We start from the raw sequence: 255,692 nt of genomic DNA, 5'->3' as shown, positions 1-255,692 counted from the left end.
TTCATTATAGGTTATTAAAAGGTACTGAATATAGTTCCCTGTGCTGTACAGAAGAAACTTGTTTATTTTATATATATTAGTTAGCATCTGCAAATCTTGAACTCCCAATTTACCCCTTCCTACCCCCTTCCTGCTCCTGGTAAACCATAAGTTTATTTTCCATGTCTGTGAGTTTGTTTCTGTTTTGTAAATAAGTTCATTTGTCTTTTTTAAGATCCACATATAAGTGATATCATATGGTATTTTTCTTTTTCTTTCTTTCTGACTTACTTCACTTAGAATGACAATCTCCAGGTCCATCCATGTTGCTGTAAATGGCATTATTTTATTCTTTTTTATGGCTGAGTAGTATTCCATTGTATAAATATACCACAACTTCTTTATCCAGTCATCTATTGATGGACATTTAGGTTGTTTCCATGTCTTGGCTATTGTAAATAGGGTTGCTGTGAACACTGGGGTGCATGTGTCTTTTTGAATTAAGATTCCCTCTGGGTATATGCCCAGGAGTGGGATTGCTGGATCATATGGTAAGTCTGTTTTCAGTCTTCTGAGAAATTTCCATACTGTTTTCCTTAATGGCTGCACCAAACTATATTCCTACCAGCAGTGTAGGAGGGTTCCCTTTTCTCCAAGCCCTCTCCAGCATTTATCGTTTGTGGATTTTTGGGTGATGGCCATTCTGACTGGTGTGAGGTGATACCTCATTGTAGTTTTGATTTGCCTTTCTCTGATAATTAGTGATATTGAACATACTTTCATATGCCTATTGGTCATTTGTATGCCTTCAGTGGAGAATTGCTTGTTTAGGTCTTCTGCCCATTTTTGGATTGGGTTGTTTTTTTCTTATTAAGTTGTATGAGTTGTTTATATATTCTGGACATTAAACTTTTGTCATTTCCATCACTCCCTACGAGGTGCAAATTTCAAACTCCCAAGTTATCCCTTTCCACCCCCTCTACCGCCAGTAAACGTAAGTTCTCTCTGTCGGTGAATCTGTTTTGGTTTTGTAAATAATTGTGTGTGTGTGTGTGTGTTTTAAGATTCCACATATGAGTGATAGTGTATGGTATTTTTCTATCTCTTTCTGGCTTACTTCACTTAGAAAGACAATCTCCAGGTCCACCCATGTTGCTGCAAATGACATTTTTCTTTTTTATGGCTGAATAGTATTCTGTTATATAAGTATACAACAACTTCTTTATCCAGTCATCTGTCAATGGACATTTAGGTTGTTTCCATGTCTTGGCTGTTGTAAATAGTGCTGCTGTGAACATTGGGGTACATGTGACATTTCAGATTATATTTTTCTCTGGACATATGCTCAGGTTCAAAAGCATTTTAAATACCCTGCATTTGTGCTCTCCTCCCTTCATGATCACTGTTTTTAATACCACATTTTACATTTAATTCTTCTGTGTATCCCTTAACTGCTTGTTGTGGATACAGATGATTTTACTACTTTTGTCTTTTAACCTTCCTGCTGGCTTGTGTGTGGGTAACTTCCTACCTTTACTGTGTGTTTGCCTTTACTGGTGGGCCTTCCCATTTTGTAATTTTCTTGTTTCTAATGTGGCCTTTTCTTGTCCATCTAGAGACGTTCTTTTAGCATTTGTTGTAAAGATGTTTTGGTGGTGCTCAATTCTTTTAGCTTCTGCTTGTCTGTAAATCTTTTGATTTCTCCATAAAATCTGAACGAGAGCCTTGCCAGGTGAAGTATTCTTGGTTGCAGGCTTTTCCCTTTCATTGTTTCAAATACATGCTTTAAATATATCACATGCTTTAAATATATCATGCCACTCCCTTCTGGCCTTCAGAGTTTTAGCCAAAAAATCAGCTCATAGTCTTATGGGAGTTCCCTTGTATGTTATTTGTTACTTTTAATATTCTCTCTTTAATTTTTGTCATTTTAGTTACAGTATGTCTGGGGATGTTCCCCTTAGGGTTGTTCCTGTATGGGACTCTCTGCAATTCCTAGACCTGGGTGGCTGTTTCCTTTCCTAGGTCAGGGATGTTTTCAGCCAGTATGTCTTCAAATATTATCTCAGGACCTTTCTCTCTCTTCTTCTTCTGGGGCCCCTTTAATACAAATATTACTAATGTGTTTGGTGTTGTCGCAGAGGTCTCCTAAACTGTCCTCATTCTTTTCATTGTTTTCTCTTTTTTTCTGTTGTGCTGTAGTGTCTTCCAGCTCACTGATCTGTTCTGCCTCACTTAGTCTACTGTTGATTCCTTCTAGTATATTTTTTAATTTCAGTTATTGTATTCAACTCCATTTGGTTGTTCTTTATATTTTCTGACTCTTTGTTTAAAGAAATTCTCACTTCTTGCTCTGCACCCATTCTCCTCCTGAGGCCTTTGATCACCTTTGTGATCATTACTCTGAACTCATTCTCAGGTAGATTCCTACGTCGTTCACATCACTTCATTCTTCTGGATTTTATCTTGCTCCTTTGTAGCATACTCCTCTGCTGGCTTATCTTGCCTAAATTTCTATTTGTATTTTGATGTATGTGGTAGGTTAGTTACATTTCTTGACCTTGGAGAAGTAGCCTTCTGTCGGAGACGTCCTATGTTTCCCGGCCATATGCTCCCTTCTCGTCACCCAAGGGCCAGGGACCAGCTGGTCCCAGGGTAGGTTCTGGCCTGCATTTGTGGACTCATTCCGTAGGCTGCTGGATGGTAATGTTCTTGCTTCTGATGGGTGACGCTGGCCCAGTGGCTCACGCAGGCTTCCTGGTGGGAGGGGCCTGTGCCTACCCACTGGCAGATGGAGCTGGGTCCTGGCCCTTGGGTAGGTAGGGTCCAGGGGCATGTTTAGAGGCCGCGGTGGGCTCAGGAAGTCTTTAAGCAGCCTGTCTACTGATGGGTGGGAATGTGTCCCCACTCAGTTTTCTGGCCAGAGACATCCCAGCACTGGCTCCTACAGGCTGTTGGGTGGGGCCAGGTCTTGGTACTAAGGAGGCAAGGTCTCAGCCTTCAGGAAGGAGAGTTCATGCACATGAATGCTCCCTGATACACCCACCACCATTTCTGTTCCCCTGGGTGAGCTACAGCTGCCCCCCAGGAGGCCCCCGAGACCAGCAGGTGGGTCTGGCCCAGGCTTCTGTGAAGTTGCTGCTCTTGCCCTTAGTCGCTGTGAGCATGAGGCTTTGTGTGCGGCCGTTAAGGGTGAAATCTGTTCCCCCAGTCCTGTGGGGCCCTGCCCTGCAGTGAGGCCTTGCTGGCCTTCACAGCCAGATACTCCAGAGGCTCCTCTCCCCAGGGCCAGGCCTTGAGGCTGGGAAGCCTGGCGCGGGGCCCAGGACTCTGACTTGGGGAGGGGGCCTCTGCAGTGCAGTGATTCCCCAACTTGTAGGTCGCCCACCAGCGGGTATGGGGTTTGCTTTTGTCCTGAGAGCACCCCTCCCACCCATCTTGTTGAGGTTTCCTCTTTATGTCTTTGGTTATGGAAGCTCTTTTCTGGCAGGTTCCAGTATTTTACCAGTGGCTGTTCTGCAGTTAGTGTAGGAGGAGTGCTTTTGGTGTGCTCGTGAGAGGAGGCGAGTTCGGCTCCTTCAGAGGGCTGTGAGGGGCCATGGCTCCACTCCTGAAGGCCGCTCACACGCACTTCCTCTTTCTTGAGGTTCCTTTCAAAACAGGTGACTCCTACCCTCCTTGTTACTTTCCACCGCCTCCCAGCTCGCCCGGCCTCTGCCCTCCCTCACCAGCTCTCTAGGCGTGCGCATTCAAGGGCCTTTTAAGTCCGTATTGTCAGGGGCTGTGTTCTTCCCACCGAGAGACAGCCTGCCAGGGAGAGACACAGCTGAGAGCAAAGCCCTGCGCTCATCTCCGAGGAGTCTGCGTGCTGGCGTCCCGCCTCCGGCTGTGTGGCTGTGCCACACGCGTTCGCTCCTTTCAGCCTTTTCTCTAAGCTAGTTTGAACTGCGTTTCTGTCAGATTCCTGGTTACAGTTACTGTATTTTTATTTGCAAATTTATCAACTTTATACGCTCTGTGTATCACCACTTGGTTATATCAGCTCCTCTGCTGTAATTTTACTTGAAGCTCGGCTAACCTGCATGTCTCACCCTGTCGATTTTAGACAGCTCTCTTGAGTCCCCTCTGTGTACGTGAGCATATTGCCCCTCACCCTGGCGTCAGTCTCATTCCCGGCAGCCTCCCACCGTGCGACTTGCCAGCTGTGTTTTGCCTTTACGTTATTAAGTAAGTATTAGTTAAAGATATGCATCGAGTCGGCAGTGACTTGTCTGAAAGTGGGAAGTAAAATAGCACTCGATCATTCTCACCACGGGAGCAGTATTCTCTGAAGTCAGAGCCGAGCGGTGTGCAAAGAGTCCACTTCCTCATCTGCAGGTTGGGCGCTGTGATCCAGCACCCACGTAAAGGAGTCTGTTCCTAGTAGCACCCAGACGGATTTTCCTCACATTCGCAGTTACTTTGTGAAGTCATGTCACATTTCATGGGGGCTTGCTTCATGTTAGGACCATGACGTCTGGTGTGGCATCTCCTTCGTTTTTCCCAGAGCCAATAATTGCCTTTCTTTCCTTCATCCTAAGAGCAAACTTTTGTCTTCACCATAGTACCAAGCTCCTCCAACTTCACACTCATTCTGTTTAATGTGACCGATTCCATTCCTTCTGAAGCTTTTCTTCGCTGACTCCTGGGATTCCTAGCCGACCAGCAATTCTGTTGCAGAGTCATCATCCTCATTCATCCTCGCCACCACTTCCCTAGGTTAGACCCACTGCTTGTGGAAGCCTTTCCTGTCTTTCCCTTTCCATCCAAGTTTTGCTAAAGGTAATCATCTAATACTCTAATGAAGGACAAGTGGGAGTAAACTGAAGTAAACCGCACAACTGCCTAACAGTACCGGTACTCGGCCTCACACTGCACTGCTGTCTGGGCACAGGCTTCTGAACTCAGAGCAGTTTTACCTTGTAAGCTGGAAGGTGCCGTTCTGTGTTCTGTCATCTAATATTGCTCCTGGGAGTTCCCTCTGATGCTGTCTTGACTGTTATTTTTTAGGAGAAATTTGCATTTTTGAAAGCTTGTAGGGAGGGTTCGTCTTTAGTGTGATGAAATGTCACAAGCCTACTTTGGGGTGACTTTTTCCCTGCTGCAGTTGTAGTTTTTGCCATTTCAGCCTGCCCAGTATTCAGTGAGCCATTCCCAGGTGAGCATTCGTACCTTTCTGAGTTTGGAAAGATTCTTAACCATTTATTTGATACATTCCTCTTGTATTTTGTTGCTTGTGTTTTGTTTTGTTTTGTTTTGTTTTGTTTTGTTTTGTTTTGTTTTAGGTTTCTCATTACATGACTTCCCCTACTCTGGGTTTAGCCTGTTTGTTGGTCCTTACTACTTCCTTCATCTGTGATGATCCTTAGCTGTCTGTTCACATTGAAGAGTGATGTGGTTTGACTACCTGAGGCAGATACAAGAGGCTCTTTGTATAATCTCACAGTGGATGTTTCCCTGAATGAGGGTTACTGGGGTCTCTGCATTCATGGGAAAGGCAGGCGAGTTGATGAGAGATCCTCAAAATTCCAAAAAATGTTTCAACCTAGGCCACCAACTCTTCACTCTAGCTGCCCTAGTTCTCCGTAAGTTGTTTTTTCATAAATTTTAAAAGTTACATGATTATATTCTTATCTAAAACTTCAAACATTACAAATAATAATTAACCTACCCTCTCGATCAAGGTATCCAATCTCAGTTCCTTCCCCAAAGAAACACCAGTTGGATGTGTCTTCATGACTTTTTCCAAGCATTTGCTTACTTACATACATTAGAAATATATTTTAAATATATAATACTCTATTATTCTGCACAATTTTCACTTTCAATCAGTGTCCTTTAGTCAGATCCATATGAGTGTTACCAGTCCATTCCTTTAAACTGCTGCTAGTTATTTCTAGTCATTTCTCTGCTGATGGAAGTTTAGATTGCTTCCAGTGTCGTGTGCTAACCATGCTGCCCTCCCAAGGGGCTAGAGTGAACATTTTAAAAACTACTATACCTCCAAAGTCACAGTGATGAGAGTATTCATTTCTCCATGCAACTGCCAAGTTTTTATATTATCTAAGTTTGCACCTCTTAGATAATAGCAAGGTTATGCAGGGACTTACAGTTACCAGCCATCTGCATCTCTTCTATGACTTGGCATCCTTTGTTCGTTTTTATTCTTGCTTGGTTGTCCTTTCCTTATTTGTAGCTATTCTTACATATTTCCCTTTGTATTATGTTACAATTTTTTTTTCCTTTCCTTGCTTTAACTTTGTTTAAAAAGCATGCCAACTCCTGACGTAAGTTCATTGACCTTTTCCTTTGTAGCTTTTATTTTTGTGTTTAGGAAGATCTATGTCCAACAGTAAAGTCGTAAACATATCCTACTATATTTTCTACTAATACTTCTATTGTTTACTTTTATTCAGCTGGAACTCATTGTTGTGCATGGTGGGTGTGAAGTAAGGACCCCACTCCATTTACTTATAGACGAGGGGGTGGCGTGGGGAAGCTGTTGGTGGTGGGGACTGACGTCACCTCCACGTAGAAAGTCATCTGACAGTCTTCTCATTGTGTCTCCCTATTACCCACGGCCTCTACCCAAGGTGGCTGGAAGCTGGAACTTCCCTAGGGATCCTCTGGACAGACAGCCTCCCATTACTGAGCTCCTTACCACACACACACACCCCTCAGGGACCAGCTGCTTCTGCTACACTTCACGAATAAGCACTTTCCCCTTCTGCCTCTTACAAAGTCTCATTCTTTCATACACTGATGACTTCTGCTGTCTTATGTTTGATAACTTTTAAATTGCTTTATCTATTCAATGGGATATGGAGGGAAGATAAACGTGTTTAGCTGCAAAAGAAAACTGACTTTTTTCAATGCAAACGCTGACACTAACAAACTACCTTTCATTTGTGTAGAAATTCATACTCCCTCACATCAGTATACAGAAGTACCTCCTCTCCAATGCTTTTGCAATGCAAATTCTATCAACTTGATATTGAAAAAACAGTAGTTCATCAGTTTAACTTGTGTTCTGACCCTAGCGAGTTTCAGTACTTACCACACGTTCATCAGTCACCTGTGGCCTTTTTTATACCCTTTGCCATGAGGGGAGAAGTGTCACTTTCTAAATGATTCACAGGAGCACTTTTATGTCAAGGATGAATTTCATAGGCTAAATATATTTTAATAATCTTCTCCAATTCTAATGTTTAAAAACCTTTTATGTTTGACTATGTAAAAGCTTATTAACTTTCTTACACAGTCAAACCGAGAATCTTTGTGTGGCTTCTGCATCTTGCGTCATGTTTAGGAAGATTGTTCTCCATGATATAAAGCATGTCATGGTGTCCCCTAATGACTGTTCTGCAGGATGTCCTAAAAGAATGGATCGTTTGTACAGATACGTTTTTTGAGCAGAACCACATTTACCAATGCTGTTAAGCCACTGACATGAAACACCACCTTTATTATATATTTCCTTTATATCTGTTGTGAATGCATGTTTGTATGTTAACAATGTTTCAAGCTTAAAAAATACTTAGGATTTTGTTAGGTACACAGAATCTGTAATTAATCGGGGGCCTCCTAATGTCTGTATAATACTGAGTTTTCCCTATAGAAGGAGAAAATGTCTATTCTTTTCACCCTTCATTAAACTTTCATCATTTTCCTTGTACCTACATTCACATGAGAATTGCTCACTGCGCTGACTGCATACTCAATGCCCCCGGGAGTCAGAAAGTAATACAGAGTGTAAAAGATCAGATGTAAGGAACAGGGAGTGGCTGCGCTGTGGAGAACTGGAAAATACACGCCCACCTAAAGGGACTCGTATTCATTTTTAACTTTGATGCCTACCAACTCACACGTGTTTGTGTGCAGCCACTTAGTGAGTTTTCCCCTCCAGTTTTGGAATTGCAGCTTAGAAGCTTAGCAGCTCTATTTAAATGACGTGGGTTTAACACAGTTCATCTACCTGGAATTAGGAGAGGGTGGGTCAAACTTAAATTTTATTTTCTATTCTTCTTTGGCTATTGATCTTTTAAAGTTTTCTTTCTAAAAATAGCTATATTGCCTTTGTTTAAATGTAAATGATGAATACATCTCAGTACATTTTACTTTTTACAAATGATTTTTAAAACCTGGCTTCTTAAAACCGTTGAATATATAATAAAGTTAGTTTTCCTTATGACAGTCTTATCTCCGTATCTTCACTCTGGGACAGAAGTCACCGTCTCACTCTGATCATGGACTCTGACTCAGCTCTCCTGTGAGGTGCCCTTATCGCCCACCTTTAGGGCAGTGACTACTGTTCCTGATCAAGTCCTTACAGTCTCTTAAGTCTTGAACTGCCGCTTTTGTTACTTCTCAGATAATCATTGCTGAGATGATCAGGTCTTCTTTGCATACACAGTGTCTTTTTATTTTACATTGCTTACTGAGTGATTATGCTAGGCACTCTGCTGAGCAATTTACATGCATTATCCCTTTTACTCCTCCCATTAACTTCTGAGGTAGTACCATTATTACTCCCGTAACATAAATAAGACTGAAGCTTACAAAGGACGAAAGGATGTTTTTCCAAACCCAGGTGGCTAGAAAATGGAAGAGCGAGAACTGGAACCCAGATCTATTTGACGCTGGAATATGAGATCTTAATTTCGCCCAAGTATCCAAGAATGAGATGGATACTGACATGAGGTGGGGCTTTGGAATATGGACTGGAACAAGGTTTTGTGGGGCAGGGGGTGCCTTTTAGGCTATTCTGAGGCACGTGTTCTTGACCTAAGAACTATGGGATGCCAATGAAGAGTTTTAATGAGGGAGAAGATATATGATCAGACTTTCAAGATACAAGTTTGACTGCAATGGGGACAATTAATAGGCGATGGCAAATACAGAGGGACCAGTTAGAAAGCCATTTCCGTAGTCCATGTCAAACAAATGACTGTGCATTGGACAAGGATGGAGTGGAAGTGGATAAAGGAGTTCGACTCAAGGCAGACTTAGGAGATAAAACCTACAGGTCTTGGCAACTGACTGGACATGGAGGGGGAGGGAGAAGAAAGAGCCAAGAATGACTCCATAGTGTGAATCCTCTCGTGATGAGCAAGGTGAGCTCGCTGCCTGAAAGATTTCCTGCAGTCCTTGCATTCGTAGGGTCTCTCTCCAGTATGGATTCTTTGATGGAGAGTAAGAGATCCACTGTAGCTGAAGGCCTTCCCACAAATGTTACATTCGTAAGGCTTCTCTCCAGTATGGATTCGCTGATGCTGAGCGAGGCCTGCATTCTGGCTGAACGTTTTCCTACATTCCTTACACATATAAGGCTTCTCTCCAGTGTGACTTCTCTGATGCTGTGCAAGTGATGAACTATTGCTAAAGGCCTTCCCACACTCAACACATTCATAAGGTTTCTCCCCAGTATGAACCCTCTGGTGCTGATCAAGGTACGCGATCTGGCTGAAGGCTTTCCTACAGACTTTACATTCATAGGGTTTCTCTCCAGTGTGAACTCTCTGATGTTGAGCAAGGTGAGCATACTGGCTGAAGGTTTTCCTACATTCCTTACATTCATAGGGTCTCTCTCCGGTGTGAATTCTCTGGTGCACGATTAGGTACCCACGATGGCTGAAGGCTTTCCCACACACATTACATACGTAAGGTTTCTCTCCTGTATGAATTCTCTGATGCTGAGCAAGAAACGAACCATTACTAAAGGCCTTTCCGCATTCAATACATTCAAAGGGTCTCTCTCCGGTATGAACCCTCTGGTGCTGAGTCAGGTGTGCGATCTGGCTGAAGGCCTTTTTACATTCTTTACATTGATAAGGTTTCTCTCCAGTGTGAACTCTCTGGTGTTGAGCAAGGTGGGCATTCTGGCTGAAGGCTTTCCTGCATTCTTTACATTCATAGGGCTTCTCTCCGGTATGAATTCTCTTATGCTGAGCTAGGTTCGCACTCTGGCTGAAGGTCTTCCCACATTCGACGCACGCATAGGGTTTCTCTCCAGTATGAATCCTCTGATGGAGAGTCAGAGATGAGCTCTGATTGAAAACTTTCTCACATTCACTACATTTCAAAAGTTTCTTTTCTACATAGACTCTCTTACGTTTCATGTCAACAGATTTTTTCCGGTAGCTTCTCTTCTGCGGCTCATGCTGAAGTATTCTGTCTTTGGTGGGAAAACTCTGTTTTATACCAAACATTGCATCCTGATGTAAAGTTTGCCAGGATCTAATATAGTCATTACTTTGACCTTCAGAGAGGATTTCTTTATGAGTGATGATCAGCTGCCTAGAATGTACCTCGTGACTTCCCAAGTGGTTTTTAAACCAGTCCTCACTTTGACAGTTTTCTCTCAAACTGGAGCAGTCAAGGCGGTAACTAAGATGGCTTCCTCCCACTGTCACTGATTTGGATGACTCATCATAAATTACTTGCTTTGATGAAAGTTCATTGTTTTTAAGCGCATACTCCCAATCTAAAAGATAACAAGAAAACAAATGTCTTTCATAATTATGCATTAGAAAAGAAGAAATTCTAAAATAAAAATTGGTTAATGAAATACATAAGGTCAAAGGTTTAACAGCTGTTAAATGCACTCTAATAAAGTATGAGCTTATAAAAAATGAGAACGTAACAAGATTTATCAAAATAAATTAATCACACATAACCAGTAAGTTAACAATCAGAAAACCACAATCATTTTATATCTGTATTAACATGTCTCTAAACACCCTTCCTCTCTTGCCTCAGGTTATCCTTCATTCAAGCTAAGTTTATTATCTTTTAAAACAATTTCATGTCAATGTGGCTAAAAAACTCTTAAGATCCTCAGACCCCAAAACACACCAGGTACCACTAATTGCCACAGGCTGTACACAAAACTCTATGGTTAAACTTCACAATCTTCAAAAAGGGGACGGTCTTCCTGGATATCATTTTCTGTGTGATACAGTCCAACCAAAAGTAAATTTTCAGTTAAGACGCCTTCGTATACAAGTAATTTTGTATCAGATTGCTTCATTTATTTAAGCTGCCATAGGCCTTTATTTGCCTTACCCTTTCTTTTTCCTTTTTTTTTTTTTCTTTCCTGGCCTTAAGGTCTTTTTTTGTTTTGTTTTGTTTTTTTCATTTTTCAGTTTTATTTGGAAAAATTGATACAGTTTGACTGCACATATACAATATATTGCATGTAAATACATATATACAATATACTGCACATATTTTTAAAAGTTACCTATATGTACTGTTCACTGTTTCTAAGAACAGTTTAGAGCTTTAACTTTTGGGTTTTTTTTTTTTTAGCTATTTTACTTTCTTTTAAAACAGCAACATTATTTATAATTGTCAAGATATGGAAGCATCCTAAGTGCACAGCAACAGATGAATGGATAAAGCAGATGCAGCATATATATGCAATGGAATACAACTCACCCATAAAAAAGGATATTTTGCCATTTGTGGCCCTTCATTCACTTTTCACTTCAAAAACCAGAATTTTATAACTGGCATAAACATTCCCATTGCATCAAAAACAACAGAATACCTAGAAATAAACCTAACCAAGGAGGTTACCTACACTCTGAAAACCATAAAACATTGATCAAGAAAATTGAAGATGATACAGAGAAATGGAAAGAGAGCTTGTGCTCTTGGATGGGAAGAATCAACATCATCAAAATGGCTGCACTACCCAAAGCAGTCCACAGATCCAGCGCAACCCTTGTCAAAATACGACATTTTCCACAGAGCTAGAACAGACAATTCCAAAATTTATATGGAACCATAAAAGACCCTGAACTGCCAAAGCAATCTTTTGTAGGTCTTTTTTTTCCCCTCATCTTTCTTCTTTTCTCTTTTCTTATGGTTTGATGAGTAGAGAAGTTCCTTTAACATCTGTTGTAAAGCTGGTTTGGTGGTGCTGAAATCTTTTAGCTTTTGTTTATCTGTGAAGCTTTTGATTTCTCCATCAAGTCCGAACAAAAGCCTTGCTGGATAGAGTATTCCTGGTTGCAAGTTTCCCCTTTGCATCACTTTTAATATATCATGCCGCTCCCTTCTGGCCTGTAGAGTTTCTGCCAAAAAATCAGCTGGTAACCTTATGTGAGTTCCCTTGTGTGTTATTTGTTGCTTTTCTCTTGCTGATTTTAATATTTTCTCCTTATCGTTAATTGCTTTCAATTTGATGCCTGTGTGCCTTGGTGTGCTCCTCTTTGGGTGGATCCTGTGTAGAACTCTCTGTGCTTCCTGGACTTGGGTGACTGTTCCCTTTCTCAAGTTGGGGAAGTTTTCAGTGATTATCTCTCCAAAAATTTTCTCATGTCCTCTCTCTCTCTCCTCTCTTTCTGGGACCCCTATCATGCAAGTATTAGTGCCCTTCTTCCTGTTGTCCCAGAGTGCTCTCAAACTGTCCTCATCCTTTTCGTTCTTTTTTCTTTTTTTCTGTTCTGCAGTAGTGATTTACACTAATCTGTCTTCTAGCTCACTGATCCATTCTTCTGCCTCATTTGGTCTGTCCTTGGTTCCTTCCAGTGTGTTATTCATTTCAGTGATTTTATTCTTCAAGTCTGTTTGGATATTCTTTATATATTTTCCAACTCTTTGCTAAAAACGTCACTGTGCATCTATACTCCTCTTGAGTTCTCTGAACATCTTCACCATCGTTACTCTAAACGCTCTCAGATCAATTGCCTAGCTCCTCATCACTTATTTCTTCTTCTGGGATTTTATCTTGTGCCTTGGCCTGGGCGATATTCCTCTGCTGCCTCATACTGTCTGTCTTTCTGTTTGTATTTTTAGGTAGGTTGGTTACTTTTCTTGACCTTGGAGAGGTGGCCCTCTGTGGGGGATGTCCTGTGCGTTCCAGCAGTACATTTCTCTCTGGTCACACAAGGGCCCAGGGTCCAGCTGGTCCCAGTGTAGAGTCTGGCCTGTGTTTGTGGATTCCTTCCACAGGCTTTGGAATTACTGTTTTCTTATTTCTGGAATCTGCCCCTGGTGGATGAGGCTGGACTAGAGGCTTATGTAGGGTTCCTGGCAGGAGGAGCCAGGGCCTGCCCACTGCTGGGCGGAGCTCGGTCCTGGACCTCTGGTGGGTAGGGCTGTGTCTAGAGGCCTTTGTGGCTCAGGAGGTCTGCTGATGGATGTGCCTGTCCCCCACCCTGTGTGTTGTTTGGCCTGAGGCTTCCCTACAGGCTGTTGGGTGGTGCTACTGCTCCAATTCAAGATGTCAGCCTCCAGGAAAGCTCATGTAGGTGAACACTCCCAGTATATCTGGGGAACCCCCGGCTGAGGAGCCTGACGTGGGGCTCAGAGCTCTCACTCCTGTAGGAAGACCTCTGTGATTTAATTATTCTTCAGTTTGTGGGTTACCACCTGGGGGGTATGGGGCCTGATTATATCACTCTTCAGCCCAGGGTTCCAGCATTGGGAGGAGGAGGCCCCAGGACATCTGGTTTTGAAGGCCAGTGGGACTTAACTCCAGGAGCCGTACAGGACTGGGGGAAACAGACTCATTCTCTTGGGAAATGTACACAGAATCTTGTGTGTGCCAGGTCCATGGGCAGAGGCACTGATTTCATAGGAACCTGGGGCAGACCTGCCTGCTGGTTTGGAGGGTCTCCTGGGGACATGGGGGACAGCTGCAGCTCACCCAGGGGACTGGTTTATGACCCACTTGGGAAGTCACCAGGTGCATTCTAGTCAACTGATCATCACTCATAAAAGCTGGTGGTGGACATTCTGGGAGTGTTCACCTACATGAGCTTTCCTGGAGGCTGACATCTTGAATTGGAGCAGTAGCACCACCCAACAGCCTGTAGGGAAGCCTCAGGCCAAACAACACACAGGGTGGGGGACAGGCACATCCATCAGCAGACCTCCTGAGCCACAAAGGCCTCTAGACACAGCCCTACCCACCAGAGGTCCAGGACCGAGCTCCGCCCAGCAGTGGGCAGGCCCTGGCTCCTCCTGCCAGGAACCCTACATAAGCCTCTAGTCCAGCCTCATCCACCAGGGGCAGATTCCAGAAATAAGAAAACAGTAATTCCAAAGCCTGTGGAAGGAATCCACAAACACAGGCCAGACTCTACACTGGGACCAGCTGGACCCTGGGCCCTTGTGTGACCAGAGAGAAATGTACTGCTGGAACGCACAGGACATCCCCCACAGAGGGCCACCTCTCCAAGGTCAAGAAAAGTAACCAACCTACCTAAAAATACAAACAGAAAGACAGACAGTATGAGGCAGCAGAGGAATATCGCCCAGGCCAAGGCACAAGATAAAATCCCAGAAGAAGAAATAAGTGATGAGGAGCTAGGCAATTGATCTGAGAGCGTTTAGAGTAACGATGGTGAAGATGTTCAGAGAACTCAAGAGGAGTATAGATGCACAGTGACGTTTTTAGCAAAGAGTTGGAAAATATATAAAGAATATCCAAACAGACTTGAAGAATAAAATCACTGAAATGAATAACACACTGGAAGGAACCAAGGACAGACCAAATGAGGCAGAAGAATGGATCAGTGAGCTAGAAGACAGATTAGTGTAAATCACTACTGCAGAACAGAAAAAAAGAAAAAAGAACGAAAAGGATGAGGACAGTTTGAGAGCACTCTGGGACAACAGGAAGAAGGGCACTAATACTTGCATGATAGGGGTCCCAGAAAGAGAGGAGAGAGAGAGAGGACATGAGAAAATTTTTGGAGAGATAATCACTGAAAACTTCCCCAACTTGAGAAAGGGAACAGTCACCCAAGTCCAGGAAGCACAGAGAGTTCTACACAGGATCCACCCAAAGAGGAGCACACCAAGGCACACAGGCATCAAATTGAAAGCAATTAACGATAAGGAGAAAATATTAAAATCAGCAAGAGAAAAGCAACAAATAACACACAAGGGAACTCACATAAGGTTACCAGCTGATTTTTTGGCAGAAACTCTACAGGCCAGAAGGGAGCGGCATGATATATTAAAAGTGATGCAAAGGGGAAACTTGCAACCAGGAATACTCTATCCAGCAAGGCTTTTGTTCGGACTTGATGGAGAAATCAAAAGCTTCACAGATAAACAAAAGCTAAAAGATTTCAGCACCACCAAACCAGCTTTACAACAGATGTTAAAGGAACTTCTCTACTCATCAAACCATAAGAAAAGAGAAAAGAAGAAAGATGAGGGGAAAAAAAAGACCTACAAAAGATTGCTTTGGCAGTTCAGGGTCTTTTATGGTTCCATATAAATTTTGGAATTGTCTGTTCTAGCTCTGTGGAAAATGTCGTATTTTGACAAGGGTTGCGCTGGATCTGTGGACTGCTTTGGGTAGTGCAGCCATTTTGATGATGTTGATTCTTCCCATCCAAGAGCACAAGCTCTCTTTCCATTTCTCTGTATCATCTTCAATTTTCTTGATCAATGTTTTACAGTTTTCAGATACAGGTAACCTCCTTGGTTAAGTTTATTTCTAGGTATTTTTAATAAAATGGAAATGTTTATGCGAGTTATAAAATTCTGGTTTTTGAAGTGGAAAAAAGTGAATGAAGGGCTGCAAATGGCAAAATATCCTTCTTTCTTATGGGTGAGTTTTATCCTATTACATATATTTGCTGCATCTTCTTTATTCATTCAACTATCGATGTGCACTTAGGGCGCTTCCACATCTTGGCAATTATAAATAATGCTGCTGTTAATAGTGGGCTGTATGTATCCTTTTAAATTAATTCTTATTCTGTGGTTGGCTTTATTCCTTTAATAACTATGTAAGTTTAAAAAGCTAAAGCTCTAAATGTTCTTAGAAACAATAGTACATATATGTAAATTTTTATAATATGCAATATATTGTGTGTATGTATTTACATGCAATACATTGTATATGTGCAGTCAAACTGTAACAATTCTACCTAATAAAAATGAAAAATGAAAAAAAAAACAACCAGTATGGGTACTAGCACAAAAATAGACACACAGATCACTGGAACAGAGAAGAGAGCCTAGAAATAAACCCACATGTTTAGGGTCAGTTAATATATGACAAAGGAGACAAGGATATACAATGGAGAAAAGACAGTTTCTTCAATAAGTGGTGCTGGGAAAACTGGACGGCTATATGTAAAAGAATGAAATTAGAACATTCTCTAACATCATATAAAAAAATAAACTCAAAATGTATTAAAGACCTAAATGTAAGAACAGATACTACAAAACTCCTACAGGAAGACACTGGCTGAACGCTCTTTGACATAATTTCAGGAATTTTTTTTTCAAAACACCTCCTAGAGTTATTAGAATATTACAAATAAAAGCAAAAAATAAACAAATTGGACCTAATGAAACTTAAAAGCTTTTGCACAGCAGAGGAAACCATAAACAAAATGAAAAGACAACCCCTGGAGAAAATATCTGCAAATCACATGGCTGATACGGGAATAACTTTCAAAATATACAAACAGCTCATACACATTAATATAAAATGAACAAATGAACAACCAAATCAAAAAGTGGGCAGAAGAGCTAAACAGACACTTCTCCAAAGAAGCCATCCAGTTGGCCAACAGACACATAAAAAGATGCTTAATATCGCTAATTATCAGAGAAATTCACATCAAAACTACAATGAGGTATCACCTCACACCAGTCAGAATGGCCACTATTTAAAAGTCCACAAGTGATAAATCCTGGAGAGGGTATGGAGAAAAGCAAACCCTCCTACACTGCTGGTGGGATGTAGTTTGGTGCAGCCATTATGGAAAACAGTATGGAGAGTCCTGAAAAAACTTAAAATAGACTTACACATATGATCCAGCAATCCTACTCCTAGGGATATATCCGGAGAGAACTCTAATTCGAAAAGATACCTGCACCCCAATGTTCATAGCAGCTCTATTTACAATAGCCAAGACATGGATGCAACCTAAATGTCCACTGACAGATGACTGGATAAAGAAGTTGTGTATTTATACAATGGAATACTACTCAGCCATAAAAAAATAATAAAATAGTGACATTTGCAGCAACATGGATGGACCTGGAGATCATCATTCTAAGTAAAGTAAATCAGAAAGAGAAAAGTAAAAAGAAGACACTAATGAACTCATCTACAAAACAGAAACAGAGTCACAGACATAGTTTAAAATCTTATGGTTCCAGGGGTACTGGGAGGAGAGGGTGGGAAGGGATAAATTTGGGAGTTCAAGATATGCAAATATTAACTACTATATATAAAAATAGATTTAAAACATTTCTTCCGTACAGCCCAGGGAACTATATTCAATATCCTGTAATAACCTTTAATGAAAAAGAATATGAAAATATAAGTATGTATATGTATGACTGAAACATTATGCTGTACACCAGAAATTGACACATTGTAAACTGACTGTACTTCAATAAAAAGAATGCAAATGAAAGCAAAATACCAAAAGAAAAGCCATACACCCCAATGTTCATAGCACTATTTACAATACCCAAGACATGGAAACCTAAATGTCCAACAACAGATGACTGGATAAAAGAGATGTGCTATACATATATAATGGAATACCACTCAGCCACAGAAAAATGAAATAATGCCATTTGCAGCAACATGGACCTGGAGATTATCATATTGAGTGAAGTCAGTCAGACAGAGAAAGACAAATATCATATGATATCACTTATATGTGGAATATAAATGAAAAATAATACAAATTCTACTTACAAACCAAAAACAGGGACTCAAGGACATAGAAAAGAAACTATGGTTATCAAAGGGGGAGGTTTCGAGAGGGATAAATTAGGGGCTGGGGATTAACAGACACACACTACTATATATAAAATAAACCACAAGGATCTACTGATTTAAAACATTTCTTCCATATAGCACAGGGAACTACTGATTTAAAACATTCCCGTATAGCACAGGGACCTACTGATTTAAAACATTTCTTCTGTACAGCACAAGGAACTACATTCAATTTCTTGTAATAATATATAATGGAAAAGAATCTGAAAATATATACGTATGTGTGTGTATAACTGAATCACTCTGCTGTACACCTGAAACTAATATTGTAAATCAACTACACTTCAATAATAAACTTCTAAAAACTTAAAAAAAAGTTAAACATATTCCTATCATATGACTCAGTTTTTCCGCTTTAAGACATTTACCTAAGAGAAGTGAAAACATATGTCTGCATAAAGTCCTGGTGGTGACTGCCTCATACAGCCTGAAACTGGAAACAACTGAAATACGCATCAATAGGAGAATGAAAAAAACAAAATGTGGAGCATCTACACAACACGCTGCTCAGCAACAAAGGGAACACATACTCACACGTGCAACACAGTGGATGATTTTCAACGTAATTTTGATGTGTGAAATAAGCCAGACATAACAGTATGATTCCATTTAGTTTAAATGCAAACTAATCTAAAACGACAAAGGTCAGATCGGCGTTAGGAGCCAGGAGTGGAGGAGGACGGACTGCAAAGAGGCACAAGCTATCTTCTGGGGAGATGGAAACGCTTCGTGTCTTGACTGTGGTGGTGGATTCATGGGCGTGTACAACTGTCAGAGCTCATCACGTTGTGTAATTTATATGATCGCAATTTACTGTATGTAAATAATTTCTTAATAAAGTTATTATGGAAACAAGAAAGATTAAGTAAAGACGCCTTAGTAACAAAAAAGTAAAACTCATGATACGTGACAAGCTATTTACACTGAAAATAGAGTATACCTTGGAATCCACTGAACAGTTACACAAACTATACACTAAGCCATACAAAATAGTCAATTGTTAGAAAGCAGAATTAGTACTAATTACTATCCTGATAAAATATGATAAAACAATTTGATCGATCAAAATAGAATAAAACCAGAAAACTTTCTTTCAAACAACTCTTGTGTAAAAGGGAATTTTAAAAGAAAAGTTTAGGAAATGGAAATAACAAAAATACTAAATATCAGAACTGTGAAGTCAGCTAAAGCTATAATAGGAAAATTCAACCTCCTAATAATTTTCATTATGGATAAGAGAAAATGAAATGATTTTATGTCAGCAAAATGGAAAACAAACCTAAGGAAATTGGAAGAAAGGAATTAGTAAAGAGAAAGGCAGAAAGGCAGAGAACTGGAAAAGATAAGAATGGTAACATATTTTATATTTAAGAGATTAATCCATAAGCTGGATTTTAAAAATAAAAATAAAATTGATTAATGAATAGTATCTAATAAATAATTTTTTAAAGTATAGTTATACAAAATAAGAAATTTAAATTGGAAATTACTACAGACAAAGAAATAAAAAGAACTATAAGAGATTATTATGCTCAGATTCATGGAAATAAATCTGTAACCTACATGAAAAGGATAACCATCTAGAAAAATTAAAATTTATAAAATTTAACCCAAGGAAGAAACTGCAGAAAGGCCATTTACCAGAGAGGACATTGAGAAAGTTGTCAAAGACCCAGTTCCACACAAAGGCCCCAGGACCAGGGCCTCTCCCTCTAACTCTAAGCTTAGTGAGCTCATTCGTTTGCACTAACATCTCTGTGTCAGACTTGTTTTCTGAGCCTCTGTCTCCCTCCAGTGGTATGTTGCATTTCTTCATTTGGAAATCACCACCTCTCTTAAAAATAAGTGTCTTATTGTCCTGAGCCAAATTCATCAGCTTTTCCTCTACCAGCTTATTCTTTCTTCTGACTTTCGATTCAATGCTGTCACCTTCCAGTTACCCAGACTTGAAAATACAACTGGAAATGCTTCATTTTTCCTCTGATGGTTTACAAACCTCTGAATAATCCTGAGAATTTAGCAGAATGGTTTTTCTCAAAGAAGAAACACACAGAATCTTGGTAAAAGATTAAGTGAATAAATAAATGAGCCAATCTTTCAATCTAAAGGGAATGTGTAGCTGAAAAGGAAAAAAAATAGGCACTGCTGTGTCAGGATTTTTAAACACAGGATGGAGCAACTTGTGTAAAACTAAAAAGCAGGGCCAAGAGGAGACACTGCGACATCTGGGTCCACAGAAGAGGAAAGGCTATCAGAGGAGACAGTGATGTGTGAAGGAATGCATCCAAGGAGAGTCAGCTGGAGCAGTCATGCTGGAGACACATCGGTGGTTTTTCCCAGGCCTTGAGCCTTAAGAAAAGCTACCCTGGAAACATCAGTTACGAGGTGGAACTTTTCAGACCAGCTGAGCCTGTCCCTGCGGTGGCCTCTACCTCCCCAGGTTGCTCTCACTCACCAGGGCGTGTGCCTCCTGTCCACTCCTTCTTCACCTTCCAGGGCTCTTTTCCTTGCTCCAACAACGAGATGACATCTGGCTTAGAAACGGAAACTCCTGCTTACAAGGAATAAAAGGCGATTAGCCAGGCCCATAAACCAGACCAAGTTCCGTGGCCAGCGGGAAGGCGGGGGCATTACAGAACACAGCTGAAGAAGAGGGCGACGTCTTCTGGAGACTGGGGAAGCCGACGTCAGCAGCAACAGCCTAACGAAGCTGCCAGTTCTACAAGACTCAGGTTACGTGGGGGGGGGGGGGGGGGCGCACAGAAACGAGAAACCTAGTGCAGTGCGTGAGAGGCTCCCCACACATCCCGCTGGAGAGCAGCCCCCCGCGCAGACTGAGTCACAGGGACCCTTACCCAGCGAGACCAGGCTCCTGTAGTTCTCCAGCATCACCCTCCTGTACAGGGTCCTCTGAGAAGGGCTCAGCCACTCCCACTCCTCCTGGGAGAAATCCACGGCCACATCCCCGAACGTCACCAAGCCCTGGAAGGACGTGAACATGTTCCTGCTCAGCTAGTGAGCTCACACGAACGTTGTCTGAAGAGCTAAACTGTCTATACTTTTGGAGAGAAATACTGCATTTAGTGAAATCTTCTGTTGTATCTTGGGTTCAAATAATTGCAAGACAACTTCTCTGTGCTTAGTTCTGATGTTCCGTCACGGAAAGCACACAATTCCAGGGAGAGTCTCTACTGACAGAAAAAATGAGCAATAACAGAACACTGTGAACAACCCAGCATAAAATAATACGTTATTCATAGGAAATGCTAGAGCATTTCTCAGTAAGGAAAATCAAGAGAGACTGGGGCACTGAACAAACGCTTCAGGGAGGAGGCAGAAACATGAGCCATGCCTTAGAAGATGCGGTCTAACCCAGCACTCTTCCAAACTCCAAAATGGAATGGTCAGTGTTGCAACTGTATCAATAAGGCACATACAAAAATACACTTGATGCCTGTAATACTGGTTTTCTAAAATTAAATACGTATGTGATAAAAATAATAAAGAAGTTTTATGGTGATTCTGCAAAAATGTAACTTAAATGTGTGCCACTGCAGAGAAAAATCAGGGACAACGGAAGATTACATAGCAGCTCTTATCACTGTAAGTTTCAAAGACAACTGGCAACTTATCCTGGTTCCTATGAGACAAACTGGTGGTAATTTTAAGCACTATTAATTAGGTTAGATAGTGAACATTTCAAATGCGGTAATGAAGTGCACCCAAGACCCTGCCGCTCTCACTTGAGGAACACACGCAACTGTGCACATCTAACGAGCGATCATTTCTTAAGTGTCACAACACAGCTCTCAAGTTCCGCAGCAGGCTAGGGGTAAGACCTGGTCCACTCCCTAGGAGTTTTAAACGGGCGCTCTCCCTGTGAGGCAGGCCGGCCCCAGACTTACCAGGGCTTGCTGTATGAGCCGGTGGATGCTGCTTAGGTTTGGCACATCACAGAGCAAAGCCTCCTCCTAAGCCAGCCGATATGCAGGTGCCCGCCACAGTGCACGTGAGCACCTGACGTGACTTGTCAAATATTGAAATAACTGCCGCCACATTGGGTGGCAAACAGCTGCTGCACTGAGCCTGCTGGGGACCATCCTCTGTCTCCCCAAGATCCAGCCACTGGAGGGGAAGGCTTCCAGGATCCCAGCTGGGCTAAGGTCGGCTACGTTCTTGCCTTAGTGGCTATTGAATATGAACGTCATTCCTATTTTTTTTCTTTTTAATTTAGGGCTTTTCCTGGGGGAGGGGAATTAGGTTTATTTACTTATTTATATATCTTCAGAGGAGGCACGGGGGATTGAACCCAGGACCTTGTGCGTGCTAAGCACGTGCTCTACCACTGAGCTCTACCCTCCCCCCATCATTCCCATCCTTAACAGGACTCTGCAGAGGAATGCCCCTAAGGAAGATGCATCTAAGCATATCAGTGATTTTACACAGAAACATTTTTAATGGGAAAAACTGAGTCAGTATGTGAACTCTCAGTGCCTGAGTAATGGACAGAAATGTTAAGGAAGCTATAAGGGAAGCAGAAGTGTGACTCCAAGAAACATCAGTCACAGGCACCAGCCTCTATCTTACGTGATTCCACCTCTAAAACACTTCTCAGTACAGGGAAATCTGGGAAGTGAGTAACGGCTTCAAGGAAGAAAGGGAATACACGCTGGGTCTTAAAAGATGAAACTTGTGCTGGACAGGGCTGGACACTGTCAATTAATTCTTTTTAATCTCAACCACTTCAATACAAATTCTTTAAAATTTTGTGGAAGAAAAGTGTTCGCCACACACGGTTTCTTCTGTACCACAGGTGAGGCAGCTTTTGCTAGGAAAGGTCTTAAAAGACATTTTTTAGCTGCACACACAAACTAATGGGTTCCAGGTTTTGATGGTCTGACTGACATTTTCCTCTCAGCCAATGAGACATGAATACCTTTCAAATGCTTTTTATATTTATTTTGATTTGATAAAACAGGAATCTCATATAATTTTGTCATTATTAAAGAAACTTAGAAAATAATGTCTGGTATTTCTACCCTCAGTGAATTTTCTCCCTTTCTAAGAACTGGAAGCCCTCCACCCCCGACGCCTGCCCGCCACGTCGCCCCACCACCTAGGGGCAGCCACAGTTCAGGCAGTACTTGTTCAGTGCTTCCTTGCACAGACGTGTGCACAGTTACCTGCACGCGTTCATCTACTCAGAACATCACTTTTGTCAGATGGGTAACAGCACATGATATAAACACGCCGTATCTCAGTTACTAACCCCCTGCTCATCTTTAGTTATATGAAAATTTTTCACTATAGTGCAAAGGTCTCTGTAATGATTGTCTTAAAATATATTCCTAAAAGTTCTTCTCTCCATTGACTCTAGGATTTCCCAAAGTTACTTAACATGAGAAAACAGCTTTTTCGACTCAGTAAGAATAGTAACTGATGAAAAACTAATCCAGGCTAGGAGTAAAGCATTGAACTATATTCAAAGAAACACTAACAGAAGCTCTTTAGGCAGAAGGAAAACGGAAGCACCACAGCGCAGGGAGAAACGAGAGCCCAAAGCAGGAACTGGAAACTGAATATAATAACATCTACCAATAATGTCTTGGGAGCTAACCCACTAGAGGGGATTTACTTTGTTCAAAAAGTGGTAAGAGTGGTAGTTACAGAAGGAAGATCACAGAAGGGAGAGAGATCACTACATAATGGCTAATGGGTACAGACCGCCCTAGAGTGGCTACTGAAAGAATAATAAAAATAGTGTATAATTAACAAGATAATAATGAAAAAAACTGATTTATGCAAAATATGGCAAAAAAGGAGAAATAAATAAAAGCAAACGGGATACGTAGAAAATAAATTGTAGCACGGTGGGCTGAAACACAAATATATCAATAATTACATTAAATGACAATGTACTAAACACTAATTTAAAAAGACCAAGATAGAATATGAAAATGAATATATGTACACATGTATGCATGGCTGAGGCACTGTGCTGTGCACTAGAGATTGACACACTGTAACTGATCGTACTTCAGTAAAAATATCAGTAAACAAATAAAAAGACCAAGATTATCAGACTTGGCTTTTAAAGGCCAGCCGACCATTTTGGGGGAAGACACGGGACTGCGGGAGGCACAGGGGATCGTGCTGGGCATAGGGGGTTGGGAGGCACACAGGGCCAAGTGCCTGGCTGTGAGCGTGGAAAAACAACTGTATACTGCTTGTAAGAGGCATACCTGGGGGGACGGCATAGCTCAAGTGGTAAAGCACACGCTCAGCATGCGTGGGGTCCTGGGTTCAATCCCCCGTACCTCCTCCAAGAATAAATAAACGTAATTACCCCTCCCCACGAAAAAACAAATGAGGCATACTTTAAATATAACCTTTAGAAGCAGAGGTTCTCAGAATTTGAGCGTGCATTAAAATCATTGCAAGACCCAATAAAACTGTGGTTTCCAGCGCCCTACCACAACAGACTGTGGTTCAGGGCTGGGCTGGTGTCCGGGAAACAGCACTTGCGCTGGTGGGCTGTCTGTTCTACGCACCACGTTACCAAGTCTCCAGCAGGAGAGAAAAGGGAGCTGGCTCTCACCGCCCTGGTCTCACTCGCAAATGAGGAATTTATCCCTTTGCTGATTCATGTATTAATCTGGCAAATATTTACTGAACTGCACTGTTCCAAGAGTTGGGAACACAAAGGTAAACAGAATACAGCCCCTCTCCTTGCAGAGTCAGTATTCTAACAGAGGAGGAAGACGATAAACATGAGGTCACACGCATTCAGGTAGTATTAAATACTACGACAAAAAACAAGGTAAGGTGACTGAGAGTTACAGGGGCGTCTGTGTAAGATGGTGAAGGTAAACCTAAATGAGGTGGTGGTGTTTGAACAACAATCTAAATCAAGTGGAGAGCCAGCCGCACTACCAATTAGGGGAGAAGGGAGGCGAGAATGCACAGGTTCAGGGACAGGAGGGAGCTTGAGGCACAGCAAGGTGACCAGTGTGACTGGAACAGAGAGAGGTAAAGACTCGCAGAAAATGAGGTCTAGGGTAGCCAGGACCTGGGTCATGTAGGGCTTTATGGGCCAAGATAAGGACACTGGATTTCATTCCAAGGAAAATGGGAAGCCAGCAAAGGTTCCGGGAGAAGGAGTGAAACGATGCGCTCATCACCTCCATCACAGGGGCTCACTGCCCACAGAGTCCTTCATTATTCCCTGCCGCTCCGATCAGACCATCACTCCCCACCATCTGTGTTCCTGACCCTCAGTGTGTATTACAGCTCCCTCCACCTGACAGCCACTGACTAGCCATGTGGATACATTGCTTTCCTTCCTCGGCCTCTTTTTCCTCATCTGTAAAGTGAGGATCTTGGACAGGATCACCCATGATTTTCTTCCTGGCTTGAATCTCTGTATGAACCGAAATCTCTGCTGTCCAATACACAAGCTACTAGCCACATGTCGCTATTTAAATTTAATCAACCAACATTAAAAATTCAGTTCTTCAGCCACACTAGTACATACACTAGTGGCTGCCGTGTCGGACAGGGCAGACACAGAACATTCCTGTCGTAATCATCACTGTGCTGCTGGAGCTGATTTCTGCTTCTGCCTCATCATCTTCTTAGTATGTAGTAGTTTGGATGGTTTTATTTTTTATATTTAACCCACAGAATGTATTTATCCTCAAAGTGTGAAGAAGAAATCTTTTAAAAATTTATCTTTTGGGGGGTAATTAGGTTTACTTACTTACTTATTCTTAGAGGAGGTGCTGGGGATGGAACCCAGGACCTCATACATGCTAAGCATGTGCTCTACCACTTGAGCTACAACCTCCCCCAATAACTTTTTTTCTAAATGAATACTCCATCCCTCCTCCACCGATTTAAAAGAACATCATTACATAATCATCTAATAAACAAACCTGTAGAAACTAAATTCCATGAAGATAAAGACAGTATCTATTTTTATTTACCACAGTATTGCTGGTGTTTAATATACAGTAAGTCTTTAAACTGTCAGCTCAGTGAATGAATAAATATTTTCCCTTCTTATTTATAGCTGCATTTGTTTCTGGACATTACACGCTGATCTTTTGTTTCTTCTGGCTCCCATTCCACATTATTGTTTTCATTATTACAGATCTAAGTAGCCATTTTTAAATGTAGATTCAAGTACTTCCTCCTATTATTCTCCTTTTTCAAAAAATTTCCTGTTTTTCCATATTAACTCCACTAATTGTTACTGGATGATCTAGAATATTCTAGCTCTAGCCTGCTACTAACTCAAGATGTTCCTAAAACAGGACCTCATTACTCCCATGGAATCCTGCTCTTCAAAGCCCACAAAGTGCCTGGGAAACCCCCTGCCCTAGCTGACCCGCACTTAAATTCTCATAACCCAACAAAGCCCACTCCTCAGACCCACTCTGAGCAAGAGACCCTGTCACACACTCTAAGACTCCAATAGCCTTTGTCTTGCCTTCCTCTCAAACCCAGGTCTGTGGAAAAGCTCTAAGCTAGTGCTTGCTTCTGAACACACACCTTGACCTCAATGCATCAAGTCCCTACAGTGTAGACTTTCATATCCCACCACCAAGTGTATTTTTGCCTCTTGAGAGCTTGTAACAGGACACCTAACCCAAAGGAAGTGCTAAGCTACTTCTTGAATGAAGATGAAAATTCTGGATGAGGGAAAGAAAAAAAAAAGGAAGCTCACCTGGCTTTGGGGGACCTCCTCTTACTAGACTGGAGAACGTGAGGACCAGATCACTGAATGAAGGGGATTCTGTCAGGCTTGGGAATTTCAGAAGAAAAGCAAAATGTTCATGCAAAACATGAAAAACAACACATTTCAGGGAGAAAAAAGAAGTGTCTCCTTACCTCAGACATGGCCTTAAGAATTTAAGAATTTATGACAGCTCTTCCGTTCTCCTTCGGGCTGCTCTCTGGGAGAAGGGCGTGTCCAGAGAAAACAGAGCTGGAGAGGGAGAAAGTGTAAAATGCTGGGCCTGTGGTCAGCTGCCAGTGTCACGGGACTAGAAATTTCCCTTGCCTTCTCTTTGCCCTTCTCCCCAACCACAGAAGTAGGTAAGTGTCACTGAATTAGCCATTCCTACCTAAATTTACAGTTCTCTCTCCTATGTGCTTTATTTTATTTTATTGAAGTATAGTTGATTTACAATGTTATGCTAGTTTCAGGTGTTCAACACAGTGATTCAATATTTTATATATTATTATACTCCATTTAAATCTCTCTAGATCTCAAAAATGCAACATAAACTTTCTGTGCATAAGACACCTCCTTGTTTATAATTATAAGCAATAACAGTATTTACCCTTCAGAATGGCATTACCAAGTAAGGATTATTTCCCCCTTTGCACATGAAGGCTCTTCATCAGTGAAATTATCCAAGGTTTCACGGTAATAAGTAACTGAACCCAACTGGAAACCTATTTAGTCTATTTAGTCTTTCCAGCTGATGATGATGTTGAAAGGAACTATACCCTGACCTTTTCTAGAAAGATGAGAGAGAAAGCTACAAAGTGAATGCCTCAGAGAAAGCATCTTTATACAGAGTAGGCGTCAGAGGGGTCATGTGGTGTGGAGGACACCCTGCTTCTGGTCCTGGCTTATAACAAAATGCACCTGAAAACCAATCTCTTAACTTTTCTCAGAAATTTCCTCAGAATGGGCAGGGGGAACTATGCAGGAACACTCATTGGAACCCCTTAATCATGAGTTACTTTCCACTAAACCTCACTGCCTTGGAGAGTAAAGCAATTATCTCAGAAGCCGCCTAACTTAGTGGTAAGAACCACGAGGTCTGGGGATCAGAGCGCCTGTGCTCAAACATCTGATCCACCGCTCACCAGCCCCGCAGCCCCCACGCCAAACCTCAGTCTCCTCGGCAGAATGGTACCTGCTCCCTAGCAGTGGTTGGTGGATCAGCAGGTGATCCACGGAAAGCACTGAGCACAGTACCTGGACATGCTTTGTGCTCAATAAATATCAGTCACTTATTTTCATACACAGCACACAATAGGTCTCCCCTCCTTCTTCCCCTTCAACTCCTCACTAGGAGAAGGGCTGGAGAGGGATGGAGAGACCCTCCGTGCCAGAGAGGACGAGGGGCCGGCGGCCCAGCCCTCCGCCCTCCAGGCCCAGGGCTTTCCCCTTCTCTGCAGCTCTCCCCCCTCTCCCTGCACCTCAGTCTCTGCGTCCCCGACAAGTGTCCCCACTTTTGGAGCACACAGCCCCCCACCCCCCGCGCCAGCCGCACAGGCCCTCAGGCCGGCGGCGCCCCGCGCGGGCGGGGAACGTGCCCGCCCTCCCCTCGCGGCGGGTCTCACAGAGGCCACTCTGGGTCACAGGCACACTCGGCGACGCGACGATACATGGTGCCGCACACTGTCACACACCCGCCTGAGGTCACACAGTCTCAAGCGGGCTCACGTAGACACACACACAGGTGCACGTTCGCTGTCACAGATACTGTCACGCACTTCCTCGAACTCTGTTCACACACGTGGCACAGTCCCATACACAAGGGCACACACGGTGTCACATTCTCGCACACTGTCAGTCACAATGCTCACACTAGGGCACCACAGGGCGACACGGTTTCACTGTCACACCTCACACGGCCCCACACACGGTCTCACTCCGTCCACAGAGTCACACTCACACTCACACACTGTCACACGCCCCACACGCTCGCTCACACACAGCCTCACGGCGACCCGGTCACACTCACGGTGACACAGTCTCCCACGGCACAGGCCCCCTCACACGTCCGCGCCCGCCCGCCCGGCAGGCCTGCCCGGCGCGCGCCCTCCCGCGCTCCTCACCGCCTTCTCCCGGAGGGTCTGCGCTTCGCCCCGCGCGGCTCGCGGACGCCGGCGCCGAGCGGCCCTGCGGCCGGGGCGGGGTCTCGATCTCGGGCCGACGGCGGACTCACAAAGGCGCCGCGGCGCTCGGCCGGGCAGCCGGGGCCGGCCGCAGGGGCCGCTGGGAAATGCAGTCCGGGGTCGGGCGCGCTGTGGCGCGGAGCATGCTGGGACTGTTCGCCAAGCGCGCCGGGCGGCAGCCGGCTCCTGCCTCGTCTCTTTCGAGTCGGCTCTGCCACTCTCCCCAACCCCCTCAACCGCCCTGACCCTCCGACTCAGAACCAGGGCCGACACAGCCCTCTCGAGCCATCCGACTCACGTCCTCCCACCGAGTCCGGCCGCTAACTGGACCGGCCGTCTCGGACTGCGCAGGCGCAGCTTGATCGCGTCGCGAAGGCGTCCCGCTCGGTGCACGCGCCGGGCGCGCGTGGCGAGCGGGGCGATGATGCGCAAGCGCAGCGGCCGGGCCCGCGCTCGGGCGTCGCAGGTGGGGCTCCAAGGCCCACGCTGGAAAAAGCGAGCTGGCTGGGCTGGGTGTCGCAGCTGGGTGTCCGGGCCAGGGCCTGCCGCAGGGGGATCCTGGGAGCATGTGGGCAACTCAGGTTGCTCGCAGTTTCTTCCGTCTATTTTTCTGTTTCTTCTCTGTCCTCCCTATCCTGCCTTTCACTTGCCATTTATTGAGGGCCTACTGTGTGCCAAGCACTGTTATAAGCGCTGGGGACGCCCCTGTGAACATGCAATAATCCCCATCCATTGAGCTGACATTACTGCCGGAGAAATTTAATAGGAAAAAGAAAAGGGTGCTGATATATATACCGGGAATTTGATACGCGTTAGAAAGAAAAGCAAAGCAGAGTATAAAGATCATTCTTCCAGTTCTTCGTTCTTTGTTATACCCTCTTGCTCCCATTCAACCTATGTCTGAAAATATAAACTCCTATCTGTAGTCCTAACTCTCCCATGTCTTAACTCGTCTGAAATTGGGTTATAGGATCCAGTGCTTCAATGTAACTTGCCTCACCTAAGTAACCAATGACAAAAAGCATTATTATGAGCTGGGAATTTTTATATTGGGGAAATGTAAAACTGCAAAAATATTCACAAAGATATTGAAGCATATATGGTAATAAAATGTTGACTATGAACAATATGTCTAAAAGTACAGAAATAACAGTACATCTGTTTGGAACTATACAACTTGTAAAAATAACTGTGTGGTGATGAAGCAACCTGTAGAAATACTTCTTAAGTGTTTTTTGGCAGGAGGGGTTGTGTGTTTTGTTTTCAAAGGAGGAGCAGAGCTGTTACAATTACACTAAGCTTGCAATATTAGAAAACTGCTCCTCGATATAAAAAGTAAAAGGAACACAATCCACAAAAACTAGTTGGTTTTCTGTTTGAGTGTTCAAATTATGACTGATACCTTCCCCCTTGCTTTCTGAGACAGCACAAACATTATGTAAGTTAAGACATATCAGTAAACATCCAGGTTTTGGCAGCCTTTTCCACATTTCGCAAATGTCTGAAGAAATTGGGCATCTTTAGCCTGAAGAGGATAGGTGATAACATTTTTCATTTTCAACCATTCTTTTAAGGTTCCTCTGTTGGCAGAATCCTCTACAAAACTTGTTTTACAAATTTACTGTGACTTGCATAAGAAAACACATTTATCTTTTACAAATTCATAATCAGCAAACAGATGTCTGCATAGCGTATCTAAATTTAATGTCATAATCTAAGTACATAATCTTGAGTATTAGAGATAAAATATGGACTCTAAGACAGAAGGACCCATTTATTTTGCCCTCATTGTCACAAAGAAGATGCAATACATTCCACATGGTGGAACAGGCAAGGCAGTTCTAATGACCTCTTTTTTAAGGGCACTAATCTCCTTCATGAGGGCTCCACCCTCATGACCTAATCACCCCTCCCAAAGGCCCCACCTCCAAATACCATCACAGTGAGGGTTGCCTTTCAAATTTCAAATTTGAATAGGACACAGACATTCAATCTACAGCACTAAGTAAATAAATTCTGTTCACTAGGGAGAAAAAACCTGTATCTAGAAAGTAGACCCAGTAGATTTTGGTATCGATTGAATGGGGAAGGTAATGAGAGGGAGAAGTCAAGGATACCACCTAGGTTTCTAGTATGAGTGGACAGTGGTGCCAGGTGGTTCAGTTGCACAACTCCTAAGTCTGTTTAAAATACGTAGACAGTTCTCTCAAATAAGGTCATACAATTATAGAGCAAACAGACTTACACGTAAAGATAACAGAAGCGATGAAGACAATAGCCAAAGATGAAATGAGATCTAGGTAAAATACTTGAAAATTTGAGGGAAATTAAAAACCTTCTCAAATAGAGGGCTCAAATATGTATTACCTATAAAACTGTCTTTACAAGTAAATATAAATTTGAAATATTAAAATGTTTACTGAAAACGTTTGAATTTTCTTCTAGTTAACCTAGATATGCATTCTTAGAACAGTATATAGTATTGTTAGTAGTAATAGCAAAACACAGGGTTAATTCTGAATAACTGCTATTAACAAAAAACAACAAAGCAATACAAACAAAAAAACCCACACACAGTTTCGTTCCCTTCTTTATACAGAAAAGTTATGAGAGGTACCCATGGTCATGGTCATATAGGGAGTTAGTAGCTAAGATGGGGTTAGAATCCACTTTGTAGTTGCTTTTTCGATTCCTTGTTCCAGAACCATGCACTACAGGACAGGGCCTCCCCACGGCTGATCTCATTCATGTGATAATGGCTGACCCCATTAAGGAGAGAGAATGTGGCAGAACCATGAGTGTAGAGCCGAATGTCGCTGGGGTTTACAGAAGAGGGGAGCTGGACAGGAGAGCGTAAAGGGAGAATGACAGTGATCTCTCAGAAACTGGTTGACAAGGCAGCTGTGGATTTGACAGAATGGGGGTGGGGGGTGCATCAGGACATTCATGTACTCTCGGTGTGACCAAAAAAAGAACAGTGTCGCTCATCATCCAGCTATGCAAGGATTAAGTCTCAACCCAGTGTGGTCACCCACCAACAGCGCACCCTGAGGAGAATTGAAGATGAAAAATCAGGACGAGGTCCTTTGTGCTTTGGATAAACAGGCCCTTAGGTAGTTAAGATGCATTATCTCAGGAAGAATTTCAATGACTCCAGACTTGCATTGTCCCATACATAGAAAAGCACTAAAACCATTAACTTGAGACATCTGTTCTTTGTGATGAGCAATAATCTTTTACCAAGATGTATGCTTGACTACGTGTATTTCCTAGCACCCCCTCCCCCGCCAAAATCATACATATACTGGCTCCTCCCCTACCTCGTGGGAGTTTACTCAGAGCTACCCAGTGTTACTCAGTATCTCCCGAGGTATCAACCACAGTAAGACCTTGAATAAAACTTAAAACTCACAACTCTCGTGTTGTACGTTTTTAAGTCAACATTTGAAAGGAACGGTAGTCGTTAGCCTCTCAGGTGGCCCTTGCCTCCCAGGATTCACACCCTTGGGTAGTCTGTACCCACACTGACTCAGTCAGAACTAGTCTATGTGCCCAGTGGAGTATGGTGGTATGTGGCTTCCAATGAAACAAAAGTCACATCTTATGGCAAGACGAGAACATTTTAAACATAAAATGTTTTCTTTGCCCATTTGGGCCTCCTTCCTCCCCTTTGGTGTGTACTGTGCATCTGTATTAACCAGACCTCTAGATTACATTCCTTCTTCATCTCCTGAGGGGCCACAATGACCCATCACCACGATGACTCGCTTTGCACATGTAGATCTGATTGTGTGAACCGTCAAAATGTCCTTTCATGGATGATCTTTTGTCTCAAAAACTTACATAACTGCTTTGACCTCTGATGGATGGAACAGTCCTCAGAGCTTTCTGAAAGACTGCCTCCCGGGTTATAACCCCTTGGTTGGCTCAAATAAAATTGTCCAATTCTTTCTTAGATCAACTGTTGGTTAATTTTTTGGTTGACACTTCAGAGGCTTTGGTCATAAAAGACACTGCAGCTTCTGGATCACTCATTCTAGGGGAAGCCAGCCACCATGTCATAAAGACAATCAGCCCTATGGAGAGGCCCACGTGCAGTGAGACACCTGGAAGCAGAAATTTTGGTTCCAGTTCAGCCTTTAGTTGACTGAAGCTCTAAACGACATCTCGACTACATCCAGCTAAGCTGCTCCCAAATTGACTCACAGACACTGTGAGTGATGATAAATGCTGACTGTTGTTTAAATCATTAAGTTTTGGAATAACTTGTTATACAACAGTAGGTAACTAATACAAGAAATAAAATAAATTAAAACTGTGATAGACCACGTCAGAGAATTAAAAACAAATCCAACTGACCCAATATATAACAGGAGTATTAAAATTAAGAAAGAAATGACACAACATTGTAAATCAACTATACTTCAATTTTAAAAAGAGAGAGATGACAGACTACTCTATGGAAGACAATCTTTAGTCATTCTTTTAAAATGACCATGAAATACTTACAATTAGTCATTGATAAGTCATGAAGAAAACTTTAATAAATCTTCAAGGTAGAAATTTTACAGATAGTCTTTGATTCATCACACTTTACAGCATAACAAATTCCAACAGGTGGAAATAAATCCATTTTAATCATCCCCATAAAAGTCTTCCAAAAAATAAAGATGAACATTTATAATTTATGGATAGTTACGAAAACAACTTTTGAGCAAAATAAAAGGTAGAAAGGAAAGTTTGATATGCCCCAGTATATAAAAGAATAATACAAAATAGCTACCTCATCAAAACACTTCCCAGTTCAAGATTTCAGTCCAGACATCTCCCCTGAAACCACACTCAGTGCTTCCACTTGTATGCCTAACGCACACTTCAAACTACCACATTCAAAATCAAACACCCAAACTCACCTCCACAGAGGTAAGACTGACCCTGGTCCCTCATACGGGTGGGCCTCAAACAACCTGTCTCTACTTGGGGACGTGGGGTTCCTCGCCTTCAGCCTTGTTATGGCTTTGTGGTCCCATTCAAGTCTGTTCCCAGTTAGGTCACCCAGCTGCCTGACACACACAGCCTTAGGAATCCCAGTCGACCTAGGACTGACCAGAAGCCCTGATATTTAATCTGTCCTTTGTGGTTATTTCTTGGAATATCCAGCACACGCCCAGAATGGCTCAGTGACCTTCTCCTCCAGACACCCACACACTCTTGTCTCCTCCAGGTCCCAGTCAGGAGTCCAGGGATCCAGTTTCTTTGTTTGGTTCTGTTTCCATGAGGCTTCATAGCTTCTGTGACATCACAAAGCAAATGTCTTCTGTCTCTTTAAGACGTTTTCTCCAAGGTTCCACCACACTGGCTCACCCATCACTCAGGAGGCAGAGGTAGCATTTCCTCCACCCACAGGTACTAAGGTGTGGTTTGGTAAGATACCAACTCATCCACTCCACCAGTTCTATGTCCTCTAGCAAGTCATCTAGCCTCTCTCCATCTCCATTCACTTCATAGTCAAAACGAGGAAAGTAATACCTCTTATACTATTAGTACATGTGAAGCACAAGTCACAGCTTTCAACATGATTAGCTCGGAACTGCTGGAATGAGACAGCTTTTCAAAGACTAAGGAGTCTTTCAAAGAGGTGAGAAGGAAACAATTTTTCTTGAAGAACAAAAGGGACAGGATCCTAAGAACAGAGTTTATTTAGATACCGCAGCACACTTATTTTCTTATTCCTCCTCTCCTTCCCTTCTTCCCCCTTCATTCAAACCGGCTGCGGCCAAGGCCAGAACTAGAGTGAGGTGAGTGAAGCACTCCTTCAGGCACGACATTTAAGGAGGCAACAAAACAAAACAAACCCAGAAATTAAAAGAAAAAAGTGACAGTTCAATGAAATACTTTTTAAAATAAAGGTTAATGTCAAAAATTCATGATGAACAAAACATCAAAATCTCAAATACAGACAAGATCTGGTTACCATATTAAACCAAGAAATGACTGAGCACAGCAAGATTGAATTTCACACCCTGAGAACCTTCAGTCCAGAAGACAGTAGCAAATTCAAATCATTTGATTAACTGTGATCACTCTAAAGTGACTATTTTTGTTTTTGTAACAAGTTATCTGTAGGGAGATCATTTGCGACTACAAAGATTCCTGTTCATCACCAATCTTCACCAACAGATTTAGAATCAATGAGATTTGTCTGAAGTCAATTGCTGCTGTGATGGTTGGACGGTATTTTCTAACTCTATCATTCCTTCTACATTTACTAGTTGGAATTCTACTGTAAGTTTTTTCTTCTCATTCATCATCTATTTTAGTATGGACATATGAAATATTTTATTGAGTTATAGTCTATCCCTATAATTATGCTGATACCCAAATTGTCCCAATTTTGCCCACAGAAGCCTCCTTCAAGCTGAATCCCAAAGATACACCTCAAAGAGCTTTGAAAAACATATACATCCATGTAATCACCACCTCAACCATCATCCCAGTAAATCCCCTTCTGTTCCTTTGTGGACCTTCCCTGGATCAAAGCAACCACTGGTCTACTTTTGGTCAATGTATTTTTGTTGGTTCCAGAATTTCACTTTAGATAGATGTATATACAGCTTAGCCTTCAGTCAAAAATTCAAGGAGACTCCTATGCATGTTTCTGGAGCTTTCTCTGAGTAGCTCCCTCCTCCCTCTTCCTTCCTCTTCCACACTATGCTCAGCAAATTCCAGTTACTTCAGTTTCCCCAAGCTCCATTGTTTGTCTCACTATAGCAAATCTGTTGTGCTCTGCTTGGGTTCCTCCTTCCTGTACTGTCTGGAATACACCTTCAGGGAGAAAGCCATTGCAACTGTAGGATCTCATTTATTCTCCCCTCTCCCAAGGACCAAAGCCTCACACTAACAGTTGTCCCATATCTGAAACGATTTGTTTCCCACACATTATCTAGTTTTCTATTTGTTTATAGAGTGGGATGGCAAGCTAAGTACTATTCTACTATCATAGTTGCAAGCAGGGAATCCTCTGTGAAATCTTTTGAGCATTTCCCTACTTTTTGGCACAAGAAGATATTCCATACTCATTTTGTATTTTCCCTGCCATTGTCCGGGAATCAGACATTTCTCCAAGAAGCTTTGGTTCCTTTTATTAGAAAACGCTATGTAGAAACCAAGGTCCAGGCACTAGGTATGTGCTACAGGGGCATTACTGCGTCCAGGCCCACTCACCAAACAGAGAAATAAAAAATAAACACACACACAAATACTTTTTAAAAAATAATAAGACTAATTAATTTAAATAAATTTTTTATTTTAGAAGTTTCTGATTTACAGAAAATTACAAAGATAATACAGAGGGTTCCCATATACCCTGTACCCAGTTTCCCCTATTACTACTATAGGTTTTGTTTTTTGTTTACAATTAATAAACCATTATTATTTAATAATGACACATTATTATTAACTAAAGTCCACACTTCAGTTTTTCTTAGTTTTTGTCTAATGTCCTTTTTCTGTTCCAGGATCTCATCCAGGATACTACATTATTTTTAGTAGTTGTGTCCTCTTAGGTTCCTTTCACTTGTGATGGTTACTCAGACTTTCCTTGTCTTCAATGACCTTCACGGTTTCGAGGAGTCTAGGGCAGATATTTTGCCGAATGTCTCTGAATTGGTATTTATCTGACGTTCTGTCATTAGGCTGGAGTTATGTGTTTGGGGGAGGAAGAGTATAGAGATAAAGTGCTATTTTCATCACATCAAGAGCCCATGATATCAGCATGCCCTCACTATGGATGTTAACAGTGATCACCTGGCTAAGGTACACAAAAACGTTTTTAACTATGAGTTCACACCAACCCAACACCACAGGGTTCTTTCTTACTTCCATCAGCCTTTATTTTATCTCTCTTTTCCCACAGTAAAACACTGGCTCCCAATAAATCAATATATTTATTCATTTGCTCAATCCTGTGATGCATACAAAGCAGTTTCCAAATCACTACATCAATGCTATTACAGAAAACAATCTGCTAAGTTGAGTTCAGAGGTTGCTTGCATGTTTGGCCTTTTGTCTTTCTGTATTAGGAATATTAGCTCCTTATCTGAGATACATAAAGTTGTAAAAATTTTGTCATTTGTCTTTTGCCTTTGCTCATGGTGTATTTTGCCTTGCAAAAGTGTAGCAGTCTTTTATTTAGTCTGGATTTTTAAGTTGTAATTAGAAAGTCTTTCCACACATCATGCTGTAATGGAACTTACCTCTGTACGTGTCTGCTATTTGTATGGCTTAATTTAGACCTCTGATCAGTTTGGAGTTTATTCTTTCACATGATGTGAGGTATGAATACAATATTATCTTTTTCCAAATGACTATCCAATTATTCCCCAAGGTTATTTATTAAAAAGCACATTTTCATCCCAGTGATTTGCCACCTATATTATATGGCAGATTTCCCTCTGTATTTGACATGTCTGGACTTTCTGTTCTCTTCTACTTGAAAATTCGTGAACCAATACCACACAGTTACAATTACAGAAGCTTTTTAGAATACTTTAATATCTGATCTGGTTAGCATACATCATCTTTCCTTTCTCTCAGTATTCTTCCCTATTCTTTCATGTTTATTTTTTTTTCATTTGAACTTTAGCATCAATTTGTCTATTTCCAATGGAGAAACAGTATTGGTATCTTTATCGGGGTTTAATTAAATCTCTAATTTAATTTGTAAAAAAACACATTCTTCAGATATGCAACAACACGGATATGCACAAACCTCAGAAAAAAAATGTTCCAAGCAGGCATGCACAAGAGTATATATACTAAAGGAAACAAGATCAAATCAAGAGACAAGGGCTCCGGACTCTGGGCCAGAGTTCACCTTGGACAGGGGATGGTTTCCTCATACACAGACCGGGTGCAACAGGTCCTGACCAGCAGCCAGGACACTGGTCTCCCGAACACACTGGACCACGCTGCCCTGGGATGGGTAAAGGTCAATGCTTCTCATGCTTCCACAAACCACAGCTGAACTACCCGCAGCGGTAGACGCCTTGGCCGAAGAGATGTCTTCTCACAAGAAACCCCTTGATATCTCATTTAAAATACCTCTGCTGATTTTTTTTTCGATTTTGACTGGCATACGAGTGGCTTATGATGAATATACATACAGTCACTATGACTGCTAATATTAGAACATTCCACTCCTATGAAGACCTGATTTTGCATCCACCACAATCTGTAATTTCCACATAAGGGTTTAAAATTAGTTACCAAGTGAACTCGGGCTTTTGCCTCCCTCCAAACCTTCCGGTAAAACGGCTGCTCCGGGCCAGTGGTGATACAACGGATGAGAAACATCTCACACGCCACTTGTACACAGCCGCCCACAAGCGCGTATCCGGCGTCTAACGGTCCCGGTCACACACTCAACCACCGGGTCAGAACCAACACCGCACACACGTCACGGCCACTCACCTGCATCACAGAGACAATCCCGCGCGGACAGCGGCCCCAGCGTACAGACCTCCACACACCGACCCGCCGGACCCAAAAAACCGCGCGTTCTCTCTTCGACGGTCTCCCGCGCAGCCCGCACGGACGTACGCACGCACGCACGCATGCGCCAGCCACCCGAAACATCGCGATATCCAGCCTTGCCGTTCGGTTAACAGCCTTAAGGCCTGGAGACTACGTTTCCCAGAAGCGACTGCGGCGCCGGCCCAATCGCGACGCGGCATCGGTGGGGCTTTGTGCGTCTGCGCCATCTTCCGGCTCCCGAGTCCGCCGGTACCGAGGAGGAAGCGCACCCGGGGCTGCAGGGAGCTCGGCGGCGGGGACACCTGAATAGGAGAAGGCGCAGGTGAGGGGCTCCGGAGCTTGCCAGACGCTCCGGGGCCCGCGCGGGAGCGAGCGCCGCGGCCGGGTGGCTCTCGGGCCTGGAAAGCACCGGAACGTGTCGCCTCGGCGTCGGTCAGCGGCTGTTCCGGCTCCGGACTACGTTTCCCGTCGGCCCCCGCGGCGCGCGCCCTGCTGGCGCCCCCTGTCTGCGTCGGGGCTCGTAGCCCGGGTCCACGGACCCCCTGGGTGGGTGTGTCGGGGGTCCCGACCCCCAGGATATGTCTGCTTGTGGCTGTTTTGCATTTATTCTTATGTGTCTGTGTGTTTTTTCAAATCTGAGATGAAATATTGTTATGAGACTCTCAAAGAGTTGTAGGACCCCAGAAGATTTGGAACCACTAGTTTAAAAGACGCGACTTCTATTTGGAAACATTTTAGAGGATCTTATTCAAAATTTGTCTAACCATGGGGAAGTGAGTCAATCACGGGCCACCCCTGTAATAGAATATTTATAGCTAATACAAATAATGCTTTTAAAAAGTGGTCATGAAAAAAAATCCTATTACATGATGTTAAGGAACATTTGTCATTATTTCATTTACACATAGAATTAAATATTTGTAATATGCCAGGCACTGTCCTAAACTCTTTTATAAAATAATAGTTTAACGATGAATTCAGTAAGTGGTTAAATGGTATCTTTTTTTTTTTTTTTAATGGAGGTACTGGGGATTGAACCCAAGACCTTGTGTGTGCTAAGCATGAGCTCTACCACCGAGCTATATGCATCCCGCCCCGGTTTCATTCTTAATACTTGGATGTTTTCCAATCCAGTTTTTTGTTTTTGAAGGTTTTTTTTTTTAGCCTGTGTGTCAGCAGGTTGGTGGATTCAACTCTTGCTGAATGTTCTCTTGTTGTACAAGGGGTCCAGTTGCGAGTATCTTTCATTGTCAGTTACTGTTGTTCCACCTCAGTTTTGATAGTTGCTTGGCATCCATCATGTGACTCTGCCAAAAACGATTCAACAACCTGCATACTTGTGGACTGTTAGGTACTAATCTTTGGTTCTATTTTTCAGGAAATATTGTGCATGCAGGTTTGTTCCCTGCTATGTCTCTGTGCAGGGGCATATTTATGATTTGATAATGGGGTCCTGGGCCTGCTCCATCTAATTTGCTTACTGCAACCATTTGTTGAAGGCAGGATCCATAAAGTCATGTCCACCAGGCCTTAGGTATTGTGGGGTTCTTCTAAGTTTGGAAGTTAGGTAAAGAGCCCGAGAGACTTCCCAAGGTGTTATATTGTGGGCATGAGAGCGTTAAATGGTTTGGTTCTGGAACGATTTCATTGTGGGCTAGGCTGGTGCAGGTCAGGCCGACTGTGCTCCCTGACCTGAGGACAGCCTTCCTTGTCCTTGGGACACCATGTGGTCTCAGTCATTGGACCAGGTCTGAGCATCTCCCTCTCAGATCTGCATCAGTAACAAGGGGGAGCTGAGTTTCCTGGAGTTGGGTGAGGGCCACAGTTTGTCCCAGCTCCCTCTAATTTTGGGGGTTGTTGGGTAAAGGAGGTGGGCATTTGTAATGGTCTCATTCTGGGAGCTTTGAGGCAAGCCTGGCCTCTCATGTTTGCTCTTTCCTCCCCCAGCTCTGCCATCTCAGGACTCTGCCCTTCTCCAAGAGAGGATCCAGGAGGAAGACCCATCAGCCCATGAAATTCTGAAAGTCATGTCCCTCGTGAGTTTTAAAATCATGTAAATATTTGCTTTCCTCATCCTGAAGCTTCCCACCTGGGTTCCATCCAAGAATCCGGTTCTCAGAGGTCCCCATTTTAGGGAATAAAAAGACCAGGCAGCTAGTACCCTCTCCTGCAGCTCTGTCCAGTCTGACCAGTGCCCTCGTGGATTCATTCTCTACAGCATTCCACATCTTCTGACAGCCTGGTATTCTGCTGGGAGACCAGAGGGAGTGGAAATCCATTTCCTTATATAAAGTGAGGGCTTCCCTTATTGGAACTGCGGTTTGATGAAATGGAGATGAACACTGATGAGGGACCACACACGAAAAAGCAGCGGAGGTGGTGTTGGTGGGTCTCAGTTTCAGCGTGGGGGCATCGTCTCCTGCATGGACAGTGGGGTATGTCATTGAAGTTCAGCTGGGAATCTGTGAGAGATCAGATGCCAGAGATAAGGTCCAGTTTGAGGCTGAACAGAGCATTTGACTCTGGGTCATTCTCCATCGGCTTCTTCAGCTTAAGAGCAAGCAGAGGGCAGAGTTGGGGATTGTAGGATAATCAGATGAATAAATTGTTCAGAATCTGCACAGTCGTAGTTTTGGAAGAGCCTCAAGAGATCTGACCTTGGCAGCCTCTGCATCCAAAATAAGGGAATGGTTGAGTCCGTTTTTTCACTAGATAGAGAATTGTACAGCTAATAAAAGTAATCTTCAAGATTTTTCTGATAAGGAAAAATGTCTGTGATACATTTTCACATAATGATGAGCCTGTGTCTTGAAGCAGTTCTTGTTTGTTTTGGGGGGGAGGTAATTAGGTTTATTTATTTTTACTGGAGGTACTGGGGATTGAACCTAGGACCTTGTGCCTGCTAAGTGTGCATGGTACCACTGAACTGCACCCTCCCCCTGAAGCAATTCTAGACTTAAATGAAAATCCTGTTTTCTAAGACAGAAAGTATTTTTTTAAATAAAATACTTTGAGAAAAGTCTACCAAAAATTGTTGGGTTTTGATGTTGTTTGTTACTCCATCAAAGTACACATGATAGGTGTCACCTAGAGCATTTATCACATACCAAGGACAGAGGAGGCAGGGCTTGATGACGCTGTCAAAACTGGGAAAACTCCATTTGGCTGGAATTTAATTTTCTCCCAGGCCTGTGCACAGGAGCTTTGGTTTGTAGTAAAAAGGAAAGTTCAAGACTATTTGAATGTCTCTTTCACCAGGGCCCATCTTCTCCTGTCCCCTGCTCACACCCGAGGCCTCCAGCCCCAGCCTTCTTTTTCACCAGAACACCCGCTTCCTGCAGAGGCCTCCTCCATCTCCTCTCATCCTGAACTACACATAAAACGCTCCTCCCTGTTGTTCCAGGGGTCAGACTTGTTCAGAGATGTGGCTGTAGTCTTCTCCCAAGAAGAATGGGGACGGCTGGCGCCGGCTCAGAGAGACCTGTACCGAGACGTGATGCTGGAGACCTACGGCAACCTGGTCTCCCTGGGTAAGGCCGTGTGGGCGGTTAGTGCGGGGTTACTGCGGGGCACGTCTGTCTCTTCCTGGTTATTTTAGGGGTCCTTTCTGAGTGGTTAAGGGGTAGCTCCATGGCCTGAAGCTGCCATGTGACTCACATATTCCCCCTGCCCTTCCTGCAGCTGCCTCTCCTGCTTGATAACCAGGCCCTGGATCTGAATTCTTGGGCCCTGCGCCATAACCAAGTGGCATTTTTTTTTCTTCACATCCAGGTCTTGCCTTTTCCAAACCTGCTGTGATCTCTTTCCTGGAGCAAGGCCAAGAGCCCTGGATGGTGGAGAAAGTAGCCACAGGAGGCCCATGCCCCGGTGAGTGGGGCAAGTGTGGGAAGCGAGGAGCCACCACAGGTAACAGTCCAGCTGCTTGGTGGGGAGGCGGGCCCTCTGAGTTTGAAACTTTTCCTTCCAAGTTGCCAGACTCAGAGGTCCGGTCTCAGCCATCATCGTGCCTAGCTTGTCAGCAGCGTGTGTACTTAGGTCACTGCTCCCTCCTGCTCTTGCCCACCTCACTGACCACGCTCAGCCTCCTTTGCCGGCCCCTCCCACCTTCTCTGAGAGCTGCACCGCAAGGCTCAGACTTGAGCCTCTTCTCCTCTGTTCCCTTCCATTCCCCGGGGCCCTCTCCATGACCGTGCTGTGCACACCATTCATCCCTGTGCTGGCGGACACGGAGCCACTGGCCACGTGTGCCACGGAAATTGAACTGAGTTAGTTAAATACATTTTAAATGTCAGTACCCTGGTTGCCCTTGCCACGTTTCAGGTGCTCGGTAGCTGTCCTGTGGCTGGCGGCTACTGTATTGGACAATGCGGATAGAGGATGTTTCCGTCATTCTTGTTAACCCCGCTTGGTTGTTCAGACACCTGGAACTTCAGTCCCACAGGGAGTCCTTGGTCCTCCCTAACACACAGGCTCTTCCCCTTTCTTCTCCACGTTCACAGCAGGGGGCTCTGTTCTGCTTGCTCAAGTCAAAACCTGTGGGAGCATCCTTGCCTTTTCTGTCTCCCACCCCTGTTCAGTCTGTCAGCAACCCCATTAGCACCATCTCGAAACATCCAGAATGGAGCCACTTCCACCAACACCACTGCTACCACCCGCACCCTTACCGCCGTGTGGACTGTTGCCATGGCCTCTGCCCCTGCCCTTGACCCTGCAGTTCTTTCTCCACACAGCAGCCACAGCGGCCTTCTCAAGACTTCAGTGAGGGTGTAGCACATCCCTGCTCAAAACCTGCCCACAGCTTCCCATCTCACTCAAGAGAAAATCCAAAATCCATACCATGGCCCGGTAGGCTCCACATCTACACTGCACCTGCATGTGCTATTTAAATTTTAACTAAAAATTTTTTTTAATGTAAAGTTCCATTCCACAGTCACCCTAGCCACATTCATTGTGTAGCAGCGCAGAATGGAACATTTTCGGTATCACGGGAAGTTGTGTTGCACTGTGTCGCTCCGTATAATCTGCTTGCCTGCTTCCACTCTGATTTCACTTCCTGCCACTCTCCGTGTTGCTGATTTGGTTACAGCCACACAAGCCTCTGTGCTGTTCCATTAACATAGCGGTTGGCAAATGTCTTCTTTAAAGGTCCGGACAGTAAACATTCTAGTAAACATGCCAGCTATGTGGACTCTGTCACAACCACCCAGCTCTGCTGTGGGAGCACAAAAGCAGATAATAGGAACATACCCACCCCAGCTTTGACATGTCAAACGTTCCTGTCTCGGGTCTTCTGCCCTGGCTGTCCCCTCCGCCTGGGGTGCTCCTGCTCCGGATGGGGAACTTCTCAGCCTCAGCAGTGGGGCTGGGATTCTGGGTGGGATAATTCTTTGTCATTCTGGCCTTGTAGGGTGTTAGCAGCCTCCCTGGTCTCTACTCTGTAGATTACGCCCCTCAGTAATGCCTCCCCTCACTCGTGACAGCCAGAATGTCTCCAGACACTGTCAGATGTCCCCTGGGGGCCAAAATCTTCCCTGATGAAATGCAGTTACAATGTGACATGAGACCAAAAGCCTGTCCACACACATTGTCTACAACATACAGTGAACTATAAGAAAATGTCAAATGGGAAGCTGAGAACTAAGCATCACGGGTGTGGTAGATCCATCCACGTGGAAGGGGTGGTTAGCCCTGGGAGTGCGTGAGATCAGGAGTCAGCGTGGGGAGAAGAGGCGTGTCCTAACCTGTAACCTAGCGGATTCATGCTTCTGGGAACTGGGACGTGGGCCTCTCTGGGAGGCCGTCACTCTGCCTGCCACACCTGAGATGAGAACAGATTTTTGCTTTTGTCATCTGAGTTTTCACAGTATGTTTGCGGTGCTCACTTTGCTTACTCCTTAGATGTGTGCGTTTGTGTCTTGTTTAAAGAGGACATCCCCCTCTGAGGCTATGAATCTCCTATAATTTTCCTCTAGTATATTTATGTTAGTTACGACCCATGTGGAATTCTTCCTAGTGCAACATGTGACTTCACATTACTTTCTAGAGTATTATCCAGTTACTCAAACACCATTTATTAACTTATTTTGTCTCTTTACCACTAATCTGTCAAGCCACCTTTGTCACCTGGTTTGTCACCTCTATTTCGATCTGTTTTTGGACTTTGTTCTAGCTCATTAATCTCTCTAACCATACTGCTTTTTTTTTTTTAATGTACCATACTGTTTTAAGTCATCAAGGATTTAAATGGTTTTTAAATATCTGGTAGAATTAGTCCTTCTTCCTTCTTATTTTTTAGGATTTTCCTGGCTATTTTCATAATTTTTCTATCTGAACTTTAGAATCAGAATGTCTGCTTTAAAAAAAATGTAGTTTTTCTTATTGAGATCAGTATAAATTTATAGATTAATTTAGGAGAAAACTGATTTTATTATGTGGAGTCTTCTACTGGAAAATATGGCAGGCTTTTTTCCCTTCATTTTTGTCCATCCCTAATGAAAGTTTTATTTTCTTTATGTAAACCTTGTATGTGTCTTATTACGTTTATTCCTAGGTGTTTTATATTTATTGCTGCTATTGGAAATGGCATAATCCATAATATGGACAAACACGGCATTCATCCATATTATACTCCAACTGGTTGTTTCTTTATACATGACAAAAGCTACTCACATCTTCAGATTAACTTTCTCATTGTTTATGAGTTTTTCACGTTACTCACTCGAGCTTTCCAAGCGTTCAGTTATATCCTCTGCAAATGGTGACAATGTTTTTTACACTTTTGAACCTTACAAGTTTTTTCCTCTTGCCTGATCGGGATTCTGAGTCTGCAGCACCCAGAACAGTGTTCATGGGGGCATCTGCATACTGATCTCCTGGCCCGCGATGGGAGTGCTTTCCGTGTCTTCTCATTAAGCACAGCAGCCATAGGAATGAGATAGAGATACTTTCTTCGGTTAAAGCAGCATCCACCGTTAAAGCAGCATCCACCTTTTCATATTTTATTGTTTTTTTCTCTTTCAATTTATAAAACCTGGGTTATATGAGTAGATTTCCTAATGCTGAATCTAAACATTGAAGGGTTGGATTTCTTGAGCCAGTTGTGGTCATTTATATATTTTCTGGAAAAATGTTCTTTCTAATTTAACTTTTTTCAGTTACAGTAGAATATACACAACGAAATTCACCGTACTCCATGGGCACTCGGTACGTCGAGTGTTGTGCGCTGCTGCCGTCACTGAGCTTCACGGCACTCTTGTCCCCTGTGATGCTGTGATTTATAACGAGAAATAATGCACATCTGGTCTCCATCCCCGTTTTCTGGCACACAGCTCTTAAAACCCCGGGAATCTCCAAAGTCATTAGTGTTTTGTGTTTTGATTGAAATATAGTTACAGTGTGTCAACTTGTGGTGTACAGCATGTTTCAATCATGCATATACATGCATATATTTGTTTTCATTATAGTTTACTACAAGATACTGAATATAGCCCCCTGTGCTATACAGAAGAAATTTCTTTTTTATCTATTTTATGTACAGTAATTAATATTTGCGAATCTCGAACTCCCAGTTTATCCCTTCCCACTGCCTTTCCCTCTGGTAACCATAAGTTTATTTACTATGTCTGTGAGTCTGTTTCTGTTTTGTAGATGAGTTCATCAGTGTCTTCTCATAACTGTCCTTTTATATGCTAACTAGATGACTGGTGGCTGGGGTCTCCTGGATCGCTTCAGGATGGGGGCTGGTTGAGAGGGGAACCAGTTATTCGATTAGAAGCTTGGAACTTTCAACCTCCAGGGAGGGGAGAGGGGCTGGAGTTGAGTTAATCACCCGTGGCCAATGATTTGATCAGTCATGCCTACATAATGAGGCTTCCATAAAAATCCCTAAAGGATGGGGTTCAGAGACTTCCAGGTTTTTGAACACATGGAAGTGTTGGGGGAGTGGAGAGCCCAGAGACGGCATGGAAGCTTCACATCCTTTCCCCACATCCTGCACCAGGCATCTCTCCCACCCAGCCCTTCCTGAGTTACATCCTCTGTAATAAGCCAGTAGTATAATAAGTAAACTGTTTTCCTAAGTTCTGTGAGTCATCTAGCAAATGATTAACCCCCCAGAGGGGGTTGCAAGAAGCTCCAATTTATTAAGGGGGCAAGGCTGGTAGGGGCACTCTTGTGAGACTGAGCCCTTAATCTGTGAGATCTGCAGAAAGATGGTGTCAGAATGGCCTTCCCTGTGAACAACCAGACGTGGTGTCTGAAAAAATCTCTCTCCTTTAGGCCCTCTTGACATGGTCTTGTTCTCATGACCTCCTGCGGATGGTGCACTGTGGTTGTGGTGCGTGTTTCTGAGGTGACACCAGCATCATTTCCCACAAGATCTGATATTTATTCCACAGACTCTTCGTCATCTTCCACTGTCAGAGTAATCCTTTGGTCCAGTAGTTTTTTGCTTAATAATTTCACAAATAACCAAACGAACAGCGGTCTCTGATGGGCCCCCGTGGGAAGCAGCCATGCCCCTATAAAGCCCTCTTTGGCCTTCTGTCTAATACGCTTTATGAATACATTCAAAAGCACCCATTCAGAAGTCGCTTTTCCCCATGTTCCCTTGTGTGAAGCTGCAACCAATTTATTAGTCAAATGTGATTGATTTCTGTGATGGCAGTAAAAACAGGCCACTGTAGCTGAAATCATGTATCAGATAGAATCAAGATCAAATACACCATTCAGCCTTTCCCTGAAGTTCAAATAATCAGCAAAGAATGTGGCTCTGAAAGAGGCCACCCCAGTTACATTTGGGCCTGATCTTCTAAACAAAGCCCTCCTTTTTCCAAGGTCACTGTTAGGCAGTGGAAAGGTCCAGGAGAGCCTGGCCCAGTTGACATTAGCTCCAGCCGTGGCGTTCAGCTAAACTTCAGAGACAGAAAGCATTACAGCGGAAGACCACAGCTGTGACAGCTTCCAGTGGACGTGTGAAAGCAGCCCCCCCCCCCCCCGTACACCACGGCCCCTGTCAAGCAGATGCGCCAGCCTGGTCCTCTGGCCAGAGAAGTATCCAGCCACCCCCTCCATCATTTTTTAAAAATCCACTATATTGAGGTGTAATTTATATTCAATTAAATGCGTGCATTTTAAGTATGGTATTTTAATTGAGTTGACAAACGTACGCATTTACATCATCACCACCACCACAGACAAGATCGAGAACATTTTCACCCTCTGGAAAGCTCCCTTGCGTGCCTGCCCACACACCACTCACACCCTCGTCCCAGGCAACAGATGACTTGCTCTGTCACTCTAGGTCATATGTGTGTTTTCTAGGGTCTTACAGAAACATTCACTTTTTAAAAAGCGTGGTTCAGAGGCGATTCTGAGCCACACTGCCATTTTCCAACTGCTCTTACCCTCTCCCTCTGATTACTCGTTCATCTCCTTGACGGTATCTCCTCTTTCACTGTTGTGCTTCTCCGTTTTCTAACTGCTCAGTCACATTCAAGAGCTTACAGATACTGAGTGTAAACTTTCCCGTTTTTACTGTATTAGTTCCTCTTTCTGGAAAAGGGAAAAACACACACTTGCTTTGTTCTTTTACAGTATCGGAGTCCAGGAATGATACTCAGGTATTGTCTCCAGCGCGGCACGTTTGTGAAGCACGGTCACCCCGGTGGGAGATAGCGCAAAGCCTGACAAGTTACGGTCTCGAGTGCTCGCGTTTCCGAGATGATTGGGAACGCAGAAGTCAGTTTGACGGGCAGGAGGGAGATCCAGGTGGACATTTGAGTCAAATGACCATTGGTAGTGAAGAAATGTCCACTTTTGACCAGCAAGCCTCCCTTACTTTTTATCAGAAAATTCATACTGGAACAAACCCCTATGGATATAATGAATGTACAAAAGACTTCTGGCAGGAGGACTTCATTAGTCCTCAAGGGATTCATACTAATGAGAAACCCTATAAATGTAAGGAATGTGGGAAGGCTTTTAAATATGGCTCCCGGCTAATTCAACATGAGAATATTCATTCTGGCAAGAAACCATATGAATGTAAGGAATGTGGAAAGGCCTTCAATTCTGGTTCAAATTTCATACAACATCAGCGAGTTCACACTGGTGAGAAGCCTTATGAATGTAAGGACTGTGCAAAGGCCTTTAGTCGAAGCTCACAGTTGATTGAACATCAACGAATCCACACTGGCGAGAAGCCCTATCAGTGTAAGGAGTGTGGCAAGGCCTTCAATCGGATCTCACATCTTAAAGTACATTACAGAATTCACACCGGGGAGAAGCCCTATGCATGCAAGGAATGCGGGAAGACCTTTAGTCATCGGTCTCAACTGATTCAACATCAGACCATTCACACTGGCAAGAAGCTCTATGAATGTAAAGAATGTGGGAGGGCCTTTAATCAAGGCTCAACCCTTATTCGACATCAGAGAATTCATACTGGTGAGAAGCCCTATGCATGTAAGGCATGTGGGAAAGCCTTCAGGGTGAGCTCACAACTCAAGCAGCATCAGAGAATTCACACTGGAGAGAAACCGTACCAATGTAAGGTATGTGGCAGGGCTTTCAAACGGGTTTCACATCTTACTGTACATTACAGAATTCACACCGGTGAGAAGCCCTACGAATGTAAGGAATGTGGGAAAGCCTTCAGTCACTGCTCGCAGCTGATTCACCATCAAGTAACTCATACGGAGGAAAAACCCTATGGATATAAGGGATGTGGGAGGACTTTAAGTCATGACTCAAGTGCTGTTCAGCATCAGAGAATGCATAATAGAGAAACACCGGTGAGTTTAATAAATGTAGAAAAACCTTCCATCAGCACTTACCCCTTACTGATCATCAGAGAATTTATGTTAGCGAGCAGCCATATGAATGGAAATAACGGGAAGAGTCCATTAGCTTAGGCTAATCACAACTTCTGCTTTCTATCTTGGAGAGAGACTTGCATATAATCCAAGTGAGAATTCCCTTATTCAGAGCTGTCCTTTACTCTGAGTCATAACATCCATATTGAAGAAAAAGTCTACGGATGCAAATTGTTTAGACCATGATTGTCAAAGAAGGAAAGGTGAGGTAAAAAATTTTGTCTCTAACACTCCAGAATCACGTTTTCTAACCACAGTGTAATCATTTTAACAATAGCCAAAAGTTTGAATTTTATTGGAAAATAAAAAGAAAAAAAATTTTTTCTTGAGTTAACAAGGAAATAAATCATGCAATTACTGTGAACGGTAAGGCCGACAATGAGAGTTTTACATGCCCAGAAATGTGGGATGTGGCTGGAGCTGCTCAGAGGAGTTTTTATGGCTTTTAAGTGCATGCAAAACTGGAAAAACTGAAGGACTATACTCAAATATACTAAAGGTACTATTTAAGAAGCCAGAAGAGAGAATACCAAACACCCTGATGATGAATAAATCAATAGAAAACAAAAACAGAGTATGATGAAATAGAAAGTGGTTTATCCTACAAAAACTTCAGTTTTTATTTCTCCCTGATTCAAGAGTAAACTACATTTAGGAGACTCTTAATTTCCAGGATTTTTGTTTTGGGTTATCTTTTAAAACTTTTGTCAGACAGAAGTGGTTGTCTGCCTGCCTGGCAGCCATACCCAATTCCCATTCCTGTTGGCAGCACCTGTCTTGCCTTAGAATCTGAAGATGTCAGATGCTTTTTCAGCCTCTTTTGCAGCTCAAGATGGCCCTTATGTTCCAGTGTATGGCCAGTATGTTCTGGGGATCTACAGTGGCTTCTGGGAAAGATCTTCCTCATTCAGAAGAGACAGACACATTAGGAAGACTCCCTCCCCTTTCATTTCTTGCTTTTAAACATCTTCCTCTGAGAACCATGATGCCTGGAGCTGCTGCAGCTGTCTTGAAACCAAGAGGAGAAAAGAGAGGACCTCAGAGATGCTGGCCCAGAGTCCTAAGCACACTGAGCTATGAGGCCAATTTGAACTGTCTCTTTGATGCCTTGTTATGTAAGGGAAAATAAACCTTTATTGCTGAAGTTAATTTTAGCTGAATTTTTATAAACTTGCAGCCAAAAACATCCTAAATAACTTCAATTTTTATTTTATTGTGATTGGTAAATGTGGCCTGAAAATACCTACTTTTTAAAATTTGACATTTTTCTTTGTGGCTAAGTACAGGATTGGTTTTTGTATATGTTCCATGACATTGAAAAAGAATAGACTTTTTTGGATACAAAATTCTGTTTAAGCCTATAGATTATAATTATAAAATTCTCCACATTCTTATATAACTTGCTATATTGGATCAGAATCGCCTAAGATTGGGCTTTTTAACCAAAATCTTGAATTTCCAGAGATTTTTACTTTCTATGGCCTATAAAGATATGACTTAACCCCTATTTATGAATCATACTTTCTTCACTATATAATGTCCTGCTCTGCCAGGTGTAGGGGTGGACAAACCAAATCTAGCCTGCTGCCTGTTTTATAAATAAAGTTTTATTGGAACACATCCATGTTCACTTATTTACACATTGTCTACAACAGTAGAGCAGAGTGGTTGCAAGGACTGTGGCCATAATGCCTATTTATTTCCTGTCTGACACTCTAGATGAGAAGTTTGGCAACCCTGGCCTCTTGTAACCCTTTTGGAATTTTATTTCCGTTCTTTGTAATACTAATAATAATGATCGATCCTTGTTTACCTAGCACTTTTTTGCCCATCCATTTATTTTCAACCCCTGTCATTTTAGTTATTTCTTTAAAAAGCTGATCTTTTAGTAACTCAAAATAGGAATCTTCTTCTGTAGGGAAATTCACATTTTTATTTAGTGTATTAACTTTATTCCTTTCGTTTTACACTGTACTACTTATTTGATCCTGGTCTCCTTTCCTTATGTTGGCTGGTCCTCTTGCTCAACTGGAACTTTCCTCTGTGCTTAAGGTGTTGTCTCCGCATTCTGAATCATCTTTTGGGCAGGATGAGCGCACTGTTAACACTTTCTCACCCATCATTCATTTCTTTGCTGCTCTCCTCCAAGAGACCACCCTCGCTTTCTCTGTCCCTTCCTTCACAGCCTATCCTTTAACATTTCCTCCATTTCACTGACCTAATGAAAACTCACCCTCCACAGCTTTTAGTTTTACTCTTATTTGATGCCTCCACTCCTCACTGCCAGACCCACTCATGATTTCCACTTAAACTGAAATACAGTACTCAGAGTAACATTCATTGCTGGCTCACTGTTTGCCCCTGTCTTTTAAGGTAACAGTTTTATTTCAAATGCTAATTGGTTAGACTACTGAGCATTTTTATTTATCTCAATAAATATAGCTGGTTTTCTCTAATTCCTTATATGTCCAAAAGATTTCTTGGAACTTCATAGATTATATTTTTGATTGGCAGAACATTCTTGGATTATGGTTTCTTCTCAAAAACCCAGAGATGTCCGTTCATTGGATTCTGGCTTCTGGTCTCCCAGAAGAGGACCCCAGTGCTGGTCTGTTTCTCTTAGCTGATAGGGATGTATTCATTTCCTGTTGCTGCTCTTAACAAATTATCAAAACATAGTGGCTTAAGACAACACACATTTATTATCTGGAGGTCCGAAGCCTGAAACAGACCTCACTGGGTCAAAACCAAGGCGTTGACAGGGATGGGTTCTCTTCTGGAGGCTCTGCGGGAGAGTCTGTTTCCCAGCCTTTCCAGCTTCCAGAGGCACCCCCACTCCTTGGTGTGGCCCCTTTTCATCTTCAAAGCCAGCAACAGCCAGTTGAGTCTCACATTTCATCATTCTGAAACTGACTCTTCCGCCTCCCTCTTTCACCTTTAAGGGCCCTTATGACTATACTGGGCTCCCCTGGACAAAGCACGATAACCTTGTCTCAAGGTCAGCTGGTTAACAAGCCTTAGTTCCCCCTCGCCGTGTGACAGAACACACCCACAGGTTCCCGGGATTAGGATGAAGACATCTCTGGGGGCCAGAATTCCGTCTCCCACAGTTAACTGCTTCTGTCCCAGCATTTGACGAGTTTCTTTATCCTTAGAATTCAGGAACTTAACAGGATATGTTTTAACAATCTCATGTCTTTTTTTTTTTTTTTTTTTTAGCCCAAAGTAATTCTCCTCTAAATATTGTTTACCTGGTACTTCTCAATTTTTCCATTTTCTATTTAAAGCCTTTAATATTTTGAGTAGCAGTATATCCTTAGGATTCAAAAACTTGAAGGTGTAGAAAAGGTATGCAGTAACAAGTCCTGTCTTTTTTCCCTTCTGCCCATTATGTCAACAGAACACCACCTCCCTGGGCTTTGATTCTTGGAGTGTGAGATTCAATCTCTATACCTAACTCACCTCTTCCTTTAATACTAGTAACCATAATTCCTCAAAATAACCCTGCAGTAAGATTATATTGTCTTTGTAGAACAGAAAGGTAAGACAGAGATGTAGAAAAGTGAAGTGACTTGCTGAAAAACACAAAGCTAGTACATGAGCAGTTGAGTTGGTATTTGAAGTCACACCCATGTGACTCTAAAATTTCCTCCTATGAGACACAAGGCCTGCAAGGAAATGCTCCTTGACTCCAGCCCTTAGGTGGAATCAAGGTGATAAATTCCTTAGAGAAAGCAGCATCAGACAGAAGAGACGTGCTCATGACACCACAGAAGCCAAGAGGCCAGGTGAAAACAAAACTACATTCAGGGATAGAAACTCTGGGTTCTAGATCTGGCATAGGGACAAACTCCTGCTTCGGACAAGTTTCAGGACCTCCTAAGGGAAAGTGTCCTTCCACAGAGTGGGCAGAGCAGGCCATGTGTGCCCTAGATCCGTGCTTCAGGGTGGGGAAAGCCAATTCTGCAGCCCAAGACTTCCTGAACTTTCCTACTGCCGTATTCCAATCAGCAAAAGGGAATGAATGACTAACTGTAGTGTTTGGGACAGAGCCAAGACAGGCCACACCATAATAAATTCATTTGGAACCCATTTTCATATTTGAACATTTCAGGCTGATTTTGAATTTTTCTCCATAATAATCCCGAGTTTCTTCAATATAAAATCATGTTTTTATTCTGTTTTAAGTTATCTTTGTCGTTTGCTGCAGAACTTCAGGGTAATAAGACATGTGGCGTTATTATCCAACTCATAAATGAGGAAAGCAAACCCCAAAGAAGTTACCACAATCCTGCAGGCAGACAAACAGAAACCCACATTCATGTCCTTACCTTAAACCTACACAGTTTCTGAACAGCTCCAGTCACACAGCATCAGACTGAGGAAAGGCTGAGTCACGCCAATGTTCAGCCTTCCAGCTGCAGCCTCAGTCAGCCGCCAAACACGAGAGCAGACATGTATACACTTATAACCATTCTACTTTTTCACTTTCAGTACAGTATTCAATAAATGGCATGAGGGTCCACCCTTTACTATCAAATAGGCTTTGTGTTAGACGATTTTGCCCAACTGCAGGCTAACACCAGCGGTCTGAGCACATTTAAGGTCGGCGAGGCTAAGCTGTAATATTCAGGTTGGGTGTATTAAATGTATTTTTAACTTACAGTATTTTCAACTTACAACAGGTTTCAGGCCATAACCCCACAGTAAATTGGGGAAAACGTGTGTACAGGCATCAGTAAATGTTTATATATATATATAAATGCCATGTAGCAAGCACTATAATATAGTGAGCTCTTAACAGTTTAATTCAGTCCTCACAGCAACACTTTGAGGTAAATGGTGTCATCCATCCCATTTTAAAGATTAGAGAACTGAGGCCTGGGGAAGTTCAGGATACTGGTGCCGCTGCCCTTCCAACCCCGTTTGTACTCACTGTATGTAGAGCACCTCTCAAAAATTTGGAACCACTGGTCCAGAAGCAGATGTCTGGGAGACCATAAGGTCTTGTCTAAAAGGAGTGCCCTCCAGTCAAGAAGGGCTGGACAAACCACAGAATTACTTGTGACTCTCATGTCCACTCAGTGGCAACCCTGAACCTTTGCAAGATGTTCTGCCTCAGCCACAGCCAGGAGGTGGAGACGGAAGGGCTGCCACTGGGACTGCCAGCCTCAAGGACACATTGCCTTAGCTGTGGTCTGGGATCAGAAAGCAGGCAATGAAACCGCCCCCGCTGCTGCCCCAAGTGCTCGGACACTGAAGCACAGAGGCCAGTCCCACCATCACTGCCACTGCCGTCTGATGGCCAAAGCAGCACAAAATGTTGCTTCTATAATCTCAGCCTCACACAAGTGCACCTGAAGGGTGGAACCCTAGTCCCCTCCAGTCCTCAGTGCAAGGAGATGGCAAGCTCCCTGACTAAGCAGAGCAAGGCCAGCCAGGAGGTGGGAGTGGACACTGAATGCCAGCTGACAAAACCAACCAGTCACTGCACTTTTCATTCCCAGAATTTATACTGAGTCCTCTCTCAACGTCCTCTGGTTGGCTGGTTTTCCTCGCGGCAGTTCCTCGTTTCTCCCTTGACCTCTTGGTGCGCTGTAAGCCGCACTCACACTCCTGCCCCATCTGTGCTGCCGCCCTGCTCTTGTGCACCGCTCCACGGCCAAGGGCAGCCACGCTCACCCTGCGTGCGGCTCTGATGAGGCTGTGTCTGGCCCTCGCGGCCGTGGGAGCAGCTCTGCCCGGTCGGCGCCCACGGAGCACCCCCATCAGTGTTTCCAGCATGCACTGCTGATTGGCTGGCTCCTCCCTGCTGAAGCAGGAACTCAGGATTTTGGAGAACAGGAGTGTGCGAGCCACCTCATCCCTGTTTCCTCACCAGGGCTGGCGGTGGCCCCTCAGGGTTGGGGATGGCTGAGATTTGTCCACGACCTCCCCACTGACCTCAGTGTGTTAGTCTTCTGTCACTGCACCACGGCCACAAGCTCAGAGGAAGTCACTTGTCAGTTCATGGAGATCATTTGCTTTCTTGTATGCCCTCGAGTAACACTGTGGGTGTCACAGTTCATTAATGATCCACTCTCTCTTACAGAGGCATTCAGGCTGTTTCCAGCAGTGATAAATGATCATGCTGCAGTGAGTATCTTGTGCATATGGGTTCTCACGTTGGGGATGTTACCACCAGGGGAGATGTCTAGATGTGGGACTTCGGTAGGCAAGAGTCATGCTTTGCAAATACCATGCCGGGGCACTGCCTAACAAGGGTGCCCAAGAGCTGTTTCACCTCCTAGAGGATTTGGACCTTTGATTGACTTACTGTTTGCTATTAATTGGGACCCTGACTTGTGAAGTTACCTCAGACCTTTCTGACTGGCAAGGGAAAAAAAAAAAAAGGCCACAATTTTCATACTTTGTATGATATTAACCAGTTTTCAATGTATTAGCAAGCTCACTTCAGCATTTCTTTGACTGAACATACGTTGGTTTGTCTAATTGCTTAGTCACATTTGGGGGCTATACAGAACACTCACCTTTTTTCATAAGCATTATTTTCAGTGTAAAACTATTTCTGCTCGAGAGGTTCTAGCTCTCTGACACCAGAGACTAAAACAGGCATCTCTGCTTTTTCATTACCTCTCAGATTGGGTCTCCCAACGGGAGAAGATTGAAAAATTTATAATGGAGATCCTGAGAACCCCAGTCTTCAAGATGACTGGGAATGCGAAGGCACACCTGAGACAAATCACAGAAATGAGGGAGAAAGCCCCGGTCAAGCCAGCATCACCCATGAAGAGACACCTGCTTTGAGACAGCAAATGTCCCACGACCTACTTCATCGAGTGCCACCTGGAATCAAGCCGTGTGTGTGGAATGGATATGGAGGAGGTTTTGGCAGAAGAAATCCCTTCTTAATCACCAGGAAATCCGTGCTGGTGAGAAATGGTATGAATTCAGCAACGTGGGAAGGCCTTCCGTCGCTGTTCCTAGCTTCCCCAACATCAGAGAACTCACAGTGGGGAAGACCCTATGAATGTCAAGAATGTGGAAAGGCCTTTGGTTCTGTTTCACTCTTTCCCAGACATCAGAGAATTCATACTGGCAAGAAACCCCATGAACGCAAGGACTATGGGAAAAGCTTTCTTTGGCTCTCACAGCTTAGCGTACATCACAGAACCCATACCAGCGAAAAGCCCTATCAGTGCCCCAAATGTGGAGAGGCTTACAGGTACCCATCGCTGATTAGTAAACACCAGAGAATCCACACGGGGGGAAGCCCTGCGTCTGTGAGGAATGTGGACGGGCCTTTAGACATATCGCACAGCTTAACACCAAAGAGCCCCTGCTGGTGAGAAGCCACATAAACATGATGAGTGTGGAAAAGGCCTCTGCCCATCGGTCTTCCCTTCCTCAACATGGGAGCACCCCTTCCGGTGAGAAACCTTACAAACGCAAGGTTTGCGGGAAGGCCTTTAGGAAGCGCTCACAGCTCAACCACCACCAGGTAATTCACACGGGTAAGAGGCCTTACGAATGCAAGGAATGTGGGGAAACCTTCAGTCAGTGCTCACAGCTTACTCTGCACAAGAAAATTCATTCCTGATGTACGTAAGAAACGTGGGAAGGCCTTCAGGCACTCTCATCTTCCTCAGCCTTAAGGGGATCATGCCACGGAAAATCCCTATGAAAAAGTGAAGCCGACTTCACTGGTCTCGTCCCTCAAGGGACATCAGGCAATTACGTATGACCTTGTCAAGCGTGGAGACGCCTTTTGGCCTGACTCATGTTACATTCAGCAGCAGACACACATCCATCACTAAAGACCACATTAACGTGACAACGTGGAAAAGCTTCCCAAGACTGCGTATCAGTCATTAGTTACTGAGCAAGCCATGCCGGCCGGCAATCAGGGAGGTGAAAAAAATTTAGAAACCTTTTAGTTTAAGCTAATCAGCTATGTGGGAAGTTCTTTAGCCAGAAGTCTCCTCTAATCAGAAAATTCACATTGAAGAACGTAATATAAGTTTAAAAAAATCCCCAAAGTTTATCATTTGTTATGCATCAGAAAATACACAATGAATAAAACCCCAGGCATTAAAAACAACAGTTAAACATTTAACCGTCTAGTTGAGGAAGGTGTGAAGTTTGCAACAAATCATACAGGGCTGTTGCTCAGGTAAAAAGTGTAACAAATTAGACATTAACAAAATATTTATGCTACCCACTACCCAGCACATTCTGCTTCAGGGAAACAATGAGAACACCAGGAGGTGAATGAGAGAGGGATGAAGCAAAGCCTGCGGGATGTGGCTGTACCTGTACTCAGAAAGTTGTAACTTTAAATGTACTTACAGATAAGAAAACTATAAACACTGTAAATAGTAAGTGAGCCAGAGGCCTTTTGAGAAGCTAGAAAATGAATATAACTCAGCAACAGACACAATTAAGAAAAAAAAGTCACTGAAATTTTTAAATACAGAAGTAGGTCTTATTAACTTTGAAGACTTTTCTTTAAAAGGATAATATAAACACTTACAGATTTCATAGAAAAGGAATGTAAAAACACACATAAAGACATTCAAAAATAAGGCTGAATACTTTACATCTTTGATGCCAATAAATTTCAAATTTTTTGATGAACTTCAGTTCCTAAATTGGAAAAATTAAGTTTACAGAATTGACTAAATGTTTAGCAAAAGATAGATTTTATAGGGAATCCACTTAAGTGGTCTTTTTAAACTCTAATATTATCAGCTGTAAAGATTTACCAAACCATAAGTAGAAAATATTTATGACACAAATTTCCAACTTTGAAAAGATGCAGATTTTATCAGCTCCTTTTCTGAGTCTTACAAAATCTCACTCTATAAACAACCCAAGATTTGCAGACGTCCTCCCAAATTACAAAGAAGTGTTGCACACTTACAAGAGCCAGGCACTTTTCTACATGTTAATTCTGAATTTAAACTTAAAAAATCATAAATATGAGCAAATTAATACATTTAAGTTTTTTTCTTTTTAAGATGGAAGTATTTTTAGACCAGTAGTATAATCATTAGTATTTTTTAAACTAGGTTTTTTTTCAGGAATCTAGAAAAACTTATCTGTCTCCAAGGTTTATTATTCTTCCAGTCTATGCAGCTTAACTGAAAAATGAAAATATTTTAAAATCACTTCATCCTTGCATTGAAGAATGGTATGATGATGACGTATGTAGAATCAGAATGGGATACTTAAAAATAATTATTAACCACAAAAAATAAGAACAACTTGGAATCACCTGAACATATGCATAAGGTGGGATTTAAATGGTTCCACTTCTTTTTAAAGAAAATGTGGAATGCCTTCTTTTACTTAGCTTGCATTTAAAAGGAAATTTTAAAAAATGAGCAGAAAGCTGTATTTCTCAATTTTTACATAACTTACTTACATGTTTATAAAGGCTGTCCTTGTAAAAGAACTGAACAAAACTTCAGCTAAACAAGTTTAAGTTTTGTCTCAGGAAGACCAGTCCCAATTATACCTTCCTCTGCATCAAATGGCATTACTGTTGAGGTTTCCTTCAGTCAAGCACACAAGGGACAATCTCAGGGTGTCAGTGTTTTGTTTTTAAAATTTGTGTTTAAGTATCTCTGAAATCTTTAAGCATAAGGCTTGAAAGAATTGCTTGCATTCCTGAAATATATTATCCTGTTTTTGTTTTGCAGAAAATTTCAACATTTCTTGAGATACATGCTTGTTAAATTCTTCACTTAGACTGTGACAGCATCAATATCATTTTTTTTTCTTTTTGCTTTGTTCTTCCAACTAGATTCCACAGAAATTTCTAAACAGGGAAAAAGCAATATTCTCTACTTCTAACATTTGTTAGGTTTTAGGATAAAGAAATAACTGAATCAGAAGATCAGAATGAAGTCATTACAGCAGCCACTACTCTGTTTCAGTCACTCTTGATCCGTAACACTGTTCTTCCTGACTGTATTGCAGCAGTATTAAAGAACAGTGTTTTGTAAAAATGCAGAGCGTTAAACAAGACCAAATGCAAAAACAGGGATGTGCTGGTGAGAAATAGGATCAGAAATTTAAAAGAACCTTACCATAGAGAGGAAAGACACACCTACAGTTTCTGAGACAGCAGGCGTTTACAGAAGCTGGTATGAACGATGGGTGGTGACAGCAGATGACTAACGCCCCTACAGGAACTTCTCCTGCTACTCTTCAGATCCCAGGATTTCTCCTTAACTATTACATCTTCTCAAGTATCACAAGAAGACATGCACAAGAATATTCATAGTTTTATTTCTAACAGCCAAGAAATCCAGAAACATTACAAATGGAAAACACCAGAGGCCCAAAACGGTGTCACTGAGGTAAAGCCCATGATACCAAACTTAGATTTAGTACCTAACCTAATTACAGTTTCTGCCCTTTCCAGGAAGGTAATTTTAAACCACCAGTTTGGAATTCTCTGGCCATCATCAATGAGGTAATCACGCGGCCTCTCCACGCGCCCCCTCCTTCACCCCAAGAAGAGGCACTCTGCTTGATAAAATCCTCGCATTCCCTTCCCCACCAAAAGACGTCCTGACCCAAAACAACCCTTTGTTTTCCTCTTTCTTCCTTTCCTTTCTTTTTTGGCTAATGACTTCTTTGCCCCACCCTCCTTTCTATAAAAGCATTCCGTTTTATACCACTCCTCAGAGTGCCCACCTAGTTGCTAGATGGGCTGCAGCCCGATTCATGAATTGTTCAATAAAGCCAATTAAAACTTCCTAGGTTGAATTCTGTTTTATAACAGAAGAGACTGGATGTTTCCAAGACTTAAGAAACACGATGCTGCAATAAACAGAAATAAAACAAATACTTACCTGTGACGGGACTAACGCCCACTTGGCTGGGTCCCTCTCAGAGGGAGCAGAGTCCTGGGAATGCACAGCTGAGGAGGAAACAAACATAAAGAAACCAGAATTTCGAACCCACTGCCTCCCATTTTTCAACCATGTCCAGAACAAACTCCAAGAAAGCTCACTGTCAATATACAACATTTTTTAGTGTACACTGCTGGTTGCCGAGTACGCTAACCGGGCCTTTTTCAATGCCGCAGTCGCCTATTCGGGGATGGAATTAGTAACACTTAATGCAAATTGACAACATTGTAAACTGACTATACTTCGGCTTAAAAAAAAAAACCCTTAATTAAAATACAAAAAAATGTACAAATAACGATAGTCACTGTTACAATACTCGCCGAGCGCAGACACGCAGAGAGACACACACACACACGAGTTCCTTCCATGAACAACAACATACTGGTCCCGCCCGCACTACTTCACACTCGCCCACTCGCGGCGGCCTTCCAATCCACAGATCTGCACGCCGGTTCCGACCAGCGCCGAGCTCCTGGGAAATCCCTCCCAGGAGCGGTTCCAAGCCGCGGCCACCCCGCCCCATGCGACCAAACCTCAGCCCGCGCCGCCGACTCACGAAGCGAAGGGAAAACGATCCAGGAACTGCGGAGCGTCCAAAAACGCGAAGAAGGTACCTCACCTGCCAGCCCGGCCGGAAGTTCCTGCCGCGGTGGCTCCTGGGAGTCGCGGAAGCGTCCGTGTGCGCATGTGCAGTCTCACCGCCTTTATTACGGAGACCTGAATGTCTTGGTATCCTGGCCAGCTAGGAGCCTGGACTCTGGTAGCCGGGGGCAGGTGCAGGACTCGGAGTGTCTGGGTTTGACAGCGAGCCCGGATGCCCTAAACCGAAAGGCTGTGGCCTCTTCTCCTGGTGTCTTGGGTCTGGGATGGAGCAGGGAGGTGCGTGGGGAATAGAACGCGCATGCGCTGGCGCCCGTGGAGGCGGGGCTTCAGCGCACTAGGTCTCTAGGGATCCTAGAAGGCACCCGAGAGTAACGGATACGCTTGCACACAATGGCCCCTAGGGGCGTGGCTTTGTGTCCATGGGAGCCGGAGGTGGGAAGGCTGCGCAGGCGCATGGAGCACATCGCCGCCGCTTTCTGGAGGCACAGAAGCAGTTCGGTTTACGGGGAAAGGTTTCCTGGGTGGTGTATGGGGAGGGGCGCTCCGAGAGTCCCGGGTTGGGGTAGGGATGGGCCGTCAGCGCCGGTGCGCCTGGTGGCTTGTTCCCCTGCATGTTGTTTCTTTGTGTGGTTGTGGGATTTGCTTCAGGCCTCTCTGGGTGTTTTGTTGATGACTCTTATGCGCTCTGCTCATCATTTGATTTTTCAGAACTTGGGTTTGCTCACGGTGTTACTAAACCAGGTTGGTTTGCCTGATGCGAGGTGCTGGCCAAGGCTGAAATCCAGTGGGACCCTACGATGCAAAAGCCCCCTGTGTTTTTTACTTCTTGTTTGTAGGGAAAAAGGCTTTAGTCCTCTAGGCCTTCCCCAAGGAGCAGGCACAAGTAATTACTAACTAGAGAAGTGACGGAATGCAGAAACAAAAAGCAGTCAAGCAAGAAAAGTAATGAGAAAATTCTAAGGAAAAGATGTGATTAAGTTGGACCCAGTGAAAGATGAATAGGAATGAATATAAATTCTACTCTAAATTTGGAAAATATTCTACTTGAAAGTGAATGTTTTTTGGTGATGGTTGCATAGCTATATGAATATAATAGAAATAAGTGAACCATAAACTTATAATGGGAAAATTTTATGGGGTGCAAGTTGTACCACAATAAAATTGCTTTTTAAAAAAGGAAGAAATAAAAATTAAAAAAGAAATGAAAGCTTAACCAATAGTTCAGTGACCAAATCGAGTTTTAATTCCTCCTTAAAGGATATACATAATAATCTGGCGCATATTTTTTCTTTTGGAAGGGGCACCGAGATATAAGGGTGCATAACTTTGAGTTCTTCTGCAGAAATCGACACCCTCCCCACCTGGTGGAGGATGGTGATTACGTTCTGACCGCTAGCGCATAGGCCCCAGATTGGTTGGAACCAGAAGATCGATGATGTTGACTCCCAAAATACCACCCAGTTACCTCACCACCAACCAACCAGAAGGAAGTCCACAAGCTGATCAAGCACCCTGTAACTCTTATCCCTAATGTCGCCTTTATTTTATTTATTAATTTTTTAATTGAAGTACAGTCAGTTTACAACGTTGTGTCAATTTCTGGTGTACAGCATCATGTTTCAGACATCCGTATAAATACATGTTTTTGTTTTCATATTCTTTCTCATTATAGGTTACTACAAGATACTGAATATAGTTCCATGTGCTATTCAGCAGAAACTTGTTGTATATCTATTTTATATACAGTAGTTAGTATCTGCAAATCTTGAACTCCCAATTTATCCTTCCCCACCCTTTCCACCCCTGGGGAAATTTGAGCAGATTTGAGGTTTTTTGGTTTTTTCATAGTTCCTTTCTTCTCCTCAGCTCTGCATTCACAGGACTCTTGTTCTTTAAGAGAGGGACCCTATAAAGGGGACCATGACCACTGGACTTCTGAAAAGCACATCACAAGTGAGTTGTGGTTTCTTTTTTTCTTTTCCTGCAGTGAGACCCCAAAGAATAAAGGTTAACCCTAACCCTAAAGAATTAAGTCATCTAATAACACAGAGATCCTCATGAAGACTGCAAAATATCAAGTGCCCCGAGCTTTAATCCCATGTCCAAGGACAAATTTTAAAAAGAAGTGAGTTTTTTTTTTCCTTTTTCCTTACTGTTTGGAGAACAGCTTCCTTTTCACACACACACACATAAATTTAAACATATATTTTCCAATATTCTAGGAAATTACAAAATGCACTTATAGAAAGAGAAAGCCATAATCCCACAACCAGTCTTTTTTTTTAAACAGTTTTCATGTTTCCTTGTACTTACGTTTAAATTTCACCATGAAATACTGAGCGTTAAGTATATGCTGGCCTTATATTCAGATTTTTTTGAAATGCAAAGATAAATGGACAGGTGGCTTTAAAGATGTGATGTATTAGACTTTGTAGAACATATCAAACAATTAGAGAATCTAGAGTCTAGGGGGTGGTAGAATTCTGTCTATGTACATTTACACATTTAGTGGCCCAAGTAAACTCGAAAGAGACAGGAAGGCGTATGTGAAGCTTTGGGTTGCAGTTGGGGGAAAAACCCATTCAGGACGGAAATGAGGTCCTAGGCTGCTGACCGTCTCCCCTTGACTTCGGACTTTAGACAAAATAAGGAGTATTTATCAGTGTACAGAAACCACTGAACTGAGGGGAGAGGGTGTAGCTCAGTGGTAGAGCACATGCTTAGCTTGCACGAGCTCCTGGGTTCAATCCCCAGTACCTCCCATAAAAATACAATAAATAAATAAACCTAATTACCTACACCCCCCAAAAAAACCCACTGAATTATACAAAATCCCTATTTCTCAAGAAAAACTGCAGCAACAGGATAGGTTAAAGACTTGGCTCAGACCAACTAGGGTTTTGGGGGCCACAGTCTGAAGTGAGCAGGGCTGGCTGGGGGCTCGGAATCCAGCTGGATGGGGCAGCTCACATCCAGGACCTGTAGACTGGAACAGGCTGGAAACTCAGTCCAGTGGCGGAATGGTTCCTGCTTTCCTCAAAAATCCTTGTTTTCCGAACATGTTCCTGGGATGCTTCCCTCAAACCGGGCCCACAGCCCATGTTAACTATCTTGTTGATAATGTAGGATACTTATTTCTCCTCCAAAGAGCTGGTTTTCACTGTCTGTGCGTGTGTATGTGTACTGGAGTAGGGGGAACAACTGGTTCCTACAGCGTACACCACAAAGCCTGTGTGGTACCTAATTTTTTTCAGCCAAGACTTCACACTTCTCTCCAGGGCCTCGTGAGTAAGAAAGTGTTTGCCGTTTCAGCAGTCAGTGACATTCACAAGATGTGGCCATCGACGTCTTCCATGAAGAGTGGGGATTCCTAAACCCAGCTCAGAGAGAATTGCACACGGCCATGATGTCGGAGACCTACCAGAACCTGGTCTGGCTGGGTAAGTGCATCCAGCCCTCAATTCAGCACCTGTTTTCTGCTGTGTGTTCCTCCTCCGATTGGCAATCTCTGGGGAACTATGATGACCTTTGCTTTATGTTTTTGTTCTGTGTCCCATGATGAGCACAGTTAGAAATGGACAACTTTCAGGGGGAGGGTACAGCTCAGTGGTAGAGCATGTGCTTAGCATGCATGAGGTCCTGGGTTTGATCCCCAGTGCCTCCATTAAAATAATAATAATTATAATTAATAATAATTATAAATGAATGAATGGATAAATGAATAAATAAACCTAATCGCCTCTCTCCCCTGGAAAAAAAAAAAGAAAAGAGAAATGAACAACTTCCTCTTTCCCATCCTTCAGAAAACCTTTACACTTAATCTGGCCATTCTTATAAGGGCTTCTAACCTGATTCCTGTGGTTAGTGGGCTGAATTCTTGGGTAATGATGGCATGGCCATTTCTTTCTCTTTCCACAGGCATTTCCATTTCCGAGCCCTACACAGCCTTCCTGTCGGAGCAAGGGACACAGCGCAGAGTGGTGCAGAGGCAAGACCTCCACCGGCAGGTGAGTCAGGAACCAAGCAGAGGGAAGGCTGTATGTTCAAAAAGCCAGCTGCTCCCTGAGGTGACAGCAGTTTTAAGGTGTTTGGATGTCTCCCCTCAGAGGGCCTTTGGTTTGAGCTTCCCAGTGGGTCCATCATCCTCATTGGTCACCCTACTCTCATCCCTTTTTTAAATGATTACCGCCAGCCTCCAGATGTGTGTCCTGCCCCCTCGTTTGCGATCAGCTCCCCACCTCTGCTCCCTCGATTGTTTCACCAGCTCATCTTCCTCCCTTCCCTTCTTAAGGCTGTTTCCTTGAAAACATTCCTCAACACCTCTGTTGTTTTCATCTATCCAAAAAGTTCCCATTCTGTCGTCCGATTAATTAAGTGTATCTACCCCACAGCTGTTCCATTAACAAACACATTCCATCTTTAATTCTGGCCAAGAATGAGGGTTTTCTAAAAGAACTGAACCCATCAAGGTATTTACTGTTTAACAAGAGGAATTAAGAGATGTTCTTAGTGGGGAGGGTGTAGCTCGGTGGTACAGCATGTGCTTAGCATGCACAATCAATCGTTGGTACCTCCATTCAAATTTTTTAAAAATTAAAGAAAAAAAAAGAGAGAGAGAGACCTTCTTAGACACCCTTGGCAAAGTAGGAGCCAAGCTTGGAGAACTTCAAACAGAGTGACCACTGCCCAGGCCAGGGGTCAGCACATCAGCGGTGGACGGTGCAGGGGTTTGGCCACTGGTGTGTGTGGCTTGCCTGTGCTGCTGGACCTGCTCAAGCCCAGTCCTGGGCACTCCTCTCATGGCTCATGGAAGATTGCTACCGGGCCCACCCCACCTGAGAGCTGGTGGTTTGGACAGTACCCAGCTCACATGGGCAGTTTGGGCCACGTGAGCACTTGCTGTCTGAGTTTGCTTGAGCTGCTGTGACAAACGTACCATAGACCGGGTGGCTCAAACAATGAATGTTTATTTCTCACAGTTCCGAAGGCCAGGAATTGCAAGATCAAGGCACCAGTAGATTCAGTATCTGGAGAGAACGCCCACTTCCCGGTTCACAGACAACTGTCTCCTCGCTGTGTCCTCATGTGGAAGGGGTTCCCTTTTATGACAGCACTAATCCCATTCATGAGAGATCTACCATCATGGCCTAATCACCCCCGAAGCCCCCGCCTCCAAATACCGTGCCCCTGGGGGTTAGGATTTCAACATGTGAATGTGGGGGACACAGACGTTCAGTCCATGACAATGCCCCTCGGATGGAGGGTCGCTCCTGGTACTGGGGATCATGCCAAGAGCTGTCGTTTAAACGGTGTGAAGGTCTCTGCTGCAGGCAGCGTTAATCTGGGGGTCTGCGCTGCGACTCTCCCATTGCTGTCCCACGTGGCATCTTTTCCCACCACGGATACCTCTAGTCTTGTGGCATCTGCCCAGTGCTGGTCCAGGCATCAAGGCTGCTTCTAATACAGCCAGAACCTTGTTCTGGGTCTCACTCAAAACCAGTACTTTCCACCTAACCCAGTAAGCGGACCCGAGCAGTATTCCACATCCTCTCAAGCACGGTGCTGCTTTCTCGGTAATGGAGGTACATGATGCAAAAATTTATCCTTTACCTTGGCAGGGCTGGCCCAGCATCCCCTGGACCTCGGGACCCCTGAAAGCCTCCCTACCTGCCAGGTCCCTGAATCTCCCTCCACCTGGAGCGCATGTGTCCTACCAGGTCACCTCTGAGTGTGGGTCTCATGAACAGAGTATCATCAATACAGTGGGCCAGTGTGATGCTCGACTGAGCCATCAGGGTCTTCAGCTTATGCTGTGATACAGAGCAGGAGAGTTAACTTCAGTGCAGGGCCCAGACCCTTGTGTCACTCAGCTCGGGCTGCCCCAGCTCAGTTCCACAGATTCAGTGGCATAAATGCAGAAATGTATTTCCTCACAATTCTGCAGACTCTGCAGTCTGAGATCAAGGAGTCGGCAGGGTTGGCTCCTTCAGAGGCCTCTCTGTGGCTTGTAGACAGCCAGCTTTTCCCTGTGTCCTCACACGCACAATCTTCCGTCTGCACGCATCTGTCTGTGTTCTCCTGTCTTCTTATAAGGTCACCATCATACTGGATTAGGACCCACCCTAATGACCTGAGTTTTCCTCTTTAAAGGCCCTCTCTCCAAGTATCTGCCCATCCACTCTGTGAATTTTTGTATCACTCATTATCCAGATTAATTGGATATGTACTTGTGTCATTTTATTTCAGTATTTTTTTAAATGTTTATTTAATCCATAAACTTTGGGTGGGGGAGGTCAATTAGGTTTTTATTTGTTTTAGTGGAAGTACTGGGAATTGAGCCCAGGACCTTGTGCATGCTAAGCACACGCTCTACCACTGAGCTACACCTCCCTCCTGAATGTTTCATTATTGAAAAAATGGATTGAGTGGATGGTGGCTAGTGAGTGTATGATAATGTTAAAATACTAAATAATATTAAAAATCTTCTAAACCTATAAAACCAGGGTAGGTTTGTTTGATCAAGTATCCAGTGACATGCTGTAAAAAGAAAAAGCAATAACCTCCTTGTGTCTCGTGTGTGTTTTCATTCTTACTTCCCTCAGGACTCACAGTCACAGTGCAATGGGAGTATGGCTCACACCTTTATCCATGCTCACACACACCCCACAGACACACACCCAGGGAGCGTTTTCTTATTTTCTTTCTCTCTCTCTCTCTCTCTCTCTCTTTTTTTTTTTTTTTTTTTTGTGAAGGGAGGTATTTAGGTTTATTTATTTTTATTTTATTTATTTTTTTTAACGGAGTTACTGGGAATTGGACCCAGGACATCATGCATGCTAAGCACGCACTCTACCACTGAGTGAACCCTTCCTGGGTTATTTTCTTGTTCTTAAAAAATAGTTACCTTTCTTCACTTGTTAAAACTTTATCTCGGTCAGCTTCACCTCTTCAGGTCCGTATAGCTAAAACTCATCATTTCTAATAGTTCCACAAATAAACCGGACTGTTGGACATAGTGTCATCAGTTTAAATAGATACTTTCGGGAGAGGGTATAGCTCAGTGGAAGAGCGCCTGCTTAGCATGCACGGCCCCAGTACCTCCATTCAAACAAACAAACAAAAGATACGTTAATTCAACGGATATTTACTAATCAACTATACTTCAATTTTTAAAATATAAAAAATTTTAAAAATAAAGTTATTTCAAATTTAAAATAATAATAAAGGGGTATTTATCTGTTCCCAGCGTTTCTGTCAGCGGAGCATGACAGGAGGCGTCCGCACACGTCCCCGGAAGGACTGGCGCCTTGGTCTGAGGGCGGAGTCGGCCGGAGAGAATGCCTGCCTCTGTTCGCGTCGGCGCGCTCACATGCGCGTTTTCACAGCGGGACTGTGTTTCAGGAAGAGCGTCCAAGAGGAAACATACCGATGTGAAATAGGGACGAAGGACGCAGGCGGCACCCGGAGAGACTCGGAAAAAGCCTCCCCCTCTGGCCCCAACCCCGACGGGCCTTCCCGTCCACCGGAGAGACGCTGGCGGCGCCACGAGTGTGGGAAGGCCTGCGGCCGCCGGGCCACTCTGCTCAGCATCCGGTCGGCAGGGGGGAGACCGTGAGTGCGGAAGGCCCTCGGCCAGAGCGCCCACCTCTCGGAGCACCAGCCCCCCTCACCCGGGAGGAGGCCCTCGGGCGCAGCGGGTGCGGGAAGGCCTTCCGCTGCCCGCGGGCCTCACGCGTCACGGGAGCCCTCGCGGGGGCGGGGGCAAGCCCTGCACGGGCCAGGCCCGCAGCTAAGCCTCCCCCGGAGCGCGCAGCGCGTCAGGCACCAGGGGTTCATTCCGGGGAAAGGCCTGCGGAGGCAGCAGCGGCAGCACGTCCTTCACCGGCTGTCTTCGCCGCTTGAGCATCAGAGGACTCACCCCGGAGAGAAGCCCTGCCGGCGCCAGGGCTGCGGGAAGGCCTTTCGCCCGGCGGTGCAGCCCCCTCAACGCCGGAGAGTCCACCCCGGCGAGAAGGCCCGGGCGAGTAAGGAACGTGGGAGAGCCTCCACCTGCGGGTCCCCTTCGTGTGTCCAAGAGGCGTCACACGGGAGAACGGCCCTACGAGGGCCAGGTGTGCGGGAAAACCTTCAGCGGCCACTCTTCCCAGGTCACGCACGATCGGACTCGGCGGAGTGACGCCCTTCGGCTGCCCCACGAGCTGGAAGGCCTTTAACACGTCCTCCTCCTCGTCTACAAGGGTGTTCATCCCGGGGAAAGCCCTTCGGGGCCCCAGTGTGGGGAGTCCTTCAGGTGCAGGTGCCACCTTACTCGACATCAGCGTGTCCGTTCTAGAGATTAACCAGAGCCGGCTGGACTGGAGGACGGTACTGTTCCAGTCACCGAACGAAGATCTGGGCAGCAGGCAGCCAGCAGTTGGCACTGACTGTTTCAGGAGGCAGTTTATTTACAAGGGCTCAAGAATCATCAACAGATGGGGTGGCAACGAACCCACTTTGGAAAAGGCAAGTTCAGTTTAAGAGCTCATCTAGCGGCAGAGGATATAGCTCAAGAGGTAGAGTGCGTGCTTAACATGCACCAGGTCTCGGGTTCAATCCCCAGTGCCTCCATTAAAAGTAGTAATAATAATAATAATTAAATAAATAAAACTCCTTCCTTCCCCACCTCCCCCCAAAAAGCAGGAGGTGAAACCACTGTCCTGTGACTGTTCACCCATGACCAGCAACACTTTCCAAACCGACCCCTGGTTTGTGTCACCTCCCGTTTATCGTCCTAAAGCCAAGTGTACAATGCTGGTGTGCTGACAGCCAGAGATGAGGCAAAGAGATCACCTCTTGGCTTTTGTCCTGGCAGGAGAGACACTGTGTCTTCAAACCCAATGGAGAACTCCCCTCCCATGGGAGAGCCTTGGGTGTCGTACAATGTGAAAGAAAGACGGGCAGCTATGACTTAATGCTCTGCATCCTACAAATGGCGGTACCCATGTTGTTCCATGTTTAGCTTAGAATTGCCCGACCAGCGTCCCTTCCTGAACTCTCCCTCCCTTCAGCTGCTGTGTTCTCAAGATCTTATCACTGTATCTGTCACCTTTGAACAAGGATAGAAGGACCAGCACAAAGGAACAGCACCAGAATGGATAGAAGGGTATCAGATAGATGTTAGCAGATGTTCCTTAACTGAGCTCACAGGAGTTTTTTTTTCTTTTTCCTTGATTTTCTATTACACGTTCATGCAAAAGCATTTATAAAAAGCATGATGGGGAGGGTATAGCTCAGCGGTGGAGTGCCTGCCTAGCATGCATGAGGTCCTGGGTTCAATCTCCAGTACCTCCGTCAAAAATAAACCAACCTAATTACCTCACCACCCCCCCAAAAAATAAGAAAATAATTTACCATTTGGGAAAATGTGTGTATTTCTGCCAACGTGGGGTACCCTGATATTCACAAGGCTGGCACAACAGAAGAAAGAAGCATTTTTATGTTGGGATTTGCTAAGCTTTGACGTGACAGAAGCAGGGGCGGTGAAACAGCGCCCCTTCCGGGCAGCTTTCGGAATCACATTGTCTTGATCGCGGTAGCCTACCGCAAACGCTCGGAGAGAGAGCAAGGACCCGTTCTGCCGGTTTGTTGGTTGATTAAATTTCTCGTGATTCTGTGTGTGGAGCGTTCGCATTGTATCCGGGGAACGTCGACTCTGATCTGTGTGATTCGTCTGGTATTGAACCTCCGGGACCCTGCACAGGGCTCGGACGGCTGAGAAGGTAATCCCAGAGCCTCCGTGTTCGCTGTCAGCTGCTGCCGCTGTTCCCTTCCACGTGGTCCCCAATCCTCCCCGTCGCCTGAATTCTTCATGCGGTCTGGACAGAGTAGCTGGACCTCCTACACGATAGACCAGCGCTCCCAAGAGTGCAAAACACAAATGGCCAGGCCTTCTTAAATTTCTCTAAACAGGGTTTTGTTAACAAATCTTGCATAACCTGTATCAGATTAGCCCCTAAATATTTAATATTTTTATTCTATTTGTCTTGCTAAAATTTCAATTTATGAGTGCTCATTGCTAGTATATACAAACACACTAGATCTTTGTATATCCATCTTACGTTCTGCAACCATACTAAACTCAATTATTCTAAGGTCTTGTTTTGTTTTGTTACATTTCATGGGTTGTAAATGAAAAGTCTTGCCAGCCATATTAGTAAACAGAGAATGCTGTGGCCATCAAGTCATCAGGCACTACTGCCACCATCATCCCCAACCCCTCCACCCTCTGAATCCCTATTGACAGTGAGCACAGGGAACTCAGGATACAGACCCTCAGGCAGCCCAGCCTCTGCAGCCACCCCCATCAGTGCCCTATGAGGGAACTCAGGAAGGGAAAGAAAAGGACACTGGCTCTAGACAGCTAGGTGCACATCAAAAGAATGATTTCTGTGAGCCCAGACCTTTGTGCCTTCCCATCCATAGGAAAGTGCTAAGTTCCTTGAGATATCTGGTTTTCTTTCATTAACAGTCATCTTTTGATGTTCTGACTACCTGGTCTTTGTTGCACAAAATCGTATATCCTGGCTTCTGCCTTGCCCCTTTGGAGCAGTCCCTCAGAGCCATCTGAGAGGCTGTCGTCGCGGGTTTAAGTCCTCAGAAATGTCCCCTGAATAAAACATAACCCAGCTTTTAGGTTGTGCATTTCGTTTCAGTCTACTGGCTGTTGTACCTAAGGCGATCGTGTCTTCTTCAAATAAAGACAGTGTGCTTTGCCTTTCGCGCCTGGGCGCCTTACTTTTCCTGGCCTTAGTGCTGGCCGGAGCCAGTATTAAGTAGTTACAGCATTAAGCAGAAGAAGTGAGATCGGTATCTTCACTTTTCTCCTGATTTTAGGGGAAAAGCATCCAATCTTTTACCACTAGGCATCAGATTAGGTGGTTTTGAAAAAAAAAAATTGTTTTAGTCACGTTGAGGACGTTCCCTTCTTTCCTAGTTTGCTCAGAGTCTTTTAGAAGTCAGGCATGCTGCATTTCGTCAAAAGCTTTTCTGCGTCTAGTAAGACAATAGTATGGTATTTCTGAGTTTTTCGTTGTTGTTGTTGAGTTTTTAACGCGGTGAATTATATTGCTTGATTTTCAGATGTTAAAACCACTTTGCCTTCCTTGGGTAAAACCCACGTGGTCACACTGTATGTGGATGTAATTAATGCCACTGAATTGTACAATGAAAATGGGTAAAATGGAGATTTAATGTTAGGTATATTTTACCGCAATTAGAAGGAGGAGGGGGAGGAGCGGAGAGGAGAGAAGAGAAGGGGAAGGAGGAGAAAGAGGGGAGAGGAGAGGAGAAGGAGGGGAGAGGGGACGAGGAGGAGGGGGGAGGGAGGAGGAGGGAGAGAAAGGAGGGGGAGGGGAGGGGGGAGAAGGAATCAAACCTTCCGCAGCCAAGGGCCTCAGCAAGCAGAACAGGATCCCCTTCCTTGAGGGGACAAGCTGCAGAGCCAGCTGCGGGCGGGAGGCAGCGAGCGCTCCTCCACGCTGTGGCAGAGCCCAGCTGAGCAATGATCGGCCCCTCGCGCCAGGTGACCCAGCTCTGAACGTTCCTTCGGGAGCAGGGCCACCTTTTATCCTCCGGCCTCCAAGTGTTGGCCCTGAGATGGGTTTCGGGTTGGGAACTCGGCGCTGCGCGGCGGGGATGAACGTGGAGAAGCGACGCCACCCTTCGCGGGGCGGAGGGGCTGCGGCTCCCGCACCTGCCGCTTCTCCCTCGCGCATCCTGCCCCAATGTGCCTGGCCCAGCAGCCTTCGGGAATGTCTCCCACCCGTTCCTTCCCGCTCTTTACAACCCCAGGGGCGCCACACCGTGTGACTGTTGCTGTGCGGGGGTGACGGGGGGGCCTTCACCTGGGAAGACCGGTGCCCCTCTGCCAGCCTGCGAGCCGGCTCCGCCGCTTCCCCTTCAGTGGCTTCTTCTCCGCTGTCCCTACGCTGGGTGCAGGCGTCGCTCGCTTTGTTGTCCTTCTCACATGTCGCGTTTATTTATTTTTCTACATGCGAAAGCTCTCCGGCAACTCTGAGCTGAGCAAGTCTGGTCGGTGCCGTTTCTCCAACAGCATTTGCTCACTTGTCACACCTGGGTCGTTCTTGCCGTATTTCAAAGGTTTTCAGTGTTATTACTATACTTGCTATATTGATCGGTGATCAGCAGTCTAGCTGTGGTTCTTTTCCCAATTTCTTTATTTACTTTTTTATTGAAGTATAGTCACTTTCACAATGTGTCAATTTCTTGCATATAGCATAATAGTTCAGTCATGCATATACAAACACACATACTCTTTCATATTCTCATTATAGATTACTACAAGATGTTGAATATAGTCCTCTGTGCTATACAGTATAAACTTGTTTACCTATTTCATATTTAGTAGTTAGTATCTGCAAATCTCGAACTTCCGATTTATCCCTTCCGACCCCCTTTCCCTTGTAACCATGAGTTTGTTTTCTTTTTCTTTCTTCCTTTTCTTCTAGCTGTTAACAAGGATTTATTCCAGTTTTAGGATTTAATATATAACTTGTAGAAATGTAATTTTCAGAAACCGAAGTTTCTATTAAAAAGAAGATTTTAGTACACTGATGTAATCTTCCTAGAATATTATTCCTAGGAAGTAAGGAAAAGTCCTGCAGTGTTGTATGTAGTTCTACTTGGTAATAATTGACTGGACCCATTTGGGAATGGTCTCCTTTAGGAGACATGAGCTTGTTTTCTATGTCTGTGGGCTGTTGCTGTTTTGTAAATAAGTTAATTTGTGTCTTTTTTTTTTTTTTAGATTCCACAAATAAGTGATATCATATGGTTTTTTTTCTTTCTCTTTCTGGCTTATTTCGCTTAGAATGGCAATCTCCAGGTCCATCAATGTTGCTGCAAATGGCATTATTTTATTCTTTTTATGGCTGAGTAGTATTCCATTGGATAAATATACCACATCTTCTTTATCCAGTCATCTGTCAATGGACATTTAGGTTGTTTCCATGTCTTGGCTACTGTAAATAGTGCTGCTATGAACATTGGGGTGCACGTGTCTTTATAAATTAAGTTTCCCTCTGATGAACACATAGTTTTTATATGCACTGGGAAACCAAATAATTCATGTGACTCACTTTGTTGTGATGTTCGCTGTATTGCAGAGATCTGAGCTGATCTTGTAATATCTCTGAGGTCTCTCTGTATGTAGAAGTTAGTGGATTTGTCCCCCAAATGTGTAATGGTTAATTTTTTATGTCAACTTGACTGAGCCACAAGGTGCCCAGATGTTTGGTCAAATATCATTCTGGTTTCTGTGAGGATGTTTTGGGGATGGGATTAAAATTTAAATCAGTGGATTTTGAGGAAAGCAGGTTGATCTTCCTAATGTGATGGGCCTCACTTAATCAGTTGAAGGCCTGAATAGAACAAAAAAGACCAAACTCCCTGAACAACAGAGGATTCTCTGGCAGTGGCCTTTGGGCATATATCTGCAACACCAGCTCTTCCTGGTCCTGCAGCAGATGGCCTTCGGACTGGAACTGAAACAGCTCCCCTGTGTCCCAAGTCTGCCAGCCCATCCTGCAGATTTTGGACTTGCCAGCCTCCATAATCACAGGAACCAATTCCTTACAGTAAATCTCTGTGTCTGTCTACATCCTATTGGCTCTGTTTCTCTGGAAAACTCTGACTAATATAAAGGGCCTGGCTATCTGTGTTTCTAGCTTGACTATGAACTTCTTATGGGCTGAGACACTATTTCACTGACCTCAGAACACTTAGGATCCAACACGGGCCCAGAGAATATTTGTCGACTAGAGTAAAATTGACTATTTTAAAACCATTGCTATTTCATCTTCCTGGAGTGTTAAGTGGGACCTCTCTGCTTTGGACAGAATCTTAGCAGGGATTTTATAGGAATTATTATTTTATATGAAATATGTTATCTGGTTCTTGGGGGGTGGGGGGAAGGCCATACCTAAGATCCCAGTATTATTTTATTTTTTAAATAATATTTTAATTTTTTACTTATTTATTTATTTAACAGAGGACCTGGAGACTGAACCTGGAACCTCACGTATGCTAAGCACTGGTTCTACCGCTGAGATATACCCCCACATCCCCAGTATTATTTTGATAGTTATATGCTCAGTTTTGTGTCAATATGCATATCTTATCTTTTAAAATGTGAAACAATTAGTAATGACCTATTTCTCCCTGTCTTAGTCAACTGCTGTGATTTTTTTAAAATTAGTAATAAAATCAGAAAGATGAATATCACATGATATCACTTACATGCGGAATCTAAAAAATAATACAAATGAACTTATCCAAAAAACAGAAATAGACTCACAGATACAAAAAAACAAACGATTACCAAAAGGGAAAGACGGGAGCAGGATAAACTAGGAGTTTGGGATTAGTAGATACACACCACTGTATATAAAATAAACAAGGTCCTACGGTATAGCACAGGGAACTATATTCAATATCTTGTAATAACCTATAATGGAAAAGAACATGAAAAATAATATATATGTATAACTGAATCACTATGCTGTACACCAGAAACTCTAACACAACATTTTAATGAACTATATCTTAATTTTAAAATTACTAATAAAATCAATTGCCCTTTCTTCTCTCTCCTGTCTCAGTAGAAAGTAGGCCATTGTTCCACCAGATTCTTAGCGTTTTGTAAGGCCTGGTCCTCAGAGTGTTGTCTAAGGCGAGGCTGACAGCTTTTCGTCTGGCCTGTTCTGCTTACTCTCGGTTTTTGAGAACTGTCATCGGTCCGGAGAGCTGCCACCATCAGCAGATACCATCAGCCTTCATCTTAGCTGAAACATCAAGGAAGGAATCGGGCCCAGACGTGTCAGGGGAACCTGTGTGACTCACAAGCCCCCTTGAGCTAGTGGGTCTTCAGGAAGCAGAGAAAGGGACAGAATTTCCCAGAAGGGGTAGCAGCTCTCATCCCTTCACGTAAAACTGAGTTGACGCTAGGGACAGTAGGCTGTACTGCTGAACATGCTATGTTCACCTGCAGCGAAGCCTGTTGGGTCCCTTGCTTGCTAATCATTCGGTCTCAGTCGCTTTGCTCTGGGATGTGGATTTCAGGGGGAGACTCACCAGGGCTCTGAAAGAGAAAATTCATCTTCCATGAAGTAGAGGCATTGTAATTGGTGCCTCTGTCCAGCAGGTGGCGGTGTTGTACCGCAAATGAGAGATTTCCCAACTTTTTTTTTTTTTTTAAATTTAATTTTTTGGTGGGGAGGAGGGAAGTATAGATTCACTTATTTACTCACTTATTTATTTAATGAAGGGACTGGGGATTATCCCAGGACCTCACGCATGCTAAGCATACGCTCTGCCACTGAGCTATACCCCCACATCCCCAGTATTATTTTTAATAGTTATATGCTTCGTTTTGTGTTGATGTGAGTTACTTATCATTTAAAATGTGAAACAATTAGTAATGACCTATTTCTCCCTGTCTTAGTCAACTGCTGTGATTTTTTAAAATTACTAATAAAGTCAGAAAGATAAATATCGTATGATATCCCTTATATGTGGAATCTAAAAAATGATGCAAATGAACTTATTTAAAAAAACAGAAATAGACTCACAGACATAGAAAATAAAGGGGGTTCTCAAAGGGGAAAGTGTAGGATAAATGAGGAGTTTGGAATTTGCAGATGCACATTACTTTCTATAAAATAGATAAACAACAAGGTCCTACGGTATAGCACAGGGAACTATATTCAATATCTTGTAATAACCCATAATGGAAAAGAACATGAAAAATAATATATATGTATAACTGAATCACTATGCTGTACACCAGAAACTCTAACACAACATTTTAATGATCTATACTTAAATTTTTAAAATTACTAATAAAATCGATTGCCCTTTCTTCTCTCTCCTGTCTCAGTAGAAAATAGGCCATTGTTCCACCAGATTCTTAGCGTTTTCTAAGGCCTGGTCCTCAGAGTGTTGTCTAAGGCGAGGCTGACAGCTTTTCATCTGGCCTGTTCTGCTTACTCTCGGTTTTTGAGAACTGTCATCAGTCTGGAGAGCTGCAAACGTTAACCGATATTATCAGCCTTCGTCTTAACTGAAACATCAAGGAATCGGGCCCAGACGTGTCAGGGGAACCTGTGTGACTCACAAGCCCCCTTGAGCTAGTGGGTCTTCAGGAAGCAGAGAGAGGGACTGAATTTCCCAGAAGGGGTAGCAGCTCTCATCCCTTCACGTAAAACTGAGTTGACTCCGGCCAGCGAAGCCTGTTGGGTCCCTTGCTTGCTAATCATTCGGTCTGAGTCGCTTTGCTCTGGGATGTGGATTTCAGGGGGAGACTCACCAGGGCTCTGAAAGAGTAAATTCATCTTCCACGAAGTAGAGCCGCTGTACTTGGTACCTCTGTCCAGCAGGTGGCGGTGTTGTACCGCGAATGAGAGATTTCTCGGCGGGGTTTTTTTTTGGGGGGGGGAAGATGAGGAGGAGGGAGGTAGTAAGGTTTGTTTGTTTGTTTGTTTGTTTAATAGAGGGACTGGGGATTGACCCTAAGACCTCATGCATGCTAAACTCCGGCTCTACCGCTGAGCTATACCCTCCCCTCTGATTTTTTTTTTAAACCTAAAGCGTTCATTCCCCGCCCCTCCTTTTCATTTTGTGATGTCATATTGTTTTCATTAGCTCACCTGGGAGGGGTCAGGTATTGCTTCTACTTGGGGCAATCTCGGAATGAGACAAGCTTTTCTAATCTTTTGTGGGCATTCACTGGACAGAGAACATACCCATTTTAAAAATTCATCCTTGCCGCATCTGTTAATTGAGTAATCACTGTGGCCAGGAACTGTTCTAAGCAGAAATAAAACAAACAGAACTCCCATGAAGTACATATTTTTAGCAAGGGAGTTAGACAATACACAGATAAACAAGTAAATATATAACCTAATATGAGACAGTAAAAGGGAAATCACAAATCACGTTAGTGTGACTTCACGCTAGGTGGTGCCATTTTCTCATTGATACATTGAATCAAGCTGACTTTGGCTTTAAGTCTCCTTTGCAAACACTGCTTAAACCCTATCAGTTGAATTCAAACACTTTTTTTTTTTTAACCCACAGAAACATAGACCCAGGAGTTTAGTGCATGCATGTTAGGGGTTACAGCACCTGCAGGGAGAATAGCTATTCTCTAGCTGGGTGCTTGAAAAAGTGCGGGCAGTGAAGGTGAGAGCGGGGAGTCTGAATAGTGGGGACAGTGATGAGGCTTTTTGTCTCCCCCCCCCCGCCCCCAAGCACCCAGCTCTGCCTATGACTGTGCGGCCACATGGGGGTCCCCCTGGCATCTGAATCCAGAAGAGCTGTGAAAGTTTCAGCCCCTTGCCTGCCCGAGATCCTCCAGCCCACTCGACTCTTTTCTTACAGGGGCTGAGGTTGGGGGCTGCAGGGAGAAGTTCCCTTATGAGATTCACACCAGGCAGCCAGGCTTTGCAAGTACTTTTTGGCTTCAAGCAGCCACCAGCTCAGGCTTGACAAACGACGACTTTGGCCCACCTAAAGCTCTGTATTTTTATTGCTGATGTCATTCCCCTCAGTTTGGGGGAACCCTTGACTTGGCACCCACAGCCACAATGCCTTCATGGGGTTTACTCCCCCATTGTCACGGTAACACCCCGTCCCCCCCCCCCACCTCGTACCCTTAGGAGGGTGACCACAACCAAAGCAGCATTTGAGTGTCAATGGATGGGTAGGATGGGGGGTCCTAACGTCCCACATTTGGGTGAGACCATTTGCTACAGTGTCTCAAGAAGTCTTTGCTTGTCTCCTAACCTTGCTGTGAGGGCCCTGGTCATTTCTCTCCCAGAAAGCCTATGGATATGAGCATGTGCTACACGGACTGAATGTTTGTGTCCTCCCCAAATTCCCATGTTGAAGCCCCACCTCTTCTCTCTTTTCCTCTCCCCTATTTTCTATTTCTGCATAGCTTTTCCCACCCCTCGATATTCTACTTATTTCACTCCTTCTTTTGTGGTCTGTCTCCCTTCACTTGAAAGTAAGATCTAAGGGGGCGGGGAATTTTGTGGTTTTCTTCTCTGCTATATCCCCCCGAATGGCTTTTTCTTATTTGATTCAGCTTCCAAGGCAGGTACTAATTCTACCGTTATCTCGGTCTCCCATGCCGCGGACCCTTCCCACTCTGGTCGGGGGCAGAATGGGGTTCAATTCCAGTAGTCTGGTTCCAAAGGCGTCGTCTCGCTCACTGCTTCTGAACAGTGATAACGGCATTCCCATTTTGCAGGTGAGACATTCACTCATTTGCTGTAATCACAGAGGTGACAGACCCGGCCGGGGTTTCCTCGCTGATCATACTGTCACAAAACAGCACAGTAGTTAAATGACGCTCCCACGGCAGGCTCAGAGGGCCCCACTCCGAGAGACACCGCGGTCACACGGACCCAGACAGCGTCACATCACAGAGGCGCCCACCAAGCTGGTCTCCAAGGCGCAGCGGACCCCGTAACTAGGGACGCTGCCGGTCTCCAGGCGAGGGGCGGGGGAGGGAGCATTCTACGCGCCTGCGCACACTGCCTCCCAGCCCCGCCCCGCCCCGCCCCGCCCCGCCCCGCTCCTGAAACTCAGGCCACGCCCCTCGAGCGTGCAGCCTAAGAACACGCCCCTCTCGCTCGCGGACAACTCCTCCCTCCTCGGAGGTTCCGCGCCTGCGCACTCGGCGCCCCGGCGTCGACTCTCGAAGGCATTGGGGCGAGAGCGGCTGGCTTGCGGGGGAGGCCGGTGGGTTGTTCTGGGTCGTCGGGTGTGGAAGCCTCCGGGCGGGCAGGTGAGGCAGGCGGGCCGGGCGGCTCTGACCCGGGTGGGGGGCTGTGGGGCGGCTGGAGCGCGATGTGTGTGGGAGACACTGGTGCGTGAGTGCGCGAGGCCCCGTGAGAGACCCGCATGTGTGTGGGGGTGTGGGGTGTGTGTGGGGGGGTGTGGGGGGGTGGGGTGTGTGTGTGGGTGTGTGGGGGGGTGTGGGGTGTGTGGTGTGGGAGGGTGATGTGGGGTGTCGGGGTGTGTGGTGGGTGTGTGTGGTGTGGGTGTGTGTGACTGAACGCGCAGAGAGCACGTGACCAGTGATGTTGGTGTGGGTGTGAGAAGCAGGTGCCTGTGATACAGGGAAGATGCGGGGCAAGACGATGGCCGTGTCCCAGGTCGCAGGAGAGTCCCTGGTGCGCGCCCTCCAAGTGTGGGTCCTTAGCTTCCAAGGGGAGCCACTGCTGAGTAAAAGTAGATTTATTCAGAGAAGTACGTAGTCCTTAGAGTGCAGCCAGCTCTCTCAGAAGACAGGAGAGAGGCCACCAGGTGTCCGGGTGGGCGTTCAGTTTAAAGTAACAGTAGTTACACACGCCTTAGACCTAGTGTGGTCCATCTCACTCGGAAGGGAGAGCGGCCGTGAGGTGTCGGGGTTGCTAGTTTTTATGGGCTTGGTAACTTTATTTTTTAATTTTTACTTTTTTCTTACTTTTTTGAAGGGGAAGTAGTTATGTTTATTTATTTATTTTATTTTTTAAATTAAGTTAAAAAATTTTAATGGTACTTCTGGAGATTGAACCCAGGACCTCCTGCATGCTAAGCGTGCGCTATACCCTCCCCCCACTCTAGGCTGGGGTAACTTTATATGCTAACAAGTGGCAGGATTATTCCAACTGTTTTGGGGAAGGGATTCCCAAGAATTGGACCACCACCCCCTTTTTGGCCTTTTATGGTCAGCATCAGACCTGCTGTGGTGCCTGTGGGAGTATCATTTGGCATGCTAATATATTATAACTAGCATATAATGAAGCTCAAGGTCTCCTGGAAGTCAAATCGCCCGCCATCTTGTGCCTAAAGGTCTACTGGGAGTTGAATCTTCCTCCGTCTTGGTAATAATTGCTGTGTTGTTTATTAAATTTTTAAAAGTTTATTTTTTACTTTTTATTTTTAAATATTTTTATTTTTATTCTTTATTGAAGTACAGTTATAATGTGTCAATTTCTGGTGTACAGCATAATGTCCCAGTCATGCATATACATTATATATATATTCATTATCATATTCTTTTTCATTAAAGATTATTATAAGATATTGACTATAGTTCCCTGTGTTATACCGAAGAAATTTTTTTATCTATTTATAGTTTCTGTGCAGTAAACTGTTGACTGAAATAATTGCACAGCCTAAAAGTTGAGAATTATGTTTTATTTGGTGGACATTTCTGAGGACTCAAACTCCTTTGATCCCAGGATGACAGCCCCCCAGATCACTCTGAGGGACTGCTCCAAAGAGGTGGGGGAGGAGTCAGGATGTATAGGAGCTTTACAACAAAGACCAGGTAGTTGGAACATTAAAAGATTACTTGGTAACTGAAGAAAACCAGACATCTCAAGTAAAGAATTTAGCCCTTTTCTGTGTATGGGAGGGAGCAAACATTTGGGCTCATAGAATACATTCCTTTGACGAGCACCTAGCCACCTAGGGCCAGTATCCTGTCCTTTCTTATTCTGAGTCTTCTCAGAGGGCACCATTGTGAGTGGCTGCAGAGGCTGGGCTGCAGGCTTGTCTTCACGGGAGGGGGTGGCAGCAAAGGCTGACGGCTTGATGGCTTCATTTTGCAGGAAAATACTGCAAGCCGTATCAGTAAACAAAGAATGCTGAAGTCATTCTGAGGGGACTCAGAATAAGAAAGGACAGGATACTGGCCCTAGGTAGCTAGATGCTTATCAAAGGAATGTATTCCATGAGCCCAAATGTTTGCTCCCTCCCATACATAGAAAAGCACTAAATTCTTTACCTTGAGATGCCTGGTTTTCTTCAGTTAACAAGTAATCTTTTAATGTTCCAACTACCTGGTCTTTGTTGTAAAGCTCCTATATATCCTGGCTCCTCCCCTACCTCTTTGGAGCAGTCCCTCAGAATGATCTGGGGGGCTGTCATCCTGGGCTCGAGTCCTCCTGCTGAATGAAACATAATTCTGAACTTTTAAGCTGTGCATTTATTTCAGTCAACAACACTACACATATTTCAAATGTACAATTTGATGAATTTTGATAGATGTATACACCCATGAAACCACCACAATCAAGATACCTATCATTTTGCTCACTCCCCAAGAGGTGCAAATTTCCAACTCCCAGTTTATCCCTTCCCACCCTTTACCCACTGGTAACCATGTTTGTTTTCTATGTCTATGAATCTCCTTCTGTTTTGTAAATAAGTTCATTGAGTCCTTTTTTTTTAAGATTCCACATATAACTGATATCATACGGCATTTTTCTTTCTCTTTATGCCTTACTTCCCTTAGAATGTGCTATGTCATTTTTTTTAATGGTTGTGCCCTGCCCCTCTCCTTCCCGTCTCACCTCGTGTGAGCGGTCAAGTGTATGAGGGCCAAGGAGAGACCGCGAGGGGGCCGTGTGTGTGAAAGAGACCTGACTGAGTACGAGAGACCAAGAGCATGTTGGGGTGAGTGTGCAGTAAGAGACCACTGAGTGTGTGTCCAGCATGTGAGGTGGTATGACTTTGTGAGTCCGAGTGTGAGAGAGACAAGTGTGTATTTGTGAGAGAGAGAGAGAGAGCAATTGCAGTGTCTGCGTATCCGTGTGTGTGTGAGAAACCCACATGTCTCTGAAACAGACCATTGAGAATGTGTGTGTGAGCCTGGAGTGTGAGAGACCATCATGTTTGTATGTGGGTGTGAGAGAGAGAAAAGCTAGCGATGTTGTGTGTGAGACCAAAGTGGGTACGAGAGACCGTGAACCGTGGACTGTCACCCTGAGGGCTGCAAATACAGCCTCTGTGAGCTCGTGCCGTGCGTATGAGTGAGTGGTGAGTGTATGTGAGAGAGTAAGATCGAGGCTGTGTGTGATGTTTGGGTACACCATGTGTGTTTGTACCTGTGGCCTCTCTGAGACCATGTGCGTGACTGCATACGATGCGCCTTCCTTTGGGTGCCTGTGAGCCTGTCTCGGTGTGACCAGGAGGTATGTGGGGTCTGGTGTCCGTGTCTGTGTGTCACCCGTGTGGCTGTAACGGGCCCTCTGACTGCGGTGTGCGTGGGGAAGCTACTCGGAAGGCTGGTGGCTTTGGCTGCTTTTGTCTGTTGCTTTATGGGGTTGTGTGTTGTCAGGATAGTAATCCCGGTGTAGAAGTCCCTGCTCCTGGAGTAGAGTCCAAGAGTTTCAGTGGGAAGCAATTGGTGGAGCGACTGGTGCTCCTGACTGGAGCAGAGGCACCCTTAGTTCTGGGTGACAAAAACGAGGGGGATTGGGGCTGAGGACAGAGATGAGAGTAAAGGTGGCAGAATTGGGTGCTTAAGGATCCACTGTCCCAGGGTGAGTGGAAAGCAAACCCCTGAGGACTTGGGAGGACAAGGACCACAACCCTGGCCTCCAGTGGCATTTAGGAGCCAGATTTTCAAACTGTAGACGGTATCAAAGCATGAAGCAGAGATGCAGGGAGGGAAGGAGTCCACCTTTACTTATAAACTAGAAGAAACAATATCTATTTCAAAGGATTATTTTTTATTTTTGGTGGGGGAGGTAGTTAGGTTTATTTATTTGTTTATTCTTAGAGGAGGCACTGGGGATTGAACCCAGGACCTTGTGCGTGCTAAGCATGTGCTCTGCCACTTGAGCTGCACCCTCCTCCTTCATGGGATTATTTTTTAAATAAAGTGAGAAAATATAGTCTCTGCAGAGTACCTAGCACATCTTATTTTTATTCATATTAAGACCAAAGAATGGGAAAGCAATTTTTAGAAAAAAAGATTAAATTTAGGACCTCGAACATAAGAGAAAGAGAGTTATAAGTTATACCCCTCAACCACCATAGTTAGCCCATAATCTCCCAGTTAGAGGGGCAGTGGAAACAGACGGCTGGGAGGAAGGAGGGGAAGATAGCATTTTTAGGGTGGTGCTTCCAGGAGTGCAGAGAAGGCTTCATCTGCTCACTCTCTTCTTCCTCCAGCCTTGCCCTCCCAGGACACCGCTGTTCTCCAAGAAAGAAGCCAGGAAGAGACAGTGGAAATGACAGTTGAATTAGTGAAAGCCATACCCCAGGTTTGTCGTTTCATTCCTTCTCCATAAAAGGCACTCAGTAAAGCTGCTTTCCTTCTGAAAATTCCCTGATTAACAGTCTCATCTGAGGCCCTGGTTCCCACTTCTCCTGGAGAGCACTCTCCTTAACTCACACTGCCTAATGGCTAGATAAAACTGAGTGTGATGAGGCACAGAGCCCCCTCTGACTCCCTCTTCTTCCCACTTCATTTTAAATTCAGTATTGACACTTGTGAAAAGATCTGGTTTCCGTTGCATGGAATAAAGTTGCCTCAGTGTCAGTGAGTTGGGTTCCAAATTGAATGTGCATTTGATAGCCCCCTCCATCAGGAATCATCGCTCTAGCTGAATTTTGTCCAAATCTCTAATTTATACCCTTAAATTCTTTAAGCATTTTTCTTTTTCTGGGGAGGGAGGTAATTAGATTTATTTATCTTTTATTATTATTTTTTATTTCATGGAAATACTGGGGATCGAACTCATGACTGCGTGCATGTACTCTACCACTGAGCTGTACCCTCACCCCCTTTATTTTTTATGTATGAATTCTCAGCCTCATTTGTTCACCTAAAAAATCTTATCCTACTTAATTTTTGCAAATTGAAAAAAATTTTAATTGTTGATATATGTACATAGTACAAAATTCAAGATATAAAACCTCTCTCTTGCCTCCCAGTTCTTAAGAGACAGTAACTATTCTCAGCTTCTGTTATTTCATTCAGGGCTATTCTGTTTCCACGCATACATAGATAATTGCCTCCATATAGAGGTAGTGTTTTTTATGTTCTGTTTAGGAAATCTTTGCCTGCCCCTAGGGCATATAGATAGTCTCCTATTTTTCTTCTAAAAGATTACTTTTACCCTTCACAGTTAAGTTCCTGATAAGTTTAAACTTGATTTTTGTGATTTTCTATGAGAGTAATGCTCAAATTAAATTTTTGCATTAAATTTAATTTGCATTAAATTATTACAGTGAATGTTTAACCTATGACAAGTGAGGCAGAGGTTCATTTTTTTTTCTCCCAGTTGCCTGTACAGTTGACTCAATGGCAATTATTGAATTATTCATCTCTTTCACATTAATTTTGGAATGCTGCCTATATCTGGCACTAAATTCCTGTATATATTGGATTCTGTTGCTGGACTAGGTTCAGTTTTACTTGTATTTCTGTTTTCAATCTTGTAATTTTTAAAATACATCATTTGCATAAGGAACTCTGAACATAAGGGGAACCCTTCATTCTCCCAGTGAGAAGTCCTCCACCACCAATTTTTTTTCCAAATGGAAAACATGCTTTCATTGTACAGATGAGAGTCGAATGTCCGCTTACTAACATTTAATTAATTAAACTGCACCTCTTATATTGAAAATCACATAATTTTAAAACACTGCTGCCCACCCCCTCCTCCACTGTCAGAGTTCATGAAATACTCAAAAAGAGTTACATGGATTTGGGGGCATCTGTGTCTTCCTCAACATTAGAACTACTTTATGAATCTTCTACATTAAACTTCCAGATTCAGAGCTTTTAGAGTTTGTGCTTATGACAACATTGAGACTGTATCCCTAACATGGGAGACCTTGGGGGAAAAAATCATGGTATAAAGCATATTTGCAGGGGAGGTTAGAGCACGTGCTTAGCATGCATGAGATCTCGGGTTAAATTCCCAGTACCTCCATCATAAACAAACAAACAAACCTAATTACCACCCCCCCCCGCCAAACAAACAAACCAAAAATCATAATTATTCAGTTTCATTTTGATATTATCTAAGTACGTGTTGATTTCTCATACTCAACGTCAGGGCACGAGCTGGATGTGTTGTAGTCTTATGCTGGGTGTAAATTTCTCATGTTGTTATCCAGCCCACTCTGGTAAGGCATGGCATGCTCATTAATTCTTAATGATACAACACAAGGAAACTGCATTCTAAATATATTTGTTATTTTTATTATGTAAGAAAAAAACCTCAGCTCTATCAATTCAGTGCCTCTTCCCCCTGAAGCACTGGATCCCACAGAGTACCATTTATAAAATATCAACCTAGAACACTTTTTTTGTTGTTGTTTTTGGGGTTTCAACCACAAGTGTATGTCTTACCTTGAAGTGCTTGTTTACTGCCCTGTGGCGACCCATGCAGGTTTCCCCATGCTGAGAAACAGATTAGCACCGTTGTATAAATGCAGTTTAGCCCTTTGATAAGTACTATTTTAGATTAGCGCTGAGTATTACATGTTTAAGTGTTTTTTTTCCTCCAAGGGCTATTTCTCACATAAAGTAGGGACAACTTAACACTTCATCTCAAAGTCACATGTGCATATGAGCATTGGCTGATCAAGAATGTCTTTGTGTCATTTCAGGACTTGGTGTCATTCAAGGATGTGGCAGTAGACTTTTCCCAGGAGGAATGGGAATGGCTGAGCCCTTCTCAGAGAAGACTGTACAGGAGGATGATGATGGAGAACTATCAGAACCTGCTGTCTCTGGGTGAGGATCCTTCCCCCTCCGTGTATTTCAGAATTACCCTAAGGGATTCTTTACATTTTTATTTATGTTTAAAACTTTTTTTTTTTTTTTTTTTTTTTTTTACTGGGTATGGATCAGAATGGAATCTGGAGAGTAAAGAGGCTATTCAGGGGTTGAAAGCTTCAGGTTCAATCCGTGAATTTGTTGGGTATCGGATATTTCATGAATGTGCCATTCAGTGAGCTGGGAACACGTGGCATGATGTGACTCACTGGACCCCTACGCTGCATTTTTCCCTCTGTCCTACAGTATTGTCAGCACAGCTGGTAACACAGTTCACCAAGAATACAGCCGGATTGTTACAGATTCAGAGCATGGCTTTAAAACCTGTGTATTTTTATTAACGTGCAGCAAGTGAACTAGTGAGGCTCAGACTGTGAGAACTGCTTCAGGCGGTCTGAGGGAAGCTAACATGGACCCTTCTTCTCAGCCCTGGGGCCACCTCATTGGGTGGAGTAGCATTCTGTCGTCTCTGGGCCCCCGGATCCTGCTTGCGGTTCACTGAACTTCTTGAAACTAAATATATGTCTTTCACCAAATTTAAGACCTTTTTGGCCATTATTTCTTCGGCTAATTTTTTCTACTCTTCTCCTTCTGAGATTTCAATTTCAAACATGTTAGAAACATGGGTATTGTGCCTTGGGTAACTAAGAATCTGTTTACTTTTTAAAATCTTCTTTTTCCTCTGTTTGTCAGATTATATAATTTCTATCGATTTATCCTCAAGTTTTGAACTCTTTCCTTGTCTTCTTCAATATCTTGTTAAGCACATCTAGTGAATTTTAAAATTTCAGATACTGTGTTTTTCAGTTCCAGACTTTTTACTTGGCTCTTTTTGTAATTTCTACTTCACTGCTGAGAAATTATAAGCATATTTTAAAATTTTAAAATCCTAGTCTACTAATTTCAACATCTGTGTTATCACAGATTGGGTCTCCATTCATTGCCTTTTTTTGTAAGTAAGGTTCATTTTTTCCTCTTCCTATGTGATTTTGGATTTTGTCCAGGACACTGGAAATAACACATTGTAGAGACTTTAGATTTTGTTACATTCCTCTGAAAAGTACTGGTTTTTGTTTTTTGTTTTTTGTTTTTTTTTTTAAATCACGCAGTTAACTTGACTCAAACTCTGAACTCTGTTTCTAGGGACCCTTTACATTACCTCACTTACTGCTGTCTGATGATATTCTGAAGATGCTGGGCTGTATTTTTGCCCCCGGCCCCTCAGAAAGTTGTTTAGCTTTTATAGAGTTGACTGTAGGCAGTCTCACTAGACTATGCCAGAAGCTTTATGTCATCAGTCACCCTTTGATCTACTCATTCCTATAAGGTCATTCCATCAGAATTAAAGAGCCGACTGAAATGCCCCAAAACGGCCAATTTTCATCTCTTTTTTTTTTTGTTTGTATGCAGGACTTTGTACCTCTAAGCCATATGTCATCTCCTTATTGGAACAAGGGAAGGCGCCTTGGGGGATGAAGAGTGAGGTGAGAAACTCATTCTCAGGTGAGTGTGGGAGAACCAGACAGGGGAGTCTTTCTAGGCATGGCTCAGCCATTTTGAAAGATGATACTTCCTCCTTTTTTTGTTTTTCTTTTCTTTCTTTTTTTCTTTCTTTCTTTCTTTTTTTTTTTTTTTGGTGTGTATTGTATTGTAATCTGTTTATTAGTAATACTGAGTACTTGCTATATGCAAACTACTGTCAGTAACTTCCTCCTTTCTTATGCTTCTTAAAAGCTCTTCTCAAGCCTTCCAAGCCGGGGAGAAAACTGAAGCTTTGCTGCTTAGCATGGGCTCCCCTAATATCTTCGGCTTGACTCTCTTCTCTAATAACTCATTTTGCAAAAAATCTTTATCTAGTTCCTTCCCATCCTCTCTTTTCTTTTGCCACACAGACTCATATAAGCTTCTCTGTTTCTTAAATCTTCTCTTAACTCCAAAATTAGATGCTGCCTACAAATCACAAGATATCCTGCTGCTGTAAATCTTTTTTTCACTTTCCTTTTGCAAATGGGAAAAATCCAAATCCTACCAGCCCCTGTGTGACCAACTTTTTCCTACTTCTCCATTATCCTCTGTCATTTTTTAGTTTTCTCACTATGTTTGACCCAGAGTTTTCTCAACTATACAAGGTATCCAGGCAAGAATGTCACAGGTAGACCAAGAGCCTGAGTCTCTGAGCCTTGGGAGACCAGATGGGGCTGGAGGCAGTCTGAATCACGTCTGGTTGCCTCTGAATCAGAGGCAGCACCATGTGTCTTACAAACGTCTTTTTCAACGAGTGCCTGACGTACAGCTGAAAAGCACTGCTCTAGCCCATTGGTCACCTTTTATGAACTCACCAAGCTCTTCACTGACATAGGCTTTTATGTTTCCTGTTTTCTCTCCCTAGAATGCTCCTCTGATGGCTCTCTGTCCATGCTGGGCTATCAGACCAGAGCTCAAAAATTATCTCACCACCTTATATAATAAGCATTCCCCAATTCCAACAACTGTCCACTAAGCCACCATTATTCCCTTTGTCACACTCAGGAGAGCCTGTAATTGCCTTGTTTCAGCAGACCTGCGTATTTTCCATCTCCCCCACTGAGCTGAAAATCCTCAAGAACAAGGGAATGTTGAGATCACCCATGGAAATTATGCCTTTATGAAATTCTTCTTTCATGTCCGTAATAGTATTTGATTATATTTGGAAATGATTTGGATCCCAGACTGCCAGTGTCCTCCAAATACCCGAAATACTGGGGGAGAAGTAAGCTCTGCTTAGTCATACTGTACACTTTGTTTATGTAGGAAGCTACCGTCTGCCTTAAAGAGAAAAACAGAAAGAACTTTCCTGATAAGAGGTAATAATTGGCCGTGTGAGGAACAGATGGAGGAGGGGAGGGTGTAGCTCAGTGGTGGAGTGCCTGCCTAGCATGCACGAGGTCCTGGTTTCAGTCCCCAGTACCTGTGTTTTAAAAAAATAAACAAATAAATAAAACTAAAATTACCTCCTCCCCATTAAGAAAAAAAAAAAGAACAGATGGAGGGAGAGGGAGAAAGGGGATGAAGAAATTGGTAATTTGGTGGGACATTGAGTCACAGTATAGAATTATGTATTATCAAGGGACTAAGATATCTCAGCATCCATGTTGAGAAAAGTTCCAAAGATAAGGGACAACCGCAGCTCTCCATAGGAGGTTGGAGACGGAGACGACCTTCACATGAAAAGAAAGTAATTTTTTTCTTTTTCTTTCTTTTTAAATTGAAGTATAGTCAGTTTACAATGTTGTGTCAACTTCTGGTGTACAGCATAATGCTTCAGTCATACATATACATGCATATGTTCCTTTCCATATTCTTTTCCATTATAGGTTACTACAAGATATTAAATATAGTTCCCTGTGCTATATGGTAGAAACTTTTTGTTTGTGTATTTTATATATAGTAGTATATGCAAATCTCAAATTCCCAACTTGTCTCTTCCCACTCCCTTCCATGCCGGTAAACATAGGTTTGTTTTCCATGTCTGTTAGTCTGCTTCTGTTTTATAACTAAGTTCATTTGTGGCTTTTTTTCCCCCTGATTCCATTTATAAGTGATATCATATAATATTTTTCTTTTTCTTTCTGACTTCACTTTGTGTGACGATCTCCAGGTCCATCCATGTTGCAGCAAATGACATTATTTTTATTATTTTTTATGGCTGAGTAGCATTCCGCTGTATAAATATACCACAACTTCTTCAGCCAGTCATCTATTGATGGACATTAGGTTGCTTCCATGTCTTGGCTATTGTGTATAGTGCTGCTGTGAATATTGGGGTGTGTTTATCTTTTCAAATTAGAGTTCCCTCCGGATATATGCCCAGGAGTGGGATTGCTAGATCATATGGGAAGTCTATTTTTAGTTTTTTTAGGAATCTCCATACTGTTTTCCATAATGGCTGTACCAGTTTACATGCCCACCAACAGTGTTGGAGGGTGGGATTCATTATTTCCAGATTACCTGTTCCATGTCAAATGTTTCCCTTGTTATAACTCACAATGAAGGAAACATTTGCTCTTTTGAATTTTTCAGATTGGGACTCTATCTGTGAGACACAGGAGTTCCCTTGGAAGCAATTTGTATGTGATGATGTGTTAGTGGGGAGAAGTACGAGCTGTGGACTTGAGTGTCCCACTTTTGGAGGAAATCAGAAATGTGAAGATCTTTTCAAGAGGCAGTTGGTAAGCCAAGAGACAGTTACTAGGCAAGAAGCAATCACTCATAAACAAACCCTCACTGTGGAAACAGACCACAAATGTAACAACTCTTGGAAGCTTGTCCCTCTAGACAATGTAGAAGAGAATGTTTATAATCACAACTCAGATAAAAAAATGTTTTCCAAAAATTCCATGGTAGTAAAACACAAGAAAGTCTCTGCAGGAAAGAAGCTTTTTAAATGTAATGACTGTGGGAAAACCTTCACCCAGAAGTCATCCCTCACTCTCCATCAGAGAATTCATACTGGGGAAAAACCATACAGGTGTCAGGAATGTGGGAAAGCCTTCACCCAGAGTCCACACCTTGCCCAGCACCGCCAAATGCATACTGGAGAGAGACTCTTTGAGTGCAAGGAATGCAAGAAATCCTTCATCCTCAACATACACCTTACTCAACATCAGAGAATTCACACTGGAGAAAAACCATACAAATGTAAGGAGTGTAGAAAAGCCTTCACCCAGCTTGCACACCTTGCTCAGCACCAGAGAACCCATACTAGGGAGAAGCCCTACAAATGTAGGGAATGTGGGAAGTTCTGCAGTACTGGCTCATCCTTTGCCCAACATCAGAGATGTCACAGCCACAAGAAGCCCTATGAATATGCTGATTGTGGGAAGGCCCTCAGGGATTGCATCCGACTTGCTCAGCACAGAATTCACACTGGAGAGAAATTCTGCAGTCGTGACAAGTGTGGAAAAATCTTCTGCTACAGCTCACCCCTGACTGCCTATCAGAGAATTCAGACAGGAGAGAAACCGTGCAGCCGTGATGTTGGTCAAAAAGCCTTCAGCCATCGCAGGTTACTCACTCAGCATCAAAGAATGCGTTCTAGAGAGAAGCCCTACAAATGCAGGGAATGTGGGAAAGCCTTCAGGAAGAGTGTACATCTGAGGATTCATAATGGTGAGAAACCCTATGAATGTAGTGTGTGTGGTAAATCCTTTAGCCAGCAGAATTACCTTACTGTCCATCAGAGAATTCATTCTGGAGAAAAGCCCTATGAATGTAAGGAATGTGGGAAACCCTTCAGGCAGTTGGCACACCTTGCTCAACATAGGCGGATCCACACAGGAGAGAGACCATATGAATGTGAGGAATGTGGGAATGTCTTCAGACAAAGTGGACAACTTACTCAGCATCGGAAAGTCCATGCTGCACGGTCATCGCAGGCCCCCAGCTCTTCCTCACTCCGTCTGTTGCTGGGTTCTGTGGCTACAGCTGCTGAAGGGTTTGGGAATTCATCCATGTTTTTCACTTCTCACTGCCCTTGTCCAAAACACAGTCATTTCACCCGGACTGTTCCAGGTGTCTAAAAACTGGTCTTTCTGCATCTCTTTTGTCCCCTTGAAGGTCATTCTCCACACCACTGCCACAGGAGTCTTTTCAAAATGTAAATGTAGTCAAATGATGCTTAAACCCTTGCTGTGACATTTTAAATTACTTGATGCCTTGAGTAAATTTTAAATTGCTGAGTACAAAGTGCTCCGCATAGCGCCTTACGTGCTGCACACACGTTATCTCAGTACCCTTCTGAGTCTGCTCGAAAGTCAGCTTTAAACCATGAGCTCTGGAAGGCGGCATAGCTACCAGGGGGTCATAACAGTTTTGGGGACAGAAATTTTTTCTTAACGTGAATGACGGGCATTAGAATGTGGTATGTTTCAAGCTTGATATCATCACAAAACATAACGGCTTTCTCCTGACACAGGTGTGTTCCTTTGCTGGTGAGAAAATTCAGCATGACCCATGACCTGATAACCTAGAAAATGTTTTAGGTAGTGTCTAGAGCTCTGGATAAGACTGGAACAGAAGAATTAGAATTTACTGAGAAGAAGGTAAGACTATATTTACTCAAGGCAAGAAATTAAAATTTCTAATGTTTAAAGTGGAAGGAGCAGAGAACTTGAATAGTCTAGCCCTCTTTTAAGACACCTGGGTTCACAGATTAATTATCAACCTTTAAGGAACCATCATTCAGCTGTTGAAGAGGATCGAAAAAAATATAATGGAATATTTTGAAGTATTTGTAATAGTTCTTTCATGAGGCTAATTCAACTCTGATATCAAACCCAGAAAAAATGAAATTACAGATGAATTTACTCTATATGGTTATATATAGGAAGGAAATTACTAACTTATTGAAGGAGAACAGAGGTTCTGAGTAACTGGAGAGCCATACATGTTTTGAGATGGAAGTTTCAGTGTTGTAAAAATGTCTCTACATTCCATCAGTTCCAGTCACAGTCCTGTAGAATATTTTCAGGTTGACGCTTTTGTTCTCGAAATCATATAGAACGGCAAATAGGCGAGCATCACAAGGAAATTTTGGGGGAAAAAATCATTTACCTGTGAATTTAGTTTATTGCAAAAATAGTATTCTGGACTTGTCATTGGGAGAGATGGATTCTTTAAATGATGTTTGACAATTAGTAATCTGATTGGAAATAAAGTCAGATCCACATTCCACCCCTTAACAGAGAAGTTTATTCAACATGGATTAAATGCGGTGCCAACTGGTACCTGCTGAGGCCCTGCATCTCCCCCAGACTTCCAGCTCCTTGGCTGCTCCTCTTTGGAAGACAAAGCGCATCTTCTCCTGACATGTGTTTGCCTTAGCAGAATTAATAGCCCTGGGAAATAACTAACCTCACCCAAGCTCAGGCTGACTTGTGTCAGCCCATGTCTCCATCTTACTGGAGTCGTAAATCCACGATCCTCCCGTGTACCAAAGCCCCTACCTCACCTGTAACCAAACACCTGTTTCCCTTTCCTTTTGTGTTCACAGCCCCTTCCCCAATAAAAGACGCTGCACACTCAACCCAGCACTCACACAGCCACCTCTCATCTGTGTGGCCCACTGTTGCCTGTGGCAGCACATCTATTAAACTTTGCTTTGTTTCTTAAACTTCTCTTTGTCTTTGGTAAATTCTTTTACCGCCCATGACACTGGCCCACGGTGCCCCACAACATTAAAGATTTAAAGGAAACACGATCTTAAGATTTCAGAGAAGGTAGACTGTGTCTATCCCTTTGAGTTTAGGAAGGCTTCGGTAAGCTGAACATGGAGTCCAGAAGCCATGACGAGAGAGTGGTAGGTAGGCCCACGTAAGAGACCGAAACTTGCCCATGCCATGAGACACTGCGTGCAAAGTTAAAAGGCACATGACAGGCTGAGAGATACTTCCAACATGTTACAAGGATATAGCCATTATATAAAGTGCTGTTGGAAAGCAGTGAGGATCAGAGATACACAGTCTGACAGCAACTCTTGGAGGAAGAAATTACAAAGGTCAGATAAAACAGGAAGCTCTTAAATGCACTCACGATCAGATAAATGGAAGTTTTAAGTCCTCACCACCAACACAAACCAGCACACATTGTATGGATCATGTCCAGTACTGCTGCAGAGGTGTGAAACCATTTTTTTTTATACACTGTTATGCATTGGGAGGGCGAATTAGTGGAAAGCCATTTTAGAAGTCAATATGGTGTGACCTGTCAACATTTTAGATGTAATTAGTCACTGCTGCAATTCCACATCTAGGAATTTATCTTCTCAAATAGAACAAGTGCAGGGCTGGAGGGTGTACCTCAGTGGTAGAGCTCATGCTTAGCATGCACAAGGTCCTGGGTTCAATCCCCAGTGCCTCTGTTAAAAAAAAAAAAAAAAAAAGCAAGAGATCTATTTTCTGTCACTTTGCTTTTAGCCATTATTTTGCCTAACGGTATTTTTCTGTGACGTGACTTAACTTTTAAGCAGAGCTTGAGGGCACAAGCCCTCCCCACCTGACCCCCTATCCTGCAAAAGTTTACAAAATTGAGGACGTGGGAGGAGAATATTCTTTCTGAAAAACTGCCTCCCTTACACCACCAGCCACTGACAAATCTTCTGTTTCTCCTTAGCAAGTACGTTTAACCTCCATTACATTCTATGTACAAAATGTATATTTTGCTTTCAACTTATTTTTTACTCATGTAAGCGTACATTCAGTGTTCAATTAACATATTTTTCTACCTGCATAAATTGAGTACTTTGAGTTGGGATGTAAAAGCATCACACATTTTAAAAATTAAATCTAGTGGAAGTCTTTTTTTTTTCCCCCTCCATTTAAGCAGCCTTTCACTTAGTGGCACTTTTATAAGGAATGGATTAAAGGGTAGGTTATACTGAATGACTCACGTTAAAATTTTTAGGTTTTTTTTTTTTCTCACACTCTGGGTTCTGGTGGTATGGAGTTTTGTTTTAACACCAAATGGAGGAATCCTTGCACCAGGGCAAACAGTAATGGTACCATTGAAACAGAAGCTCATTCCCACCTGGCCATTTTAAGCTCTCCTGCCACTAGGAGAAAAGTTTTAATGTTTAAAAAATTTTTTTAAATTTGTTTTTTAAAGGTGGAGAAAAAAGTATAATGGTTGGTCTCATTAAAAAAAAAGAAGAAGAAAAAGTTGTTCTACAGTAGTTACTGGAAAGACTATGGTCAGGGGACTTCCTTGTACAAACTGCCACATCTGGGTGTAATGCCCCATGTTAAAATTGTTGGTTTCTCTTTCCCCCAATTGTGAGTTACGCTTTTCTGAAGGTTTTAGTGCTGGGAGGAGGAAGTCTTCTAAACAGGAATATCACAATGTTTGCAGTGTAGGTCAAATGACCTCTTTCTGTTTGATTCTTCTCCGACCACCAAATGAGTAGGAGGAATAAAAAGGCCATGGTGAAAATGAAAGAAAAGAAAAGAGAGGACATTAATGAACTCATCTACCAAAAAAACCCAGACTCGCAGACATAGTAAACAATCTATGGTTACCAGGGAAAGGGGGTGGGAAAGGATAAATTTGGGAGTTTGAGATTTGCAAATGTTAGCCACTATATATAAAAATAGATTAAAAAACAAATTTCTTCTGTGTAGCACAGGGAACCATATTCAGTATCTTGTAGTAATCTTTAATGAAAAAGAATATGAAAAGGAATATATGTATATATATGCATGACAGGGACATTGTGTACCAGAAATTGACACATTGTAACTGACCATACTTCAATTTTTTAAAAAAAAGAAAAATGCCATGGTGGTTGATCCTGACAGGCAAGGATAAACAGGGCTGATGCCGAAAGACACCTGCAGTACCACCCAGGCCACTGATGGTCTGGGTCAGGTTATCCCCTACCCAGCAAAGAACCCTGATGAACTGAGGTGTTGGCCAAGCCTAGGAGAAACACACGTTATGTAGAGTAGAAGTGGTACATACCTGTTGTTATCTCAGGGCCAGCTCCAGAAAGAGCAAGGACGGGCTATATTCTGTACCTGTGTTTTCCTTTTTGCTGATTCAGAATTAAGCTCCCTCCATAGCCCGAGCTATTTTATTAATTCAAAGAAAGTCTTTTCATTAAAGTAGCTTAAACTTGGTTCTAGTATCTCAATGAGTGCTTTACAACTTTTTTTTTTCTTTAGTGGAGTTACTGGGTATTGAACCCAGGACCTTGTGCATGCTAAGCATGCTCTCTACCACTGAGTGCACCCAACCCCCCCCCCACAACTTTTTACATGAGAAAACTTTTACATACAGATGCTAAGTGTAAATTTTGATGAGCTTTTAAAAGATTGTACAGTAAAACACACTCATTTTTGGTGTAGAATTCTAACTTTGCCAAACTCATGCCAGCGTGTAACCACTACAGCCAAGACACAGATGATCCAAAACTTTCCTTTTGTTCTTTATAGTCAGTCTCCCTGCTCCTGCCACCAGCCCCTGGCTACCACTGCTCTGTTTTCTGCTTTATGTGACATTATAGAATGTTGCATGAATGTTGCCCTTGGAATTTGTGATGATGTTTGTGATAATGGCATTATGCCTGGCTGCTGTTCATGAGCCAACAAAGTTCCCTGCTCCTGGGATAAAGAAAACTCTGAAGGGCTCTGATAAGACTGACCCTTAACATGGAAATGAATAAAAACATCAGCTAAATCAGGTTATGATGAATTTTATGGAGGTAATTTTAAAAAGTCATGAGGATGAAAAAGGAAATGTTCATATATTGAGGAATGGGGAAGTCATTCTGCCTTATACATCAGTTAACTTGAATTTTATGCTGACTAAAACAGACTGTTTGTGGCCTATCAAACATATATTGTACATCTGCTTTAATTATTTAAGATGAGGGCACAATGACCAGAAGTAAAGAATGTCCATATTAGTTACTGTTATACCACAGGGAACTATATTCAATTTCTTAAAATGAGCTGTAATGGAAAAAAATCTGAAAAAAAAGTATGTATATGTATAACTAAATCGCTTTGCTGAACATCTGAAACTAACACTAAATTGACTACTCTTCAATTAAAAATAAGAATTAAAAAAAGAAAAAGAATGTCCATGTTGAAGATAAATATTAAATGCCTCCCTTCTGGTGATGCCAATGCTGGTCCTCCCTCAATAAGACTCCTTTCCCAGGAGCCAAGCCATTATACTGATTCTCTGTATTTGTGTTTGTCTGTTTACTTTTTTTGTTTTTTTCTTAAACTTTTAAGAAACATATCCCTGACTTATTTAATGTTCTTTGTTCGGACAAGATGTAAAACTGTGCTGAAAGCCACACTTCTCCCCAGCAATTTCTCCAAATAAGCTAGAAGGCTATCTTCCAGGCAACAGTTCTCAGTTTGGTTCAAATAAAACCCTTTTCTACTCTTATAGATTATTGATTATTTACCTTGCCAAGGGGTGGGTGGTATCTGCCAGGCTGGGCAGCTCTCACCCAGATGCTGAATGACAAATGACAAATGGCCAGCGAATAACAAAAAGAAGCCAGCACAGATCAAACTTTAGGGGAAGACTCCTCAGTCCCGCTGTGCCCTCCGGCGTGACCCTTGGAGGATGAGTGTGGGAGGTGGGAGAAGGTACCCACCTGAGGTCAAAGGTGGGATGCAAAAGGACACACAAAGATCGCGCGCGCACACACACACACACACACACACGAGTCATAATCACATTCTAGACACTGACAAGACCTGGCTTGCCCTGCGCGCCCACCCACTCTGTTGGGTGACACCCGCTAGATGAGCGCTCCAAGGGCCACGCTTACCTGCCCCGCCCAGCGCCGTCATCGTCATCGCCGAGGCCCCGCCCCTCGCGGTAAGCCCCGCCCCCTGCTTGCACTCGCGACTGCGCTCCCTAAGCCCGGCGCGACTCCCAGAAGCCCTTGGGGCGCGGTGCTGTCTCTCGGGTGTCCTGCACTTCCGGCCGGCCTGGTTCCGGTGTTGACAACTTGGCGGGAGGCCGCGATCTGGAAGGGAGGGAGCGACCGGCCCGGGGTGGAGCCGACGGACGCTGTGTAGATCCAGGAGGGCCCTCGGCTCGCCGCCCACCCTCCTGTCGGCGGCTCCGCGACGCAGGCCGGGACTCAGTTTCCCAGAGGGCGCCGCGGCGGGAGGACACGCCCACTTCCGGCGGCGGTGTGGCCCAGGTTCCAGCGGGCCGGAGAGCTGCGGGGTCGGCGTCCCGCCGGGAGCGGCGCGGCGTGGTACCCTCTGGATGCCGGGCGTGCCCTGGCGCGTGGGTTGTGTCCGCGCGGCCCCTGGGTTGGGGGGAGCGTGTGCGCGCTCGGCGGCGACATGCGGGGGGCGGCGAGCGCGGCGGCCAGCGAGCTGGGGTCCCCGCCGCGGCGAGGCGCCCCCCGCACAAAGCCCGGGGCGGGCCGAGGCCGGACCGCGGGGACCCCAGCCTCTCTCCCCCACACTGCTCGGGGAAGGCCACGCTCACTAAATGGACTCATATCCAAGGGCCAGCGAGGAGCGGCGACCACGGGGCCTGAGAACGCAGGTGAGGGTGACAGGTGGCCGGGAGCGGACGGGGGCGAATTCATCCCCTCAGGGTGAGGAGAGGGTGGGATCTCGGGACAGGGATCTCTCGGTGCACAAGTGCCAGTGAAATACTCCGTAGACTTCGAAGCTGGTGGATCAGGGCATCCAGAGGCTTGGAAGTTCGACCCTAGAGCATCAAGCAGCGGTGCAGGGGGAGACCTTGACTTGCCCTGGGTCACCCTAACCAGACACCTCCCTATTTCGATGCTCCCGGAGAGAACTCCCCCCAACACACCTCCCGTGGCAGCCCCCAGGTAGTGTAGTGATCGTATCCCAGCTTCCCCTTCAGAACTGGCCCCATCTCGCTCATGCCGGAGCATCTGACTCCACCGGTTGAATCTGTTTCTGATTTATGGTTGTCATTTAAAGCTCAGCAGTAAGGAAGCGTCTCCAGGCTGGTGATTCAGGAGCGTGATGTAGACCTGGTTTCTAGCTACCCCGTTTTTCTTCCCCCAGCTCAGCCTTCCAAGGACACTGCCCTTCTCCGGCAGAGGAGGCACAAGCCGGAGGCGGCAGGGACAGGAATCAATCGGAAAGCCATGCCCCAAGTAAGTTGGCATTCCCCCCCCCCCCCCAAATGCAAGCTTGCTTTTCAGGACTTAATAATGTTTATTTTCTTTTAAAAGTTTTCAGTAAGAGAACTGTCGGGAAAGCTGGTTCCCATTTCCTCACATTCTGGTGAGTGATGGGCTACAGAGATAGCCCAGGGCCTCCCTTCTTGCTTCCCCTTCAGCCTGTTCAGTGTTTGTTCTTCACCGAAGAAGTGATTTCAGCCCCTCCCTGTGCCGCTTTCCTCAGAGGGGCACTGATGGAGCGGAAGGGTACTCCTTAAGGCAGACAGGACAACCCCAGTACCTGGTTGCTTTGGTGTTGTTTGTGCAGCCTCTGGAGAAACAGATGACCAGACCCCAGCCCCTGCTCCCAGGGAGCTCACAGCCTGTTGGTGGCGAGTCATGGAAGCGTACAGGACTGTGAGTGTGCGTGCTCAGACCAAGTCATGTGAGAGTGGGCCCAAGGGACTTTTGGCTTCTAGTCGCTTCTGGGGGAAGGGCAGGCAGCCTTCACCAGGGAGGTGATTTTTGAGCCGTGCTTTGAAGGGGATGGAGAAGTTTGGCAGGCAGAAGAGGGAAGAGTGGCACCGGCACAATGTGAAAGACTGTCTTTTCTCCCACTTGATCGTGTTGCTTCTTAGAATGCTGATAAATTTTCCGTCTGTTTGTGTCAGCTGTGTCTCCTAAGTCTGTCGTAGCCTGCTCCTGAATATGTAAGCCAGGTTCCAGTTGCCCAGATTGCACAGGTTACCAGTGACCTCCACACTACCAAAGGCAGTGCTCGATTTCTAGTCTCTCTTGACCGTTACTGGCATTTGAAATAATTCAGGGTTGGCCAGCTTTTGCTGTAAAGGGCCTGGTAGTAAATGTTCTAGGTTTTGCAGGCTGTGAGGTCTCTACTGCAGCTATTCTACTCTGCCTTTTGGAGCTAAAGCAGCCACAGACAATATGTACATGAATGGGTCGGGCTGTGCTCTAGTAAAACTTTATTTACAAAAACAGGCGACTGCCAACCCCTGAAAGAGCTCGCCCAGGCCCTCCCACGTTCTCTGACTTCTCAGCTGTCACTGCTGGTTCCTCCGCACCTGCGTCTGGGTTCTGTTCCTGGCTCTCTCTTCCTGTCTGTCTGTACATCTTCCCCTGGGGAGGTCAGCCTGTTCTTACCTGTACAAACTGGCCATGGCTTCTCCCAGTTCACCTTTCCAGCCCAAACCTCTCCTCTGAGCACCTGACTCCTCCACTTGGATGTTGAATAGGTAACTCAAAGCTTACACATCCAGACCCAAATTTCTGAGATTTCCCCCAAACCAGCCCCTTCCACAGTCATCTCCATCACAGTCTGTGGTGGTTTCATGCTCGCAGTTACTCAGTTTCATGCCCTCACTTTGGTGTCATTCTCGTTCCCACATCTGGTCCGTTTGCAAATCCTGTCGGCACTATTTTCAGATTGGACAGGGAGTCTGACAGTTACCACCACGCCCATGCCCACACCCACCGCCTCAATCCTTATTACCCTCTCTTGAGCTTCTGCTTCCACTCATGACCCATGGTCGCCGCCCAGTGCAGCCACCGGAGGGGTCTGTTCTGTCAGTCTCTGCTCATGGTGCTCCAATGCTGTCTCCAAGTGAAGGCCAGATCCGCAGCGTGACTGACAGCCCCGCGTGACCCGGTCCTCTGTGCCTCTGACATGTGCTGCCCCCATCACTCACTTTGCTTTCTCAGAAGTTGCCTTCTCCCTCAGACAAGCTATGGAACTCTGAGCTCAGCTTCCTCATCTGTAAGCTGAAGATAGTTATCATTGCCTTCACGGAGTTGTGCGCATCAAAGGAGAACATTTTCGTAAAGCACACAGTAAGGGCTCAGTAAATGGACCGTTGTTGTTAGTTCTTTAGTTCTTTGGAGCTTTCCTCCCCACCTAAACACTGTGAAAGGCTTTTAACTGTTTTTCTCTAGTAGGAGTCTTGTTTCGAAAGATTTTGGTAATTATCAAAGATTTTATCCGTGAAGTGATAATTCACAGTCCCTTTACTAATCAAAATGTAACTGGCGTGCGGAGGTTTTTGCCTCCTTATCATAACTAATAGTCTCACTGAGTTCTTGTTATTCCAGCCAGAAGTGAAGACCTGCGATGTCGTAGCTGGAGCAGTGTGACGAGTTAGGCTCTCTGAAGTACTGCTTAGGGTCCGGGACTCACTGCTCCTCTTCGCCGGTTCTAGACTAGACCTTTCTCAATCTCAGCAGTTAGCTTCCTAACAAAAAATTAACATTAAACTGGGGTTCAGCTGGAGTCTCTTGAGACCTTGAGCTGTGCATAACTTGTTGTCTTGGAGATTCCAATCCATTGACTTGTATTGTCCTGTTTCAGGCTTTAGTGCCAAAGAGTTAAAACTAATGGCAAAAAAACCCCAAAAAACAAAACAAAAAAACTTCTCATTTTCCTACTCACCCTGTCTGAAATTTCACAGCCTTCCATCCACATTCCTCACATTCCTCTTCCCTGCTTTACTTCTTAAAGACTCAGCACTTTTCAGCATACTGTATATTTTACTTAATTTATCTGGTTTTCTATTGTCTGATTCCGTTACTACAAAGTACACTTGACCCAGGCAGGGATATTGGATAGTTTGGCCCCAGCGCATGATACAGAAAGTATTTGGTGAATGAATGTGTGAATATAGCCTTAAAGTTCTCTTGGAGCCAGTGTTTCATTATTTAGTATAACAAGAATATTTATACCTGAAAATGTGCTTTATCTCTGATTATTTCCTATAAATATATTCCCAAAAGTTTTTCTTAACTAGTGGGTTAAAGTTTACCAAACCTACATGAAATCAAAACACGTTAAAAATTATGTGTGAGTGGGGAGGGGATAGCGCAAGTGGTAGGGAACATGCTCAGCATGTACGAGGTCTTGGGTTCAATCCCCAGTATCTCCTCTAAAAAGAAGTAAACCTAATTACCTCCCTACCCTGCCAAAATGAAAAAAAATTAAACAATATAATAATTTTTTTAAATTTAAGAAATAAACTAATGGAAAAATTATGTGTGGATGGAACAGCAATAAGGGCCTCAAAAGCTAGCATTCATCCTTTTAAAAAAAGTAAATGTCAGTAAAAAAACTTACTACAAATTTTTCATTTGTGTACTTTAAAAATTAATTGAACTGAGGTCGCTCTCTTGCCTTCTGAGACGGCCTGCACTCCATGGACTGTGTATCTACCTTTACTTTCACCTTAACTGTAAGCATCCCTACCCGCCCCGTACATCTTTCTAAATAAATCCACTTTTACTCAAAAAAAAAAAAAAAAAAACCAAAAAAATCTTTAATGCGTTTAGTTCCTGTAAAATAATTTTTATTCATTTTTTTCCTGTAAAATAGTAACACAAAATAATTTTTGTAGGGATAAGGGTGCTGTTTGGTTTTTGTTTATTTTTAAAGTCTCTATCTCCTCTTTATTACAACGGAGACTTAAAGCCCCTTACATCGGGTGCATATTCTGTCCCCTGGGTTTTCTCTGGGGTGTCGTGTGACACTGTGAAACCTGTTTGAGAATCTACACATTTACCTGATGGCAGCAGGAAATGAGAACAGAACCTGCACCTTTGGGAGTGTTTTGTGCCCTCATGAATGAAGCAGGTTAATCCAGACATCAGTTGGAGACACTTTGTTTTATCTGAAAGCCCCGCTGTCCGGTGGGTTTGGTTCACTGTCAGGGTGGAACCTTCCAGTTGGGGAGGGCAGTGGAATGGTCATAAGTGTGGATCTTGCAGGCAGACCACTGGGCTTTAGAAGCTGGTTCTGGCATCTCATTGCTGTGTAACCTCAAGACGGCTTCGATGAGCACGCTTCCTTCGTCTGTAACAATGGGCATGATAACTACCTAAAGCTTCTTAAAAGGATTCGTTAAACTAAATACATGTAAAGTGCCTCCAACAAAGTGAAACGCCTGGCACATGGTAAGAATTTAGCAAGCGTTCGCTCTCAGCACCTTCGTGTTGTCGTGATCGCTTTAGAAATCCACGCGCGAGCCCCACGGGTGACGCACGCTTACAGAACAGTGCGTGTGTGGACCAGAGCTGGCAAACTGGATGGTGTGCCAAATGCGGCCCACGGCATCTTGTCGGAGAGCTCTCGAGCTACAGCGGTTTTTATTTTTCAGCAGTTGGGGGAAAAAATAATATGAAAGTTATTTTATGACACGTGAAAGTTACTGAAATTCACATAAGTGAAGTGTCCTCGGAGCACAGCACACTCGGTCATTTCTGTCGTCTGTGGCGGTGTTCACGCTACAAGGGCAGAGCTGAGTAGTGGTGACAGACACTGCGTGGCCCGCAGAGCCTGGAACATTCACTTGCTGGCCCTTCACGGGAGCCTTTGTGAGAGCGCGGACTGTGGAGCCAGGCTGCCGTGCCCACGGCCATGGCTCTACAGTGGCTGTGTGCTCTCAGGCAGGGTCTTCTGTTGGGTGCTCGTCTGTTAAGTGAGTGCCAGTGCTGACTGTCAGCGTTGCTGTGGGGATTAAAGAAGCTTAGATGTTACACGCTGACCCACGAACAGCAGAGGCTTGAACTGCGTGGCCCGCTTCCATGCAGATTCTTTTCCGGTGGTAAATACCGCAGTCCTACACCGTCAGTGCTGGCTGAACCCATGAGTGTGGAACTGCAGGTGCAGAGGCTGACTATAGGTTGTTCGTGGATTTTCAGCTCCGAGGACGGTTGGAACCCCTAACTCGCATTGCTCAGGGGTCAGCTGTTCGTGGAATTGTGTCTGGAGTGCCGTCAGTGCTGTGATCTCACTGTTACTGTTTACAGCGAAACGTATTTGCTAACTCTCTTCCTCCCGTGGGCTGCTGTCCCAGAACACCGCAGACAGAGTGGCTTATAAACAACAGAAATTCATTTCTCACAATCCAGGAGGCTGGGACGTCCAAGATCAGGGTGCTGGCTGATCCTGTGTAGAGGCTGGTGAGGACTCTTCCTGGTTCACACGTGGTGCCTGCTCGATGTGTCCTCAGATGGTGGGAGGGGCGAGGAGCTCTCTGGGGCCCTTCTGTAAGTACACTAGTCCCATCCAAGAAGGGTGGCCCTCCCAAAGGCTCCACCTCCAAGTAATGTCACACTGGGTATCAGGACTTCAACATAGGAATTCTGGGAGGACACAAACATTCCAACAGAGCACCAGCAGGAGTCAGCGATTTGGTACGTGCGGGGCAGTCTGTGTAAACTGGGAAGATGTCTTGAAGGGATATGCACATACTGTTACCTTGGGGTCCCTCTGGAAAGTGGGATTAGAGAGGTGGAGAGGGGGACGTTCAGTGCCTCGGCCTCACGGCCAGATGCGCCAGCTCGTAGAGTCACTGCTGCCCAGGGGCGTTGTGAGAGTCGCTCAGCGAGACGCGTGAGCACGTCTTTGCGCGAGGCTGACGAAGCAGTTCTTGGCTGTTTCCTGCAAGAACGACCCCACGGTCCACGGGGCCTTTCCGTCTCTCCCTCAGGAGAGCCATGCATCGGGCCGTCTTCCCGCAAAGCAAGATGTCACTTACAGGAGCCTCTTGCCTTGTCTCTACACGGTGCGGTTAGAAGTGTCTTCAGAGTTGGTGCGGGTTAAAGTGTGATAATGTGTTATTCGACAGACACCAGACCTCCAGGGGACTTTGGTTTCCAGTAGTGTGATGGCAGCCTTTAAACAGGAAGACCGGGCTGTTGGTCAGCTCGCTGCAGCTAGCGTTCGTTTAGTGCTCACACGGCGCCTCTCGCGTCCTGAGTGTTGTGCATGTGCCCTTGTTTAACCCACGTCGCCGTCTGTGAGGTTGGCTTTGTTGGTTTTTTTTCTTTTTCTTTTGGTATGGGGAGGTAATTAGGTTTGTTTGTTTTAATGGAGGTGCTGGGGATGGAACCCAGGACCTTCTGCATGCTCGGCACGTACTCTTCCACTGAGCTACATCCCCTCCCACCCCCGGTTTTGTTGATTTTTCCATTTTAAAGTGGAGAACTGAGACCCAGTGGGGTTAAGTAACTAGCTGGGGTTTCAGAGCTGGTGAGTGGCCAGAACCCTGAGTTCAGCCTTTGCGGGGGTCGGACTTTGTTGCCCGTTGACTTGAGTCTGTGCTTTGACGCTCCCAAGGTTGCATCAAGTCCTTTAAATCTGCCTCTGTCCAGCCACAGATTCCAGAGGTCAGCATTCGAACTGAGTAAATGTTTAAAATACATTGGAATGTATCAGAATTGTAGGCGGAAATCACAAAAATATGCTACATAAAATTTCGCCAACAGGAGATGCGCCGCAGACCCGGCCGTAAACAGGCTCGTGCGTCTCTTTGATTGGCCCCACGTCTGAGATGGCACCTTGATTCTTTTTTTTTAATTGAGGGGTCATTGATGTACAATATTACGTAAGTTTCAAGTGCATGACATGCTGATTCACGATTTTTAAAGCATATACTCCATTTATAACTATTATAAAATACTGGCTGTTTCCCTCTGTTGTGTAATACGTCTCGATTCTCAAAGACATTTGTATTAATTAAAAGCTTTATGGTATTTTTCATTATTAGACACTCATCTTTATTTCAGAAAAAAAGAGTTTTGTTAGTTGTTTTAAATGAACACTCACTGGGTACTGGACGCTAAAAGTAAACAAAAAGCCTTCATGCTTAGTTTGGGGTTTAGTTGTGCTTATCTTTTGAGGTTCACCTCCAGGTTTATTTCCTCATTCCTGTGTTGCTCAGCCACTCCCATGACCTCGTGGTGGAAAATGCTCTGGTACCTACTGTGCATAGAACAATTTGGCCTCCATTTTTATTGTGGTTTTTTAATTTAAAAAATTTTTTTAGTTTTTAAGTTAAAAAATCTTTTTGTTGAGGTATAGTCAGTTTACAATTTTGTGTCAATTTTTGGTGTACAGCACAATGCTTCAGTCATACATGAATATACATATATTCATTTTCATATTCTTTTTCACTGTAAGCTACTGCAAGATATTGAATATACTTCCCTGTGCTATACAGGATAAATTTGTTTATCTGTTTTATATATACCAGTCAGTTATCTGCAAGTCTTGAACTCCCAGTTTATCCCATCCCAGCCCCCCCAAATATTTTATTTATTTATTATTGTATTATTTTTAATTATTTTGGGGGGAGGAGGTAATAAGGTTTATTTATTTTCAGAGGAGGTACTGGGCATCGAACCCAGGACCTTGTGCATGCTAAGCACATGCTCTTCCACTGAGCTATACCGTCCCCCCTATTGTTTTGAATTGATGTTAGCTATTTCTCTTTCGCGCTTTCACCTCCATTCACCTGTGCAGAATTGCCAGCTCTCCATGGGTAGGGGCTGTTTTTCTCTTTTCTCTGGAGTTCATGGCATAGTGATTCCAGCAGCCCAATAGTTAACTGGATTTCCGAGGCACTGGATATTGTTACCTAACGTCTGACCTAAGAGGAGGCGGAGGAGGTCCTCTCAGACCCCCATGTGAGTTTGCGTGGGCTGGGTGCTGAGGCGGCGTGGAGGCCGGAGCTCACGGCGGAGGGCTCAGCAGAGCTGGTTCTCCTGAGGCCTGTCTCTGGCTTGCAGGCGGCCGCCCTCTTGCTGTGACCTCACGTGGCCTGCGCTCTGCACGCAGTCCCTGGGTTCTTCCTCCTCTTACAAGCACACCCATCAGACTGGATTAGAGCCCAACTATACAACTTCTTGACTTGTGATCACCTCTTTTAAGGCCCCGTCTCCAAACGCAGTCACGTTCCAGGTACCGGGGGTTAGAGCTCTGACGCAGGCGTGTGGAGGGCACGGGCACTGGCCGAGCAGGAGCCTGGTTTTGTCCTTCCAGGGCTTGGTGACATTTGGGGATGTGGCCGTGGACTTCTCCCAGGAGGAGTGGGAGTGGCTGGACTGCGCTCAGAGGACCCTGTACAGGAGTGTGATGCTGGAGAACTACAGGAGCCTGGTCTCGCTGGGTAAGGGCCCCTCACGCTGCATCACCGTGCCCTGCACCCGCCCGCTCCTCTCCCTCCAGACAAGGACAGATGCCCAGCACCACCACGCCCCATTTCTTCTTACGTATGTAGGACTTTGCGTTTCTAAGCCCGAGATGATCTCGTCACTGGAACAGAGGAAAGAGCCATGGACGGTGAAGAGAAAGTGGACGCGAGGCCAGTGCCCAGGTGAGCGTGGGAGAGCTTGGGGTGAGGCCTCGGCGGTCATAGCTCTGCGCCCGCAGACACATGGGACTGTCAGCAGATTCTTCCTGAGCCTCCCGGCTGGGGGAAATAGAAGCCTCGCGAGCACCGGCTTCCCGAGTTTTCCTTCTCCTCCATCCCTTCTCCCCATCTCTGCTCCCCTCCCTCCAAACATAACCCCCTGGCCTCTACTCTGGGCCACATCTTCGTGCCTCTGCGGACTCTTGAATCATCTGTGTTCTTTCAAAGTCTTTGGCTGATTCTGATGTAGTATTTCCTGTCTTATTTCTCTTTGATTGAATGACTTTCATTCATGGACTTCTTTTAACTGACTTCTACTGAGTGTCAGCTTTGCGTGAGGCCATCAGGTGCTGGCTGGGAAGGTGAGTGTAAGCCACTGAAGAACTAAGCAGCCCACAGGGGAGCTGAGACATCCTGCACATACAAGTCCTACGAGTGATGGGTGATAACGGGGGTTTGAGAGGCAGAAGAAGATCATCCCCGGTTTCAGGCCAGGGAAACAAGAAGCGAGAGTGGAGCCTTGAGCAGAAGTGTGGCAGTGAGAAGGCAGAGGCTGGTAGGCGAGGGGACCGTCTGTGCTGGGGCGGCCATCCACCCGGGGTTCAGTGGACTGCCCTGTGCAGACGGGCTGCGCGCAGGTGGGCAATGCCTCCCGAGGAGGGAACACCGTCCTGGTTGGATGGGGTGTCCTTGCACGTGTTGTGATGGTGCTTACAACACTTGGGGCACAGGGATTCCAACCACAGCGTTGTCTCTGGCGCAGCAGGTGAGTCAAGCCAGACAAGGGCTTGGAGCTGCAGGTTCCTTTGGAGGCCGCTGTCGTAGGGAGTGGCTGCAGTTTCTAAGCAAGTGTGCCTCTTGGGAGGGTTCCAGTCACACTTCGGAGGGAAAGTCTGTACTGACCAGTCAGTATAAGCTGTGATGACTCGTGGGCCGTCGTGCGGCCCAGGAGAACTGGAGTGGCGTCTGGGGGAAGTTCTCCCCTTGCCATCGTGCGAAGTCGCCTGCGCTGAGCTGGCTTTCTGAGAGGAGACTGCTTTTCCCTTCTGCTGATCCTTCCTCTCTTGCTGAGACCCGAGTTGATTTTGAAGACGTGCACTTTTAAGGCCAGGATCTTAACATGGACTAGTTAGCACTGTAATGAAAAAGGAGACGTTATTTAAGGGAAAAAAAAGAAAAGCTAGAGACGTTTTCACTAAATAAAATGGAGCAAGAGACAAAGCGAGACTCGCTCGTATCAGGGTGGTGTCGCGCTTCCTGCTTGGCCACCGCCCACTTGGTCTGCGTTGGCCGCGTTTCCGCAGATTTAAATCTTCGCGAGCTGTCTCATCTCTCGCTCTTCAGCTTGTCTGCCCAGTCCCCTGCCCAAAGCACAGTGCGCGCTACTTGCTTAACTTTTAGGCGAGAAAGCTCAGGTTGTATCCCTTAAAGCTACGCAGATTTGGGAGTGTAAGGCCTGTCGGCCCTGTGGAAGCACTTTCCACACAGTGTGCGCTTCTGAGGGGTTTTAATTCACCCGATGACGGTTTTGGTGGTTTTCTTCATAGTAGTACGTAACGAAAGAGAGACCTTCTTAATGTCTTTCAGACTCAGAGGCTGTGCCGGAGACCAGGGAGTTCTGTCCGGAGAGGAGCCCGCGTGCGGAGAGGCTGGCGGAGAGCCTGACGAGCCCGGGGCGCCCCGCGTCGGGGCAGAGCTCCTGGGGCTACGGTGCTCGGTTTGAGGGGCGGCCGGTGAGTCAGGAGGCAGCGGGGGCTGAGACACACTGGCAGTAACTTGCAGGAGGTGGGCTCTGCAGGACTTCCGTCGGGTGTTTACAGAGGCAGGGAGTCCCGGTAGCCTCCTTGTTTCAGTGGGACAGGGTGAGCGGACACAGCGACCCTCATCAAGAAGCCCCTCTGTGGGAGAGACGGCGTTGCGGTGGCCGGTCCTGTGTGAACACGGGGCTCCCTGTAGGCAGAGCAGCCCCAGAAGAGAGAGAACACGCAGTCCCCACACACGAGGGAAGCGGGGCAGTGAGACAGAAACGGGTCTGTTTAAACCAGAAGCATTCAGTGTGGAATGAATGAGAAAACTGAGCAGGATCCCAGCCCTTCCTTTGCATCAGGGTTTCACCTGAGGGAAAACCCTGCAGACCTAGTTGGATAATGTGTGTTGACCTGGGGAGGCCTTCCCCGAGCTTCAGAAAATCCACACTGTGTGTAAATTCATTCTCCTCCACGGAGTTACAGCTTCTCCGTGGCAGAAGCAGTCTGCCCTGTTTTTCTTCCTGTTTTTTCCACGCAAACATCCACGAAGTCGCTAGCTCAGTCGTTACGTGACCTGGATCACGCAGAGCCTAGTGGGGATTCTCGGTACAGAGCGCCTCTCACGGCTGAGGCCCAGGCCGCCCTCCACAGCCCCCGCGGGTTCACCAGCGTGGCTGGAGACGGGCGCTTGCGCTGTTTCAGGGCTTGGCGACCATCGCGGACGCGGACACGGCCGCAGACGTCTCCCGGCAGCCAGACCCAGCCCAGCCGAGTCTCTGTGAGGATGTGATGAGGGAGGACCACGGTCTGGGGCGCGCAGGTAAGGGTGCTCCTCTCCTGAGCTGACCCGTCAGGGCCCCAGTTCTTGGCCTCGGCGCCGAGTTGTGTGTGTGTCGGGAGGGGTGTCTTCTGAAGGGCTGGGCTGGATCTACTCCCGATTCTTAGAGAGTTTGACTCTGGGGGGTTGAAAGTGTCTTCATCGCACTTGAAGCATCCTCTTCAGCATCTTTCAGATACTCCTCGCTTTTCTCTCTGCTTTTTCCTGTAACAAAACACTTTTCCATCGAAGCCAAGGAGCTGGCTGGCTGCTTAAGAACCGAACCCCGTGTCTTTTCCCACATGCAGGACGTGGTGTGTCTCAGCCTGGTCTGGCTTCTTTGCTGGCGCCCGGGAAGGAGCCCTGCACAGCAAAGAGAGAGCTGGCAAGAGGCCTGTCCCCAGGTGAGCCTGGGGGGCCAGGGTGGAAGCGCCTCTGCGGCTCAGAGTGTAGCTTCCACGAAAGGCCGCGTGCTGGCTGACGTGCAGAAGGCCACACCTCGTCCTCGGGTCTCGAGACAAGACCAAGGTCCGGGTTTGCAACATGATAATCTTTCCTCCTCCTCCTCCGCCTCCTCTTGGGTGGTGACTCCTCCCTGTGGCGTTGCTCCTGTCCTTGGCCGCTCGGACGTGGATCCGCCCCTTGGTTCCCCAAGTAGCCTCTTCCTGACCCTGCTGTGCTTCTGAGCTGTCCTCCAAAGGTGTGTGGTCTTCGTGATCAGGTGGCTGCTCACTTCCTGAGGCATCCGTTCCAGAAAGAATCACGAACTGAAATTATCTGCAGGAGCCCCCCACTTGGCCCGGGCAGGCGATCGGAGGGAGGGGCAGTTCACACCTCTGTCGTAAACCACCAAACAACCGCTAAGATGTGTGCGTGGATGAGTTGCGTGAGTGGAGTTGGTGAAGTTTCCAGCAGGGCATTGCAGAGGCAATGGAGAGGGTCCCCTGGGGGCCTTGTTCTGGTCGGGGAGGGCGGGCGGGTGTCGGACTGCAGCAGGTCTGAGGGGAGGCTCTCTTCCTCTTTTGATACCCAGGGAAGAAGGAGAAACTTCTTTTGAAAATAATGGTTCGGAGACAGTGTAATCTTGTCACCTGTCTGGGAGGAGAACGCAGAATCATGACCCTAATCACAGCACGTTGACGCTGCGGCGTGGGCCCCTTCAGGCCCCTATGAACACGGAGTTTTCCCAGAGTAGAAATGAGAGAGTGCACTGGGCCCCGCGTCCCGACGTTTCCACGTGCTCGCCGTGCTCTGCGCGTGCTGCTCAGTTAGGTCACTTCACATCTCTCGGTATCACAGACGTACTTCGCGTAGGCGCCTGTGTGCATTTTGGGGGTTGCTGCATCCCTGGTTGTGAACGTCTGCCAGGCTTTGGGAGTTTTGTCCTTTGAGTGACTCCGGCAGCGACCAGATGACTACATGTGGGTTTAATTGCATCATCACAGCGTTGAGTAATTGGGGAAAAATGTTGTGCTTATTATTTGGTGAAAGGTTATAGCCTAAGGTTATTTATTTTTTTTAATTATGAAAAAGGTTAACTACTTGCCCTAAATTTTGTTACTCTCTTCATCCTTTTGTAAAATGTCCCTCATTATATCCATTTTTCTATTCGTGTCTTAAATGTCTTCTTAACAGTCCTGGTGATTTTTCTTTTAATATAAACATACAAATTTTTTAATGTATTATCTCAAACTTTTTCACGTATAGTAGTAAGAGTTTTTGTTTTAACTAGTTTTTTAAATTGTGATAAGTAAAATTTTAAAAATTTATATAGTCTAATATATTATTTCTTTTATGATTTTCCATTTGTATCCTTAGAAACTAGACAGAAACTTCGTTTTTTAAGTGGCTGTCTAATATTATAACATACAGAAATACCGTAACTTACGTAACTTTTACTATTTCGTTTTACTAATTTACTGCTGAGGACATTTGAACATTGAGGTCTTTTCCGGCTTTTACCTGTAATAAACAGTGGTCCAGTTTGTTCATATCTCTCTGCGTGATCGGAGCATGCATGCTTCTAGCCTTTCACAGCTGTAGTGCTGTGGTAGCGATGGTGAACAATGTATGACAGTCCTGTTTCCAGACGTCTTCACCATAGTGAGTGTTTCTTGTTTTTTTTTTAATGTTTTCCAAGCTGGGGGGTGAAAGTTGAGTCTTGTTTAGTTTTTATTTCACAGACTCCCTGTGGTGGTGAGGATGTACGCCCGCAGATCCGCGTAGGGTTTACGTCCTGTGGGCGGTGTGTCTGCTCCTCCCCGCGTTGCTGCTGGGCCGCATTTCCTTGCCTTTGTGTGGTAGGCCTGCCCATCTTGTCTTATAAATGTGGTGCATTTTTCCCAGCTCCATGTGCCCTGTGAGTTTGCGTGTGGTGTTTCTCACCACTCGGTGTTTTAAATTGGGTGGTACCTTCATTTATAGAGGCCTTAACTGTGATTTTTGTTTCCATCGTGGTTGTGTTACTGCCATTTGTGCCGCACAACAGCTCTGCTTGGCCTTGCTCAGTCTCCCTCCTTTCTACCCGTGAACACACTGAGGCTGCCCGTCCGTGGCCCCAGGCGGCCTTCCCGTGTGTTTAGGGCTTCTTCATTTCATTAAGCAACGTGGTTTTGTAGTTTTCGGTGTATAATCTTGCACCGTTTTAGGCAACTCTGTTCCTAAATAATTTATCTTCTCAGTGCTACTTTTCATGGACTTATTTTCATAATTTCCTTTTCAGATTGTTCATTCCCAGTGTATAGAAGCACAGCTGGCTTTTGTGTGTTGCTCCTGTATTCTGCGATTTTGATGAACTGATGGTTCGCTGTAGTGCTTGTGGATTCTTTAGGGTTTTCTATATGTGGGATCATGTTATCTGCAGCTTTACTTCTTTTTAATTTGGGTGCATTCTATTTCTGTTTCTGATTGCTCCGGCCAGAACTTCCAGTCCAGTGTTGAATGGAAGCTATGAAAGCAGGCATTCTACTGTCTTCTTACTGATCTAAGAAGGAAAGCTTACAGTGCTTAGATGTCATTTTAAAAAAGACTTTATTTTCCCTTTTTTTAAACCATCTTTCTCCAAACTTCTGACTGCACCATCTCCCCAGTATCACTTTTATCTCTATTTGTTGAGACATAACTATTGTTGCGCAGATTTTTGGTACATGCTAAGTGGCCCATAAGTGTGCGGTCTGAAATGAGACATACACTTGTTTAGTCATGTATACGATGTAAGTAAGTGTAGTATCAGCACTCGCTGTTTTTGTAAAACTAGTCTCCTCAGAATGAGAAATTAAATTGCAAGGCCTTCTCCGTTAATAAATGGCCAGAGGAGAAGTGAGGTGGAAGCAGGCAGGTAAATGTGAACACGGCCTTATGTGACTGCTGAGCTTGGCAACGTAGGTCTTGTCGACATTAGTAAAATGAGATACAGCTGACAGAAACACCAGTTCTGGTTGTAGGGGAACGACTGGGCTTTCCAGTCATCCTAATGAATGTTCTCGAACGCACCGTCTTTCTGAGCTTGGCACGCTTCTCGGAACAGCTGTTGTGCCGTGGTGACTGCCCGGGCGTGGGAGCAGCGTAGCCGCGCTGAGACAGGGGAGGGGCTCCGCGGGGCGTGGCCTGTAATTGTGGGAGGAGCGACTGCAGAGCGTTTCTACCACCCCTTACTCTGCTGACATGGAACTGATTCCACCACCCATATTTAACCTTTTTTCTATTCGCCCATCCTAGGTTCCTGTCTAAATGTTTGTTTCTTCTTTATTTTCATGATGTCTTTCAGGCCAGCGACCTATACATGAGACCCAGGAACTATTTCCAAAGCAGGATTCCTTTGCTGAAGTGGCAACAGACAGAACTTCAGACACTGACCTGGAGTGTTCTGCTTTCAGAGGAAACTGGGATTCTGAGGGTCTGTTTGAAAGGAAGCTGGCAGGTCCTGAGACACAATTCAGGCAAGAGGCAGTCACTCATAGCAGAACCCTCTCTAAGGAAAGAGAGTGTACGTATAACAGATCTGCGAGGTGGTTCCCTTTGGACGTTTCAGAAGAGAGAGTTCATAGTCAGGATGCAGTTAAGAAAACGTTCCCCCAGAGTTCAGTGGTAATAAGACATGCAGGAATCTATGCAGGAAAAAAACTTTTCAAGTGTAATGAATGTAAGAAAACTTTTACCCAGAGCTCGTCCCTCACCGTTCATCAGAGAATTCACACTGGGGAGAAGCCCTATAAATGTGAGGAATGTGGCAAGGCCTTCAGTGACGGCTCGTCCTTTGCCCGACATCAGAGATGTCACACCGGCAAGAAGCCCTACGAGTGTCTCGACTGCGGGAAAGCCTTCATCCAGAAGACGTCCCTCGTCCGCCACTGGAGGTACTACCACACCGGGGAGAAGCCCTTTGACTGCATCGACTGCGGGAAAGCCTTCAGCGATCACATCGGGCTTAATCAGCACCGGAGAATTCACACTGGAGAGAAGCCGTACAAGTGCGACGTGTGTGACAAGTCCTTTCGGTACGGCTCCTCCCTGACCGTCCATCAGAGGATTCACACTGGAGAAAAACCGTACGAATGCGATGTCTGTAGGAAAGCCTTCAGCCACCACGCTTCCCTCACTCAGCATCAGAGGGTGCATTCGGGGGAGAAGCCTTTTAAGTGCAAAGAATGCGGGAAAGCCTTTAGGCAGAACATACACCTCGCCAGCCATCTGAGGATCCACACTGGCGAGAAGCCCTTCGAGTGTGGGGAGTGCGGCAAGTCCTTCAGCATCAGCTCGCAGCTGGCCACCCACCAGAGGACCCACACCGGGGAGAAGCCCTACGAGTGCGAGGCGTGTGGCAAGGCTTTCACCCAGAAGGCTCACCTCGCCCAGCACCAGAAGACGCACACGGGCGAGAGGCCGTACGAGTGCAGGCAGTGCGGGAAGGCCTTCAGCCAGAGCACCCACCTCGCTCAGCACCAGCGGGTCCACACCGGGGAGAAGCCTTATAAGTGCGTGGAGTGCGGGAAGGCCTTCGGTGACAACTCGTCCTGCACGCAGCATCAGAGGCTCCACACCGGCCAGAGGCCCTACGAGTGCATTGAGTGCGGGAAGGCCTTCAAGACCAAGTCATCCCTCATCTGCCACCGCAGGAGTCACACGGGGGAGAAGCCCTACGAGTGCGGTGCGTGCGGCAAGGCCTTCGGCCATCGCCAGTCCCTCAGCGTCCACCAGCGGATTCACTCCGGAAAGAAACCGTATGAGTGCCAGGAGTGCCGGAAGGCCTTCATCCAGATCGGGCACCTCAATCAGCACAAGAGGGTGCACACGGGCGAGAGGCCCTACGGCTGTAAGCGAAGCAGGAAGGCCTTCAGGCAGACCGCGCACTGTGCACGCCAGAGAACCCACGCTGGGGACTCGCCCGCACGCCCCTCCCGCCCTCCCGCATCAGACCCCGGGGACCTGTTGCCCAAGTTTCTCTGGAGCCCACCCTCGCTCCCGGCCCCGTAGTCCCCAGACAGCGCTCCTCAGGTGGACTACTCCAGCAGCTGAAAAACCGGTCCCTCTGCTCTCTTTGTGTTGTTCTGTTTTTGTCCTTTACAAGTTTGCTTTTCATGTTGCAGTCAGAATGTTGGTTGTTTATTTTTTAAGAGAAAATGTAATTCATTTACTCCTCATGTAAACACTTAGGTTGAGATCCTACAGGTTGGTTGCTGCATCAGATGTGCCCAGCACAGTGGCTGCCCATACCAGGTGTCCAGAAATACTAGCTCTTTTGAAAACCTTAATTTTGGACACTGAAGAGTTTCCCTAGTCGACTCTGACTAAGAATGATGGCTGGAGCGAAGCTAGGAGAAACCAGGTGGTAGGTCAGGGACATGGTTTCGGGATGGGCAATGAGGCTTTGCCTGTGTTGGTGGGAAACTTGATTCCGTGATGTTGAGTTAGTATGTGGCTTTTCATTTATCTGCGTGAGTGTGATGAGACCTTGTTGTGGGGAAATTACTGTAAGTCCGACCACAGTCTTACAGAGCGTGTGGAGAACGTGGGTGAGTAGTCCAGCTGCAACAGAAGAACTGTAAGTCACAAAAAGGCCAGGTTTGTACGCCTAAGGTTCAAACTACTGCCGTGTTACTCAAGAATTAGAAAATCTGGCACAATTTGATCCTTTAAAGTCACCTGGACTTGTGAATGAATTCTGTTAAACTTCCAAGGAACCACTAACCTTGAGGTAAACTGATCTAGACCATGACTTAGGGCCAAAGTCTCATTAACTGTTTTTGTATGGCCTATGATTTAATTTAAAAAATTTTAAATGAACAAGTGAAGAGAGTTAGAGTCTATGACAACATGAAAATTATATGAAATTTAAATTTCGGTTTCCATCAATAAAGTCGTATTGGCTCGCAGCCACGCTCATTTGTTCACATCCTGCCTGTGGCTGCTCTCCACTGGCGGCAGCAGAGACGGAGTTGCCTGCAAAACCTTGGATACTTACTGTCTATCCTTGTGCAGAAAAAGCTTCCCGACTCCTGCTCCAGTGCAGAGAAAACTACCTAAACGGTTCTAATTATTTCTGTGAGGGTAATACAACTCTCCCATCAAAAACAGAAACTGTAGAACAACTTATGAATTGAGGTGGAAGGGCGTTATTAAACTACTGAACAATAGAAAATATGTCAAAAGGAGAAATACGGCATTTTTCTAGAAGAAATAACACTGTTAAAACGTTTGTAAATTGCCATTCACAGCCGAGCCCCAGTAGGATGTTTGCTCTGACAGTTTTATAGTTGAAGCAGGACATTTAAAAAACATTTTGGCATATAGAGAGGGTAGTTTTTTCATTATTGGGAAATGATGTAACAGATGGTTATCCACTCTCCAAAAAAAAAAAAAAAAGGAGGAAGCACACTTAGACTGTACAAAAAAAGTAATACAACTCTGTATAGCACCGCTAGTTATGAAGTAATCTGTCAGAGGCAGGAAAAAGGTAGACTTTATTATGGAGCCATAGAAGACACGGACAAGAGAGTGAGCAGGCGTGTGCAAAGATTTAAACATCAGCACAGTGAAAGGTGCCAGAGAGATGTACAAGACAACAGGCAGAAAAACCCATAAAACGCGTGTGGAAGAATGTGTCATTCAGGAGCAGAGTGCTGTTAAACACACAGAGCAGCGCGGGAAGGTAACAGTGCATGCCAGCATGCGTGTCACGGTTGAACTCAAATGTATAAAGAAAACTTTCTTAACTCCACTGGTCAGGAAATTACAAATTGAAAGCAAATCTTCTTGACTCCAATGGATTAAAATCTAAGATTTGGATCGCGTCCTGTGCTGGTACCAGCACTGGTACACTGTTACCAGTGTGACTCTGTCTCTTCCCGTTTGGGCTGGCCAGGTGGCATGACTTTTATCAACATTATAAATGTGCAATCCTTTTGAAACAGTAATTCCAGGTCTGGAAATCTTGATCGCATTGGAATAAATAGACAGGTAAAAATAATGTTTACTGCAAAATTGTTTTAATATGACAAATAGAATTTCATTTTCCTGCCAGGCAGGCTGATTAAACTGTGATTATTCAGAACTGTATTGAGCAGTTAGTAGAAAGAGATTAATCTCTACACATACTCCTGTGGAGAACTGTCCGTGCACAGTATATTAAATGAAATATGTGATCTGCAGAACCTTACGTGTAAAGCAATCTTGTAGTCATAGAGTCAAAGTTAATATTGAATATATACGTGTGTGTGTGTGTGTGTGTGTGCATGTGTGTCTGCATACACACTTTTTCAGCATACATGTAGAAACCTGGTTTTGTCTTTACCACACTTTTCTGGCTTCTCCGTTGGCATTTTCTTCCTCCTGTATTGTCCTGGTGAACTGTCCGCACGTGTGGCTCAGTGAGGCCAGTCAGGGTTTTCATTCGTTGTGTTTTGGTTGGAGCCATGGGGCCGGTATCAGGCTTTATGCTTGGCCGTGTGGATGTTTTCTTTTGGTCATTCTTCATTTTGGTCGGTTGGGCCCCTTACTGTACCAGCCGTCACAGATACGGAATATTACTTCCTGGAGTGGAAATAGGTGGTACTGAGTCAGCCGTGGCAGCACCCTAAGGATACCTGCATCTCTACCTATCATTCTGACCCATTAAAACAGTCCCTGCTTCCTCGCGTCCTAGTTTTGTTCAGTTCTCCAAACCTTCGAGGTACCCATTATTCTTGTGATACTTAACTTCTAAGTTAGAGTCATCATCTTTTATTCTCAACCAAAGAAAGCTAGGATCTATAGAAACTGATATCAGAGGATGACTGTAGAGAAACCGGGTGTCAGGCACTGATATTCACAGGTCAGACGACAGACATTTGTGATCCCTGTTTTGTGTTGGGAATGGATGCTCATGATACAGCAGGATCATAAGCCCACTGCGCACGAGGGGCTGGATAGCTCTTATCAAAAACTAAAGGCGACGAGGCATGCTCGTTGCAGAAGTGTATGTGATGCTTGTTAAAAGTGAAAGGCCGCTTGAAATTCTGACCTGAAGGAGGACGTGGAAATCAGATCCTTTCCATGGCTGCGTTAGGATCATCTCGCCCCGTCTAACCACGGGGCTGGCAGTTGCTGAAAGCCACACGCAGCAGTAGATGTGGGTAGTTGCTGAGCCGTGATACTTCCTGGATTCCCGGCCTCGCCACTTCTCTTCAGTGAAGGTGAAGCGCCGGGAAAGATCTGCATCCATGTAACTGGGATGGGGCTGTCACAGAAGATTCTAGCATCTTAGAAAACTTCGACTTTCTCAAACCTTAAGAAACCTCCCTACCATTCTCTTCACCCTACTTCTCATGACGGAAAATTCTTGAGTCTGTTCTAGTCCCGCCGCTATTGCTTGGTTGGTAACCAAAATGACATAGTTTGAAATACAGAAAGATGAGGAGATTAATCACAACTGGAAACATTTAATATCCTTGGCTAACTCTACCATCGAAAATCTAGGACACATTTTTGGAAGTGTATTCTGAGAGTTAGAAATTACAGTGCACAATCGATAGGGACTTGAAAGAATTCAGGAGTTTGTAATGCTGGATTGGATCTTTTATGTCCGTACCCCTCTTCTTCTGCAAGGCCCCCTGTCAGGGTCTAACCGCCTTTCCATGTTCTTTAGACATGAAGCACCAGCATGTTCAGTTTTCCTTATGTCTCCTTCAGGTCCTGGGACTTCTCGTGAGAGCGGTTACACTTGGAAGGCACGGTGAAGCAGGGCACGTGTAGAAGCTGAGTTACAGGGCAGTGGTTACCTGTGAGAATACAGTGAAATGGTCGTAATTAACCCCTGAACTCTCAGGAATGCTCTCATAACTGATATTTTCCTTGTATTTAGTAATTGATCCATAGGGGTGAAACTGCGCTAGGGTTTTGTTTTTAATTAAAAACACTCATGGCCTGGCATCCAAGTCGCACTTTGCCTTGAGTCAATAGAAAGGGGACTGAATACTCTTGAAAGATTGTATTCAAAGTCAACTACGAACATTTCCACTGGAATTCCTGAAAGACTTACGTTTATGCTGAGTGAGGGCTTTTGGGGGGAATTCTTACCTCGTGTGGCTTACAGCAGGTCCACTGACCACAAGCCCACTCTGTGGTTATTCTCCCAGGTCCTGCGTACGCAGTATCTGTTAGTGATGCCTGTGACCTGCGTAGATGACCCAGGAAGCTTGTGCTTCCCTGTCTGTCGTCCGGAATGGATTCTGGAATGTGACCGCTACGGCTCATCCTGTGACTCTGTTGGTTCTAGTTGTGACTGTTTGGTTAGTTTTCTCCAGTGTGGTTTGATTAGGAGTGATGTGTGTCCCTTGGGGCGTGTTTACTAAGGAGAGGTTGTACTGTCCAGCTGGCTGAAGAGTCTTGATTGTATGGAGCCGCAAAACTGCAAGATGGAAGAACTAACTCTGGGCCCCTAAACCACTGTTTGGAGGAAAGCCTTCAGTCACTCAGGAACACCAGCAATGGATTATTATGTGAGTGAAAAATAAACTTATGTGTGTCCAGGTCACGACACTTGGGTTTTAACTGTGATAGCAGCTCTCATAATTCTATCAGTATGGGGTCTTTGACTACTGATAAAATCCCTGTCTTAACTCACTGAATCATAGAGTAAGAGCTGTGATGGTATATTTGTAAGCTGCTGTGTAACAAATTACCCTAAAGTTTAGGAGCTTAAAACAGACATACATTTATTATGTCACAACTTTTTTGGGTGAGAAATCCAGGCATGGCTTAGCTGGGTGCCTCTGGCTCCCAGGACCTCTCACAAGGCTGCAGTCAAGTTGTTGGCGGGTGCTGCAGTCATCTGAAGATTTTACTGGACGAGAGTCGTCTTCCAAGCTCACTCATTAAGACTGTTGGCTGGCTTTGGGTCCTCACTGGCTTTTGGCTAGACACATCAATTCCTTCCCACATGGGCAGCTCATAGCATGGCAGCTGGCTTCCTCGTAAGTGAGCAGGCAAGAGAAGGGTACCCAAGATGGAAGCCGAAGCCTTTGTGTAACCTAATACGACTAGTGACATCCCCTCCTCTTTGCACTTGGTAATTAAAAGTGGGTCCCTAGTTCCAGCTCACTCCCAAGGGGAGAGGATTACAGAAGGGTGTGAGTAGCAGGAGGCGGGGTCACTGGGAGCCACCTCCATGGCTGCCTACCACAGTGTGCCCTCTGGCCCTTGGTGATTCATGTCCCTTCCACACGCGAGTACGCTCATCCACTTTAAGGCCCTCCCCAAGTTTCATCTCGGCATCATCTCAAAGTCATGAATCCTGTCATCTAAATCAAGTCCAGGTGCTCATGAGGCTTACGAGGTTTCTTAAGTACAGTTCCTCTTGATCCGCAGACCTTTGGAAATAAATTATCTGCCTCCCCACCACCCCCAACCCAGGCACCACAAACACAGAGACACACACAGCCAACAGACTGAAGTCACTGGTGTATAGCAATCCTGAAATCTGACCAGAAAAATGTGTGGAAATTATCTGATTAGGTATCAAGTCCTGGGGGTATTCTCCATCCTCTGGATGCTTGGTTCTGCCATGTTTGCAGCTCAGTAGTTTTCTAATCTTGCTTACTGGCATTTGAATTTTGGAAATCTAATGGTCTCTTCATTTTATATCATCTCTGTCACTTCTCTCCAAGTTGGCAGTGCTAATTCTCTTAAAAACTTTGTGGACTAGGTGTGAATCTCACTAGGGTTCACCCCATTGGATAGAAGCCACAGTCATGAATCCCTGAGATAAGTTTTTAGAGGACTTGCCATTTAAATCAGAGTATCTGTAAGGATCCCCCTTAATCTCTTTCCAGAGCCTTTGTGTCATTAAACAGTACTCTGAGATACTGGCTTTGATCTTTGAGGTTCTAACAAAAAATTTTACAGTCACACCCTTAGTTTTCTCTCTAGACCAGTGTCCTAGCAAAACCCTGGAAGCCATTTCTTGATTTTAGCGTCGTCTGCTATCTGTGGAGGCTATGACTTTTCAAAACCACCACATCCTGTCTCCTTTTTAATGAATCTCTCCCTTAACCTGTCTCCTTTTGTATATTTCTATAAGCAGCAAAAACAAAAAAACAGGAAACATCTTCACATTCATGAAGGTGTCCTTAGCTAGATCACCCAGACAGGCTTTCCACATTGCAAATAATAGAGTTGCTAAACTTTCTTCCACTACATTAACAAGAACCCCTTTTCCACCAGTTTCTAGTAAGATTTTTCTCACATTCTTTAAGTCTTCAACAGTACTTAAAGTGTAAAATTTCTGGCTAATCCCTTGTATATGCAAGTATCAGACTCCAAGCATCCCAGCTAAGGCTGAAAGAACCAAAGGCTTTAGCTGCTACCTGTCTCAGGGGAGACAGAATTTGGAGATTGAATTCAACCAAGTAAACTTACTAAAACAAAAGTCAGTGCTCTTCACAGAAACATAACAGTTTCTTTACAGCGTTCTTACTATTCATGACATCTAGGATGCAATAAAAATGTTAGATATATGAAAAAACAAGTAAACATAAGCCACATTCAAGAGAAAAAGCAACCAAGATGAATCCTGAGATAACCTAGATATTGGTGTTAGCAAACAATGTGGAAGCCACTGCTATAATTATTCTGAAGGGAAGTATGGGATTATGAATGAGCAAATGGGAACTTCAGCAAGTGGATTAAGACAATTGGAAATTGGATTTCTAAAAATGAGAAATACAATACGTGAAAGTAAAAATTCACTGGAGAGGTTTAACAGCAAATTGAAAGTGGCAGAAGAGTTGACAAAGTTGAATATAGATCCACTAATCTGAAATGCAGAGAGAGGATTGCAAGAAAATGAACAGTGCTTCAGTGACCTGTGTGATAATATCGAAAGTTCTAACACATGAAATTAGAGTTACAAGAAAGGGAGGAAAAGTGATGGAATAGAGAACCTGTTTGAGAAATGTCCAGAAGTTCCCCAAGTTTGGTGAAAGATACATATTTCCACATTTAAGAATGTCATAAAAACCCAAGCAGGATAAATACAAGAAAAAGCACACCTGGACACGCCATTATGGACCTGCTGAGACCCAAAGATAAAAAGAAAATCTTGAAAGTAGCCAAGGAAAACATGAGATGCATGATGGCTGGCTTTAGGTAGGCAGAAACAGGCCAGAGGACAGTGGGATGACAATTTTTTAAGTGCTGGGGGAGGGGTGGGGAATAAAACTTCAATTTAGAATTCTATATTCAGAGAAAATATCAAACATGGAGGTAAAATTGATACTTTTAGATAAACCAAAACAATTGTTGCTAGCAAATCTACATGACAAGAAACGCTCAAAAGAAGTTGTTCCTCAGGCTTGAGATAAACATTGGATGATAATTTGGATCTTCAGGAAGGAGTGAAGAGCATCAGAAGTGGTAAATATGGGTAAATTTTAAAAAAATTCTTCCAATTTTAATAAACTTTGTTTAAAACATGATTGTTATAGTCAAAATTATAACACTATTGAGTTTATGGTGCATATAGATGGTATAGATATCTATGTATCTATATCTTGATGTATGTATAGATAGATACCATAAATGATGAAACATACGTAGAACTATGTGTTTGCAGATTTCTTATATTGGACATGAAGAGATACAATATTTACTTCAAGTACATTAAAAAGTTAAGTTTTATATTATGATTCCTTGAGCAACCACTAAAATTTACTAAGTGTAGTATAAATGTAAAATATATTTAATCAAGGAATTATAGTTAAAAGTCAATACATTAATTTAAATGGAATTCTAAAGAATATTCAGTTAAGTAAAAAGTCAGGAAAGGAGGACAAAAGAAACTAAAAACAGGTGGTTGAAAGAAGATAAAATAGCAAAATGATAAACCTAAATCCAACTATACCAATAATTACATTCAATATAAATGGACTAAATACTCCAATTAAAATTCAAAGATTGTTAGAATGGATAAAAAAGGGAAATTAAGAAATACTTAAAATTAGATGATAAAACACTACATGGCTGAACTTGTGGGGTCATTAAGTTTTAAGTACAGTTGTCATGAAATTGAAAAGGTCGAGAACAAAGTATGTATTCAAGTAGAGTGTTAAATCTAAGTGCAGTTAGACATGTGCAGAGAGGCAAAAAGAGAGAAACAGTGAAATGCAGCAGATAAACAGAACTGGAAGCTCTTCTTTGAAAATATTCAGAATATGTCAGTGCCTCTGATGAGAGAAAGGAAGAGACAAAGATTTTTTTATACCAACCAAACAGCCAAAAAAGAAAGATGCAGAACAGGAAAGGAGCAATAACTTTAGACACAGCAGAGAATTAAACAACCAACTATATAGCTAATTAATTTGAAATATAAATGAGGGGTTAAATTCCTTGAAAAATATAAAATTGCATGAAGAAATATAGAGAATATTAAAGCAAAATGTTGTCAAAGACCTCTCATTCTAGAAAAACCCTGTTCAGATGGCTTTAAAAGTGAGCTCTACCAAACTAAGAAATGGTTTATTCCTATCTTATAGAAGTTACTCCAAAAAAATAGAGAAAAGAATAAAAGTTGTCATTCTGTTTTCTTTCCTCTCTTAGGTGATTTTTACCGCCTCTCCTTTCCTGCAAGGTTTCCTTTGTGTTTAATTTTACGCATCTTGAATATGATATGCCTAGGTGTATATTTTTTGCATGTATTTATCCTTGCTTGGAATTCTCTGTGCTTCCTGAATCTGTGGTTTGGCCACTGTCATTAACTTTCAAAAACTGTCATTACTTAGATATTTCTTCTCCTTTCCTTCTTCTTCTAATTTTGCCTATGTTGCACATTTTGTAGTTGTCCCACAGTTCCCGGATATCCTGGATTTTTTTTTATTCTCTTTGTATTTCAGTTTGGGAAATTTCTATCGACAAATCTTCAAACTCACTCATTTTTCCTAAGCTGTGTCCAATCTATTGATGAGCCTATCAAAAGCATTCTTCTTTTCTGTTTTAGCACTTTAAATTTCTAGCATTTCCTTTGGATAATCATCCATCTCTGCTTACATTATCCATCTGTTCTTGCATGTTGCCTACTTTTCTCATTAGTGACCTTAAGATGTTAATCATAGTTTTTTTTTAATTCCTGGTATAATTCCAAAATCTCTGTCATAATTTTCTGGGTTCCAATACCTGCTTTGTCTCTTCAGACAGTGTTTCTTCTTGTGCGTGCCTTGTAATTTTTGCTGAAACCTGGACGTGATGTACTAGGTATAGAAACTAGGTAATTAAGCTTTTAAGCATGAGGTTTTATGTTACTCTGGTTACGAGCTGGGCTGTTTTAACATTTGCTGTAGCTGTAGATGCCACAGACTTTGGTTTCCAAAATGGGCTGGGGGTGTAGATTATATCAGAGAGCGAGAACTTGTAGGCATGAAATAAGACAGGTTTTACTCACACACATATACATTCATAAAGTTACAAATCACAAGCGCACAAAACACCAAGCAAATTCCCACTCACTCACCTTCTATCCTGGAGGCTCCGCCCCCAGATTCGCCTCTCCTAGGCCCCGCCCATTTCCCAGACTTCCGCTGGCTCTGCGCCAGGGCGCTCCACGCCTTCTGCGACCCCGCCCACCATTCGCGGAGGCCCCGGTGAGCCGCTTCACAGGTCCCTCTGAGCCTGACAGCTGCACCTGCGCAGTCCGAGCCTGGATACGGCTCCCAGAAGCCTCCGGGACTCAGCTCTGTTCACGGAGGCGGCTGGTCCTTCAGGGAACCGCAGTCTGGGCTGAAAGGCTTCCAGGCGGCTCTGTTCCAGACCAGGAGGCTCCAAAAGGGGACAGTGATCACCAGGCCTGGGAGAGGAACCCTGCCTAACAGCCTCCTCGCCCGATTTCAGAAAGCTGCCGCCACTCTCCGGGACTACGTTTCCCAGGGGCCCTTGCACCGGAAGGGCACGCCCACTTCCGGCAACGGCTTGAAGTCCGGGCACCAGCGAGTCTGGCAGTTCCTGAGGAGAAAACCTGGGCGGGGCGGCGGCTGTGACTGGGCTCAGGTCCTGGAGAGGCGCCGAGAGGGCGGCGTTCGGGACCGCGCCCGTGGCTGGGTGGGGGCGGGCGTCATGGACGTGCGACTGCGGCCTGCAGTGCGTGGTGTGTGTGTGTGACCGGGAAGAGGAAGCAGGTCCGTGTGTGAATGGGGGTTCTGAGATGCGGCTGGTGGGGCGCGGAGGAGGGCAGTGTCTGTCTGGGACCTGTGTGCGTGTCTTTTGCGCACTTCGCACGTCTCAGCAGCATGTGAGAGGCGGCGTGTGTTGCAGTGAGTGAATGATATTACGTGGCTGAGACTTGGAAACATCACCAGAAAAGAACCTCTTCGTCCCCCCTCTCCTGCGCGCGCGCGCGCACACACACACACACACACACACACACACCCGACTCCACCGCCAGGAGCCCAGTGTGGAACAAAGCCCTGGAGTCCTGGGAAGGTGCCTGGTTGGGGGGGCGCGGCTGAAGCATCTCTTGCCTGCCCCACATGGAGGGTGTGGAAGCCGGGACACTGCACACGACCATGGGACTGAGTACGGAGGTAAGAGTGACAGAGGGCTTGGGTGCGGCTGCAAGGGTGGAAATTAAGATTCGGGGGTGCTATTCCTCGGGCCCAAGTGCTAGAGGAGGATGTCCCTGGCCTCAAAGTCTAGTGGACTCAGGAGTCCAAAGATTTGGAGGGTCGCCTCGGGCCAGAATAAGGAGCCGAATTCAGGGAGGGATCTTGACTTGTGCAGTCACCTAGCCAGATACTCCCCTTCCAGATCAGTGTGAGTGTCTCCAAGGGCCCCGGGGGAGAGTGTTCCCCCGTTAGAACATTACCTCTGAGTGCTCTGCTGCTCTTCAAGGAGGACCTCAGTATTTAATATTTTTTTTCAACCTGAGTCCTGTCCCATATATCACTGTGGGATGGGGACTTGGGAGAAAGGCTTTATTCACAGCTTCCTCTGGAAGTGCTGAGGGATCCAAGCCTTTCCACGGCTTAGTCACCTTCTAGTAGATGAACAAATATAACCGCATTCCTCCTTCAGACCTCTCTCTCTGCCTTCACCCCCTAACCTCCCAGCCAGGATGAGTAAAGCGAAAGAGGGGAAGCTAGTACTGCTCATAGCCTTACTGTTCTTTGCTCGTTTTAGTGTAAGAACAGTAGCTAAAGTTTGCTGAGTGCTTATGTGGGCCAGATGCAGTTCTAAGACCTTTTGGGGATATAAACTCCAAACCTCACAACATTATGAAGTGGAAGCTCCCTCATCTCCTTTTTACAGATGAGGACACTGAAACAGGGAGAGGACAAGTAATCACTAGCAAGTGGAGGAGCCAGGATTCACGTCCAGGACAGGCCGACTCCAGAGTGCCACCTGTACTGGCTCTCATGTAATCCCCTCAACAACTACTCAAGGTAGGTATTCTTAACGGCTTTTGCCAGTTTAACCCTGAGGGGGTTAAATAACCTCAAGACTTCAGATCCCAAGACCTCCACTGAGCAAGCTTTTTTCCTAAACTTTCTGACCCAGTTTCTGTTACGTAAAATAAAGGTGTTACTATATACCTCATAGGACTGTTATAAGGATTAAGTGAGCTCATACGTGTAGAGCATTTGTTGGAGTCCCTGCCACATAGTGAGTGCTCAATAAGTGTTCCTTCTAATTATCATTATAATAATGCTTTGAAAAAGCAATGGTGTTTAGAGGAAAGAAACCAGAATTAAGTCAGATACTATTATCTTTTTCCTGATTGAAGAAACTTGGCTGGAGGGGAACAGGGGACTCCTTCAGAACTATAATTTGCCAGAAAGCAATGTGAAAACCTGGATCTCCTGACAGTTTTTTGGTCCCGCTATCTGCAAGCCACATGGACTCTGTCGTAACATCTCTGGGGAAGATGGGTTTTTCCAAGTCTCATTGATTCTTTACAAATCCTGAGTAGTTAGTTGCATGGGGGCGTACTTTCTGTTATATTCTGGTGTCTGCTTGAGCAAATAACTTGGGTGAGAGAGTCAGGCAGACCTAGGTTGGCGACAGGTTTCCGTTATTTACAAGCGGTGTGACGTGTGCAAAAGACTTCACTTCCCAGAGCTTTCATATGTGAAACTGACAGTATTGCCTATTTTCGCTGAAGACGTGAAGGTTAAGTCAGAGCATTAACATTTGCAGCATGCCTAACAGACCTCCGAGGTTAACGAATTGGTGTCTTTGAGTGAGAGAGGGGTTGTGCTCAGCTTGAGAATCCAGCGCAGAGCAGAACCCCAGCTGTAAATTACAGGTCTCCCCGCAGGTGCCTGGACTGTGAGGGGAAGGTGGAGTGGCAGTGGGGGAGTGAGAACAGAGGAAGCTGAAGGGAAAAGATTCTAGGCTGTGATTGTTAGAGCTGGACAGTCTCTCACTGTTCCTTTCTTCTCCTCCCAGCTCTGCCCTCTCAGGGTAAAGCCCTTCTCCAGATGGGGAGCCAGGAAGAGGAGGAGGTGATAGGAATTGAAGCCATGTCCCTGGTTAGTATTTCCTTTTTATTCCTAAAATAGCCCTGCTTTTCAAGATCTGGTAATGCTTGTTTTGTTCTGAAAATTATTTGCTTAAGAGTTCCACCCTTGGGCCTGGATCCTATTTCTTCTCTTTCTGATGAGTGATGGGGCCTTAGATAGACTCAGACAGCCCAGTGCCCTCTCATAGAGCTTCCTCTTCTTCCTCTTCTGTGTTTATTTTTCACTCAAATGACCTACTGTGAGCTCTTCCCTTGCACTTAGTCTTTTCGTAAGTATCTGACAACGCAGAAATACTGTCCTTAGAGGAAGTTTGAGAGTCACGATCTGTGTAGTCCCTACATCCCCTTCCTAGCTCTCAGAGAGCTCACAATCTGTTGGAGAAAAGAAAAGGCAGCAAGCATTTATGTGTACAGTGTGATCAGTGCTGCAGCTGGAGAGTGGACTTATTGCATAGGAGTGGGGAAGGGCCGTTATTAGGCCGAATGAGTGCCTCTGGGTGAATTAGAAAAAGGTGCCCCTTCCTCTAGACTGATGTAGCTCTATGATACGCCACCGTCTGGAAGGAGGAAATCTGCCTTATTTTAGCTCCTTTCTGCCACCCGGTGAGAAATGCTGCACAGTCATGCTCACTGTTGGAGGGAGGGGGCCTTGGGAGAACTTGAGTCACAGAGGAAGGGCTGTCTGAGCTGCATCCTGAAGGAAGTGGCAGAGATCTGCAGGCCCAGGTGAGATGGGGGCATTTTGGCCAGAGTATGCAGGGCTTCCCTCCACTTGACTGGTGCCCGGCAGGTCTTAAAACACCGCGGTATGTATGACATAGTTTGTTCTTTCTAGGATGAATACCACAGTCTATTCAATTAGCCTCTTGTTCCACAGGCAAATTGTTGCCAGTTTGCTATTTAATGAGTATTGCAGGGACCATTCTTACGGTTCAATTTTTGCCCTCAGCTCTGATTTTCTATTTTTTTTGTAATAAACTTTATTCTTTTAGAGCAGTTTCAGGCTCACAGAATTGAGCAGAAAATACAGAGAGTTCACACATAGCCCTCCCCACTCGCACATACAACTCCCCTACTTTCAACATCCCTCATCAGTGTGGCAAATTTGGTACAATCGATGAACCAACATGGGCACATTACTATCAACCGAAGTGCATAGTTTACATTAGGGTTCACTCTTGATGTTGTACATTCTATGGGTTTTCACAAATGCGTAATGACACGTAGCCACCACTGTAGTATCATACAGAATAATTTCATTGCCCTAAAATTTCCGTGTGTTCCATCTATTCATTCCTCCCTCGTTCTGATTTTCTTGAACCAAATTCCTAATTTTTCATTTCTTGTGGATTAGTTACTTAAATTTACTCCAGAATATTTTTAATTTAATATTTTACTGACTAATAAAACCTAAAGAACTGTAATTCATGTTCTGATTAAAGTGCTAAATGAGTATCATCAGCAAATTAATTATTGTAAGAAATTATAAGAATTGATTCATTTACTTAAACTAACCAAGTAAAAATAACTTAGAATAATAAAACTATTCTTATTTTATATCAAAAACACAATGAGCAACTTAAAGCAAAACACCTTTTATCAGATACAATGCCACAGAACATGTACTACCAATGGAACTTGTTTCTTAGAGCATTTATACATTTTGAAACCATTGTTGTCAACTGTCAGAAAAAAATATTTTAAAAGTGGCAGAATATGGCATAAAGGTTAGTAACATGGACTCTGGAACCAAACTGCCAGGGTACAAATTCTAGCGGCACTCTATACGAGATGTGTCCCTTAATCTGAGTTTCTTCAACTGTAAAATGGGAATAATAATATTACCTAACTTACAAAGGGCTGTTGTGAAGAAATTTGAGGTCTCTAAAAAGTGATTAGCAGGCACAATGGGGAAGAAACCCAAAATGTGAAGTCCCTCCAAACCTGCGGTGTGTTTACCTTTTCTTCCCCCTCCTGGTATCTCTTAGCGGGAGTCCAGCAAGCACAGAGCTCAGAAGTGGATATTGGCATGGACAGAAAGAACTGCAGGGGAAACCTTCTAGTTTAGCCTTAAGAAGTGGGAAAGGGATCTGCTGCTCGGCATTGTGGGAGTGGGGAGATCCCCCTTAAAAAAAATTTGTTTCCCTGTGCCCCAGCGGTGGCAGTGGGAGTCTGCAAGAGTCTCAGACTCTGAGGGAAGATAAATTTTGTCTATGGTCAGAGAAGCTGTGATCCCTAGAGGGTGGGGTAAACCTTCACTGCTTTTTTTTCCTGCTTGTGTCCGCTCCCTGCTTGGCCCCAGGTCGGGGTACAGTCATGGTGAGCGCACGGTGGGATGGAATGATAAATGAGCCACAGTTACCAGGACTGAAGAGGGAAGCCCCACCCCCACCCCCCCCCCCCCCCCCCCCCGCCTGCTCCAGGAAACAACGCGCTGAAGGGATCCCAGAGAGGGAGGAGGTCAACCAGAGCGCTCTCTGTGCGCTCCTAAGCGCTTGCTCCGAGCTGCTCGTGCACGTGTCTGCCCGTGAGCAGTGAGCTGCGGCGCAGACCGCCGTCCAGGTCTCAGGCTGGCCGAGCGGTCTGCAAGGGGGGCGAAGGCGATATCACAGCAGAGGCGTTGGAAATGGAACTGCGGTCGAAGCACCACCCACAGGATGCTGTCTAGAACATGCAGCCCGAACAAAACATCGCCATTCTCCATAGAATTTAAACAAGACAGAGTCTGTAATGTGATAACCAGCGTGTTGAGAAGGCAAGGCAAAATTACTCAGCTAATGAAAAAGTAGGAAAATTTCGGTTTGCAGGGGAAAGACCATCACCAGATACTAACACTGATGTTACACAGATGCTGGAATTATTTGATAAAGACTTTAAAGCAACTATTATAAAAATGCGCCAACAAGTGAGGATGAAGATTTTTGAAACAAATGGAAAGATCGTCTCAGCAAATAAATAGGAAGTATCAACAAGAAACGGAAACTCTAATGACCAAAATAAGCTCACTGGGTGGGCTCTAGTGGCACTGTGGAGATGACAGAGGGAGGAGTTAGTGAGCTTGAGGTTACATAGGAACTATCGACTCTGAGTCACAGAAAAAAGATTGAATGGAGCCTCAGGGTCCTGTAAGACAATACCAAAATGGTTAACATTTGTATCATTGAAGTCCCCCCAAAAAGAGACAGCGGAGTGTAGAAAAAATATTTGAAGAAATAAGGGCTGAAAAATTCCCAACTTTAGCAAAAGACATAAACCTATCTATGAATCTATGAAGCTCATCCATCTCCAGTGTGAGAATCTCAGAGAAATCCCTGCCCAGAAACTTTGTAATCAGACTGCTTAAAGCGAAAGACAAGGAGAGAAACCTCGAAAGCAAACAGAGAACGATGCTTAGCATGCAGGACGACAGTGATTTGGGTAACTCTGGATTTCTCATCAGGAACTATGGAAGTTAGAAGGATGTAGAACAGTTTTTCAAAAAGTACTCAGAAAAGAACTGTCAACCCTGAATCCATGGTCAACAAAAATAGCCTTCAAGAATTAAAGTGAAATAGTTTCTCATACGAATGAACGCTAAGAAAATTCATTGACAGGTTGCTAAAAGAATTACTAAAGGAAGTTCTTCAGATAGAAATTAGACCAGAAGGGAACTTGGAACATTCAGAATGAAGGAAATGCAACAGAAATGGTAAATATTTGCATGTAAATGCAATAGACTGTTCTTTTGAATTGCTTAAAATATCTTCAAAGGTTGAAAAGAAAACTAATACTTTAGGTTTGCTGAGCTGAACAGGATTTGAACATAGGTGGTCTGCCTTCAGAGACCATGTTCTTAACTACTGTAGTATACTGACATTAGTAAAATAAAATATAAATAAAGCTTTTATTGAAATATTAAACCAGATGTTTACCTGTTCTCAGCCACCTCCTCTTCTTTCTTTCCCATCTCTCCTATGTTGTTATAATAGGTAATAATTCTTGAGCACTTAGCCAAGTACTATGCCTTCACTTAATTCTCACAATGCTACTATGAGGTAGGTATTAAAATTATTCCCGTTTTTAAGGTGGGAAATTTGAAGCACACTGCAGTTAATTGACTTGGCCGAGATTACCCAGCTAGTCAGTGCCAGCATCTGAATTCTTATGAATAATCTAACCTTCTTCTGTTTTATTCAAGACTGACATTTATTTAAAACTCATTCTTAGATACTGATGTAAGTGAAATCACAGAAAAAGAAGTGGAAAATCTGCCATCAGCCACAGAATGGATGACTGGCATCACTGCCTGACTGCTTAGAAATTTAGCCCGTGTCTGTGGGGGTGGATATAGCTCAGGGGCAGAGTGCGTGCTTGGCACGTGCAATGTTCTGAGTTCAATCCCCAGTACCTCCATTTAAAAAAAAAAGAAAGGAGATTTAGCCCCCGTAACGAGGAACAGGTTGCTTGTCATATATGATCTCTCCTGATACTTCCCAGCAGATTATTAAAAAACAATCTCCCAAGTATGTTCTCTCCTGATCCAAGTATATTTTTATTTCATGAGAAAAGAATATCGACAGGCATTTTTTTCTTTCACTCTTTAGGCGTATCTCTTAACATCTCAAGAACACTAAGATTTCTTAGAATACATTGTGGAGATTGAAGTCACGTTCTTCAGGTCAGCATCCTTCCTTGAACCTTGGCCTCGCAGCCTCAGAGCTCTTTAACTTCTCCACATGGAAAAGTGAGCTAGCTCCTAATGTAGATAATTTAGTGCTGATGATACTGTGTTGAATGCAGTCAACATTTTTACATATGAGAATGTCTTCTCACACTGTGAAATTGTAAGTGCTTCAGGAGCAAAGAGTATACCTCATATTTTTTCTTCTTCCTAATATGTACAATGTAATTATATAGGCAGAAGAGTTACACAGTGACTAACTACCTGACCTGGATCATTTAGACCTCCCCGTGCAATTACTTACAATATTTTTTTTTCTCCCAAAGTGTGAACAGCGTAACCCTTTACCTGGGAGCCAGCTAAGTCAGGGCATGAACACTGAGCAAGGTTATGTTTGTCTCATTTCAGGATTCAGTGACTTTCACGGATATAGCCATAGACTTCTCCCACGATGAATGGGAGTGGCTGAATCTTGCTCAGAGGACTTTGTACAAGAAGGTGATGATAGAGAACTATAGGAGCCTGGTTTCACTGGGTAAGAGTGTGTTCGTCCTTCCACCTCCTCCACGAGTCTTTGCACCTTCGTGGTCTTTCATGTCTTTATCAGCACTTCCCTACAATGGTTCTCGTCTCTCAGTACCATTTAGACCCTGTTAGAGCGCTGGGATATCCACAGCATCGCTAATTTTCTTGTTTTCTCTTACATGCAGGTCTTTGCATTTCTAAACCAGATGTGATCTCCTTACTGGAGCAAGATAAAGAGCCTTGGATGATGGAAGAGGTGACGAGAGGCCTGTGCCCTGGTAAGTGCACGGTAGCTAGTGCGGGAAGACCGTTCTCAGCATGCTCCTTCTCCCTGATACTCAGTGCTTGGAAGCACCTCTCAGAGTCCTTCCCACATTGAGATTTCCTGTCCGGACACTGTTTTTTAGGTGGGTCTTCTCTTCCCCATGGTGTGACGTAACCACTCTACCTTTCCTGATTTCCTGCAAACACCACACTGTTTCTGAACTCTGTTATGTTCCATTGATGTTTACCCAGCTCTGCTCAAGTACCACATTGTTATAATCATCCCTGACTTTCAGCATTACTGAATTCTTCAGACAGATTTGTGTTTAGTTTTTCAAACTGGCTTAAATATTTTCCTTTCTTTAAAATGTGATTTATTGAGTCAGCAAGTGTTATAGCTATGTTCTTTGCTCTGCTTTTAATTATTTTTCTCTTTGGTGTTTCTTTTTTATTGTTGTTATTTTTGTTTTGTTTTGTTGTTTATGTCTTTTCCCCCCTTCACACTGTCCCACCCCTTTAACCGGAAAGATTTTAGTTCTACAAGTTGTTAACTTTATGATATATTTTTAAATTTATATTTTAAAGTTCGTCCACTTGAGATTCATCTTTTGATACCCATATGAAAGATGAAGAAATAGCTCAGTAATGTTACCTTCTTCTTCTTTGTCCATTGCCTCCCCAGTTTTATTGTACTCATTGGGATTTGGGGCTCAGGTTATTTTATTCAATTTTTTAACTTAATGTTTTTTTCCTTATTGTGCTTGAAAGCTGTTTTTCTGGTTTAAAAGCTAGATAAGAGCCTGTGTACATATATTGCAGGGAAATAAGCTTCAAGTGAGGAGGTCAGTTTATTCTGTGGCCTGTAATGTGGCCTTTTCCTGCTCTCAGTTCTCAAAGGTTCAAGACGTGGTTGTTGGCAGGTCACTTACAGTCCTAATAATGTACATTAATAACCAAGAAACAATAAAACATAGGTGAATTAAGCATCCAATTCAAGATATTAGAAAAAGAACAAAATGAATGTAAGCAAAGCTGGAATAAGTTATGTATAGTGATTTATACTGCGAGGGATAGAAGTAGGAATAAGGGAGTTAGAAAACAGCAGATCTGATGAAAATAAATGAATAAAACCAATGAAATGTATAAAACTTCAGGACAAACGAGGGAAAACAAGAGAAAAGAAATAATGGCAAATGACCACTGATGCCTGAGTTCTTAAAAGAATTATATGACTATTTTTAATACCCAGCCCTCTATGAATAGTTTGAACACCTGGATGAAATGGATGATACTTTAGGGAAATGCAGTTAGCACTGCTGACCCCAGGGACAGAAGTTTAAGCAGACCAGTTACCACTGAAGAGATGCAGAAAGGGACCTGAGAACTGCCTCTGGGAAGAGAGGAGGCAACAACCCCCAATGGTTTCACAGATAAATTCTGTAAAACCTGTGAGGATAAATACCAACGTTCTTTGAAGTGTCCTGTGACAGAGAATAAAAAACTACCCAAAAAAATGTATTTATGAAGACAGCATAACATTTGAAACCAAAATTTCAGCAAAACAGCACCAGAAAAAGGAAATTGGGCAAGGATCGATTATGAATATCGGTGTAATATCTTAAATAAAAAGTCATGTCAAAATAGCATACTGTAGCCAAGGAAGGTTTATTCCAGAAATGCAAGGACGGTCACTCTGCCTAACTTTAACAACTGTCAAAAACAAGTACCTTGGTGGGTTTCAGGAGCTGTTTTGATTCACATGGTTTTGTTTTGGAAGTTTCTGTTCTTCTAGCATTAAATAAAGGAGGCATTTGCTTTCTTATTATCTTTCAGACTTGGAGTATGTGTGGATGACAAAGGAATTATCTCCAAACCAGGATATCTGTGAGGAAAAGTTATCCCAGGCAGTGGTAATGGAAAAGCTTGAAAGCTATGACCTTGAATGTTCCACCTTAGGGGAAAACAGGAATTGTGAAGACCTGTTTGAGAAGGAGCTGGTAAGTCAGAAGACACATCTTAGGCAAGAATCAGCCACTCATATAGATTCCCTTATTGAGCAAGGGGGCCACTCTAACAAAGCTGGGACAGGTTTTCGTCTGAGTACATTATCTTATATAAAACAGGTATTTCCCATTGAAGAGAGAATGTATAATTTTGACACAGATAAGAAAAGCTTAAAAACACATTCCTTTGTTAAAACACACAAGCAAGTCTATGGAGAAAAGAAACTTTTGAAATGTAGTGACTGTGAGAAAACTTTCAGCAAAATCTCAACTCTGACTCTTCATCAGAGAATTCACACTGGAGAGAAACCCTATGAATGTATCGAATGCAGGAAAGCTTTCAGCCAGAGTGCCCACCTTGCTCAACATCAGAGAATCCACACAGGAGAGAAGCCCTTCGAATGCGCTGAGTGTGGGAAAGCCTTCAGCCAGAATGCTCATCTCGCCCAACACCAGAGAGTCCATACTGGAGAGAAACCCTATCAGTGTAGGCAGTGTCCCAAAGCCTTCAGCCAGCTGGCACATCTCACCCAGCACCAGAGAGTCCATACTGGAGAGAAACCCTATGAGTGTAGTGAATGTGGGAAGGCCTTTAGTGACTGTTCCTCCCTGGCTCATCATCGAAGGATCCACACTGGGAAGAGACCCTATGCGTGTACTGACTGTGGGAAAGCGTTCAGGCAGAACGCTTCTCTTCTACGTCATCGGAGGTACTGTCACACCGGAGAGAAGCCCTTCGACTGTGTTGATTGTGGGAAAGCCTTCACGGATCACATTGGGCTGATTCAGCATAAGAGAGTTCACACTGGGGAGAGGCCGTACAAATGCAGTGCGTGTGGGAAGGCTTTCGGCCACGGCTCCTCCCTGACCGTCCATCAGCGGATTCACACAGGGGAGAAACCTTATGGATGCAGCACCTGTGAGAAAACCTTCAGCCATCGTGGCTCGCTCACGCTTCATCAGCGCGTGCATACTGGAGAGAAACCCTACGAGTGTAAGGAGTGTGGGAAGGCGTTTCGGCAGAGCACGCACCTCTCCCACCATCAGAGAATTCATACTGGGGAGAAGCCCTACGAGTGTAAGGACTGCAGCAAGACCTTCAGCCAGAACGCACACCTTGCACAGCATCGGAAAATACACACCGGAGAGAAGCCGTATGACTGTAAGGAGTGCAGCAAGGCCTTCAGCCAGGTTGCACACCTCGTTCAGCACCAGAGAGTTCATACTGGCGAGAGGCCTTACGGATGTGCCGAGTGCGGGAAGGCCTTCAGCGACGGCTCCTACCTTGTTCAGCATCAGAGGCTCCACACCGGCAAGAGGCCATATGAGTGTCTGGAGTGTGGGAAGGCATTCAGACAGAGGGCATCTCTGATCTGTCACCAGAGGTGTCACACAGGTGAGAAACCTTATGAATGCAGCGTCTGTGGGAAGGCCTTCAGCCACCGTAAATCTCTGACTCTGCATGAGAGGATTCACACAGGAGAGAAACCTTATGAGTGCAAGGAATGCAGCAAAGCCTTCAGCCAGGTTGCTCACCTGACGCTGCATAAGAGAATCCATACTGGAGAAAGGCCCTATGAATGTAAAGCGTGCGGGAAAGCCTTCAGGCAGAGTGTACACCTTGGTCACCATCAGAGAGTTCATACCGGAGAGTCACCCTCAGTTGTTCCCTCCCCCTCACCCACATACCACCGAGTCCTCTAGATTCAGTCCTCTCCATACCTCTAGGCTCCACCCCCCTTTTCCCAACCCATGTTTCAAGATCATAGTCCAAGATGCAACCATCTCATTTGGATTTCTGCAGAGTATTATAACCATTCCCCCCCTTACTTCCCTCAGGTGCACTTTTATCACTGTAGCCAGCTTAATCTTTTAGAAATAAAAACTACAGTGGGGAGGGTATAGCTCAGTGGTAGGGAGCGTGCTTAGCATGCATGAGGTTGTGGGTTCCATCCCCAGTACCTTGGTTAAAAATAAATACATAAACCTAATTACCCACCCCCCCAAAATAAAAATTGTATTCATGTTACTTTCCCATTTAGAACACTTATTTTTAAGAATATGTAAGACAATCCACTTAAACTGCTTAGCACACAGTTCTACACCTAGTGCATTAAGACGAAGGTTTCCTTGCAGTGATGTTCAGCTGTAAGTAAAATGAGCTGGCAGGTCCAGACTAAGAAACACACAGGTTTTAGAGTAGACAGAGAGCTCTTTACTCTCCCAGGAGGTAGGAAAGATGAGCACGTTCAGAACTGAGAGGTTCTGCGACACACAGGGCAACACGGTGGCTTGCACTCGCTCTCTGTGAGTAAATACGAGGGTGTCCAGCACTGCTGATGGGGAGCGCTCACCCTCACCGGGCACTCAGCAGTGAGAACAGGCCGGCTAGAACAAAAGCGTTCCATAGAGTGTGGGGCTAGCCAGGGGGTAGTATTTAAAATGAACAAGCCAGGAAACCTGTACAGGTTAACAGCCATGAAATAAACTGAAGAAGGTAGTTCAACTCCTTCACCTGTAGAAAAGCACCACAGATGGTTCCTTTGATACTCAATTTTTCTACAGCATAAAATAAAAACAGTAAAACATCCCATCTTGTTCTGAGACTGACAAGACTGACACGAAAACACAAAAACATATATACTGCAATTAGCTATGAATGTAGGTGTTAAGTTGAACATTTTTAAAATATTAGAAAATAGAGTAAATGGAAGGCTGGACACGTCTCTGCGCAGACAGGCTCAGTCTGGCAAAGATGTTTCTATTCAGGTTAAATGTGTAAATTTGCTGAGAGTCCAGTAAAAGTCCCCATACCTTTTTAAATTGACAAGCTCATGTTGACCATCTATGGAATCGTGATACGGCAAGGACTGTACATAGTACTGCCTTGGGAGGCCGTAGTCCCTCAGTAAACTGACATGAACCGAGCATTAATGTGCCAGGCACTGTTCCTGGTGCTGGGGATACAGCAAGGTGCAAAATGTACAAAAATGTTTGTCCTCACAGATCCTGAAGGAGAAGACAGACAAAAATCTGAAATGCGTGCTGTGCAATAAGTACATGAGGTGTCCCGTGCTGAGAAATGATGTAGAGAGAGAGCCAGGGAGTGCTGGGAGGGGCGCATGCAGGCGCCTGGAGGACATCTGGGCGGCAGAGCCAGGGGATGAGGGAAGAACAGGAGAGAACTGTCAGAGACAAAGGCCAGGATGAGGCTCGTCTCGGCCACCCCAGGGCAGGTAATACGCTGCCCTGAGTGTTGCCGGAGAACGGACAGTTTAACAAGGACCACGAACGTTCTGTTTTCTCTTCATCTGTCATGATTTAGAGGGTGGTGGTGGAGGTTTTCTTTCTTTTTGGGAAACAGTCTTACTGAGATATAATTCACATACCATACAACTCGCCCATTTAAAGTTTATGATTCAGTGACTTTCAGTACGTTCGGAGTTGTGCAACCACCACCACAGTTAGTTTTAGAATGTTTTCATCACCCAGAAAGAGGTGTGGGTAGGGGGAGTACAGCTTAATTGGGAGAGCTCAGGCCTATTTAGCATGCACAAGTTCCGGGTTCAGTCCTCAGTACCCCCTCTAGAAATAAAATAAATAAGTAAACCGAATTACCTCCCCTCCCAATTAAAAAAAAATTTTAAAATGAATAAAAAACGAAGATTTAAATGTATGATATTAAAGTACAAGAAAAACACAGTATTTCTCTAACCCTGGCTTGAGGCAGACCTTCTCAAGCATTACACATGATGCAGGAGCTGACATTAAGCTGAGTAACATTTTTGTGTGGAAAACGTCAAAGTTAGCAGATGAGAGACTGGAAAAAGATGTTTGCAACAAATACGACAAAGGGCAGTATTCTCTGATGTTCAAAGCACTGTTACAAAGCAGTAATAGTAACATCTACAGCTCGGTAGAGAAATGGACAAAGCTAACGGCCAGTTTAAAGAAGATGGAATAAAAACAGCTGATGAAAATTACCCACCAGCATTAATAATCAGGAAATGGAACATAAAATGATGACATAGCTGCTTCCCCGCCAATTAGACTGTTTTTAAATGATCGAAGACTGATTATGCCCAGTTTTGGTGAATGTGTGAAAAACAAGGCAATTCCATTGTCCTTTATTTAGATTGCTGTATGTATAGACCATTTGAATCAATATTCCACAGATACCAAAGTGCACAAAGGTAGGTAAATGTATAATGGCAAAAAAATTTTTTTTAATGATAAACTCTTAGGAACTTAGGGTAATGGGTAAATGGGTAAGTTAATTATGTTGAACTCATTCAGTAGAATTATATGCAGCTGTTGAAAAAAAATGTATACAGCCATAAAAGATACTATACTAAATGAAAAAAATTTTTTTCAGACCTGTATTCTAGTGTAAACTCGTAATTGCAATATCAAAACTTTTAAAAACGTGGGGTTTGTGTGTGTGTGTGTGTGTGTTTTCTCTGCCCAATTTTCCTTGCCTTCTTTAGACTACACTGTCTCTTCTTTTCCTTTGAGTAACTGGCCGCCCCCTCTTACAGTCCTAAGGGACTCGGACACTCCAGCCCTGTCTGGGGCTTTCAGTTGGCTCTGTGTCGGCCAAAGGCCGTTCCCTAAAGGGATGGTGCTGGTGTCCTCACGGTTGTCATCTTCGGAGCAACTGTAGTTTTTGTTCTTTGTAAGGCTGCAGATTCCTCAAACGACCCATTATCCCTTCACTACTTCCTTTTCTGCGTGTGTTGCTCATTTCCGCTTGCAGTTAAAGAAACTTGACCAAATCAAGAGTTTGGGATGAAGATTGTGTCGTAGGCAGCAGCATCTTTGAAGGACTGGAGGCGTTAGGGATTGGTGTCTGGGTCGCATGGGGCAAGTAAGAGCCCCGTTCATCTTCTAGCTCATGGAGTACAGCAGGCAGACCACACCCAAGCGGAACTGTTAGCTGTAGGCACCTGAGGTGACTGGAGGTCGGGGGTCCTCGGTAATGACAATTTCGAGAGGAAGAGGACTGCCAAGTCCTAAAGAGCGTGTATGGTGCTGGTATCTAACTGCTCTGGGTAACTTAGAACTCAGATCTTGAACTTCCGGCAACTGAGGGTCTCGGTATGATATTGTTGAAAGATGTCTTTTACTGTTTGAAGTCATAGGGTTAAGATTGCTTAAAACCAAATTGAGAGACTTTGTTGATGTGTTGCTAAAGCAGGATGCCGGTTAAACCCCGCATTTTATTGTGGAGTGGTTGTTACTGTCCGAATCGTATCCCTCCCACCCCCAGATCCACTTGTTGAAGCCCTAAACCCCAGTGTGACTGTGTTTGGAGGGATGCGGCTTTGGCGAGGAAATGACGGTTAAATGAAGTGAGAAGGCTGGGCCCCCTCTGATTGAACTGGTATCCTTCTAAGAAGAGGGAGAGACCAGGGCTACTAGAGAGGAGATACGGTGACAACTGACAAGTGTTTCCCGCAGTTTATCCCAGAAGGACTGACCTTGACCTTTACAGGAAGGTGGTCCGGAGGTGACAGGGAGGCATGTGTGTTCAGTTGAGGGAATCAGCGTTTCCAGATTACAGCGGGAAGAACTCCCACTGCCCACTCCAGCTGCGGCCTTCGCAGGAAGTGTCTGTGCTCCTGGTATCCAAGGAGCTTGGAACTCAGAGTGCATGTACCTCATAGAACGTTCTGGAAATACTCCTCCTAAGGGCAATGAGTGGTCATTTGTGGGCTGCTGTTCTTGTTACAAACCTTTTTGAATACAGTTCCTCAAAGGAGACAGTCTGATTTACAAACAATCCAGAGTAGCTCACATTGGGACTAGCACCCTTGAGGATTTCTTCCTACATGATATTCTTGAGGTTCTAGTTAATATCATTATTGTCATTTTAAATTACAGTGTTTTCAGAGGAAATAAGAGACTTTAATCAAGTTCTATGTAATTCTAAAGGGAAGGTGATCAAAAGAGAGAAAATGTGCCTTAATAGTGGCTTAAAATGAATGTTAACATTGAAAAGTCAAATGATCTAGAAAGTACATTGTTTTGAAAACACTAAAACAGATGTAAGGCTTTCCTGGGGGTCAGTAAAAATCGGTTATGTAAACTTATCTGTTGAAATTATTTATTTTAAAATATCCTGCTCTCGAGTATTTTCTTCTTTGGGGAACTAAAATTTAGATATCCTTAAAATGTCGCCTCAGTAAGTCAAACAAGAAGAACAGGGGTCTGGAGAACAAGACTCAAGATGAGGTAATCTTTAAAAGGCATGAATATTTTGTAAACAGCTAAATGCACAAAATTGCCAATCGTGACAGACTTCCAGAAAGTGACCAAGGGGGGATAAAAAGATCAGAATCGAGTTTAGGAGGAGGAGGAGGAGTGGGGAGGAGGAGAAGAAAGGGAGAGAGGAAAGCAGACAGGCAGTAGAGGGAACTGGTGTGAAAATGGGGTGCCAGCTGGACTCTTGCCCTGAGGGTGGGGGGGGAGGCTCAGCCCGCCCCACCCCCGCACTGTGCCCTTGCAGGGTCTCTGCCTCTGGAGAGGCCACGTAGTTCTTAAGTAAGAGGGGACCTTTGCTTTCTGGATTTGGGAACACAGACCCCTGCTCTGGGATTTGGAAGGTTCTGGAAAGAATCCTGGGAAGGGGAAGGGTCTACTCCGATAGTGGAGAAGATCCAGGTGGGGCCAGCCTCCCGAGGGGGATGAGGACCTGGGGCCAGAGGTCCCCCTGCTCCACGGGGACAGTGCTATAAACCACCCCCACTCATACGTGGAAACGTAACCCCCAAGGTGATGGCGTTAGGAGGTGGGGTCTTTTCCAGGTGATGAGGTCAGGAGGGCGGAACCCTCGTTCATGGGACACCAGCCCGGCTCACGGAGTAGAGGGCCCACCCTCGTCCCTTGTGTCTTTCCTGAAACCAGCCCCATACCTGGCACAAGCACCGAGAGCCCTAATATTGGCAATGCCATCTGACAATAGGGCTTCTCTCTCTCTACTTGAGTGTTCTATGTCCCCACGTCCCCCATCTGGGCATCTCTAATAGTCACGGGAGGGGGGGTCCCTGAACAGGCAGATTGGTTCTGCATGTCCTTCCGCACTTTTTGGGCCATTTGTGGCCACTGGCACATTCAAATAAAAATGAGCCCCATCAGCAACCAGTACCTGTGAGCTGGGTACACATCAGACGAGACATCCTGGGGGATGGGTAGAGTTCTGGGACGCCAGGACACACAGACCCACCTGCAGCATCACCAAACTCCCACACCCCTGCACGGAATCTTGGGTCCTTAGCCAGGCGCTCTGAAGAGCCTCTAGTCCCACCTCCCAGGTGCATTGGTCTGGAGGGCTGCCCTAATGAAGCACCACAGATTGGGTGGCTCAGACTCAAGTGCGTTTGCTCACAGCTCAAGAGGTAAGATCAAAATGTCCGCAAGGTTGGTTTCTCCTGAGGCCTGTCTTTGGGTTGCAGATGGCTGCCTTCCTGCTTTGAATTTACGTAGTCACCCCTCCGTGCGTGTCTGCGTCCTCATCTCTTCTTTCGATGACGCCAGTCAGGTTGAATTAAGGTCCACGCTAATGGCCTCATTTTAACTCGGTCACCTCTTTAAAGACCTGACCTCCAAACATAGTTGTATTGGACTTCAGGCTTCAATATATGAATTTGGGGGATGCAAGTTAGCCTGTAACACCCGATTTCAAGGTCTCTGAGATGTTTCTTATCCCAGTAAAAGTTAGTTTATCAAGGCAATGGAACTTTTGTACTATTGATAGAAATATAAAATGGTGCAGCTGCTATGGAAAACAGTATGGAGTTTCCTCCAAAAAAAATTAGAAATACTGTATGATCTTACTTCTCACTTCTGAGGATTTACCAAAGAGAGCTGAAGTCGGGATCTCGAATAGATTATTTGCACTCCATTGTTCACTGCAGCATTCACAATAGCTGAGATTTGGAAGCAACCTTAATGTCCATCCACAAAGGAATGGATAAAGAAAATGTGGAATAAACATAAAATGTATCTTGCAACCTTAAAAAAGAAGGAAGTCCTGTCATATGCCACAAAAACAATACTGTATTGTGTCCTTAACATTTTGTTAAAGAGAGTAGATCGCATGTTAAGTGTTTTTCCCACAATGAAAAGAAAATTAAAACTGGAGCAGCCCCAAACTGGAAACATCCCAGACGTAGCAGCCAGTTAGGGTTTATCTGTACCACGGAATACCACTCAGCAATAATGACCTAGTGATCCTCTTCCCTCCGCCTTCTCCCCTTCCTCTTCTCCTCCTCCCCTCCCCTCTTACCTACCCCCTCCCACCTTTCTCCTCTCTCCCTCCCTTCTCCCCCTCCCATTCCCCGTTCTCCCCTCCCATCTCCTCCCCTCCCCCACCTCTCCCACCTCTCCCCCGTCTCCCCCCTCCCCCCCGTCTCCCCCCTCCCTCCCCTCTTCCTCTCCCTCCTGTGCCTCCTCCCCACCCATCCCTCAACAACCCCTCCCGAAACCCCACCCCCCTGGACGCGGTTGCCGGTGCCGAAAGGGCCTCTGGGAGTGGAGGGGCTTGGTCTGGTCTCGGTTGGGCTCGAGTCCGGTCGGCTCCGTTCGGCTCCGCGGGCGGGGCGGCCTGGACGTCGGCGGCGGCGCGCGGGCTTCTGGGATGTGTAGTCGGCCTGTCTGCGCAGGCGCATTGCGGCCTGGGGAAGACTGGGGCGCCGGTCATTGTCCTGACGGAGCTGCGCCGGTGAGTCCCGCGGCGGGAGGTGAGGGTGGAGGGACGCGGGCCGGCCGCGGAGGGGCCGTGCGGGCCCAGGTGAGGGGCCTCTGAGCTGGGGAGAGGCGGGCTGAGGGGAGGCTGTGCGGGCCGGGAGACGGTGTGCGGGCTGAGGGGCGGGGACGAGCTGACTGAGGAGGGGAGGGGGCATGAGGGCTCAGGTGTCGGGTGAGGCCCGAGGGGAGGGTGTGCGGGCGGGAAGGGGCTGTGCAGGCCCGGGGCAGGGGCGTGCCGGCTCTGAGCGAGGCTTTGAGGGCTGGGGAGAGGGGAGGCTGTTTGTGACCCTCTTTTAAAGAAGGTCCTATGCATACTACGGGTATGTGTATACACACACACAAGACTACTCACCGCCACAGTGTAGAAGAAAAAACAGAAATAGGGTGAATGACCATATCAGTAAAGAATGAATAAAAAAATTAAATAAAAAAATGAAAAAGTAAAGAAAGAAGGTCCTGTGGGAAGCTAGAGAAGAAACAGCCCCCACCCCTACATCCCGACGCCGACACACTCCTGCCCTCCCTGGCCCCCAGCTCCTCCTGAGCACTCTAAGGGCCAAACAAGGCTCTGAGGGGCAGGAAGGAGCTGGGTAACCTGGGAGCCCAGGACAGGAGACACACAGGACAAGAAGGGAGGTAGCTTTGCTAGGCCAAGTGTCCTGTGTGACGGGGAAGGCGGCGAACTTGCGTGTGCACGTGACCGTGTGTGTCTGCCTGAGACTGGGGCTCTGGCCGTCTCTGAGTGTGTGTGTGAATGGCCGTGTAAGTCTGCGTGTGCGTGTGTCTGAGTGGCCTCCTGTGTCCTTGCGTTTGTTTTCTGTGTGTGTGTGTGTGTTTGTGTGTCGGGGGGTTATCTCTGGGTGGCCACCAGTGTCCATCCACATCCTTGGTTGTGTGTGTGTCTGTGGCCCTCCGTGTGCCATCCAGATTGCCACCTGTGTCTTGTCTTTCATTCTGTAGCTGTGTCTCTGTGAGCATGTGGTGTGTGTCTCTCTTCCAAGGTCCACCTCTGTCAGTGTCTTTACCAGTCCCTGTGTGTCTACCTGTGTCTCTGTCTTCGGGTGTTCCTGGGTGTTTGTGTATGAGTGTGTCTGAGTATGTGAAAGACTGTGTCCACCTGGACACTTGGCCTAGCAAAGCTACCTCCCTTCTTGTCCTGTGTGTCTCCTGTCCTGGGCTCCCAGGTTACCCAGCTCCTTCCTGCCCCTCAGAGCCTTGTTTGGCCCTTAGAGTGCTCAGGAGGAGCTGGGGGCCAGGGAGGGCAGGAGTGTGTCGGCGTCGGGATGTAGGGGTGGGGGCTGTTTCTTCTCTAGCTTCCCACAGGACCTTCTTTCTTTACTTTTTCATTTTTTTATTTAATTTTTTTATTCATTCTTTACTGATATGGTCATTCACCCTATTTCTGTTTTTTCTTCTACACTGTGGCGGTGAGTAGTCTTGTGTGTGTGTATACACATACCCGTAGTATGCATAGGACCTTCTTTAAAAGAGGGTCACAGTCCCCTTCCTGCTCCTGACTAGGGGTTGATTTGTTCAGGGAATGTGTATTGGGCCCAGGAAGTGCTGATTTGGGCTCTTGCAGAGAATACTTCCTTTATAAGCCCCCCAGTAACTCCAACTTAGGGGCCTCATCATCTCCATTTCACACATGGGGAAACCAAGGCTCAGAGATATAAGTGATACACCCAGCTCTACACCCAGCATCAGGGTTCCAGAGCCCCCACACTTAACCACCAGACAGATGGGAAGTCCCTTTTTCCTTTCAGCTAATCAGACACAAAGTTGCAGGATTCCCGCGCCCGCCCCCCCCCCCCCCCCATGGGAATCATCCCCTTCGAAACAATGGAAGGAAGGAAATGCCAGGAAACTCGAAGAAGGAGGGAGGGAACCACCGGCTTTGCAGCCACACAGGTCTCAGGCCACGCTGGGTTCAACAGCCACCAGCCTGGTACACGTGACTTCCAGGGCTTCTGTGCCTTCATTGCCTTCATGGGCTCGTTTGTTCATAAAAAATAACTAAGTAAAAATTAGTTTGTTATTGCATTGATATAAAGATAAATATAATCCAGATTGGATTAGATACACCTTTTCTTTTTTATGATCTTAAAGAAATTAGGACATTGTTATGGGCCCCACAGGTATCACCCTCTGTGCCTCCTGGGTAAGGCAGCTCTGGTCACATCCACATCCACAACACCACAAAGCCAGTGGTGTTGACCTTGCGGTGTAGGGATAGGAGTCAGAGATCCCCTGTCCAGGAAGAACACACTTTTAAAAATTAAATTCTGTTGAAAAAATTACGACATTAATACGATGTCTCGCACCCAGGGAAACGTTCAAAAGAATACAAAGAAAAGAAATTAATAACTCCGTCTTCCCATTCCTCCTCCACCCGCCGAGGCACCACCTGGTGTCCATCATTTGTGGCCTTTCCCCAGGCTCAGAAACCCTGCGCAAAAGCACACGGCCTCATGTACTGGTTTGTTTTGTGTACAGACGGGTTGCAGTTAGGTCTAACAGGGAGCAGCTTGTTTTTCTGCGTTGATGACATCACAGATTTGTCAGCAGGTGAAGAACCCAATCCTTCTTTCTAAGGTAGCCTGATCCTTTGTAGAACAGATTTATTTAACATTCCTTTGCTTTGCCCCACCATTTATTTGATATTCCTTTGCTGATGGGTACTTATTTTGTTTCCCTTTTTCTCTTTGTTGGTTTGGTTGGATTCTAGGAACAGTGCTATTATAAACATCTTTTTTCCATGAATCCCTTTTTACACGGAGCTGTTGTTGCTGTGGACAGAGTCCCGGGAACGGGGCTGCTGGGTTATGGGGTTCCTGTATTGCCAGCTCACTTTCCAGTAAGGTTGAGGGACTCTGTTCCCTCAGTTGTGTGTGGGAGGCCCCTTTCTTTGCATCTCTGCCGGTGATAGAAGTTGGCTTATTCATTCATCATCTCAATGTTTGGGTACCTCCTGTGTGCTGGACATTATTCTAGATGCTGGAGACACAATCCAAAAATGATCATTCCTGTTCCCTGGGACCTTCGCTCTGGTGGGGAGAAGACAGATGACAAACTTGAAGACAACTTTTGAAAGAGACAGTAGTCGATAATGATGCGCACTGTAAGAAGCTGGTGGGGTGGGGTTGGGGGTGCTGGCTGAGCTCAAGGCCATGGGAGTGGGGGGCTTCTCCAAGGAGGTGACGTTTGGGCTGACAGTGAGGAGCCAGCCAGGGGAAGAGTATTCCCAGCAAAGGAAAGAGCACATTCGAAGGCCAGTGTGCCTGGGGCCATGTGTTTGAGGGGGACTAGAGTTGGGGGGAGCAGACTGTCCAGGCCATGCGGGCAGCAGTGAAGGCTGAGTGCGAAGCCACTGGAGAGTTGTGAGCTGGAGGATGTTTTTGCTGAGGCTTACTGCGGTCCCAGCGCGGTACTGTTTAGTTTACGGAGGAGGGTGGTGGGAGATGTGGCCTGTGCCTTTGTGACCCTCTGTGGTCTTCGGTGGGGTGCCTTAACCTTCACATTGTTGACATGCTTTGCTGTGGGGACTGTCCTGTGCAGGGTACCATGTTTAGCAGGATCTCTGGCCTCCACCCACTAAATGCCCATACAGCACCCCCTTCCTCAAATTGTGGCAACCACAAATATCTCTAGACATTGCTAAATGTCTCCTGGGGGCCAGAATCGCTCCCAGTGGGGAACAGCTGCCCTGAAGGCTTCTTCCAGCTGTCCGTAGGTGTGCCCCCGTGCGGTTAAACTCACTTGGCTTTTTGTTTGTGAAAGGTAGGGCCATTTGGCCTCAAAAAGACCTTTCTTTGTCCTAGTGGTTCTTACTTTTTTTTTTTAATTGAACTATAGTTGATTTACAGTGTTGTGTTTGTTTCTGGTGGTTCTTACATTTTAAGAAGCATCAGAATCACCTGGGAAGCATGTTTAGTAATTCTGATTCTGGGGCTCCATCCCAGATGATTTGACAGAGGGTCTGAGCAGGGGCCTAGGAATCTGTATTCTGAATATTAATACTTTAATAAGCCTTCCTAGTGGTTCTGGCACTTTGAGAAATGGTGCAGTAGCTAAAGGGCTTTTGTGCAGGAGAAGACTGGTGTTTTTCTGGGTGATCATGAGGAGCCAGGGGTTTGAGGGGGTACATTTTGTCTAATCAGGAGTGTTGGTGACCCAGATAGTGTGGTCCCTGTCATGAGAGGCATGCAAGTTCTGGAAGGTCACTGTGGAGCCAGGACTGAACCAACATGTCTTAAACTTAAAGAATTTGTCCTAACCTGTGTCCCCTGTCCTTTGTTTTACTTTGCCTTTTATTGGCACACTTTTGTTTTTTACCTTAAACCACCTTAGTTTAAAAGGGCACTCAGTGTGACTGCTGTAAATAGAACCTGGGCGCTGCTGTGAAAAAGGAGACACACATGAAAACAAATGAAAGCAAAGCCAGGCAGTTCTAACTAGATACTACCGTCTGCCTAGTCTGGGGCCCTGAGCCCTGCTTTTGTTTTGTTGGAAGGGGAGGGAGACCGGCGAAGGCTGGAGGGGTGTTAGGACACTCTAGCTGCTGCTGGGTCTTTCTCCCTGAGCTCGTCAGAGAAGCTGGGTGTGCGTTCCCTGGGTGCATCCCCATCACTTCATGGGCCTCTGAGCTCCACCCCCGAGAACCCCCAGGTGACTGCATCCCACTCTTTGGAACACACGTGACTGACAGCAACAGTAACGACAACAGGTGTTGTGTACCAGCCCGTCTGTGTGCCGCACGGCCCCAGGATCTTACCTGCACCTGTTGCTTAAACCTCACAGTTACCCCATGAGATCTAGAGAGGCGGCCGAGGGGGTGGGGGGCAGTGTTGGGTTGTCTGGTAAGGGTGAGGGCCAGCACTCAGACCTGAGGAGGGGGCCTGAGCAGGGTGACTGGGAGAAGACAAAGGGTCCTGCTGCTCCCACCAGCCCGTGGGAGTGGAAGAGAGTGTGAATGTGTGTGTGTTGGGGGAGGTACATGTACGAGTGTCCGTGTGTGCACTCGGAAGACAGCAACCACTGCCTCCCGAGGAACTCTGCCCAACTCCAACACCAGCTGCGTAATCTTGGGCGAGTCGCTTATCTCTCTGGGACTCAGTTTCCTCATCTCTGAAATGGGGTGGGTGGAAATAGCCCACCTTGCAGGGGTGTTAGGAGGATTAAGTGAGAAACGTTGGTCCAGTGCTTTGCTGGCGGTAAGCACCCTGAACGTTCGCTGCTAACATGGGTGCATGTCCCTCCCTCCTGCCTCTGTGCAAGCAGATGTCTATCTGTATTGGGAGGCGGGCCTAGGCCTGGTCTCTCACTATGCCTCCCTCTTTTTCCCCCACCGACCACAGCCCGCCGTCCCTGGTCGCCGTGGGCAGTGGAGGGATGGCCGCCCAGCTGCTGACTGACGAGGCCCTGGTGAGTCATGTCACCTCTCTCTCCTTTCCAGAGGCTCAGCCCAGAGGGTCGGGCTTCTGCCCAGGGATGACCCTCTGACTCCCAGCCCCTTCCAGGGGCCCGTGTCCTGCCTCCTGCGGGCTGTGTCCACCCTGAGGAGGGAGGGCGGTGCTTAGAGGTGATGCCCCTGTCCACTCTGCCCACCGCGGGCCCAGTAGCCTGTCCCTGTCCCTGATACTGGCTTTGGTCAACCTAAGAGGACAGGGCAGCTGGGGAGTGACCGGTCCTGCCCTGGGGACCCTCAGGAGCCGCAGGAGGGTACCTGGAAAGTGATGGCTTAAATGTGTTACATCCAGTGTGAAAAGGCCCCTCCAGAGGGACTCAGGCAGCACGGTGCTGACACGTGACCTTTCCAAGTGGGGAGACGGCACTGTGTCCCTTATAAATGACCACGTGTGTGGTGAAAGTACAAGACACTGGGACAAGGCCCGCGCATTCCAGACGGCAGTTGCCTCGGGGGAGGAAGGACACCTGTGGGTAGGGCACATGGCCCGGGGGCCCTGGCTGTCACCGTAACATTTTATGACGTTTTAACGGGTGGTACATATATGGCTATTTGTTGTGTTTTTCTCTAAACTTTCTTTTATACCAGAAATATTTCATAATAAAAAATGCGTAAATGCTCTTTATAGAAAATGGGGAAAACCCAGTAACCTGTAGGTAGGACAGTACAGTTCACCCGTAGTGCCTCCACCCAGAGATGACCGTGCGGATTGCTTGTGTATTCACTGTCTTCCTTCTCTGATGATGATTTAAAAAAACTGGCCACGTATTGGCTCTGCCAGTTTAATCTTGAGGGTTTTTTTTAAATCCCACTTTAAGGATTTCTCCTGCCTTTAAAAACTACAAATACCACAAGTTTTGGCTGTGTGATCAGTGCATCTCAGTGTCCATCGGGTGTTGGTGAGCTTGAGTTTTTTAAAAAATCATTTTTCCTTTTTTTTTTTAGGGAGGGGGACAGGTAATTAGGTTTATTTATATGTTTTTAGGGGAGGCACTGGGGATTGAACCAGGACCTTGTGCCTGCTAGGCACATGCTGTGCCACTGAGTTACACCCTCCCCCTAAAAAATCATTTTTTGATGCTGTAAATAATCTATCATAAAAGTAAAAGAAGATTCCTGGTAGGTAAGGAAATGCAGGATCATTATAAATAGCTTAGAAAATCCAGCAGAACATAGGGAAGAGGATCAGGGTGACCCTCGATCTCACCCCAGAAGATAATCACCCTGGAGTGTCATGTGTCTGCCTGGATGCGTGTTGTTTTACAAAAATAAGAATCACCCTGGCTGAGCAGTTTTTATATCCTGCTTTCTCATCAAAGATTTCATCCTGAGCATTTTTCACATTGTTAAAAACCCCTCAGTAACATCTGTTTTACTGACTCCATAGAAATTTTATCCTGGGGCTGCACCTGGTTGACCTAATGGTTCCCCTGTTAGGTGTTTATTCATGGTTGGTGGGTGTTTATTCTGCAAATTGGATATAAATGGCATACGTAACTGACAAATGGTATAAACCTTGAGCATGACAGGCGACAAGTGGTGTCACACGGTGTCTTTTTCAGTAGCGTTGCTTGTATTATTAGTGAGGTTTAATTTTTAGAAAATGTTTATTAGCCATTTCTGCAGGGGGTTAAATGATCTGTCTTGTGTTTTACCAGTCTGCAGGAATCTTAGTAATTCTTGAAGATTTTAAAGAAGTGTTTTAAAGGGTGGGGGATACTTGTGGCAAATATACTTCCAAGGTTTGCTTTTCATTTCTTATTTTATATTTTTTAAGCCCCAAAACATTTCATATTTTAAAAATTGTGTCTATCTCTCCTCCACTGGTGTCTTCCATTGTCTTTTAAGCTGTAAAAGGGTTTCTCCATCCACAGGTCACACATCACCTATATGTTCTTTTTTTTTTATCATTTGGATGTTAACAGTGAATGAACTTTTTTTTAAAATTGCAGTATAGTTAGTTACAATGTGTCGATTTCTGGTGTACAGCAAAATTAACAGTGAACTTTTGAATCTTCTGTATCCACCTGGAATTTATTTTGATGTCTAAATATGTCACTTCACTTACCTGTGAGTTTGTCATGCCTTCACATGTTTAACACCTGTATTGAGATACACTCCACATACCACAAAGTGTACAATTCTTTGGCTTATGGTATGTTCACAGTTGTGTAACCATCACCACGGTCAATTTTACAACACTTTCATCATCTCAAATGGAAATGTGTACCCCTTCACAACCACTCCCTTTTCCCCCCTTATTCCTCAACCCCTGGCAACCACTAATTACTTTTTGTCTCTGGATTTTCCTTTTTGGGACATTTCATATAAATGAAATCATACAACACGTGGTCTTTTGGGTCTGGTTTTTTCACTCAGCATAATGTTTCTGAGCATCATTCATGTTTTAGAGTATGTCAATGCTTCGTTCCTTTTTGTGGCTAAGTAATATTCCATTGTGTGGTTAGACCACATGTTCTTTATCCATTCATCAGTTGATGGGCACTTGGGTTGGACTTTTGGTTATTAGGAATGCTGCAGTGAAGATTAGTGGACAAGTGTTTGTTTGAACATGTGTTCTGAATTCTCTTGGGTGTATAATTAAGAATGGAATTGCTGGGTCCTGATAGAACTCTGTTTAACCGTCTGAGTTTATTGGACTGTTTTCCGAAGCAGCTGCACCATGATGTCTTCATTTTTAACTTGTCTGTGATTATCGTCTTGGTTTCTTCTTTTACCTACATTATTTAGGAGGACTTGTCATTTGTTTTTATTTCAGTATGTATTTTTTACTTAAGTGCTTTTTTTTTCTTAATCACATCTAGTATAGTTATATTCTGATTTTTTAAAAAATAGAGCCTATCTGATTTCAGCTCTTTGGAACTTGGTAAGGTTTTTCTTGTGGCAAATTCGTTTGTGTTGTTAGACAGGAAACCAGAACAGACGAAGCACTAGAATGAGTGGCCTTGGGGACACACACATACACAGAGAACTCAGAGAGGTTCAAAGATTTCTGGGGAAGTCTCCCCCACCCTCCAGAGGAGGGTGCCCCTGCTGTCTGCCCTCCAGCATTGTTGCTGTACATACAATGTCAACTCTGAGACGTCTGGGGCTGTCCATTTTGTTTTCAGTGCACCCTCTACCCGCTCCACCCAGGCACAGTGCATGGATTCTGCTCAGTAAATGTTTTATTTATTGAGTGAGTTCACTGAGGAGGGGCACACTGAGAGAAGACTTTCCGAAGGGATTACTACATTAGAAATTGGAATAAAATTTAAAACGGGGCAGGAAACTTTTGGAGGTGATGGAGAAGCTTATGGCCTTGACTTTGGTGTTTCGTGGGTGTATACTTTCCAAACCTACCCAGTGGTATTAAACATGTACAGCTTTTTATGTCAGTCATACCTCAATGAAGTGCTTTTTAAAGGAATTATTAGTGTTAGCAGGACTGGCCAAAGGATGTATGGGACCAAAAGCTGAAATAATGATATAATAATAACTATTAATAATGTATATATTTAAAATAGATATGAAATGTCAAAATTAATCAAATGATAATAGCAGTAGTTGGTATTCTTTGAGAGCTTACTCCAGCCATACCAGGCACTGTGCTGGAACCATGTGTGCATTACTCCCATTTAACCCCCATGACAAATACCAAGGGGGACATTGTTATTAGGAAGCCCATTGAACAAACGAGGCTCAGAGAGGTTAAGACAGTTGCCCAGGGAAACCACAGCCATTGAGGGGCAGAGCCAGGATTTCATCACAGGTTGCCAGGTTCCTGAGCCCAGCCTCTTGACTGTACTGCTTCCTCAGCAGGTGATAGTGACCCACGAGGTAGAGGAGACCAGCGTGAGCCCAGAGCTCCTGGGGTGAGCACTTGGGACCATGACAGGGCTAGCCAGCAGGTGGGGCCTCCTCTCAGGGAGGGTGAGCCAGGGCTCGGGGTCCACAGGTCAAGGAGCTCCAAGCACTGGAGAGAGCCAGGGACCTGTGGGTGTGGGTGGCAGTTAAAGTAGCTGATGGTTATTGAGCACCTACTGTATGCTAGGTACTGTTCTGAGCATCAAACATGGATGAACTCATTTACTCCTCACACTATCCTTATTCATTAATTTATTTATTCATTCAAGAGTCATTTATTGAGCACCTACTATGTGCAAGGCACCATACTAAACAGTGGGGAAATAGCCATGAGCAAGATGAATGTGTTGGCTTGCTGGGGCTGCCATAACAAAGTGCCACAGATGGGGCAGCTTACACAGCAGAGATCTGTTCTCCCACCATTCTGGAGTCCTGAAGTCCAAAATCAAGGTGTCAGTGGGGCCATGCTCCTCTGAAGGTTCTGGAGGAGGAACAGTTTCAGGCCTCTCTCCCATCTTCCGGTAGTTCTTTGCTTGGGGCAGTGTGACTCCAGTCTTCACATCATTATCCCTGTGTGCGTGTATCTGTGCCCAAATTTCCCCTTTTTATAGGGACACCAGTGGTATTGGATTAGGGCCCACCTGCTCCCGTGTGACCTCATCTTAATTAATTACATCTACAGTGACTATTTCCAAATAAGATCCTATTCTGAGGTGCTGGGGGGTAGGACTTCAACATACAAAGGGGAGAGGAGGGAGCATAGTTCAACCTTGTAACAAACACCTAGAATGGTACCTGGCATATAGCAACTGCCTACCAAGTAATAGGTATTGTGACTCACAATTGATGACATCATCACCCCCCCACCACCATTATCATCACCATCACTACCACCGCCATCATCATCGCCACAACCACCACCATCATCACCACCACACCGCCATCATCATCATCACTACCACCACCATTAACATCACCACCACCACCATCACCACGACCACCATCATCACTATGACTATCACCACCACCAACGCCATCATCATCATCTCTACCACCGCCATCATCATCACCACCACCACCACCATCACCACCACCACCACCATCACCACGACCACCATCATCACTATGACTATCACCACCACCAACACCATCATCATCTCTACCCTGCTAAGCTACAGTCATTTCATCCCCAGGTCTTACAGCATCATTCAGCAAGACTCTTACACTTCCACAACATGAACTTCTCACCATTCCTCAATGTTTTAATCTGCCTTTTAAGCCTCTGATCTTGATCCAGGCTCCTCCCTCCTCCAGGTTCTTCCCCCAAGGACCTGACCACTGATTCTCCCCCTAGACTACACTCAGTGTCACCTTTCAGAAGTCATCCCTGACACCCCCTAAAGCTGCCCAGGTGCCCAGAGAATTTTGTTCGTACCTTCAGGACAGTATTGACCAGACTGGTTTTCACCTGCTCTTCCTGTGAGGAACTGGTTCTTGAACCTTCTGTGTTTGTACCCGGCACCCCGCAGCTCCACGGGGGCTCAGGACAGTTCGGCGAACTGCTCCATCCCACCCGGGGTCTGCTTTTGCTAGGCTCTGATGGACATGTTGAGTCACTGGGTTGTGATCATTTTACCTTTGATTCCTTCTCTGTTTCTCAAACGTGTGACTTTCTGCTCTAAACAGCCTCCCATTTGTTTTATTTCTTTGTCAGAGGACCATCCCAATATACTTAGGCACTGAGAAAACTATGAGTGGCTGGTCCCTTCAGAACGCTGCACCTTGTTGAAATCACTTCAGATACATCCAATATGCCTTCCCTAAATCCTCGTGGCTTCTCCAGCCATTCCTCCAGACCTCTGAGTGGTTGTGGGTTTCCTCTTACAGGAGTCAGTGACATTCAGGGATGTGACCGTGGACTTCACACAGGAGGAGTGGCAGCATTTGGAGCCAGCTCAGAGGGACCTGTACAGAGATGTGATGCTGGAGAACTTCCGGAACCTGGTCTCACTGGGTAAGGGGCAGCTTTGCTGAGTTGGCCACCATTGGCCTTTCATGTGAGGACTACAGAGAAATAAGAAAAAAAGATTGACAGATTTGACTACGTAGAAAGTTTAAATCACTCTATTTGAAGCTAAAAATAAAGTTGACCAATGATGAACTGGGGAATAATATTTACTACATGGATAACGGTCAAAGGATTATAATTATATAAAGAGCTTCTAATAATAAATAAGAAAAAAATGATAGACCAAACCTATGAGCTGGCAATTCATATATGTGAAAATACAAGGAGTTACACTTTATAGAAGGTTTTTAAACCTTTCTGATAGTCAAAGAGATACAAATTGAGTTAGAGATACAGTTTTTGTTCATGACGTACACAGAAATGGGAAAGAATGATAATAGCCTGTATTGTGAGGGTGTTGGGAAAGGGACTCCCATTTTAGGAGGAGAAGTTGGGACAACTCTTTTGGAGGGCAGTTTGGCATCATCAACAGAATTTTGAACAATTCCACTTTTATGGATCTATTCTTAAGAAATCTTTGTGTAAGTGTACAAAGTTTTCCATAGGAAGAAAAATAGAGACAACGTGAATGCCCACCTGCACAAGACAAGGTGACGTATCAAGGTGTATCAGTGTGATGAAAACCATGCAGCTTTTCCAAGATGAGCACTCTTTGTAGGCACTGATATGGAAAGATGTCCCTTGATGAAATACTAACTTTCAGAACTAGAGTATGATCCCATTTCTTTAACAACTTTTAACAAATACAATTAACCTACAGTTAACTGAGCGTTTGGAAAGTGAGCAGTTTGATGCATTTCGGCATCTGTATACACTTGGAAACCCATCCCCATGGTCCAGACAATGAGCACATCCATTACCCACCAAAGTTTCTCATGGCCCTTCATAGTACCTCCTTTCCCCAAACCCACCCCCCATCCCCCGGCAACTGCTCTGCCTTATGTCACTGTAGTTTAATTTGCATATTCCAGAATTTTAAATACATGGAATCATACAGCACAGACTCTCTTTTTGGTCTGATTCTTTCTCTTGGCATAATTATTTTGAGGTTCACCTATGTTGTATGTATCAGCAGTTCACTTTTTATTGCTGAGTACTGTTCTACGGATAGACGACAATTTGTTTATCTTCACTTGTTTTTTGTTTGTTTTCTTTTGTTTAGGGGGAGGTAGTTATGTTTGTTTACTTAGTTTTTAATTGACGCACTGGGGACTGAACCCGGGACCTCCTGCATGCTAGGCATGTGCTCTACCCCTGAGCCCTCCCCTCCCCCTTCCACTCACTTGTTGATGAATATTTTGAGTTGTTCCCAGTTCTGGACTATTACAAGTAAAGCTGCTGTGAACATGGAGGTACACGTTTTCCTGTAGGCATATGCTTCCCTTTTGCTTGAGGAAACACCAGTGACTAGAATGGTTGGATCATATAGTAGGTGTATATTTAACTTTCCAAGAGGCTGCCAAACTTTTTTTCCAAAGCAGTTGTACCGTTTTACATCTCACACCAGCAGCGAGTGGGAGTGTCAGCCACTCTGCGTGCTCGCCAAAACTCAGTGCGCTCAGCCGGTCTCATCTCAGCCCCTCCCGGTGGTGTGTCCTCTCACCACGTCTTGGTTTCCGCCTGATACTGAGACTCCTCCCGTGTGCTTGTTTGGCACGTGTATACTCTCTTCAGTGAAGTACCTGTTCAGGTCTTCGGCCTGTTTTATTTAGTCAGGCAGTTCATTTCCTTATTGAGTGCTGAAAGTTCTGTATGTGTTCTTTTATTATTACCATTCCTAACGTAAGTCCTTTATGAGGTGGATGCTTTGTGAGTATTTTGTCCCACTCTGTGGGTAGATTTCTCTCCTTCTTGATGGCATCATCTGGAGCACATTTTTCATTCTGACGTGTCCAGCGTATTTATTCTGTTGCTGTTGCTTGTGCTTTTGGTGTCATATCTCAGGAGGTGCCCGACCCTAGGCCGTGAAGATTTAGTCCCATGTTTTCTTCTGAGAGTTTTATCATTGTAGCTCTTCATGTATGTCTTTGGTCTGTTTTAAGTTAATTTTTGTGAATGATGTGAAAAAGGGACCTAGGGTCATTCTTTTGAATGTTGATATGCAGGTGCCCCAGCACCATTTGTTTCAAGAGAAGTTTTTAATTCAAAGTCTGGTTGATCAGTTACTTCTCTTAGGACTCATGCTTTTTGTGTCATATCTTAGAAATCTCTGCCTATCTCAAGGACACACAGGTTTTCGTCTATGTCTTTTCCTATAGGTTGTAGTTTTAGGTTTGTTTTGTCCTGTGAATCCTTTAGAGTTAATTTTTGTAATGATGCAGAATGTTAATCGAGGTCCACTTTTTTTGGTCAGTTTGTGTCCAGTCGTTCCTCCACCATTTGTTGAAAAGACTGAATTTTCTCCACCGAATTGCCTCTGCACTCGTCAAAAATCAGTTGGCCACGTATGTGTGGGTGTAATTCTGGACTGTGTTCTGTTCCGCTCTTCTCTTTCTGTCTTGACAGCAGTACCACGTCATTCTACCTGCCCTCACTTTCGCCTTTACGACTTGTGTTCGGTCTGGGATGACTTAATCTCCACCGACCCTTCCGGGTGTCCTGCCCGCTGCCCCATGAGCTCGATGGAGCGAGTTTCGTGGCTGGGTGCTGTGAGAAGCCGCTGTTCCCAGCCCTGCGTCAGCTCCGGGGCCTGTTTTCAGATCCTCCCAGGTGGTTTTTCCCCAGCCTTGGGCAGTTTCTGTATGTGCACGTTCCGACCAGTAACCTGAGTACTGGAGGGAGGGCCTTGCAGATCTCCAGAGCCCTCTCTCTGCACAGCTTTCCCGCCAGGGCTCTGTCCTGTGAACTCCACCTGCCTCTCTCTGTCAGTCCCATCTCCTTGACTCAGGGGTCAGCTGGGCTTCACCTCAGTTTCCCCTCCTGTGCCACAGCCAGCAAACTTGTACCGAGGATTGAACCCAGGACCTCGTGCATACTAGGTGTGCGCTCTACCAGTGAGCTACGCCCTCCCCTCTAGGGCCTGCCTCTTTTGAATCCTGTCTCTCAGGAATCACTGCCCTTTGTTGCCTGATGTCCAGTTTTGGAAACCTTTGCTTTATATAGTTTGCCCTCCCATCCTCACCCCCATTACTTTAGGCTGGAAGCTGGAGGGAAATCTTATCCCTGTTATTCCCTCTTGGCCAGAAGCCCCCTTTTAGGGAAAAAAAAAAAGTATGTGTTCATAGGTTTATGTGCATACAGCTGTGTTGTGTATATCCTTTTTTTAAGTATGCGCTGGGGAAAAATAGTCTAAAAGTAGACGCCAAACTGTTAAACTCAGGAGGGTGAGATTGCAGGAGACTTCTGTTTTGTAAGTTATTTTCTGATGTTTAATAACAAGTGTGAATTACTTTGTGATAAGCAATTGTAGAAATACAGAATATGGGAAAAGAACTCTGAAGTCCAAAAGAAAAAAAAAATCCACATTTAGACCAAACGGGATGAATAGCATTTTCAACATAAGTAGCTTTTTGCCAAAATGGCCTCTGCAGACGTTGTCCTGTTAATGTTTCCCTTGACAGGGGCAAGAAGGCCTACATCTGCGCTCCGTGGTCACCAGCCATGCATGTCATCAAACACTTTGCTCTCTGCCAGTCTGATTGCTGAAAGCTATGTGGTGGGGTTGCTTTAATTTGGCTGACCTCGAGCTGTGTTTTCACAGCTTTTCAGGGGTAAGAGCTGATGTTCGCTTTTTTGCAAATGATCTCTCCTGAAGGGTTTTTTTTTAATTGAAGTATAGTTGATTTAAATGTTGTTTTAGTTTCAAGTGTACAGCAAAGTGATTCAGTTACATATGTACATATTTCTAGGTTATTTTCCAGTATAAGTTATTACAAGATACTGAGTGTAGTTCCCTTTGCTATATGGTGTACTTCGCTGCTTATCTAGTTTATGTACCATAGTTTGTATCTCTGAATCCCAAACTCCTAATTCACCCCTCCCCCCACCCCACATGGGCAGGAGGCAGTGGTGTGGGTGAGGGTGGCTTCTCAGTGGCAAGAGGAAAGGAAGGCTGACGGTGGGTCTGCTTTGGGGCCCACCGGGTCTGAGACGGGCTGGGGATGTAACACTGTCTATTTTTTAGATTCAACATATAGGTGATACCATATAATATTTGTCTTTCTCTGTCTGACTTACTTCACTGAGTTTAATATTCTCTAGGTCCATCCATGTAGCATCTCCTGAAGGGTTTTAATCCATGAAAGGGAGGCTGCCTCTTTTCCACTGCCCCTTAATTGTGGGATTTTGCTGGCATTCTGCCTTCAGCTGTCACATTGGTATTTATACCAGAAGACTTCCAGTTGTAGTCACAACCGAGACTCCCCTCTCTGCAGCCTCGGGCCAGTGTATGTCCCCAGCCCGTCTCAGACCCGGTGGGCCCCAAAGCAGACCCACCGTCAGCCTGCCTTTCCTCTTGCCACTGAGAAGCTACCCTTACCCACACCACTGCCTCCTGCCCCATGCCGCCATCTGCCCTAACACCTGGGCATCATGCTGTGCCCTAGGGTCACTAAGCCAGGGTCATTCTCAAGTATTTCCCAAATCCTTTACTTTGGAATGGGAAAGCATAACACAGCAAAACAGTGACCCACTGGGGCCTCTGGCTCTGGGGGCAGATGCTGGAGTCTCAGCTCTGCCTCTAATACGCCGTGTGACCTTGAGTGTGTGACTTCATTCTCAGAGCCTCAGTTTACTTGTCTGTAAAATGGATATAATGTTACCCATACCTATGTGATCATCGGGACAGCAGGAAATAATACGTAGATTGCTCAGCACCTTGCTGGGTAGCTGGCAGGTGTGCAGTGAATGTTTACCTGGTACCCTCTGTGTGCCAGACACTGTAGGAGTCGGGCACCGGCCAGGGCCTTGCCCTCCTGGAGCTCACTTTCCACTGGGGGCCAGGGAAGGGGGTGGTAACAGATCAAGGAACAGACAAGTTGCCACAGGCCACAATGAGCACTCACAAGGAAATAGGCAAGAGGATAGTAGGCTGGATGGGGAGGCCTCCCTGTGGAGGATAGATGCTAACTGAGGCCTGAGGATGAGCGCCTATGGAAGGCGGGGCTTGGGGGTAGCAGGTGCAAAGGCCCTGAAGCAGGAAGCACTCATCATGGACAGGAGAGGGTGGGGGAATGATGGAAAGGGAACCAAAGGGCAAGCGTGCCTGACGGAAGGGAAAATGAGGCAGGCGTGGGCGGCGGTAGCTGGTTGGGAGAGGCAGGCCTGGCTATCTGTCCACGGGCCCATGTGGGAAGGCCTTGGCTCTGATTCTCAGTGCCTTGGGGAGATGGTGGAGGGTTTGGTCTAAGAAGATCCCCTGCCGCTGAGTGGAGAATGCCTTGTAGAGGGCAGAGGGTGGAGACTGGCAGGCCTTGTTGCATTTCAGCAGGAAGTCCGTGGTGCCTGACTAGATCATTGGCTGTATTGGTGGAAAGATTATTTTTTCCTCAAGCTGTTTTGCATATTCAGTGGCACCTAACAGTCTGGATGATGGGCGGGAAGGCATGAGTCAAGAATGACTGCCAAATCTTTTTTATTTTTAAATTTTATTTTTTAAAAAATTGTGGTAGAATACACATAATATAAAATTCACCATTTTAGCTGTTTTTAGGTGTACAGTTCAGTGATATTACGTACATTCATATTGTTGTGCAGCCATCACCACCATCCATGCCCAGAACTCTATTCATCTTCTCGAGCTGAAACTTGGTCCAGTTAGACACTCCCCATTCGCTCCTCCCCCAGCCCCTGGCACCCGCCATCCTCTTTCTGTCTGTGAATTTGACTCCTTTGGGGACCTCATCGGAATGCCCTTCTGCATCTGGCTTATTTTGTTCAGTCTCTGTTGAGCCTTTCTGTTTATCCTTTGGGGGGAAGGTGGGGGTTCTGAAATCACAAATTTTACATCAGATGTGCTGGGTTTGCCACATCCAAGAGGGACACCAAGTAGGCTTTTGAATATTCCTCAGCACAACTCAGAGGGGAGGTCTGGGCTTGGGGCGTACACTTGGGAGGTATCAACATATAGAAGACGCTGAAGTCCAGACTCCTTTGGAAGGGCTGTGAAGGCCTGGCATGATTTAGGGGAGGGGTCTCAAACTCAAGTGCTGGTCAGGGCAGGTGGGGGTTAAGTGGGGGATGGGAACAGCTGTTGCTTGGCTCCTGCTGCCCATAGGAATGACGGCTCCATATGGCCGTGTCTTCATTCTTCTCACAACATTCCTGTGGAAGATCTCACAATTTTTAAATGTTGGCAGTGAAGCCACTAGGTTCATTGTTCATGAAGCAACACAGAGTCTGGAACTCAGACTGGAAGCAGAAACTACCAGGATCCACGTAGGAGGGGACTGGAGACTGCTTGGCTGTGATTACCAGGGAGGGATGGCTCTGTGGAGAGGTGGGTCTGGAACCCACCCCACGGGGCACCTCTCCCTCCAGGATGGGCCGCACAGGAGGGGAGGGAGGCCCACAGGGCAGGGCAGGGAAGGACCGAGCTGAGCTGGTGGGCCGGAAGACGGGGGACAACCAGCATATGCCACGTTAACATCAGCTGTATTGTATCATTTCTAATAACAATCTAAACAAAAAATGCTCTGAGAAGCATACCTGGTTGGGGATATTCAGGACGAGCCCTGGAGGTGAGGGACCCCTTGCAGTAACTCCTTCCTCATGTTTGCGGGAGACCTCTGACCTGCCCCTTCCAAGCCTGGCTTCCCTCCTGTTTCTCTCCTCCAGTGTCTCTCCTCCGAGCTCGCGGAGGGACATTTCTTGTTATCGGCTCACCTAGGTGGGTTCTGCCTCCTTAATCCACGTGTGTCGTCAGCGCCTTGCTTTGCACTTAGCTCGTCCGTCTGTGCCTTGTCGTTGACCCACCGCTTGTTCGGGAAGTTCCTTCCTCCCAGCACTAACCACGTGTGTATTTCGTCTTCTCCCCCCTCCCCGCCCCCCCAGACTTGGAAACTAGACCTGAAATGAAAGAGCTGGACCCACAGGAGGACATTCTGGAAGACAGACCATCTTTTGGGGTGGTCGCAGGAGGACCCACGAGGAAGGGTGCCCGGGGTTCTGCCTTGGACGGCGCACGGACGCAGGGTGTCGGGGTGGAGGCGCAGCGGGGAACCGTGCGGACCCGTCCTGGGGGGCTGGAAATTTCCCAGGAGTTGGCCCCTCCCGGATGTCGGGAGTTGCAGGCTTTCGTCAACCAGAGCTCCATCCCCGCCCCGTCCAGGTCAGGGGATCCAGGAGAAGCGAGGGGCCTTCTGCTTGCCGTGCGGGGAAAGAGCTTCACCAGGCACTCGGACCTCAGGAAACCCTCCAGGCTGGACGTGGAGAGGAAATCGTACGGCTGCAGCGAATGTGGCAAGGCTTTCGGCCGCAGCTCCTCCCTGATGAAACACCAGAGGATCCACACCGGGGAAAAGCCCTTCCAGTGTGACGTGTGCGGGAAGCACTTCCTGGAACGGTCGTCGCTCACCATCCACCAGCGAGTCCACACGGGCGAGAAGCCGTACGCGTGCGGGGACTGCGGCAAGGCCTTCAGCCAGCGCATGAACCTGATCGTGCACCAGCGCACGCACACCGGCGAGAAGCCGTACGCGTGCGGCGTGTGCGGGAAGGCCTTCCGGAAGACCTCCTCCCTCGCCCAGCACGAGCGGGTCCACACGGGCGAGAAGCCGTACGCGTGCGGGGACTGCGGCAAGGCCTTCAGCCAGAACATGCACCTGATCGTGCACCAGCGCACGCACACCGGCGAGAAGCCCTACGTGTGCGGCGAGTGCGGGCGCGCCTTCAGCCAGAACATGCACCTGACGGAGCACCAGCGCACGCACACGGGCGAGAAGCCGTACGCGTGCGCGGACTGCGGCCGGGCCTTCAACAAGAGCTCGTCGCTGACGCTGCACCGGCGCAACCACACGGGCGAGAAGCCGTACGCCTGCGGCGAGTGCGGGAAGGCCTTCAGCCAGAGCTCTTACCTCATCCAGCACCAGCGGCTGCACATCGGGGTGAAGCCCTTCGAGTGCGGCCAGTGCGGCAAGGCCTTCAGCAAGAACTCGGCCCTGACACAGCACCAGAGGATCCACACCGGCGAGAAGCCATACGCCTGCTACGTCTGCAAGAAGCACTTCACCGGGCGCTCGTCGCTCGTGGTGCACCAGATGGGCCACACTGGTGAGAAGCCTTTCGCCTGCGGCGAGTGCGGGAAGGCCTTCAGCCAGAGTGCCTACCTCATCGAGCACCAGCGGATCCACACCGGGGAGAAGCCCTACAGGTGCGCGCAGTGCGGCAAGGCCTTCATCAAGAACTCCTCGCTCACGGTGCACCAGCGGATCCACACCGGGGAGAAGCCGTACAGGTGCGGCGAGTGTGGGAAAACCTTCAGCCGCAACACCAACCTCACGCGGCACCTGCGGATCCACACCTAGGGAGGATGGGCACCCCTCCCACCCCGAATCTACGCCAGGTGGGCGGTCAGTGCGGGGAGCTCCAGCGTGCGGGGCCGGCCTGGCGGCGCAGTGCTGGAGAAGCCCCGCCCCACACCGCATGAGGAATGCGGGGGTCGTGGGCGGGCTCCTGGTTCACATGCATGAACCGCAAACACGCAGCTGGACAGGGCGTCCGTGCCGACGCAATGGAAAGCAGGCGCCGACGTTGTAAGGTTGGCTGTGGCTGGTAACTCGCAGGAGCTGTGGAACCTAGGGCGTCAGGGTTCCCAGACCCAGCTCTCAGTAAGTCGTAGGCGCTTGGATGGGGCGTTTGGAGCCTCTGGTCTCCGTTTCTGATAGTAAAGAAGAGGGGCCTGGAGGAGGTGGTTCCACAAGAGAACGTGGGGACAGTTCCCCTCGTTTGTCACACACCCACCCAGGTCTAGTCCAGACGTCAGGTTGTCACCATCTGTGAGTTTCTTCCACGGGTTAGAGCTGGAGGGCCCTCCGTCCTGCACACCCCAACCCCCCTGCAGTCTCTCTCAGCCGTGCTGGAACCCCCACCCCCAGCTAGTAAGCGGTAGAAGTTGGCAAGTTGTTCATGAAGGGGAAAAAAATTTTTTTCAGTGGCAGTAACAGTAACCGCTTCAGATGCCAAAGTTTCTCATAGTGGTCTGTTAAAAATTTTTTTAAATAAAACTTTTCATGATTAAAACAAGTGTTTGAATAAAGGGAGGGAGGAAAATAGCTCAGTGGTAGAACGCATGCCTAGCATGGAGGAGGTCATGGGTTCAATTCCCAGTACCTCCATTGGAAAGAAAAAAAAACTTTTCATGAAGGGAGACAGTGTCATTTTAAAGAGAGATCCGGGGACCAGAAGTGCTGTCGGAGGCAGTTTCAGTGCTGGAGGGATGGATACCGACAGGCCTGATCCTCAGGCCTAAACACTTAATGGATTCAATAAGGCTGTTCTCATACTTACTTTTGCAGTTAAATGTGAAGGCATTTCCTAAGGCCCACCTGAAGCTTCCTGTACCTAGAGTTCCCCCGGCTTCCTCTCTCTTTGGCCTTTCCACCACCCTTTTAATTTTCATGTCCTCTGTTACTCATCACAAACGTCCTGGCATTTCTGCATGTTCCACACTTCCTGACACTGGTGTGTATGAAGAACAAATGGTTCACTTTAAGCAATCACTTATGTCAGTCAGCACACTTGGTGTTACCAGTTGGTAAAGCAGCCACTCGTCCACACATAAACATGGAGAGTTTTTTGAATATCTGGCCGGGCTTGGGCATCAGGGTGGGCTTGATCCAGATGCACGGCAGCAGAGCCACAGCTCTAGTTCCCTGTGGTTCTCTTTCTCTTCTCACCCTGGCCTCAGGCTGGCTTCCTTTGTGGTTTCATAGTTGTTCCAGCAGCTCCTCTTGACATATCTTCTCAGTCACGTCCAGATGAAAACAAATCTCTTCCACTCATTGGCGAAAAAAAGCCCTAAGCTTCATTCTGTTGGACTCACTATGAACTGGTTGCTTGGAACAGGGAAAAGCCATGTGCTGATTAGGCTTAGATCTGGGGCTTCTGATCCCTGAAGTGTAGCTGTGGAAAGGGAGTAAAGACTGCCCAGATCAGCCTGAAGCCAGTGTCCAACCTTTACGTGGGCGTGGGGTCGATTCCACCTGGATCACAATTGGGAAGAAGTGGGGTGACACGGATAAGCTGGCCCCAGGGCCATCATGCCACTGAGAGTTAACGTTTAAAGGCAGATGGGCTCTCTGGCTTTTGTGGTGACAGTGAGGTCCTGCTGCATGTGACATTTTCTTCGGGAAGCCCTCTCATTGCCATGGTCAACAGGAGGACCCTCAGTACCATCTGTCCTCTGTGCTCTCTCGACCCAACCATGGGATGGGGGCAAGGCAACAAGGACCAGGCTCCTCGGGTCATCCAGAGGGTGCCCAGAGAGGCTGAGAAGCTCCAGGCCACTACTACTGTACCTGCGTAGCTAACGCACCTTTGTCCCCACACTTCTATCCCTGTTGGCAAGACCAGATGTCACATGAGCAGGTTTCCTGCCTGGTGTGGGGTGGCTGGGAGAGTGACTGTGACCCACAGGGTAAGTGTGAGGGTTGTAAGAAGAAAAGGTGAGCCCCAGCTGTGACCAAGCAGGTTCCATTTAACCCTCTGTGCTACAATTTCCTCTTCCTTAAAATGGGGGTGGTGGGCATCTACAGAGTTGATTGGATGGGGTAACGGGGCACAGGCTAAGCTGCTGTCACAGGTGGACCCGGCAACAGAGCCCCCCACCATCTCTCTATCTCTGTCTCTGTCTCGCTCCTGCTCCCCCACCTCCTCTCTCTCAGTCTCATACCAAAAACCCACCCTGTCCCACTCCTTGTGGCCACTTAGGACCCACACTCCATCCGTCCCTGGAAACACAGGGCTGGTCAGAGCTGGTTGCTAGCACACAAGCGTTCCAGCAGCAGATATCAGGGGAGACAGCCTGGAGGAGGTGTCTGACCAGTGTCTTAGCACCAGGACCAGGAGTGGCCCGATCTCTCCTGCACGCATGCCGTTGGCAGCTGGGAGGCCTACACGGAGGCTGAAAAGTGTCTTCCTGGTGTACATCCAGGCCCAAGTGGAGACGAACACCTGTTGGCAGGTTGTATCTTCAAGCAGGGGCATGAGACATGGTCTTTCAATAAAACCAGCACGTGGAGCCTGGTAACACCTTCTAGTCCCTCCTAGGAGCTGAGAGGCCGAGTCTCTGAGCAGTCTTCACCCTCCTCCTGAGCTCCCCTCTCATGAGATGAAACACTCGGCCTCTCCCTGCTGGACCTTTCCACACCCCGCCCGGTCCTCTCACAAAATGGGAACGCCTGGGGAGGAGAGATGTGGGAAAGACGTGCCCCCTTTTCTCTCAGTGCTGCTTGGTCCCTGGGAGGTTGGGATGGGATGGGGTGACAGACCTTGGATGGAGACAAACCCCAGGGAGTAATCAGAGGCCCATGGTCACCATCCAGCAGTATTCACTGAGCGCCTGGACGCAGATCCGGAAGGTGGTGATGGGGGTTCAGCACGAAAAACAAATGAGGTTCCCATGTGTGGAGCTTGCATTCTAGACCCAGGAGACAGACAACACATGAGGTAAGAAAGTATAAGAAAAGGTTTGGGGTAAAGTTGGGGCCACGGAGAAGGATACCGCACGACGAGGCAGCAGGGCTAAGTGAGGCTCGGTGAGATCGGGAGGTTAGGAAGGCTTCCGAGGAGCGGACGCTTGGACAGAGACTGGAAGAAGGAAGGAGGGGGTCCATCCCAGAGGGACCAGGGGAGGGATCAGAAGTCTAACACCGTTTTTATGCGGCGGAGTGTTGAGGGGAACACCTTATCATAATGCTTAACATTTCTTGAGCACATAGGATGTGCCAAGGCCTCTTACACAAAACGACAGTATTTTCTTCACACCAACACTGTCCCATTAGACAGCTGGGGAAGCTGAGGCTCAGAGAGGCTTGGAGACCTGAGGGAGCTCGTGTTGGGGTGTGAGGCCACATCACCGCGGAGCCCGAGCACACTGCCCCCATGGTTACCCGCTGATGCAGTCTTCATGAGACTCCCAGGAGGAAGACAAAGAATATTCTGTCACGTTAAATGGATTACTCGAGATCATGAAAGTTAGTTAACACTTGTAAAACCTTTAGAAAAGAACCTGACATACAGTAAGTGCCCATTCATCATAGTGCTTGGGTGCTGTTACTCTTACTGCTACAACCAAACCAGCCCTCCTTCAGTAAATGAAGAAATGGGGGCAGGATAATGGGGCCAGAAAGGACAGGGGCTCTGAAGCCAGACTGCCTGTGTTCAAATCCAGACTCTGACCTTACTTGCTGTGTGGCTTTGGGCAAGTTTCCCAGCCTCTCTGAGTTTTACGTGTCAGCTTGTATCACTACTGGCTCTTATACAAGTGATTTTCAGTCACACATGAACCTAGATGTTGCTGTGAAAGCGTTTTGTAGGTGTGGCTAATAGCTGCAATCACTCAACTTTCAGTAAAGGACATTATTCTTGATAATGTGGGTGGGTCTCATCCAGTCAGGTGAAGGCCTTAAGAGCAAAAACTGAGGTTTCCCAGAGAAGAAAGAAATGATACTTTAGAATTAAAACATCAACTCCTGCCTAAGTTTCCAGGCTGCCGGGCTGCCGTATGGATTTTGGACTTGCAGACCCACAATCACAGGAGCTAGTTCTTTTAAAAAAAAATTAAAAATTAATAAAATATTGTAAATCAACTATACTTCAATTCAAAATAATAAATAATAAGTAAAAGTTTTAAATGAATAAAAAAATACCTGCATACATACATAATACTCTAGAATTTATACATAAATATACTTAAATATGTATACTTACATGTATTCTGTATGTATGTGTGTATTATATATGTATATAATATGTACAAGATATGTAATAGGATGTATGATATGTATAATGAGACTAACAGGATGTCTGAGATATATAGAATATATACAAGATATACAAGATATAGGGTACACAAGTAAGATAAATGATAAGATATATATAGTAAGGACTATAAGGTGTATATATAATGAGACACATAGGATAGTTCTGAGACATTTAAGATACATGTGTGTGTGTGTATATATATATGTGTGTATATAAAACACAGTTTCCATTTTTCTGGAGAACCTGGGTGACACATGTCCCTGCCTAATCCATCTCTGATCACCCTCTTTGAGATTGCATCTCCCTCCCCTGCTTTGAATCCCTCCATGGTGCAGACCACAGTCTGTCTTAATATGGACAGTCTGTCTTTGTCATCCGTCTCCCTCACTAAACTAGGGCAGAGATTTGGATTTTGTCAGTTTTGCTCACTGCTGTTTCCCCAGGACTTGGAACACTGCCTCGTGCGTAGTAGGTACTCAGTAAATGTTTGTTGAGTGAAGGAGTCAACAGTGGGCACTCAGTAAATGCTAGCTGACCAGACTATGAATAAGCAAGTGAGTTTTCCCAGGTGCCAGCCCCCTCCATCCGCACCTAACACATTCCCTGGAGTCCTGGATCCAGCTTGTATCCTCCGTGCCACATCCACAGCAACCCTCCGCCCCTGCCCCCAGTGGGAAGGAACAGAGCAGACTTAGGATCTGCTCCGAGTTGTCCAGAGCCTGCCCTGGGGGGGATGAGGGCAGAGGGTCATGGCTGGAATGTGAGAGCCCCATAAAGGAGGTTCTGGGGTGGGGGTGGGCTCTGGATGGGTTGGTTTGCATTTGAAAAGTGTGTTTACAGGTGTTTCCTATCTCTAGGAATTAGCTAACCCTGAGGGGGCAGTCTCTCCACATCAGCAGGGCCCTAAGATGTCAAAGCATCAGACAATAAAAGGCATGGTTAATACACCATCACCCCAGTCAGCGCCAATCTCCCCGACCCCCTTTGGCCTCGCCTCGGCAGCTGGACAAGGCTGCCTGCTGGCCTTTGGCCAAGCAGGAGCCCCAGGACGCTCAGGCTGGAGGGAGGTGGCCCTTCTGCTCTTAGCTGCCTGGATGCTGCCCCACTTTGGGGACCCCACCAGTACCCACAGGAACCCAGCTTGCCTGCCGCAGAATATGAGGGAGGGGTCTCCTGGGTAGGCTGGCTGACTGCCCCTCGCAGCCTCAGATTCCTGGCCTAGCAGTGGTCCGCAGCCTCAGAGATGGGGAGGAGGCTCTTCCTGCAGAAACCCAGCAAAGCGCGAGCCCTCCCAGGCAGGGCCAGCAGTATCTGGGAAGTTTCAGAGTTACAGGAGAGGTGCAAACCACTCTCCCTAAAATCAGACTTATGACCTCACCCCCCCATCCTGGATGGGGTTCTTGTGAACATTAAGTGCTTTGAGTCAAGCAGGTTCATTGTCCAATGTATGCCCCATCCACAGCCTTAATAATTATCTTATTATTGATAATCGTGTTCTATTATTAATAATGAATGGTAAATAATATAATAGTGCTCTATTAGTATCAACAATATAATAAAATACTAATCAGCAAGCCCTATCGAGAGTACTGTTACTACCCTGGTTTTTCAGCTGTGGAAACTGAGGCTCAGAGCACTCATGCTTTGCTCCAGGTCATGGAGTTGAGAGCTTTTATGTGCAATGTTTCCATTTTCTAAATGGCACCAGATTCCCGTATTTATTTGAGAAATGCTAGTTGGGCCAGGCCCGGGCAGGTCACACAAACAGACTGGACCCCTGGTCTGCAGCCTACGCAGGGCTGCTGTGTGGTCAGGTGGGTTCTGGGTCAGGGGTCCCGGGCTCAACTGCTGGTTCTGCCAACTACCCAGTGGTGAATCTGAGCTTGCTCAGGGCTTCCTTGTCTGTTAATGGAGTGATGCCTGACCTCCCACACAGGGTGGGGGTGATGGTGAGGTCACAGACTGGGTGAGCATGGACTCCATGCAGCAACAAACCCCAAAGACCTGGGGCCTTACTCTTCGCAGCTGATCATAGGAGGATCTCCCCCGCAGGGTGTCAGGGGTCTAAACTCTCCATCATCTTCAGCGCACCACTTCTGGAGATGCCCTGGGGGTCGGCATCCAGGCAGCAGATGGGGGACGGGCAAGTGGCAAAGGACCAGCCTTTTCTGGACACGTCCCTCCTCACCTTCCACAGGGGAGGAGTGGTCCATGCCCCCCCAGATGCAAGTGGGAAATGCGGCCTCTGACAGGACAGCTGCATCCCAGGACTGACTGCACGATGAAGGAAGGAAGGAAAGTGAGGAGTGTGGGGGGTCGCTGTCTCCCTTTCACCCCAAATGCAAGGTGAGTGCTCATGCTGTTATGAAAGGTTACGTTTCTAGCCATTTGGGAAATTCTAGATTGCATGTGTTCTCCCCAAATTCACATGCTGAAATCCTAACACCCAGTGACTTCAAAACGTGACTTCATTTTTGGAGATAGGGCCTTTAAAGGGGCAATTAAGGTTAAATGGGGTCATATGGGTGGGCCCTAATCCAATGACTGGTGTTCTAAGAAGAGAGAAAAATGCCAGGCTGCACGTGGGCAGAGGGACAACCACATAAAGAGGCCACAAGAGGGCCACCACCTGCAAGCCAAGGAGAGACGTCTCGGAAGACAGGAACCCTGCCCACACCCTGATCTCGGACTTCCAGCCCCCAGAACCATGAGGAAATAGATGTGTTGTTCAAGCCCCCAGCCTGTGGTATTTCGCCATGGCAGCCTGGGCAAACGAATACTATGAGTGAGCTACAACAGGTGCTCCCTGGGCAAACCTTCGTGGCAGAGACACCAGATGTTGCAGCCAGCAGGCAGCCATTTAGCAGAGAATTACGTTTACTCACAGGTGGCTGGAGGCCCCCGTCGGTGGGATTCAGCACTAAGGACAGTAGCTAGTGTGAGCCGCAATCAGGCCGAGGTGAAGGAAGCAATGGAGCTGGCCAGGCTCCTCCATTTAGTGCCGGGGGCCCACCTGAGGGAACAACAAGAGAAACTATGAGACCAAACAAGGGTTTTGCCAGCCCTCGTTGAAGAAGTGTCTGGAGTTTGCACAAATAACTTGATCGATGGCAGGGGCTGGCAAACTTTTTCCGCAAAGAGTCAGAGAGTAAATATTTTACGCTTTGCAAGCCACAGGAGCCCTCTGTCTCATATTCTTTTCCCTTTGTTTTACAACACTTCCAAAATGTGAAAGACATTCTTACCTCGGGGGTCATGTGAAAGCAAGTCTGGCCCTGCGGATTATGGTCTGCCAACACCTGCCTGGTCTAATCTCTCTCCCCCTGGCCCCCCAAACTGGGGATAATTTGGGGAGCCTGGTACAAAATGAAAATATGGGGCCTTTTGTCCAGGGATTATTAAGCATTTCAAAAAGACCGCTGCAGAGCTTGAGACGGAGTGTGGGCCCTGTACAGTTGCATGGGTTGCACACTGGTGAAGCAGGCCCTGCTGTCGCCTGTCCTCACTGAATTCTCCGGAAGGTGGCACAAGCCCTGAGGACGTCTCTTGACATCCCTAAGTTAATTCTAAAGAGATAATGGGAGGCTGAAACTTGGCCGCAGTCTCAGGCCTGATCTCTGGCTCTCCGGTGGCAGTTATCTGGGAGGGCGGTCTTCTCCCTGTGCTGCGCTCCCCGGCGGGCACCACTGCTGCAGCGTGTGTCTTCTGGTGGCAGGTGAGGTTCCCGATGAGCCTAAAGGCTTTGCCGCACAACTTGCACTTGTAGGGCCTTTCCCAGGTGTGGACTCTTCGGTGCGCCATCAGCGTGGGCTGGTGCCAGAAGGCCTTCCCACACTGTCCACACTGGTATGGCTTCTCTCCCATGTGGATTCGGCCATGCTGGACTAGGGTGGACATCCGCACTAAGGCCTTGCCGCACATGCCACACTGGAAGGGCCTCCCGCCGCTGCGGATGGCCTGATGCTGGAACAGGAAAGACACCTTCCGGAAGCTTCTCCTGCACTCACCGCCACTGTAAGGCTTCTTGCCGGTGTGGATCCGCAGGTGGATGGACAGGTGGGCCTTCTGGCTGAAGGTCTTTTGCACTCTGTGCACTGGAAGGGCCTCTCCCCAGTGTGGGTCAGCTGGTGGACAGTGAGGTAGCCCTTCTGGCTGTAGGATTTCCCGCATGCGCTGCACTGGAACGGCTTCTTGCCCGTGTGGCTGTGCCAGTGCACCACGAGCTGCACGTTCTGGTTGAAGGTTTTGCCGCACTTGGCGCAGTGGAAGGGCCTCTTGTGCAGGATCAGGGAGCTCAGTCTTCTTCCCTGTCAGGGACCCTGGTATGGCTCCAGATCCCCCCTCAAACTCTTGTGGTCACAAATCCCAATCGGTAAAAAAAAGAAAACAGCCCAGCAGCAACCTCTGGATGTTCATTTCTAAGTGATAGATGAATACTACAATACAAAACACCATGAGCTTATGACACACAATAGAGAGCATACCTGAGTATAAAGCATGGGCCCCGTGTTCATGTACTGAATTCCAAATACACAGGCATACGAGTTATCCACACACACACACACAATACACCATATAGACATGCATGTAAGGTGCACACACACTCCAAATACCATATGTATGTGCACATGAGATGTAATCAAACACTAGATACCATATAGACGTGCATGTAAGATATACAGGAAGTGATATACGTGAGTATAAGGTTACACACTGCATATCATATATGCACATATATGTGGTCCAGTCACACACTACCTGCCACATATACGTGTCTATAAGATGTATGTGACCTTATATCGTGTGTGCTACGGTACTAAATACCGTATATGCCCGTGTATGATGTGTAATCATGCACACTAAATACTACATATGTATGTAAGATATATGTAAGCTGATTTTACAGATACTACTATTCTGAAAACCATGCACATGGGCATTTAAACTGTTTACACACAACAAATACCATATACACATGTATATAAGGTGTAAAAACACTAAATACCGTGTACCGTTATAAATAAGGTGTATGTATAAACACACACTAAATACTGTATATACATGTACATAGTAAGGTGTGTTTATACAAGCTCATATTAAGTACCGTAATTACACTAATACACATAACTACACCAAATGCCGTATATATCTATATATGTGTACACTAAAAACTATTTCGTTGACTCCAAGAGACCATAGATTGAAAGAAATCTTTTTTTTTTCTCTTACTAAGGAAAAAAAATCTGCCAATTAAACCACAACATATCATCAGCGTTAAGACACATCCTAATTTTGGAGATGTTAAACTGTGAAAAAAAAACGCATCTTAGAATTAAGGAGTAAAGTTGAATCACTTTCTGTTCAGACAGAAATGACACAGGAACACAAACTAATATTCTATGGCTACTCTGCACTACATGGCCTGGCACATGCCCCACCTTAGGGGGCGCTGTGTTGACAGAGCTCAGACCCTAGATCCAGACTGCCTGGGTTCGAATCTCGGCTCTGCCACTTCCCAGCTGTGTGTCCCTGGGCAGGTCACTCACCCTCTGTTTCCTCATCTGTAAGGTAAGGGGCATGATAACCCTACTTTATAGGGTTGTCGTGAGGATTAAGTGAGTCAATACAGATAAGGACCTAGAATCGTGCCCAATTCGGGCTTCCTAAGTGTGGTTATTAAGTAGCACTAACTCTCCCCCAACTGTGGGGACCTTTTCTTTTTGGTGCCTCAGTTTCCTCATCTGCAAAATGAGGACGTCGCAGTGCGTACCGGATCGGGCTACTGCGAGGATTTAACGAGCTAGGAGGGGTCTCTCCAAGCTCAGCGTGCACCAGCATCACCCAGGGAGCTTGGGAGGCCACGGCCCCGGGGACACACCCAGCAAATCTGAGTCCGTCTTCCCGGTAGAGGTCGGGGTCTGAGGATCAGCATCTCTGACGAGCTCCAGGCGACTGCTGGAGCGGGGCACCCCTCTGCAGGGCATCGAGTAAGTACTCAGCGAAGCACTCAGTTTAGCGGACTAAGCACTAAGCACCCAGCTCAATATCGGGCACAGAGGAAATCAACGCGCGGTGACTGCCAGCAGCAGCGGGGCCGTTACTATTACTTAAACAACAGCAAGAACAGAGTAGCTCCGGTGAATGGAGCACCTCGGGCACAGGTACGGTCCTCGGACCCACTGTCCAGGCGGGGAAACTGAGGCACGCAGGGGAGGGGCAAGGATTCAGAGCCCAATCCGGGGTCCCTTCCACATGACGGAAACCTGGTGGACCAGTGAACCCGGCGGGCGGCGAGGACTCACCGGCGGCGGAGTTCGGGCCGGGGTCGGTCAGGGAGGTTTGCGCCTGCGCGGGCCCGCGGCTCCCGCCCCGCACCCGCGCCACTCGAGGCCACGCCCACCTCGATGCTCCCGGAAGCCTCCGCGCGCCCCAAGAGGGCTGGCGGAGACCCAGTGGGGGAGTCGGGTACCCGGGATGAGGAGGAGTCGGGGGGAGAGGGAGAGGGGCGAGGAGGAGAGTGGAGTAGGGAGAAGGGAGCGGGAGGAGGGGGAGGAGGGAGGAGGGGCTTCAAGAGAGGATCATAGAGGGAGAGGAAGGAGAGAGGTCGGAGGAAGGTGTGGGGACCAAGGATGGGGGAAGGAACTGCTCCAGACATACTTCAAAGAACGGCAAGAAGTGACCGATTAGAACGGGATGGGAGGCAGATCTGCCCGATTCACATCCAGCTCTGCGTGCTTGGGCCAGTGTCCTGATGTTCTGAGCCTCGGTTTCCTCGTCTGTAAAGAGGTTGCAGTCAGGAAACCTACCCTGTATAGAGGGTTGTTACACGTGTGGGCTCCACAGTTAACTGGCGTAAAGTCCTTAAAACAGGAACTGGTGCCCGCTAAGCAGCGCTGTCTAAGGGAAGGTTCTGCACAGATAGAGATGTTCCGTATTCACGCGTCCGTTGGGTGGCCACGGGCTACGTGCGGCTGTTGGGGATTTGACGTGTGGCTACTGTGGACGTGGAATTGAATTTTTAGCTGTGTTTAATTTAATTAGAATATTCGAGTTCCATGTGGCTACTGCGTTGGACGGTGCAGTTCTAAAGCCTTAGCCATTTTCGTTATACAGGCTAAGATTCTCTTGTATTCTCTTGTATGGGCCTCTTAAAAGCCCCACATTAACAACAATAACAGTAGCAACCACAGCACTTACGGGTCTGTTTTAAGTGCCAGGGATCAACCTAAGCAGTTGATGTGAATTAACCCTCTGAATCCACCGTGAGAAGTGCCCTCCACTGAATATAACAAGTCCTACTACCGTTCGAGTGTGCACTTTGTGACAGCCGCCCCCCGCCCCCCACATATCATGACATTTGACTGCAGAAGGAGAGGGTTAGGTATAATAAACGTGGGAGCAACACAGGACAGGGTCAGCAAGGTGGGGGTAACACGTGGCTGCGTTTTTATCTCTATTTGGATCTGAGCTAGAAGGTCCAAGCTCAGAGCTCACAGAGATGAAACAGGCAGAGCAGAATTCGCCTGCCATGAAGGCGGTGGCCAGCGTCTCAGGGCACCTGTGTGGTCCTAGGACAGGAGCCCTCATACTACTTCTTCCCATAAGCTGCTTTTTTTTTTCATTGCTCTTGTCACCCTTTATCTTTCCTTTTTTATTTATAATTTTTTCATTTTGAATATTTAAAATGACCGTGATTTTTTTTTTTTTTGCAGCTCCTGCTCTCTGGAGCTAGTTTCTGTTTTCCCATTCCCTGAATATGTGCTGTCTTTGTGGGTTGCTTTGACCAAGAGAATATGGCAGTAGTGATGCTGTAGGATTTTGGAGGTTAGTAACGTGCTGATTCTGACACCAGTTTCAATGTGTGTGTGTTTTTCCCCCAACACTACCAAGCAATCTCGGGCCCCAGCTGGGAGTTGGAGACACTGTCTACCTGGAGATGGCATCATTTAGCAATGGCTAACTGATAAACCTTCCTAGAATGAGTTCCCTGCTGACACTCCCCTCACCAAGGTATAAGAATGCCTGTTTCTTTTATTTTATTAAAGTATAATTGATTTACAATGTTGTGTTAATTCCTGGTATACGGCATAGTGATTCATATATATTCTTTTTCATATTTTTTTCATTATAGGTTATTACAAGATATTGAATATAGTTCCCTGTGCTGTACAGTAGGACCTTGTTGTTTAAGAATGCCATGCCTGTCTTACTTACTTACCTGGCCCATCCTGGAGGGTGGCTGTGTGCTCCTGAGTTAGGGGATCTTAACTACATGGAAAAATCCAAGGTTGGGGGAGGGATGGGTAGAGACTGCTCGTTGTCCCCCTAAACTTGTCTCTCCTTCTTTCACTGTGCCAGAACCCCTAAGTTTTAGCTGCATTTCCCAGTTTCCCTTGCAGCTGGATGTGCCCAGGTGGCTAGGTTCTGACCAATGAGGTAGAAATGGCAGTATCATGTGATAGCTTCCCGGGTGGACTGCTGCATTCAGACTCTGGCTTTGTCACTCCTCTGTTAAGGAACCTTGGGGAAGTGACAGTTTCTCTGCACCTCAGTTTCCTTCTCTGTATAATGGGGATATGGATAGTACCCACCTTGTGGTGCTGTTATGAAGAACAAATGAAGTTATACAGTGAAACAATTAGGATAGTTCTTGGCACATAGAAGTTTCTTTATGTGTCATCGTTATCTTTGTAATAATTTTATTGTCACTTCCTAAGATTGATGTGAGGTCTTCACACCTGTTATCAGAAAAGTTTCCCTGGGGTTTATTGGTCTCCCAAGACCAGGGAGAAATATTAGGAGGGAATTAAATCCACCCATCTCCCCACCCACTCAGCCCCGTCAACAGCATCATCTTAGGAGGCTCCATAGATTTTTCCTTCATCATAGATACTCATTCAACCAAAAAATATTTCCCAAGGCATGAAAGTTCATAGGGGGAATTTTCCTTTTGCCCAAGTTTCTTTGAAGAGCTGCCTCCTGCGAATGTGGGTGTTTATTTGTAGGTAATCAGCTGCTTCACAGAGAGGTAGGTGTGAAGTTAGTAGGTGTTGAAGTATTCACTGCTGAATTCAGTGTAACACAGGGAGGTTGATGTGAGCAGAAGTGTGTGGGAAGGGGGAGAATTAGGCCAAGAAGGAGCCTGAGGTTTTCTTTCTTTCTTTCTTTCTTTACCCTCCAGGGGTTGGGGAGAGGCTGTTCTAGGTATATGAATATGTAGAATTTCTGCATCCTCTGATCAGCAAGAATCTCAATGAGATAAGAGGCTTTGGTGTGGGTGGGGAGTCATTCATTCAGCAAGTATCTGAGCAGCTCCTCTGTGCCAGGTGGAGCCCAGCAGTGAGCACACCAAGCCTTTGTTGTGTGGAGCCACCACCGCTAATTCCTGAGCATGGCCAGAGGTAATGAGGTGGAGAGGGAAGGGGGAGGCTACTTCAGCCTTGGCATTCCGGGAGGCCTCTCTAAGGAGGTGACATCTGAGCAGAGTCCCCGTTAGCAAAGACCACCGTATGGCTATCTGCAGTGTTCACTGGAGCCTTGCTTGACAGGAAAAATTAGCAGCATCCAAGGATCTGTTCTTAGAAGGTTGGCTAAGTAGGTCAGGATTCATCTGGGTAAGAGATGGTGAAGAAGAGTTGAATAAACTGATATGGAAGGAGCTCTGAGGCACAGCACTAAATGCAAAAACAAACAATTGACCACAGTGTATCTTGTGCACTCTCATTTGTGTTTTTAAAAAGTATATATATGCACACTTATATGTAATACATATAGTGTATACACTTTACATATATAACTATGTAACTATATATAAAGTGTATATACTTAGTGTCTGCACAACTGTATAGTCATATATATAAAGAGACAGAGAGGAAAGCAGAAGAAACACTGCTGCTTCTGTACAGTTGTTAATCTACTGAGATGCTTCTGTGAAAGTTGGTAAACAGCTTCTGGCTGAAGGCCCCTGACCTTGCTGCCTTGTCTCATCCCACACATCATAAAAAGGGTGCTCCCTGTTGGTGATTAAAATTCTCAGCCTGGCTCCTACTTCTCTACAGGTTGCTAATTTATGAAATGCCTCAGTGAGAGAGACAGAGCAGAGTGTGCTCCCTCTACCTTACCTGAAACCAGGACCCTTGTGGTGCCCTTTCAAAACGTGACAGTGAAGCCCTGCAAATCTACAAGACAGTATAGGGAATAAGACAATTCACCGCCTAGTATTTTCCACCTAGAACTATTTGATTTTCAACATGTATGTGGGTATGTGACTTTGATTCTTAAAAAGTTTAAGCCACCATACATCTCATGTAAACATTGTATCCCAATTATTTATTTTATCCTAATCTTTGAAAAATGTACCTAAGTTTCCACTTCATGCATTTATTATTCATTCATTATTCATACAACACTCAAAAAGGACTAAAGTGTATATGACAAAAATCTAGGTTCTCCCCACCTTCCAACACTGCATTCTATTCTGGCAACCACGATTATGTTTCTTTGGAAGCATTCAAGAGATGTTGTACATGTACACACACACAGAACACACACACACATCTCATCTTCCCCATTGTTGGTGGTGTAGGTCCTTGGGAGGGCATTGTGGCTTTCTGTAGCAATCAACCATCTTTCAGGGATGGAGAGGAGAGACAGGCTGGCTGCCCAAGAATGGATTTGGGATCCTCTCTGGGAGAAGAGGACTCTTGCAGAAGCTGATGGCAAAGGCAGAGGAGTTTGGCACTGCCAGCCATCCCCCAGGCCCCTCCCAGGGGAATGTACAAAACCTATTTTGGGGTGAGACTGGGAAGGGGAAGGCTGTCTTTTCTTGGTGTTGAAAATCCTTCTGAAGTAGGTTGCCTGTGATATAGGACAGGAGGGTGGGAGAGGGAGGCAGGCTTCAGAGCCAGTGGGTCTCGGGTCTGAATCACAGCTCTGCTGTCTACTGGCTGTGTGAACCAGGTGATTTGGTTTAATAGCTATCAGGAGGGTGCCTGCTGTGTGCCGGGCAGTGGGAATCAGGGGTGAGTGGTTCATAATTCATAATTCATCTCTCAGAGGGGGCACTTGCCTTCTCAAAATCCCTTTTTAAAAATTACTTTATTTTTATTTTTTGACAGTCAATAAGTAAACACATTGTCTTTGTCAAAGGTCAAAACGTATTGATAAATCAAGATTTTCTGCTGAGCTCACTTTATCAGCACCAGTCTCTGCTCTAGAGGTGAGTGACTGTTGTGAATTTGGGGAGGGCTGGGAAGGCACTTTTACTCTTCATTTGCTAAATCTCTGTGCCTATAGAAGTAGATGTAATTTGTGTTTGCATATCTGGGAATGCATTGATTCTGAGCCTCACTTTCCTTATCCATAGCATGAGCCTGGCTATTATCCATCCCATGTAACAATGCCAAATGTATATCAGCCAATTACTATGATATATGCGCTATTGTTATTGAATACTTTGTGATAATTAAATCTATATATCACATTTCACTGATGTTAAAATGAACTTCTATTTATTTATTTATTTATTTATTTATTTATTTATTTATTTATTTATTTATTTTCTAACATCTCTGAAATATGTCTTACAATGGTCAGTATCTTTGGATTTTAGGATTTTAACTCTTTATTTTACAAGCAGTATGTGTGGAAGCAAAACTGTCACGTTTACAGCATGCCATAATCAGAAAGAAAAATTAGTTTGCACCCTGAGATTAACCAAATATAACAGGGCTACACTGTTTGATCCTGGTCCCTAAGGAACAAAACACTTTTGTAAGCCTAGAATCCAAGCAAAAACAGCTTTATCCCTGAGTTTTGCCACTCAAAGATTTGAAGATCTGTCATGAACTTTCTGGCTGTGATAACTGTTTAACAAAATTACTGGGTTTCCATCGTGAATGAACAAATGTGACCTTGATAAACTTGTTAATCTTGTAAGCCTTTTCTTTTAAATAGTTTTTATTTTTTAAATTTGGCAAGCCTTTACATGCGCATATGTGCAGCTATAGGAGATACCTGACACTGTTTTATGCATTGTTGGGTTTTCATGTAAGTGATGTCAGACTACATCTGTGGTTTTGCAAGTTGCTTTTTTTCCATGCAATTATGTGTCTTCAAGACCTTTCCGTAACAGTCCACCAAGATCTATTTTGTTCAGTGAAATGAGGATAATAACATTACCCAACTGATAGCATCTTGTTGAGAACACAACAAGCTATCCACAGACCTTGCTTGATTTATAAGGATTCTGTCTTTAGAATGTTAACCCCATCAGTCAGACTACAGAAAATCTCTGTGCGACGGGGTGGGCAGGAAGGCACTTATTTCTCTAAGCAGACTTGGCAACTCTCTGCCATTTTATGTTCTCACCCTAGACACCCCAAGTGACTGGATGCCTCAAGTGTTCTGGCAACTAAGTGAGATTTCTCACTTCATTCATTCTACTTTTTTCTCTGTTTACTGAGCAATTTTCAATAGTAGTGAAACAAGAAGATCTTTGGCAACAGGTTGCCCTGGATTAAATCCTGGCTGTGTTGTTTACAAGTTGACTTTGGGCCTCTCTCAAAGGAGTCTGAAGCTCCCAAATGATCACTGTTTGGAAATAACCTAAATGTCTGCCAGTTGGGAGAAGGGTCACAATAATTAGATGCAACCACACGGTGTGTTTAATTCCCTGCAATTGTTAAAAGGGAGGAAGTAAATTTTTCTCCTTGTGGGATGATCCTTACTGACCCGATTCCCTGCCTGATGCCACACAACCCTGCCTTCTGGGCCACCACTAGTGGACTGGATGAGGGAGCATCAGGTCACCAGCCCATGAAGTTGTTTCATGGCAGAGTTCATAGGGATTCAGTGATCTTGGAGGACTCAACTGGGCAAATCTTGGGCTGCATCCAGTCAACTGATGTTCTTGGTTCAATTCACTCATTTTCTTTTTAATGTAATTAATTGATGAGTTGCCAACATTTCATTCACTCAGCCCTTCAAAAACTTCATGGAAAATCTGGTATGTGCCAAGAAGTGTTCTAGATGCTGGAGACTCAGGGATGAAGTCCCTGAGTCCCTACCATGATGGAGCCTAAATTCTAGAAGATGAGATAGACAGTAGGCAAGAAAAAATGTATATACATAATGTAATAAGCTACAGCTTCCTTAGAGAATTTGGAATATCAAAACCCTCTGGGACAAGAGCTCCATGAGAGGACAGAAAAGTATAAAAGAGCCAGATTTTGGTGGCTCTAGCAGATTAAAGAGCTCAAATCAGAGCCACAAATCTTCCTGCCCCTTGAAGAGATGTGAAAATCATCCACTTTGGAAAAGGGGGAAATGCCTCAACATCCTGGGTGTTCCTGCAATATCCAGCATGTGGTGGGTGCTTTGTAGTGTCTGTCTCTTCATAGCAGTGGGAACAGTTGTGGCTTCTCTGGTGAGCAGATCATTGGGAAGGGCAAAAGTGTTCATTCATTCATCTATCAATCCCAGAGTGGATGGATTTTATGCCAGGGACTCATTTGTGAAGATCTTACACAATTCAAAGCCCACGTAATTCAAGACTAATCCTAACAAAAGATGGTCGGCATGTTTACTCACCAGCTACAGTGACACTAAAATAGCAAACACAGTTTACAGTTTACACAACGGATCATATTCAAAAGTATAGATATTTGAAGAATTTTTAAATTGCAAGTGTTCTTGTCATTTCAAAAAATGCCACCCAAAGCTCATGATTTCAAATGTTTATAATTCAAATAAGCATAAAATATAGCAGTGATGCCAAAGCTCATGATTTCAAATGTTTATAATTCAAATAAGCATAAAATATAGCAGTGATGTATTTGTGTAAATCTACAATAATGTCCTTCTTGTAACCCCCACTTCACAACACAAAAACTTGGGATTTGTCAATAACTTACATATTCCCATATAGCACTTCCCATGTCATTCCCCTTCCTCCCCCAACCCAAGGTAACCAACAGCCTGAGTCCTGGCATATCTGTCCCGTGTCTTCCTTTTTGTACATGTCCTTCCCCACCTCAGAGATGTTTAGGAAACTTTGTGTTAATAATTCCAGTATGATGTAGCCAGGTCCTGCTATCCTAAGAGCCAAAGCTGCCTCTTAAAAATGACTCTGCACCAAAAGGGAAGAGGAGGGGAGGGGTAAATTAGGAGTATGGGACTAATAGGCACATACCATTATATATAAAGTAAATAAACAACAAGGATTTACCATGTAACACAGGGAACTAGATTCAATATCTTGTAATAACCTATAAAGGAAAAGGATATGAAAAGGTATGCATAACTGAATCACTTTGCCATACATATGAAACTAGCACAATATTGTAAATCAACTATATTTCAATAAAAAGTAAAAATCTGTACTTAGTAAATAGAAGAACTCATATTAATAGCATATTTTTAAAAAAATGACTACAGTTTTTGCCCTCATCTTCTTTCAGCCCACCTGGCCGACAGCCCAGAGAGTTTTGTTTCCAGCCAACATCGGGGTTTTCCTAGGAGAATGGGTGGGTACTTTGAGGGAGAGAAAAAGAAAAGAGAGTCTCCAAGTAGTGGGCCAGGGATTCAGCACCATGGACAGCTCGTGAGCGACCTGTTCAGCACCGCGGACAGGTCTGCCTAAGCGTGTTCAGCACCGCGGACAGCGCCAGGAACCTACTTTTCGCACCGCCTCTGCTGGATGCATGGGCTCTTCTGAGCAGACTCCTGAATCCACTCCCAACCTTCATCTCCAGAGTCTCCAAATGCTGATATAAGAGTTATCCAGGCTCTCCGTGTGTTAACCTCAGAAACATCGGCATCGAAAATCCCAAATGCCTCAGTTTCCTTCTCTGAAAAAATAGGAATAATACCTACCACTTGGAGCTGCTGGAATTAATAAGATAATGTACATACGATGTCCCTGCTCATCATAGTCGCTGGGTAAGTAATAGTTATTTTGACTGTTTTTTTCTCCTAAGTAACCAGGATTATTCAATTGTCTATCCATTGGGAAAAGAAAGTTAAATCCTTACATCACATCATTAAAAAATAATCCAGAAGGTTTAAGCAACTAAACATCTAAAACAAGACTGTGAAGTATGAGATCTTACAGGAAAGTGTGTTTATCAGAGTAGGGCGAGGAAAAGCATTAAAAAATCAATTTCTTGGACTTCATAAAAATCCACGACTTTAGGCACTGTATAAGCAAAGTGGAAAGAAAAATGACAGGCTGGGAAAAAATCCCTGCCACGGAGAGAGTAACAGTCAAAGATCAATATCCAGAATATATTAAAGAATGCCTATAAATCAATAAATAAAATTTCTACCAATAAGTAGCATAATGCAGGGAGGGTATAAATGGGCAACTCACAGGAGAGAAGATAAATCTGGCCAACAAATGTAAATGTGTTTCCTCTCACTCGTAAATGAAAATAATACGATAAAGGAAGACCCCCCCATCTATGGTTTTTTCAAAAAATTTTTGAAAATTTGATGTAGCCTCCATGAGAGCAATTTGGTTGTGCTCATTGCATTGTAAAGGTGAATAATGACGATAATAATAGTAGCCAACAGCTAATAGCTATTAAGCAGTGTATGAACATTACTTACTTTTTAACCTTCACAGCAATGCTGGCAGGTGGTAAGTATAATTCTCACTTAACAGAATAGGAAACTGAGGCACGGAAGTGATTTGTGACACATCCAAGGACAAACTGGAGGCAAATGGCAAAGCCAGCCTCTCACCCCAAGATGTCCGGCCTCAGGGCCCCCGGGCTGCCACACCCCTGCCTTCCACCTCCCTCCCACCCTTGGTCCTGGGTTATAGACAAGGAACCACCTAGGGGCCTGAGAAAGTTGTTGACCCTAGAGGGCGTCGGTGGCAGTGGGTGCGCGGGCTGGAAGCCTTATCCCACTTCGGCCCACCCTTACGGTGGGCGCGGCACCACAGCCCCGCAACCGCACCTGGGACAGGTGGTCACTCGCCCTTCCGCTCCGCTCCCTATCGCCCTGTAGGCGCAGGCTCCCGGAGAGGTGGGGGCAGGAGGGAAGAAGGCCGCCCGCCCCCTCGGACTTCCCCCACCTCCCACCCGCCGCCTCCGCGTCTGCGCAGCCGCAGTCGCTGCGGCGCCGGCTCTGCAGTGCCGGACAGGGTCTGGTTGGGGAGGGTGAGTCCATCGAGGGACCCCGCGGGCAGGAGGGGGCGCGGGGGAAAGGGGTGGGGGCTCGGGCGGTGGTCCGGGGACACGCGTGTGAGAGTGAACGTGTGCGGGCGTGACTGCGCACGGGGTGAGAGAAGAGGCGCTCTAGGGATGCGGGCCTGGGAGGGGTCTCCAAGCCTGGCCGGTGGCAATGAGCGGGGCTGGGTCCGCTTTGCGTCTGTTTCTCCTCCCAGCGCGGTCTGTCTACCGCCTGCGGGTTGCCCTGGGACTTCCGCCTCCCCGCGAGGAGGTGGGAACGGCCCCGCATTGAACGTCCTCTGTGTGCCGGCTTGTGCGGCGTGGGTGCTCTGACCCCGCCGGGGTCCGGGGTCTGTGCTCGCCTCTCCGTGTGTTGAGCGCGCCGTACCTGTGTGCTCATGCGCGCGCGCCCCGCGCATGTGTGCGCCCTGTGTCCGTCTGCGCACGTGTGTACCACCTGCATTGGCGAGGAGCATGGGCCCTGAAGTCAGTCGGCTTTAGGGTCCCCCCCAGCGCCCATTAGTTGCATGGCTCTGATCAAGGGCCTTCCCCGCCTGTAACAAGACAGGCGTCATTACAGTATCTGCCCCGGAGAACTGTGGCGAGGATCAGAAGGATGCGGAGTTCCCCGCAGTGCCTGGCACACCTGGGCGCGCCAGGGGATGGTGGCTGCCGTGTTGCTGTCACTATTATTTATAGGGGTGGTGTAGGTTGTTATTGCATCTCCCTCTGTCCTCTGCGGATGACCCGCCTGCTGTGAGAACACTGAGGCAATGAGATGTGAAATTCCTCACACACGCACAGCTTTCTCTCTGTCTCCTGCCCCCCCTCCCCATGAGTCGGATCCTGCTTCTTCTGATCCGGATCCCGGGGCTCTTGTCTACACCATCTGCCACTCCTCTCACCTGCATCTTCTCCAGTTCCCTTGCCCTCTTACCCCTCAGCCCAAACACATGATGAATTACATGTCCTGTTAAAACCAAAACAAAACAGTGCCCCCTACTAGTGCTCTCTGACTACTTTCCTACCAAGGCCAGTTTTTCGTCCCCCTTTGACAATGTTGCCTATGCTCACAGACTCCTCTCCCCAGCCCCTGCATTTTCCCCAGCACACACTGCAGTTACAAACTGACAGCCCCCGAGTCTAACCCAGTTCCACGACCTGTGCTGTTTGGCTTACATAGTGTCTTCTTTGTAAACATTTGAAATAGTTATTGGCATTTAAAAAATGCAGATGTCAACTGGAAATACAGATTTCCAGTGTTTTCTTAAGAAATCAGAAGATGGGTGACACTGGGCCCACATCTTCACTTGGTAAACATTGGGCTGAATGTGGCAGCTTCTTCAGACAAGGCACCAGAGCTCTCCTTTGCCACAATCCCCGCTACTCCCTATCGCCTCTCCCCATGCATGCATCAGTTGGCATGTGTTCATATGTTCCTTACAATAGAGAAGTATTTCTCTGGACCCATGTTTCATTTTCACTTTCAGAAGCATGAAAGTAAAATCCAGACTGGTGGGCGGGGGTGGCTCTTAATTTGTCTTTTTACACCCATCCTGTTTGCATTATCTGTGAACTCTTGGAGGTGTTTGAGTTCAGATCCTTACTGCTAGTGTTTCTGTCCACTGGAATGCCAGATGGCCTTCACTGCTCACTTCCCTCTGCTCACCTGTCTTTCTCTTCAGGAGAATGTGAACTCAATTCATCTTCCAGTCCCCAGTACTGATCACAGGCCTGGCACAAAGTTCTGGTTGAGAAATGGTTTGAAAAAGTTGTTTCCATTCAAGTACATCATGGGAGGCAAATATTCACGGGGTCTCACAGGTGATGTGTCAACTCAGCCTTGGAGTATGGGCAGGCTTTCTAGAAGCCAACAGAGAAGGGCAAGGACGTGCCAGGAAGAGGAAAAATGTTTTTGTTCCTTCATTCACTAGGTATTCACTGTGTGTGAAATCACCTTCAGTCTGGGCAGAAAGTTCACCAGGACCCTATGAGGTAGCCGTTGTTCTTACCACCACCCTCATTTTACAGACGAGCACATGGAGGCTCGGAGAGGTTAAAGTGACCTGTCAAGGTCACACAGTGAATGCATGGCAGGGCGGAAATCCACGCCATATACTCACATCCATGCCTTCCTCTTAACTACTCTGCTGTGAGAGAGACAGCTAACATCTTGTTAGTATGAGCCATCCTTTCCCCACCTTCAAGACTATTCTCTCTTCCTAGCGACATCCAAACTAGCACTTACCTACTCTTTTTCCTTTAAATCACCTCCCTTCTTTTCCCTTCTAGCAATAATGTCCTTGAGCACACTCTGCTAAGTGAAGTAAATTGGTCACAAAAGGACAGATGCTGTGTGACTCTGCTTATACAAGGTGCCTGGAGCAGTCAAGTCCATAGAGACAGAAAGTCAAATGGTGTTGGCCAGGGGCTGGGGGAGGGGGACTAGGGGAGCCTGTGTTTACTGGGGACCGAGTGTCAGATATACAAGAATTCTAGAGAAAGATGAGGGTGATGGCTGCTTAACAACGTGAATGTACTTGGTACCACTGAACTGTACGCTTAAGAATGGTTAATTGCATAAAATTTTTTGTTATGTGTATTTTAACTCAATTTTTAAAAAAGAAAGAAAAAAGGATGCTGGAGAGGGGGAATTCTCTCCCTGATGTGTCTAAAGCCACCTCCTGGGCTGACCTGGCGGTGGGCTTGTGCAGGGACTGTGGTGGTGGAGGGCTGAGGCCAAGGTAGGAACCTGGTCTCCGCCCAGATGGACACATTGAATGCATCTTGACCAGAGTGGGCCTTGAGGATGATGAAGCTGTGTGTAGGGGGGTGTGGAATGGAGAATGGGGTAAGGGGACACGATCGGTGGGGTCAGGTGTGGAGTGGACCATAGGGGTCAGAAGCGGAGAAGGGACAGCGTTTTCTGAGGCCACAGCAGATGGACTCAGTGAGCAGCTGATTGGATGTGATGGGGAGGGGGAGGCAAGTCACTGATAATGCCTGTAGAGACTGGTGGGGAAGATGGCGGAGCCCTGTTCAGGAGCGGGGGTCCCAGGAGGCAGAGCGTTCCAGGGGGAGCAGGCAGAGGTGTCTGGGTAAGGCATCTGAATTTGGGTTTCAGGAGTGCGAGCCAGCCCTCTCTGTAAGGAAGACCTACGTGGTGATTAGTGAGGTAGAAGAAAAGAATATATTCTGCATGTTTGTAATTTATATATTAGTTTCTATTTGGAAGTGTTTCATATCTCCTCACAGGTACAAGGTTAGCACCGTGAGCCACAGTGTCTCCATCCCGGGCTCAGCTGTCATATTTGCACGTTTGCCCTGATTCCCTTTGGTCTCTTTCCTTTTATCTCCTTGCTGAAGTGCTTTAAAGCTAATCTCAGCCAACTCATCGATTCACCCCGACATACTACAGAAACACCTCTAAAAATTAATAGCATTAACTTTATCAGTTAACTACAGGTAATCAGTGAATGAATTAATAACATTAATTTAATTAATTAGGACACTTTGTTACCTATTCATAAGGCCACTTCCACACTCAGCAAAACTATTGAGGATTCCTCGATATCACTGCATGCCCAGTCCATAACCACATTTCCTTGAGTGTCTTGAAAAGAATCTTTTTTCACAGTAGATTTCTTCGAATCTGACCCCAAACCTGGTGCCCCACGTGCATTTGCTTGTTGAGTCGCTAGATTCTTTTTGAATCTGGAGTATGTGCTCCGTGGTTTTAAAATCCAGTGTAACAGTTTCTATCTGCCTAAACCTGAGCAAAGAAGGCAATGCTTACACAAGCTTTTTTCATTCACACCTGGAGAATACACTCTTTCTTCTTCTTTTAATTACTATTCATGAGGGCAGTTAGTGGGTTATGTAATGCAATGTCCTAGAACCAGAACATAAAACCGGCTTTAGAGTCTCAAGGTAAACGGTTACATAAGTCATTTGAGTTTAGATAGCTTCTTGGAAAAAAACCTCCCAAATTTCAAGTTGACAAAATATAGGATGAGAATCTTAAAGAACATTTACTTGTAAGTTATATTTTTTAATGCTAACCTGGTAAATTCTCCTCTCCCTCCCTCTTCTCTTTTTATGACAACAGAGGAGAAAGTCAGGGCCTCAGGGGGCTGGACGGAAGACTAGGAGCCTTCTCTCTGCAGCCAGAAGGATTTTGGGGGCGACTCTGTTTTCCTAAAAATTCTGGCTGCAGGCTTTGGGTCATGGAGTGAGCGTGTGTGTGCGTGTGCACCACCCTCCGGCCCTCACCTCAAAACTCCTTATTCCTTTCTTGCTTTGTTTGTTTCTAGAGCACTTGTTGCCATTTGACATGCTGTCTGTCTCTCTCCCCTCACTAGACTGTAGGCCCCACGAGGGCGGGGAGCTTTGTTTCACTCACTGCCGTATCTCTGGCACCGAGATACCGTGCCTGGCACATGGCTGGCACTCTGTGAATATTTGCTGAGTGACTAAATGTCTGTCAGTCCTCAGGTTCTGGATCCTGTTCCCTGGGAACCTAAAGGGCCCTGGGACGACAGGAGGAGAAGAAGCCTGCCTTGGAAGCTTCACCTCTTGGGGAGATGCAGAGTCTCAGGCCTGAGCAGATTCGGGGGCTGCTGGAGCCTGAGAGGGCCAAGACGCTGCTGCCTCGGGAAAGCAGGACCTGGGAGAAGCGTGCCGCCTTCACCAAGGACTGGGTGGCTGTGGAGGTTGGGGCCTCCGGCTGTGACAGTGATGAGAAAGGTGAGGGGCAGGGGTCCCATGGGAGGTGAGAGGAGAGGGTGTGCAGAGCCTGGGGAAAGACAACACCTTCATTCCTTCACTCATTTGTTCAACACATTTTTATGGAGCTTTGTGTCAGTCACAAAGCTGTGTAACCAGTCAGCCCCAAACTGAGTGGCTTAAAGCGGCAATCATTTATCTGCTTACGATTCTGCAGGTAGCTATGAGATGTGGCCTCAGGGGATAATTCTGCTGCCCTTTCCTGTGTTTGCCCACCCAATGAGCTGAAGGGCAGCTGGTCCGTCTACAAGGTCTGGCTGGTTTGATGGTGCTCACCAAAAGCCGTGCATCTCCAGCAGGCTAGCCCAGGCTTATTCTCAAAGGGATGGTTGCAGAGTTCCTACACCAGCAAGAGAGGGAAAGCCAGGGTTCACAAGTGCTTTTTAAGCCTCTACTGGCAACCCAGTTGCTCACAGGCTATTGGTTGAAATAAGCCATATGGGAACTACAGAATTAGTGAGGGTGGGGGCTGCCCAGCAGTGCGGATGCAGGGAGCAATGAACAAGCTGGAGGCCACTGGGAGCAAAAATCTATCACAAGCACCGACTACATGCCAGGTGCCAGTATCTACCAATAAACAAGATGGCTCTTGTAGAGTTCCAATTTCAGTGGAGGAAACAGCCAGTAAGGAAGTTACAAGATAAAAAGAAAGGTCACATCTGATAGGAGCTGTGAAGACAGTAAAACAGGATGATTGGGGGAGCATGACTTAGCGTGGTCCGGGAAGGAGAGGAAAGCATGAGGAAGAGTCAGTTGTTCCAAGGGCGGGGGAACAGCATCAGGGGCAGCCAGAGGTACTGGTGCAATGACCCAGCAGTGGTGAGGGGACCGTCAGTTGGGACCAGTGATGGGGCATCTTGTCTACCTTGGCAAGGAGTTTGTATGTTCCTTGAGTATTGGGAAACCACAGGAAGGTTTTGAAGAGGAGAAAGACAGAATCTCATCTGTAGTCCCAAAGATTCTTCTAACTCAGTAGTTCTCAACTTGGGAGATGTTACAGCTCCCCACCCCCCTTCCCCAGGGGATTCTTGAGTTATCAGAACTGGGGAGATGGTACTGCTGTCTAGTGGGTGGAGGCTAGAAGTGCTGACAGGCGTCCCACGATGCACAGGACAGATACACAGCACAAGGATTCTGCAGCCTGAAATGTCAGCAGCGCCCAGGTTGCGAAACTCTGCATCCAGCTGTGTGTGAGAATGAGCTGTAGGATTCAGGCGGCAGGAGAGGAAGCTGGGGGGACAGAAAGGAGATTCCTGCAACTGTCTGAGACATGACCTGGCTAGGTGTGGTAGCGGTGGACATGAAGTAGTGGAGCGATTCGAGAAGCTGGGTTCTTGCTGATGGGTGTGGGGGAGGGGAGGAAGAAAAGAGACACCAAGGACGACTCCTGGGGATTTGGCCCAAACAGCTGGACAAAGGGTGCTGTCATTTGCTGAGACTGGGGCACCTGAAAGACAGCCCCCACCCCCAGCAGAATGGGGGCTGGGCCTTCTAGGAAGGGGTCCTTCCTTCTTCCACGGGAGATGAGCATGCTTGGGACAGAGGCGTGGAAAGCATGAATGTCAGTTCCAAGAGTAAAGAGGAGGTTTGGGGCTCCTGGTAGGACCTAGGTGCAGAAAGAGTGGAAACTGCTGATCTTTGACTCGATTCCCAGTTCTGTCCAGCTGAGGTGTGAGAAGGACGTTGAGTTTCGAATATGGGGAGACTTTTCCACTAGAGGCTAGAAGCTGGGGGAAGCCTCCATCATTCTGGTTTAATTGTCGCTTTTTCTCCTGCTCCGTCCCTCAGTTTTTGCCAGGAGCCTGTAGCGAAAGAACTATTGTACCCATTTGACAGGTGAAGGAATAGAGGCTGTGGCGGTGAATTACATCAGGTGACCCACTTTAAGTCTTCCAGGTAGTTAATGACAGAAACAGGATCAGAATTCAGGTCTCTCATTCTCTGTGAACCACGTGGGCCAGTGTGTGTGTGTGTGTGTGTGTGTGTGTGTGTGTGTGTGTGTATCGTCAGGAAAGGGGTGGGATGCCAGGTGGGAAAAAGCAGGGCCCACCCAGGTGGCCTGGGCACTCGCTCATGGCTCCTTTCTCCTCCTTTCCCTCCCTTGCCCAGACCTCCCATCTCCAGAGCCTGGGTTTCCTCAGGAGTGGAGCTCGGTGGAGGAAGATGACGAGTCAGAGGACTCCCAGGTAAGCTGGGGTTCCTCCCTCTTCTGACGCTGCCCCACTCTGCAGATCTCAGTGGGTTGTCACATTCCCCTCCTCAACTTGGAATTTCCCCTCCCTACACAATCTGTTTGGGGATGTGAGCCCCAAGAGGTCTCCCATGGGAAATAGGATATATTCCACAATGGTCAGACATGGAGCGGAGGGTCTCATGTGGTGAATGTAACTCCATCCATGTACACCGTCCACCCCTTCACTCATAAATCCTTCATAAATTAACCGTTTTTTCATCTCTCCTCTCATTCATCCACCCAACATTTCATCTGCCTACACATCCATATACCCATTCCATCCATCCATTATCTATCCACCCATTATCCATCCATCCATCTATCTACCTACTGCATCTGTCTAACCACTTATCCATAATCCACTCACCCTTCTATCCATCCATCCATCCATCTACCCATTCATTCATCCCTCTACCTCATCTGTCTAGCCGCTTATCCATCCATCCATCAACCCTCCCACCCACTCATCCAATCCATTCACCCATCTACCCACTGAACAGCCACCATTCATCTGCCCTCTAATTCATCTACGCAGACTTTCACTTGCCTACTCATCCACACACCCGTTCCATCCATCCATATATCCAGTCATCTATATATCCAATCACCCACCCATTCATCCATATGCAATCACTTCATCCATTCAACCCACCCACTCACCCATCCATCTGTTCACTCATCTATCTACCAACCTATTCTTCCATCCACTACATGTTGGCTATTGTAAGTATTTGGCTACTGTTCAGCCACCTATATACCTACTGATCCATCCATCCAACCGTCCATCCATCCATCCATCCATCCATCCACTCACTACCTATTAGGTTTTAATCCAAACACTGTGGGTAAAACCAAAAAGAATTATCAAGCGCATTCTTTTCATTTAAAGACCTGATGTTTTCTCTGGGCGGCATAAGACATCAGTATGTGAAATAATAACAGTGGTACTTCTATTTACAGATTTATCTTATACATTAGGAAAAAAAATCACATCACCACTCTCAGCAGTACATGAAGGTCCCACCTCCCCGTCATATATCAGAAATCCACCTTGGACTGTCTCAAGCCAGAAAAAGGCTTTACTGACACAGCTGGGGCAGGGCGGAGGCAGACTGGACAACCAACCATGACAATGCGGAAAAAAGTGCTGGCTCCAGGTGGGATGGCTCAAGGGAAGAAGAAACTAACTCTGTGGGCCAAGAGGTTTATTCTTGAATGTCCAAGAGATTCCCTGAGATGTTCTAGGAGACACCACATCTGGGATTTTAGGGGTGAGGAATTTCCCAGGCAGAGCAGAGGTACCACAGTGAACGGGAGAGCACTGGCCCCATCTTCACTGGGCTCATGGTCACTGAGGTAGACAGACAGTAAGCAAAATAAGTAGCTAAACTCTAAATGGTGCTGGGTGGTAATAGTGCCATGGAGAAAAAATTAAGCAGGGTTATAGGCCTCCGAGGTGGGGGTAAGGGCTGCTATTTTCAGAAGAGTTCCAGGGAAGACCCCACTGAGAAGGAGATATTGGAGGAAAGACCTGAAGGAGGTGGGGTAGTGAGACTTGCAGATATCTAGTGGGAAGAGTTTCTGGGTTGAGGGGGCACAGCAGGTGCAAGGGCCCTGGGGTAGGGGCGTGCCTGGCACATGTGAGGAACAGCAAGTTGCGGGGGAGGTCAGTGGGAGGGAATAGCAGATGAGGTCATGGAGGTGATGGGGTGGATGAGGCAGGATTCTCTTGACCATGCTAAAATGTTGGCTTTCGCTCTGAGTAGGGTGGACGCTGTAGGAGTGCTCTGGACAGAGGAGGGCCATGTTCTGACTTATGTATTAACAGGACCCTCTGGCTGCCAAGTTCCATGCCAAGGAGGCTGGGTGTATCCTGTAGATGGTAGGGAGCGAATGGGGACTTGGGGAGTTACAGAAGTCACTCCGGTAGCCCGTGTGGAAGGGAGGGGGTTGGATGAGGCAGAGGGAGAGGGGGAGGTGTAGAAGCCAGTTGGAAGCCACCAGTTAGAAAGAAAAATTGGTCTGAACGACACAGACGAGAGCTGCATCGACCTCTTGCATGTTACGAGCCTGACATGATTGTAAGCGATTCCTGTTATTAACCCATTAATGAACTTAACACTTGCTAACTCTCTTATTAACCCGTGAGCCCTGTGAGAAAGTTGATGTGGTTTCCCTCCCTTTCAGATGAGACTAGGGCAGGGGAGGTACCCAGAGGCCTCTGTGACAGCATTCATTCATTCATTCACTCATTCACCCTGTCACCAGCTCATTCCACCAGCATTGATGGAACACAGGCTGGGGCTGGGAGGAGGGGGCACCTCAATGGCAGGCAGTGGGTCCTCACCCAGGGGAGCTTTCTGCATGGACAGAGCCGGGAGGTGGCTCCTTTCCAAAAAAAAAAAGGATTAGGCCAAATGGGACCAGAGACCTTTAATAGCAATAATTGGCAGGGTTCTCAGCCCTCCCCGTGTGGCTACCTCAACTTATTTGCTTCTGTTAATAGTTCTTGAGGTAGGATCTGTTATGATCCTATTTTACAGATGGAAAAACTAAGGCACAGAGAGGTTAAGTAAACCTTCCCTAGGTCACTACGCTTATAAGTGGGAGAGCTGGGATTTGAACCCAGTGCATTTCTTAACCACTAAAGTATCCTGTCTGTGTGGGACTTTATCCTCCCCCAAGAGAGGACTGGGGATAAGAGATGAGGCTTCTTCCCATCCCACTCTTCGGGTGTGTCACTCCTCCCTGTGAAGGAAGGAGGGAAGGAGAGGAGTTACTTTCCTGCTATTTCCGAGAGGCAGTAGTTCCCACTCTGCAGCCCTGCAGGAAACCAGGGAGGAGGAAAAAGCCCCATTACTCCCATCCCACGAAGTACAAACGTGCATCGCAAGTGCAAACCTTCTAAGAGTATGAGGTGAAGAGAGAAGGAGCCTCGGTGAAAGTTGCCACACTGGCAAAACTCATCTACAGCATCAGAAATCCAGGCATTGGTGGCCTTTGAGGCGGGGTAAATGAGGGAGCCGGGGAGCATGCAAGGGGGTCATTGTGGGGTGCTGATAACGACCTGCTTCTGGTTCTGGGCACTGGTTGCACAATTCACCTTCTGAAGATTCCTCAAGCTGTACACCTAGGATGCGTGCAGTTTTCCCCTGGCATAATATACTTCAACAGAATGTCTTTGAAGGTTGTCCTATATCTTTGCAGGCATTTTTCCCCCCTGGTAGTTGAGACTGAACTGGGATTTTTGTGCAAGGGACTTACTGAGGGAGGGTGTTCTCTGGTGGAACCTGTAAGGGGGAGGGACGCTGGGAAGGAGGAGAAGGAATAAGGCAAATATGTGGGTTTAACTGAGGTTCAGTCTCACCTGCTCCCATGGGGCGCTCTGGAGGGTGAATGGCACCAGCCCTTCTCTGAGCCAGGGGAGCCTTTCATCTCTCATCGCTGGTTGTGGATGGCTGTTGGGGGTCAGTGTAACCTTCTAGGTGACTCTCTAGGGTGGTGGCTCCCATTAGCAAAGGGCATTTCTCAGGAGAAAGAGAACAACCATGAATACAAACCATAAATCATCAAGTTAGCAGCTAATACTCACAGCCGCTGGAGGAGAAATCAGGGGGAACCGGGTGAGGCACCAATGGGTCTATTACATGGGGGGTGGGGGTGGTGGTGGAACGCTCTGTGTGTGTGTGTGTGTGTGTGTGTGTGTGTGTGTGTAAAATTTTTGAATTTCAGATGACCTGTATGTCTTACATTTTCTTAAATGTATCCCCTGCTTTTTAACAATTGAGGCATAAGTGTTTCCAATAAAATGCATAGATCACTAAGTCTGACACACATTATGCCTGTGTTAACTCACACCCCGATCAGGACAGAGGGCAGGGCAGCGTCCTCGAAAACGCCTCCGTCTTCCTTTCCAGTCTGACTCACTCCTCACCCCGGTTCTGATTCCTGCTTGTGTAGATTAGTTTTGCCTCTTATTGAGCTTCTTATAAATAGAGCCCTACAGTCAACAACATATATTTCTTAACCCCCTAAAAAGGAGATTACAGCAAGATTATTATTCTGCCAGTTTCCACAACAATATATTCTGTGCAGCTTTCTGTTTTGATCGCCTTTGTTCTTTTTTAAATCTACTTTTTCCAGCTGCCGGATATTCCATAGTATGGTTGTCAGACTCTTGTCCTCAACTGATGAGTTATTAGGTTGTCATTGTTTTTTGTTGCCACAGGAGAACGAATGTTTGCACAGTTGGCTTAATTTCCTGTAGCGTGGATTATGAGGAACTTCATAAAAATCCACATTCTCAGGTCCTACCTAAGATCCACTGCATCAAAAAAACCCAAGGGTGGAGCCCAAGATGTGTGTAGAGCCCTCCCAGGGGTTTTCTGATGCGCCGCCAGGTCTGGGAACGGCCTGTGTGGGGTGTTCTCCCCAGGCTGTAAAGGCAGGTTTGGAACGAGACCCACCTAGTGGGGCAGAGCAGGCTAGAGGGAGGAATTGGCTCTTTCCCGGAGATCAGGGGTGGGAATCCCATCAATGGTTTCTGCTGTGTTTCAACATCCCATAGTACGTATCCCCTCCATTTCTCTTCTTTTACGGACTGTTTTTCTTTCTTTCTTTTTTTTTTTTTTTTTTTTGATGGTCACCACTGCCTAGCTTTCCAGATAACTCATTATGTCATATGCCACTCCCCAAACTTCCCTGATAGTTTTAAACGCATCGTTATTTTGGAGAAGAATTTCCACTGTTAAACACTGTGTCTTCCCGTCCTTCCTCAGGGTATGCCTTTCCATCCATTCATTCATTTGACAACTATTTACAGACTTGGACTCCGTGCCAGGCACTGTTCCAAGCACTGGGGATGTAGCCATGAGCAAACTAAACTCTCTGCCTTCTTTGAGGATGGAAGAAAGAGCGCTGAGGCGGGGAGATGGGTGGTGCTGGGGCCTTCCGTGGGAAGGTACTGACGCATGCTGTCCTGTACAGAGCGGTGTGGGAATGGTTTTCTAAGCAAGTGGTGGAAAGGCATTCTAGGCAGAAGAAACCATAAGTTTAAAGGCTTGGAGGTGAGAGTGGCTGGGGCTGCGTGGCTGCAGCTTTGGAAGGAGCCTCTGGCTGACCCATGGAGAAGAACTGGGGGTGGGGGACGTGTCAAGTTAAGAAACGAGAGCGACGGTGGCTGTGACCAGCGTGGTGGTGCTGGAGGGGATGGAAGCCATCCATGTCTGCATGTATTTGGAGGGTGAAGCCAGCCAACAGCATTTGCTGATGGGTTGCATGTGGGCGTTGAGAGAGCGAGGCGTCGGGGTGTCGCAGCTGGAGGGGCCTGACTGATAGATTTGGGGGAAACTGCACAAATATCCTAATAGCCCTCCCCCCACCTAGGTATTAGGCTCCTCGGGGACGTGCAAAGTTCCCGATGCTCGTGAGACATCCAAGTGGAGACAGCAAACAGATAGTGAGATTTATAAGTCAGGGATTTAGGGGAGAGGCTGGGTCAGGAAACACACACACACACACACACACACACACACACACACACACACACACACACACGTCATTAGAGTACCATTATCCTGACACGTCCTCTGCTAGGGCGGAGATGTGGTTCTTGTTTTTGTTATATTTATCATATGTCTAATCACTTCATTGTATAGTTTTTAATTCAAACAGCTTCACAGCTGATGAACTGTTTTATTCCCAAACCTATAATCCCATTTCCCTGCAAGGGACAGTGGTGGCCCCCCTCCCCTTCCGATGTTCACACTTTTTCTTTTTCTTCTCCTTTGTCTTTTCTGTTCCAGGGCTTTGTGGAGTGGTCGAAGGCCCCACAACAAACGACCATAGTCTTGGTGGTGTGTGTGCTTTTCCTGTTCCTGGTCTTAACAGGGATGCCTATGATGTTTCACATTTAACGATAATGGTGGCTATTGTTCCAAAATAGATGCCCAGTGTCATGCTAAGGAAGTGCCCTGATGAAAAATCAGAAATAGGTCTTGAATATTATCAAATGCCTTTTACACATCCATTGAGATGATTTACATTTGTATTTAACCTTTTATGTGAGGTTTTGCATTACCGTATTTCACTGAACTTAAGACACCATCAATTGTAAAACGCGTATTATTTTGTAAACCACTGAGAAGGAAAAAAAAAGTGCTACTTAACTGTAAGATGCCACCAAGCTGAAGATGCATCCTGCCTCCAGAGAAGGTGAACACATGTGCAGCTGAAGGTCGCTGGAATCTGGTAGATTTCTTAATTAGAGATCATCTTTGCCTTCTTAGGATCATGGTGCCCCCGTCTTCAGACACTGAATTCTATTTCTTGATATTTTGTGTAGGATTCTTGCCTCTGTCTTCTCATGTAAGATTGGCGCCATCTGTGTTCAATTTTGGTATCACAGCTGAGCTTGCATCGTAGAAGGACTTGAGCAATGTCTAACCTGCTTCTGTGCTTTTGAATAGTTTCTGTAGCGTGAGAAGTATCAATTCCTTGACGTTTTGAAAGAATTCACCAGTCATGTAACCGGGTCCTAGAGCTACGGAAGGGCCATTTCAGCGAGTTCTTGGATGGCTTCCTCAGTTTCTTCTCATATTATCAGCTTATTAACACTTTTTCCTGCAATAATTTTTGATGACTTAGTTTTCTTCTATCCCCTAGACCATTCTTCACTCCATTGTGCTTCCCCTGAGATGATTAGCTTAATTATGCATACTCTTCTATAATTACACAAAAGTCTCTTTATTTTGTCCTGTGCCCTTTCTTCCTTTCAACCTCTGTTTGTGGCTATTCGATTTGTCAAAGGTTTATCTCGTTTATTATTATTATTCTGAAGAGCCAGCTTTAGGATTTATTTATGTCCATTATTTCCCTAGTTCATAATTTGTTTTCCTTCAACATGTACTGGGTTCATTTTTTATTGTTTCTATTCCTTGTCTCAATTTTTAAGTTGAGTACTTAATTCATTTATAGTCTCTTTTAACAAAATTATTTGCTATACTAGTGTTCTTAATAATGTAAATGTACTTCTGGTTATAGCCTTGGCCACACCTTAAAGTTTGATAATTTGTGTCCTTGTTTATGTTGTTGTGTAAGTATTATAGTATTTCTAAAGAGTGCTTTGAAACTCAGTGATTGGGTTTCTTTAAAAATTTTGTTTTCTTGGTTTACTGCACTGTGAACAGAGAACGTGGCCTATATCTGCTTTCAGAACCTTTTGAAAAGCTGTTGTCATGGCCTAGAACATGTCCAATGTTTGTACGTGTTTCGTGGACGTTTAAGATGAATATATATTTCCTGTCTGTAGAATTCAAAACTCGACCTAGTCGGTTAACTCAGTCTTATCAATTATGTTGTTGAGAACCATGTGCTGTTTAATTTGTGCCTACCCTATACGTCAAAAACCAGTAAGGCTATGTGAAAATCTGTTAGTATGATTACGTTTGTCAGTCTGTTTTTATAATCCTACTTTATGCATTCAGCAACTGTGCGATTTGGTGCGTATAATACTTGCAGCATTGTTACATCTTTGCCAATTAAATAATACGTGTAGAACACCGAACACAGAGCCAAGCATAGAGTAGGCACTCAATAAATGCTGGTTAAAAGCTGATTCTGAATCCTTTGTCCAATGTGGGATGATTGTCTTTAACCAATTTAATCCCTTGCCTTAAATCTTACCTTGTCTCGTAGTGGTTGATAGCACCATCCCGCCCTTTTAAACTCCCTGTGTGTGTGTGTGTGTGTAGACTCCTAGAGTCATTTTGTTTTAACAGGACTTGCAGTGGACTCTCTTGAGTTTGCTAGAGAAATCAGGTCGGGCATGTATGGGGGTCTCACCTTGTCCCTCTCTGGCTGATGGTATCCAACAAGCCACAACTGGCCCTTGAAGGAAGTACAAGCCTCAGCCGTTACATTCATTAGGATTTTATTGGCTGCAAATAGGAGAGGCTCAATTCAAATAAGCTTAAGCAAAGAGATCAGTTATTGATTCACTTACATCAACGTTCAGGATGCAGTGGGATTAATGTAGAGCTGGTTCCCCAGGCCTAAAAATATCGCTGAGGACTTTCCTCTCCGTGGGCCTCCCAATTACCTCCCTTTTGGGGGTAGCCGCCCTCTCCTTCTCCACGTGCACCCCTGATGCTCTGTTCTTCACCCAGCAGCCAGACAGATCCCGTTAAACCATAATTAAGACCACTGACGATCCGCCCGCTTCAGCAGGTAAAAGCCAAGGTCCTGGCAGTGGCGGTCCAGCCCCACGCAAACCGGCCTGCGCTCCCATCTCCGCCTTTGCTCTGTCCGCTCCAGCCGCACTGGCCTTTCTGGTCCAACCAGCCATCATGCACCTGCCTCAGGACCTTTGCATCGGCTCTGGAATGAACCTCTACCTGGAATGCTCTTCCCCCAGAAGCCCACATGGCTCCCTCAGCCCTTCAGGTTTCTGCTCAAACGTCGCTTCCTTAGGGAGGATTTCTCTGACCACCCCAAGTAGCACCTCCCTCCGCGGGCCGCTCTGCTTGTCCTCATAGCCTGTATCACCGCCTGACGGTTACAGGTTAACGCGGCTCCTGTTTGGCGTCCTCCTCCTCTGGTGGCTTTCCCTGGAGGGACTTGGTCTTCGGAAGGTCGAGCTGGGGGAGGGGCTGCAGAGATCAGGCTGTGTCTCCCAGGAACTCTCCCTACACGCACACCAGCGTGCGGGGCCCCTCCCACTGGGGCCCCCCTCCCCCATGCGCTTGAAGCTGCTCTGTCCCTTCCTGGAACAGGACATGTTGGACCCAGGTTCGTATCTGCATATAGTATCTGGGGAATATGGTGGAGGGGGAAACAGGTCAGATAAGTTGGCAAATACGGCAACTCTAAACTCAGGGGGAAGTAGCTGGGGTGCCCAGCCACTGGTCCATGCCTTGCAGTTCTCATCGTGAGACTACGGCAGTGCTGGTCGTGGGAGAGGTTTTGGGGTTGGTGGGCTTGCTGCAAGCTGCTTCCAGGGAGCGGCTTCAGCATCCGGGACCTTGGTATTTATGGAAAGCCAGTTTCTCTTCCTCTTGATCTTGTCTGTAATCCCTAAATTTCAAAAGCTTTGAAACAAATATTTTTGATGACTCTTGCTCCAGGGGCTCAGCTCCTTGCAAAGCTGTAGAGACTCTGAGCTCGCCGGGGGTTCCACTCTTTCGGCAGCAGGAAGGACTCAGGGTAGACTTGCCAAGCGTCCTCCCCACCCACCCCTGCTCCGGGGCAGGGACCGGAGGTCACAGCGGGCCAGCCAGCCAAAACACGAGGCAGTGCGGGAGCAGTACCGCCGTGGGAGCCCCTCACCCCGAGAAGGCAGGCCAGGGCCCTCGCAGTCCGACCAGGCCGGCTCTCCCTGCAGCCTTGGCGGGCGGGCTCGGTGGACCGACGCCGGCCCCGCCCCCGGCCCTGTGGCCCCGCCCCTGCCGCCGGCCAGGCAGACCGGCGGCTCTTCGGCCGGTGAGGGCCTGTTTCTCCTCTTCCCCGAGGTGGTTGAACTCAGCTCCCTGTCTGTAACCTAGGGTCCCATTTCACCAGTGTATCCATTCACCTGCCGTTTCCTGAACACCTACCGCGTCTGGAAGCCTGGGCCGGGCAAAGGTCAGAGGGAGGGGCCAGACTGTGCGGGCCATTACCCTCAGTGGCGCTAGGGCTGGGGCTGGTGGCATTTTAACTACTCAGTCACTCAGTATTTCTTGAGGACCCACTGTGCACTATGGCCTGGGTGATGTCCAGGGTACGGGGAGGAACCAACTGTGTTGTCCCTGACCCTGAATGGCTCAGGGCTGATGCTGGGATGTACTACTGTTCGTTCAGTCACCTGGCACTTCTTGGAGACCTAGTATGTGCTGAGGCCTGGGCTGGGCAAAGTCTGGATCACAGGAAGGGACCAGAATTGCATGGTCTCTGACCCTGAAAAGGCTTCAGGGGTGGTGCTGAGGATGTTCACCTATTCATTCATTTACCTGATCTTTTCATTCTTATCTCCTGAGGGCCTACTGCGTGCAAGACCTGGGTTGGATGATATCCGGGGCACAGGGAATGCCAACTCTGTGGTCCCTGACTCCGAATGACTCCGAATGACTCCAAGGGCTGGTGCTGGGAATTACAACAGTCCATTCAGTCACCGGCACTTCAGGACCTACTGTGTGGCCTGGGTGATGCCAAGAACACAGGGAAGACTCAGACACTGTGGTTGCTGACTCTGCAGGACATCAGGGCCGGGTCAGGGGTTTTCCTCTTATTCATTCACCTGACATTTCTTCACGACCTACTGTGTGCCAAGGCCTGTGCAGGTAATGCCAGGACAGGAGTCAAAAGGGCAGACAGACTGTCCCCTCCCAGGCCCCTCACCAGCCTTCTTTGTAGGGCCGAGAGCTGAGGGAACTGGCAGGCAGGGAGGCAGCTGTGTCTCCATGTTTGTCTGTGTATCTCTTTCCCTTCCTCTCTTGGCTGAAGATCCTCTGTGTTTGAGTTACTTCTAAGGCTTGACACATTAGTTTCTGATAAATTACATCACTTTTTCAACCTTTCTGGGTGGGCAAGGAAATCTGAATATTGACTGGACAATGGATGATATTAAGAAGTTATTCATTTCATTATGTGATAATGTTGTGGTTGTATAGAAGATACTTTTTTTTTCCTTAGAGATGTAAGCTAAGGTATTTACCATTTAGTGAGATCATGTCCGTAATTTACTTTAGTCCTGGAAACTATACCTGTAGACATATGTTCATGACCTATTTTAAAAGCAAGTACATATTACAAAATATGGTAAGTTCCATTATTTAAAAAATTTTAGGTATTGTATTTCTATGTTACCAAAATTATTTTTAAAGGTATTGAATATGGGCATTTATTATACTTTATACCTTTTTGTATAATTGAAAGTCTCCTAATATATTCTTTAAACGTAGGGGCTGTTTTTAATGCAAAGGGGCTCTGTTGTCCTACAACACAGGACAATTTGCTGGTCAAACTTGTAAGAAAGGCATTCTTCACTTATAACTGAAAAATATTTTCCAGCGATTTTTTTTTCCTGGAGCCGAACAAAACACAGTGAGTCTAGTAACACAAGGTGTCTCCGATGCCAACAAATGAAAGCAAGGTGCAAAACGGCTCTGCACGCTGCCATTTGTGTAGAAAGGTGTGCTGTACAACTTTGTAGTGTTATTTAGGCATGTAAACAAACACCATGTAAACATTTGCTTACAGATGCATAGAACATTCTGCAAAGATACCAGAAACTGTTGAGAGTGGCAGCCTTGAGGGAGGAGAACTTGCCGGCTGGGTGGGGAGGAGGATGGGGCGAGATTACTGTATTACCTTTTTTTTTAACTTTATAAGTTGTGGACCACGTGAATTACATAAGCTCATGCTGTGCGATTAGAACTTGCGTCTCACCCCAAGAGCAGGGGGACTGCATCAGTGATTCCCATTTTTCACTATTCCCTGTAGTCACACGGGTGGGCTGGCCCTTCCTACACTGCCCCTGGCTCTGCTGTGGGGCCTGCTGTGGCCAGTGGGACTAGAAGCAGACTTGACATACTCAGGCTTGAAGCTGTGCTGGTGTGCGCCCGTTCTCCGAAACCCCTGCTCCTGCCATGAGAGGTCACCCAGGTTAAGATGTGGCTCAAGGGGAGGAGGGCAGAGTTGGCCCAGCTGAGCCCTTCTGGACCAGCCTGTCCCCATCCCGCCCACCACTGACCACAGATGCATAACTGAGTCCAGACAAGACCAAATGAGCCTGGCCCAGACCTCCAGGACCACACAGCATGGGAAGTGGACAACTGCATTCTGGACAACAGCTAATGGACACAACCATTAAGATCAATACTTTGACTTCGGGGGGAAAAAGCTGGAAAAGGGAGGTGTTTCCTTATCCTGAAAAAAAGAGATTGGGGTCTACTCTAAAAGAACTCACCCTTCCCAGGTCTGTCGGGAAGAGGCGCTCTTTTCTTCTAGAACTTTCCCTTCTCTGGCTTTCTCTGCTCATTTTTCTCAAATTTTGGAAGCACTGTTTCAGTGCTAGGGACCCACATTTCTCCTTAAGACCCTGCCCCCTTAACATGCCGACTCCACCAAAGGCGCTGAACCTTTTATTCAATGAACTGTGTTGGACAAATGCCTACCTACCTGGTCATAAAATCAACACTCAAAGGGCCAGCCAGAGACCCACAGATATGTCCTCAGGTCCCCTTTTGTGGGTCATAAGACTATAAATCTTGAACCATGGAGGCGCTGTAAGGGGGTGTTCTGCGAGATGCGGGATGCAGTCCCGACCCTCCCGCCTCCCCGGGTAACCAAGGGCACGTCACGGAGCCTCGGTTTCCTCACGGGCAACCGGGTGATGGTGGGGTACGTCCCCGCTCGTGCTGAGAGGCGGGGCCCTGCCCGTCCGAGGCCCTGCACGCCTCAGCCCTCGCTCCGTGGCGGGTCCCCCGCCGCCTCCCCGGGGCCGCCGCGGCCGACAGGCTCCTCCCCCCGCTCAGGGGTCCAATCAGGGGCGGCGGCGGCTGCGCAGAGGGGCCCGCGGCCGTCCTGTCGGCGTGCGTCCTCTGGTGGCGGATGAGGGCGGAGGAGAAGCTGAAGGCCTTGCCGCAGCCGCCGCATTCGTAGGGCTTCTCGCCGGTGTGGACGATGTGGTGCTGGATCAGGTAGGAGCGGTTGCTGAAGGCCTTGCCGCACTCGGGGCACGGGTAGGGCCGCTCGCCCGTGTGCGTCCGCCGGTGCAGCGTCAGCGACGAGCCCTGGCTGAAGGCCTTGCCGCAGTCCCCGCAGCGGTAGGGCTTCTCGCCCGTGTGGACCTTCTGGTGCTCGGTGAGGGACGACACGTGGCTGAAGGCGGCCCCGCACTCCAGGCACTTGTAGGGCCGGGCGCCCGTGTGGACGAGGTGGTGCTGCGCCAGGTGCGAGCGGTGGCTGAAGGCGCGGCCGCAGTCCCGGCAGGCGTAGGGCCGCTCGCCCGTGTGCACGCGCCGGTGCTGGCTCAGGTGCGACACCTGCGTGAAGGCCTTGCCGCACTGCGCGCACGCGAACGGCTTCTCGCCCGTGTGGAGGCGCCGGTGCTCGGCCAGCGAGGCGCTCTGGCTGAAGGGCGCGCCGCACTCGGGGCACGTGTAGGGCTTCTCGCCCGTGTGCACGCGCCGGTGCTGCGCCAGGTGCGCGGTCTGCGTGAAGGCCTTGGCGCACTGGCCGCAGGCGTAGGGCCGCTCGGCCGTGTGCGTGCGCTGGTGGCGGAGGAGCGCCGACGAGAAGCGGAAGGCCTTGTGGCACTGCGCGCATGCGAACGGCTTCTCGCCCGTGTGGATGCGCTGGTGCTCCAGCAGGGACGAGCGGCTGCGGAAGGCCTTGGCGCACTGGCCACAGGCGAAGGGCCGCTCGCCCGTGTGCACCCGCCGGTGCTGCGCCAGGTGAGCGGGGCGCGCGAAGGCCTTGCCGCAGTCGGCGCAGCTGTAGGGCCGCTCGCCCGTATGTGTGCGCCAGTGCGCCGCCAGGTAGGAGCCCTGGCTGAAGGCCTTGCCGCACTCGGAGCAGCTGTAGGGCCGCTCGCCCGTGTGCGTGCGCCGGTGCAGCGTCAGGTGCACGCTCTGGCTGAAGGCCTTGCCGCAGTCGGGGCAGGCGAACGGCTTCTCCCCCGTGTGCGTTCTCTGATGCAGGGTGAAGGCCGAGCAGTAGCTGAAGGCCTTGCCGCAGTCCTCACACTTCCACGGCTTCCTGGGGCCGCCCCCTCGTGCCTCCTCGTTCTTCGGTTTGGCGCTCTTTCTTGGCATGCCTCGCCCCTGTGGCCTGCTGTCGGCCTGGGTACTGGCGGGGCTTGAGCTGGTTCCGGAGCTCCCACCAAGTCTATCATCCTCGGGGACACCCACCCCGGTGGGGTCTTTCGTGTGGGCCTCCTGCTTCCAGTGGCTTTCCTGGTTTTCCTGTCTGTCCTTGAAATGACCCTCATGTTTCCATGTTTCTCCCAACTCGGAGCCCCGGGGAGCGGCGATCGTCAAGAGTCCTTCCATCCTGGCTTCCCGAGCTGCTGCCTTGATTTCATATCTTCCTTCTCGTATAAGAAAGAAAGAAAAGAAAGACAAGGAGGGAAGGAAGAGGTTTGTTCCCTGTTCCAGGCTGGAGAAGGCTCAGCGCAGGGTCTGTCTACTGACAGTGTGGGTCAGATCATTCTTTGTCGTGAGGGTTGTCCTGTGCATGGCAGGATGTTGAGCAGTGTCCCTGGCCTCTACTCAGTGGATGCCAGTAGCACCGCCCACCCCAGATGTGACGACCAAAAAATGCCTCTAAATCCTACTGTTATGGGTTTAATGGAACACATATGGGTTCCATTATGTCTCTCCAAAAGGTGTGTTGAAACCCTAACCCCCAGTGCCTGTGAATCTGACTTTATTAGGAAATTGGTTCCTGGCAATCCTTGGTGTTCCCCGGCCTGTGGCTGCACGGCCCCAACCTCCATCTCCATCCTCACATGCCCTGTTCCCCGTGTATCTGTGTGTCCCATCCTGATACAGACACTAGTGGTTGGACTTGGGGCCTGCCCTACCTACTCCAGTAAGACTCACCTTAACGGATAATGATGCCTGCAAATTAACGTGACCTGTTTCCAGTGCGGTCACATCCCAAGGTTCAAGGTTGCTGTGGACGGAATGTTTGTGTTCCCTGCAAATTCAGATGCTGAATGAAGCCTTAATCCCCAGTGTGAAGATATTAGGAGGTGGGGCCTTTGGGGAGTGCTTAGGACAGGAGGGTGGGGCCCTCAGGATGGGGTGAGTGCCCTTGCTAGAGTGCTGGCTTCCTCTCTCTGCTCTCTAAGTCCAGTGAAGATGCAGCTGGAAGGTGGCCACCTGCAGTTCAGGAAGGATCCTCACCAGAACCCTGACCATGCTGGAGCCCTGATCTCGGACTCCCAGCTTCTAGAGCTGTGAGCCATGCGCATCGGCTGTCTAAGCTTCCAGCCTGTGGTATTTTGCTACTAGTAGCCTGGGCTGCCTAAAGCACAGGTGGGCATGGATTTTGGGGGGACCACTTCAACTCAGACCCCTCTTACTTCTATAGGGATCAGGGTGGAGAAGCCAGCTCACCAGGGTCTCCTAGGCTCACAGAGCCGTGAAATGGGGTTCCTGCAGCCCCTGGGCCCAGAGTCCTCACTGGAGATGGTGACCCCAGACTGCTGCAGGGTTACACAGAATATGTCTTCTTTTGGGGGGTGTGAGGGGTGGACATATGCTTTTATATCTGTATTTCTAGGAGAGGAATTTCTAGATCACAAGGTAAGTCTGTATTTACCCTGTTGAGGAACTGCTGCACTGTTCCCAAAACTGGCATTTTGCACCCCCACTAGTAGTGTATGAGGGCTCCAGTTTCTCCACATTCTCACAGCATTTGTTATCTGATTTTCTGAGTCTAGCCATCCTAGTGGCTATGAAGTGTTACCTCACTTGTTTTGATTTGCGTTTCCCTGATGGTTAATGTTGTGCATCCTTTCAAGTGCTTTTGGTAATTTGTATGTCTTCTTTGGACAACGGTCTTTTGACCCTATTCAGCTCCTTCTGCCATTTTAAATTGCGTTGTTTGTCTTTATGTTGTTGAGCTGTGGGAATTCTCTATATACACTAGATACAGACATGTAACTGGCAAAGATACTTACCCTGTCGGACACAGTCTATGTTTTCGATATTCTCAGTGGAGAATGGAGATCTTTTTTCACATAAACCTCAGCCCCAGCACACAGGAGGTGTTCTCTGAGCCATCTAGATGGCTGCTGTGTGTACAGAAATCAGTGCCCGGCTATGGGTTCAGCCCCTTGTGTGGGCTGAGTGGGGACCATCCCAGGGGTGATGAGTTTCCCCAACTATCACCCCAACCCAGCACACCCTTCCCTGAAAGACCCTGTTAACGTGGATCTGGAAAGCCCTATGTCTGCCACCTGGGCAGAATACATCCCACTGCCTACAGCCCCTGACCAATGCCTCCACCCAGCTTGTGGCAACTGCCTTCCAGCTGGCTCCCCGCAGTGTGCAGAGTCACATTCACAGGCTTTCCTGGCTCCTTTAGTACCTCCCTGTTCCACAACCATGCCAGGCACACTCCTGCCACAAGGACTTTGCACTGGCTGTTCCATCTGCCTGGAAGGCAGGCCTTCCCCCAGTGCAGGCCTCAGTGAGATGATGGCTTCTGAGTGGAGACTTGGAGGAAAGGTTGCAGTGAGCATTCCAGGCTGTGTGCACAGCACTTGCAAAGGTCCTGAGGCAGGACCATAATAGGGTTGATAGAGGAAAAGTAAATGGGCAGGGCAGGGTTAGGGCTGGAGATGAGTGACCCAGGCAGAGAGCAGGGAAGATTAAGTGACCACAGTGGGGTGAGGGCCAGATCATGTGAGGTCTTGTGTGCCATGCAGAGGTGAGAACTTTGTTGGTGGAAGCCAGGCTGGGTCAGTCCCAGTTCTGGTGCCACCTCCACAGGCAGTCTCATGCTTGAGCGGAGCCTGACTGGGTCCCCAGAGCAGGCAGTAGTACCCACCTTGCAGTTTTGGGAGCATCAAGTCCTGTCCGTGTCACTAAGGCGGTGGCCCCTGTCCTGGCTATCATGCCTCAGTGGGTCCAGTAGGTATCTGTGAGAGAAAGAAACAGGGACCCATGAAGGAAGACGCTGGGGCAGGCGCAGGTGAGCGGGTGCAGCAAGAACGCAGGATGTTACTTGTGTGTGTGTGTGCAGGGAGGGTAAGGGGATCCAGGGCATTGTCCCTCAGAAATATCCCGTGCACAGCTCTTCACACGTAGTCACGCTCAGGCACCCATAGAATGACACAGGCACACCCAGACCACCCAGCCCTATGCTGGCAGGCACACCCGCCAAGCCATCCTACACAGCTGCACACCCAGACACACACACACGTGGAATCACACACCTCACACCCAGGAAAACAAGTTCCACACATGCCCGAAGTCACACATAGGCAGAGGTCCCCAAATGCATAAACACGCGCCAGGATCAGGCACGAGCAATCCCTTAGGAACGGACTCACGCGAAATCACATGCACAGGTGCACGGGCACAAAGTTCTGGAGGGACAGGTAAACCCACAGTGACAGGGGCCTAAACGCACAGTGACACACACAGTTCACGCATGCACCGGCACAAAGTTCTGGGGTGGCACGCGGGACGGGCCTCAGACGCACAGCCACCCGCTGCTGCAGTCGGGAACGTACGCGGGGCACAGACGCACAAGGGGACGCGCGCGCACGCGCACACCACACACCGGCGCCCTCGCCTCCGGGACCAGCTCCAAAGGCCTTGGCTGCTCCCGCCGAGCTTGTTGGGTTCGGGTCAGAGTTTCCATGGCCTCTGGTCCTACCCGGGCCATGCAGACCTCCGGTGATCCCTCGTTCTGCGGTGGCGCGGACGTGCGGTAACACAGGTCAAAGCGGCAGCTGCCCCAGACTGGCCCAAGCGCCGGCCGGCATAGGCTGCGCGTGCGCGCTGGGAGAGTTGCGGACTCTGCGGGGCTCCCAAGAACTACAACTCCCAGAAGGCGCCGCGCCGCGCTAGCGCAGAGACTGAGGCCTACAGTGCCAGCGTCGCCGAAACTATAATTCCCAGAAGGCCATGCACGTGCACGCAGTGGGATGACGAGTTTCAGCTGCCCGAGGAGGGCAGGGCGGCTGGGGGTGGGGGAGGGGGCGTGTCTTCCCTGAGTCCTGCCTACACTGTCTGCGCAGTGGTGGGCGGGGCCAGTCACATGGGGGTGGGACTTTTTCCTCAAGGAGGGGGCGGCGTCCACAAGCTTGGGTAAAAAGGATTCTGAGGATCAGAGACGCTAAGTGACCCACCCCAGGCGACACAGCACAGAAAGGGCCAGAGCTGGAATTTGCAACCCACAGTTCGGTATTAAGCCATGGAAGTCTTTTTGTCTCAGAGGTTTGATGTATCTCTAGTCCAGAGCAAAGAAGGTGCCAAGTCCATTCATGTGGGCAAATGATCATCATAGTGAACCTGAAATAGCAGTCACTGTTGGCCTGCCTTTATTGTAACGTGCTTGTTCATAGAGTTAGCCTTCCTAAATTATTCCCTTCGTAGGGTTAGCTTTTTAAACTTACTCCCTTGGCCATTAGAAAAGTTGGCACAAGCTCATTTTTAGAAAATTGGGAAAGGAGAGAAACACGTGAGCCGTAGAATGGGAAGACAAATGGCGTTTCACCAGAATCAAGATGCCACTGGTTGTGAGATACCACGTTGTTATGTACCCCAAGGCTGCCCAGTAAACCATGAAACGTGCTTTTTTTTTAATTGAGGTATAGTTGATGCACAATATTATATAAGTTACAGGTGTGCAACATAGTGATTCACAATTTTAAAAGGTTATACTCCTTTAATAGTTATTATAAAGTATTGGCTATATTTCCTGTATTGTACAGTATATCCTTGTAGCTTATTGGTTCTATGTATTTGTATAAAATTTGTATCTCTTAATCCCATACCCTGGTTTTTCCCCTCCCCCTTCCCTCTCTCCACTGGACATATGCTTTCTTTACCCTTCACATTTTTATTTTATATGTGGACCTCCAGAGGCATTGTGGGTTTCCCCTTGTCCTTCTGGAAGCTTCTGGCTTTGCATAGTAAAAACATGTGCAGTGTCCCTCTGAGCCTGGGACTTATGGAGCAGAGCCTCCTGGCCAATCCACAGACCTGTGAACATAGAAGAAAGGATTGTTGTTTTAAGCCACCAAGATTTTGTTTTGTTTTGTTTTCATATTTTTCATTATAGGTTATTACAAGATATTGAATATAGTTCCCTGTGCTGTACAGTAGAAACTTGTTGTTTATCTATTCTCTATAAAGTAATTAGTATCTGCAAATCTCAAACTCCCAATTTATCCCTTCCCACCCCCTTTCCCCCTGGTAACCATAAGTTTGTTTTCTATGTCTGTGAGTCTGTTTCTGTTTTGTAAATAAGTTCATTTGTCTCATTTTATTAGATGCCACATATAAGTGATGTCATATGGTATTTGTCTTTCTCTGTCTGACTTACTTCACCTAGTATGACAATCTCCAGGTCCATCCATGTTGCTGCAAATGGCATTATTTCATTCTTTTTTTATGGCTGAGCAATATTCCATTGTGTGTGTGTGTGTGTGTGTGTGTGTATACCATATCTTCTTTTTTAAACATTTTTTATTGAGTAATAATCATTTTACAATGTTATGTCAAATTCCAGTGTAGAGCACAATTTTTCAGTTATACATGAAGATATATATATTCATTGTCACATTTTTTTTTTTGCTGTGAGCTATCATAAGATCTTGTATATATTTCCCTGTGCTGTACAGTATAATCTTGTTTATCTATTCTACATTTTGAAATCCTAGTCTGTCCCTTCCCACCCCTCACCACCTTGGCAACCACAAGTTTGTATTCTATGTCTATGAGTCTGTTTCTATTTTGTATTTTTTTTTTTTAGATTCCACATATGAGTGATCTCACATGGTATTTTTCTTTCTCTTTCTGGCTTACTTCATGTAGAATGACATTCTCCAGGAGCATCCATGTTGCTTCAAATGGCGTTATGTTGTCAGTTTTTATGGCTGAATAGTATTCCATTGTATAAATATGCCAAATCTTCTTTATCCAGTCATCTGTTGATGGACATTTAGGCTGCTTCCATGTCTTGGCTATTGTAAATAGTGCTGCTATGAACGTTGGGCTGCAGGTGTCATTTTGAAGTAGGGTTCCTTCTGGATATATGCCCAGGAGCAGGATTCCTGGTTCATATGGTAAGTCTATTCCTAGTCTTTTGAGGAATCTCCATACTGTTTTCCACAGTGGCTGTACCAAACTGCATTCCCACCAGCAGTGTAGGAGGGTTCCCTTTTTCTCCACAGCCTCTCCAGCATTGGTCATTTGTGGACTTGTGAAAGATGGCCATTCTGACTGATGTGAGGTGATACCTCATTGTAGTTTTGATTTGCACTTCTCTGATAATTAGTGATATTGAACATTTTTTCATGTGCCTATTGATCATTCATACCATATCTTCTTTATCCAGTCATCTGTCGATGGGCATTTAGGTTGCTTCCATGTGTTGGCTGTTGTAAATAGTGGTGCTGTGAACATTGGGGTGCATGTGTCTTTTTGAATTAGTTTCCTCTGGATATAAATATGGTTTTTAAACTGTTTTCATTATAAAGCTATATTTAACTGTTGTGGGTTGAACTGTGTCTCCCTCACATCTCTTCCCCCAACCACCCCAGTGATATTTTCAAGTCCTAATGCTCAATATCTCAGAACGTTATGTGGAAGTAGGGGTTTTACAGAGGAAGTCAAGTTAAAATTAGGTCATTGGGGTGGATCCTAATCCAGTAGGGCTAGTGTCCTTGTAAAACGGGGGAAATCTGGATACAGAGACAGGCACGCACAGACGGTTGCCTTCACAGGAACTGGGTGTTAGGATTCCAACATACCCCTTTTGAGGGGGGCAGAATTCAACCGATAGCAGTGAGGAAGGGGTTTTGCCACAGCCACGCTCAGCTGCTTGGATGAGAGACCAGGGAAGGCTCTTTTGAAGCATGATTGGATTTGTCCAAGAGTAAAAAGTGACTAGGAGACCTGGGTGTACACGAGGCATTGCATATATCGGTCAGCCGTGGGGTTTAAACCAGTGATGGAGGGAGGTGACATAAGAGGGTGGGGAAGACGAGTAGAAAAGTGGAAGGACCAGTGCGTTTTGGGCACAAGTGGGGTCAAAGGATTTTGGGCATCTAGTTTTAGAGGGAGGGGCTTGTCAAGGTCTAGGGGGTGACCTGAGAGCAGATAGTTCACAGGACGAGGTCACAGGAGGGGAGTTCAGGACCTAGAAAGGTCGGGGTTTTGGAGGGGTCGTGCAGCTTAGAGTGATTTTATTTCATTCTTAAACCATGACAGTTACTTCGGAGTGGGATGTGTGTGCATGTTGGGCACTGCACAACTTCTCAGACCTGGGAGTCAGACTGGACAATGTCCCCTCCCTCTTCCTGTTCCATGTGATTTTCCTGTGCCACTTGCTTCTCTTTGCAGCGACTACTGCACAAAGGTCTGATGTCAGGGAAAGGAGTGTAGAGAGGGCTGATGTTGAAATCCACCAGAGATGGTAGTTCACGTGGTGTCAGACAGATGTCGAATATCGCTGTACATCCATTAAGTTGAGGATAGCCAGGGCGCCTCAGCGCACCGTTTGGGAACCATGGGTGTATCCCCTTACAGATGCATATTGTAGGCATGTAAGGAGATCGTACTGTGTATAGGGATTGGCAATCTTGCTTTTTTTAATTTAGCAACACATAACAGGAACTTTTTTTGGTGGTGGTCATTAAGACATCTTCTACAACATAACATATTTTTAATGGCTGCCACTATTGAAACAACACTTTGTAAAAATGTGACTTTATTGGCTGTCCTCATTTGTGAGTACTGACATGTGCATAACACCACCAGGGCCACAATCAAGATACAGAATGTTTCCTCCACCGCAGAACCTCCCTCATTTCCCTCCGGCCTCTTCCCCTAACCCTTGTCTACAACCAGTTTGGTTGCCATCTCTGTGATTTCGCCTTTTCCCCAGAATATCATACAAGTGGATAAAAGATGGTGTCTCTAAGAGGACGGAATGTCCTGGTTGTCACGGAAACCCGCAGTGGAAAGCCTGACCCAGTCAGAGAAGGGAATTCAGGGCACGGTGGTTTGGGGGGTTTAGGTCAGTCCCCTCTCTTGTAGCTCGTCAGGATTCCTAAACCTACCCCTGCAGCTGGGATGAGAGAGGTGAGGTGGATTTCCCAGCAGACATCTCCACAGGGTCCCCTCCGCACCGATTCTCAGCGTGACTGCGGCTGCCTGAGATCCCACAGGCCCAGCTCTCTTTACAATGTATGGAATCTCCCTTCACAGGCGTTTGAGGCAGGAGTTAGAAGATGCCAGTGTTTTGGGGTTTTTTCGAAGTGCCTCCATCTCTCACATGAATCACGAGCGTCCCTTCTCTTGTCTCCTGCCCCCTCCCCTCCCCTTCCATCCCATTTAAGAGGGATGGGGTGAGGTCAGCAGGGGTCCTGAAGTGATGGGATATTTGGCATCAGGTGAAGAGAAAGAGGATGAACCTAGAGATGATCATATTAAGTGAAGTAAGTCAGACAGAGAAAGACAAATATCCTATAATATCACTTATATGTGGACTCCGAGAAAGCGATACAAACTCCATTTACAAACCCAGAACAGGCTCACGGACATAGAAAAGAAACGACGCCATCTGTCGATGGACAGTTAGGTTGTTTCCATGTCTTGGCTGTTGTAAACAGTGCTGCTGTGAACGTTGCGGTGCATGTATCTTTTTGAGTTAGAGTTCCCTCTGGATAAATGCCCAGGAGTGGGATTGCTGGATCATATGGTAAGTTTGTTTCTAGTTTTTTGAGGAATCTCCATACTGTTTCCCATAGTGGCTGCTCTAAACTCTCATTTATTTTCTGTTTCAACTTGAGGGAATGCCTCTGAATTTGTGAAGTGCCCGTGTGGTCACTAGATGGCACTCTTGAATCATGGAGAAGCAAACAGGTTTTTTTCTTAATTCAAAAAACATTTTTTTAAATTGTGAGCTATGACGCCTATAACGCATATTGTGAAATAGAACATAAACAGGACAAGATTCTACAATGCAGCAAGTTATTTTAAATAGTAATCACATAGAATCATACTCCTGTCTAGTAAAGTTATCCGCTTTAGTATTTCCAAGGACACTTACAGGCATCTGTCCGTCACTACCCTCCCGCCTTCCCCGCCCAGACATGGGCACAATCCTGGCGTCTAACAGTGTAATTTTTGTTTTAGCTGTTGTTGGACTTTATATGTATGGATTTATACACTCGATGTTCTTGGATAGCTCAACACATTTGTGAGATTTAACTCTGCTGTTGCCCGTAGGTATCATTTGATCATTTTTCTTGCTTTTTGGGGGGTTAAATTCTTCATACATTCGGTGTTAATGGACGTTGGCTTGGTTTCTGGCTTGACGCTGCTGTAAACATTCTTGTACGCGTCTGGGCGCGCAAGTCCATGCATTACGACAGAATACGCCTGTAGGAGTGTAGTTGCTTTGTCACAGAATTTGTGCTGGTTAAATTTTAGGAGGTATCGCCAAGTTTACTGCTGTAGTGGCCCAGTTCCCCTTCCCAGCACCAGTGAACGAGTGTTTGCATCTGTCTTCCAGTCCACAGCGTGGCAGTAAGTGCTGTTTGGTGTTGGCTGTATACGAAGGTCTGTAGTCGTATCTCATGACACCTTTCTTTTGCATTTTCCTCCTTGCTAATGCATTTGCAGATTTTTTTTTCTGAAGTACAGTCAGTTACAATGTGTCCATTTCTGGTGTGCAGCACAATGTCCCAGTCATGCATATACATACATATATTTGTTTTCATATTCTTTTTCATTAAAGGTTATTACAAGATGTTGAATATAGTTCCTTGTGCTGTACAGAAAAAACTTTAAAAATCTATTTTTATATATAGTGGCTAATATCTGTAAATCTCAAACTCCCAGATTTATCTGTTCCCACCCCCTTTCCCCGGTAACCATAAGATTGTTTACTATGTCTGTGAGTCTGTTTCTTGTTTTGTAGATGAGTTCATAGTGTCCCTTTTTTTAGATTCCACATACGAGTGACATCATATGGTATTTTTCCTTCTCTTTTTGGCTTACTTCACTTAGAATGATGATCTCCAGGTCCATCCCACTTGAGTTTTTAATCTACTGAATGGCAGTTGAATGTCTTCCTTTCTGACGGGCTGGTTTAAATTTCTTCCCCAGCATTTTCTACTGAAGCTTTCCCCTCCCTGTCTTTTTGCTTTATAAAAGTTATTTCTGTGTTCAAGAGATGAGCTCTTTTTCAAAAATAGTTGTTGCATATAATTTCCCACACTCTAGCTTGACTTTTCATTCCCTTCATTGTGTGTGTCTGTTTGTGTGTGTGTGTGTTTGATAAATAGAGTGCTTAGTGGGTCTTTTTTTGAAGTATAGTCAGTTTACAATGTGTCAATGTCTGGTTTACAGCATAACGTCATACATATACGTACATATATTCCTTTTCATATTCTTTTTTATTATAGGCTATTACAAGGTATGGACTATAGTTCCCTGTGCTGTATAGAATACATTTGTTGTTTATCTACTTTATAGATAGTGTTTACTATTTGCAAATCTCAAACTCCCAATTTATCCCTTCCTACCCCGTTTCCCCCCAGTTACCATAAATTTGTTTACTATGTCTGTGAGTCTGTTTCTGGTTTGTAGATGAGTTCATTAGTGTCTTCTTCTTTCTTTCTTTCTTTTTTTTTTTGATTCCACATATAAGTGATATCATATGGCATTTTTCTTTCTCTTTCTGCCTTACTTCACTTGGACTGACATTCTTCAGGTCCATCCATGTTGCTGCAAATGGCATTATTTTATTATTTTTATGGCTGAGTAGTATTCCATTGTGTGTATATACCACATCTTCTGTATCCAGTCATCTGTCGATGGATATTTAGGTTGTTTCCATGTCTTGGCTAGAGTACTTAGTTTTAATATATTCAAACCAATTGTGCTGGTTTAGAAGTCTAAACAGACCACTAAGCAGTGTGTCTCCTACTGTCTTCTAAGAGTTTTATTAATTTTGAGTTTACTTTTCCTTCTTCCCTTAGAGGGAATATAATTTTAAGAACAGTTTGAGAGAGGAAATTTCATGTCCTCTCTTAAAAGTGGTGAGTTGGGCTAAGGCCATTTGTTGAACTGCTTTTGCTCCCTTCACTTCTCTGCAATGCCGCTCCCCCCTGGGAATTAAATAAACATTTGTGTGTTGGCTGACTTCTTTGCTCGCTTTGCTAGCTCACTGGTCAGGTTTCCTGATTGTTAATTACTGTAGCTTTGAGATCAGTGTCGTTTCCCACTGGAGTTGATCCTTTATCTTCCCTCGTGGATTTTAGATTCATCCTGCCTAGTTTCATGCACAGGCACACACTTACATGTGCACATGCACACACACCTGTGGGGTTTCGCCTGGGCTGGCACATCTGTAGACTAATGTAGGCGAAAATGACTGATGCTCAAACTCATAACGTGCTGGCGTTACATACGTTCTCTTCCGTTCTTCTCTTCAATGGCACTCAACTTGTTAAAAATGAAAATTGTATATACTTACGGTATACAGTGTGATGATTTGATGTACAAAGACATAGTAAAATGATCACTACGGTCAAGCTAATCAAAGCATCATCTCCTCACAAATCATACCTCACAAATATTGCCAATTATTTTTGTGATGAGAGTTCCTGAAAACTGCTCTCTCAGCAGATACCCAGAGTTCAGTGCAGTGTTGACTACAGTCACCTTACTGTATGTGCAGTGTCCGCGGATTCTGTACGTGCAGTGTTATCCATCCTACATAACTGCAAGTTTTAAGCAGCATCTCTCCGTTTCCCCACCGCCCCCACCCCGGTAACCGCCGTTCTGCTCTCTGCTTCTGTGTTGTCAGCTTTTTTAGCTTCCACCTGCAAGTGAGATCATGCAGTTTTTTCCAGGAATCTTTGCATTTGTCTCTTTGGGGCCAACAAACAAACCAAAACAACAACAATAACAAAACCCCTGCTTTCTGCAAAGAGTGGCTCTGTCTCTGGTTTTCAAAATCCCTCTTTGCAGAAAGTAAGGTTTCTTTGTCTGTTTTTGGTTTGTCTGTTGGCCTACTGCTTTGGGCAAATGGAAACTCCAAGGACAGCAGCGTGCTGTCTCAGTGTCACAGGCGGGCCGACCAGCCCCTCCTGGTTGCTCAGCACTGTGTCTGGGGTGCGGGGCTTTCAGGGCTAAAACCAGGGCAGGCTTGGGAAAACTGGGGTGCATTGCTCACCCTTAAAGTTGGAGAGGCCTTGTATATGCAGAGAAACTCTAATTTGAAAAGATACATGCACCACAATGTTCACAGCTGCACTATTTACAATAGCTAAGACATGGAAGCAACCTAAATGTCCATCGACAGATGACTGCATAAGATATATACAAATCTATCTATATATATACATACACACACACACGCACATATATACACAACGAAATATTACCCAACCATAAAAAAGAATGAAATAATGCCATTTGCAGCTACATGGATGGACCTGGAAATCATCATACTAAGTGAAATCAACCAGAAAGAGAAAGAAAAATTCCACATGGTATCACTTATATATGGAATAAAAAAAAAAGGGGGGGGCACAGATGAACTTATTTACAAAATAGAGAGACTCACAGGCATAGAAAACAAACTTATGGTTACCAGAGGGGAAAGGGAGTGGAGAGGGATAAACTGGGAGTTTGGGATTAGTGGATACCAACTATGATATATTAAATAGATAAACAGCAAGGTTCTACTGTGTAGCACAGGGAACTATATTGGATACCTTGTGATGGCCTATAATGAAAAAAGTATGAAAAGGAACATGCACACATGCATGTAACTGAACCACCGTGCCTTCTGGAAGCTGATACAACATTATATTGCAATTTAAAAAAAAGTTGGAGAGGCTTCGGCGTACTCTGGCAATTGCTTGTGTTTTGCCTGAGTTCACAGGTGATTACAGACCTTGTTTGTGCCTCACTCTGTCGCGGTCACAGAATGGCCGTGTCTGATGGCCGTGTGCCGTGACATTGTGGCTGTTCCACAGGAGGGCACCGAGGCCTCACCGTGAGTGCCAGGCCAGCTCCCTCGGGTCAAGGGCTGCTGTTTCTCTGCAGACTTCTCACTCCAAGTCCACGAGTGCTTTCTGGGTCACAACTACTGAGTTTCTCTGTATTTTTCACACACAGAATCTGTGGCTCTCGGAAAGGCCCCATAACCTGTCCGCAGTGTAGCTGGGGTGACCACCCTACGTCCAGACTGTGCGTTTCCGTCTTGAGTCACCTGCACACGCACAGCAGCACGGATTCTGGTGGGCAGGAGGAATCCATGCACACAAAACTTTCCCTCTAATGACTCTGACAGATGCAGAAAGTTTTCTTTTTTCCGATGTCCCAGTCCAGTCTTTGGCTAACAAGCACCAATTTCCCAGGTGGTGCCCAGGAACCTCCAGAGGTGCAGGGTGGGGAGGGGCTTCCAATTACTCAGTGCTCTCTGCTTCCTCAGTTCTCCATCCGTTCCCGCGGGGCTTTTGGGAGACCGTGTGGGAGACGGAAGGGAAACGTACAGAGAGAGGGAGCTGGGGCATTTTTATTCTCAGGGATGCTGCTTGGGAAAGTGCTGGGATCCAAGACGTTCCTGTGGACTCCTTGGATTTACTTTCTTATTCTCCACTAAGTTTGAAAGCAGTCTGAACCCTATTTGTATGTGGTCTCCTCATGGAAAGAATGAGTGAAGTTGCTGGATTGGACCCTACTGGATCCAGGTGTGTGGCTGGGTATGGGGGAAGGGTGGGAGGAGGGTGTTCCACCTGATGAAGCTTAATCTAGCCAAGCCATACTTCCTTCCTTCCATCCATCCAGCCAGTCAGCCATCCATCTGTTGTCCATTTATCTTTCTATTTATCCATCCGTCACCCATCATCCATCCATCTTTCCATCCATCCGTCACCCATCATCCATCCATCCATCCTGGTGTTCTCTTCCCTCTCCCTCCTGGTCATGCTGCTAGTGTCACTTGTTTTCTCCCGACCCTGTTCCATCACTTCCTTGGGAAGCATTTTTATCTCCTCAGATTAAGACAGAGTCTCTTTTGCTTGAGTTTTATGTCAGAAACTCAAATTCCAGCAAGTGCTAGACAGGTACTTAGTGTCCCCACTGTGTCCCCCTCTCCTAGTACAGGCATGTCCCCTCTCATCCCCTTCAAATGACAGCGTTCAATTTGGGTGTCAGGGCAAAGGAGGAGATAAAGGGATGTGTATGTTTCCCCTGTCGTGTGAAAAACTGTAGCCTACCCGTGTTCTCCCCCTCACTTAGCACCCTGACTACTGCCTGCACCAAACTCACTCTTCCATTCTCTTCATTTAACAGCATATTAGAAATCTTTATCAATGTAAAATGTTTCCTTCTCATTTCTGCATAGCATTATGTGTTGTGGATGGATCCTAATTTCCTTACCCAGTCCTGTATTTATAGTTACGGAGAGTTTCCCATTTTCTGGAATATAACCTAGTACTTATGTCTAAAAAATATGTTTGAAAATAGTCCTTTTGATCTTTCACTCTGCACATGTGATCACGTCGGTCAGAAAAATTCCCAGATGTTGCAGACCTTGGTAAAGGATATGTGCAGCGATAGACTGTCAGGGAAGGGAGCTCAGTGGGACCAGAGCAAGGTCTTCGGACGGTCTAAGAGCAGTGGGAGCCCCAAGACTTGTAAAGACAAGATTAGAAGAGACTTGTTTTTATCCAGCATTTAGGATGGACCAGAGAGTCTTCTGCCCTCCTACCCTCCCCTCATTCAGTCCCCCAGCACTCTTCTCCACAGAGTGGGGGCGATTCTTCCCATTTTCCGGATGAGGAGCTGAGTTCATGAGCAGCAGAGGGGCTTGGTGATGATGACCCCAGTTCTGGAGCAAGGGGACTATTCCTGTGATGTAAGTGCCACGCTCAGCCAGCCCCTTGCGGACCCTTTGCCGTAAGATGTTCAAATTCCTCATCAAGGCTAAAAAGACCTGTGCTGTCCTGTACACCTTCCATCCTGAATTCCCGTGGAATTCCACTGCAGGGCTGCAGGGTTTGATTGCTGATTTATTTGCATACTTATTTATATCCTGTCTCCACCCCTCACTGTGATTGCTTTGGTTTCGGGCACAATACCTTCTTTATTACTGTGTCCCTATACCTGGAACAGACTCTAGGGAATGGGGAACAAGCATTTGTTGAACTCACGAGTGAATGAATGGCAAGGCTTACTGTTTTTCCTCTAGATTTCCTTTGTATCTTAATATTATTTAAAATATCTAGCCTTATCCTATACTAAGAGATTATAGTTCTTGGTAATTATACAAAGCAAATAATCTTACAAGTGTGCAAAGATGTATGTGTGTAAAATAGTGTTTAAGAAATGACTGTTTGTTGTAATTTTTAAAGAAGGAAATAATCTAAATGGTGAAAATGAGAGATGAGGTGCATGAACCGTGACATACATATCAACGCTTTGGAATGTGCCATTACTTGAAAGAGACAGATAAATCTGATTTACTTGTGTGACTATGTCAGCGCTGTGGTGATAAGAGAAAAAGGTTACAGAACAGACTGATGTGTGGGTTCCTGTTTTCTTCTCTGTGTTCATGTCTGTACTGTGTGTGTGCTCAGAAAAATACTGCAAATGAGTTATACTAAAATATTAGCAGTGGTTACATCTGGTAATGGACTTGTGGGTTTTATCTTATTTTTATCTCTGTAGTAATTTCTATCTGCAAATTTTGAACATGGTTAATTGAACATTGAGGCTAATTAATAACATAAATAGTTGCCCTAATTTACTCACAGTGTTCCAGGTCTGTGCTCCTTGCTTCTTAGACGTAGTTGCATGTAATCATCTCCCTATTCCCGGGAGGAAGATCCTTTATTCCCATTTTACAGATGAACTCAGGATTGCCAGTGGGTTTTCCAAGTTCGAATAGCTACTAAGGGACAGCACTAGGATTTAAACCTGGACAAAAGTGACACCTGAGGTATTACACAATACTCTCTCCTTTCTAGTGGTGTTTATGCAAATCTGTACATGTGCTGAAACTCACAGAACTGTAGACAGAAAAAAATTCAGCCTTATGCATATTAATATCAAGACTTAAAAATTGAGTTGGTCATCTGAAGGATTAAATGAAGGAAGGTTGGAGCTGTCTGCATATCCCACCCCTTAGAAGAAAGATAAGAGTACTCTTAGATCATGACTGATAAATTCAGATATCTGTGGGGACCAGCTAGGAATATCAGTGGGTGAGGCAGCTTCAGCAGGATGACAAATCGTAGCTGGCACACATTTTCAGTGTCCCAGAGAGGGTGAGCTGGAGGGATTCCTCCACTGAAGAGGGCAGGTCTGCATCGCAATCTCTAGATGATTTGGAATGCTCTCACTGCTAATAAGTGAGCCAATTAAAGCACAGGTGAGAGCCAGACTTAACACACTAGTGCTACTCTTCAAATTTTTGTTTAGGCTTGTCAGCTCCTCAAGAGTACAGCCTGTTTCCCTGGCCAACCATTGTAATACCATTACCTCAGACAGAGTATGAACTGAGCTGGTAGCGGCTCAAAAATGTTTGTTGAAGGAGTGAATCAATCCATTAAGGAAACAATGCCAGTGAACCCACCCATACATGAATTCATGATTGAATGAATCAGTGATAAATGCATGAATGAAATAATCCATGAACCAAGACATGGAAGCATCAATGAATGGCTGGCCCAGTCCATCCAACAATCCATCAATCCATTAATCTGTGAATGACTATATGATTGGATGGGTCAGTGCAGGCTGCTGAGTGGTGGAATGCATTAAGCAACATTCCCAGCAAAGGACACACCAATGCAGAGGTAAAGGAGTCATGATCTGTGCAGCAGTGCCCAGGAACCCATTAATGTTGGTGCCTTGAAAGAGTCAAATCGTATTTATATGCAGCTGCTAGTTTCTGAACAGGCTGCTCAAGATGACCCATGTTTCCCCACCCAGATGGGGTTTCAGGAGGACCATAGACATCCAGAACAGCACCGAGGAGCTCTACTTCATTCTGCTGGGGCTGTCCCAGTACCCCAGGGCTCAGGCCATCTTCTTCTGTTTGCTCCTCATGTCCTACATCATCACCCTTCTGGGGAACAGCCTTGTGCTGCTCCTGATCTGCTATGACCCCCAGCTCCACATGCGCATGTACTTTTTCATCAGCAACCTGTCCTTCCTGGATATGTGTTACACCATGTCCAGTGTGCCCCAGACCCTCATCAACTGCTTGGTGACCATTCCCGCCATCTCGCTAGGACAGTGCTTGGCCCAGATGGCTGTGGGGCTGTACCTGGGTGTTGTGGAGTGCCTCCTGCTGGCTGCCATGGCCTATGACCGCTGTGTGGCTATTGGTGACCCCCTGCACTACTCTGTGCACATGGGGCCCCGGCTCTGTGGCCTGTTGGCTGGGACTTCATGGACTGCAGCCTTCCTGCTGACAATGGTCCTCGTAATGACCATGCCCTTGGAATTCTGTGGTTACCAAGTCATCAACCACTTCTCATGTGAGCTCCTGGCCCTGCTCAAGCTTGCCTGTTCTGACCTGCATTTCTATGAGTTGATCATGTGGGAATCAGCGCCCTGGCCCTGTTGGCTCCTTTTGCCTTCGTTGTGGCCTCCCATGGACGGATCCTGGTGGCTGTGCTGAGGATACAGTCCACAGAGGGCCGTGGCAAGGCATTTTCCACCTGCGGATCACACCTCATAGTGGTGGCCCTGTTCTATGGCACAGCCATCTCCATGTATATGACGCCACAGGACAAGACCACCCATGACCGAGACAAGATCATCTCCATATCCTACGGCATCCTCACCCCCATGATGAACCCCTTCATCTACAGTCTGCGGAACAAGGACGTGGAAGGGGCCTTCAGGAGACTGTTGGGGAGAAGGACTGACCTCTAAGATGTGGTGTTGAGGGAGAAGAAACAAATTAATATTATGGATTGCTTACTGTAGGCCGTTAACTCTGTCCTTGCATCAATCCTATGGAGAAAGTGTTACACACACACACATGTACACACTCAAACACACAAAAACTTATTTTTAAAAAGCAATCCTGTACTAGTTCCCTTGAGGAAGTGAAACAAGAGCCATTTAGGCAATAACAAAGACAAGAGCCTAGGCTCAGTGTGTGTGTAGTTGTGTATGTGGTGTGGACAAGAGGGGGACTGTCCCAGAAATTCTCAGTGGCTGAAGGGAGAAAGGAATGAATAGATAGTCCCCTTCACATGTAGACCTACTCTTGCAGGAGGTTTCAGGACCCAGTGACCAGCCTCCAGCAATAATTGACTCTAGCCTCATCTGCTGCCTCTGCTGAGGAAGCACTCTAGGAAGCTGAAATCGGTGTGTGTATTTCAGAGGCACTGCTATTGCTGCCTCTGTGTCTCTTGCCAGCCTGTACTTTCCTGTCTGGGCAGTGTCTCTCTGTTAAGTCCACAAACAATCATTGCTGGAGAGGGTGTGGAGAAAAGGGAACCCTCCTACACTGCTGGTGGGAATGTAGTCTGGTGCAGCCATTATGGAAAACAGTATGGAGAGTCCTCAAAAAACTAAAAATAGACTTACCATATGATCCAGCAATCCCACTCCTGGGCATATATCCAGAGGGAACTCTAATTTGAAAAGACACTTGCACCCCAATGCTCATAGCATCACTATTTACAACAGCCAAGACATGGAAACAGCCTAAATGTCCATCAACAGATGACTGGATAAAGAAATTGTGGTATATTTATACAATGGAATACTACTCGGCCATAAAAAACAATGCCAATTGCAGCAACATGAGACTGTCCTTCTAAGTGAATTAAGTCAAAAAGAGACAGAAAACTACCATATGATATCATTCATATGTAGAATCTAAAAAAAGAAAGAAGACACTAATGAACTTTTCTACAAAACAGAAACAGACTCACAGACATAGTAAACAAACTTATGGTTCCCGGGGGAAAAGGGGTGTGAAGGGATAAATTGGGAATTCAAGATTTGCAAATATGAACTGCTATATATAAAACAGATAAACAACAAGTTTCTACTGTATAGAAAAGGGAAGTATATTCAATATCTTGCAGTAACCTATAATGAAAAAGAGTATGAAAACAAATATATGTATGTATATGTATGACTGAAACATTATGCTGTCCACCAGAAATTGACACACTGTAAACTGACTATACTTCCATTAAAAAAAAAGAACTGTGAGAGATCTGGGATTTTTACCTACTTACAAACTAGTCTATTAAATGAATGCTGGAAAAAGACATGAGGCTCCTGGGTCAGAGACAAAGAACTTTATTACTCATGGCTAAGGTAGTATCTACCGCTTCACGTTTGTTTGCATCAGTTACCCAGGCCCTCTAAGCCCCACAGGGATGGTTGCTAAGAGCTTATTGTGGAGAACTGCATGTGCAGTGGGTTGCACTACAGGAGAGCAACACTGGGCTTAAAGGATCTACCTCTCTTATAGTCGACAGAAGCAAGTTTGCTCTTTGTGTAGGAGATGTTTTTTTCATGCTGCAAAATTTCTCACTGCAAACACAACCCTGAGAAATGGACCAGGTAAACAGAAGTCAGGTTGCAGTCCTGGCATATCCAGTAAGAATGTGTGTCGATACTCAGGAACCAGTGATTGTTTTTTTCCAACACCCTCCCTACCCTCTCCAGTACTCTCTAGTGTGGACCCACTTGGTAAAAGTGGAAAATTGAAACGCACACAGTGACATGGCTACCCCAAAGACCCACCACTAGTACAGGCCAGAAGGAAACCAGTTCATCTGATGTGATGCCCCCTTGCATAATTCAAGGAAAAGGCCAAATGTTAAGTCATCAGCTAGCTATGGTTTCCTTCTATCCTGGCCTGGCTGACCTGAGACCTTCCCCTATGACAGAGGTGTCATCTTTTACTATTGTGTAAGGGATTGTGAAAATCATAATCGAAGCTTGCACGTTTAACTACTGCTGTGTACCAAACTCTCCGAGTTCCTTTACTGTATTGTTTCCTTATCTGTAAATTACGAACTACCTCTATGGCAAAGATTAGTACTTTGCACCCATAAAGCAGGCAAGTATTTCCCTTGTTAAGCCCTTCAGTTAGTCTGGCCTGCCCCACCACTGACTAAGATCTGTCCATGGTGCTGAAATGACATTTCGATTACGTATTCAGTGGCAGATAAAGGAAGCACGCGATGCTAACCGGCTTGTGCCAAGGTGACCTCAAAGCATGTTTATGGAATAAAGTGAGGTCAAGATCCATTGTTCTATAAAGAAGAAGAAAAGGCTGCAACTGGTAGCCTGGGATGCCTTGAGCCACACATGAAGTCTGCTTATGTGTTTATTTCACCACTCAAGAGCCACTTAGCATATGACATGTAATAGGACCCATGCTGGTTCCTGAGGCAACAGAGGTGAGAGGACGCGTCTACGATAACTAAATTCATAATGCCTTATGGTATGTTTGTGGTGTGTCTGTAGGTACCATGTTGACTGTTACAACATTCATATACTAGTTTCCCCAATTTTAGAACAGTTCTTATATATAAAATGTGTTTTAAAAATTGGTTTTGGCAATCCTGAAAAAAACCATACTATTTTGAAGGATGGGTAATAAAAAAGTAGAAAGAGGACAATAGGGGAGAAAGAGAGAGAAAATATGATGGGAGAGACTGTCAAAGGGAGGAAGAACGGTTCATTCAGAAGGGAGGAAGATTCTAGGAGAGAAATGGACAGGCAGAGAGAGAAAGTCAGACAGGGAGTGGAAGACGCCTAGAGAGATGCAGATATTGGCTGAATGTGTCAGAGAGACAGTGAGAACTGAAACAGAATGAAGAACAGAAATGAGGTGGTGGGGAGACCAGTAGAGATGTTTGCAAAGACTACAACAGAGATAGACTGAGTGAAAAAGGCAGAGATACAGAGACAGAGAGGGATGGAAACGGATAAGAGGGCAGGGAGAGAGCGAAGAGATGGATTGAGAGATATTTAGAGAACTGAGCAAACAAAAAGACAGGAGGGCCAAGAGGGGCAGGGAGTTACAAAAGACAAAAAAATAATAAGCACCGTTTTCCCTCCAGCCTGCCTTCAGTTCTCACAACCAGCGAGGGTAGGCAGGGTTCCCTGGAGAGCTCAAGTGGGGCTGTGCTCTTGTGCTAAGGTCTCCCCACCAAAGCATCATTAGTGATGGCCAATTAGGGTTCCTGATGGGAGTCCAGGGTGGTTCCCAGAGTCCTGACCTGAGGTGTCATCAGAGCAAGGAGTCTGACTGTTGCTTCTTTGAGTCCCTTGTGACAAGGCTCTCCAAGGAACCAATTAGAACACTATAATTCTTAATTCATGAGGCCAGGTTGGACACCTTGCCACCTTCTGAGCCTCTGAGCCCAGGTGTCAGGAACCCAGCGTACTGCCCATCCTTGGTCTTGGGGAACCATCTGAGTGCCCTGCTATGGAGAGCTGGAGTTTCGAAGCTGCCTCGTGAAGGAGGAAGTAGGAAATTTCTGGGTGGAGGTGAGTCTGTGCCAGGCTGTGGAATTTTGGGGAGACCCACATGTAGGCAGCATGGTGTTTTATGCTCCAGAGATTCCAGTGTGCGAAATTATTTGTGTGTGAGAGTGTGTAGGAGGGCGATATTTGGGGAGATAGCTTTTCCCTCTTTGAAGACTTTCATTCTTCAAAAGACATTATTTCTGCATGGACCTCTCCTACTCGGTCTCAGCTGCACCCATGACTTCAATTGGTCTTTAAATGTGAGGGTGTTTGATCATCTTCAAATGTCAATCTCCAGCCATCATCCCTCTCCGGAGCCCCAGAATCATGTATGCAACTGCCTACTGAAGAAACTTCTTTTTTTTCCTCCTAAAGCCTTAAAACACAGTAAGTCCAGAAAATCAAGTTCCTTTCCAAAATGTGAGAATGTTTGGGGAACAGGGATTTTTAATTTCAGGTTTATAACATGCACCCAAGTGTATGCACAGCTGTGTACACAGCGCATGCACAAGACCTGTATCCACTCCGAGACTAGAATCTGCAACTTTTCTCCAGTTGCCTCAGGTTTTGTAAATTGATGTAGTGCCCTCTGATTGCCATTCACCATGGTCTTCTAGTTCCTACGTGGTCTGGCCATGACGACCTCTCCATCTTCATTCACATCACCCTTCCATTTATAACACTCCAGCCCCTGGCATTCTGTCCATTATACCAACCAAGCTTATTCCTGCCTCAGGACCTTTGCATTTCACCCAAATCTTCCCACTGTGGGATTTTCCTCATCTTCAGGACTTGACTTAGCATTACAGTGTCTGGCCCCCTGCTTTAAAATAACCCACTCGCAGATCACATTCTATCACATTATACTCTAGTATTTCCTTCATAGCCTGCAGTCTCTCTCTGAAAACGTAAGACTAATTGTTAGTTTCCTTATTGGTTACCTGTCTCCTGAGCTGCAGTATACATCCCTTGAGAGGAGGGACATCACTTACCAGTTTCTCCAGTAAATCCCAGTGGCCAGCACAGCTTCTAATGTTTGTTCAGCAAATAAATAGTTGAGGGGGTGAACAGCAAAGCAGAAAGCTCTCTAGAGGCTCAAGCGGGAGTAGGAGGCTCTGGGGGTGCCAGAAAGATAGTCCAAGGTAGGGAGGGACTCGTAAGGAGGTTAAACAATTTCCACTTTATCCTGGAGACCAAAGAGACTCACCGAAGATTTTCAAGTTGCTCGGGAAAATCATGAGTATTGGACCTGGACACAGGGAGACAGAGAGGTGGCCACTGTAGCAGAAAAGGCCAGAGGTGAGGCCCTCTCAATGAGGTGAGCCATGGATGAAGGGACAGTCAGGTACCTGGGGGCTTTCTGCAACACCTTCCTTTATTCTGAGATGGAAACACTTCAGCAATATGGAGTGTTATAGTCCCAGGCAATCTGAGAAAATTTCTTCGAGTCTTTGAAGAGAAATTCTGCTGTGTATTTTTTAAAAACGTGGCCATTTCCTTCCCAAATCTGAATATATTTAAGTTATTTCAGTATTTCCCCCATCACAGGGTTTCACAAGGCCTTGAACAGACCGTTCTCCTCAAGGGGCCTTATACCTGATTCAGGGCTGAAGCACCTCTGAATTTGTGTGCAAAACGTTGTGCATGGGGTATTTTCTGGGGGAAGGTCTGTGTCTTTTCTGGTCTCTCAAGAGGAGCCCTGATACAAAAGGGACTGAGGACAAGTGTCCTACAGGGCTGGAGCTTGGTGTCTGAAGACAAAAGAGCAACGTCAGTAGTGGCCCTAGATCGTAATAGTAGCAACCATAACAACCACAGCTACGGCAGCGACACGTGCAAGGTGCTTCCTGTGTGACAGGTAGCTTTCTTGGGACTCTGTGTGAACATTTTTCAGATACTTTTTTTTACTTATAAATCAAAATACTTAAGCAGGATTTCATTTTAAAAAATCTAATAGAATTTCTGATTTTCAGGGATTTTATCGGCTTTTAAGAAACACAGTACTAAAAGAAATTATAAGCATGAAACTCAGCATCTCATGGACTTTACTGACATTACATACATACAGTTTAATGCAAGGCTAAGTAACTACTGGGCATTTTTTATTGTTTTTAAAAGTTTCTTATTTTTTAAATTGAAGTACAGTCAGTTACAATGTGTCAGTTTCTGGTGTACAGCACAATGTCCCAGTCATGCATATATGTATGTATATTCGTAAAGTCCAGTTAACTGGGGTTTTTTGGCCTTTTTCGGTGGGTTGAGGTAATTAGGTTTATTTATTTAGTTATAGGAGGTCCTCGGGATTGAACCCAGGACCTTGTGCATGTGCTCTACCACTTGAGCTATACCCTCCCCCTAAAGTTCTTATTTTTTATTGAAGTGTAGTCAGTTTACAATGTTAGTTTCAGGTGTACAGCAAAGTGATTCAGTTATACACATACACTTTTATATATATATATATATATTTCAGATTCTTTTCCATTACAGTTCATTACAAGAAATTGAATATAGTTCCCTGTGCTATACAGTTGGTCCTTGTTGTTTATCTGTTTTATATATAGTAATATGTATCTATTAATCCCAAACTCCTAATTTATACCCTCTTCCTCCCTGGTAATCACGTATCGAACATTTTAAAGTGAAAGATCTGGTATCCACAGTTTGAAAACTGTCAGATTTTTGAGACTGCATTCTCCAACATTAGTTTAAAATGACAGTAAAGTCGATACTGTAGCATTTTGAAGAAACAACTTATTATTAGGGATTTTAACATAAAGGTAGATCTGGAAATCTAGGCTGTGTTGAAGATAAATGAAGTAACTCTAACAGGAAAGGAAATCCGTCGGTTTTGGCCATCTTTCCACCTCCAGCCCCTAACACCACGTCCAGCCTATGAAGTGTACACAAAATATATTTGTTGGCTGAAGAGAAAAGCACACATGCATGCATGCACACACCCTATATAATTATTCTCTTTCCAAAGAGCTTTAGCAAAGACCTTCAGCTGGCTTCTCCATTATTGTTAGCAGACCTAGACATGCTTCTGTATAGACTCGAAATGCCCCGTTCTTCCTCACCTAACAGAAATGTCAGCTTCCACACTCTAGGCTGTCCAACAGACTATCCCTAACTAGGAACTGGATTATTATCCATTGCTGAAACAATAATCAGGTCTAGGACTACAGTGCCGTTGTACTGCTTGCTTAACTCACATATTCTTAAAAAAACTTGTGAGTTAGCTATAGTAAGTGTCTGCATCTTATAAATGGGGAAACCGAGGCACGGAGAGTCTACATCCTTATTCTGCGACAGAGGCAGAATCTTTATGGAACCAATTGATTGCAGAGACCCCTGCTTTCAGCCACTATCCTCCACTGTTTCAGCAAATTTATTTGGGCATTTCCTCAATGCCAGGCCCTGGGGTCAGCCCTGGGGATGTGGTCAGCTGGGAACAAGACCAACATGAGCCTCATGACTCTTAAAAGATGGGTGCTGCCTTCAGACTTCCTGAGAGAGGAACAGGCCAGATTTCTCATCTGTTCACTGCCTGCCCTGTGCTTGACCATAACAGGAGGAGCAGAGACCAGAGTCCTGGGAGCCCGCTGGTCCCTGCAGTGGGCTGATGTCACCTGTTGGTACTGAGAAGGGAGAAGGAGGGAGAGAAGGAGGGTGAGGGAGGAGGGAGGAGCCAGAGAAAAAGTTGGGAAGGATGATGAGAGATGAAGGGCGAGGACAAACAGGAAGATGAGGGGAGAGAATGATGAGGCAGAGGGGAGATGGAGAAATCTACGGGGGAGGAGGAAACCGAGAACTGCGGGGAATATGAGTGTAGTAAGGGAAGGAAGGAGGGGGGAAGAGAGATGATAAGTGCATGAGGATAAGGGTGAGCAGAAGGAAAAGAAGGAGAAAGACGTAGAGATAAACAAAGCCAGACAGAAAGAAGGCAAGGGAAGGAACAGACATGGACAGAAGCTAAAGAAGGAAGGAAGGGAAGAGGGCGTGAGAGAGGAAAAAGAATCACTCAGTGATAGGATCTATAGTAAGAGACATGGGGGAAACAGAGAAAGTAAAACCCAGGGATATACAGACATGCAAGGAAAACGTGGGGCATGGAAGCAGAGTGGAAAGGAGGGAGAGAGAGGGGGAGGGAGAGAGAGAAAATGAATGGATTGTGAGAGAGCAAGAGGAAGTGTGGGCGGGGGAAGGAAAAGTCAACTCGAGAGATGGGAAGGAGAAGTGGAGTCGGGGAGGAGGAGATGGGGGAAGCGCTGGCTGGGGGCTCTCACCCTTGTGCAGGTCAGGGAGCTCCTGGAGGAAGTCCCCCTCCTCCCAGCAAATGGACAGAGGCACCTCGTGACTTGTGTTGGGCGTCAGCAGACTCCTGAAGCACAGCCGTGGACCTCAGGGTTAATTGTGCTCGGTGCATGGAGTAGAAGAGAGGACAGTGGAAGGAGATTTCAGAAACAGGAAGATGAGAGGAGGCTGGAGAAAGAAATGCAGGGAGAGGCGGAGAGGAGAGAAAGAGGAGGAGGTAGCAGAGTGGGACTGGGTGGTGTATACACTACCCCTGGGCTAATGTCATGGGTCATGGTCATGGGTCATGATCCACTGGGGGAATGGGCTCTTGTGACCCCCACATACACACACATCCCTGACGTGTGGTGAGAGAGAGGGAGTGGCAGAAGCCTGGAAGGAAGAGAGATGAAGACAGAAAGACAGAAATGGAGGGGAAATGGATAAGGGAGAATAATGGAAATAAAATAGGAGAGAGAGACAGAGACAGAGGGGGAGAGAGAGAGAGAGAGAGAAATGAAGAGAGAACACAATGAGATTTTACCAAATCTTCCAAGTAATTAATTATCCAATTCTTATACAAAATGTTACAGAAAATAGAAAAAGGGAGAAAGCTATCTAGCTTGCTTCAGGCATGGACAACTCTGACCTGATGTCAGGTTGATGGGGGAGGGTAAAGCTCAGTGGTAGAGCACATACTTAGCATGTAGAAGGTCCTGGGTTCAATCCCAAGTGCCTCCATTTGAATTAATAAATAAGTAAACCTAATTACCTCCCCCACCCCCCAAACAACAACAACAACAAAAGTGGTAACAGGTTGAAAATAGTATAAGAAAAAATTATAGTGAATATGAAACAAAACTTCTAAATGAACTCTTAATTAAACACATCCAGCATTCTATAAAAATATTTCTACAACATGAAACAAAGTTTATTCCAGGAATGCAAAGATAAGGTATTCAGTATAACTGGAATGTCATTGAGGGTAAAGTTTGAACCCCAACTTGAATGCTTAAATACTTACATTGACTTGGGCAAATTAGTTGACCTCTCTGTACCTCAGTGTTCTCATATAAAAGATGACAATAACAAGAAAATAATTAATAATAACATAGAAATAATAAGAGTAAAACTTACCTCGTAGGGTATTTGTGAGGATGGAATGTGCTCATTCATGGAAAAGCTCTTGAAATATTGCCTAGGACATGGTTGGTGCTCAAAAATGATTAGATGGGGGGGAGGATAGTAACTCAGGGGTAGAGCACGAGGTCCTGGGTTCAATCTCCAGTACCTCCACTGAAAAAAAAAAAAGGATATAATTTTGTAATGTATGTCAGTGCAACTCACATCAACAGGTTGGAGAATATATGGTAATTAAAAATAACCAATGGCAGAAAATCATTAGATACAACACAGTGTTTACTCATGGTCCAGGTAAGTATCTTAGTAATTTAGGGAAAGAGACAACTTTCCCTGACCCAGGAAAGGCAATAATAAAGTCAGCAAACATTAAACAACAGTAAGCACTAGCTGAATCCCCATGAAGGTCAGGGGCAAGGCAAGAACGGCTGCTCTCGCTGCCAGTGTTCCACGCTGTACTTGAGTTCTTAGCCAGTGCAATAAGACAAGAGAAGGATGGGAGGAATAAGGGCTGAAAAGGCAGAGAGCGGAGACAGGAATAAAGTTGGGTGTAATGGTTAAAGGCATGGGCTTAGCAGCCAGGCATGGCTTGGTTTGTTTCTCGGTTTGTTTTTTCTTCAGATTGACATGAACAAAAGACTTGTCTCAGAACGTACTACCTTGTGTGTAAACTTGGAATAACAATACCCCCTTTCCTGGCGACAAATGAGTTAATCCGCACAAAGTGCTGAGTGGAACGTCCGACACACACTTGGTGCTCAGGCAATGGTAGCTGCTGGTGTTATTATGAAACAGAAACTGAGATGTGGAGACGGAGAAATATGAGATAAGAGGCAGAGGAGAGAGGGAATCGGGAACACTTAAAAATGACAGGAAAAGCAGAGAAACGTGAACGGTATGGGAAGATGGAGAAAAAAGAGAGGAAAGAAAGAAAAATATAATAGTGCATGTGAGGCACTGTGCTGGGCGAATCCATTCGTTCAGCCTTACAGACCCTGAGAGATGGATTTTATGATCGTTATTCTTTGAATGGAAAGTTAGGGAGCAGTAGAGAGATGAGAGCTGGGAGAGAGGGAGGGAGAGAAACAGAGACAGAGAGAGAAGGAAAGAGACGGGTGGGGAGGAGGAGAGGCAAAGTACAGAGATGGGAAAAGGACCAGTGCCGACACCTTCAGCCCACGAGGGGCTGCAGTGGGGCCTCACACCTGCGCTTCTCCCGCAGGATGCGCCCGGCTGCCTGGAATGAGTCGGGGACCTCAGACTTCGTGCTGCTGGGGCTGGGGGCCCCGCCCTCCCTGCGGCCCTTGCTGTGGGCGGCGCTCCTGGTGGCCTATCTGGCCACGGTGCTGGGCAATGGCGCCCTGGTGGGGCTGATCGCCTTGGACCGGCGGCTGCACCGGCCCATGTACCGCCTGCTCGCCCACCTGGCGCTGCTGGACACGGCGTACGTGAGCACCACGCTCCCGCAGGCTCTGGTGCACATGAGGGCCCGCCGAGCCACCCTCTCCCCGGCGCGCTGCGGGGCGCAGCTCTACGTGGGCATCTCCCTGGGCAGCTGCGAGGCCCTGCTGCTGGCCGCCATGGCGCTGGACCGCTGCCTGGCCGTGCGCCAGCCCCTGCGCTACGCGGCGCTCGTGACGCCCCCGCGCTGCGCCGCGCTGGCCGCCGCCGCCTGGGCGCTGGGCTTCGCGCTGTCGGCGCCCAACGCCGCGGCCGCGCTGCGCCTGCGCTTCTGCCCCGGGCGGCCGGCCGTCGACTACTTCTTCTGCGAGCTGCCCGCTGTGCTGAGGACAGCGTGTGCGGACACCTCCGCCAACCAGCTGCTGGTCTACGGCCTGGGCACGCCCATCCTCCTGGTGCCTTTGACCTTCATCCTCGCCTCCTACGCCTTGATTCTGGCGGCCGTGGGCAAGCTGCCGTCCGCCGAGAGCCGCCTCAAGGCGCTGTCCACCTGCGGCTCCCACCTGGCCGTGGTGGGGCTCTTCTACGGCACGGTGACCGCCATGTACCTGCGCCCGCGGGGCTCCAGCGCCCTCCCCGCCAGGAGCCACAAGCTGGTGGCTGTCTTCTATCTGGTCGTCACGCCTGTCCTGAACCCACTCATCTACAGCCTTCGAAACCGCGAGGTCCACGCGGCAGCCCGCTACGCCCTCGCCCGGCTGCGGGGGTCGCGCTCGGAGCTGCGCTGAGCCCGCCGGGCTGCAGGCGCGGAGCTGGAAGCTCCCTCCTGGCTCTGACGCGTGACTTTGGTCTTGCGCGCGCCGCACTGTCCGCCTGAATCTCTGTGCGTCTTTGGGTGCGCTGTCTTTACAGACCTCTGTGCATAGGTCAGGGGCCCGCCAGCATTTTCTGTAAAGGGCCGGAGGGTGAACATTTTCCGCTTTGCCAGCTACACGCTCTCTGTCGCGACCGCTCAGCTCCGCCACTGCGGCCTGAGGGCCACAGACAATCCATGAATGAGTGTGATAGTGTTCGCCAAAAGCTCTTTACCTACGAACGTTGAAATTTGAAAATGTTTATTTTATTTTTGCTTGAGGACCACAGACACTGGACACAGGGCCACAGACGACCAACCCTTGACAGAGGGCAAAAGATCCATCCAACAGAATCATTGTCAGGTTGGAATAAATAAGGTATATGCCAGGCATGGACTTTCATGTGTGTTTTGTTTTTTTTTTTTTTTGCCCCCAATCCAATGTAAAGCATTCATTGTTCCCCAGATATAATAGGTTACACATAATAAGGGCTTTATGTGTTGTAATTCAAGCTGCGGGATAACCTTATGAGGTAGATGAGTACCGGGGTCCTCATTTTACACGTATAACCCCTGAGAAAATGAAGGCACGGCACGTTAGGCAGCCCACCAGCGAGGGAGTGACACGTGATCGTCACACGGAGGCAGTCGGGCTCCAGAGCCATTTTTGACAGCACTGATGGATCCGGGGGGCTTTATGCTAAGCCCTGCAGAGAAAGACAGGACTGCATGATCTCACTGAAATGTGGAATCTGAAACTAGCGGACGTGGAAGAAGGACATGCAGATCCATCAGCACAGATTTCAACATGGACCTGACATCGATGCGGATGTAGAGAGGGACACAGATAGAAGCGGACAGGAAGAAGTACCGATGTCGGTGTAGGTAACGACACACGTACAGACAAAACTTCACTGACCCTTTTGTCCTGAGATGCTGATGGTCTTTGCCCTATTCCATTTTTAATGCCTTTTGTGACTTTGTAAACTGATTCACAGTTGGCAAAACACGTCAGCAGGCATCTCGCACAAAGTTGGCATTCAACAAATGACAGCAGTCATCTGCTCACTCGCTCACTCGTTCTGCAGACACGCGTAAGAGTGCTCACAGTGCGGTGTGGACGGGTGCAGGCCCTGGGGAGGCGGTTCGGCTGCGGCTAGGCACGCGGTGACAGCCGCACCGGAGAGCACTTCTGGGACCAGGCATTGTGCAATCCCTTAGAAGCAGGGTTTATTTGTTTCACCATACACACACACACACACACACACACACCCATTAGGAGGTAGGCACTACTTCTACGCCCCATTTATAGAAGAGAAAACTGTGGGTCCTCGTGGTCAAACCCTTCACTGAAGCAAGAAAGCAGGAAAGTTTGATCGCAGAGCCACCACCCACCCAGCCACCATCATCAGTAGCTAGTATTTTCATTTTCTGTAATAAGGCCCTCTAAATGGCTGTTTGTACTTTTAATATTGGAGTGTGGCAGCCAAAGAGGGAAGAGCACACATCTTAAACACAAGAGATTATTTCAGCTTCCCTAGCAGAACCAGGGGTCATGGAGGTGTGGGGAAGAGAGGCCAGGACATGGTGACCCATGAGGGTGGGAGAATTGGGCTGGGGAGAATTTGAAGGGGCTCGAATGCCAGGGTGAAGAATGTGGGTTTCTTGTGTGAGGGATAGGATCAGGCAGAATCCAGCCCCTCTGGGACGTCCTGGAGGCAGAGGTCAGAAGGGCCATGCAATGGAGAAGCCCAGGAGGGGGGGATACGGAGGGGACCACAGCCTCCAGGGAAGCAGACTCCACAGTTCCCACCTCCCCCTGCCTTCACCCGGGGCACACAGGCACAGAGCTGGTGATGAATTCTCTGGGGGTCGAGTCCTCAGAGCTCTCATTCTGTGGCCAGAGCCAAAGATTGAAATCTCTGGCTCCTGTGATCCCAGTCAGCCCTGGCAGCTTCTGGATCAGGGTAGGGGGTGCTGAGCAGTTGGAGATTTGTCCTTGGCTCTAGATAGAGCAGAAAGGAGAAGGTGAGTTCTGCAAAGAGGAAGGGGTCCAGGCTGTGAGGGGGAGAGAGGGCTGGGCTCTGCCTGCCAGGGATGCTGGGACAGCCCCAGCCCCTCTCCTGACGTTGATGATAAGTTGTAACGGTGCATGGTAGTGTTAGCATTCTTTGGTGCTGATGACGATGGCGGTGGTGATGATAATGATGGTGGTAACACTGGTGGTGAGGATGGTGGTGATGATAGCGAGGTGGTAATGGTGGTGAGCGTGGTGGGGGCTGGAGCAGGGACGACGGCGGTGGTGATGGGTTGATGGGCGTTGCTAGAGAGTGCTTTATTTTGCCCCAAGGCTTCTACATGATTTCAGTGAATTCTCAAGACAGTCTTATGGGGACAGACAACTTGGGTTTAAGGTTCCATCTGGTTGACTTTAAAGCCAGCTCCCTGAAATGTTTGGGGGCAACTACCATTTGCCTGGCCTCTCTCCTCCCACCAGCCCAGAACCATCGGTATTGTCACATCGCCTTTTCAGGTGAGTGAATGGAGGCCTCATCAAGGTTAACCCACTCGCTCAAGGTTGCACAGCTTGTCTGAGCTCTCTCCTTGGACTGTTCTTACCCCTCATATTTGGTGGGTACGCTAAGCTCTAATTCTGTCCTCTCCTTGCAAGCATTCCACCATTCAGGCTGTTTCTGTTAAACTTCTGTTTAGGAGAATAACTTCAAGGCAGACTGTTGCTTTCCTGCACGGAGGGGAGTATTCTAGGTGCGTCTGGGCTGCATGGAAGGAGGGGCTGGGTTAACAGAGGTGGTTGTCATTCTGCATCATGTTCTTGGTCATCCCAGCCATGGCCGCAGTGGGAGTGGGAGGGCTTTAGAGGACATTAACAGCCAGTGTCTGGAAATCACAGTGCAGGAGGAATTACTCCAGAGAGGGTGTCCTCAAATAGGGAATTCACCTCTATGTGCTGAGGAGCAGGGATTCAGCAGGGACGCAGGCGGAGAAGGTCCCTGCCCTCAGAGAACATCACCAAGAGGTTTTGTGAGCCTTTCTTACCTTGTGGGCCCAGCTGAACAATTTGAGAGCTGTTTATCAGATTTGAATATTCTTACTGTTCCAAGAGACCAGTGGTCAGATTCGTCTGTATGACATAAAACCCCTGAAACATTCTTCAAGTTTCACCAAGATTTTTAATAATTTCTCTCTATCTATGTATCTCTGTTTCTCTGTCTGTCTGTCTCTCTGTTTCTGTCATTCTTCGTATAAGAAAGATGAGATCAATACATTATGGCCAGTAGCTGTTGCTTGCAGGGGAGACCCGCCCCCACCCCCAGGCAGAGTGTAGACACTGTTCTCATTAAAGCCAGTGACCCACAAGGGCGACCAATGAGAAGAAAAGTGGTTAGAGCACGTTTCAGGCCTTAGTGTGCTCTCAGATCACCCAGACCGCCGTCACGAGACAGATTCCGATTCAGTAGGTCTGGGTGGGGCTGAGGCTCCGCATTTCCAAGCACGCCCAGTGACGGGACGCTCCCCACCCCTGAGCGCCGCCTGAGGAGCCGGGGTCCAGGAAATCCTCTCCAGAGCCCTAGCAAAACCTCTCAAATCACCAACAGCCTCTCCTGGCCAAACGCTAAACTGAGGATGATCAGGAAAGCCCTGAATCCAGGCACCAAGAGCATGGGCATCCTGGTTAGTCATTCTGGCCGAGGTTCAGACATCAGCTGGCGTGCTGAGTTGTGCGGAGCTGGAAGTTACTTCACTGTTGGGTCTCCGCACTGCAAGCCGGGCAAGGCAGTACCTCGTTTGTGGGACGGTCATGAGGATTCCGCTCCCCGGTAACGTGCTTAAACCCACGCCTGGTACGAAATAAGTCCCGTGTGCTTTTCACAGGAAGGGACGTGGACTGTGCTGAGTGTGGTGGTTGCGACGGGTGTTGGGCAGCGAGCAGAGGTGGGTAGGCTGATCGGCACAATGGTCCAGCACTGTAATAGGAGGAAGATTCTAAAAAATGTGTAAAGCAGTCAGAAATTTTTGTATTGAAAAGACAATCAAAAGTCCGGTTGCAGCAGGAAGAGGAAGCTCTTTTCCCCGAGGAGTTACATGAAAGTTAACTGCCCCAGACAGGGATTCGGTAGACAGTTTATACAAACGGATGCACCTTATGAGCTATCACAGGTTTTCCGCCCCCATGTCGGCGTTTTGTTACTTTTGGGCAGTGTTCTAGAACAGTGTTTCTCAGCCTTCAGTATAGCTCAAACCGAAGGAGGTCCCCGTGTGCATTTCTTCTTAAATAAAAAGCAGTTTTTATAGTTGTAGTTCTCAAATTTCTCTTGACGATGAGAACTAGGATTTCAGTGATGCGGAGTCAGAGAGGTGGGCGGGGCCGGGGGTCTCGGTAAGGCCTTTGGGTCTCATTCCGCGTCCACTGCGCAGGCAAGGGGGGCCCCCGCGCGGGGCACGGTCCGAGCTGCCTTTTGTGACGCTCGCTCGCCGCCCCGTGTCGCGCGCCCTGTGGGGGACAGAGGCCGGGCAGGCGCACGTCTCCACTGCATGCTTCTCCTGACCGCTTCCCCTCCCCCAGGCTCCGCCGCCCCCGGGCTCGGCCCCTCCGCACCCCCGGGCCCATGCCGGCGGCCTGGGCTCCCCCGGGCGCCCCCGCGGCCCCGCCCGCGGCCAACCGGAGCTCGGCCGGCGACTTCGCGCTGCTGGGCTTCGCGCACCTGCCCGCGCTGCGCCCGCTGCTCGCCGCGCTCTCGCTGCCCGCGTTCCTGCTCGCGCTGCTGGGCAACGCGCTCATCGCGCTGCTGACCGCGCGGGACCCGGCCCTGCGCGCGCCCATGTACTTCTTCCTGCGCCAGCTGGCCCTGCTGGAGCTCTGCTTCTCGCTGGACGTTGTGCCCCGGCTGCTGGTGACCCTGCTGCGGCCCGGGCTGGGCGTGTCCCCCGCCGGCTGCGCCCTGCAGCTGCTCCTGGTGCTGTCGTGCGTCACGTCCGAGTGCTTCCTCCTGACCGCCATGGCCTGGGACCGCTACGTGGCCATCTGCAGGCCCCTGCGCTACGGCGCCATCATGAGCCCCCGCCTCTGCCACCTGCTGGCCGCCGCGTGCTGGCTGGCCGGAGTCCCCGTGTCGCTGGTCTTCACCGCCTGGCTCTTCCGCTTCCCTTTCTGCGGGCCACGTGGCATCCGCCACTTCTTCTGTGACATCGCTCCTCTGCTGAGCCTGGTGTGTGCGGACACCAGGCTCTTCGAAGCCAACGTGTTGGCGGCCACAGTGCTGGTCATCATGGTTCCCTTCTGTCTGATAGCCACGTCCTACGTCGGGATCTTGGCCACTGTGCTACGGATGCCGTCCGCCAGGGGGCGCCACAAGGCCCTGTCCACGTGTGCCTCCCACCTCATTGTGGTGGTTCTGTTTTACGGCACAACAGGGGTCATCCACCTGCGACCCAAGGCCAGCTACTCGCCGGAGAGCAAGCAGGTGGTGTCCCTGTCCTACACCCTGGTGACCCCCATGCTCAACCCCCTCATCTACAGCCTTCGGAACAAGGAGGTGAAGGCTGCCCTGGGGCGTCTGTTTGTCCAAAGAAGAGGGACCCACATTCCATCCCCTTTCTGATTCCAGAAACATTCATCCGGCTGTTTGCTGGACATCCCTACCCAGCGTGCTCTTTGGGTTCCTCAGTGTGCATCAAACTGAATTCTGTCTGTCTCTTACCTTATGATTCCCTGCTTTGACAATGGCGCCAGCATCTCCCTAATGGCTTGTTTCATGCAGACATCATTCAGGCACTCTGCTGAGGTGGGTACGGTTCTGTTCCTGGAGCACCAGCTGTATCTGTGTTGAAAAGCACAATACTAGCACAGTTTCCATGGAAGAGGTGTTGCTGGACTTGGCAAGTAAAAACACAGGACCCCCAGTTAATTTGAATTTCTGCTAAACAATAAATAATTTTTGAGTGTAAGTGTGTCCTGTGCAATATTTTTTGCGATTATGTTTTGGTGTAAGTATGTCCTTTCTCATGGCTGAATGGTACTTTCTTTATCCACGTATTCACTGATGGGCATTCGGGTTGTTTTCACATCTTGGTTATTGTGAATAATGCTGCAGTAAATGTGGGAGTGCAGGTGTCTCTGCAAGATCCTGTTCTTGTTTCCTTTGGGTATAATGAAGAAGTGGGGTTGCAGGATTATATGGTAGTTCTATTTTTATTTTCCTGAAGAATCTCCATACTGTTTTCCATACTGGCTGCATCAGTTTACATTCCTACCAACAGTGCACCAGGGTACCCTTTTCTCCACATCCTTGCAAACACTTGTTATCTCTTGTCTTTTTTAAAACGATTTATTTCATTTTCCCTCCTTGATGGAGGCACTGTGGATTGAACCCAGGACCTCGTGCATGCCAAGCACTCGCTCTACCACTGAGCTATACCCCTCACCCCTCTCCCTTGTCTTTTTGATGATAGCCATTCCAACAGTGATATCTCATTGTGGTTTTGATTTGCATGTCCCCGTTGATCAGCAATGCCAGGCACTGTTTCAGATACCTGTTGGTCATTTGTATATTTTCTTTGGAAAAATGTCTATTCAGTTACAGTTTTAGTTGTATCTGTGTTATGATTAGGTTAATGCCTGTTGTTTCCCACTAAACTCTAAGTGGACCCCAGCTAATTCTGCTTATGACCTTATCCTCAGCAGCTGGCACCATTTCTGGTACATAGCAGTCACTCAATAAATGTTTACCAAAGAATGAATAAAAAATGAGTGAGTATTCAGATCTGCTTCTCAGGACTTTCCCTGGGGTCTCCTTCCCGGGGGGTCAAAAGGGCAGCAAGCACTAGCGTGACACCCTAAGGCAGCGGGGCAGAGACACCTGCAATGATGTGTGCCCATCACCCTCTTCCCCTTTCTCTGGCCAGTCGTGCCTCCAGCCTTTGGGGCAGGGAGAGCTGTTGCTCCTCACTCTGGCTGCTTCAGTTGGCTGTGACCTTTTCCTGGAGCCATTACTGTATTTTATCTCCATGAGCAATTTTTGTTTCTGAGATTAGCATAGGACTCAAGTCAGTCCAGTCAGACTAAGTCTCAAGATTTGTGCTGGTCCTCTTGAGGGGAGACTCTTTTCTGATGAATCTGAGACTGGTGGGAGGTAGATCTGGACCTGCCCAGAGGCACCTAGGAGGGTCATATCATGAATAAAACCCATATAGAGGCAAGAAGCTTCATCAGATGGGGAAAGACACTGGATCCTGACGCCCTTGTTGCAGTATCTGGGTTTCTCTGCATCATGTTACTCTGGGTATTCAGTTCATGGGTCAATACATTCCATTTTTATTTTTTTAACATTTTTATTGATTTATAATCATTTTACAATGTTGTGTCAAATTCCAGTGTAGAGCACAATTTTTCAGTTATACATGAACATATATATAATTCATTGTCACATTTTTTTCTCTGTGAGCTACCATACAATCTTGTATATATTTCCCTGTGCTATACAGTATAATCTTGTTTATCTACTCTACATTTTGAAATCCCGGTCTGTCCCTTCCCACCCCCCGCCCCCTTGGCAACCACAAGTTTGTATTCTATGTCTATGAGTCTGTTTCTGTTCTGTATTTATGTTTTTTTTTTTCAGATTCCACATATGAGCGATCTTATATGGTATTTTTCTTTCTCTTTCTGGCTTACTTCACTTAGAATGACATTCTCCAGGAGCATCCATGTTGCTGCAAATGGCGTTATGTTGTCAGTTTTTATGGCTGAATAATATTCCATTGTATAAATATACCACTTCTCCTTTATCCAGTCATCTGTTGATGGACATTTAGGCTGTTTCCATATCTTGGCTATTGTAAATAGTGCTGCTATGAACACTGGGGTGCAGGTGTCATTTTGAAGTAGGGTTCCTTCTGGATATATGCCCAGGAGCAGGATTCCTGGGTCATACGGTAGGTCTATTCCTAGTATTTTGAGGAATCTCCATACTGTTTTCCATAGTGGATGCACCAAACTGCATTCCCACCAGCAGTGTAGGAGGGTTCCCTTTTCTTCACAGCCTCTTCAGCATTTGTCATTTGCAGATTTTTGAATGATGGCCATTCTGACTGGTGTGAGGTGATAAACCTCATTGTAGTTTTGATTTGCATTTCTCTGATAATTAGTGATATTGAGCATTTTTTCATGTGCCTATTGATCATTTGTATTTCTTCCTTGGAGAATTGCTTCTTTAGGTCTTTTGCCCATTTTTGGATTGGGTTGTTTGTTTTTTTCTTATTATGTCATATGAGCTGCTTATATATTCTGGAGATCAAGCCTTTGTCCGTTTCATTTGCAAAAATGTTCTCCCATTCCGTAGGTTGTCTTTTTGTTTTACTTATGGTTTCCTTTGCTGTGCAGAAGCTTGTAAGTTTCACTAGGTCCCATTTGTTTATTCTTGCTTTTATTTCTATTGCTTGGGTAGACTGTTCCAGGAGAACATTTTTGAGATGTATGTCAGATAATGTTTTGCCTATGTTTTCCTCTAGGAGGTTTATTGTATCTTGTCTTAAGTTTAAGTCTTTAATCCATTTTGAGTTGATTTTTGTATATGGTGTAAGGGAGTGTTCTAGCTTCATTGCTTTACATGTTGCTGTCCAGTTTTCCCAACACCATTTGCTGAAGAGACTGTCTTTATTCCATTGTATATTCTTGCCTCCTTTGTCAAAGATGAGTTGACCAAAAGTTTGTGGGTTCATTTCTGGGCTCTCTATTCTGTTCCATTGGTCTATATGTCTGTTTTTGTACCAATACCATGCTGTCTTGATTACTCTATAGTATTTTCTGAAGTCTGGGAGAGTTATTCCTCCAGCCTCTTTCTTTTTCTTCAGTAATGCTTTGGCAATTCTAGGTCTTTGATGGTTCCATATAAATTTTATAAATTGAAGTATAGTTGGTTTACAATGTTGTGTTAATTTCTGATGTACAGCATAGTGATTCAGATATATATATATATACACACATACACATATATATATTCCTTTTCATATTCTCTTTCATTATAGGCTATTACAAGGTATTGAATATAGTTCCCTGCGCTATACAGCAGGACCTTATTGTTTATCTATTTTATGTATAGTAGTTAGTTTCTGCCAACCCCAAACTCCCAATTTATCCCTCTACCCTCCCCTTTCCCTGCTGGTAACCATAAGTTTGTTTTCTAATTTCATTTCATTTTTAATCTTAATTTTGAGTTTGATTTTTTTTTTTTTGCTTGTAACCTAAAGGGGTCTTCCAAGATGTCAAATAGGCCATCAGAATCCTGAATTCAGTCCATGCTTGACTCATCTTCCTCCTGCCTCTTATAATAGCCCCAACTCCTGGCCCTTTCTCAGCTGGATACAGCTGGACTTTGGAGTTGGTGTGTCCCATGATCTAAAGACATCCAACTAGCCCTAGGCAGCATTGAACAAAATGGGGTTGGTATCACAATTGGAAATGGGGTCTTAGAGAGATATTTGTACACCCATGTTCACAGCAGTGTTATTTACTATTGCTCTAAGGTGGAAGCAAGTGTTCATTGACAGATGAATGAATAAACCAAATGTCTGTCCATGCAATGGAATATTAGATGGTCTTAAAAAGGAAGAAAATTCTGACACATGCCACAACATGGATGAACCTTGAGGACATTATGCTAAGTGAAATAAGCTAATCACAGAAAAAAGCACTGTATGATTCCACTAATATGAGTTAGATTAAAAGAGACAGAAAGTATAATGGTGATTTCCATGGGCTGGAAGGATGGGGGTTAAGTGTTTAGTAGATACAGAATTTCACTTTTGCAAGATGAAAAGAGTTCTGGAGATGGATAGTGGTGATGGTTGAAAAACAGTATGAATGTACTTGATGTCACTCAACTGTACACTTATAAACATGGCTAAAATGGTGAATTTCATGTTATGCATAGTTTACCAATTAAAAAATCCATAAAGAAAAGAAAAGGGATGGTTGGAGTCAGTGATAAAGGAGGCTAGTGGTAGCTCTTCTGAATAATTCACCCTCAAAGGGTGACTCACATTTCTCTAGTAGAAAAGAAATAGGGGAAGGCACTCCAGGAAGATTGATCTGAATAAGCCAAGACACAGAAGTATGAAAGGAAACTAGGTGTTCCAGGCATGGGGAGAAGCCTAAGACAGTGGCGAATTGCAGCTTGGATACATAGAATGTAGGCCCTGAAATATCATACTAAGAAATTTTAAATTCATGCAGAAGACAAAGGGGAGAGTGCTTAAAAATATCTTCAATATCCCCAGCATTCATAGCAACACTATTTATAATAGCCAAGACATGGAAGCAACCTAAATGTCCACTTTCAGATAACTGGATAAAGAAGATGTGGTGTATATATACAATATATATTCAACCATAAAAAAGAATAAAATAATGTCATTTGCAGCAACATGAGTGGACCTGGAGATTGTCATACTAAGTGAAGTAAATCAGAAAGAGAAAGAAAAATACCATATGATATCACTTATATGTGAAATCTAAAAAAAAATGACACAAATGAACTTACTTACAGAACAGAGGTAGACTCACAGACATAGAAGACAAACTTGTGGTTACCGGGGGGAAAGGCAGGGTGGAGGGATAAACTGGAAATTTGGGATTTATAGATACTAAATACTACATATAAAATAGATTAACGAAACGAGGTCCTACTGTATTGCATGGGGAATTATATTCAATATCTTGTGATAGTCTATAATGAAAAAGACTATGAAAAGGAATATGTATGTATAACTGAATCACTATGCTGTACACCAGAAGTTAACTCAACATTGTAAACTGACTGTATTTCAATAAAAAACAAAGCATGAGAGAGACAAAAAATAAATCTTTCATGTGACATAGTGTATGTCTGTTCTACATACTTAGTGTCCCTTAACTTGTGCTGAGTGAAGGTAATCTTGGCAGTCTTTCTCAACCTTCAATTCGGCTACCACATTCTCCTGAAAGCCTCTTGCGAGTCCTCACAACTAGACTAGCCCCCTTCCTCTCTGCTTCCCCAGCTTCTGGTCCTCTTCTAGTTGCACGTCCACCTTGACTGCAGACCTTGGACAGAAGTGTAGTCTGACTGGTTTTTGTGTTCCCAGCATACAGAACACGTTCTGGCACACAGCAGGGTACCAATGCATGCTTAGTGATACGGCTTAAAGATTGATTCTAAATTAGGGATGTCTTTGCCTTTTTCCCTTAAGACTAGTTGAAATTTAGGGAAAAAACTTTCCCAGTTGTTCTTTAATTCCACAGAGATCAGGGGAGGGAGGCCTCAGAGATCCTTAGCTTTGGTTAAGCTGTTTTTTCCACTTGTTGGCAGAGAGGACAGAGGCAAATTGGCAGCGCCCAGACAACAGCCAGTTCAGAGTATGTGGTGGGTAAACATGTGAGGTGGGTCTGGTGGGAACTCCAGCTCAGGACCAAGGTTGGCATGAATTCAAGAGACATCCTTATCTTCTGACTACTGAACCCTCTGGCCCCACTCCTAAAAATTCTATCCCTGAGTGGATGCTCAGGCCATTTGGTCACTGACCAGAGACACTAAGGAAGGAAGAAGACCATATCTATTCTGATAGACCCATCTTACATGAACTATTCAGGTAAGGAGGCTGTGTAGCTCATCTGTTGGGGGAAAGAGAAGGGAATATCAAGATAAGAAGAAAGGAAATGACACTTAACAGCAGTCTACTCTCTATCAGGTGCTTTGCTGAGTATTTTTCCTGTATAATCTCCATTAATCCTCTCAAGAATCCTATGATGCAGTTTTACATACAGTTCCTATTTTACTGATGGAAATTGAAGGTCAGCAAGAGTAAGAAAAAATGCTTGATTTGACACAAATAAGTAGAGGAGGATTTGGAGCTGGGGTTCAGGTTCATGTGACCCTAAAGCTTAAATTCTTTCTTCTGAACCAGGATGTCTCTCTGGGGTGATTAGAAAGGGTTGGCGGGGTTGGGAGCTGAAAATCTGGGCTGAAGTTCCCAACTAGCTGAATGACTTTGAGCAAAATGTGGTTACATGTTTATGTCTCTGCTGGTGCAGTTCCTTCTCCCTGGGTTGCCCACCACTCTATCCATTTTCTAACTTTCAGAATTCTATGAATCCCCAAGGCTCAGTAAAATGTCAAATCGTACATGAGGTTTTCCCAGTCCTTCCTTGTAGAAATAAGTACTCCTTCGTCAAACTTCTACCCTGACCTTTTGTGTTCCTGACTCCCTTCTCTGTTAGAAACGATGTTATTAATATGTCAGCACTGAAATCCAGTTTGGAGGTCAGGTCCAAGCTTCACTGCAAAGATTCAAACACGTGCAACTTGTTTCACACGGAGAGGCAGCGAAGTCTAGAGGAATGATCACTAGCTTTAGAATGAGAGAGACCCAGGTTTGACTACTAGAAGTGCCTGTAACTATCTGTGTAACCTTGGTCAAGTTTCTTCACCTCTCCAAGCTTTAGTTCCTCTTCTGTGAAATGCAGAGCATAATTCTTCCCTCACAGAATGGTTACAACCTGTATTAATGAAATAATGTTACCTACTGAAATTGTTAATTAATAATCATTATTAAATAACTAGTCATTGATTACTAGTAATAAAAATGATACTTATTTTTGGATGTCATACTATTTAATAGTAGGAGGTAACATTTATTGTTTACCATGTGCCAGAAACTTTGCACAGGGCACCCCTATGAGAATCCTACAAGTATTGAAGTAATCCCCAACTTTCATATAAGGAAACTGAAGTTCTACAAGGACTTGTGACTTGTTCAAATTCTCACAGGTTTTTCTTGAAGATTTAGTATTCAGAACCCAGTAGATTTGACTTTTATTTAATAGTGGAGATACTACATAATTTGAGATGGAGATAATTACATCCATCTCTTTTTCGGAAAAGGCTATTGAAGGGTCGGACAGGTTAAGTAACTTGTCCAAGTTCAGTCAATAAGAAAGATTTAGATGGAAAACTCTGGGCAACCCATCTGTTCATCTCCATATCCCAGCTGTGCCCGGCACAGTGCACAGTGCATTGTTGATGCTTGATAAATGTTTATAAGATGAAACAAAATCCCGAATAGGCACTGGGCACTCTGATTCTGGGCTGAGGAATTCGAAAGTGACCCTTGAAACTAAATGGACTGGTTCTTATGTGAGATAAAGCAAAAAGCACCTCTTGGCACCTAAGGCGACTGGTTGTGAGGTTTGACTCAGGAGACTTGCCTCATAGCAGAACTAAGTCTGGGGCAGGGACAGGAGTTACGAACAGAAGGAGCAGAATGAAAGTGAATCATGGAAGAAGAAAGTCCAATGAGGAGAGGGAACCACAGAGGGAAGAGAGCAGTTGACGAGTTCTTGTTTAGAACTAAGGGGAACGCCTGCATTCAATACTAAAGGGGCCTGGGGTGGGGGGCATATTCAGGACCATGGACAGCGTGGTCCTTCGGTTGGGGGACTGTTCTTGCGGCAGATGTGAGGTGCTCGTTTCAGGACTGGGGACAGCGCCAACCATTCTTGGACTGAAGAGAACAGACCTCAGTTGAGCATTAAGCACATTAACCTCATTGCTTCATTTAACCGTCTCTGAGGTTAGATGTGTAATCAAGGGAATTGAAACCCAGAACAGTGAAGTAACCCTGTAACTATGGCTCCAGAATGCAGATCCTCGTCTGTAAACCGCGTTAAACTGAGTACTAACTCCATAATTTGCACTGATGGGTAATACAAATCAGATAGAACCTATCTGAAAACCCCAGTGTTTTCACTTCATCCTTGTAGCCTCTGGGAACCTCAGTTTCTTCTTCTTTACCAGTGAGGAAAATGACATCTACTTTCCTTGGTATTGAAAAATGAATAAAGTCTTTTATTAAAAGGCCCCAACCTGGACATAAACACATGCAATAAATGTTATCTCCATCTTTACAACAAGAGATTTGAGTGGGGGTTGCAGGTAGCCTTCCTTAGAAGAAGTCAGGAATCACACTTCCGTTGTTTTTTTTTACCCTAGAAAATTACCATAGCTGACTCTTCTCTAAAAAAATGGTGGTAAATTCTATTGACAAATGTCATCAAATCAACAGAGGAATCTCTGAAAAGGAGATAAGGGCTGTCCTCCACTCAAAGGTAGCCAGGTGAACCACCGAAGTTCACTGTAGAATTGTTGATGTTGTTTTTCAGATGTCACCTAAGAAAGGGACTGATCTGATTTTATCAGAAGTCACAACTCTTTTGTGTAGAACTTTCCCTTTCATTTCTTTATGCAATCTCCACAACATCTCACAGGAACCAATACCATCCTCCCCATTTCACAGAGAAAAAAACACCTAAGGCTTGCATAAATCAAGCAATGTGCTAAGGATTGTAATAAGCAGACAAGGCAGGATTTCTAACCCCAAGGTGTGTATTCTTCCAACCATACCGTATTGACTTCCTTTCAAATCAACAATCATCAGAAACTGAAGAGACGCTCAGCCTGGTAGAGCCCCAGTGCTCCCAGCCAACATCCTCTTCTGTTGCTGCACCTGCTGAAAAGTGTGACACCTGGAAATCCAGCTTGGATCGACCATGCATTGAATAAACATGTGCTGAGTAACTGTGATGGGCCGGGCAGTGTGCTCTTCTGCTTGGTACTGAGGACCGTGTTCTGAGTAAGACAGGCCCAGTTCCTTCCCCCAGGCTTGCAGTCCTGTTGGAGAGACTTTGAATACCTGAACAAACACACGAGTAATTTAAAATAGTAACAGTCACTCTGTGATGCAGGATCAAGAACTGACACAGGTTGCATAGAGGACTTTCAGGGAAGTCTTATCTGAAGGTAAGGCATTGACAAATTTATGCCAAGGATGTCAAGGATTCCCAGAAATGGGCAAAGTGAGGATGAGGAGAGGGTGCTCCAGAGAGAAGGAACTTCCTGTGGGAATTCTCCAAGGCTTGCAGGAACCTTGGAACATTTGAGAAATGAAAGGGGGCCCACAGGACTTGGGTAAATGGGAGAAGAGGAACATGAGTTAAACCTGTAGCAACTGACAAGGATCAGAAAATTGGGCGGCTTGAAGTCCATGATAAGGAACATGATGTTTATTCTAAGAATGATGGGGCAACTGTCAAGAACTGTAAGCAGGAGAGTGACCCTATGTGACCTCTGATTTTCAAAGACTCCACTAGCTGCTACGTGGAGAAGGACTGTAGAGGCAAAGGAAGCAGGGAGACCAGATGAAAGATTGTTTCATTTACTCAAGTGAGATGATGTCTTGAATCTGGGGTGAGGCAAGATGTAGAGAGAGATTTGTGAACTACTTTGTAGATGTATCTTGTTCTTAGATGGAGAGGTCCCTGGCCGTGGGCAACATGACCAGAATCCAGGAATTTGTCTTGCTGGGCTTGTCCACGAGGCTGGGCATAAGGGACGTCCTGTTTGCCGTCTTCCTGACCCTCTACCTGCTGACCCTCCTGGAGAACTCGCTCATCGTCCTCCTCGTCTGCAGGCACAGCGAACTCCACAAGCCCATGTACTTCTTCCTGGGCAACCTGAGCTGCCTGGAGATGTGCTACGTGTCGGTGACCACGCCCAGCCTGCTCGCGGGGCTGCGGACTGGACCCTGCCATGTGCCCTTCACAGCCTGCATGACCCAACTCTTCTTCTTCATCTCCCTCATCTGCACGGAGTGCACCCTCCTGGCGTCCATGGCTTATGACCGCTACGTGGCCATCTGCTGCCCACTCCACTACCCGCTGCTCATGAGGCCCCAGGTATGCCTGGGCTTGGCCGTGACTTCATGGCTTGGTGGGCTGCTGGTCTCAGTGATCAAAACAGCATGCATCGCCAGCCTGTCCTACTGTGGCCCCAACGTCCTCAACCACTTCTTCTGTGACGTCTCCCCTCTGCTCAACCTGTCCTGTACCCATGTGGCCCTGACAGAACTGGTGGACTTCATCTCTGCCATCGTCATCCTCTGGGGTTCCCTCCTGGTGGCCATAGCCTCCTACATGGCCATTGGTAGGGCTGTGCTCCGTATGCCATCAGCCGCTGCCCGGCGCAAAGCCTTCTCCACCTGCACCTCCCACCTGGTTGTGGTGGGCATCTTCTACTCAGCCACTCTCTTCATCTATGCCCGTCCCAGCCGCATAGAAGCCATGGACCTCAACAAGTTGCTGTCCGTCATCTACACGGTGGCCACGCCCATGTGCAATCCTGTCATCTACTGCCTGCGGAACAGGGAGGTCCAGGCAGCTTTCCAAAGAAGCCTCCACTGGTCCTGTGGCTGACCAGCTAAGCGCATGGGGCAGATCTCAAGTTACCAATACTTTGTATTTTTGTTAAGATATAATTCACATACCATACATTTCATCTTTTTAAAATATACAGTTCAGTGGATATTTAGTATGTTCACAGAGTTGTGCAACCATCACCGTTATCTAATCCCAGAATATTTTCATCACCACTAAAAGAAACCTGTACATGTTGGAAGCCATTCCCAATCTCCTGCCCCCTCTCTGCCCTAAAAACCACCAGTCGTCTTTCTGTCTCTGTGAATCTGCTGTTTGGACATTTCGCATAAGTGAAATCATACAATATGTGGACTTTTGTGTGGCTTCTTTCACTTAGCATAGTGTTTTCAGGGTTCATGCAGGTTGTAGCATGTGCAGTACTTCCTTCCTTTTTATGGTTGGATAATATTCCGTTATATGGATACACTGTGTTTAGTTTGTCCTTTCACCAGTGAATAGATACCTGAGTTGTTTCCACTTTTTAGCCATTAGGGGTAATGCTGCTGTGACTGTTTGTGCACAGCTTTTTGTGTGGGTACATATTTTCTTTTCTCTTGGGCATATGCCTAGGGGTGGACTTGCTGGGTCGTATGGTAACTGTATGTGTAACTTTTAAAAAAAATTGAAGTATGGTCAGTTACAATGTGTCAGTTTCTGGTGTGCAGCACAATGTCCCAGTCATACATATACATCCATATATTCATTTTCATATTCTTTTTCATTAAAGGTTATTACAAGATATTGAATATAGTTCCCTGTGCTGTACAGAAGAAATCTGGTTTTTTTTAATCTAGTGCTATATATAGTGGCTAACATTTGCAAATCTGAAACTCCCAAATTTATCCCTTCGCACCCTCTTTCCCCCAGGAACCATAAGATTGTTTACTATGTCTGCGAGTCTGTTTCTGTTTTGTAGATGAGTTCATGAGTATTCTCTTTGTTTCCTTTTATTTTTAGATTCTACATATGAGTGATATCATATGGTATTTTTCTTTCTCTTTCTGGCTTACTTCACTTAGAATGATGATCTCTAGGTCCATCCATGTTGCTGCAAATGGTATTATTTCATTCTTTTTTATGGCTGAGTAGTATTCCATTGTATAAATACACCACAACTTCTTTACCCAGTCATCTGTTGATGGACATTTAGGTTGTTTCCATGTCTTGGCTACTGTAAATAGTGCTGCTATGAATATTGGGGTTCATGTGTCTTTTCAGATTAGAGCTCCCTCCAGATATATATCCAGGAGTGGGATTTATATGTAACTTTTTAAAGAACTGCCAAACTGTTTTCAAAGCATTCAATATCCTACTTTAAAAATATACATATATCGGGCAGCTGTAAATGGCAATTTGCAGATGAGATGTTGCAAACGACTGATGAATCTAATAAGTCTCCTTCATACTCAGGAAAAATGCAAGTTACAATGTTATATCATCACCATATCAAGTCAGGAAAAATTCAAATGATTGTTAACACCTAGAACTGAGGTAGCTTTAAAAAAGTGGGCATTCTCTCTCTCATTTATTGCTGGTGGTGGCGTAAATTGTTAAAACCTTCTTGGAGAACAACCCTAGCATCCCATATTAAAATTTGAACTGTGCCTACACTTTGAGCCAGAATTTCCACTTTTGCAGATATCTCACGGGGAAATTTAAGCACTGATCTGTAAAAATACATGTATAATAAAAATTCATTATTGTAGCATTGTTTTAAGTGGCCCAAACTGGAGAGAATGTGAATATTCATCAACAAAATAATGACTGCATAAGTTATGGTGCCCCCATATTATGAAACTTTATGAAGCTATTTTTAAAAATTAGTTGTATCTCCATATATTGACATGGAGGCCTGATATATTTTTATATAAAACTTTTAAAACTTAGAGTAAAATTTTAAATAAATATAAAGATAGAAATTCTAGATATATCTACAGGTGTTTGTATAGATTTTTTTGAGGATACACACCTCAAAATTCTAGGAGAGTGAAATTTTTTTTTGTGAATTTTAGTAATCTTGAAGTTTATTAACTGAAATCGGTACAATATTTCTGGAGGGCAATTTGTCAATATACATTAAAACCTGAATGTTCATGGCATACCGCTTTAAGGCATATTGCTTTAAGGATGTCTTTTTGCCAAGAAAATAATTTAGGATGCTTGTGACAATGTAACTGTGAGAATATTTATAGCATTTTGTGCTTTTAATGGAGAGCTGTTGGCTTCTCAACAATAGAGGAGTGGTTAAAACAAACTGCGGCTGAGCCACACAATGGCGTTCCACAGCGCCTTGACAAATGAACTTTATATGCGTATTTACTTCCATGAAAGATGTCAATTACATACTGTGGTGTGGAAAGTTCAGGTTATAAAACGGCATGGACAGTGTAGTCCCACTTTAATTTTTTTAATGCAATGTGTGTATGTATAGAGGAAAGAATTTGAAAACACTGTAAAACGCTAATGGCAACTGCCACCATGGAAGACCTGGGGAGGACTTTGCTTTCATTTTCACTCTGTTGTGTTTTGTCAAAAAAAATTTTTTTGTGTGGCAAGCATGGATTCCTTTCATAATAAAAAAAAATTCTCAATGTTAGAAAAAAATCACTTTAAAAATCACTCTGTATTTTGTCCATGAGATAGGGCTGAACCTCCTTCACCAGGAATTCAAGGCCCCAAACCCTCGTTTTGGATTCAGCCACACTAGACTCAGCGTTACCCAGACGCATCATGCTCTGTGACCTCTGGGGTCTTTGCCAGGCTGCTCTGTCTTCCAGTTACCAAGACCTTCCTAGTCCTCCCTTTGAATGCAAATGCCCTCCAGCCTCAGCTGCCAGTTTCTTTCTTTACGGAGCTTCCTCTAATTGCCTGATATTTGCACACAGTGCGGTGCTCCTTCTGTTCCACAGCTCTCTCGTTCACACAAGCTGAGGATACAGACCAGAATGGGAGCTTTGCAGAGGCACAGACCTCATCGGCCTTGCCTAGAGCAATGTCTGCTACATATTAGGCACTACGGTTAAATTTGGTTGAATAAATAAATGAGTCATTTGTTGCAGAAAGGTAATGTCTTACTAATCTATGGTTGTAATAGTGCATATTGCTTCTAGACACTTGCTGACTTCCAGACTCCACGCAGAGCTCTTTATATAGATGATCACATTTTAAGCCTTAAAACCACCCTCTAAGGGAGGTATGCGGGACAAAGATTGTTAGTTAGTTCCAGACGTCAGTTCTTCCTTTAGTAATAGATCTACCAAATCTCAACTGGAAACATAGCCACCCAGAAAAAATACTGCTTCTCTGCTCCCTTCTTGTCACTACAAGAGCTCCTATGAGTATGTGCTAGACAAAGACCAACGGCAAGTTTCTGTTTATGCTTTTAAGGGCAAGGAGAACTTCCTCTGCTTCGTTGGTTCCTCTTATCTTCTGGTTGGAATACAGACATACTGGCTATATATATGTATACATACATATGTATGTATTTTTTATTAAAGTATAGTCAGTTTACAACATTGTATCAACTTCCAGTGTACAGCATAATGCTTTGGTCATACATGAATATACACATACTCATTTTTATATTCTTTTTCACCATAAGTTACTGCAAGATATCGAATATAGTTCCTTGTGCTCTACGGTACGAATTTGTTGTTTATCTATTTTATGTATATTAGTCAGTATCTGCAAATCTCGAACTCCCAATTTATCCCTTCCCACCACCTTCCCCCCGGTAACCATAAGTTTGTTTTCTATGTCTGTGAGTTTGTTTCTGTTTTGTAAATAGGTTCATTTGCCTTTTTTTTTTTTTAGATTCCACATATAAGTGATACATGGTATTTTTCTTTCTCTTTTTGGTTTGCTTCACTTAGAATGACAACCTCCAGGTCCATCCATGTTGTTGAAAATGGCATTATTTTATTCTTTTTTATGGCTGAGTAGTATTCCATTGTATAAGTATACCACAGCTTCTTTATCCAGTCATCTGTTGATGGACACTTAGGTTGCTTCCTTGTCTTGGCTATTGCATATAGTGCTGCTATGAACATTGGGGTGCATGTGTCTTTTCAAATTAGAGTTCCTTCTGGATATATGCTCAGGAGTGGGATTGCTGGATCATATGGTAACTCTAATTTTAGTTTTTTGAGGAAGTTGTGACCTAAGAGCTGCTTCCTGTGTGACCCTGAGCAACTTACTGTACCTCTCTGTGCTTCAGCATCCTCACCTCTCACTGCAGATAATGACAGCACCTACCCCAAGCTGATTGCTGATTTTATGAGATAAAATTTACAAAGTGGTCTCCATACAGCTAAAAGGGAGGGAGAAAGTTCTATCAACTGACACTATATATTTTTTCAAACAATTGGAATCAAGCTGTCCCATTTCCAGATCATACTTAACATTCTGCTTCTGTCCCTCAGCAGCATCTGTGAGACATGCATGTAGAGAATTGTCAAGACTGTGTTAAAGGTGCTCTGCTAACCATGGTCAGGAACCTGGGCAGCAGAGGCCAGTCACCCTGCTGGGCAGAGAGGACAGACCTGGAGGGCCTCACAGCAGGAACTAAATGCTTTGGTCTGGAAGTGACACAGCTCCTTGTTGGCCGGTTCCACTCCCATGACCCCAGCCGTGCACAAGGAGCTCAGAACGTGCAGGCATACATGTGCCTGGAAGGTGCAGGGCTGGAAACAAGAGTGAAAAAGAGTTAAAGGCTGTCTCAGAATCTATAGCATGAAGATACAGTGGTCATTGCTGGGTCAAAGTGTATGTGAATTTAAAATCTGATAAGTAATAGCAAACTGTTTTCCAAAAACACTGCCTCCACCTGCATCCCCACAGCAGTCTTAGAGCTTGCACTTCCCCCACGTCCAGCCAACACGGGGTTTTCTCAAAGGATTTTTTCTTAAATATGCTGTGAGGAAGTGCATCTAATTGCTCTGAGTTTCATGTCTTTAATAGCGGTGGAAGCTGTGGGGAAGGCACAGCTCAGTGGTAGAGTGCATGAGGCCCTGGGTTCAATCTCCAGTTCCTTCATTAAAATAAATAAGTAGATAAATAAACCTAATTACCTCCCCAAATAAATTAATTAAATACTAAAAACAAACAAATAAAACATAATTACCTCTCCCCT

General features: G+C 45.8%; 11 protein-coding genes across 47 annotated transcripts; 9 read left to right on the top strand and 2 right to left on the bottom strand.

The window, feature by feature from the left end:
* Window positions 1-8,005: 8,005 nt before the first annotated feature.
* On the bottom strand, window positions 8,006-38,316 carry ZNF583 (zinc finger protein 583). 13 transcript variants are annotated; one of them, XM_074369008.1, is made up of 6 exons: window positions 28,658-29,019; window positions 26,690-26,786; window positions 26,526-26,602; window positions 20,653-20,855; window positions 20,253-20,351; window positions 8,006-10,501 (listed from the first exon to the last, which is right to left on the bottom strand). In XM_074369008.1, the coding sequence occupies exons 4-6, from the start codon at window positions 20,795-20,797 to the stop codon at window positions 9,024-9,026; spliced, it is 1,722 nt and encodes a 573-aa protein (XP_074225109.1). In that variant the 5' UTR covers window positions 20,798-20,855; window positions 26,526-26,602; window positions 26,690-26,786; window positions 28,658-29,019; the 3' UTR covers window positions 8,006-9,023. The 13 variants fall into 13 exon arrangements, with proteins under 13 accessions (XP_074225109.1, XP_074225118.1, XP_074225119.1 ...); XM_074369017.1 differs by having other exon boundaries at window positions 20,653-20,779; window positions 28,658-29,017; XM_074369018.1 differs by having other exon boundaries at window positions 20,653-20,779; window positions 26,526-26,578; window positions 28,658-29,017.
* A 112-nt stretch (window positions 38,317-38,428) lies between these two features.
* On the top strand, window positions 38,429-50,745 carry ZNF582 (zinc finger protein 582). Of its 5 annotated transcripts, none has more exons than XM_074369021.1 (5): window positions 38,429-38,573; window positions 40,199-40,304; window positions 41,655-41,781; window positions 42,023-42,157; window positions 47,846-50,745. In XM_074369021.1, the coding sequence occupies exons 3-5, from the start codon at window positions 41,748-41,750 to the stop codon at window positions 49,162-49,164; spliced, it is 1,488 nt and encodes a 495-aa protein (XP_074225122.1). In that variant the 5' UTR covers window positions 38,429-38,573; window positions 40,199-40,304; window positions 41,655-41,747; the 3' UTR covers window positions 49,165-50,745. The 5 variants fall into 5 exon arrangements, with proteins under 5 accessions (XP_074225122.1, XP_045377927.1, XP_010960255.1 ...); XM_045521971.2 differs by having other exon boundaries at window positions 38,430-38,573; window positions 40,199-40,287; XM_010961953.3 differs by having other exon boundaries at window positions 38,512-38,797; window positions 40,199-40,287; window positions 42,023-42,118.
* Window positions 50,746-79,405: 28,660 nt separating this feature from the next.
* On the top strand, window positions 79,406-97,218 carry LOC105074395 (uncharacterized). Its single transcript, XM_074368993.1, has 5 exons — window positions 79,406-79,503; window positions 83,667-83,758; window positions 86,118-86,244; window positions 87,697-87,789; window positions 90,346-97,218. The coding sequence occupies exons 2-5, from the start codon at window positions 83,726-83,728 to the stop codon at window positions 91,842-91,844; spliced, it is 1,752 nt and encodes a 583-aa protein (XP_074225094.1). The 5' UTR covers window positions 79,406-79,503; window positions 83,667-83,725; the 3' UTR covers window positions 91,845-97,218.
* Window positions 97,219-97,739: 521 nt separating this feature from the next.
* Window positions 97,740-119,710, top strand: LOC105074507 (zinc finger protein 28 homolog). 3 transcript variants are annotated; one of them, XM_074368972.1, is made up of 8 exons: window positions 97,741-98,346; window positions 98,844-98,935; window positions 106,767-106,893; window positions 107,005-107,100; window positions 108,724-108,869; window positions 109,587-109,704; window positions 110,010-110,105; window positions 113,468-119,710. In XM_074368972.1, the coding sequence occupies exons 1-8, from the start codon at window positions 98,139-98,141 to the stop codon at window positions 115,171-115,173; spliced, it is 2,589 nt and encodes an 862-aa protein (XP_074225073.1). In that variant the 5' UTR covers window positions 97,741-98,138; the 3' UTR covers window positions 115,174-119,710. The 3 variants fall into 3 exon arrangements, with proteins under 3 accessions (XP_045377904.2, XP_074225073.1, XP_045377905.2); XM_045521949.2 differs by lacking the exon at window positions 97,741-98,346 and adding an exon at window positions 99,014-99,065 and having other exon boundaries at window positions 98,858-98,935; XM_045521948.2 differs by lacking the exon at window positions 110,010-110,105 and having other exon boundaries at window positions 97,740-98,346.
* A 5,248-nt stretch (window positions 119,711-124,958) lies between these two features.
* Window positions 124,959-169,558, top strand: LOC105074396 (uncharacterized). 8 transcript variants are annotated; one of them, XM_010961957.3, is made up of 8 exons: window positions 124,959-125,744; window positions 126,469-126,602; window positions 127,609-127,691; window positions 132,750-132,876; window positions 133,052-133,144; window positions 134,964-135,127; window positions 155,103-155,229; window positions 162,235-169,557. In XM_010961957.3, exons 3-8 carry the CDS (start codon window positions 127,641-127,643, stop codon window positions 163,704-163,706), a joined length of 2,034 nt encoding a protein of 677 aa, XP_010960259.2. In that variant the 5' UTR covers window positions 124,959-125,744; window positions 126,469-126,602; window positions 127,609-127,640; the 3' UTR covers window positions 163,707-169,557. The 8 variants fall into 8 exon arrangements, with proteins under 8 accessions (XP_010960259.2, XP_010960257.2, XP_045377907.2 ...); XM_010961955.3 differs by lacking the exons at window positions 155,103-155,229; window positions 162,235-169,557 and having other exon boundaries at window positions 134,964-141,225; XM_045521951.2 differs by lacking the exons at window positions 127,609-127,691; window positions 155,103-155,229; window positions 162,235-169,557 and having other exon boundaries at window positions 134,964-141,225.
* Window positions 169,559-172,966: 3,408 nt separating this feature from the next.
* Window positions 172,967-198,976, top strand: SMIM17 (small integral membrane protein 17). The gene is made up of 8 exons (XM_074369037.1): window positions 172,967-174,152; window positions 175,878-176,175; window positions 176,297-177,566; window positions 179,314-179,383; window positions 182,625-183,105; window positions 188,831-189,089; window positions 191,238-191,314; window positions 197,166-198,976. Exons 6-8 carry the CDS (start codon window positions 188,927-188,929, stop codon window positions 197,274-197,276), a joined length of 351 nt encoding a protein of 116 aa, XP_074225138.1. The 5' UTR covers window positions 172,967-174,152; window positions 175,878-176,175; window positions 176,297-177,566; window positions 179,314-179,383; window positions 182,625-183,105; window positions 188,831-188,926; the 3' UTR covers window positions 197,277-198,976.
* A 4,488-nt stretch (window positions 198,977-203,464) lies between these two features.
* On the bottom strand, window positions 203,465-208,949 carry ZNF835 (zinc finger protein 835). Of its 12 annotated transcripts, none has more exons than XM_074368996.1 (3): window positions 208,586-208,949; window positions 207,898-207,988; window positions 203,465-205,429 (listed from the first exon to the last, which is right to left on the bottom strand). In XM_074368996.1, exons 2-3 carry the CDS (start codon window positions 207,914-207,916, stop codon window positions 203,712-203,714), a joined length of 1,737 nt encoding a protein of 578 aa, XP_074225097.1. In that variant the 5' UTR covers window positions 207,917-207,988; window positions 208,586-208,949; the 3' UTR covers window positions 203,465-203,711. The 12 variants fall into 12 exon arrangements, with proteins under 12 accessions (XP_074225097.1, XP_074225096.1, XP_074225100.1 ...); XM_074368995.1 differs by having other exon boundaries at window positions 208,636-208,949; XM_074368999.1 differs by having other exon boundaries at window positions 208,732-208,949.
* Window positions 208,950-222,021: 13,072 nt separating this feature from the next.
* Window positions 222,022-222,995, top strand: LOC123618786 (olfactory receptor 13H1-like). The gene is made up of 2 exons (XM_074370825.1): window positions 222,022-222,595; window positions 222,649-222,995. Exons 1-2 carry the CDS (start codon window positions 222,022-222,024, stop codon window positions 222,993-222,995), a joined length of 921 nt encoding a protein of 306 aa, XP_074226926.1.
* A 10,232-nt stretch (window positions 222,996-233,227) lies between these two features.
* Window positions 233,228-234,193, top strand: LOC141578689 (olfactory receptor 2G3-like). The gene has a single exon (XM_074370824.1). It carries the CDS (start codon window positions 233,228-233,230, stop codon window positions 234,191-234,193), a length of 966 nt encoding a protein of 321 aa, XP_074226925.1.
* A 2,251-nt stretch (window positions 234,194-236,444) lies between these two features.
* LOC105074509 (olfactory receptor 10A7-like) lies at window positions 236,445-244,470 on the top strand. The gene is made up of 3 exons (XM_074370823.1): window positions 236,445-236,512; window positions 238,844-239,840; window positions 244,381-244,470. The coding sequence occupies exons 1-3, from the start codon at window positions 236,445-236,447 to the stop codon at window positions 244,468-244,470; spliced, it is 1,155 nt and encodes a 384-aa protein (XP_074226924.1).
* A 5,143-nt stretch (window positions 244,471-249,613) lies between these two features.
* LOC105074511 (olfactory receptor 6Z7-like) lies at window positions 249,614-250,558 on the top strand. Its single transcript, XM_010962084.2, has one exon. The coding sequence runs from the start codon at window positions 249,614-249,616 to the stop codon at window positions 250,556-250,558; it is 945 nt and encodes a 314-aa protein (XP_010960386.2).
* Window positions 250,559-255,692: the final 5,134 nt, after the last annotated feature.

The sequence above is a fragment of the Camelus bactrianus genome, chromosome 9 (assembly GCF_048773025.1).
Source record: "Camelus bactrianus isolate YW-2024 breed Bactrian camel chromosome 9, ASM4877302v1, whole genome shotgun sequence".
Lineage (NCBI taxonomy): Eukaryota > Metazoa > Chordata > Mammalia > Artiodactyla > Camelidae > Camelus > Camelus bactrianus.
This window is presented reverse-complemented; position numbering and strand designations above follow the sequence as displayed.

Bases quoted from the DNA above. Each gene is read 5' to 3' on its own strand.
- LOC105074507 (XM_074368972.1), top strand. From the start codon at position 98,139: ATGCGGGGGGCGGCGAGCGCGGCGGCCAGCGAGCTGGGGTCCCCGCCG. The intron at 98,347-98,843 runs GTGAGGGTGACA...TTCTTCCCCCAG, and splicing joins CACGGGGCCTGAGAACGCAG to CTCAGCCTTCCAAGGACACT. The intron at 108,870-109,586 runs GTGAGTCAGGAG...GCGCTGTTTCAG, and splicing joins CTCGGTTTGAGGGGCGGCCG to GGCTTGGCGACCATCGCGGA.
- ZNF583 (XM_074369010.1), bottom strand. From the start codon at position 20,797: ATGTTCACGTCCTTCCAGGGCTTGGTGACGTTCGGGGATGTGGCCGTG. The intron at 20,352-20,652 runs GTAAGGGTCCCT...ATTCCTTGTAAG, and splicing joins CAGGAGCCTGGTCTCGCTGG to CAGGAGTTTCCGTTTCTAAG. The intron at 10,502-20,252 runs GTGAGTGAGAGC...GTTATCTTTTAG, and splicing joins GACAGGAGGCACACGCCCTG to ATTGGGAGTATGCGCTTAAA.
- LOC123618786 (XM_074370825.1), top strand. From the start codon at position 222,022: ATGACCCATGTTTCCCCACCCAGATGGGGTTTCAGGAGGACCATAGAC. The intron at 222,596-222,648 runs GTGAGCTCCTGG...CATTTCTATGAG, and splicing joins AGTCATCAACCACTTCTCAT to TTGATCATGTGGGAATCAGC.
- SMIM17 (XM_074369037.1), top strand. From the start codon at position 188,927: ATGCAGAGTCTCAGGCCTGAGCAGATTCGGGGGCTGCTGGAGCCTGAG. The intron at 189,090-191,237 runs GTGAGGGGCAGG...TCCCTTGCCCAG, and splicing joins CTGTGACAGTGATGAGAAAG to ACCTCCCATCTCCAGAGCCT. The intron at 191,315-197,165 runs GTAAGCTGGGGT...TTTCTGTTCCAG, and splicing joins ACGAGTCAGAGGACTCCCAG to GGCTTTGTGGAGTGGTCGAA.
- LOC105074396 (XM_010961955.3), top strand. From the start codon at position 127,641: ATGGGGAGCCAGGAAGAGGAGGAGGTGATAGGAATTGAAGCCATGTCC. The intron at 127,692-132,749 runs GTTAGTATTTCC...GTCTCATTTCAG, and splicing joins GAATTGAAGCCATGTCCCTG to GATTCAGTGACTTTCACGGA. The intron at 132,877-133,051 runs GTAAGAGTGTGT...TCTTACATGCAG, and splicing joins TAGGAGCCTGGTTTCACTGG to GTCTTTGCATTTCTAAACCA.
- LOC105074511 (XM_010962084.2), top strand. From the start codon at position 249,614: ATGGAGAGGTCCCTGGCCGTGGGCAACATGACCAGAATCCAGGAATTT.
- LOC105074509 (XM_074370823.1), top strand. From the start codon at position 236,445: ATGGCGGTGGTGATGATAATGATGGTGGTAACACTGGTGGTGAGGATG. The intron at 236,513-238,843 runs GTAATGGTGGTG...CCCCTCCCCCAG, and splicing joins GTGGTGATGATAGCGAGGTG to GCTCCGCCGCCCCCGGGCTC. The intron at 239,841-244,380 runs GTCCAAAGAAGA...GAATAAGCCAAG, and splicing joins CTGCCCTGGGGCGTCTGTTT to ACACAGAAGTATGAAAGGAA.
- LOC141578689 (XM_074370824.1), top strand. From the start codon at position 233,228: ATGCGCCCGGCTGCCTGGAATGAGTCGGGGACCTCAGACTTCGTGCTG.
- ZNF582 (XM_045521971.2), top strand. The intron at 41,782-42,022 runs GTAAGGCCGTGT...CTTCACATCCAG, and splicing joins CGGCAACCTGGTCTCCCTGG to GTCTTGCCTTTTCCAAACCT. The intron at 42,158-47,845 runs GTAACAGTCCAG...GTTCTTTTACAG, and splicing joins GAAGCGAGGAGCCACCACAG to TATCGGAGTCCAGGAATGAT.
- LOC105074395 (XM_074368993.1), top strand. From the start codon at position 83,726: ATGACAGTTGAATTAGTGAAAGCCATACCCCAG. The intron at 83,759-86,117 runs GTTTGTCGTTTC...GTGTCATTTCAG, and splicing joins TAGTGAAAGCCATACCCCAG to GACTTGGTGTCATTCAAGGA. The intron at 87,790-90,345 runs GTGAGTGTGGGA...TGAATTTTTCAG, and splicing joins GGTGAGAAACTCATTCTCAG to ATTGGGACTCTATCTGTGAG.